Source organism: Rhinoderma darwinii, chromosome 7 (assembly GCF_050947455.1).
Source record: "Rhinoderma darwinii isolate aRhiDar2 chromosome 7, aRhiDar2.hap1, whole genome shotgun sequence".
Taxonomy (NCBI): domain Eukaryota; kingdom Metazoa; phylum Chordata; class Amphibia; order Anura; family Rhinodermatidae; genus Rhinoderma; species Rhinoderma darwinii.
In genome coordinates, this window is record NC_134693.1 from 91,375,651 (window position 1) to 91,664,008 (window position 288,358).

Consider the following 288,358-nt stretch of genomic DNA (forward strand, 5'->3'; position numbering starts at 1 on the left):
CTCCGTGGGGGGAGATTAATGTATGTATGACATATAATAATATGATAACAATTTTTCTAATAAGTATAAATAAAAATTCAAATACATGCCAAGGGAGTATGTTTGGAAGACAGTATGATAAACCAATGATATAATAGTATGGTAATAATAATACAGTTGCTAACATACAGATAAGACTCAGAATGATGTCCTGGAATGCTTCCTCAATGTGTGTTTTGTATTTAGTTAGAAATGAAGGGATGGGATTAGACTGTAGTCTCTCATAGTAGTCAGTGTCTGACAATAGTCTGTAAGCTTCATTAACATAATCACAAGAACCTCACTTACCTTCAGTCCGCTCAAAGACTTAATCCTCGTCAAGCCAGGTGGTCGCTGTTCTTCACCCGTTTTCTGTTTGTGCTCCACTACCGTCCCGCGGACAAGAATGTGAGGGCCGATGCCCTGTCCAGATCGTTTGAGACGGAAGACACGGGGGAGTCCCTTCAGACCATCATAGACCCGTCCTGCATTGTCACTGCTAATCCTCTGCAGGTTAGAGACATCCCTCCTGGGAGGACTTTTGTTCGGTTGGCAGACAGGAGAAGAATTCTCCGCTGGGGACATAGTTCTAAACTTGCTGGGCACGCCGGTGTCCGTAAAAAAATCCGAGACCTGATTGCTCGTCACTTTTGGTGGTCCACGCTACCTAAGGATTGTTACGTCCATGGCCGGGGATCGCCGTTCTAACTCACCCCCTGACGATCCCGGCCATGGACACCTCTCTGCTCGGCGTCCTCCTCCCCCTGGCAGGCGCCGGCACTGTCTTCCGGGTCCTCGCGCCGTTCCCCGCAGGGCGCGCGCGCCCGCGCGTGCACGGCCTTAAAGGGCCAGTACGCGTCCAGCTGCCAGTAATCAGTTATTAGCCGGACTATAAAAATGAGCTCTGCCCACTGGTTCCTTGCCTGAGCGTTGTTGTATACCCTAGTCTGTCTTGCTAAATGTCTCCCAGTGTTTTCCAGTTCCCAGTGTTGCCCGTTCCTGCTGCCTGTACCCTGTATCCCGTACTATCGTTACCTGCTGTAAAAGCCAAGTCGTGTCTTCCGCCGCATCCGCGGCGCCACCTGCTGTGAAAGCCAAGTTGTGCCTTCCCGCTGCATCCACGGCGTCACCTGCTGTGAAAGCCAAGTCGTGCCTTCCCGCTGCATCTGCGGCGTCACCTGCTGTGAAAGCCAAGTCGTGCCTTCCCGCTGAATCCGCGGCGTCACCTGCTGTGAAAGCCAAGTCGTGATCCTGCCACTGTCTACTATTGCGTCAGGTACCCGTTTTGAACTATAGACATTGTTTTGTACCTAGTTGGCCAGCTGCTACCCCGCTACGCGGTACAGCCCAGTGGGTCCACACACCGCGCCGTGACAAGGATGTTCTTGACTTTGTCTCTTCTTGCACGGTGTGTGCCTCTAACAAAGTGACTCACTCCAAGCCTGCTGGTCTGCTTCAACCTCTGCCTGTACCCAATGCCCCCTGGCAGCACATTGCGATGGACTTCGTCACAGACCTCCCCCCCTCAGCAGGATGTAACACTGTCTGGGTGCTGGTGGACCGGTTCTCTAAGATGGCTCATTTTATCCCGCTGACTGGCCTACCTTCTGCTCCTCGTCTGGCAAGTCTCTTCATTCAGCACATCTTCCACTTGCATGGCTTGCCTCTTCACATTGTGTCCGACCGGGGGGTTCAGTTTACCTCAAGGTTCTGGAGAGCCCTCTGTAAACTCCTGGATGTGAGATTGGACTTTTCCTCTGCCTATCACCCCCAGTCCAATGGGCAAGTTGAGAGGATCAACCAGATCATGGAGAATTATCTCTGCCACTTCATCTCTTCACAGCACGATAACTGGGTACAGCTTCTACCATGGGCAAAATTTTCTTACAACAACCACACAAGTGAGTCCACCACTTCCACTCCGTTTCACATTGTGTACAGTCAACATCCCAGAGTCCCTCTTCCTGTGTCGACTTCATCTCAGGTTCCCGCTGCTGACTCTGCATATGGGGACTTCCTGCAAATCTGGCAACAGACCCGGTCCTCTATTTTGCTGGCAGTAGATCGCATGAAGCGAAAGGCAGATACTAAGAGAAGAGAGCCGCCTCAGTATCTTCCAGGGACTAAAGTCTGGCTGTACTCTCGGAACATTCGCTTGAAGGTGCCCTCATACAAGTTCGCTCCCAGGTTCCTTGAACCATTCAAGGTCCTGCAGCAGATCAACCCTGTCGCCTACAAGCTTCGGCTGCCTCCTACCCTCAGGATTCTCAACTCCTTCCACGTCTCCCTCCTGAAGCCTGTGATCCTAAACCGCTATTCCAAGACTCCCAGCCCTGCGGTTGCTCCCAGCGGCTCCTCGGACATCTTTGAGGTCAAGGAGATCTTGGACACCAAGAAAGTGAGAGGAAAGACCTTTTATTTGGTGGATTGGAGGGGGTTTGGTCCCGAAGAGAGGTCCTGGCAGCCAGAGGAGAACCTCAATGCCTCTACTGTTCTAAAGAAGTTTCTCCCTCGCTCCGGTCCCAAGAAGAGGGGGCGTAAGAGGGGGGATACTGTAATGTCCGTGGCTGCGGGCTGTCAGCTCCAGCCTCCCGCTGACAGCCGCAGCCACGAGTTGGCAAGCGCTGGCCCCAGCCTCCTCCTCAGGAGACGCCAGCGCTTGCATCCATTCACCTCCGCTGGAGCCCGCAGGGTGCGCGCGCACGCTCGTCCCTGCTCTTAAAGGGGCAGCGCGCGTACCGGACATCTTGAACGACCTTTGACACGTGAGTACCCTGGGCTATAAGAGGGGTCCAGCCCCCTAGTTCGATGCCTGAGTGTTGTTAGTTTTCCCAGTCTGTCTTGCAAATGGTCCCTTAGTGTTTCCCGTTCTTGTTGTTACCCGTACCTTGTTCCCCGTTCCTGTTTCCCGTGCTTTGCCCTAGTATCAAGTCGTGCCACGTCCTGTGTCATCTGCCACGTCCAGAGGAATCTGCCATGTCCTGTGTCATCTGCCACGTCTGGAGGAATCCGCCACGTCCTGTGTCATCTGCCACGTCCGGAGGAATCCGCCACGTCTTGTGTTATCTGCCACGTCCGGAGGAATCCGCCACGTCTGGAGGAATCCGCCACGTCCTGTGTTATCTGCCACGTCCGGAGGAATCCGCATGTCTGGCGCAACTTACGGCTCCTGTGTCATCCGCCACGTTTGGCGCCATCTGCTGCACCCATCTCATCTGTGCCACCCTTGTGCGGGACATTGTATTTCTGGGGTGTCCTGTTGTTTCGCCAGCTGCCTCCCCGCTGCGGTGGTACGGCCTAGTGGGTCCACTAACCCGCTTCGTGACAGGTATCCCTAGATTAAGAATTTGGCTTTTGGATGTGTTTATTTTGTAGTATGATACACTGCTAAATTTTTCTATCAGCGAGACAATCGGATTCCGGATTGGAAAGAGCAATTATCACATCATCTGCAAATAACCCTATTCTGTGTTCTTCAGGACCTACTGAAATCCCAGGAAGATGAGGTGTACATCTAATGGCTTGAGCAAAGGGTTCCATCAAAAGCGCAAAGAGAAGAGGGGACATGGGACATCCCTGTCTGGTGCCGTTTGTAATTTTGAAAGGTGCGGACATAAAACCAGAAGAGTATACAGTTGCAGTAGGGGATGAGTATAGGGAGAGTATTGCTGATAAAAAGGAACCTTTGAAAGCAAATTTCTGTAGGACCAGTTTCAAATAACCCCAGTGGACTCTGTCGAAGGCCTTCTCCGCATCCAGAGATAGGAGCAGAGAAGGCATCCCGCGAGAATGCACAACATCAATTTAATCAACAAATCTCCTCGTGCCATCTACAGTTTGACAACCTTTTATAAAAACCTACTTGGTCGGGGTGAACAATAGAGGGGAGAATGGATATGAGTCTGTTCGACATCAATTTAGCCAATATCTTAAGATCGGAGTTCAAAAGAGAGATTGGTCTGAAATTCGCCGGAGTATCTGGAGATTTCCCTGGAGAGTAACAATTATTGCATGTAGCATCTCAGTAGGAGTGGATCCGGCAGATACAATAGTTTTTAAACATTGTAACAAATAAGGAGATAGTATGTAAGAAATTTTTTTGTAGTATTCATTTGGAAGACCGTCTGGTCCAGGAGATTTATTGAGTTTCAAAGATTTTACCACTTCTGTCATTTCCCGATCCGATAGGTCCCTATTCAGGATTTTTAATTGGTCACTAGAAAGTGAAGGTAATGCCATACCTTCCAAGAAGTTATTTATGCCCCTTAAAGAGGGTTGGGGAGTATTGGGATCGTCTTGTAAATTGTATAAAGAAGAATAGTAGCTATTAAATTCATTGGCGATATCAAGGGGATTAACCCCTTAAGGACGCAGCCTAGTTTTGGCCTTAAGGCTCAGAGCCCATTTTTCAAATCTGACATATTTCACTTTATGTGGTAATAACGTCGGAATGCTTAAACCTACCCAAGCGATTCTGAGATTGTTTTCTCGTGACACATTGGGCTTCATGTTCGTGGTAAAATTTGGTCGATATATTCAGTGTTTATTGGTGAAAAATTGCAAAATGTAGAGAAAATTTTGAAAAAATTGCATTTTTCAGAATTTAAATGCATCTGCTTGTAAAACAGACGGTTATACCACCCAAAATAGTTACTAGTTCACATTTCCCATATGTCTACTTTAGATTGGCATCGTTTTTTGAACATTTTTTTATTTTTCTTGGACGTTACAAGGCTTAGAACATAAACAGCAATTTCTCATATTTTTAAGAAAATTTCAAAAGCCTTTTTTTTAAGGTACCTCTTGAGTTCTGAAGTGGCTTTGTGGGGCCTATGTATTAGAAACCCTGATAAAACACCCCATTTTAAAAACTAGACCCCTCAAAGTATTCAAAACAGCAGTTAGAAAGTTTTTTAACCCTTCAGGCATTTCACAGGAATTAAAGCAAAGTGGAGGTGAAATTTGCAAATTTCATTTTTCTTGCTGAATTTCAATTTTATTCATTTTTTTTTCTGTAACACAGAAGGTTTTACCAGAGAAACACTACTAAATATGTATTGTCCAGATTCTGCAGTTTTTAGAAATGTCCCACATGTGGCCCTACTGCGCTCGTGGACTAAAACACAAGCCCTAGAAGCAAAGAAGCACCTAGTGGATTTTGAGTCCTCTTTTTTTATTAGAATATATTTTAGGCAGCATGCCAGGTTTGAAGAGGTGTTGAGGTGCCAAAACAGTAGGAATCCCCCAATAGTGACCCCATTTTGGAAACTACACCCCTCAAGGAATTCATTTAGGGTTGTTGTTACCATTTTGACCGCACAGTTTTTTCACAGCACGTATTTGAATTGGGCTCTGAAATGAAAAAAATGTCATTTTTTCCAATAAAATGTCATTTGTGATCAAAATTTCTTATTTTCACAAGGAACAAAATACCCCATTTTGTTGCCCAATTTGTCCTTAGTGTGGCAATACCCCATTTGTGGTGATAAACTGCCGTTTGGGCCCATGGGAGGGCTCAGAAGGAAAGGAGCGCTATATGTTTGTTGGAGTCCAGATTTTGTTGGATTGGTTTTCGGGTGCCATGTCGCATTTACAGAGCCTCAGAGGTATCAAAGCAATGGAAACCCACCAAAAGTGACCCCATTTTGGAAACTACACCCCTCAAGGAATTCATTTATGGTTGTTGTTAGCATTTTGACCACACAGTTTTTTCACAGCACCTATTTCAATTGGGCTGTGACATTAAAAAAATGACATTTTTTCCAATAAGATGTAATTTTTTACCAAAATTTCTTATTTTCACAGGGAACAAAATACTCAATTTTGTTGCCCAATTTCTCCTGAGTGCATCAATACCCCATTTGTGGCAATAAACTGCCGTTTGGGCCCATGGGAGGCCTCAGAAGGGAAGGAGCGCTGTGTGTTCTTTGGAGTACAGATTTTGCTGGTTTGGTTTTCGGGTGCCATGTCGCATTTGCAGAGCCCCAGAGGTATCAAAGCAATGGAAACCCACCAGAAGTGACCCCATTTTGGAAACTACACCCCTCAAGGAATTCATTTATGGGTAATGTGACCATTTAGACTCCATAGTTTCTTCACAGAACTAATTTGAATTGGGCTGGGAATTAAAAAAAAATATATTTTTTCCAATAATATGTCATTTTAGCTCAAAAATTCTTATTTTCACAAGAAATAAAATACTCCATTCTGTTGCCCAATTTGTCCTGAGTGCGGCAATACCCCATTTGTGGTGATAAACTGCCGTTTGGGCCCATGGGAGGGCTCAGAAGGAAAGGAGCGCTGTGTGTTCTTTGGAGTCCAGATTTTGCTGGATTGGTTTTCGGGTGCCATGTCGCATTTGCAGAGCCCCAGAGGTATCAAAGCAATAGAAACCAACCACAAATGACCCCATTTTGGAAACTACACCCCTCAAGGACTTCATTTATGGGTGTTGTGACCATTTTGACCCCATAGTTTTTTCACAGAACTTATTTGAATTGGGCTGGGAATGAAAACAAAATTATTTTTTTCAAATAATATGTAGTTTTGGCTGAAAATTTCTTATTTTCACAAGAAACAAAATACCCCATTCTGTTGCGCAATTTGTTCTGAGGGCCGCAATACCCCATTTGTTGTGATAAACTGCCATTTGGGCCCATGGGAGGGCTCAGAAGGAAAGGACCACCATTTGGCCTACTGGGGATTTTCTAGTGCGAAGTCATGTATGCAGAAGCCCCTGAGGTACCAGAACAGTTGAAACCCCCAAGAAGTGACCCCGTTTTAAAAACTACACCCTTAAGGCATTCATCTACATGTGTAGTGAGCATTTTGACCGGAGACCTACACCCCATAAACTGTAATGTGGGTTCTCCCGGATATGGCAATACCCTACATGTGGCTGTTATCAGCTGCCTGGACACACAGCAGGGCCCAGAGGGGAAAGACGAGGGGGGATAAGCTGTGTGGAGTGCATCAGGGTAAGTAAAATTGGGGTAAATTATAAACCAAGGGATGTATGATAAATTTTAAAACACTTTCATACAGAGCTCTGGTTATTCGGGACACGTGTCACATTGATATATTGTGTCCTCCCTTACCCCCTCTTATAGCAGACTTTGCACCTCTTTTGACTTTTTCCCTTCTTGCCAGTTTGGGGAACTTCTCCTGGAAAGTGTTGCCCTGGTACGATGCGTGTGGGCTCGCTTCCAGAAGTACTGGGTGCCCCCCCTTCTTGGTCCCTAAAGATTAGGTTCTTGATAATCACCTCTTGAAATTCCAGGAAAGTTCCCGTCTGGCCTGCACATCGACGTAGCATGTACGCATTGTACAATGCCATCTGTATGATGTGCCCGGCCAGCTTCTTATACCACACCGCATGGCGCTGTAGGGCTTCAGGGCTTGATCTTACAAGTCCATCCCTCCCATGTACCTATTGTAGTCCAGGATGCAGTCTGGTTTGGGGGTGGCCTTTCTTTCATATATCCTAAACCTGTAGGTATACCCTGATGCACTCTCACAGCTTATACATCTTCACGCCATACCTTGCCCTCTTACCCGGCAGGTACTGGCGGAATTGAACCCTCCCTTTAAAATGTACCAGGGACTCATCAATAGAAATACACTTCTCAGGGGTGTATGCTGGGGAAAACCGGGCACTGGAACGGTCTAATAGGGGTCTCAGTTTATACAAACGGTCAAAACTGGGGTCATCTCGGGGTGGGCACGGCTCATTATCAGTATAATGTAAGAAGCGAAGTATTGCCTCATTTATTTATTTTTTTAGGTTCCAGTTCAGTTCTGAAGTTGCTTTGAGGGGCCCATATATTAGAAACCCCTATCAAACACCCCATTTTAGAAACTAGACCCCTCAAAGTATCCACAACAGCATTTAGAAAGTTTATGAACCCTTTAGGTGTTTCACGGGAATTTAGAGCAAAGTAGAGGTGAAATTTACATTTTTTTTTTTGTCAGAAAATCCTCTTTATACCATTTTTTTTTATAACACAAAAGGATTTATCAGAGAAACGCAACTTAATACGTATTGCCCAGATTCTGCAGTTTTGAGAAATATCCCACATGTGGCCCTAGTGCGGTAATGGACTGAAGCACCGGCCTCCGAAGCAAAGGAGCACCTAGTGGATTTTGAAGCCTCTTTTTTATTAGGCACCATGTCCGGTTTGAAGAGGTCTTGTGGTGCCAAAACATTGGGAACCCCCCAAAAGTGACCCCAATTTGGAAACTAGACCCCTTGAGGAATCCATTGTAGTTTTCATGGGGTGCATGCGGCTTTTTGATCAGTTTTTATTCTATTTTTAGGTGGCGTGGTGACTAAAAAACAGCAATTGTACGATTGTTTTTTTTTTCTTTTTTTTTACAGCGTTCACCGTGCGCTATAAATGACATATTCACTTTATTCTGCGGGGCGATACGATTACGGCGATACCAGATGTTTATAGTTTTTTTTTATGTCTTATGGCGTTTGCACAATAAAATACGTTTTGTAAACAATCATTCACTTTTTGTGTTACCACATTCTAAGAGCCATAACGTTTTTATTTTTCAATCAATAAAGCCGTGCGAGGACTTATTTTTTGCGTAACAAACTGTAGTTTCGATCAGTACCATTTTTCGGTACATGCGACTTTTTGATCTCTTTTTATTCCATTTTTTGGGAGGTGAAGTGACCAAAGAATTGTGATTGTGGTTCGGTTTATTATTTATTTTTTTTACGGCGTTCACCGTGCGGGATAAATAATGAAATAATTTTGTAGTTCAGGCCGTTACGGACGCGGCGATACCAATTATGTATAGTTTATTTGTTTGTTTATATATTTTTATTAATAATAAAGGACTGATAAGGGAAAAAGGGGGATTTTTACTTTTAATACTTTTAAATCTTTTATTTTCTTATTTTTACACAACTTTTTTTAACTTTTTTTTTACTTTATTACTTTGTCCCACTAGGGGACATGAGGGCAGGAGGCCCTGATCGCTATTCTAATACACTGCACTACATGCGTAGTGCAGTGTATTAGAACTGTCAGCTACTCACTGACAGCAAGCATAGTGGGTCCTGACGTTGTCAGGACCCACTAGGCTTCCGTCTATGGCATCGCCGGACGCCATTGTTTGGTGTCCGGTTGCCATAGTCACCATCGCCGGCCGCTATCGCGTAGCAGGCCGGCGATGGCAGCTTAACCCCTAAAAAGCCGCGATCTCTATAGAACGCGGCTTTTAAGGGGTTAATCAGCGGGGACACAGCGATCGGTCCCCGCTGTAGGAGCTGTGACAGCTGCTGAACAAGACAGCAGCGTCACAGCTCCTGTATGTGTCGGGAGGACGGCCGAAACGGCCGTTACTCCCGAGACGTACTATTACGGCATGGAGCGCGAACGATACAGCTGCCATGACGTAATAGTACGTCAAGGAGCGGGAAGGGGTTAAGGAGTTTTTTTTTTGCTTTTATCAAAAAGGTAAGGGATTCTAGACTTGCCAGCTTTTTTCTTTAACTTATTTGCCAAGAGTTTAGAGGATTTATTGTTTTGCCAATAATTGATAAGTTTGGACTTTCTAAGATGGAGTTCATAATTGTTCTGAAGAGTAAGATGTAATTGATGCCGAAGGGATTTGATTTTCTCAGTCACTGTAGATGAAATGGTGGATTTATTTTTGTTTTCTAAGATTGCTAATTTATCTGAGATTTCTTTGACTTTAGCCAGTCTGTTACGTTTTTCTAGCGCTGCTATCTTAAGAAAATGGCCTCTTATGACAGCCTTATGGGCACACCACAGAGTAGTTGTAGAAATGTTGTCAACATTGTTTAGTGAAAAATATTCAGAGAGCGCTTTTTCTATGGCAGACACGCACACATCATTATTAAGAAGGTTATTATTCGGTGCATGGTCTGACCACGTGATCGTATCGATTCTTGTACATGATACTTTTTGTAATAACCATTTGTCCACTAGTATTAGATCTATACGGGAGTATGTATTGTGTGGGTTAGAAAAAAAATGTATAGTCTTTTTTAGACGCATGATTAACTCTCCATGCATCGTATAATTCTTCCGTATGTAGTAAGTTACGTAAGTCACAATTCTTATCTTTAGATTGAGGCGGGTTCCTGTCCAAGACAGGATCTATAGTCTTGTTAAAGTCTCCACAAATAATTACGTTTCCAGTTTTCTTTAACTGAACTAAATCTAATAATTTTTTTGTAAATTTATGTTGAAGTTGGGCGCATAAAGATTAACTATGGTGAATGCTACATTGTTAATGTGACATATGACCATTAGGTATCTACCATCTGGATCAGAGATAATACATGTCAATTGAAACGCAACAGTGTCCCTGATAGCTATCAGGACTTCTTTTGTTTTTTCCGTTGCATGTGAATAAAAGACATGTGGGAAATGTCTATTGTATATTCTGGGAGCGTCGTGTTCATTTAAATGAGTTTCTTGGGCACAAATGACATCGCATTTTTGCTTGACACACTCTTTCCAAAACAAGGACCTCTTAAAAGGACTGTTGAGACCCTTAATATTCAAAGTGCATATCGTAACAACCATTGGAAAGATTGTACCACGCTATAAAGACACATCTGTGGGAATGACATATGGCATCGCATTGCTTAATGAAAATACATCTAGCATATAAGAATTTCAGGTTTAAGGACAGTATTACAATTCTTAGAAAGTATCATGGGTTTAAAACAAAAAAAAAACAAAGACAAAAAACTGAACATTTGAAAAACATCCTAAATATCCAAAAATTTGGGGTAAAAGAGTCTTGGTTTTAAGTGAATCCGTCTGGACATCCTAGGATAGTCTCTCGACATCGAGGGGACTGGAAGTTTGAGAACCAATAAAACTAGCAAGGTAAAAGGACCAAAAATAGAATATGTATCAGCAGGATACCTTAAGGTGTTGAGGTTAATAAAGCACGTAACTTTTCAGAGAATAAGCATAACAGCGATTGAAAACTCCAATTCAGAGAAATACTTATCAGATATCTGGATGAGAAGGAGATTCTTGACGTTCTGTCTTGGACCATTCCTGTGGAATAGTATTTGGTTTCTTCATTTTTACTGCTGTGTTGCCGCCATCTAGTGGGGGATCCAGAGACCACTTCTTGAGTAAACTAGCTGCTTCTTTGGGAGAGGAGACAGGGTAAGTCGTTCCATTATTCCGAATTATCAATTTGACTGGGAAGCCCCACTTGTAGGGAATGTTGTGTCGCCTTAGAACCTGAGTAGTTGAAGCAAACTCTCTTCTTCTAGCCAGTGTGGCTATGGATAAGTCCACATATAGTGAAATGTCCTGGAACTGTTCAGGAAGATTTTTTTGTAGTAGCTGCAGCCCTAAGGGTATGTGCACACGATAATTAGCTTTTACGTCTGAAAAGACAGACTGTTTTCAGGAGAAAACAGATCCGTCGTTTCAGACGTAAATGCTCCTCCTCGCATTTTGCGAGGCGTCATTGACGCCCGTAAGCTTGAGCTGTTCTTCATTGAATTCAATGAAAAACGGCTCAAATTACGTTTCAAAGAAGTGTCCTGCACTTCTTTGACGAGGCAGTAATTTTACGCGTCGTCGTTTGACAGCTGTCAAGGGTATGTTCACACGGCCTATTTACGGACGTAATTCGGGCGTTTTTGCCCCGAATTACGTCTGAAAATAGCGCCTCAATAGCGCTGACAAACATCTGCCCATTGAAAGCAATGGGCAGACGTTTGTCTGTTCACACGAGGCGTATATTTACGCGCCGCTGTCAAATGACGGCGCGTAAATAGACGCCCGCGTAGAAGAAGTGACCTGTCACTTCTTTGGCCGTAATTGGAGCCGCTATTCATTGACTCCAATGAATAGCAGCGCTAATTACGGCCGTAATTGACGCGGCGTTCAAGCGCCTGCACATGCCGGTACGGCTGAAATTACGGGGATGTTTTCAGGCTGAAACATCCCCGTAATTACAGCCGTTACGGACCCCCGCCGTGTGAACATACCCTAAATGACAGGTCGTCGAGACAGTACGTCGGCAAACCCATACAAATGAATGGGCAGATGTTTGCCGACGTATTGGAGCCGTATTTTCAGACATATAACGAGGCATAATACGCCTCGTTTACGTCTGAAAATAGGTCGTGTGAACCCAACCTAAGCAGCGTATCTTTGAAATGGAAAAAATGCAATCTAGCCAGAACATCCCTAGGGATAGTAGGAGCCAGGTGTTTAGGTTTAGGGATCCTATGACCCTGTCGATGAGTAGATCTCTTTCCAAGGCGTTAGGAATCAATGCTGTGAATAAGTCAGTTAAATATTCTCTCAGTTTGTCATCTGTAATATTTTCAGGGGTGTTCCTGAATCTAATATTATTTCTCCTAGAGCGGTGTTCTAGGTCAGCTAGTTTCAGCTTGATAAGTATTAGATCATCTTCTGCAGCATTATGTGCGTCCACTAAGCTGTTGGGAGCCGTGGTGAAATCCTCCATTTTGTCCTCTAAATGTGCTGTTCTTTCTCCTATAGCGATCAGCTCAGTGTGGAGAGATGACATTGCCCCATGAATATCTGCATGTATGGTATCTTTCAATTCTTTCAGCACACATTTCATGTCTGAAATAGTTATAGGGTGTTCTGCTGAGGGCATATAATGTGAGGGAGAGTCCCTGTATGGGGAGGATGTTGCAGCAAATTTCCCTGTGGATAGAGTGCAGCGTAACTTGCTGGGCAAAGACATAGACTGTGGGTCCCACCTTGATTAGTTTGCTGCACTACCAGGTTGGAGATCCTCGTCTTTCCGACCATGTCAGAGCGAGGAGATGACTGCGGGCTACCTGCCCGTCGCGAGGAGACTGAGGCACCATGCAGTCCGGCGCCATCTTGGTTCTGTGCCGCGCTGGAAAAGAAGGAGGTGAGTTTCGCCGGGCTTCCCAGCTTACGTCTCGTCCTGGTCATGTCTGCGAGTACCCTGGGCTGACAGCTGAGTAGCGGTGAGTTGAAGGAGTCTTTTTGTCGGCAGTTACGTGCCTGCTTTTTTCCGGTTTGTCCACCTTATGTATGGAGCTAGCTTTCCATGCTGCTGCTCCTCTCTACATCTGGCCACGCCCCAATTTTTTTAATGTAACACAGAGTTTTACCAGAGAAATGCAACTCAATATTTATTACCTAGAAATATCCCACATGTGGCCTAGTGTGCTAATGGACTGAAACACAGGTCACAGAAGCAAAGGAACACCTAGAGGATTTTGGGGGCTCCTTTTTTTTAAATTATATTTTAGGCACCATGTCAAGTTTGAAGAGGTCTTGTGGTGCCAAAACAGTGGAAACCCACCAAAAGTGACCCCATTTTGAAAACTACACCCCTCAAGGAATTTACCTAGGGATATAGTTAGCATTTTGACCCCACAGGTATTTTGCTATATTTATTGGAATTAGTCTGTGAAAATGAAAATCTACTTTTTTTCTGAAAAAACATAAACATAAAACTCCAGTTGGAAGGAGACAGGATTAAGGACTTCAATGACCTTGTACGGCCCTATAAAAACCGGGGAGCAAACTTCTTGGACGGGACTTTAACCCCTTCCCGCGATTGGGCGTAACTGTACGTCCAAATTCCAAGTGATTTCCCGCACTCGGGCGTACAGTTACGCCCGGCAGATAAAGCGAGCACAGGAGCTGTGCGCGCTTTATCTTCAGCGGCTGTCAGCTGTTATACACAGCTGACATGCCGCTGCAATGGCTGCGATGGCTGATACCGCCGATCGCAGCCATTTAACCCCTTCAATGCGGCTGTCAATGACGTCCGCCGCATTGAAGTGGTTTACAGAGGGAGGGAGCTCCCTCTGTACCCCCCGGGCCTCCCCGCGATGGATCGCGGGTGACGATTGTTGCTATGGCAACCAGGAAGCCGTTACTAGGCTTCCTGGTTGCCAAGGTACGGAAGCCTATTAGGTCCTGCCCGAGGCAGGACCTAATCGGCTAACTGTCAAATGAAAAATGACAGTTACGATGCACTGCACTACATAAGTACATACATAAGTAGTGCAGTGCATCGTAGCGGGGATCAGAAGACCAGATCTTCATGTCCCCAGGTCAGTGTAAAAGAAAAAGTGAAAAATGTAAAAAAAAATGTGAAAGAAAAATAAATAAATTAATAAATAATAAATAAATAATAAAAACAACACTTGCCCTGTTTCACTGATCAACTCCTTTATTATTAGAAAAAAAATGAAAATATGAAAAAAAAAAATATACATAATAGGTATCGCCGCGTTCAGAACGGCCTGATCTATAAAAATATCACATTATTTTTACCGCACGGTGAACACCGTAAAAAAATGATAAAAAACGATGACAGTATTTTATTTTTTGGTCATCTTGTCTCAAATATTTTTTAATAAAAAGTGATCAAAAAGTTGCAAGTAACGCAAAATGGTACCAATGTAAACTACAGTTTGTCACGCATAAAACAAGCCGTCCCGCAGCGATATCAACTAAAAAATAAAAAAGTTATGGCTGTCAGAAAATGGCGACACTAAAACATGATTTTTTTAGAAAAGAGTATTTTTATTGTAAGAACGTAGTGAAATGTAAAAAATCGATATAAATTTGGTGTCGCTGTAATCGTATCGCCCCGCAGAATAAAGTTAACATGTTGCTTATACTGCACGGTGAACACTGTCAAAAAAAACAAAAAAGAAACGTGCTGGAATGGCTGTTTTTTGGTTTCCTTATCTCCCAAAAAATGGAATAAATAGTGATAAAAAAATCGCATGTACCCCAAAATGGAACCAATAAAAATTACAGCTCGTTCCACAAAAAACGCGCCCTCACACGGCTCCGTCAACGGAAAAATAACACGTTATGACTCTCAAAACGCAATGATGCAAAATGATTCTAAATGACGGCCCAGACTAATTTTTAGGTCCAGTAGAATTTCACTAAACACCTCGCATCATCATTTGCTGGACCCCACAGGTGATGAGGAAACTTTAGGGCCTTGTGCAGCTTATAGGGCTAGTGAAGAAGTCAAAGATTAGGCAATAAGTGAGCGCAGATATTTTGTATAATACCCAATAAACCCGGCCTGTGCATAAAGGATTGGTTCAAAGCGACCACACCAATCCATGGATTATTCATTCTCCCCATTATTACATCATCCTATTATGACCTGATGCACTCCGCCCAGCTTATATATACCCTGATGTACTCCGCCCAGTTTACATATGCCCTGATGTACTCCGCCCAGCTTACATATACCCTGATGTACTCCGCACAGATTACATATACCCTGATGTACTCCGCTGAGTTTACATATATCCTGATGTACTCCGCACAGATTAAATATACCCTGATGTACTCCGCCCAGCTTACATATACCCTGATGTACCCGCACATATTACATATACCCTGATGTACTCCTCACAGATTACATATACCCTGATGTACTCAGCACAGTTTACATATATCCTGATGTACTCCTTACATATTACATATATCCTGATGTGCTCCGCACAGATTACACATATCCTGATGTACTCCGCCCAGCTTACATATACCCTGATGTACTCCGCCCAGTTTACATATACCCTTGATGTACTCATATGCCCCCACATTATAAGATAAAATACCACTAAAACACCAAGCAAAATCTGCGCTTCAAAAGCCAAATGGTGGTCCAACTGAGCCTGGCCGTGTACACAAACGGCAATTTATGACCACATGTGGGGTATTACTGTATTCTGGAGAACCCGCTTAACAATTTATGGGATGTGTGTCTACGGTGGTACAAGCTGGGCACAACACATTGGGCACTGAAATGGCATATCTGTGGAAAACAGCAATTTTCAATCTGCAACATCTATTGTTTACTCATTTTTGCAAAACACTTGTGCGGTCAAAATGCTCACCACACCCCTAGATAAATTCTTTGAGGGATCTAGTTTCCAAAACGGGGTAATTTATCGGGGGTACCACTGTACTGGTACTATAGCTCAATGCAACATGGGGTCAAAAAACGAATCTTGTAAAATCTCCACTCCAAATACTAAATGGTGCTCCTTCCCTTTAGAGCCTTGCTGTGTGTCCAAATAGCAGTTTATGACCACATGTGGGGTATTTCCGTACTCTGAAGAAGTTGCTTTACAAATGTTACGGTGCTTTTTCTCCTTTATTTGATGAGAAAATGAAAGATTTTGAACCAATGCTGCGTCTTATTGGAAAATAATGTAATTTTTCATTTTCACTGCCCATTGACCTGTGGGGTCAAAATGCTCACTACACCCCTAGATGAATTCCTCAATGGGTGTAGTTTGCCAAATGGAGTCACTTTTTTTGCACTGTACTGGTACCTTAGGAGCTTTACAAATGCGACATGGTGCCGAGAAATCAAACCAGGAAAATCTGTACTCCAAAAGCTAAATGGCATGCCTTCCCTTCTGAGTCCTGCTGCTTGCCCAAACAGCAGTTTATGACCACATGTTGGGTATTTTCGTACTCTGGAGAAGTTGCTTTACAAATGTTGGGCTGCTTTTCATCATTTATTTGTTGAAAAAAATAAAAATTTTGAGGAAAAGCTACATCTTATTGGAAAATAATGTGATTTTTCATTTTCACTACCCAATTCTAATGAAATCTATGAAACACCTGTGGGGTCAAAATGCTCACTACACCGCTAGAATAATTCCTCAATGGGTGTAGTTTGCCAAATGGAGTCACTTTTGGGTAGTTTCCACTGTACTGCTACCTAAGGGGCTTTGAAAAAGCGACACGGCGCAGAAAAAACAATCCAGCAAAATCTGCTCTGCAAAAGCTAAATGGCGCTCCTTCCCTTCTGAGCCGTGATGTGTATTCATACAGTACTTTATTACCACATATGGGGTATTTCCGTACTCTGGAGAAGTTGCTTTACAAATGTTACAGTGATTTTTCTCCATTATTTCATGAGAAAATTAAACATTTTTACCTAAAGCTACGTCTTAGTGGAAAAAAATGAAATTTTTCATGTTTACTGCCCAATTCTAAGGAAATCTATGAAACACCTGGGGGGTCAAAATGCTCACTACACCCCTAGTTGAATACCTTTAGGGGTGTAGTTTCCCAAATGGAGTCACTTTTGGGGGGTTAACACTGTACTGGTACCTTAGGAGCTTTACAAATGCGACATGTGCAAAGAAATCAAACCAGCAAAATCTGTACTCCAAAAGCTAAATGGCGTGCCTGTCCTTCTGAGACCTGCTGCTTCCCCAAACAGCAGTTTATGACCACATGTTTGGTATTTCCGTACTCTGCAGAAGTTGCTTTACAAATATTGGGGTGCTTTTCATCATTTATTTGTTGAAAAAAATAAAAATTTTGAGGTAAAGCTACATCTTATTGGAAAATAATGTAATTTTTAATTTTCACTGCCCAATTCTAATGAAATCTATGAAACACCTGTGGGGTCAAAATGCTCACTGCACCCCTAGATTAATTCCTCAAGGGGTGTAGTTTCCTAAATGAAGTCACTTTTGGGGGGTTTCCACTGTACTGGTACCTTAAGAGCTTTACAAATGCGACATGGTGCAGAGAAACCAATCCAGCAAAATCAGCGCTCCAAAAGCTAAATGGCGTGCCTTCCCTTCCGAGTCCTGCCGCTTGCCCAAACAGCAGTTTATGACCATATGTTTGGTATATCTGTATTCTGGAGAAGTTGCTTTACAAATGTTGGGGTGCTTTTCATCATTTATTTGTTGAAAAAAATTAAAATTTTGAGGTAAAGCTACATCTTATTGGAAAATAATGCAATTTTTCATTTTCACTGCCCAATTCTAATGAAATCTATGAAACACCTGTGAGGTCAAAATGCTCACTACACCCCTAGATGAATTCCTCAAGCGGTGTAGTTTCCAAAATGGGGTCTTTTTTGGGGTGTTTCCTTTATTTTTGCACCACAAGACCTCTTCTAACCTGACATGGTGCCTGAAATATAATTTAAGAAAAGGAAGGCCCAAAAATCCTCTAGGTGCTCCTTTGCTTCTGGGGCTTTTGTTTCAGGCCCGTAGCACACTAGGGCCACATGTGGGATATTTCTAAAAACTTCAGAATCAGGGCAATAAATATTCAGTTGTGTTTCTCTGGTAAAGACCTTCAGTATTACATGAAAAATTGATTAAAATGGAATTTCTGCAAAAAAAAATGAAATTTGCAAATTTCCCTCCACTTTGTTTTAATTCCTGTGAAACGCATAAAGGGTTAAGAAACTTTCTAAATGCTGTTTTGAATACTTTAAGGGGTGCAGTTTTTAAAATGGGGTGATTTGTGGGGTTCCTAATATATAAGGCCCTCAAAGCCACTTCAGAACTGAAATAATCCCTAAAAAAATAGGCTTTTGAAATTTTCTTGAAAATTTGAGAAATTGCTGCTAAATTTATAAGCCTTGTAACGTCCTAGAAAAATAAAAGGATGTTCAAAAAATGATGCCAATCTAAAGTAGACATATGGGAAATGTTAGCTAGTAACTATTTTGTGTGGTATATCCATCTGTCTTACAAGCAGATACATTTAAATTTAGAAAATGCTAATTTTTTGCAAATTTTCTCTACATTTTGGTGTTTTTCACTCAAAAATATTGAATATATCGACCAAATTTTTTCACTAACTTAAAGTACAATATGTCACGAGAAAACAATCTCAGAATCGCTTGGATAGGTAAAAGCATTGCCAAGTTATTACCACATAAAGTAACACACGTCAGATTAAAAAAATGAGGCTGTGTCATTTGGTCCAAAAGTGGCTGGGTCCCTTCAGGCGCAAGTTCTTTGACGATAGCCACACCAGATCCCCGACCATAAACTAGGGGTTAGCAGAACGTCTTCTATCTGCCTGAGTTATTTGTATGCTCTGGGACGCCTCTAGGTTCTTCTGAACTTGGGCCCAGACTGTGCACAGTTCCCGATGAACGACCTCTACCTCGGGATTGTTGGAACTACCAGGTGAAATGGAGGAGAACCGTGGATTAAACCCAAAATTACAGAAAAAGGGGGAGACCCCTGACGAGTTACTGACCCGGTTATTAAGGGAAAATTCAGCGAGGGGAATGAATGAGACCCAATCATATTGACAGTCAGAGATAAAACACCTTAAATATTGTTCTAGAGACTGATTAGTCCTCTCGGTTTGGCCATTCGTTTCAGGATGGAAGGCAGAGGAGAAGGACCGATCAATCTCCAACTTTTTACAGAAGGCTCTCCAAAACAATGAAACAAATTGTACCCCTCTGTCAGAAACAATATTGACAGGGACCCCATGGAGACGCAGGATGTGTTTGACAAACAAGGTAGCTAACGTCTTAGCATTGGGTAGTTTCTTGAGGGGCACAAAGTGGCACATCTTACTGAAGCAGTCTACTACAACCCACACCACCGACTTGCCTTGAGATGGAGGCAAATCGGTGATAAAATCCAAGGTCTCTGGGGAATGGGCAAAGAACGTAGTAAGCCCGCTGGTCGGGACCTGGGAGTCTTGGACCTAGCACAAACTTCACAAGTGGCAACGTAGGCCTTAACGTCTTTAGGCAACGCAGGCCACCAATAGTTTCTGGCAATGAGGTGCTTGGTACCCAGGATGCCTGGATGACCAGATAGTGCGGAGTCATGATTTTCCCTAAGTACCCTTAGCCGGAATTGCAGGGGAACAAACAGCTTGTTCTCAGGAAGGTTCCCGGGAGCTGAACCTTGATCAGCCGCAATCTCAGAGACTAAATCAGAATCAATAGAGGAAATGATTATACTTGGAGGCAAAATACAAGCAGGATCTTCCTCCGAAGGAGGGCTGGCCATGAAGCTACGCGACAGTGCATCAGCCTTAATATTTTTAGACCCAGCCCTATAGGTAACCAAAAAGTTGAATCTGGTAAAAAAATAACGCCCATCGAGCTTGTCTCGGGTTTAGCCTCCGGGCAGATTCTAGGAAAACCAGATTTTTGTGGTCGGTAAGGACCACTACCTGGTGCCTAGCCCCCTCCAGGAAGTGGCGCCACTCTTCAAATGCCCATTTAATGGCTAAGAGTTCGCGGTTGCCAATATCATAGTTACTCTCAGTGGGCGAAAACTTCCTGGAGAAGTAGGCACAGGGACGGAGATGGGTGAGGGACCTGGTACCCTGGGACAAGACAGCCCCCACTCCCACCTCGGACGCGTCAACCTCCACGATAAACGTCTCCATTTGGTTGGGCTGAACCAGCACCGGGGCCGAGATAAAGCGCTTCTTAAGGACCTCAAAAGCCTGGACAGCCTCAGGAGGCCAGTGGAGGAGATCAGCACCTTTGCGAGTGAGATCCGTAAGAGGCTTAGCGATGACCGAGAAGTTAGCAATACATCTCCTGTAATAATTAGCGAACCCCAGGAAGCACTGTAACGCCTTCAGGGAGGAAGGTTGGACCCATTCCGCCACAGCCTGGACCTTGGCGGGGTCCATGCGGAATTCATGAGGAGTGAGGATTTGACCCAAAAATGGTATCTCCTGCACCCCAAACACACATTTTTCGGTCTTCGCAAACAGTTCGTTTTCCCGAAGGACCTGGAGCACCTTCCTGACATGCTCAATGTGGGAGGACCAGTCCTTGGAAAACACAAGTATGTCATCAAGGTACACTACAAGAAATATCCCCAGGTAGTCTCTTAAAATCTCATTTATGAAATTCTGGAAGACCGCGGGAGCATTACACAACCCAAAGGGCATGACGAGGTATTCGAAATGACCTTCGGGCGTGTTAAACGCAGTCTTCCACTCATCCCTCTCTTTGATGCGGATAAGGTTATAAGCCCCCCGTAGATCAAACTTAGAGAACCATTGGGCCCCCTGAACCTGATTAAAGAGATCAGGAATCAAAGGAAGGGGATACTGGTTCCTCACAGTGACCTTATTCAAGTTTCGGTAGTCAATGCATGGCCTAAGACCACCATCCTTCTTCCCAACGAAGAAGAAGCCAGCACCTACTGGAGAAGTAGAGGGGCGAATGTAACCCTTGGCCAGGCATTCCTGGATATACTCTCTCATGGCTTCACGTTCGGGACAAGAGAGATTAAATATCCTACCCTTAGGGAGCTTAGCTCCTGGTACCAAATCGATAGCGCAATCGTATTCTCTATGAGGGGGTAACACTTCGGAGGCCTCCTTAGAGAAAACATCAGCGAACTCCTGAACAAACTCAGGTAGCGTGTTCACCTCCTCAGGGGGAGAAATAGAATTAACAGAAAAACATGACGTCAAGCATTCATTACCCCATTTGGTAAGATCCCCAGTATTCCAGTCAAACGTGGGATTATGCAACTGCAACCAGGGAAGGCCTAAAACCAAATCGGACGATAATCCCTGCATTAACAGTACAGAGCACTGCTCCAAATGCATGGAGCCAACAAGGAGTTCAAAAACAGGGGTATGCTGTGTAAAATAACCATTAGCAAGAGGAGTGGAGTCAATACCCACTACCAGGACAGGTTTAGGCAAATCAATCAAAGGCATAGCTAGAGACATAGCAAATTCCACAGACATGATATTGGCAGAAAACCCTGAATCCACGAAGGCACTGCTGGTAGCAGACCTACCACCAAAAGAGACCTGAAAGGGAAGCAAGATTTTATTACGTTTCATATTTACGGGAAATACCTGTGCGCCCAAGTGACCTCCCCGATGATCACTTAGGCGCGGAAGTTCCTCCGGCTGCTTATTCTTACGCCCAGGACAGTTGTTCACTTGATGCTTGTCATCCCCACAGTAGAAGCAGAGACCATTCTTCCTGCGGTACTCTCTACGTTGTTGGGGGGACACGGAGGCCCCGAGTTGCATAGGTACCTCCGAGTCTTCCGTGGAAGAACGAAGCAACGGAACCTGGGGAGGCATCATGGGGGAGTCAGAGGAGAAAACACCAAGACGTTCAAGTCGTCGTTCCCTGAGACGTCGGTCAAGTCGTACCGCTAAAGTCATAAGCAGGTCTTTCAGGGCATTCGACAGGCCCAACCTAAACTGGCACCTTAAGGCAGGGTCATTCCACCGAGAAGCTACGCACCACTTCCTAAAGTCAGAACAATACTCCTCAACAGGTCTCTTATCCTGACGTAAGGTCACCAGCTGACTCTCGGCAAAGGCAGTCTTGTCAGTCTCGTCATAAATGAGTCCGAGAGCAGAAAAGAAAAGATCAACGGAGGAAAGTTCCGGGGCGTCAGGAGCCAAGGAGAAGGCCCATTCTTGGGGCCCCTCCAGGAGCCGGGACATAATTATACCCACCCGCTGGCTCTCAGAACCTGAGGAGTGGGGCTTTAAGCGAAAATAGAGCCTACAACTCTCCCGAAAGGAGAGAAAAGTCTTCTGGTCCCCTGAGAACCGGTCAGGCAACTTGAGGTGGGGTTCAAGAGGTGAGGGGCACTACCATGGTAGAATCAGGCTGGTTGACCCTCTGAGCCAGGGCCTGGACCTGTAGGGAGAGACCCTGCATTTGCTGAGCCAGGGTCTCAAGGGGGTCCATAGTAGTGTCAGGGACCAGGGTAGACTAGGTATATAGGCTTGTGAATATGTAATGATGGGGGTAGGGAAACAGACAAGAGAACACAGAACCTAAGGGAAACGGGGCAGTTGCCCACGACAGCACCGTGAGCAACAAGAGTAGTAAACGAGCCGAGTCAAACCAGGAGAGTACGAGGTGCCAAACGCAGAGCAGGAGAGTAGTGAACAAGCCGAGTCAAACCAGGAGAGCACGAGGTACCAAACGCAGAGCAGGAGAGTAGTCAGCAAGCCAGGGTCAATACGAAGCAGGGACAAATAGTACAAGAAGCTGCAGCAGGGCCAGGAAACCAACAGAGAAGATTCACAAGCAAGGAGGAACAGGAAAGGCAGGTATAAATAGACAGAGGGCGGGAGCTAGCTCCATCTGGCCAGGCTGCGATAGGCTCTCCCACTCCTAAGCCTGCCATCCTGAGTGGTGGAAGATGGAGTCAGTCTCACAGACCTAGAAACAGGTGCAGACTGATTACCTATGGGCGTTGATAAAGAAGCTGTGCCTGGCAGATCCTTTACAGTCTCCTTCCCCTTTTCTCCTCATGGTGACCCTGGACTCCTGCCTTTATTGTTTCTTCCGGAACATCTCAGCGAGCCGTTTAGTCTGCATCCATGGCTGATCTTAATATAGCCTCCTTCAATGCGAAGGGGTGAACACTCCTCTGAAAAGAGGGCACAAATCCTACACCATCTTCACAAGCATAAGGTACACATTGCATGCTTCCAGGAAACACACTTCAAGGAAGGACATTCCCCTACCATTAATCATAAATGTTACACTAATTGACATTTCAATAACAATCCCCTTTCCAGATCGTGTGGAGTTGCCATAGCTCTCCACACGTCTCTCCCCCATCAAGTTGTAAATTCTGTTGTAGATTCCAAAGCTAGATACATAATCCTAGTACTTAATATTGGTGGGCGGGAGTTCACTCTGATTAATGCTTATGTTCCTAACCAGGGCCAGGTACCTTTCCTTCTTAAACTCATAGATGCTGCCCTTCCGGTGGTCCGGGCGACTGTGGTGTTGTGCGGAGGCTTTAACCTTACTTTGGATCCTACGGTGGATAACTCTACTGGTCGCTCTAGTGTTGCATATGGTGCTATTTGGCGGCTGAGGCATGCTCTCTTACAGCTTCAACTTTGTTATATTTGCGCCTTCAACATCCCTCTGATGAGGATTATAGTTTTTATTCCCATCCACATGGCACCTACAGTCACTTGGATTACATCCTCCTTCAACATCATGCCCTTCCCTGGGTTGTCTCTACGTCCACAGGCAGTATCCTTTGGTCCGACCATGCCCCTGTGTATTGTACCTTACATTTTCCTTTCCTCACTAAGGGCCCCTGGACTTAGAGACTTAATGAATCCTTGCTCCTGGATGGGGTATGCCATGCTGAACTGCTGAGCATTTCATATCCGATCATGCCCATGATGATATGTCTCCCATGGTACGGTGGGAGGCCCTTAAGTGTGTACTCAGGGGGGTCCTCATAAAGCACAGAGTGCGCATTAAAAGAGAGAGGTCTCACTTCCTTAAAACTGCTCTCCAAAAAATTAGCTCCCTTGAACTGGCTCACAAGCGTGCGCTTTCTCTTCCGATTTTGCGGGAGTTACAAGTTGCCCAACAGGATGCTAAGTGTTTGTTGGACTCGGCCCAAAAGCGTGCCCTTCAAGTCTGTCGTGGTAAGTTTTATGAATATGGCAACAAAAGCGGACGCATGTTGGCCAGAGCTTTAAAGGCTCAGATAGCCCAGTCGCATATACCGAACGCTAAATCTCCTTCTGGCCATGTTGTTCACACGACCCCAGAGATAGCGGATTGCTTTCATAAATTTTATTCTGATCTCTACAACCTTCCTCCTCCCACCCACTCTCCCCCACCAGGTCGGGAATCTTTTTCCTCTCCCTTTACACCTTTGTCCAGAGAAATTGCTGAGGAACTGGATATGGCTTTCAACTCTACAGAGATCCTTGCGGTTATAACAGACCTTTCTGGGGGGAAGAGTCCTGGTCCGGATGGATATACTGCCAAGTTTTACAAAACATTAGTTGACTGTTTGCTGCCACTTCTGCTCCAAGCTTTTAATTATATTTCCCCCAAGGTACTGTTTCCTCCTAGCTCCACTATGGCTCATGTTGCTGTTATCCCTAAACCGGGTAAGGACCCTCAAATTTGCTCCAGTTATCGTCCCATCTCATTACTCAACGTTGACCTCAAAATATATGCCAAATTGCTGGCCAATAGATTTAATAAATATCTTCCTACCCTGGTTCACCCGGACCAAGTGAGTTTCGTGCCGGGTCGGGAGGCCCGTGACAACACCCTGAAAACTTTAGATAATATTCATCATGCCCAGACTCAGCACATCCCACTGATAATCCTATCCCTAGACGCCGAAAAGGCGTTTGACAGAATATCATGGCTTGCCCTCTGCCAAACCCTTCAACATGTAGGACTAGGACCTTCCCTTCTGGCTAAAATGATGGCGGTTTATCGTTCTCCCTCCGCCCAATTAAAAATAAATGGCTCCCTCTCTGCCCCTTTCATTATTCATAATGGCACCAGGCAGGGCTACCCCCTCTCCCCATTGTTGTATGTCTAGGTCATGGAGAATCTCATGGCCTCCATTTGAAACAGCCCGGATATTAAAGGTATTACCATAGGAGTAACGGAATATAAGTGCTGTGCATTTGCTGATGACTTGTTGGTTTACCTCACAGACCCACATGTTTCTCTCCCCTCGTTGATGTCCGAGCTGTCCCATTTTGGAACATGGTCTAACTTCAAGATCAACTTCTCCAAGTCTGAGGCTTTGAATGTCTCTCTCCCGGTCCCGGTAGTGTCGTTTCCCAAAAGCAATTTCCCCTTTTCTTGGCCCTCTAGGGGTATAACATACTTGGGTGCACGTATAAGTAGTGACCTTACACAACTGTTTACAAATAATTTCATTCCCCTATTAGCCAAGTTTCGCACAGATCTCAATTCCTGGCATAAGACGGAATTCTCCTGTTTGGCCGTATTAATATTAGTAAAATGTCTCTCCTTCCCAGATTACTATTTCTCCTACAGACGATCCCCATCTCCATCCCATCCTCTTACTGGTTGTGTATCTACTATGTTTTGGATCCTTCATATGGCCAACAGGTCGTCCCCGTCTGAGTAGAACTATTCTTACTCGATCCAGAGGTGCGGGTGGGGTTGGTCTGCCGGACTGTCATCTCTATTACTTGGCGTCGACTCATGCTCGTATTCTGGATTTTTTTCATAATCGCAACTCAAAAATTTGGCTTAGTTTAGCCCAGCAACTCTGCCCTAGTACCCTATCTACCCTGCCGTGGACCCTGTCTGGGAACAGACCGACTGAAGCCTCATTTGTTGTTTACCACACTCTCTTGGCGTTTCGGTCTTCAGGGGTGGGAGGTTCACTCATAGACCCATTGGGTCCTTTAACCCCTTCAAGACCAAGCTCATTTTGTCCTTCAGGACCAGACCCATTTTTTCAAATCTGACATATTTCACTTTATGTGGTAATAACTCCGGAATGCTTTTACCTATCAAAGCGATTCTGAGCTTGTTTTCTCGTGACACATTGGACTTCATGATAGTGGAAAAATTTGGTCGATAAATTCAATATTTATCGGTGAAAAACACCAAAGTTTTGTGAAAAATTGCAAAAATTTGCATTTTTCTAAATGTAAATGTATCTGCTTGTAAGACAGGCAGTTATACCACACAAAATTGTTGCTAATTAACATCCCCCACATGTCTACTTTAGATTGCCATTGTTTTTTAACGTCCGGACTCCTTTTATTTTTCTATGACGTCACAAGGCTTAGAACTTTAGCAGCAATTTCTCACATTTTCAAGAAAATGTCAAAAGGCTATTTTTACAGGGGCTAGTTCAGTTGAGAAGCGGCTTTTAGGACCTTATATATTAGAAACCGCCAAAAAGTCACCCCATTTAAAATCTTCACCCCTCAAAGTATTCAAAACAGCATTTAGAAAGTTTCTTAACCCTTTAGATGTTTCACGGGAATTAAAGAAAAGTAGAGGTGAAATTTACAAATTTCCTTTTTTTTTTTTGTTGCAGAAATGAATTTTTAATCCATTTTTTTGTAACACAGAAGGTTTTAGCAGAGAAATGCAACTCAATATTTATTGCCCAGATTCTGCAGTTTTTAGAAATATACCACATGTGGCCCTAGTGTGGTAATGGACTGAAGCACCGGCCTTCGAAGCAAAGGAGCACATAGTGGATTTTGGGCCTCCTTTTTATTAGAAAATATTTTAGGCACCATGTCAGGTTTGAAGGGCTTTTTCGGTGCCAAAACAGTGGAAATCCACCAAAAGTGACCCCATTTGGGAAACTACACCCCTTTAGGAAATTATCTAGGGGTATAGTAAGCATTTTGACCCCGCAGGTTTTTTGCAGAAATTATTGTAAGTAGGCCGTGAAAATGAAAATCTACATTCTTTCAAAGAAAATGTAGGTTTAGCTAATTTTTTCTAATTTCGACAAGGACTAAAGGAGAAAAAGCACCGCAACATTTGTAAAGCAATTTCTCCCGAGTAAAACAATACCCCACATGTGGTAATAAATGGCTGGTTGGACACACGGCAGGGCTTAGAAGGGAAAGAGCGCTATTTGACTTTTGGAGCTTAAATTTAAAGCCTCTAAGGGACCAAAACAGTGAAAACGCCAAAAAAGTTACTCCATTAAGAAAACTACACCCCTTAAGGAATCCATCTAGGGGTGTAGTGAGCCTTTTGATCCCACAGGTACTTCATAGATTTTATTAGAATTGGACAGTGAAAATAAAAAAAATCCTTTTTCTTCAATAAGACGTAGCTTTAGCTCCAAATTTTTAATTTTCTCAACAAATAAAGGAAAAAAAGAACCCCAACATTTGTAAAGCAACTTCCCTGGAGTACGGCAATACCCCACACGTGGTCATAAACTGCTGTTTGGGCACACGGCAGGGCTCAGAAGGGAAGGAGCGCCATTTGCTTTTGGTGTACAGATTTTGCTGCATTTGGTTTCTGGTCGCTATGTTGCATTTGCAAAGTCCCTGTGGGACCAAAACAGTGGATCCCCCCAGAAGTGACCCCATTTTGGAAACAACACCCTCAAGGTATTCACCTAGGGGTGTAGTGAGCATGTTAACCCCACAGGTGTTTTGCAGAAATTCGTGTGCACACGATGCGGGAGAGTGAAAATGGGAATTTTTCCTTAGATACGCCAATATGTGGTGCCCGGCTTGTGCCACCATAACAAGACCAAATAAGGACTTATAACGGCGCTGCTATAATGAAGTTTTAAAATCAAGGTATATAAATAAATAATAAATGTTTTATTGGTAGGTAGGCTACGCGTTACGACATCGAACTGATGTCTTCATCAGGCCAAGCAAAATCACACTGATTGTTAAAACTTATATACACAGCACATCAGATTAGGCAGAAGAAAAAACCGCCAAATCTGTATAGGTCAAAGATCAGTGATGACGTCAGAGTTTGAAAACGTAACAAAAATTTACATTAAAGTCATGAGTACAATCAAATGTCATGAAATAAGTGTGAGATGGTGGGTTAGATAAGAAGCCGTGTAAGTAGTACGGACAGCCTAATTTAAAACTATATAAATCTAAGGATAAATATTTAAAAAACACACATGTAAAAATAAGTGGAACGATCTATTTATTAGATACTATGAGGGTAACATTAACCAGTGGATGTAGCAGATGTTACTCACTTTGTATCACTGTAAACTTATAGAAACAGAAAGATGTGTAGTCGGCAGCAGGAAATGTTACACTAAAGTTACAGAGTAGCGTCACTGTCGTCATGGTAACAGACAGCTGCGGTGAGAGAGAGGAGAAGGAGACAGGGCTCAGGAGTGAAAGAGTACCATGTAAAATTGAGGCCTAATTTTGTGACATATAAAGTATTGGTTCACAATTGCAGAGGCTTTGATGTGAAATAATAAAAGAAACATCTGAGAAGTGACCCCATTTTGGAAACTGCACCCCTCAAGGCATTTATTAAGGGGTGTAGTGAGCATTTTCATCCCACGTGTCTTTTCCATAAATGATTGCGCTGCGGAAGGTACAAATTAAAATTTTTCCCTAGATATGCCAATTCAGTGTCAAATATGTCGTGCCCATCTTGTGCCACTGGACACACACACACAAAAATTGTTAAAAGGGTTCTCCCGGGTATGGCGATGCCATATATGTGGAAGTAAACTGCTGTTTGGGCACACTGTAGGGCTCAGATGGGTGGGAGCGCCATTTGGCTTTTGGAGCGTGGAATTTGCTTGGTAATAGTTTTGTTTGGAGTATCAATGGTGTTTCCGTTTATAATGTGGGGCATATGTTAGCTGGGCAGAGTACATCAGGGGCATAGTTAGGTGGTATAATAAGAAGGTAAAAAATAATAATAAAATGATCCATAGATGTGTGCTACGCTGTGATCAATCCTTTCTGCACAGGCCGGTGTCGCACTTATAAATGTCCTTCCTTATCCCCCTTTTGGTCCACAGTCCGCACCTTTGCAGTTTGAGGAATTTTGCTGGGAAGTGTTGTCCTGGTATAATACGGGCGCCCTTGCTTCCAGCAGATATGTTTGGGCCCTCCCCCTTCTGGTTCCCTAATTTTAGTGCCTTGATACATCGCCTTTTGAAACAGATGAAATGTTCCCCTCGGGCCGGCGCAATTGGATATTTTTCTTTCCTTTTTATTGGAGCCTTAACTTATTTTATTTTTTCATAGACGTAGTCGTATGAGGGCTGTTTTTTTACGGGACGAGCTGTAGCATTTATTGGTACCATATTGGGGTACATGCGATTTTTTGATCACTTGTTATCCTTTTTTTGGGAGGCAAGGTGACAAAAAAACAGCAATTCTGCCATAGTTTTTTCGTTTTTTTTTTATATACAGCGTTCACCATGCGTTATAAACTACATGTTACCTTTATTCTGCGGGTCAGTATGATTCCGGCGATACCTAATTTATAGAACTTTTTTATAACTTTTTGCATAATAAAATTACTTTTGGAAAGAGAATGTATTTTTTCTGTCGCCATGTTGTGAGAGCCATAACTTTTACATTTTTTCGTCGATGGAGCTGTGTGAGGGCTTGTTTTTTTGTGAGACGAGGTATAGATTTTATAGACACCATTTTTGGATACATGCGACTTTTTGATCACTTTTTATTTCAATTTTAGGAAGACAGTGACCAAAAAAACAGTAATTATGGCAGTGTTTTTGAGGGTTTTTTTTCACGGCGTTCACTGCGCTGGATAAATAACATAATATTTTATAGTTCAAGTCGTTACGGTCGCAGCAATACCAAATATGTATGGCTTATTATTTTTTTCAATAATAAATGACTTGATAAGGGAAAAAGGGCGATTGTGTTTTATTTTATTACTTGAAACTTTTATTGTATGTTTTACAACTTTTATTTTTATAATTTTTACACTTTTTTTTATACACTTTTCTTTAGTCCCACTAGGGGACTTGAATGTCCATCTGTTTGTTTGATGTTCTAATACATTGCACTACCTATTGTGAGACAGTGACAGGTAAAGTCATTGAGGGAAGGTATATTTCCCCTAGAATCCTGTCATATGTATCCTAGGCTCCAGGGAATGAGTAGTTCTTGCAATAGAAAGCTCTAGTTTTCCAATCTCGGCTTAAGGAAAAGCCGGAAAAAAGGGCCTGGAGTTGGATTGGAGAAGAGCAGGGCGGGTTCCCCAATCCCTAGTCCATCTCTGTTTGTAGGACAAGGTTGCTGCTCAATTAGCTGCACCTGTAGCCTGTGTATAAAAAGGTGCAGACACAGTGTGTGGGAGTCTCACCCCTGACTCAGACTGGAGACTACTAAGGCTGGAGTAGCCTATATGCTATGTGAGTAAAGACCTGTGTTACTTTGTGTCCAGTGCCTGGTAGGAAGGCACTTGGTATAGTTAGATACTATCTTGTTTAGTTAGTGCTCAGACGAGCAGGATTTATTTTGTATTTTGCCTTGTTGTACAAGAGGCTGTTGACAAGAATAAAAACACAGGCAAAGCCGTTATGACTTTTAATGCACAGTGTCCCTGTCTCTGGCTACAAAGAAATTGCTGTACCAACCTCTCCTGATGCTAAACCCTCACATATGGTGGCTGATGCGGGCACGGTCTTAAAGAGACATACACCTATTTAAAAGGACTTTTGCTGCTCCAAGTGGAAAATCATTGCTAGGGGCAACAACACAATTTTTTCTCCCCGAGAGTGCTTGGAAGTGTATGTCTTGGGTGAAGGCGGCAACAGGGCTAAAAGAGACTGTTAAAATGGATGAAATACTTAAACAGCTGATTCAGGCTAATATCAACCAGGGGAAGATAAGCACAGCTCTGCAAGAAGCCAGCGCGACTCAGCGAATGGTGGATGAGGAAGCCATGCGTGCACAGGCTGAAACCAATATTCTGCTGGGTGAAGCCCACAGACTGGCCTTAAAAGAACAGCGGCAAATTAATCGCTATTTGCAAGACCAAATTCAGGCCTCAGTGGAGAGGTCAGCGGGGCCTCATGGTTTGCGCCAAACCACTCGTGCAGCGGTACAGACATCTCTGCAGAAGATGACATCCACCGACGACGTTGAGGCCTATCTCATGGTGTTTGAGCGAGTGGCAGAACGAGAGAAGTTACCTTCAGATCAGTGGGCAGCAGTGGTGGCACCTTTCCTAACCGGAGAGCCGCAAAAGGCGTACTTTGATCTCAATGAGCAGGATGGCAAGGATTACTCCAAGCTGAAGGGTGAGATCCTTGCCCGTCTGGGTGTTAATATGAATGTGCGTGCTCGACGGGTGCACAACTGGACTTTCGTGGAACACCTACCTGCGCGATCACAAATGTATGATCTTGTCCATCTTGCAAGGAAATGGCTACAGCCAGAGGAATCAACCCCTGCGCAGATCGTGGAGAGAGGTGCTTGACAAATACATCCGCTCCTTACCACCGAAGGTTCAGCGTTGGGTCGGTCAAGGAGATCCTACAGATGCGGAACAGCTGGTGAACCTGATTGAAAGGTACAGAGCTACTCAGGATCTACTACAAGAACTACCGCCTGGATGTTCTAACCCCAGGAACAGCAAATCGTGCGGAGCACCCAGTAAGACTGTTCCATATACTAGAGGGGTGAGAAATGTCTTTAAGGGAGGTGGCTCAGAAGGGGAGCAGACGGAGGGAAGAAATCCCAGAGAGACACTGAAGGCCAGACCAGGGTCTCAAGTTGGGGACCGGGGCCGCATACAGTGCTGGCGGTGTTATTGACCTGGGCATATTGCTGCCAATTGTCCCCTGACTACTGAGCCAATGGACTGTGATGCAGCAAGGCGAATATCCTTGTTTGCACGTCCTGTTTGTTCTGCTGAGACTGTTTACGAGACTGAGCAACAAATGTGTGTCGTAAAAGTGGAAGGGTGTACTGTGAGTGCCTTGCTGGATTCTGGGAGTCTGGTTACCCTGGTGCATGCCAGCCTGATAGACCCTGGAACATTCAGCGGACATAGTATAGGGGTCCTGTGCATACATGGGGACACTAAAGAATACCCCACCACTTTGGTCACTCTAGAGACTTCCTGTGGAACCACTTGCCATGAAGTGGGTGTGGTCAAGTCCCTGATGCACATTGTGATCCTGGGGAGAGACTTCCCAGTGTTCTGGGACTTGTGGAGGAAGAAAGATGTAACCTCCACTGTAAATGTTAATGATGGTATTAATGTGTGCGCTGTGATTAGCCCAGAACCCTTTAACGAAGATGCTGAGGTGCCAGCAGTAGGGGTGACCACTGAGCCTGATAAATTTCCTCTGTCTGTTTTTGCTGGTGAAACAGATGAGCAGGAGGAAATTTCTGAGATACCAGAGTTAAATGTATCACGTAACAATTTTGGGACCGCTCAACTTAGCGATCCCACATTGGTAAAAGCCAACGAAAATACTAAGGTATTAAATGGAGTGCCTCAACATCCAGGGGCTGATAAGGTGTTTCCACACATGGCGGTTAACCAGGATTTGCTGTATCGGATAGATAACGTACGTGGGGAGGTTGTTGAACAGCTGGTGATACCCCAACCGTATCGTAGAACGGTGTTGGACCTGCATAAACACGTGCTGGGTGGACATCTAAGTTGCGAAAAGACCAGAGAGCGTATCTTACAACGATTCTTCTGGCCGGGGGTATATACGGAAGTTCAGAGGTATTGCGAGTCCTGCCCAGAGTGTCAGATAACGGCTCCTATGCCACATTTTAGGAGTCCGCTGGTGCCTTTGCCTATCATTGGGATCCCTTTTGAAAGAATTGCCATGGATCTGGTTGGCCCTTTAGTCAAATCCTCTAGAGGACATCAATATATCCTAGTGGTGTTGGACTATGCCACACGCTACCCTGAGGCAGTCCCTTTGCGAAATTCCTCTTCAAAAGCCATTGCAAGAGAGTTATTTTACATGTTTTCCCGTACTGGTTTACCTAAGGAAATCCTTACCGATCAGGGAACTCCCTTTATGTCCAAAATCACCAAGGAATTATGTAAACTGCTGAAAATTAAACACCTGCGTACCTCTATATATCACCCTCAAACTGATGGTCTTGTCGAAAGATTCAATAAGACATTAAAAGGCATGTTGAGGAGGGTGGTTAGTAAGGATGGTAAGGATTGGGACTGTCTTCTGCCCTATTTGATGTTCGCTGTACGTGAAGTTCCTCAATCATCCACAGGGTTTTCTCCTTTCGAACTTGTATACGGCAGACAACCCCGTGGTCTCCTGGACATAGCCAAGGAAACCTGGGAGCAAGAGTCCACACCTTATAGGAGTGTAATTGAGCATGTCACGTTGATGCAAGACCGAATCGCAGCAGTCATGCCGATAGTTAAGGAACACTTGGAGCAAGCTCAGGATGCTCAGAGCAGGGTGTATAACCGAACGGCTAAAGTTAGAGATTTTAACTCTGGTGATCGAGTGTTGGTCTTAGTGCCAACCGTAGAAAGCAAATTTCTTGCTAGATGGCAAGGGCCGTATGAGATAATTGAAAAGGTGGGGGATGTAAATTATAAAGTTTACCAACCAGGTAAAAGGAAGACAGTGCAGTTATACCATGTAAACTTAATTAAGCCATGGAAAGAAAGAGAGACCCTCGTGGCAGTAAGGACCCCCTATAGTCCTAACCCAGATGTGTATGTGTCAGAATCCCTCGCAAAGCCACAGAAACAGGAGACAAAAGAGTTTGTGCAGAGAAACACAGACGTGTTTTCAGAACTGCCAGGACAGACCAGTATAATAAAACATGACATTGTGACCGAGCCTCAGGTTCGGGTCCACTTGAAACCCTACAGAGTCCCTGAAGCTCGTAGACAAGCCATATCTGAGGAGGTCAAGAAAATGCTAGACCTTGGGATTATTGAAGAGTCAAAAAGTGAATGGTCAAGTCCCATTGTATTGATTCCGAAACCAGATGGGTCATTGCGTTTCTGTAACGACTTCCGCAAGTTAAATGAGATGTCAAAGTTTGACGCATACCCAATGCCAAGAGTTGATGAGTTAATAGAGAGACTGGGCCATTCAAGGTATTTTTCAACACTTGATTTAACCAAAGGCTATTGGCAAGTACCCCTCACGGAGGGCGCCAAAGAGAAAACTGCGTTCATCACCCCGGATGGTCTGTTTCAATATATTTGTTTACCATTTGGGCTACATGGGGCTCCAGCGACCTTTCAAAGGTTAATGGACATAGTCCTCAAACCCCATCGTCGGTATGCTTCGGCATATCTGGACGACATTATAATCTTTAGTGATGACTGGGAAAGCCACTTACCAAAAGTACAAGCAGTACTAAACTCCCTCAGAGCCGCGGGGTTAACAGCAAACCCAAAGAAATGTTCCTTAGGCTTGGAGGAAGCACGATATCTGGGGTACATAATTGGGAGAGGGGTGATAAAGCCACAGGTCAACAAAGTTGAGGCTATCCAAAACTGGCCCCAGCCCTCAACCAAAAAGCAGGTCAGAGCTTTTCTAGGAATTGTAGGTTATTACCGCAGGTTCATTCCAAACTTTGCCAGCACAGCAGCGCCCCTGACAGATCTTACCAAGGGAAGTAAGTCTGTCATGGTCAAGTGGGACACGAAGGCTGAAAGCGCCTTTCAAGAGTTGAAACTGGCCCTGTGTAACCAACCAGTCTTAGTCACTCCTGACTTCAAAAAGGAGTTTGTTGTCCAAACTGATGCTTCTAATGTGAGGCTCGGAGCAGTTCTGTCAAAAGAGGTGGGTGGTGAGGAACATCCTGTGACCCATTTGAGCAGAAAACTTACCCCGGCTGAGAAAAACTATAGCATAGTTGAACGGGAGTGCTTGCCAATTAAGTCTGCACTTGAGTCCCTGAGATATTGATTATTGGGTTGTCGGTTTAGGTTGGTTACAGACCACTCTCCTCTTACGTGGATGTGTCAAGCTAAAGAGAGAAATGCAAGAGTTACACGGTGGTTTCTTACTTTGCAGAACTTCAAATATACAGCAGGAAAACTGCAGGGCAATGCTGACGCTTTGTCTAGGACACACTGCCTTGTAGTGAAATGTGTCCGATCCCACGGGTTCGAACAGAGGAAGAGGGTATGTGAGACAGTGACAGGTAAAGTCATTGAGGGAAGGTATATTTCCCCTAGAATCCTGTCATATGTATCCTAGGCTCCAGGGAATGAGTAGTTCTTGCAATAGAAAGCTCTAGTTTTCCAATCTCGGCTTAAGGAAAAGCCGGAAAAAAGGGCCTGGAGTTGGATTGGAGAAGAGAAGGCGGGTTCCCCAATCCCTAGTCCATCTCTGTTTGTAGGACAAGGTTGCTGCTCAATTAGCTGCACCTGTAGCCTGTGTATAAAAAGGTGCAGACACAGTGTGTGGGAGTCTCACCCCTGACTCAGACTGGAGACTACTAAGGCTGGAGTAGCCTGTATGCTATGTGAGTAAAGACCGGTGTTACTTTGTGTCCAGTGCCTGGTAGGAAGGCACTTGGTATAGTTAGATAATATCTTGTTTAGTTAGTGCTCAGACGAGCAGGATTTATTTTGTATTTTGCCTTGTTGTACAAGAGGCTGTTTCTTTGACAAGAATAAAAACACAGGCAAAGCCCTGTTATGACTTTTAATGCACAGTGTCCCTGTCTCTGGCTACAAAGAAACCGCTGTACCAACCTCTCCTGATGCTAAACCCTCACACTATGTAGTGCAATGTATTGGAACTGTCAGTTGTTCACTGACAGCAAGCCGATCAGGCTCCGCCTCTGCCTCAGCTTACGTAATGGCAGACAGGAGGCCATTGTTAGGGCTCCTGTTGCCATAGTAGCAGTCGCCAGCCTTGCCATCGCATGGCAGGCTGCCGATTTGCTACAAACCTCTAGGATGCAGCGATCGCAATGGATTGCTGCATCGAAGGGTGCAGTCCTGGCCGATACCTCAGGGTGCCAGCTGTAACATACAGCTGTCACCCGGCGGTGATGTCGCTGGCTCAGCTCCTGAGCCAGCTTCATCTCCATCACGTACAGTAACGTGAAAATGAGTTAAGACACAAGTTTTAATCATGTTACTGTACGTGATTGGGCGGGAAGGGGTTAACCCCTATTACTGACAATCCAGCTTTTCTAGCTGGTAGGGCTCGTCTCTCCTTCCTGGGCAGGACGTCCACAAATCTTATGCAATTTACTCAAGTCCTTTCCGATTCCTCCATCTAACCAGCTGATACGCCCTCCACATGTTTGAATATTCCCAGTTAAAGCATTTTTATGGTACTATTAATCGCCGCACCCATCTTCATTGGCCGCTTACTGACTTCAAACGCTTATGTGTTTCCACCCTGTCCCCTACCCATGCCATCTCCACATTATATAAACTCCTCCTTGCCCAACCAACCCAGCATCTCCCTTCCTTCTGCAGGGCTTGGGAGAAAGAATTACATACTACATTCAATGATGCACAATGGAAGCGGTGTTTTTCCCTTTCTCAAAAAGCCTCTATAGCCATTAGAGCCCAGGAAACTAGTTACAAAATAGTTTCTAGATGGTACCGGGTTCATGCTGCTCGTCAAAAATGGTATCCATGCGTGCCTGACAATTGTTGGCGTTGTGGAGCTATGGGAGGTTCCATGTCTCATGTTTGGTGGAGTTGCCCCTCGTTGGAGTTTTTGGGATGCGGTACTTAAAATAATATTAGAGGTTATAATATTAGAGGTTAATTCTCCAGAGGCGGCTCTTTTATTTATGTTACCTATGCCATTACACATTTATAGATGTTCCCTAACTAGGCATCTCCTTCAGGCAGCAAAGTCAGTAATCCCGTGTAGGTGGAAAACGGCGGTTCCCCCAACTTTAGAATAGTGGTTTCAAGAGGTTGCCTTGATATAGAGAATGGAACACCTTGTGGCCCATTCCCCGTATGCTTCTGTAAGATACAAGTTTACATGGTCTCCATGGATTATGTTCCTTTCTTCTTCCTCTTATCTTACTGCAGTAACTTGAGTTGCACCCCCCTCCCCTTTTTTCATGTGTCTTATTTTGAGGAGATGTTCCTTGTAGTTCCCTGGAATTTTGCTGGTTTGAATGTGCTCCTACTATGTGTATTGCGGTTCTTGCTCTTTTCTGTTTTTGTTCATGATATTCTGGAACTGGAGTCCAGGCTCCCCATGTTTTCCTCCTTCCCTTACCTTTCCCTTCTCACAAATTTTTTCTATTCTTTCTCTCCCCCTGTCTAGGGTAATGTAAATCTCTTCCTCTGATTGCAGTCATTGGCTTCATTGTACCTTATGTTGTATAGGTGTCTGAGCTGTTTTTTTTTATGTTTCGTCCTTTGTAGTGCTCCTTTTTTTGTGTTTTTTTTTTAGGCTCATTAATGCTGCTGCTGTATACTGTCCTTTGTACTGGGATGTGATGCACACTTTTTTGTTTTGTTTCGGGCTTTGGCCTTATTTGTTGTCTTCCTTTAGTGTATGGAGGCCTTCCCTCCACTGTGTTCTGTATCTGTGTGTATTGAAACTCAATAAAATATTTTGAATATTAATTATTATTTTTTTATCTAGGTATATATACCACCACACAGCTGTACAACAGATCTAGAAAAATTTCATTAAAAAGGCCTGAAAAACCGCAGGAGCATTACAAAGTCCAAAGTGCATGACGAGGTATTCAAAATGCCCATCACGAGTGTTGAATGCGGTTTTCCATTCGTCTCCCTCGTGGATACGGATAAGATTATACGCTCCATGAAGGTCTAGTTTGGTGAAAATTCTCGCCCCCAGTAGGCGGTCAAAGTTCAGAGATCAACGGTAATGGGTACTTGTTCTTTAACATGATATTATTTAACCCACAATAATCAATACAAGTACGCAGGGAGCCATCTTTTCTCCCCACAAAGAAAAACCCTGCGCCAGCAGGAGAAGAAGACTTACGGATGAATCCCCTCTCCAGATTCTCTAGGATATACCGAGACATGGCCTCCGTCTTGGGCAAAGACTCTACCTCTGGGAGCCAAGGCGTTGGGAACCAGGCCAATGGCACAGTCGTACGGCCTGTGAGGTGGCAGCGATTCAGCTTGTTGTTTGCAGAAAACATCAGAGAAGCTTTTATATGGAGTAGGAAGTTCTGCTGAGTTAGGTTCTGTAGGCTGAGGCATGGATGGACAAATAGTTTGTAGACAATCTTGGTGACAAAAGTCACTCCAGCGGGTAATTTGACCTCCAGTCCAGTCAATAATAGGAGAGTGCTTCTGCAACCACGGTAGACCCAGTAGCAAAGGGTTCAGAGAGTTCTTTAAAATATAGAAAGAGATACGTTCCCGGTGCAGCGCCCCTGTTAACATGAAAATGGGCACAGTGACAAGATAGATAGTCTCCTGTAGAAGCCTCCCATCCACAGAAGCAATGGACAAAGGTTTGGTTAGTTTTTGAACTGGGATTTGGTAGCGATTAACCAGGGACTGACACAGGAAATTACCAGCGGATCCAGAATCTAGGAAGGCTTGGACGCACAAAGTGTTTCCTGCAAAGGACAATTTTGCTGGTATGGTCATCTTTTGAGAGGGTGATACTCCACCTAGGGTAGCCTTTCCTACTTGCCCTAGGTATTGGAGTTTTCCGGCCTCACTGGACAGTCCTTGAGGAAGTGCATTTTTCCACCACAGTATAAGCATAAGTTCAACTTGCATCTATTCTGGCGCTCCTCAGGCGTGAGTCTTGTTCTCTCCACCTGCATAGGTTCATCCGTGCGAGGGGAAGATGAGGCAAGAAGAGGCCTTTGTAAGGTTGGTGCCAACCGTGATGTCCGATTGCCCCGAGCAGATTCTTGTTGTCTCTCACGGAAACGAATGTCAATCCGATTGGCAAGAGTGATCAAGTCATCCAAGGATGGTGGAAGGTCTCGGCCAGCAAGTTCATCCTTGATTTGGTCTGCTAGACCCTCCCAGAAGGTAGATACTAGAGCTTCGTTATTCCACTGGAGTTCTGTAGCCAGGGTGCGGAATTGAATGGCGTATTGACCTACAGAGGAGGTTCCTTGCTGGAGCTTGAGAAGAGAGGAAGCTGCTGAAGATGCTTGATCCGGCTCTACAAACACCTTTTTAAATGTGGAGAGAAAGTTCTGAATATTATACATTCATGGGGTAGTAACTACATGGGGTAGTTTCTCTCCCACAAGGGCGATGCCCACGCCAGCGCTTTGCCAGAAAGCAGGGACAGGATGTAGGCCACCTTAGCCCGGTCTGAGGAAAAATGATGCGCCATGACCTCAAAATGGATGGTGCATTGATTAACGATTCCCCGGAAGGTTTTGGGGTTACCCTCATAGCGAGCAGGCGTAGGTAAATGCAGTCCTAGACTGTAGACAGGAGCTTGCGGTGGTGGTGACGGTGTCGGAGTTCGTTCAAACGAGTGGACACATTTTGAAAAAGCTGATCTTGGTGGACTCTTTGTCTAGAAAGTTCCTGTGCCATATCAGCCGCGTCAGGCAGGGCTGTGTCAAGGGGATCCATGGCTTGTTCAAACTATCACGGTACTCACCGGTTTGTTTGTGGATCCTCTATGTTGTCCGGGAGATGGTGCTTGTAACCAAGGGCAACGCTTGGCACAGCAGGTTTTGAGGCAGTCGGATGTATAGGCCAGAAGTCTGGACAGGCAGCAGACGTCGAAACAGGTATAGCTAGCAATAGGTCAAGGCAGGCGGTAGGCAAGGATAGTCAAGTTCAGGTAGAGGTAAAAAACGGGAAATCCAGACAAAGGTAGAAGGCAAGGAAAAAGGGAACCAGGGTACAGGGAAACTCACGGGGAACTTGGTTGAACAAGCTGGATTCAGAGGAAGGAGGATCCTTAAATAGGAAGTCTTGGAATTTTGGCATGTGCTGGCCCTTTAAGAAGGGAAGAGTCAGCGCGCGCCCTCTAGTAGCTGCAGCCGAACATCGTGGATGAAGACCGCGGAGGGAGATAAGAGATGCACTTACCGGACGCCGCCCAGAGCTAGCAGAATGTCCGGATCGGGTAATTGGAGCTCGGGACGAGCATGAGGGAATGGAGGGTGAAGGATCCGGAGCAGAGACCGTGGAAGATGTGGGGAACGGCGCGGCAGCCGTTACAGCATTCCAGAGTTATTACCACATAAATTGACAGATGTCAGATTTGAAAAAATGGGGCTGGTCCTGAAGGCCAAAATTACCTCGGTCCTGAAAGGGTTAATACAAATTTGTGAAACCCCCAACACCCCTTTCCAAAACTGGGGTACTTGTAGAAGGGACAATAACAGGCCTGACTAATATTATTATTGGCAAACCAGGCTTCTCCAATAGTACTAGAATTAGGGGATTTTTTAAATAAATCAGACATGGCTGACAAAAAAGTATTCATGTCTATTTGAGGAACATTACTGGCATTGCTGGTAACCAGTATCTCACACCGGTTAGGCTCTATTCACACGACAGGGTCCGAGTGTCGGCCGATAAAAACGTCTGTTTTGGTTAGGCTGGGTTCACACGACAGGGTCCCGCCCGAGCCCGAGTGTCGGCCGGTAAAATCGGCCATTTTGCCCGGCCGCTTTGCATAAAGTTTTGCATCCGTTCCGGGCCGGGCAGATCTGGACAGTGACATCAGCGGCAACTCCTGAAGGGGAATCCCCATGTGTTCGGGGATTCCTCTTCAGGAGTTTCCCCTGATGTCACTGCCCAGATATGGACAGAGACATCAAGCGCTCTGTCCAGGAGCGGAATCCCCGAAAACACAGGGATTCCGCTCCTTCAAGGAGCTAAAGTGGGGCTAGCACATAGCAGAGCGGGGAGATACCTCCCTGCTCTGCTATAGTGGCGTCGCTACAGTAGTCGCAGCCGCAGCAGCAGTGAGCGGCGCCATCGAAGGTGTCGCCGGGCCAGGGCGCTTTTAACAAGCAGGGGAAGGGAGCCAGCGCAGTGCTCCCTTCCACCTGCTGTACACCCCGGCCCTGCCACACAGTGTACAGCCATTCGTCCGAATGGCATAAACTCCTCCTCCTCACATGCACTCTGCGCTGTGAGGAGGAGGAGATAGAGCGCAAGCGACGGAAAACCCGGGCATCACTCGGGACACATTCCGGTGATGGCCGTGTATTACCCGGCCCCATAGACTTCTATGGGAGCCGGGCGGCCGGGTACCCGGCCGAAAATAGAGCATGTCCTATTTTTTGACGGCCGGTTTTCCTGGGCGTCAAAAAATCGGTTGTGTGAATAGCCCCATTAGGGGTCTATTATTCCTAATGCAGCCGGGTGCCGGCCGATTTATGAACGGCCGGCGCCCGGCCGGGAAACCCTGTCGTGTGAATGAGGCCTTAGATTTTGACCCATTTTGCATCCGTTTTTTTCCCTGTCCGTTATAAAAACGGATGAATTTCATTTGTAATTTTTTTGCCACACACTTCCCTCTGTAGATAATGCCACACACTGGCCTCTGTAGATACGGCCACAGCCCCCCTGTAGGTAGTGCTACACAGCCCCCATTGTAGGTAGTGCCACACAGCCCCCCTGTAAGTAGTGCCACACAGCCCCCTCTAGGTAATGCCACACAGCCCCCCTGTAATGGCAGGGGGTAGGGAGACGGACAAGTGAGCCCTAATCTACCCGCCACTCTGTCCCTGCCTACTTGCAACGACCCGCCCTAGGTGACGGGGTACAACTGGGCGGCGGTCCCTGCGCTCAGTAAGTGCACGACAAACACGACAAACATACAAGGAACACAAGCAAGGAAAAGGGGCCGTTGCCCACGGCAACACCGTGAGCAACCAGAGTGGTGAACGAACCGAGTCAAGCCAGGAGTGTGCGAGGTACAAAACGAAGAGCAGAAGAGTAGTCGGTAAGCCAGGGTCGGTATGGAGCAGGATCAAAAATAGCAGGAGCTGTAGCTGGGCCAGGAACCACAAGGAAAGAAACGAAAGCAATAACAAGCACCGAGGGACAGGAAGTGCAGGCTTAAATAGACCGAGGGCGGGAGCTAGCTGAGTCTGGCCAGGTTACGATAGGCTCTCCCACTCCTAAGCCTGCCAGCCTGAATGGTGGAAGCAGGAGTCAGTCTCAGGGATGTATTCTCAGGTGCTGACTGATTAGTTCTGGGAGTTAACCCCGCTGTGCCTGGCAGATCCTTTACACCCCCTGTAGGTAATGCCACACAGCCCCTTGTAGGTAAAGCCACACAGCCCCCTGTAGGTAATGCCACACAGCCCCCCATATGTAATGCCACACAGCCCCCCATATGTAATGCCACACAGTCCCCTGTAGTTAAGGAGGCTCTGTCCCCACATTATAAGTGCCCTATCTTCTACATATTGTGATCAGTGCTGTAATGTAGATTACAGCAGTGTTTTTTATTTAGAAAAACGATAAATTTTGACGGAGTTATGACCTATTTTAGCTTTATACTAATGACTTTCTTAATAAACAACTGGGCGTGTTTTACTTTTGACCAAGTAGGCATTGTGGAGAGAAGCATAAAGCTAAAATAGGTCATAACTCCGTCAAAATTGATAGTTTTTCTAAATAAAAAACACTGCTGTGATCTACATTACAGCGCCAATCACATTATGTAGAAGATAGGCCACTTATAATGTGGTGACAGTCTCTTTAATGCCACACAGAACCCCCCGTAGGTGATGCCACACAGCCCCCTGTAGGTAATGCTACACAGCCCCCTGTAGGTAATGCCACACAGCCCCCTGTAGGTAATGCCACACAGCCACCCGTAGGTAGTGCCACACAGCCCCCTGTGGGTAATGCCACACAGCCCCCATGAGTAATGCCACACAGCCCCCTGTAGGTAGTGCCACACAGCCCCCTGTAGGTAGTGCCACACAGCCCCATGTAGGTAGTGCCACACAGCCCCCCGAAGGTAATGCCACACAGCCCCCCGAAGGTAATGCCACACAGCCCCCCGAAGGTAATGCCACACAGCCCCCCGAAGGTAATGCCACACAGCCCCTTGTAGATAATGCCACACAGCACCCCCCCCATAAATGGCACCCCCCCCTACCTTTCTGTAGATAGTGCCACCGTTCCAGGAGAAGTCCCTGACTTCACTGTCCATATATGGACAGTGAAGTCAGGGACTTCTCCTGGAGCGGAAACACCAGCCACAGCATCAGGGATTCTGCTTCAGAAGTCCCTGACATCACTGTGTCTATATATGGACACAGTGAGGTCAGGGACTTCTCCTGGAGCGGAAACACTGGCCGCAACGCCGGGGATTCTGCTTCAGAAGTCCCTGACATCACTGTGTCCATATATGGACACAGTGAGGTCAGGGACTTCTCCTGGAGCAGAAGCATTGGCCACAGTGCCGGGGATTCCGGTTCAGAAGTCCAGTCAGGGACTTCTCCTGGAGTGGAAAAACCAGCCGCAGCGCCGGAGATTCCGCTTCAGAATCCCTGACCTCACTGTGTCCATATATGGATACAGTGAAGTCAGGGACTTCTCCTGGAGTGGAATCCCCAATCCCTGGCCATTGCCGAAGCTGTGGCCAGTGATTGGGGATTCCGTTCCTACAGGGAGCAATAAAATACCCTCCTCCCCCTCACATGCACTTCGCACTGTGGGGAGGAGGAGGAGAAAGCGAGCGACGGAAGACACGGCCGTCACTCGGAACCCATTAGAGTGATGGCCAGGAGAATGGCCGAAAATAGGGCATGACCCTGACTGCCCGGTTTCCCGGGCCGTCAAAAAAAATCAGTCGTGTGAATAGCCTCATTTGGGGGTCTATTGTTCCTACGGCTGTTTTTTGAACGGCCGTCACACGGCCAGGAAACCCTGTCGTGTGAATAGGGCCTTACCGTTTATCTCACCATCCTTAGGGGCTTCATTGCGGTGCTGCGACAGCCTTGTTGCGGTCCTCTGCTGTCCAGCTGATCCTGGCGAAGTCCTCCTGCTCCCTGACTTCTTCCCTCTGTTACCGCTGGGAGGTGGAGAATATATCCTCCGGGTCTTGCGGGACCGCTTCATCGGTCTGGCGTCCGTCTCCTCCTCTTCTTTCGGCACTTGCTGGATGACAACTTCCTCTGTGCTGACGACTGCATCATACGCTGGTGCGTCCTCTTGAGCAGTGACATCCGGAACGTCATGCAAACACCTTCTCGGCCACTCCTCGCCGCCACTTGACTCTGCTCTGGCAATAAGTTGTTTCAGCAGATCCTCCATGATGACCGCTGTTCAAAGCTTCTTCTTTCAAAAAACCCAGCGGACGTTCCAGCGCTGAAATAAATAGAGACTGAAGATTTCCGCCGAAACACTGATGGTCAATCAGCTGGATCCACGACATCCTTCCAGATGTTTCCAACACATTCCAGAACCTGGTCATGATGACACAGCTGACCTTCACATGAACTCAAAAAGGTAAGTACCAACTCCCCCCCCCCATATAGAGGGGGAGAACATTTATAATTTAACAGGAAAAACTAAATACACTGGCGACAAGATCTCATGTGTTCCTGTTGCAAAGGGCACCCTGCCCTTCCATGGGAAGGTGTCCGTCGGCCATAGAAATGAATGGGTCCGTAATTACGGATGAAATCTACGCTCGTGTGCATGTGCATGAGGCTTAGGCCCCATGTACACGAGCGTAGATTTCATCCGTAATTACGCACCCATTCATTTCTATTGGTCTTGGACACCTTTCAGTATTTTTACTGATGGGTGTCAGTGCTGAAAAAATTATAGAACTTGTCTGTAATTACAGCACGGACTCTCCATATGGGTGCTTCCGTAAATACGGACGGCTATGGATGTGCTATGGATTTGCTATGCAACATGTTGGTGACATCATTTGCAGCCTCCGGTTTGTTTTTTTTACAGATCCGAGGTACGGATCAAATACGGATGAAATACGGAGCGTATTTACGGATAGATGAAAATAGGGTCGTGTGCACGGGGCCTTAGTATGTACAAAGATTTATGACAACTAATGCAAAAGAAAAATGGAGTTGTTCAAAGTAACCAGATTCCAACTTTTATTGTTATGAGGCTGATCGGTTGCTATGGGCAACTCATCAACTTTTTACATACACTACCGTTCAAAAGTTTGGGGTCACATAGAAATTCCTTATTTTTGAAAGAAAAGCAGTTTGTTTCAATGAAGATAACATTAAATTAATCAGAAATACACTCTATACATTGTTAATGTGCTAAATGACTATTCAAGCTGCAAACGTCTGGTTTTTAATGCAATATCTACATAGGTGTATAGAGGCCCATTTCCAGCAACCATCACTCCAGTGTTCTAATGGTACATTGTGTTTGCTAATTGTGTTAGAAGGCTAATGGATGATTAGAAAACACTTGAAAACCCTTGTGCAATTATGTTAGCACCGCTGTAAAGTTTTGCTGTTTAGAGGAGCTATAAAACTGACCTTCATTTGAGCTAGTTGAGAATCTGGACCATTACATTTGTGGGTTCGATTAAACTCTCAAAATGGCTAGAAAAAGAGAGCTTTCATGTGAAACTCGACAGTCTATTCTTGTTCTTTGAAATGAAGGCAATTCAATGCGTGAAATTGCCAAGAAACTGAAGATTTCCTACAACGATGTGTACTACTCCCTTCAGAGGACAGCACAAACAGGCTCTAACCAGAGTAGAAAGAGAAGTGGGAGGCCCCGCTGCACAACTGAGCAACAAGACAAGTACATTAGAGTCTCTAGTTTGAGAAATAGACGCCTCACAGGTCCTCAACTGGCAGCTTCATTAAATAGTACCCGCAAACCGCCAGTGTCAACGTCTACAGTGAAGAGGCGACTCCGGGATGCTGGCCCTCAGGGCAGAGTGGCAAAGAAAAAGCCATATCTGAGACTGGCTAATAAAAGGAAAAGATTAATATGGGCAAAAGCACACAGACATTGGACAGAGGAAGATTGGAAAAAAGTGTTATGGACAGACGAATCGAAGTTTGAGGTGTTTGGATCACACAGAAGAACATTTGTGAGACGCAGAACAACTGAAAAGATGCTGGAAGAGTGCCTGACGCCATCTGTCAAGCATGGTGGAGGTAATGTGATGGTCTGGGGTTGCTTTGGTGCTGGTAAAGTGGGAGATTTGTACAAGGTAAAAGGGATTTTGAATAAGGAAGGCTATCACTCCATTTTGCAACGCCATGCCATACCCTGTGGACAGCGCTTGATTGGAGCCAATTTCATCCTACAACAGGACAATGACCCAAAGCACACCTCCAAATTATGCAAGAACTATTTAGGGAAGAAGCCGGCAGCTGGTATTCGATCTGTAATGGAGTGGCCAGCGCAGTCACCAGATCTCAACCCCATAGAGCTGTTGTGGGAGCAGCTTGACCGTATGGTACGCAAGAAGTGCCCTTAAAGCCACTTGTGGGAGGGGCTTCTGGAAGCATGGGGTGAAATTTCTCCCGATTACCTCAGCAAATTAACAGCTAGAATGCCAAAGGTCTGCAATGCTGTAATTGCTGCAAATGGAGCATTCTTTGACAAAAGCAAAGTTTGAAGGAGAAAATTATTATTTGAAATAAAAATCATTATTTCTAACCTTGTCAATGTCTTGACTATATTTTCTAGTCATTTTGCAACTCATTTTGATAAATATAAGTGTGAGTTTTCATGGAAACACAAAATTGTCTGGGTGACCCCAAACTTTTGACCGGTAGTGTATCTCTCGCAGTCCCTCATAAAAACAAGTAAAGCTATAAGTGGCCGACAGCAACCAATCACATAATTTCTTTCATTTCCTAACCTGCTATGGGATTGGTTGGTACACAAGAGGCCTATTGTATGTTGTGTGCTGTGATTTCCCCCCACTAACCACTACATCATGGCTGACAGTAATGTTATTTTTCAAATACTTGGGAGAAGTGAGCAGTAACTTGCGTGTCTGTGCGGTGTGAACGCTCCTCTATACTGTATGTAACTGTGCGCGGCGGCAGCTCCCCCTGCCTCTCCCTCTTGCATAGGGGAGGAGCAGCGCGGATAGGCGGAGACGGCACAGCAAGAAACACCGCCCGGAAACGACCAAGGAAGACTTGGGGTGAAATCGTGAGATTACCCGACACCGGGCACCCAGGAACAAGCTGAGCGCTCCAGGCACAGGCCCCTGACCTAACGTCCTCATCTTCCAGCCCATGTTTAGTGCTTTCGCTCGCATCTCCTAGTCCCGTAGCTACTGGTGTAAGCGCCGTACGTGATATTCCCTATGATTTAGCGCGACCCTGTTCACCTTGTCACCCTGCGACAGCGTAGTGACCCGTATCTGCGCCTTTAATAGGGTCTATAATGCTGTCTGCCTCCAAGAATCTCCAGCAGTGGTGCGCCCTGCAGTGTAAAGACTACCCCGGTGTCCGCATTTCTGATCTCAGCTCCTCTTTCCGTGATGGATTGGCTTTTTGCGCTCTAATTCATCGTCAACGGCCTGACCTCATGTAAGTATCGCCCCTTCCTTGGTCCAAGAGCTTACAATCTATCTGAGGTCATAATATACATATTCGAATTTATGAGAGCAGAACTAACAACTTTTAAGGTCATCATAAGTAATTCAGCGATTCTGAATAGTCAAATTAGTATTAGACCAAATTAATAATAATTCTAGGTCGCTAGTTATTGTCGCTTTAATTCTAGTGTATGACCATTGGCTAAGAATTTCCTTTAATGCACAGGCAAGTTGGAATGTTTCTTGCTGAAATCGGAAGTTTCCCATGAAAAAAAAAAAAAATGTGCGGGTATGTGGTGAATTTTCCAATATCAGAACATTCCGGCCTCCTATATGGATATAGGGGTTTGATAACTATACAGTAGCGCTTTTTTCCCCATAATCTCCAGAAATCCAATTCTATTCAGCCGCTTCTTAGGCCTAATTCACACGAGCGTATTTCATGTCTGTGTTACGCGAGTGAAAATAACGCACGTCACACGGACCTATGTAAGTCAATGGGGCCGTTCAGACATTCCGTGTTTTTCATGCAGCGTGTGTCCGCTGCGTGAAGCTCACTGCATGTCCTATACTTGTGTGTTTTTTGCGCATCACGCACCCATTGAAGTCAATGGGTGCGTGAAAATCACGCGCAGCACATGGACGCACATCCGTGTGCTATGCGCGATTCACGCAACAGTTGCTATAGAAATGATTTTGAAAAAAACACCTTCAATTTGTTTTGCTGACGTGAAACGAGTGACATACTGATGATATACGCGCATAAAAAACGCAGACACGCACCAAACACTGACGTCACACGGAACTGCAACGCTGGAAAATGCTGCGTTTTTTACGCGCGCAAAACGGACACGTTCGTGTGAATAAGGCCTTAGTTTGTGGAAAAACTGTATGACCGCCACTTTAGGCACCATCACAACTCCTGTAGGGTGTCATCCATCTTATCTTGATCCTAAAGAGCAAGTCTGCAATTATGTGGGAGGGGAGATCTATTACTGCGTTCTTACTCGATTACCAGCTCAGGACTTTAGGAAAGTTGAGTGACAACTTTTGGGAGAAGTGTAATGGCAGCCATTTGAATTGTCACCCAGCTTTTCCGGAGACCTATATATCACTGAGTAATGGCACTCCTTACTGGTTGATGTGGCAGTCTCGTGTACATGGGATCCATACATTAATTTTATTTATTTTTTATAGGTCTTTGCAGGGTATGAGTTGCTGCTGTGATTCACACTCACGTGGTATTGTGTGTGTGTGTATATATATATAGCCACACACTTAACTCTGTGTCATACATTTTCTGTATTACCAGTTATTGCTCATCTCACTTGGTTACATTTTGAGTACTGCGTAGTTCAAGTTGCTTCGTAGTGAAACTGTTTGGCTGCCATCAAATATGGACTTAAAGAGGCTGCCATGACTTCTATATTTTCTTGTGGGCACAAAAGTTACACACGATCTTGTGACTATTGCAAAAGTTGGGCTTTGTGCCTTTTTTTGCATAGGGAGACTTTGAAGTTGCTGCACAATTGTGATTTTACAACAACTCGAGCTCTAGCCTGAAGGTCATTGAAATAAGCAAAGAAAATGTTGCTCTTTACACCGACCATGTCTAGGATGAGACGTGTACATAAAGATCTCTAGGTCCTCCTTTAAAGAATATGGTGGTGGGAGGTGAAGTCTCCGGGCACATGCTTGAGCCCATGTATTGTGAAATAGTGACCGCTCAGATTCATCTTCCTTCGGCTGACAGTCATGTGTATCTCATTTCTTCCTCAGAGACTTTAATTCACTATCAAAAGAGAAAGTCTTTGAGAACAATCGTCTGGTGAGTTGTGGGCTGGACATGAAGGTTGGTTGGGAATTAATAGCATATTGTATTATTCAGGCACGTGGGCGCTAAGAATGACACCGTTCTGTTCTGCTTGTCCTTTCCCTAGTTTTTCTCTACATCATAACTGTGTAATATTTTCTACTTCCTGATAAATATTGTAGTTGTTTCCTTCCATCAATATAACAACCCAATAGTTGTTTTTACAGTCAGGATGTTCTGGCTAATATCTGATACTTCCGTAGGGTCATGGATGCTGTCACATGACTGGTCCTCTACCTAAGTGACCAGTTTCTTTCACTTCATATGGATACCATTAAATGGGTTGTCTGGTTTCAGAAAATGAATTAGATTTTATGTATAATTGATGGGTAAATAAACTTTCAACAAGCTTCGGACATGTCATGGTGACATGTCAGAAATTTTGATCGGAGGGGGTCTGAGCACTGAGACCCGCACCGATCACTAGAACGAAGCTGCAGAAGCGCTCACTTGACTGCTGAGCCGCTTGGTTTTTGATCGGCTTTTCTCAGAAAGTCGATGTAGCGGTGCACGGGCTCAATAGAAAGTCTATTGGCCTGTACACCACTACGTAGGCTTTCCAAAAAAAGACGATCCGAAACTAAGCTGCTCATCGCTCACCCGAGTGCTTCTGCAGCTTTGTTTTAGCGATCGGTGGGGGTCTCGGTGCTCGGACACCCACCGATCAAAACCTCTGGCATGTCACTATGACATGTCAGATGTTTGAAAGTTTAGTTACACTTTTTAAAAGTTATAAGATTTTCCAATATATTTTCTGTATCAATTCTCCACAGTTTTCAAGATCTCTGCTTGTTAGGCCTCATGCACACGGCCGTGCCCATAATCACGGCCTGCGATTGCGAGCACGGACGGCCGCGGGCCACGTTTTTAGGTTGTGCTCCCATACAAAGTATGGATGGGAGCACGGCCTGTAAAAATCGAAAAGTAGGACATGCGTCTATTTTTGCATATGTTTGTCTAGTTTGTCTGGAGGATGTTTTTCAAGGTTTAGCATAGCCTTTTGTCTAGAAAAGAGATAAATAAAAAAAACCACTCCTGTCAATCCGATCTCAATGTATACCAAGCATAGGTTTTTTTGCATCACTGAAGAAAAAAACCCACTGATGGCAACAACAAAGTACACTTAACCGCTTCCCGCTTTGGCCACTTTTGACCTTCCTGACAGAGCCTCATTTTTCAAATCTGACATGTTTCACTTTATGTGGTAATAACTTCGGAATGCTTTCACCTATCCAAGCGATTCTGAGCTTGTTTTCTCATGACACATTGGACTTTGTTACTGGCAAAATTTGCTCGATACATTCAGTATTTAATTGTGAAAAATGGCAAAAATTTATCATTTTTCTAACTTTCAAGAGACTCTGTCACCACATTATAAGTGCCCTATCTTGTACATAATGTGATCGACGCTGTAATGTAGATTACAGCAGTATTTTTTATTTCGAAAAACGATCATTTTTGACAGTTATGACCTATTTTAGCTTTATGCTAATGACTTTCTTAATGAACAACTGGGCGTGTTTTACTTTTTGACCAAGTGGGCGTTGTGGAGAGAAGTGTATGACGCTGACCAATCAGCGTCCTACACTTCTCCCCATTCATTTACACAGCACATAGCGATATAGCTGTATCTCTATGTGCAGCCACATACACACACATTAACGTTACTGCAGTGTCCTGACAATGAATATAGATTACCTCCAGCCAAAACGTGATGTGTATTCAGAATCCTGACCACTTCTGTAGCATCTGTGTGAGACTACAGCACAGCGAGATCTCGCTGTAAGTGACATTTTACAGCGTAATCTCGCGATACTACGCCTACGGTGCTGTAAATCACAGAGAAGTGTCAGGATTCTGAATATATATCACGTCCCGGCTGGAGGTAATGTTTATTCATTGTCAGGACACTTGATTAACATTAATGTGTGTGTATGTGGCTGCACATAGTGTTCTAGTAAGAACACGATGCTGCTATGTAAATGAATGGGGAGAAGTGTATGACGCTGATTGGTCAGCGTCATACACTTCTCTCCACAACGCCCACTTGGTCAAAAACTATAACACGCCCAGTTGGTCATTAAGAAACTCATGACCTATTTTAGCTTTATGCTAATAACACCATCAAAAATGATAGTTTTTCTAAATAAAAACCACTGCTGTAATCTACATTACAGCGCCGATCACATCATGTACAAGATAGGGCACTTATAATGTGCTGACAGAGCCTCTTTAAATGTATCTGCTTGTAAGACAGGCAGTTATAGCACACAAAATTGTTGCTAATTAACATCCCCCATATGCCTACTTTAGATTGACATTGTTTTTTGAATATCGTTTTATTTTTCTAGGACGTTACAAGGCTTAGAACTTTAGCTGCAATTTCTCACATTTTCAAGAAAATTTCAAAAGGCTGTTTTTACAGGGGGCAGTTCAGTTGTGAAGTGGCTTTGAGGGCTTTATATATTAGAAACCCCGAATAAGTCACCCCATTTTAAAAACTTCACCCCTCAAAGTATTCAAAACTGCATTTAGAAAGTTTCTTAAAGAGGCTCTGTCACTACATTATAAGTGTCCTATCTCCTACTCAAGGAGATGGGCGCTTTAATGTAGGTGACAGAAGTGCTTTTTATTTAGAAAAACAATCTATTTTTACCACGTTAGGAACGATTTTAGCTTTATGCTATTTACTTTCTTAATGCCCAACTGGGCGTGTTTTTACTTTAGACCAAGTGGGCGTTGTACAGAGGAGTGTATGACGCTGACCGATCAGCGCCATGCACTTCTCTCCATTCATTTAGTCAGCGCATAGTGACACTGCGTTATTCACTGTGCTGTCTTATACTGACACATTAATGTTACTGAAGTGTTTAGACAGTGAATAGACATTCCTTCCAGCCAGGACGGGATGTCTATTCACAATCCCGACACTTTGCTAACCTTTCTGTGGTACTTACAGCAGAGCAAAGCGTAATCTTGCTGTAACCTGTCATTTACAGTGTGATCTCGCGAGATTACACTTGCTGTGCTGTAAGTACCACAGAAACGTTAGCGAAGTGTCGGGATTGTGAATAGACCTCCCGTCCTGGCTTGAAGGAATGTCTAAACACTTCAGTAACGTTAATGTGTCAGTATAAGACAGCACATACTAATCTAGCAGTATCCCTATGCGCTGAGTAAATGAATGGAGAGAAGTGTATGACACTGATTGGTCAGCGTCAAACACTCCTCTATACAGCGCCCACTTGGTCTAAAGTAAAAACACGCCTAGTTGGGCATTAAGAAAGTAATTAGCATAAAGCTAAAATCGCTCCTAACGTGGTAAAAATAGTTTTTCTAAATAAAAAGCACTGCTGTCACCTACATTACAGCGCCCATCTCCTTATGTAGGAGATAGGGTACTTATAATGTGGTGACAGTCTCTTTAACCCTTTAGACGTTTCACAGGAATTAAAGAAAAGCAGAGGTGAAATGTACAAAATTCCTTTTTTTTTTTTTTTTTTTTTTTGCAGAAATTCATTATTAATCAATATTTTTTTTTGTGACACAGAAGGTTTTGCCAGAGAAATGCAACTCAATTTTTATTGCACAGAGTCTGCAGTTTTTAGAAATATCCCGCATGTGGCCCTAGTGTGGTAATGGACTGAAGCAGCGGCCTCCGAAGCAATGGAGCACCTAGAGGCCTCCTTTTTATAAGAAAATATTTTAGGCACCATGTCAGGATTGAAGGGCTCTTGCGGTGCCAAAACAGTGGAAACCCCCAAAAGTGACTCCATTTGGGAAACTACACACCTCAAGGAAATTATCTAGGGGTATAGTAAGCATTTTGACCCCACAGGTTTATTGCAGAAATGATTGGAAGTAGGGCGTGAAAATTAAAATCTACATTCTTTCAAAGAAAATGTAGGCTTAGCTATTTTTTTTTCTCATTTCCACAAGGACTGAAGGAGAAAAACCACATTTGTAAAGCAATTTCTCCCGATTAAAACAACACCCCACATGTGGTCATAAACGGCTGTTTGGACACATAGCTGGGCTTAGAAGGGAAAGAGCACCATTTGGCTTTTGGAGCTCAAATTTAGCAGGAACGGTTTGCGGAGGCCATGTCGCATTTGCAAAGTCCCTGAAGGGACAAAACTGTGGAAAAACTCCTACAAGTGACCCCATTTTGGAAACTACACCCCTTGAGGAATTCATCTACGGGTGTAGTGAGCATTTTGACCCCACAGGGGTTTTATAGGTTTTATTAGGATTGGGTAGTGAAAATAAAAAAAATCCTTTTTCTTCAATAAGAAATATAGCTTTAGCTCAAAATTTTTCATTTTTCTCAATAAATAAAAGAAAAAAAGAATCACAACGGTTTTTTAAAGCAATTTCTCCTGAGTACTGCAATACCCGATATGTGGTCATAAACTTTTGGCACACAGGGCTCAGAAGGGAAGGAGTGTCATTTGGCTTTTGGAGTACAGATTTTGCTGGATTGGTTTCTGGTTGCTATGTCACATTTGCAAAGCCCATGTGGGACTAAGACTGTGGAAACCCCCCACAAGTGACCCCATCCTGGAAACTACACCCCTCAAGGTATTCACCTAGGGGTAGAGCGAGCATGTTTTGCAGAAATTAGTGTGCACTCGATGTTGCAGAGTGAAAATTTTATTTTTTCCATAGATATGCCAATATGTGGTGCCCAGCTTGTGCCACCACAACAAGACAGCTCTCATTATTATGCTGTGTTTCCTGGATATAGAAACACCCTACATGTGGCCCTAATCTTTTGCCTGGACTATCGACAGGGCTCAGGCGTGAGAGAGTACCATGCGAAATTTAGGCCTAATTTGGCAATTTACACAGTATTGGTTCACAATTGCAGAGGCTCTGATGTGAAATAATAAAAGAAACTGCTGAGACGTGACTCCATTTTGGAAACAAGGCATTTATTAAGGGGTGTAGTGAGCATTTTCACTCCACAGGTCTTTTCCATAAATGATTGCGCTGCGGATGGTGCAAAGTAAAAATTTCAATTTTTCCCTAGATATGCCATTTCAGTGGGAAATATGTTGTGCCCAGCTTACGCCACTGGAGACACACACCCCAAAAATTGTTAAAGGGGTTCTCCCAGGTATGGCGATGCCATATATGTGGAACTAAACAGCTGTTTGGTCATGCTGTAGGACTCGGAAGGGAGGGAGCACCATTTGGCTTTTGCAGCGTGGAATAGCTTGGTAGTAGTTTTGTTTGGAGTTAAACTGGTGTTTCAGTTTATAATGTGGGGCATATGTAAGGTGGGCAGAGTATATTAGGGGCATAGTCAGGTGGTATAATAATTGGGTAAACCATAAAATGATCCATAGATGTATATTACGCTGTGACACAATCCTTTCTGCACAGGCCGGTATCGCTCTGATAAATGGTGTCCTTACTTATCTCCCATTTGGTCCACACTCTGCACCTTTGCAGTTTGGAGAATTTTTCTGTGAAGTGTTATCCTGGTATAATACAGGCGCTCTCGCTTCCAGCAGATATGTTTGGGCCCTCCCCTTCCTGGTTCCCTAATTTTAGTGCCTTGATAATTCGCCTCTTGAAACAGAAGAAATGTTCCCCTCGGGCCGGCACAACTGCATATTTTTCTTTCCTGACTTATTGGAGCCTTAACTTATTTTATTTTTTCATAGACGTAGTGGTATGAGGGCTGTTTTTTTGCGGGACGAGCTGTAGTTCTTATTGGTACCATTTTAGGGTACGTGCAACTTTTTGATCACTTGTTATCCTTTTCTTTGGGGGGCAAGGTAATCAAAAAACAGCAATTCTGCCATAGTTTTCTATTTTTTTTTTTTTTTTTTATACAGGGTTCACCATGCTTTATAAATTACATGTTACCTTCATTCTGCTGGTCAGTACGATTCCGGTAATACCTAATTTATAGAACTTTTTTATGTTTTACAACTATTTGCACAATAAAATTACTTTCGTAAAAATTTATTTGTTCTGTCGCCATGTTGTAAGAGCCATAACTTTTTAATTTTTTTCGTCGACGGAGCTATTTGAGGGCTTGTTTTTTGCGAGCTATAGTTTCTATAGGTACCATTTTTGGATACATGTGACTTTTTGATCACTTCTTATTTCAATTTTTGAAAGACAAAGTGACCAACAAAAAAGCAATTCTGGCATTATTTTTTAGTTTGGTTTTTACGGCGTTCACTGCATGGGACAACTAACAATATTTTTATAGTTCAGGTCGTTACGGACACGGCGATACCAATTATGTATGGTTTTATTATTTTTTTTACAATAATAAATGACTTGATAAGGGAAATAAGGCGACAGTGTTTCATGTTATTACTTGTTTTTATTTTTGACAACTTATATATTTTTTTTTTTTTTTACACTTTTCTTTAGTCCCACTAGGGGACTTGAAGGTCCAACTGTTTGATTGATGTTCTAATACATTGCACTACCTATGTAGTGCAATGTATTAGAACTGTCAGTTATTCACTGACAGCAAGCCGATCAGGCTCCGGTCGGGGCCGAATCTGCTTCCGTAATGGCAGATAGGAGCCCATTGTTAGGCCTCCTGTTGCCATAGTAACAGTCGCCATCCTTGCCATCGCATGGCAGGCTGCCGATTTGTTACAAAACACTTTGATGCAGCGATCGAATTGGATCGCTGCATCGAAGGGGTTGATGGCAGGAATCGGAGCTAACTCCGGTTCCTGCCAATACAGCGGGGTGTCTGCTATAACATACAGCGGACACCCACTGCTGATGATGCCGGCTCAGCTTCTGAGCCGGTGCCATCTTGCCAATGGTACCGGAAGCCTTTTAGGCCCCGCCGCCGAGCGGGCCATAGGTGGCTTCCGTTGCAGACACACCCGGGAGGTAAGTATTAGGCCTCTGATCGTCTTTGCAGCCATCGGCAACCCAGCGATCACATTGCTGGGATGCCGGTGGCTAAAAACTCCTCACATGCTGCGATCTCTATTGAGCGCAGCATCTGAGGGATTAATCGGCCAGATCGGATGCTAGCTCTGGTCCTGGCCGATACCTCAGGGTGCCAGCTGTAACATACAGCTCCTGAGCCCACACTATCACCGTGACGTAATGGTACTGCGCTTTGCGGGAAGCCCTTCCTGATTTCGCCGTATATATACGGTGCATGTCGGGAAGGGGTTAAACTGTTACGGTCCTATTAGATAATCTTTCATGAACGAGTAATTATTTAGCGAGTTGTTTAAATTCAAAAGACTGTCTTTTATACGTGACCATAATTGCTAAAATTTTTGCTGTTCAGTTGTTACTGCGATCGTCGCTCATTCGCCCACACCTCATCTTTGTACGGCTTACGACTGTAAGATTTCTGGTTAGAAGAGGGGATGTCCCTGATTGAGCGATAATCTTTAAACCAGGTAGGTGTGGTCGATCCACAACGATTTATCGTGTCGTTGCATGATATTACACATGCCGATTCTCTTACATTCGAACGATTATACAAAAATTTGTATGATAATCGCTCCGTCTAATGGAGCCTTAAAGCCCAAATTAACCTTTAAGCTCTGTTCCCACTGTACTAGGTATCATCGGATATGTCTGGAAGTGCTCTCGGCGTATACCCCAACATGACCTTAAAATTTTGACAAATTACTTTTTGTTAAAGGGAATGTGTCGCTAGAAAAAAAATAAATAAATATATATATATATATATATATATATATATTATTTTTTATTTTTTTGTTAAACAGTTAGTATATAAATTATTACACATTGTTCTAATTTTTTTAATTTTTTCACAGGTCAGGAAATACTATAAATTAGATTCTAATTTATAACCTTTCCATGTGCTGGTCACTAGAGGTAGCAATTCCCAAAATTGCAGCATTGGCATGTGGTAAAGCAACCTCATTGCTTTATGCTGCAAAATTGGAGCAGACGCACTCGCTCTAGTGTACTCAAACAATCCCCCCTCCTTTATCCTGGCTAGTGCCAGGAGAAAGGAGGGGGTTGACTGTTCAAACCTCCTACACTGTGTGCCGCCATTTTTTGAGCGAATGCACAGTGTAGGAGGATTAGATACAGTGGTAATCGGACAGTATAACACGAACATACATACACACACATCACATACACAAACATAACTTACCTGCTCCTGCCATCACTGCCGCTGCCCCCGCTCCCTCCGCTCCTAGTCCTTGCTTCTGAACATACGGACGGAAGCCGCGACTGGAAGTAGTCCTCTTACTGTCCGGCCACGACTTCCAGTCCACATGAAAATGGCGCCGGATGTCGCTCTGCCGAAGACCTTCCTTTTGGACTGTGTGGGAGCGGCGCACGCTATAGTGAATGGTTCGCTTTCTCTATGGGGATGTATGTGCCGTATTCCATCTCTGTATGCGTCGTTAATCGACACATACAGAGATGAAAAAAAAAATGGCAGCCCCCATAGAGAAGTAAAAGTAAGAAAAAAAAATAAGTAGAACACAAATAAATAGAATTTTAATGACATACTAAAAGTAATAACATATAAAAATATTTTTTTCCGTGACACCTTCCCTTTAAAAACTGGATTGAAAAGCCTAGTCCACTATTCATTTATTTTATTTTTTTAACGGGGAATTCAGCAAAAGAAAAAAAAACGCATAGTGGAGTCAGTAGCAGATGTCGGGAACTACAACTTTTTGTGTAATGCTCTATAGTAACCTAGGCTGTTTGGGAACAGATCATAGGTAAAAAGTCCATACAACCACCCATACATGTACTTTACATTGACGCAAAGCATTGCAGCCTAGTGCATGGTTCTCGTGAGATCTTCTGCTAGGCAACATTGCCCAGTGGGGAAGGGATTTCTTTCTGCCAGCTGCGAGGATTGTACTAATGAAAATGCCCATCACATTCCCAGACACTTTTTCAAACCATCGAACTTTCCGTATTCCTGTACTGACGACCCTAGATGACTCACGTTCGACAACAGAGCCACTCTGGCAGCACAATCTTTTAAAGGGGTATTTCGGTGCACTCACAGAGTTGTGTGAAGTGGCAGCGAAGTGCTTAGCTGCTGCTGCTACATACAACTCCTCACCACTATGGCACTGCTGGTGGGGAGGGACAGGTATGGATTGTTTGTGGAGTCCCAGTAGTCGGATGGCCACGAATGTAACATTCCTGTGGATAGTTGACAATTTTTTATGGCTGAAATACTCCTTTAACATGACATTTACCCAGATCATGTACATGTAATGATGATCCCTAGTAGCGATTGTAATGTATAAACCTATCCATATTCTACAGTACTTTCTATTACTCACTGGCTGTGTGGAGCTTATCAACCTCAGATTCTGTCTGGTGTTCTCTGAGTCCCTGTGTCATTCACATCCCCTCAGGCCCTACACTAGACATACCACAGTATATCAGGTATGCTAGGAGTAATAGTTTATGTTCACACAGAGTTTTTTTGCAGGCTGAGAATTTTGAGGCAGATTTTGATCTGCTTGCACGACGTTTGCCGCGCTTTTTGCCTCCGGCAAAAACTACACTAAAAACGCTTTCTCTACTGTCGTCGTCGTCTTCTGTCGTCGTCGTCTTCTGTCGTCGTCGTCTTCTTCTGTCATCGCCGTCTTCTGTCGTCTTCTTCTGTCGTCTTCTTTCTTCTCCGGAAAAAGAAGCGACATGCCCTATCTTCGGGCGCTTCCGCCTCTGACCTCCCATTGACTTCAATGGGAGGCAGAGAAAGCGTATTTCGCGGTGTTTTATGCCCGCAGCGCTCAATGGCCGCGGGCGAAAAACTCAGCGAAAATCGGCGTGCAGGGAGAGGAAAATCTTCCAAACTGAATTTTGAGGCAGATATTCCTCCTGCAAAATACTCCGTGTGAACATAGCCTTAGGCTATGTTCACACGCGGTCTTTTGCCGAATTTTTTGACGCGGAAACCGCGTCGCAAAACTCGGCAGAAACGACCCGAGAACGCCTCCCATTGATTTCAATGGGAGGCGTCGGCGTCTTTTTCCCGCGAGCAGTAAAACTGCCTCGCGGGAAAAAGAAGCGACCATGCCCTATCTTCGGGCGCTTCCGCCTCCGACCCCCCATTGACTTCAATGGGAGGCAGGAGAAAGCGTGTTTTATGCCCGCGGCGCTCAATGGCCGCGGGCGAAAAACGGCGCGATAATTGCTGTTCACACGGAGTATTTTGGGGGAGGAATATCTGCCTCAAAATTCCGTTTGGAACTTTGAGGCAGATATTCCTCCCCCAAAATACTCCGTGTGAACATAGCCTTACACTTCCAGTTATTTATTTTTATTATTTTCACCTGTTGTATTTATGAAACCTGATGGAAAATATTAGCAGATGTTTGAAGGGCCACAGTGGTCTGTATACAGATGAATGCAGGGACATTGATCTACCAGTGATAATTTTCAATGGAACCTCCTAAAAATGAAACCAATTGCTACTACACTTGAGGAAACCGCACAGCAAGATGAATGCTATGTTTAGAGAGATTTTAGTGACCTGAAACTGATTATTTCAGTTCCCTTTCACAATAGAAAAATTAGACGGTCACCAGGACAGCCTATTCTTTATAATGGCATTATTTTATTGACCGTTATTATTTTATCATTTACGTTTTATTTCACATTTTTTTAAATATCCATGCAGATACAAAAATATTCAGGAAATTTTAGAATGTAATTGCGTCCGGTTTCATACACAGTTGGAAAGTCAGGTTGTTTTTTTGGGCAGCCGTTTGGGTGTGTCTGCATGAAACATGTATCTAAACTGGAGAACGAAGGATTCGCCAAGTGCATGATATCACATCTGAAATATGACACTCGTCAGAGCAGACTGTTCGAAAGACTTGCATGATGAAACATGTTGCAGACTGTTTTCTCCCTCAAATCATGTCATTTTCTACTACAAAATAAGTCAATGAGCAGGAGCAAGGAGGCGTCATCATAAGTTGCTGAAACTGTCCAGATGATGGGCAGCGCTGACAATAGACCAATTTTATGCAGGAATTCACCTTCCATCTGTCACGTTGGATGCGTGGACCCACTGGGCCGTACCGCCTTGATTGTATGGTAGCTGGCTAACAGGGTACAAGTCAATAGTTCGGATAGGTGTATCGGTGGTAACTTCTGACAGTAGCGAAGACAGGCTCTTATGGGAACTTGGCAGCAGGCAGACACCAGGCGTGGTGTAACCAGGAAGGCATAGTACACAGCACAACACGACTCCAACTCTAAACGTCACTTGAACCAGGATAGCACGGGGCACCAGATTCGGGAACACTGGGAACTGGGAAACACTTAAGGGACCATTTGCAGAGTCGAACATAGGTAAACGACAACAACGCTCAGGCAATGCACGAAGAGGCAGGGCCCTTCTTATAATCCAGGGTGCTCATGGGCTAATTTGGGTATCTAATTCAGGTGCGCTCGCTGGCCCTTTAAGACCGGGCACGAGCGGGACACAGCAGAGTGAAGCGGAAGTGAGCGCTGGCGTCTCCTGAGGAGATGCGGGCCAGCGCTCACAGATCCATGGCTGCGGCCGTCAGGAGGTGAATAAACCTGGCGGCCTGCGGCCATGGGTGTTACACTATCCCTATATCAATATCATCCAAAAATGACATCCACCAAGATTTCAGCCTCTTACGAAGAGAGAAAATATTTCCTCATTTATACACTGCCAATATTCTGTGTCCACAAAATAAACCACCTTTAACCTATCTGTGTAAGTTCCCATTAGAGATTGAAACCCATCAACAAAAATCTAATGTACGACACACACAGTAGTGTTCCAAAAAAATGGCAGAGTTTAACCCCTTCTCGCTCCTTGACGTACTATTCTGTCATGATGAATGCATAGTTAGCGCTCAGACGGAATAGTACGTCACAGGAGGAACGGCCGTCACGAGAGCAACGGCCGTTCCGGCCCTCCTCCCGGCACATACAGGAACTGTGACAACCGTTGTCTCGTACAGCAGTTGCCACAGCTCCTTCAGCAGGGACCGATCACGGTGGTCCCCGCTCATTAACCCCTCTAGAAGCCGCGTTCAATAGCGATCGCGGTTTCTTAGGGGTTAAAACACCATCGACGTCCTGTAACGTCGCGGGCGCCGATGGTTGCTATGGCATTCATGGAAGCCTAGCGGGTCCTGACAGTCAGGACCCACTATGCTTGCTGTCCGCCGGTAGCTGACTGCTCTAATACACTGCACTACGCATGTAGTGCAGTGTATTAGAATTGCGATCAGGGCCTCCTGCCTTCAAGTCCCCTAGTGGGAAAAAAATAAAGTAAAAAAAAAAGTTATATAAAAATTAAAAAACGAAAAGTTTAAAAGTAAAAATCCCTTTTTCCCTTTTCAGTCCTTTTATTATTAAATAAATTAAAAAAACTATACATAAATGGTATTCCAAACGAACACTCGACTCGAACTTAACAAATATGAATATGAACAAACCGTAATTGGTGTCATGGTTCGGCTTCAACTGCAAAGGGGAGACATTTCCTCAACCTGTTGCAGGAAAATTTTATGGGCCAGTTTGTGGAAGACCCGACTAGAGGTGAAGCTCTGGATCTGGTCATTTCTAATAATGCAGATCTTGTTGGGAATGTCAATGTTCGTGAAAACCTCGGTAACAGTGATCATAATATAGTTACATTTTACCTATACTGTAAAAAAACAAACGCAGGCTGGGAGGGCAAAAACATTTAATTTTAAGAAAGCCAATTTCCCCAGGATGAAGGCTGCAATTCAGGATATGGACTGGGAAGAACTAATGTCATATAATGGTACAAATGATAAATGGGAGATTTTCAAATCTACTTTGAGTTATTATAGTGCAAAATGTATTCCTATAGGTAACAAGTATAAACGACTCAAATTAAACCCCACATGGCTTACACCTTCTGTGAAAGGGGCAATACATGACAAAAAAAGGGCATTTAAAAAATACAAATCTGAGGGTACAGCTGTAGCCTTTGTAAAATATAAAGAGCTTAATAAAATCTGTAAAAATGTAATAAAATTAGCAAAAATACAAAATGAAAGGCAGGTGGCCAGGGATAGTAAAACAAATCCCAAAAAATTCTTCAAGCATATAAATGCAAAAAAGCCCAGGTCTGAACATGTAGGACCCCTAGATAATGGTAATGGGGAGTTGATCACAGGGGATCAAGAGAAGGCAGAGTTACTAAATGGGTTCTTTATCTCTGTATATACAACTGAAGAAGGAGCAGCTGATGTAGCCGGTGCCAGTGCTGTTAATATATCAGTTGATATACTGAATTGGATGAATGTAGATATGGTCCAAGCTAAATTAAATAAAATAAATGTGCACAAGGCCCCGGGACCAGATGGGTTACACCCTAGAATTCTTAAAGAGCTTAGTTCAGTTATTTCTGTCCCCCTTTTCATAATATTCAGAGAATCTCTAGTGACTGGTATAGTGCCAAGGGACTGGCGCAGGGCAAATGTGGTGCCTATTTTCAAAAAGGGCTCTAGGTCTTCCCCGGCTAATTATAGACCAGTAAGCTTAACATCCATCGTGGGGAAAATGTTTGAGGGACTATATACAGGATTATGTGACAATAAATAGCATTATAAGTGACAGCCAGCACGGTTTTACTAAGGACAGAAGTTGTCAAACTAACCTAATCTGTTTTTATGAAGAGGTGAGCAGAAGTCTAGACAGAGGGGCCGCTGTGGATTTAGTGTTTTTGGACTTTGCAAAGGCATTTGACACTGTCCCCCATAGACGCCTAATGGGTAAATTAAGGACTATAGGTTTAGAAAATATAGTTTGTAATTGGATTGAGAATTGGCTCAAGGACCGTATCCAGAGAGTTGTGGTCAATGATTCCTTCTCTGAATGGTCACCGGTTATAAGTGGTGTACCCCAGGGTTCAGTTCTGGGACCACTATTATTCAACTTATTTATTAATGATATAGAGGATGGGATTAATAGTACTATTTCTATTTTTGCAGATGACACCAAGCTATGTAATATAGTTCAGACTATGGAAGATGTTCATGAATTACAGGCAGATTTAAACAAACTAAGTGTTTGGGCGTCCACTTGGCAGATGAAGTTTAATGTAGATAAATGTAAAGTTATGCATCTGGGTACCAACAACCTGCCTGCATCATATGTCCTAGGGGGAGCTACACTGGCGGATTCACTTGTTGAGAAGGATCTGGGTGTACTTGTAAATCATAAACTCAATAACAGCATGCAGTGTCAATCAGCTGCTTCAAAGGCCAGCAGGATATTGTTGTGTATTAAGAGGCATGGACTCGCGGGACAGGGATGTAATATTACCACTTTACAAAGCATTAGTGAGGCCTCATCTAGAATATGCAGTCCAGTTCATAGAAAGGATGCCCTGGAGTTGGAAAAAATACAAAGAAGAGCAACGAAGCTGATTAGGGGCATGGAGAATTAAGTTATGAGGAAAGATTGAAAGAATTAAACCTATTTAGCCTTGAAAAAAGACGACTAAGGGGGGACATGATTAACTTATATAAATATATTAATGGCACATACAAAAAATATGGTGAAATCCTGTTCCTTGTAAAACCCCCTCAAAAAACAAGGGGGCACTCCCTCCGTCTGGAGAAAAAAAGGTTCAAGCTGCAGAGGCGACAAGGCTTCTTTACAGTAAGAACGGTGAATTTATGGAATAGTCTACCGCAGGAGCTGGTCACAGCAGGGACAGTAGATGGCTTTAAAAAAGGGTTAGATAATTTCCTAGAACAAAAAAATATTAGCTCCTATGTGTAGAAATTATTATTTTTTCCTTCCCTTTTCCCTTCCCTTGGTTGAACTTGATGGACATGTGTCTTTTTTCAGCCGTACTAACTATGTAACTATGTAACTATGTAATAGTATGAATATAAAATATACTTTTATTATAAAGAATTAAAAACAAAGGACACAGCGAAAAAAATGCAAAAAATGGAGACAACAAAGAGCTGATGCAAATGCAGTAATATAAGACTCTATACACAGTCAGGACCGGCCCCACCGCATCATTAATAAAAAATGCCCCATAAAAAAATTATAATGCCCCTTTAGTGCCCCCATACAGTATAATAATATAATATATATTACAACCCCTTTAAGGACACAGTATTTTGTCCTCTAATTGTGCCCACAGTATTATGCCACCTGTAGTACCCGTACACAGTATAATGTCCGCTTAGTGGCCCCCACACAGTATAGTGCCCCATGTAGATTTTGCCATATAGCTTCTCTGTAGACAGTGCCATAATCCCCCACTTCCTTTTTGTAGATCGTGCCATACAGTTCCCCACCTCCCCCTTGTAGACAGTGCCCCCAAACAAAAACAAAAATTTCTACTCGCCTAGGCCCCGTTCCCATGACTAACTGTGCTGCTCTATGACTGGATCATGTAGCCTAGTACAGAGTTTCCCAACCTTTTCGGACACGAGGCAGCACTGGAAAAATAAAATTGCCTCAGTACCCCCTACCAAATATTGTTTTGAGAAAGACCGAAAACGGCTAAGAACAAGCACTACACTCGTAGGGTATGTTCACACACCTTTTTTGTAAGGCAAAAAACATCTGCCTCAAAATTCCTTCAGCAACTTTCAGTTTTGTTTGAACTTTTTTTGTGTGTTTTTTTTCTTAAGCTGTTGAAGCGAATGCAAAAGACGCAGGGAAAAAAGCTCCAAACGGGAGCCACTGGTATTATCTGCCTCCTATTAATTTCAATTGGAGGTCAGAGGCGGAAACCACTTGAAGACCATCAGCCCCCAACTCACAGTAAAATGACAATCGGCACACCACTCACAGATTCCCCCTGTAGGTAGCGCCGCGCAGCCCCCTGGTGGGGAGCGCCGCGCAGCCCCCTGGTGGGGAGCGCAACGCAGCCCCCTGGTGGGGAGAGCCGCGCAGCCCCCTGGTAAGGCGCGCCGCACAGCCCACAGCCCCCTGGTAAGGCGCGCCGCACAGCCCCCTGGTAAGGCGCGCCGCACAGCCCCCTGGTAAGGCGCGCCGCACAGCCCCCTGGTAAGGCGCGCCGCACAGCCCCCTGGTAAGGCGCGCCGCACAGCCCCCTGGTAAGGCGCGCCGCACAGCCCCCTGGTAAGGCGCGCCGCACAGCCCCCTGGTAAGGCGCGCCGCACAGCCCCCTGGTAAGGCGCGCCGCACAGCCCCCTGGTAAGGCGCGCCGCACAGACCACAGCCCCCTGGTAAGGCGCGCCGCACTGCCCACAGCCCCCTGGTAAGGCGCGCCGCACTGCCCACAGCCCCCTGGTAAGGCGCGCCGCACTGCCCACAGCCCCCTGGTAAGGCGCGCCGCACTGCCCACAGCCCCCTGGTAAGGCGCGCCGCACAGCCCACAGCCCCCTGGTAAGGCGCGCCGCACTGCCCACAGCCCCCTGGTAAGGCGCGCCGCACTGCCCACAGCCCCCTGGTAAGGCGCGCCGCACAGCCCACAGCCCCCTGGTAAGGCGCGCCGCACTGCCCACAGCCCCCTGGTAAGGCGCGCCGCACTGCCCACAGCCCCCTGGTAAGGCGCGCCGCACTGCCCACAGCCCCCTGGTAAGGCGCGCCGCACTGCCCACAGCCCCCTGGTAGGGAGAGCCGCGCAGCCCCCTGGTAAGGCGCGCCGCACAGCCCCCTGGTAAGGCGCGCCGCACAGCCCCCTGGTAAGGCGCGCCGCACAGCCCCCTGGTAAGGCGCGCCGCACAGCCCCCTGGTAAGGCGCGCCGCACAGCCCCCTGGTAAGGCGCGCCCCACAGCCCCCTGGTAAGGCGCGCCCCACAGCCCCCTGGTAAGGCGCGCCCCACAGCCCCCTGGTAAGGCGCGCCCCACAGCCCCCTGGTAAGGCGCGCCCCACAGCCCCCTGGTAAGGCGCGCCCCACAGCCCCCTGGTAAGGCGCGCCGCACAGCCCACAGCCCCCTGGTTGGTAGCGCCGCACAGCCCCCTGGTTGGTAGCGCCGCACAGCCCCCTGGTTGGTAGCGCCGCACAGCCCCCTGGTTGGTAGCGCCGCACAGGCCCCTGGTTGGTAGCGCCGCACAGGCCCCTGGTTGGTAGCGCCGCACAGCCCCCTGGTTGGTAGCGCCGCACAGCCCCCTGGTTGGTAGCGCCACACTGCCCACAGCCCCCTTGTATGTAGTGCAAGGACTACGAAATGGCCCTGATAGCTGGCGGGAAATAGACGTTCAAAAAAGGACAACTGTGCAGGAGCACAAAAAATACCCAACTTTCCCGGCTATCAAATAAATGTGTGGAAATAAACTAAGATATAACTTTTATTTAGTCTAGCCACCACCCTCATGCCCAGTGTCACCGCTAGCAGCCGCTATGGCTGCTACAGCGGTAGCGACGGCCACTAAGTGAAGAAGCGCCCGGGCGGAAAGGCGACTGCCTAAGGCCGGCCCTGGGCACCTGACCCACTGGTAGTTTCAACGGCGCGGGGATACACACCCGCTGGCGCCCCTCTTGCAGTGTGGCGGCTGGCGCCCTGTGCGACTGCACTGGTCAAATGTATCTAAGTCGGGCCATGTAAACAGGTATGCCAGATATATAACTATGTAAGTGGTGGCATGTAATATCCTGGGCCAAACCCCACGAAAATTATATGAATGTAAGTGATAAAAGTGCTGTACCATAATAATAAATATAAATGTGTATTCCAAAATAAGTTTACTGAGTTTACAGAAAGTGATGTAGTGCCTCTTTAAGAACAGCGCATTTAGAAAACCGAAATGGATTAAACATACATTAGAACAAAGCTACAGGGTTATCAGGGTATACCTGGTTACAGAGTCTTGGTAAAAAGTAATAAATCAGCCGCCTCGACGCGCGTTTCACAATGTATTCCAAAGTACATTTTATATTCATACTATTACTGTTTGGTTCATATTACTCAGTTAGAGTCTAGTGTTAGTTTGGAATATGTATATTGAGTTTTGAACCATATATAAATATATTAATAATTGGTATTGCCGTATCCGTAATGGCCTGAACTACAAAAGTATTTATCCTGCGCTGTGAACGCCGTAAAAAAAAGAATAAACCATACCAGAATCACTATTTTTTTTTGGTCACTTCACCTAAAAAAAAATAGAATAAAAAGAGATCAAAAGGTCGCATGCACCCCATGAAAACTACAATGAATTCCTCAAGGGGTCTAGTTTCCAAAATGGAGTCACTTTTAAGGGGTTTCCCCTGTACTGGTACCTCCGAAGCTCTGCAAATGCGACATGGCGCCAAGAAACCAATCCAGCAAAATCTACATGCCAAATAGCACTCCTGCCTTTCTGAGCCCTGCCGTTTGTCCAACCAGAAGTTTATGACCACATATGGGGTATTGCTGTAATTGGGAGAGAGTTCTTTTCAAATGTTGGGGTGATATTCTCCTTTATTTCTTGTAAAAAATGTAAATTTGCACGTTTTATCAGAAATTTTTTATTTTCAAATTCACAGGCTGATTGCACGAAATGCAGCAAAAAAAACCTGTGGAGTCTAAATGCTCACTATACCCCTCGATAAATTCCTTGAGGGGTGTTGTTTGCCAAATGGTATCACTTTTGAGGGTTTCTACTGTTTTGGCACCACAAGACCTGTTCAAACCTGACATGGTGCCTAAAATATAATAGAAGCAAAGGAGCACCAAGAGGATTTTGGAGCCTCCTATTTATTCGGAGGTGTTTCAGTCTGTCAGCACACTATGGCCACATGTGGGATATTTCTAAAAATGTCACCACATGGGCAATAAATATGGAGTAGCGTTTTTCTGGTAAGAAAAAATGGAATAAAAGGGATTTTCTGCATAAAAAAATGAAATTTGTAAATTTCACCTCTACTTTGCTTTTAAATTCCTGTGAAATGCCGAACGGATTAAGAAACTGTCTTAATGCTGTTTTGAATACCTTGAGGGGTCTAGTTTTTAAAGTGGGATGATTTATTGGGGGTTTCTAATATATAAGGCCCTCAAAGCCACTTCTGAACTGAACTGGTACCCAAAAAAAAAAAAAAAAGTTTTTTGAAATTTACTTCATGAAATGTTAAATACTTTTGTGTCAAAAAAGACAGAAGTATAATAGGTATGATACCTTTATTGGCTAACCATAAAAGTTCTATATGCAAGCTTTCAGAGCACAGAGGCCCCTTCTTGGGCCTCTGTGCTCTGAAAGCTTGGTATCATACCTATTATACTTTTGTCTTTTTTGACACAAAAGTATTTAACATTTCATATTGTCTCTGGCTAACACGGTACTACACAATTTTTTACTGTACTTCGTGAAATTTACTTCAAAATATTGACATTTTTGCATATGTTCTATGGCTATATTCACATGACCAGTGAGAAAAAAATGTCCATTATAAACTGATTAACTGTCAGTTTTTCATGGCCATTTTTCCAGTGTCTCTCAAAATTTTTTAATGGCCAGTTGACATCCATTTTGCATCCGTTTTTCATGGCCGTTAAAAAAACGGATGAATTTCAACACCCAAAGGAAGGTCCTGTGTTCACCTATATGTTATTTACAGCCTCCCTGTGTGGGAAGCCACACAGCCTCCCTGTGTGGGAAGCTCTATATACTCACAGATTCAGCGCTGTCTTCTTCAGGTAAGGTCTCTCGTCTTTACGGGATCTGCGAAGGCGACGCGATGACACTCAACAATGCAGCTAGTCTTCACGTGTGGTCTCTCGTCCGATAGCCAGCAAGGGAACTAGTAGTTCCCTTGCCAATTCCCTTGTCACAGATCAGTTTTTAACGGTTGTTGCATGTATTGACGGCCGTTAAAAACTGATCCATTGATTTCTATGGGGGCTGTCAGGCTGTTAAAACGGCAAAAAATAGGACATGTCCTATTTTTTTGACAGTCATTATTCACGGCCCGTTAAAAAAACGACCGTGTGAATACACCCATATCATTGTTCTGAAAACGCCCGTGTGACGGCCGTTAAAAGAGCGGTCGTCACACGGCCATTTTTCACGGTCGTGTGAATAAGGCCTAAGCCTTGTAACATCCTGGAAAAATTTAATGTTCAAAAAATTATGCCAACATATAGTAGACATGGGAAATGTGAACTAGTCAATATTTTGTGTGGTATTACTATCTGTCTTACAAGCAGTTACATTTAAATTTAGAAAAATGCAAATTTTTCTATTTTGCTATTTTTGACACATAAACACTGAATATATCGACCAAATTTTCCCACTAATATAAAATCCAATGTGTCATGAGAAAACAAACTCCGAATCACTTGGATAGGTATAAGCATTCCAGAGTTATTACCACATAAAGTGATACATGTCAGATTTGAATAATGGGCTCTGAGCCTTAAAGAGGCTCTGTCACCAGATTTTGCAACCCCATCTGCTATTGCAGCAGATAGGCGCTGCAATGGAGATTACAGTAACGTTTTTATTTTTAAAAAACGAGCATTTTTGGCCAAGTTATGACCATTTTGGTAGTTATGCAAATGAGGCTTGCAAAAGCCCAAGTGGGCGTGTATTATGTGCGTACATCGGGGCGTTTTTACTACTTTTACTAGCTGGGCGTTCTGACGAGAAGTATCATCCACTTCTCTTCAGAACGCCCAGCTTCTGCCAGATCACGCTGTGACGTCACTCACAGGTCCTGCATCGTGTCAGACGAGCGAGGACACATCGGCACCAGAGGCTTCAGTTGATTCTGCAGCAGCATCGGCGTTAGCAGGTAAGCCAAAGAACAAATTCTGAAGTGCTGCTTCTCCAATTCTTTAGTTTGGTGTATGTATAGGATTAGTATCTCAGGAGTTTTGCAATGGGTGAATTTTTCCTTATGTCTGTGTTAAGTCTTACGCCTTGTGACTGCCTGTTATTTAATTTCTGCATTATCAAAATGTTCCTGCTTATAAAAGGAGCTCAATAATAGTATTAGATTGTGTGTGTATGTGTATATATATATATATATATATATATATATTTATATTGTACACAGTAACTACATTCTTTTATTTGTAATGCTCTAAATCCGTCCATCCATAAAGCTGCAAAATATTTCGTATGGTTATTACTATCGGCTTGGTAATATGTGGCATTTGTTTTAAACATGGCCTCCAGATTCTGTTTGTTTGATTGCCAACCATGTGAGCTTTATAATTCATAGAAGTATAAACCTTAACAAAAGATGTTGATCTCAGGAGCAGCGTACGTCTCCAAAAGAATGAAACACACCACTTTAACCCATTAGTGACCGCCAATACGCCTTTTAACGGCGGCCACTAACGGGCTTTATTCTGATGCATGTGCCTTTTAACGGCACTGCATCAGGATAAAGTAAACCGAGCAGGGAGCGTCAAATTTCCCTGCTCTCAGCTGCTAGAGGCAGCTGAGGGCTAGGGGAGTCCCTGCTCTGCCGGGTGAGATCGATATAAGTATCGATCTCACCCGTTTAACCCCTCAGATTCGGTGCACAATAGCGTGCACCGCATCTGAGTGGTTTTGGAGAGAGGGAGGGAGCTCCCTCTCTCTCCCACCGACACCCGGCGATACGATCGCCGAGTGTCTGTGTCTCTAATGGCAGTCGGGGGCCTAATAAAGGCCCCCAGGTCTGCCTGGAGCGAATACCTGCTAGGTCATGCCGGAGGCATGACCTAGCAGATGCCTGTCCGTTTTAAACGGACAGGCAGTAATACACTGCAATACAAAAGTATTGCAGTGTATTATAATAGCGATCGGAGAATCGCATATTAAAGTCCCCTAGTGGGACTAGTAAAAAAGTTTAATAAAGTTAATTTAAAAAAAAAATGTGAAAAAAATGAAAAACCCAGCTATTCCCCTTACAAAATGCTTTACTATTAAAAAAGTTACACATATTTGGTATCGCCGCATCCGTAACGACCCCCACTATAAATCTATTACATTATTTAATCCGCACGGTGAACGCCGTAAAAAATGTAATAAAAAAACTATGGAAAAATTGCTGTTTTCTGTGAATCCTGACTTTAATAAAATGTGATAAAAAGTGATCAAAAAGTCGCATCTACTCCAAAATGGTACCAATAAAAACTACAAGTCTTACCGCAAAAAAAAAGCCCTCACACAACCGCATCGGCAAAAAAATAAAACCATTACGGCTCTTCAAATATGGAGACACAAAAACAAATAATTTTTTTTAAAAAGCGTTTTTACTGTGTAAAAGTAGTAAAACATACAAAAACTATACAAATTTGGTATCATTGCAATCGTAACAACCCGCTGAATAAAGTTATTGTGTTATTTATATCAAATGGTAAACGGCGTAGATTTAAGACGCGAAAAAGAGTGGCGAAATTTCAGGTTTTCTTTCTATTTCCCCCCCCCCCCAAAAAAAAAGTTTATAAAAGTTAATCAATAAATATGTCCCCCCAAAATGGTGCTATTAAGAAATACAACTTGTCCCGCAAAAAACAAGACCTTATACAGCTATGTCGACGCAAAAATAAAAAGGTTATAGCTCTTGGAATGCGACGATGGAAAAACGTAAAAAATGGCTTGGTCATTCAGGTTTAAAATAGGCTGGTCATTCAGGGGTTAACAGTACTGACTGTTCTAAATCAAGTAGTGAGGTGTTTATGTAATGGGATAAAACGGTCTTTAATTTGTCAGAAATTTATTATGGGGACCAGAAACACTGTATTCATGTATCAAAGACTCCCATTGGGCAGCCCTGAGGGAAATGGCACATGGTCTTCAGGATTATAATTCCGTGGGAGTTGGTGCAGTAGTCCTTATTTTAAAATGTGTTTACAAGTAATGTATGCTCTAGGTCTTCCCCGGGTAATTATAGACCAGTAAGCTTAACATCCATCGTGGGGAAAATGTTTGAGGGGCTATTGAGGGACTATATACAGGATTATGTGACAATAAATAGCATTATAAGTGACAGCCAGCACGGTTTTACTAAGGACAGAAGTTGTCAAACTAACCTAATCTGTTTTTATGAAGAGGTGAGCAGAAGCCTAGACAGAGGGGCCGCTGTAGATTTAGTGTTTTTGGGCTTTGCAAAGGCATTTGACACTGTCCCTCATAGACGTCTAATGGGTAAATTAAGGACTATAGGTTTAGAAAATATAGTTTGTAATTGGATTGAGAATTGGCTCAAGGACCGTATCCAGAGGGTTGTGGTCAATGATTCCTACTCTGAATGGTCCCCGGTAATAAGTGGTGTATCCCAGGGTTCAGTGCTGGGACCACTATTATTCAACTTATTTATTAATGATATAGAGGATGGGATTAATAGCACTATTTCTATTTTTGCAGATGACACCAAGCTATGTAATATAGTACAGTCTATGGAAGATGTTCATGAATTGCAGGCAGATTTAAACAAACTAAGTGTTTGGGCGTCCACTTGGCAGATGAAGTTTAATGTAGATAAATGTAAAGTTATGCATCTGGGTACCAACAACCTGCATGCATCATATGTCCTAGGGGGAGCTACACTGGCGGATTCACTTGTTGAGAAGGATCTGGGTGTTCTTGTAAATCATAAACTCAATAACAGCATGCAGTGTCAATCAGCTGCTTCAAAGGCCAGCAGGATATTGTCGTGTATTAAAAGAGGCATGGACTCACGGGACAGGGATGTAATATTGCTACTTTACAAAGCATTAGTGAGGCCTCATCTAGAATATGCAGTTCAGTTCTGGGCTCCAGTTCATAGAAAGGATGCCCTGGAGTTGGAAAAAATACAAAGAAGAGCAACAAAACTAATTAGGGGCTTGGAGAATTTAAGTTATGAGGAAAGATTGAAAGAATTAAACCTATTTAGCCTTGAAAAAAGACGACTAAGGGGGGACATGATTAACTTATATAAATATATTAATGGCACATACAAAAAATATGGTGAAATCCTCTTCCTTGTAAAACCCCCTCAAAAAACAAGGGGGCACTCCCTCCGTCTGGAGAAAAAAAGGTTCAAGCTGCAGAGGCGACAAGGCTTCTTTACCGTGAGAACTGTGAATCTATGGAATAGCCTACCGCAGGAGCTGGTCACAGCAGGGACAGTAGATGGCTTTAAAAAAGGGTTAGATCATTTCCTAGAAAAAAAAAATATTAGCTCCTATGTGTAGAAATTTTTCCTTCCCTTTTCCCGTCCCTTGGTTGAACTTGATGGACATGTGTCTTTTTCAGCCGTACTAACTATGTACTATGTAACTATGTAAACTCCGAATACTGCACTAAGCATTTTCGTTATCCATACTACCATCTATGTCCCTGTAAGGGCCCAATCACACTTGCAGCCTGTAAGACAAAAAAAACACAAATTGTTTCTTACAAGCCATCGCCTGTTCCCAAGCCAAACCGCTCGTTTGAAAAGGCTGGTTCCAGCTTTTATTCCCCTCCCTGGCATTGACTACCAGTGGATGTCCCCATACGGAGAAGGCTGTGATGACATCATAATCCCTGATTGACCACTATCTCTGTGTTCACGGTCATACAGGGAAGGCTGTCAATCACTGTAGTGCCGCCCACTGTACTCCTAAGCCCCAAATAAACCGGTTTAAACGAATAAATTACAAGTTATACTGAATCTTTTGCCACAGAACTATATATCGATCTGCCCAGCTCTTACTGCTCTATAACATGATGCCTGAAGATAGGACTGCATTCTCAACGTGACCGGTTCAGCTTTAACCCCTTGGCGACATGTCACGTACTATTACGTAGCTGTTGCCAAGGTCTTAACGCAATCCACGGTACAGTTAAGTTGGAGCGTTAAGTGGTATCCATGTGTAAGGACACGGTAACCGAGTAAAGATGGCTACTCATCGCTCAGGGGCAACACGCGTCCCCCCCCCCCCCCCCGTAACGGCGATTTCTGCGATTGGCCGGTCTCTTCTGACCGGCCAATCGGGTTTATGCTGGGAAAAAAAAAAACTATCACTGTTCCACAGGGCACAGTGATAGGTGGTGATTGCTGTCTAGGACAGAACCGATACCTGCCTTGTATCCACAGGCCGGTGGAACCCGTCACCCCCTCCCCGATCGCTACGATTGGTCGGTCTACGATTTTGTTTGTGTTTGTTGTGTTTTTTTTTTTGTTTTTTTGTTTTTTTTTAGGAGTAGCACTGTGATCGTTCCCTTTCCTGCGGCCACTGTTGGCTGATCAGTGACCGCCGTCACTGATCAGCATTTGTGCTTAATTTTTTCCACAGGAATTTTTTTGTAAAAATTATTCTTTGCACCATCTCCATGTGTGCGCTCTGTGGCCACTGAGTGCTGATCAGTGACCGCCATCACTGATCCGCATCTGTGGTAACTTTTTATTTTATTTACGCAAGCTTTTTTGGCTTTTCACACACCATCTCCGTGTGTGTGCCCTGCAGCCGCTGAGCACTGATCAGTGACTGCCATCACTGGTCAGCATTTGTGCTCATTTTTTGGTGCAGGTTTTTCAATTTTGAGCCTATTTTCACAGCACCATCTCCCTTTTTTTTGCCCTGCGTCCACTGAGTGCGGAGTCCATACTCAGTGGTAATTTATTGATGCATGTTTTTTTTATTCTACCTGCACCAATTTTCTGTGTCCTGCGGCCGCTGAGCACTGATCAGTGACCGTCATCACTGATCAGCATTTGTGCTAATTTTTTGGTGCAGGTTTTTTTTTTTATTTTGGGCCTATTTTTACAGCACAGTTGTAACTGCCATGGCCGTGGACCGTCGTTCCTACACACCCCTCGACAGCCGCAGCCATGACTGAGTGCTGGACGGCATCTCCTTCCTAGGAGACGCCAGCACTCACTTCTGCCTTGCTTCACTGGGTCCCGTAGGGTGTACATGCGCCCGGTCTTAAAAGGCCAGTGCGCGCACATGAAAAGGATCTCTATTTAGCCCATGACCACCCTGGACTAAAAAAGGGGCTCTGCCCTTTAACTCATTGCTTGAGCGTTTTGTTTACTCGTTTTAGTCTTGCAAATGGTCCCAGTGTTCCTGTACCTGTATCCTGTAGCCCGTGCTACCTTTCTTCCTGTGCCTTAGAAAGTTGGAGTCGTGTTATGCTACCCGTCACGCCTGCTGTGTTACACCACGCCTGGTGTCTGCTGCCAAGGTCCCATCTGAGCCTAGCCATTGCTACAGTCTGAGCTACTACAGGTACCCTTGTGCTTGGACTATATACACAATGACTTGGTACTCTGTTTGGCCAGCTGCTATCCCTCTACGGTGGTACGGCCCCGTGGGTCCACATACCCACAAATCGTGGCAACAGTCTTCTTGTGTGCGCCCTGCAGCCACTGAGTATGGAGTCTATAATCCGCCTCAGTGGTAATTTGTTGACGCAGGTGTTTTTGGCCTTTTATAAAAAAAAAAATATATATATATATATATATATATATATATATATAATGAGCTTGGTGTAGCTAGTACCTGCCTAGGTAGGGAGTTGGTGTAAATTTACTGTAGTATATTTTTTTAAACTACAGTTTTTTTTCTTCGCATCAGTTAATGATACCGTAAGCGTTACAGGGCTAGCGTCCGTTAGTGACGGACATTCAATTTGATTTTTACTGAAGTTCGTTCACTAAATCTTACATAGCGTAGCTTTATAGTTTTAGTTCAAATTTAGTGTAGTATCATTTTTATACTACAGTTAGGGGTAATTTGCTTGCGTCAGGAAGTTAGAACTTTTTTTGCAGCTTTATATTGCCATATTTTTTTGTTACTGAAGTTTACTCAGTACTTTTTTATTCAATTTTTTATTTTTTTTTGTACATCTATACACGTATAAAATCACAACACACACAACCCCCTTGTAAAAATAAATTGAGTATTACACGTGTTGAAGCATTACATACCCCCTAAGGGTATGTTCACACGGCAGCGTCCGTTACGGCTGAAATTACTGGGCTGTTTTCAGGAGAAAACGGCTCCGTAATTTCAGCCGTCATGGCAAGTGCAGGCGCTTTTTCGCTGCGTCAATTACGGACGTAAATGGAGCTGTTTTCCCATGGAGTCAATGGAAAAAAGGTTACATTTAACGTCTGAAGAAGTGACAGGCACTTCTTTGATGCGGGTGTCTATTTACGCCCCGCCTTTTGACAGCGGGGCGTAAAAAAAATTACCGTCGGAACAGAACAGCATAAGACCCATTCAAATGAATGGGCAGATGTTTGCCGACGCTATCGAGCCGCATTTTCGGATGTAAATCGAGGCGGAAAACGCCCGAATTACGTCCGTAAATAAGCCGTGTGAACATACCTTAATAAAAATGTCCCAATCATCCAAAAGAGTCTATTCAGCAGAGGAGGCATACGTCGTCCTGGCCTCTGACACTGATTCGGACAGCAAGGGAGAAGAGGAATTTGCCCCATACATCATCTCCTCCTCCCCCTCTGCCTCATCACCTGGGTGATGATGAATCCCTGCAAAGGCGCCCCAGAACATCAGCTGAGGAAACCCTCCCCCCCCCCCCCCAAATTAGTGAGCTCATGCGGAACCCAGGCCCTGAAAATTATGAGCCTCAGATCTCTGATTTCATGGGCAACCCAGGAATTAATTTTGAGACTTAATTTTGGTGAGGAAGTTGTGAATTTAAGGCCCTGTTCACACAGTTTTTTTGGCGCGGAAACCGCTCTGCATAACTCGTCAAAAACCGCCCGAAAATTCCTCCCATTGATTTCAATGTGAGTTGGACGAGTTTTTTTACCGCGAGCAAGAAAAACGCGTTGTGGTAAAAAGAAGCGACATGACCCATCTTGAGGCGGTTTCCGCCTCCAAAACCCCATTTCAATCAGTCAGAAATGGTAAAAAAAACACTGAGTGTTTTGACGAGTTTTTGTCAAACCACTGTGCAAAAAACGTCTGGAGCAGTTTTTGCAGGAGGAATTTTCCTCCTGCAAAAAACTCTGTGTGAACACAGCTTAATAGTGGGCCAAACCAATTTATATGCTCAGCAATTTATTGCCCAGAACACCACATCATCGTATGCTAGACCCCTCAGGTGGACCCCCATAGATGCAGCAAATATTAGGACATATTGGGGCCTGGCGATGCATATGGGTCTAGTGAAGAAGCCAAAGATTAGGTAATACTGGAGTACAGATGTTTTGTACAACACCCCAATTTACCACATGGCCATTAGCCGGACTCACTTTGAAGTGATTTCAAAGTTTTTGCGTTATAGTGATAATTCACAGTGCCCGCCCCGAGATGACTCCACATATGACCGTCCATTTAAAATCAGACCAGTCATTGATCATTTTAGCACCAAAGTTAGCCAAGTGTACACCCCCGAAAAGAACGTTTCAATAGATTAGTCCCTTGTACATTTTAAGGGGAGAATAAAAATTACGCCAATACCTGTCAAGTAAGAGGGCAAGGTATGGGATGAAAATGTACAAGCTGTGCGAGAGTAGCTCAGGGTAAACCCACAGGTTTCGGGTTTGTGAAGGGAAGGACTCCAGGATTGAACCTCCAGAATTCTCCCCTGTCCTGGGAGTTAGTGGCAAAATAGGGTGCGGTTTTGTGCACCCACTGCTGGACCAGGGTTACCACCTTTACGTGGATAACTTCTACACCTGTATCCCATTATTTAAATGCCTCTCCACCAGAAATACTGCAGCATGCGGCACCGTGCGAAAAAAACAGAGAGGCCTCCCTAAAACCCTGCTTGGCCAAAGTCTCAGAAGGGGTGAGAGCAGGTCCGTATGCAGCGGGAACATGTTGTTCATCAAGGACAAGCGGGATGTCCTTCTCTTGACCATAATACATAGGAACGGCAACACCCCTGTCCCTGTATAAGGTGCCAGTACAGTGATCCCCCCCCCAAGCCAGATTGTATCCTGGGATATAAGTACATGGGAGCGGTTGATATTTCAGATCAAGTGCTGAAGCCGTATAGTGCAATGCGGAAGACCAGGGCGTGGTACAATAAAGTGGCCATGCACATTGTACAGATGACGTTGTATAACGCTTGCGTGCTATCCCGATGTGCCGGACAGGGACGTTTCTTGAGTTTCAAGAGGTTGTTATGAAGGCACTTCTATTTGGAAACCAGGAAGTAGAAGGCCCAAGCACGTCTGCTCTGGAAGCAAGGGCACCCGTATTGTACTAGGGCAGCACTTCCCCAGCAACGTCCCCCAAACTGCAAAAAAGGGATCCCCCCCCCAAAAAGGTGCAGAGTGTGTTCCAAAAGGGGCGTAAGAAGGGACACCAATTATCAGTGCGACACCTGCCCAGAAAAACAGTGTTTCAAAGTGTACGACACATCTATGGATTATTAATTTTATTATTCATGTACCCTTTTTTTTTATACTATGATGCACTCCGTACAGCTTACATATGCCCCCACAATTACAAATTAAAATACCAGCAAAACCCCCCCAAAAAAATAGTACTTATTTTTACCTCTAGCTGGAGATACCCTAAGGGGTATCGTTTCTAAAATGGGGTCACTTTTAGGGCTTACTGTTTTGGTCCCTCATGGGACATTGCCCCTGAAAACCAATCCAGCAAAATCTGCACGCCAAAAAACGCTACTTCCATTCTGAGCCCTACTGTGTGCCCTAACAGCAATTTAAGACCACATATGGGGTATTGACGTGCTGAGGAAAATTGCTTTACAAATGTTGGGTTGCTTTTTCTCCATTAGACCTTGTGAAAATGAAAAACTAAGCTAAAACTTCATTTTATGGGAAGAATTTAGATTTTCATTTTCACGGCCTACTTCCAATTAATTCTGCAAAAAACCTGTGGGTTCAAGATGCTCACTATACCCCTGGATAAATTCCATAAGGGGTATAGTTTCCCAAATTGGGTCACTTTTGGGGGTTTTCCACTGTTTTGATCCTTCAGGGGCTTTGCAAATGCGACATCGCACCTGAAAACCATTCCAGTGAAATCTGAGCTCCAAATGCTTCTCCTTAATTTCTGATGGCTACCGTGTGTTCAAACATCAGTTTATGACCACATATGGGGTATTGCCGTAATTGGGATAAATTACTTTACAAATGTTGGGGTGTTTTTTCTCCTTTTATTCCTTGTAAAAATGAAAACGTATGTTTTATTGGAAAAAAACCGTAGATTTTAATTTTTACAGCTTAATTCAAAGAAATTTCGCAAAAAAAACTAGAGTCAAAATGCTCACTATACCCCTAGATTAATTCCTTGGTGGTGTAGTTTCCAAAATGGTGTCTTTTTTTGGGGCAGTTTCTACTATTTTGGTACCACAAGACCTCTTCAAACCTGACATGGTGCCTAAAATATAGTCTAAAAAAAAAAAAAAAAAAAAGAGGCCCCAAAATCCACTAGGTGCTCCTTTAATACTGAGGCCACTGCTTCAGTCCAGTAGTACACTAGGGCCACATGTGGGATATTTCTAAAAACGGCAGAATCTGGGCAATAAATATTAGGTTGCATTTTTCGGGTTAAAACATTTGTGTTACAGAAAAAAATGTATTACAAACTTTGGCGAAAAAAAAAAATGACATTTGTAAATTTCACCTCTGCATTGCTTTAATTCCTGTGAAATGCCTAAAGGGTTAAAACACTTTCTGAATGTGGTTTTGAATACTTTGAGGGGTGCAGTTTTCAAAATGGGGTGTTTTATAGAGATTTTCTAATACATAAGGCCCTCAAAGCCACTTCAGAACTGAACTGGTGCATGAAAAAATAGCCTTTGAAAGTTTCTTGAAAATTTGAGAAATTTCTGCTTAACCCCTTCCCGCTCCTTGACGTACTATTACGTCATGGCAGCTGTATCGTTCGCGCTCCATGCCGTAATAGTACGTCTCGGGAGTAACGGCCGTTTCGGCCGTCCTCCCGACACATACAGGAGCTGTGACAGCTGCTGTCTTGTTCAGCAGCTGTCACAGCTCCTACAGCGGGGACCGATCGCTGTGTCCCCGCTGATTAACCCCTTAAAAGCCGCGTTCTATAGAGATCGCGGCTTTTTAGGGGTTAAGCTGCCATCGCCGGCCTGCTACGCGATAGCGGCCGGCGATGGTGACTATGGCAACCGGACACCAAACAATGGCGTCCAGCTATGCCATAGACGGAAGCCTAGTGGGTCCTGACAACGTCAGGACCCACTATGCTTGCTGTCAGTGAGTAGCTGACAGTTCTAATACACTGCACTACGCATGTAGTGCAGTGTATTAGAATAGCGATCAGGGCCTCCTGCCCTCAAGTCCCCTAGTGGGACAAAGTAATAAAGTAAAAAAAAAGTTAAAAAAAGATGTGTAAAAATAAGAAAATAAAAGATTTCAAAGTATTAAAAGTAAAAATCCCCCTTTTTCCCTTATCAGTCCTTTTATTATTAATAAAAATATATAAACAAACAAATAAACTATACATAATTGATATCGCCGCGTCCGTAACGGCCTGAACTACAAAATTATTTCATTATTTATCCCGCACGGTGAACGCCGTAAAATAAAATACTAATAAACCGTACCACAATCACAATTCTTTGGTCACTTCACCTCCCAAAAAATGGAATAAAAAGAGATCAAAAAGTCGCATGTACCTAAAAATGGTGCTGATCGAAACTACAGTTCGTTACGCAAAAAATAAGTCCTCGCACGGCTTTATTGATTGAAAAATAAAAACGTTCTGGCGCTTAGAATAAGGTAACACAAAAAGTGAATGATTGTTTACAAAACGTATTTTATTGTGCAAACGCCATAAGACATAAAAAAAAACTATAAACATCTGGTATCGCCGTATTCGTATCGCCCCACAGAATAAAGTGAATGTCATTTATAGCGCACGGTGAACGCTGTAAAAAAAAAAGAAAAAAACAATCGTACAATTGCTGTTTTTTAGTCACCACGCCACCTAAAAATAGAATAAAAACTGATCAAAAAGCCGCATGCACCCCAAGAAAACTACAATGGATTCCTCAAGGGGTCTAGTTTCCAAATTGGGGTCACTTTTGGGGGGTTCCCAATGTTTTGGCACCACAAGACCTCTTCAAACCGGACATGGTGCCTAATAAAAAAGAGGCTTCAAAATCCACTAGGTGCTCCTTTGCTTCGGAGGCCGATGCTTCCGTCCATTACCGCACTAGGGCCACATGTGGGATATTTCTCAAAACTGCATAATCTGGGCAATACGTATTAAGTTGCGTTTCTCTGATAAATCCTTTTGGGTTATAAAAAAAATGGTATAAAGAGGATTTTCTGACAAAAAAAAAATGTAAATTTCACCTCTACTTTGCTCTAAATTTTTGTGAAACACCTAAAGGGTTCATAAACTTTCTAAATGCTGTTGTGAATACTTTGAGAGGTTTAGTTTCTCAAATGGGGTATTTGATAGGGGTTTCTAATATATGGGCCCCTCAAAGCAACTTCAGAACTGAACTGGAACCTAAAAAAATAAATAAATGAGGCAATACTTCGCTTCTTATATTATGCAGATAATGAGCCGTGCCCACCCCGAGATGACCCCAGTTTTGACCGTTTGTATAAACGGAGACCCCTATTAGACCGTTTCAGTGCCCGGTTTTCCCAGCATTCACCCCCGAGAACTGTATTTCTATTGATGAGTCCCTGGAACATTTTAAAGGGAGGGTTCAATTCCGCCAGTACCTGCCGGGTAAGAGGGCAAGGTATGGCGTGAAGATGTATAAGCTGTGAGAGTGCATCAGGGTATGCCTACAGGTTTAGGATATATGAAGGAAAGGCCACCCCCAAACCAGACTGCATCCTGGACTACAATAGGTACATGGGAGGGATGGACTTGTAAGATCAAGCCCTGAAGCCCTGCAGCGCCATGCGGTGTGGTATAAGAAGCTGGCCGGGCACATCATACAGATGGCATTGTACAATGCGTACATGTGCTACGTCGATGTGCAGGCCAGACGGGAACTTTCCTGGAATTTCAAGAGGTGATTATCAAGAACCTAATCTTTAGGGACCAAGAAGGGGGGGCACCCAGTACTTCTGGAAGCGAGCCCACACGCATCGTACCAAGGCGGCAACACTTTCCAGGAGAAGTTCCCCAAACTGGCAAGAAGGGAAAAAGTCAAAAGAGGTGCAAAGTCTGCTATAAGAGGGCGATAATGGATGACACAATATATCAATGTGACACGTGTCCCGAATAACCAGAGCTCTGTATGAAAGAGTTTTTTAAAATTTATCGTACATCCCTTGGGTTATAATTTACCCCAATTTTACTTACCCTGATGCACTCCACACAGCTTATCCCCCCTCGTCTTTCCCCTCTGGGCCCTGCTGTGTGTCCAGGCAGCTGATAACAGCCACATGTAGGGTATTGCCATACCCGGGAGAACCCACATTACAGTTTATGGGGTGTAGGTCTCCGGTCAAAATGCTCACTACACCTCTAGATGAATGCCTTAAAGGGAATGTGTTGCCAGAAAAACATGTTTTTTTTTTAAAAATTAAACATTTAGTGTGTGGGTGATTAAACATTGTTCAAATTTTTTTTATTTTTTTGCACGAGTCCATGTAATATTATAAATTATTTCTAATTTATAATACTACCCATTTTTGGTCACTAGATGGAGCTGTTCCCAAAATTGCAGCATTGCAACATTGGGTTAAAAGCCCTCGCTCTAGTGAGCTCTCAGCATCCCCCCCTCCTTTATCCTGGCTAGTGCCGGGATAAACGAGGGGTTTGAAAGGTTTAACCTCCTACACTGTGTGTCGCCATTTTTTGAGGTAACCCACAGTGTAGTAGGTTTACATACAGTAGTAAACACACACAAACACTAACATACATTGAAATCTCTTACCTGCTCCTGCCGCCGCGGCTCCCTCCGGCCCGTCCGCTCCCTTTGCTGCCGCTGTTCCATGTGCACAAGTCCGGAAGCCGAGACCGGAAGTAGTAATATTACTGTCCGGCCGCGACTTCCGGTCCACAGGAAAATGGCGCCGGACGGCGCCAATTTCGAATAGGACTGTGTGGGAGCGGCGCATGCGCAGTTCCCACACAGACGCCGTACACGGCAGTCAATGGGACGGGAGCCGTTCGCAGTCCCTATGGGACTGTGGCTGCCGTGTTCCATGTCTGTGTGCGTCGTTAATCGACACACACAGAAATGGAACAAAAAATGGCAGCCCCCATAGGGAAGAAAAAGTGTAAAAATAAGAAACAGTAAAACACAAACACACAAATGAAAATAAACGTTTTTATTAAAGCACTAACATCTTTAACATATAAAAAAATTATTTGTGATGACACTGTTCCTTTAAGGGTGTAGTTTTTAAAACGGGGTCACTTCTTGCGGGTTTCAACTGTACTGGTACCTCAGGGGCTTCTGCATACATGACTTCGCACTAGAAAATCCCCAGTAGGCCAAATGGTGGTCCTTTCCTTCTGAGCCCTCCCATGGGCCCAAACGGCTGTTTATCACAGCAAATAGGGTATTGCGGCACTCAGAACAAATTGCGCAACAGAATGGGGTATTTTGTTTCTTGTGAAAATAAGAAATTTTCAGCCAAAACTACATATTATTTGAAAAAAATAATTTTGTTTTCATTCCCAGCCCAATTCAAATAAGTTCTGTGAAAAAACTATTGTGTCAAAATGGTCACAACACCCATAAATGAATTCCTTGAGGGGTGTAGTTTCCAAAATGGGGTCATTTGTGGTGGGTTTCTATTGCTTTGATACCTCTGGGGCTCTGCAAATGCGACATGGCACCAAAAACCAATCCAGCAAAATCTGTACTCCAAAGAACACACAGCGCTCTTTTCCTTCTGAGCCCTCCCATGGGCCCAAACGGCAGTTTATCACCACAAATGGGGTATTGCCGCACTCAGGACAAATTGGGCAACAAAATGGAGTATTTTATTTCTTGTGAAAATAAGAATTTTTGAGCTAAAATGACATATTATTGGAAAAAAAATATATTTTTTTAATTCCCAGCCCAATTCAAATAAGTTCTGTGAAGAAACTATGGAGTCTAAATGGTCACATTACCCATAAATGAATTCCTTGAGGGGTGTAGTTTCCAAAATGGGGTCACTTCTGGTGGCTTTCCATTGCTTTGATACCTCTGAGGCTCTGCAAATGCGACATGGCACCCGAAAACCAATCCAACAAAATCTGGACTCCAACAAACATATAGCGCTCCTTTCCTTCTGAGCCCTCCCATGGGCCCAAACGGCAGTTTATCACCACAAATGGGGTATTGCCACACTAAGGACAAATTGGGCAACAAAATGGGGTATTTTGTTCCCTGTGAAAATAAGAAGTTTTGATCACAAATGACATTTTTTGGGAAAAAATGTCATTTTTTTCATTTCAGAGCCCAATTCAAATACGTGCTGTGAAAAAACTGTGCGGTCAAAATGGTAACAACAACCCTAAATGAATTCCTTGAGGGGTGTAGTTTCCAAAATGGGGTCACTATTGGGGGATTCCTACTGTTTTGACACCTCAACACCTCTTCAAACCCGGCATGCTGCCTAAAATATATTCTAATAAAAAAGAGGACTCAAAATGCACTAGATGCTTCTTTGCTTCTGGGGCTTGTGTTTTATTCCACGAGCGCAGTAGGGCCACATGTGGGACATTTCTAAAAACTGCAGAATCTGGACAATACATATTTAGTAGTGTTTCTCTGGTAAAACCTTCTGTGTTACAGAAAAAAAAATGAATAAAATTGAAATTCAGCAAGAAAAATGAAATTTGAAAATTTCACCTCCACTTTGCTTTAATTCCTGTGAAATGCCTAAAGGGTTAAAAAACATTCTAAATGCTGTTTTGAATACTTTGAGGGGTCTAGTTTTTAAAATGGGGTGTTTTATCAGGGTTTCTAATACATAGGCCCCTCAAAGCCACTTCAGAACTCAACAGGTACCTTAAAAAAAAGGCTTTTGAAATTTTCTTAAAAATATGAGAAATTGCTGTTTATGTTCTAAGCCTTGTAACGTCCAAGAAAAATAAAAGAATGTTCAAAAAACGATGCCAATCTAAAGTAGACTTATGGGAAATGTGAACTAGTAACTATTTTGGCTGGTATAACCGTCTGTTTTACAAGCAGATGCATTTAAATTCTGAAAAATGCAATTTTTTCAAAATTTTCTCTACATTTTGCAATTTTTCATTAATAAACACTGAATATATCGACCAAGTTTTACCACGAACATGAAGCCCAATGTGTCACGAGAAAACAATCTCAGAATCGCTTGGGTAGGTTTAAGCATTCCGACGTTATTACCACATAAAGTGAAATATGTCAGATTTGAAAAATGGGCTCTGAGCCTTAAAGGGGTTGTCCGAGATCCCAACATTTTTTCAAAAACTGTGTCATACATTACCCCTTATACAGACAACCTAAATAAAGCATTATTTTTTTTAAAAATTCTACTTAACACATTTCTTCTTTGAATTCAGCACAGTTTGTTTACATGCAGTTCAGCTCTGGTTTGTTGATCTTTCCTTGTGATGAAACTTTTTTCACGTGCACGCTCATTGCAGGCTGCAATGAGCGTGCACGTACCTTCCAAGAGTTCATGTGAGCTGTCCTTGCTCCTCCCGCTGACCTCCTTCACTGGACTTGTCTTCTTGCTGACATTCTTGAAGGATGATGAGCAAATGTTCTCCTCCCCATTATGTTTTTCACATTTATGTTTTCTTTCTCTTTTCAGGTCTATAAACCTCTTCGTGTCTACCCTAAGGGTATGTTCACACGCACTAATTACGGACATAATTCGGGCGTTTTTGCCCCGAATTACGTCCGAAAATAGCGCCTCAATAGCGTTGACAAACATCTGCCCATTGAAAGCAATGGGCAGACGATTGTCTGTTCACACGAGGCGTATATTTATGCGCCGCTGTCAAATGACGGCGCGTAAATAGACGCCCGCGTCAAAGAAGTGACCTGTCACTTCTTTGGGCATAATTGGAGCCGTTACTCATTGACTCCAATGAATAGCAGCGCCAATTACGCCCCTAATGGACGCAGCGTTCAAGCGCCTGCACATGCCGTTATGGCTGAAATTACGGTGATGTTTTCAGGCTGAAACATCCCCGTAATTTCAGCCGTTACGGACGCCCTCGTGTGAACATACCCTAACCCTTGTCCGCCCTCCTCTATCTCATGTCTCTCTCCACTAAGGCTTTGTTCACACAGAGTTTTTTGGCAGGAACAATATCTGCCTCAAAATTACGTCTTGAAGTTTGCGGCAGATTTACCTCTCCCTGCACGTTGTTTTTTGCGTCGTTTTTCCCGGCGTTTTTTGTGCGCTGTTTGCGTTTTTCTTTGCCGATTTTTTTCGGGGCGTTTTTCCCTTACTTTATCTTGGCGTTTTTTGCTTGCTTGTTTGCGTCTTTTTTTGCGATGTTTTTGAATGTGTTTTCCGTTTCATTTATCGTATCCTTTTTTTCGCGTCGTTTATCGTTGCGTCTTTCGTGTGGTTTTCCCCGTTTTTTTTCGCAGCCTTCTTTGCCTCTTTGTTTGCGGCTTTTTTCGCGTCATTTTCCACTATATTTTTTTCGTCGTTTTGCGTGTCGTTTATCATAGCCTTTTTTTCAACGCTTTTCGCGTATTTTTTTTGGGTTTTTTTTTTTCTGCATTTTTCGTTGCGTCTTTCGTGGCGTTTTCCCTGTCGTTTTTCGTGGCGTTCTTTGCCTCTTTGTTTGCTGTTTTTTTTAAAATGTTTTTCCCCGCGTTTATCGTAGCCTTTTTGGCGTTGTTTTTTTATTGTTTTTTGCGGCGTTGTTTGCGGCTTTTTTTGCGTTCGTCCAGCCCCGTCTTATGCCTCATGCACACTTGCGTGTAAGATTGACGTCCGTGAGAAACGCATATGAAAACAGGCCAATTTAAAATAATGGGTCGCGTGTGCTGTGCGTGGTTTTCACGATCAGCACACGGGCGAGATTCACCCTGTTGAGAATGGGGCCTTAGGCACGATTTACACAAGCGTGAATCACGTCCGTGTGCTGTGCTTTGAAAAAACGCACAACACACGCGACCCATTTATTTCAATGGGGCCGTTGACACATGCGTGACTTTTCACGCAGCGAGAGTCCGCTGCGTGAAACATACTGCATGTCCTCTATTGGTGCGTTATCCTGCACCTACACTCGCATTGAAGTCAATGCATGCGTGAAAACCACGCACCGCACACACGTGTTTGGTGCGTGATTTACACAATTTGTTAGATGAAAAAAATGGGCTGGCTTTGTGAGTGTGTGAATAACACATGACAATCGAAAAGCACACTGATGCATAAGGGCGGATTTACACGAGCGTGTGCATTTTGCGCACGCAAATACAGTGGCGTTTTGCGTGCACAAAATGCACTTGACAGCTCCGTGTCATGTTCATATGGTGCGCAGCTGCGTGCTTTTCGCGCAGCCACCATCATTATGACACTACGTTTGGATGTTTGTAAACAGAAAAGCATGTGGTGCTTTCCTGTTTACATTCATACTTTTTACTGCTGTTGCGCGAATCACGCACGTCCCACGGAAGTGCTTCTGTGTGGTGCGCGTGATTTTTACGCACCCATTGACTTCAATGGGTGCGTGATGCTCGAAAAACGCAGAAATATAGAACATGTCGCGAGTTTTACGCAGCGTACTTACGCTGGGTAAAACTCACGGACAGTCTGCATGCCCCCATAGACTTGCATAGGTCCGTGCGACCCGCGTGAAAACCACGCGGGTTGCACGGACGTATAGCACGTTCGTGTAAATCCGCCGTAACGCACACACACAGACATGATTGACGCAAGTTTTTCACGCGTGTAAAATACACGCGCTCGTGTGCATGAAGCCTTACTAATGGACGCTGTTAGACAGTAATGAACTAGTAATACATTTTAAAATAAATGAGGACATAGAATAAATATTGTAATGAAATAACACACATAACACTGGTTAACGATTTTATTAAAAATAAAAAAGGGTGTCATTGAAGTAGTCCTTGAACTGTAAAAAACACATAACTAAGAAAAAAAAAGTGATGCTTAGATACACTGCTCATGTGTGATACTGTCTGTTTGACCATGTATCTAAGCCTACCACAAGGTAGCCTTAGATACATTACCCAAGCAGACAGTGTCACACATGGGCCATGTATCTAAGAATACATGTTAGGCTTAGATACAGGGCCCCAAAACACAAATCTTATACAGGAATAAAAAGAATGTCATCTGGGGTCCTGTATCTAAGCATACATTGTGTTAGGCTTAGATACAGGCTCCATGTGTGACAATTTTTTTTAGCCACTGTATCTAAGCCTAACAATGTAGGCTTAGATACAGGACCACAGAAGACCTTTTACAGTTTAATATTATACGCTCTGCTCCGGGACTCCTGACATCGTAGCAGAGCCTATAATAGCGTAGTGCGGCTCCTCCTTGGGCCTGCTCGGTGCTACGGCGCAACGGTGTCCAGCGGGCCGCAGATAACAGCCTCAAGGGCTGCATGCGACCCGTGTGCTGCATCGAGTTGTCTGATCCCCTATCAAAGCCTACTATGTGTAGGCTTTGATAGGGGAAGAACTAAAAGTACAGAGGTCACTGTACCTCTCTAGTCCGCGGGTGCCGTCCCTCTTCACTTTTTTCACTGTGAACACGCATAGGCGCGCTCACAGTGAAAAAAAGCTGCATAGGCTGGGCGGGCACCCGCAGAAACGACACATCTCCAGTGACGTGTCGTGTCCCATCCGAGGTCTCGCTGGGGCGAGACCATGTGATCTGGACACGACACGACAGTGGAGGAGGAAGAAAACGTGACGTCAGAAGACAGGTGATCTGAAGAAAAGAGCTGCCAGAACGGAGAACAGAAGCAAGATTGCACAGGTAAGTATATTAGGGAATAGTTAATGTGTGTATTGTGTGTTTAACTTTTAAATAAAAATATATCTCGGACAACCCCTTTAAGGCCAAAACTAGGCTGCGTCCTTAAGGGGTTAAGTTCTAAGCCTTGTAACGTCCTAGAAAAAAAGGACGTTGAAAAAAATTATTCAAACATAAAGTAGACATATGGGATGTAAAATTCTAATACCACACAAAATAGTTACTATGTGTTTTACAAGCACATACATTTTAATTTAGAAAAACGCAAATTTTTGCAAATTTTCTCAAGTTTGGTGTTCACATTTATTGATCAATTTTTTTCACTAACATAAAGTACAATATGTCACGAGAAAACATTCTCAGAATCGCTTGGATAAGTAAAAGCATTCCAAAGTTATTACCACATAAAGCGACACATGTCCGATTTGAAAAAAATATGCTGTGTCCACAAGGGTTTAACACAGGGGTGGGCAAACTTTTTGACTCGCGGGCCACAATGGGTTCTAAAATTTGACAGAGGGGCCGGGCCAGGAGCATTTGGAGGGAGTGTTTGCAGGGAAAGGGGAAAAAAAAGGAGGTTTTTACTATAATTTGGACAAGTTCGGCTAATTTGAATGCCAGCAAATAACTTGCCTTGGTACTTGACTCTTGAATTGCAGTTTGTCGGTGAAAAAAGTTCTGTTGACTCTGTAAATTAGCTGCCAACCTCTGAGCAGTAGCCGCCCGTTCTTGTGTTGACTGCTTGCTAGCATAGTTTGCATGCTTCGTGGCAAAGTGACGGCTGATATTGTACTCTTTGAAAACCGCAACATCTTCTTGGCATATCAGACATACAGCCGTTGATCGGACTTCAGTGAAGAAGTATTTTGTTGTCCACTCCTTATTAAACACTCGGCATTCGCTGTCCACTTTCCTTCTCTTTGGTCCGCTCATTTTCACAGAAGGGCTTAATGGTGACGTGAAACGAAGTGAAAATTAAAGTGAAATAAAGAGAAATACGCGCCACATTAACAACGGTCAATGTGTTTTGAGTGCGCCATCTATTGGGAAAACGTGGGCATTGCAGTGAAAGGGGAAAAAAAAGGAGGTTTTTACTATAATTTGGACAAGTTCGGCGGGCCGGATTAAAAAGCCTAACGGGCCGTATGTGGCACGCGGGCCGTAGTTTGCCCATGTCTGGTTTAACATGATCAAAACTAAACTACACTTTCCTGTTTTTTTCAAGTCAGCAGATTTGTAGACCTTAACAAAAGAGGCTTGTGTGAGGCTACATGGCATGCGGGTCTGATTCTGAGAGCGCAGTAATTACACTTGGCCTTGAGAGGGAAATATTACCATTGTGCTTTAACCCCTTAACGACCAAGGACGAAAATGAACGTCATGGTCGGGTGCTAGTTCCCGCACCATGACGTTCATTTTCGTCCGCATTTCAAACTGTCACTCTGTGTAAACACAGAGTGACAGACCCGCGCTGACAGCTGTCCTAGACAGCTGAGACATCAGTCTCGCCGGACAGCGGACCATCGCCGCTGCTTTCGGCAGTTAACCCCTTAAGTGCGGCAACGGATTGCCGTCGCCGCATTTAAGTGGTTTGAAGCACATCAGCAGCCCCCACGAAGTGATCGTGGGGGCTACCGATGCTTGTCACGGCAATCGGAGGTCAGATTATGACCTCCGGGTTGCCATGTACGGAAGCCTCGGAGGAACAGCCTCCGGCCGTTCCTCCTGGGCTTCCTGTCAGTGTGACAGTCACGTCACAATGACAGTTGGAGTACATTACACTACGTGTGTAGTGTAATGTACTCTAGCAGCGATCAAAGCTGCAAGTCTAAGTGTCCCCTAGTGGGACAAGTTAAAAAAGTAAAAAAAAGTAATAAAAATGTTTTAAAAAAAAGTGTAAAAATAAAAGTTATAAGTTCTATAAACACAAAATGCTTTTTTTCCCTATAATAATACTTTTGTTATAGAAAAAAAATGAACACGTTAAAAAAGTACACATATTTGGTATCACCGCGTTCGTAACGAACCCAACTATAAAACTATAATGTTATTTTTCCCGCACGATGAACACCCCAAAAAAAATCAATAAAAAACTACGACAGAATCGCAATTTTTTTGGTCACCACCGCTCCCTAAATAAAGAATAAAAAGTGATCAAAAAGTCGCATGTACCCGAACATAGTACCAATAAAAACTTCTATCCGTCCCACAAAAAACAAGCCCTTACACAGCTTTTTTGACTAAAAAATTACGGCTCTCAGAATATGGCGACACAGAAATTTTTTGTTTTTATAAATAAGTCATTTTATTGTGCAAACGCTAAAAAAAAGGACCAAACCTATATACATATGGTATCGCCGTAATCGTACCAACCCGCAGAATAAAGTAAAAATGTCACCTATAGCGTACGGTGAGCGCCGCAAAAAGAAAACCTAAAAAAACAGTGTCAGAATTCCTGTTTTTTGCTCAGGATTGCAAAAAAATTGAATAAAAAGTGATCAAAAAAAATCGCATGTACCCCAAAATGGTACCAATGAAAACGACAGATTGTCCCGCAACAAATAAGCCCTCACGCAGCTCTATTGATGGAAAAATAAAGAAGTTATGGCTCTTGGAAAGCGAGGAGTGAAAATCTAAAATAAGAAGGCAAAAAATGGATCAGTCCTGAAAGGGTTAATTCATTTCTAATGAAAAAACGTATGACAACATGTTGGGTATTTCCGTACTCGGGAGAAATTGCTTTATAAAAAATGGTTGTTTTTTTCCTCCTTTATCCCTTGTGAAAATGAGAAAATGCAACATTTTAGTGGGAAAAAAATGTTGATATTAATTTTCGCGCCCTAATTCCAGTAAACTCTGCAAAAGACCCGTGGGGTGTAAATGCTCACTATACCCCTAGAAAAATTCCTTGAAGGTTTTTCCAAAATGGGGTCACTTTTGGTGGGTTTCCACTGTTTTGGTCCCTCCAGTGCATTGCAAATGCGACATGGCACCGAAAACCATTCCAGCAAAATCATAAATCCAAATGGCGCTCCTTCCCTTCTGAGCCTTGCTGTTGGTCCAAACAGCAGTTTATTACCACATATGGGGTATTGTCGTAATCGGGAGACATTGCTTTACAAATGTTAAGGTGCATTTTCTTCGTTATTCCTTGTAAATAATAAAAATTTCTATGTTTCAGAAAAAAAGTACATTTTAATTTTTACAGACTAATTCCAATATATTTAGCGAAAAACCTGTGTGGTCAAAATGCTAACTATACCCCTAGGTAAATACCTTAAAGGAACAGTGTCATCACAAATTATTTTTTTATATGTTAAAGATGATAGTGCTTTATTAAAAACGTTTATATTTATTTGTGTTTGTGTTTTACTTTTTCTTATTTTTACACTTTTTATTCCCTATGGGGGCTTCCATTTTTTGTTCCATTTCTGTATGTGTCGATTAACGACACATACAGACATGGAATACGGAAGCCACAGTCCCATAGGGACTGTGAACGGCTCCCGACCCATTCACTTGTGTGTACGGCGTCTGTGTGGGAACTGCGCATGCGCCGCTCCCACACAGTCCAATTTGAAATTGGCGCCGTCCGGCGCCATTTTCCTGTGGACCGGAAGTCGCGGCCGGACAGTAATATTACTACTTCCGGTCGCGGCTTCCGGACTTGTGCACTTGCACCAGCGGCAGCAGACGGAGCGGACGGGCCGGAGGGAGCCGCGGCGGCAGGAGCAGGTAAGAGATTTAAATGTATGTTCCGTGTTTGTGTGTGTTTACTACTGTATGTAAACCTACTACACTGTGTGTTAGCTCAAAAAATGGCGACACACAGTGTAGGAGGTTACACCGTTCAAACCCCTCGTTTATCCCGGCACTAGCCAGGATAAAGGAGGGGGGGATGCTGAGAGCTCACTAGAGCGAGGGCTTTTCACCCAATGTTGCAATGCTGCAATTTTGGGAATAGCTCCATCTAGTGACCAGAAATGGGTAATATTATAAATTAGAATTAATTTATAATATTTCCTGACTAGTGAAAAAAATAAAAAAAAGTCCTGAAAGCCTCCGGGTGCTCCCTTCCTTTGGGGCCCTGCCGTGTGTCCAGGCAGCGCATTAGGGCCACAATGTTGGTATTTTTGAAAACCGGAGAAACAGGGTGATAGATTTTGTGGTGTGTTTCTTCATTCTCATGGTCGCTTTACAAAGAAATTGGTCTTCAAACTGATACTTTTATGAAAAAAAGTGAAATTTTTTTTTTTTTCACCTGCTATGTATTAAATTTAGCAAAAAACTGTGGGGTCAAAATACTTACTATACCCTTAGGTAAATACCTTAAGGGGTCTAGTTTTCTAAATGGGGTCATTTGTGGGGGTTTCCATCACTCTGAGACCTATGAGCCTCTGAAAACCTGGTTTGGTGCAGGAAAACAAAATGTACTTCAAAATTTATAAAATTATTATTCAATTTGTAAGTCCTCTAAATTGCTGAAAATGTATTTTATTTTTTCAAAAGTGCTGCCAAAATAGAGTAAAGAGATAGAAATATATATTTAATTAAAAAAATTGTACAGTATGTGTGTGCATATGTGACATATTGCAGTTAAAAATAGGGGAAAATGGTAATTTTTACAAAATTTCTTCCATTTTTCTATTTTTAATTAATTTCCGCAAATCGTATCAGTCTACTTTTACCACTAAAATAAAGTACAACATGTGACGAAAAAACAATGTCAGAATTACCTAGACTAAGAGCAAGTTGTGACAATGCAAGAGGGGACAGATGGAAAGGAGCACCACATGGCGGCAGTTTTTTTTAGTTTGTAACCATCGAGACACATCGGTCTGAATTGGAGCTGTATACACAAACGATAGGACATTCATCAAGACCATTTGCAAAGTTGCTTAATTTGTATAGCTTTTGCTGTTGTAGAAAGTGTGTGTATATTATAGGTTATAGAGATCATTAACATTTTTTATTTGGGATTTTTTTTAACTTTTGTATTAAAAAATATTCAATATTAAATATAAGGTGGTTTTCTTCAGGTCCGTTCTTTGATATGCATTGTACAAAATATTGTCTCTAAATAGAGGTCGTCGGATAATAAAAATTTTTAAAAATCATTCCTACTTCCTACCTATGGTTTCCTGCATACTTTCATCAAGTAAGGGTGTTCTCAGCACTGCGCATAAATATGTATCACTGTCTTGGGAGAACCATGGTAGCGGCTGGTTTATACAAAAACAAGTTCCTGTTTGACGGTCATTTAAATCTGCTGAGTCTCCTATTTCTTATGTCCTCTTATGTTACTACTGATCTATTCAGCTGTTCTCATATTGTCATCTTTGTCTCTCTTCTTTCTACTAATTTCCATTTGTCATAGTCTTCCTTGGCGGTCTTTCTCACCCTTGTGGGTTTTTTTTTTATATTTGCCTTTTTTTTTTTTTCAGGCTTTTGAAGTGGCAGAACGTGAGTTGGGAATTCCAGCATTGCTCGATCCAGATGATATGGTGTCCATGAAAGTGCCAGACAGGCTTAGTATCATGACCTACGTATCGCAGTACTACAACCATTTCCGTAACTCTAACCCAGGTAATGGCATTGTAGGTGGTGATGGGTGCAATGGCAGATTACACAATATCGTCCTTGGTCATTAATATTTCCCTCTACAGCTGGAATCCCTCCGCTAAAACAGACTTCCCCTACAGAAACTGAACATAACCAAGACCCAGTCCCCCAGGTAAAAGAATAAATGTTTGTTTACACTTTGTGGTAGCCATGCTGCAAACAGGAGCACTGATACTACTTCTAGAATGGTGCCAAATTCATAATGCTGTCCTTGTTCTAATGTCACAGTTTAAAAAACAAACAAACAGAATTTCTGAGAAACATTGTGAACTAATGCATGTGGTTTTTACATTGTAACTAGGATAATCTGAATACTACCAGCGCTGCCACTCGTGTGGCTCTGAGCAGAATCTGTGCCTTATGCCAGCAACATGTACACCTTGTGCAGAGGTACCTAGCAGAAGGAAAGCTTTACCACCGGCAATGCTTTAGGTTTGTGTCACATTTCATATTTTTGCATGTCATTCCTTGTTGCGGTCTGTAGACATTAGATTGATCTTGCTAAGCCACGACCATATAGTATTACATGGCAGTCCTTCAGATGAATGGCCGAACGTCTTGTTCATTACAGAGCAGCTCTCCATTTTGACCCTATATAGAGAAGTACCTTTTATGACGTGCATATGTCCTTATAGGGCTTATGGATAGAGGTTGTCTTGATGGGAAAACCCTTTAACCCCTATATATACATGGCGCTGTCGGGCAGGGCTCCCCGCAAAGCGCAGTACCATTATGTCGCGGTGACAGTGCGGCCTCAGGAGCTGAGCCCGCACCATCACCGCCGGGTGACAGCTGTATGTTACAGCTGGCACCCTGAGGTATCGGCCAGGACTGGAGCTAGCCTCCGATCTGGCCGATTAACCCCTCAGATGCTGCGTTCAATAGAGATCGCAGCATGTGAGGAGTTTTTAGCCACCGGCACCCTATCGACGTGAACGCTGGGTTGCCGGTGGCTGCAAAGGCGATCGGAGGCCTAATACTTACCTCCTGGTCTGCCAGCAATGGAAGCCTCCTATGCCCCGCTCGACGGCGGGGCCTAAAAGGCTTCCGGTACCATCCGCAATATGACGCCGGCTCCGCTTCCGGCTCAGAAGTTGAGCCGGCGACATCAGCAGTGGGTGTCCGCTGTATGTTATATCGGACACCCTGCTGTATCGGCAGGAACCAGAATTCGCAATTGATCGCTGCATCAAAGTGGTTTGTAGCAAATCGGCAGCCTGCCATGCGATGGCAAGGCTGGCGACTACTACTATGGCAATAGGAGGCCTAACAATGCCCTCCTGTCTGCCATTACGGAAGCCGATTAGGCCCCGACCGGAGCCTGATCGGCTTGCTGTCAGTGAATAACTGACAGTTCTAATACATTGCACTACTTAGGTAGTGCAATGTATTAGAACATCAATAAAACAGTTGGACCTTCAAATTCCCTAGTGGGACTAAAGAAAAGTGTAAAAATAAAAGTTGTCAAAAATAAAATAAAAGTTTCAAGTAATAACATAAAACACGATCGCCCTTTTTCCCTGATCAAGTCCATTATTATTGAAAAAAATAAATAAAACCATACATATTTGGTATCGCCACATCCGTAATGGCCTGAACTATAAAAATATTATGTTATTTGTCCTGCGCATTGAACGCCGACAAAAACAACCTAAAAAATAATGCCAGAATTGCTTTTTTTTAGTCACTTTGTCCACCAAAAATTTAAAAAGTGATCAAAAAGTCGCATGTATCCAAAAATGGTACCTATAAAAACTATCGCAAAAATCAAGCCCTCATACAGCTCCGTCGACGAAAAAAATGTAAAAGTTATGGCTCTTACAACATGGCGACAGTACAAATACATTCTTTTCGCCGGAATCGCACCCCCCCCCATGTAATAACGCATCGTGAACGCTGCATAAAAAAAAATCTACGGCAGAATTGCTGTTTTTTTATTACCTTGCCTCACAAAAAAAGGATAACAAGTGATCCAAAAATCGCTTGTACCCCAAAATGGTACCAATAATAACGACCGCTCGTCCCGCAAAAAAATAGCCCTCCTACCACTACGTCTATGAAACAAATTAAAATGAGTTAAGGCTCCAATAAGTCAGGAAAGAAAAATATGTGGTTGTATCGGCCCGAGGGGAACATTTCTTCTGTTTCAAGAGGCGATTTATCAAGGCCCTAAAATTAGGGAACCAGGAAGGGGAGGGCCCAAACATATCTGCTGGAATTGAGGGTGTCCGTATTATACCAGGACAACACTTCCCAGCACAATTCCTCAAACTGCAAAGGTGCGGAGTGTGGACCAAATGGGAGATAAGTAAGGACACCATTTATAAGTGCGACACCGGCCTGTGCAGAAAGGATTGCTTCACAGCGTAACAAATATTTATGGATTATTTTATGGTTTACCCCATTATTAACCACCTAACTATGCCCCTAATATACTCTGCCCACCTTACATATGTGCCCAAATTATAAACTGAAATACCAGTAAAACTCCAAACAAAACTACTACCAAGCAAAATTCACGCTTCAAAAGTTAACTGGCGCTCCTTCCTTTCTGAGCCCTACAGCGTGCCCAAACAGCAGTTTACTTCCACATATATGGCATTGCCATACCTGGGAGAACCCTTTTAACAATTTTTGGGGTGTGTCTCCAGTGGCATAAGCTGGGCACGACATATTTCACACTGAAATGTCACATCTAGGGGGAAAAAAATTATAATTTTTTACTTTGCACCATCCACAGCGCAATCATTTATGGAAAAGACCTGTGGAGTGAAAATGCTCACTTACACCCCTTAATAAATGCCTTGAGGGGTGTAGTTTCCAAAATGGGGTCACTCAGCGGTTTCTTTTATTATTTCACATTCGAGCCTCTGCAATTGTGAACCAATAGTGTGTAAATTGCCAAATTAGGCCTCAATTTCGCATGGTACTCTCACTCCTGAGCCCTGTCGATAGTCACGACAAAAGATTAGGGCCATATGTAGGGTGTTTCTAAAACCAGGAAACATAGCATAATAATTAGAGAGCTGTCTTGTTATGGTGGCACAAGCTGGGCACCACATATTGGCATATGTATGAAAAAAATAGCATTTTCAGTCTGCAACATCGAGTGCACACTAATTTCTGCAAAACACCTGCGTGGTTAAAATATTCGCTACACCCCTAGGTGAATACCTTGAGGGGTGTAGTTTCCAAAATGGGGTCATTTCTGGGAGGTTTCAACTGTTCTAGTCCCACAGGGGCTTTGCAAATGCGACATAGCGCCCAAAAAACAATCCAGTAAAATCTCCACTCCTTTTTATTTATTGAGAAAATGAAAAATTTTGAGCTAAAGCTATGTCTTATTGAAGAAAGGATTTATTTATTTTTTTCACTGCCCAATTCTAATAAAATCTATAAAACCCCTGTGGGGTCAAAATGCTCACTACACCCGTAGATGAATTCCTCAAGGGGTGCAGTTTCCAAAATGGGGTCACTTGTAGGAGGTTTCCACTGTTTTTTGTCCCTTCGGGTGCTTTGCAAATGCGACATGGCCTCCGCAAACCGTTCCTGCTAAATTTGAGCACCAAAAGCCAAATGGTGCTCTTTCCCTTCTAAGGCCTGCCATGTGTCCAAACAGCCATTTAGGAATACATGTGGGGTGTTTTACTCGGGAGAAATTGCTTTACAAATGTGGCGGTGTTTTTTCTCCTTTTAGTCCTTGTGGAAATGAGAAAAAATTTGCTAGACCTACATTTTCTTTGATAGAATGTAGATTTTAATTTTCACATCCTACTTCAAATGATTTCTGCAATAAACCTGTGTGGTGAAAATGCTCACTATACCCCTAGATAATTTCCTTGAGGGGTGTAGTTTCCCAAATCGGGTCACTTTTGGGGGGTTTCCACTGTTTTGGCACCGCAAGAGCCCTTCAAACCTGACATAGTGCCTAAAATATTTTCTTATAAAAAGGAGGCCAAAATCCACTAGGTGCTCCTTTGCTTCTGAGGCCTGTGCTTCAGTTTATAAGTGCACTAGGACCACATGTGGGATATTTCTAAAAACTGCAGACTCTGTGCAATAAATATTAGGTTGTATCTCTCTGGTAAAACCTTCTGTGTTACAAAAAAATGGATTAAAAATAAATTTCTGCAAAAAAAAAAAAAGGGAAATTTGTAACTTTCACCTCTATTTCTTTAATTCCTGTGAAACATCTAAAGGGTTAAGAAACTTTCTAAATGCTGTTTTGAATACTTTCAGGGGTGAAGCTTTTAAAATGGGGTGACTTATTCTGGGTTTTTAATGTATAAAAGCCCTCAAAGCCATTTACACAACTGAACTGCCCCCTGTAAAAATAGCCTTTTGAAATTTTCTTGAAAATGTGAGAAATTGCAGCTAAAGTTCTAAGCCTTGTAACGTCCTAGAAAAATAAAACTATATTCAAAAAACGATGCCAATCTAAAGTAGACATATGGGGGATATTAATTAGCAACAATTTTGTGTGATGTAACTGCCTGTCTTACAAGCAGATACATTTAAATCTAGAAAAATGCTAATTTTTGTAGTTTGTCACAAAATTTTGGTGTTTTGCACAATTAAATACTCAATGTATCGAGAACATTTTTCCAGTAACAAAGTCCAATGTGTCACGAGAAAACAATCTCAGAATTGCTTGGATAGGTAAAAGCATTCCGAAGTTATTACCACATAAAGTGAAACATGTCAGATTTGAAAAAAGAGGCTCTGCCAGGAAGGTCAAAAGTGGCCAAAGCGGGAAGGGGTTAAATGTACTTTGTTGTGCTATCCCTGTTAACCACAGTTGACAATCTGTTACAGAAGCAACAATAAAAAAATATCGAACATTGAAACTGACTTAATTCAAAGATGTGTTAGGACAGTAGTATTATTTTAAGCGTACTTAACCTTTCAGGTGACTTTTCAGAATTAGCGGTCATACAGTGGATATAAAAAGTCTACACACCCCTGTTAACGTCTTAGTGACCAGCCCATTTTAGGCCCTAATGACCAAGCTATTTTATTCGTTTTTCTATAGTCGCATTCAAAGAGCTATAACGTTTTTATTTTTTCGTCTACATAGCTGTATGAGGACTTGTTTTTTGCGGGATTAGTTGTGCTTTTTAATGGCACCATTTTTGGGTACATATAATTTTTATATTAACTTTTATTAACCTTTTTGGGGGGGATTATAAAAAAAAACTGAAATTCCGCCATTGTTCTATGCGTTTTTAAATTGACGCCGTTCACTATGCGACGTAAATAACATGTTACCTTTATTCTATGGGTCGGTACGATTACGGCAATACCACATATGTAGAGGTTTTTTTTATGTTTTACGACTTTTGCACAATAAAAGCACTTTTGAACTCAAATTATTTGTTTTTGCATCGTTGCTTTCCAAGAGCCGTAATTTTTTTATTTTTCCATCAATGTAGTGATTTTTTGGGCTTGTTTTCTGCAGGACGAGACATAGTTTTGAATGGTACTGTTTTGGGGTGCATGGGGCTTATTGATTCATTTTTATTATGACTTTTTTGGGGGGCAATGGAAAAAAATTGCAATTTCGCCATGGTTTTTTGCGTTTTTTTTTTTACGGTGTTCACTTTGCGGTTTAAATTACATATTAACTTTATTAATGGAGTCATTACGGTCGCGGCGATACCACATATGTGTACTTGTATTTTTTTTACACTTTTACTAAATAAAACCACTTTTTATGGAAAAAAATGGTTTTATTTATTTTTTTACTGTACTTTTTATTAATCTTTATTTCACTTTGATGACTGATATTATTAGTCCCACTAGGGGACTTTACTGTGCGATATTCCGATCGCTGCTATAATGCTCTAGTATACTTCATATACCAGAGCATTATTGCCTGTCAGTATAAATCTGACAGGCAATCTGTTAGGACGTGCCTCCGGCGCGTCCTAACAGGAATATGTCCAGGGCAGACCTGGGGGCTTTTATCAAGCCCCCGGCTGCCATGACACCCCATCGGAGACCCGCGATTTCATTCGCGGGCCGCCGATTCTTTACAGAGGGAGTGCGCTCCCTCTGTCACCCAAGTTAAATGCCGCGGTCGCTATTGGCGGCATTTAACGGGTTAAACGGCCGCGATCTAAGTAAACTTCGATCGCGGGCGTTGGAGCAGGAGCTCAGCTGTCATCAGACAGCAGAGCCCCGGCTCCTGCCTGCACGGGAGACCCGTGCAGGACTTAGACTAGGCTGACGTGAAAAGGCGTCAGCCTAGCCTAAAGCCCATTAGTGAATCACGTGAAAAGGCGTATTAGTGGTCACTAAGGGGTTAAAATGCCAGGTTTTTGTCATGTTACAAAATCATTTGTAACCTGAATAATTTCAAAACTTTTTCCACCTTTTTAATGTCCCCTATTATCCGTGCAATTCTGTTGAACTGAAATCTTTTAGGGTGGAAAAATAAAGAACAAAAATAACGTGGTTTCATAAATATGCGTACCCTTAAAGGAACAGTGTCATCACAAATAATTTTTTTATATGTTAAAGATGTTAGTGCTTTAATAAAAACGTTTATATTCATTTGTGTGTTTGTGTTTTACTGTTTCTTATTTTTACACTTTTTCTTCCCTATGGGGGCTGCCATTTTTTGTTCCATTTCTGTGTGTGTCGATTAACGACACACACAGACATGGAATACGGCAGCCACAGTCCCATAGGGACTGCGAACGGCTCCCGTCCCATTGACTGCCGTGTACGGCGTCTGTGTGGGAACTGCGCATGCGCCGCTCCCACACAGTCCTATTCTAAATTGGCGCCGTCCGGCGCCATTTTCCTGTGGACCGGAAGTCGCGGCCGGACAGTAATATTACTACTTCCGGTCGCGGCTTCCGGACTTGTGCACATGGAACAGCGGCAGCAAACGGAGCGGACGGGCCGGAGGGAGCCGCGGCGGCAGGAGCAGGTAAGAGATTTCAATGTATGTTAGTGTTTGTGTGTGTTTACTACTGTATGTAAACCTACTACACTGTGGGTTACCTCAAAAAATGGCGACACACAGTGTAGGAGGTTAAACCTTTCAAACCCCTCGTTTATCCCGGCACTAGCCAGGATAAAGGAGGGGGGGATGCTGAGAGCTCACTAGAGCGAGGGCTTTTAACCCAATGTTGCAATGCTGCAATTTTGGGAACTAGCTCCATCTAGTGACCAAAAATGGGTAGTATTATAAATTAGAAAAAATTTATAATATTTCCTGACTCACGAAAAAAATAAAAAAAATTTGAACAATGTTTAATCACCCACACACTAAATGTTTAATTTTTTAAAAAAAAACATGTTTTTCTGGCAACACATTCCCTTTAAACTAATACTTTGTTTAATTACCCTTTGACTTAGACTTCTATCCAAGACTGAATGCTGTCAATTAGCATGGCACATTTTGACTTGGCAATTGTTGCCCACTCTTCCTTGCAAAAGCGCTCCAAATCTGTCAGATTGCAAGGGCATCTCCTGTGTACAGCCCACTTCAGGTCACCCCACAGATTTTCAATGGGATTCAGGTCTGGGCTCTGGCTGTGCCATTCCAAAAATGTTGTTCATCTTCTGGTGAAGCCATTCTTTTGTTGATTTGGAGGTATGCTTTGGGTTGTTGTCGTGCTGAAGGGTGACATTTCTCTTCATCTTCAGGTTTTTAGCAGAGACCTTCAGGTTTTGTGCCAATATTCCCTGATATTTGAAACTGTTCATAATTCCCTCCAGCTTGACTAAAGCCCCAGTTCCAGCTGCAGAAAAACCACCCCAATGTATAATGCTACCTCCACCATGTTTCACTGTGGGTATGGGGTACTTTTGGTGATGTACAGTGTTGGCTTTGCGCCAAACATACCTTTTGGCATTATGGTCAAAAAGTTCAACCCTGGTCTCATCAGACCATAACAAGTTTTCCCACATGCTTTTGGCAGACTTGATGTAGGTCTTTGCAAAACATAGTCGGGCTTGGATGTTTTTCTTTGTTAAAAAAGGCTTCCGTCAGGCTACCCTACCCCACAGCCCAGACATATGAAGAATACGGGAGATTGTCACATGCACTACACAACTAGTACCTGTCAAAGTCCTGCATCTCCTTTAATGTTGCCGTAGGCCTCTTTGTAGCCTCATCGAGTTTTAAAGGACATGGTAATATCGCTGTGTTCCATGGTATATCTAATGCCTTGGAAATTCTTTGGTACCCTTCTTCTGACTGATGCCTTTCAACAATCACCCTTTGATGTGTTGTAAGCTCTTTACGGACCATGGCTTTTGCTATTACATGCAACAAAGAAAATGTCAGAAAATCCTAATATAACAGCTGAACTTTATATGGGGTTACTCAGAATCACTTTAAATCATGTCAGCTGTGTACTGACTACTATTTGACATGAGTTTAAATGTGATTGGCTAATTCTGAACACCACCATATCCCAAATTATAAGAGGGTGTTCACACTTATGCAACCACATTATTGTAGTTTTGTTGTTTTTCCCCTCTAAATGATTTTTGTTTTTTAACCCCTTAAGGACACAACCTGTTTTGGCCTTGTGGTACGGCCGATTTTTTTCAAATCTGACATGTTTAATTTTATGTGGTAGTAACTTTGGAATGCTTTTACCTATCCAAGCGATTCTGAGATGTTTTCTCGTGACATATTGTACTTTGTGTTGCTGAAAAATGTGGTCGATTAAATTCATTATTTATTTGTAAAAAACGCCAAACTTTCGAGAATGTGCACATTTTTTTTTTCTAAATTTAAACGTATCTGCTTCTAAAACAGATAGTAATACCACACAAAATAGTTACTAGTTAATATTTCCCATATGTCTACTTTGTTTGCATAGTTTTTTTTGAACGTCCGTTTATTTTTCTAGGATGTTACAAGACTTAGAACTTTCTCAGCAATTTCTCATATTTTCAAGAAAATTTCAAAAGGCTATATTTTCAGGGACCAGTTCAGTTCTGAAGTTGCTTTGTGGGCCTTATATATTAAAGACCCCATAAATCAACTCATTTTGAAAACTGCACCCCTTAAAGTATTCAAAACTGCATTCAGAAAGTTTCTTCACCCCTTAGTTCTTTCACAGGAATTAAAGCAAAGTAGAGGTGCAATATTGATTTGGAATAAAAATAAATTCTGTAACATGGAAGGATTTACCAGAGAAACACAACTCCTTATTAATTGCCCAGATTCTGCAGTTTTTATAAATCTCCCACATGTGGCCCTAGCGTGCTAATGGACTGAAACGCAGGCCTCAGAAGCAAAGGAGCGCCTAGTGGATTTTGGGGCCTCCTTTTTTTAAAAATATATTTTAGGCACCATATCCGGTGAAGAGGTCTTGTGGTGCCAAAACAGTAAAGACCGCCCAAAAGTGAGCCCATTTTGGAAACCACACCGCAAGGAATTTTTCTGGGGGTAAACATATTGGAATTAGTCTGTAAAAATGAAAATCTACCTTTTTTTTCTGAAAAAACGTAGAAAGTTTTAATTTTTACAAGGAATAAAGGAAATTAAGTACCCCAACATTTGTAAAGCAATTGTAATGGCAGGAAGGAGGTGAAGGGAACAAGTGAGCCCTAATCTACCCACCGCCCTGTCCCTGCCTACTTGCAACGACCCGCCCTAGGCGACGGGGTACAACTTGGCGGCGGTCCCTACGCTGTCTAAGTGCAAGGAGTACAAACAGGGAACACGCAAGGGAATACAGTAGCCCACGGAACGCCGCGAGGAAACGGAGCGGTGAATGAGCCAGTCAGGATCAGGAAGTAGTGGAGTATACAAAGGGGAGCACGAAGCAGAAGCAAGCCAGGGGCAGAGCAACGCAGGATAAACGGAACTGAAGCAAGGCAGAAGCACGGCAGAAGCAGGCTGGAGCAAGGCAGCAGTGGGGCCAGGAATCCAAGAAGAATAACAAGCAAGGAGGAAGAGAAAACAGCAGGTATAAATGGACAGGGGGCGGAGCTAACTCTGACTGACCAGGCCGCGATAGGCTCTCCCACTCCTGAGCCTGCCACCCTGATTGGTAGGAGCAGGTGTCAGTCTCAGAGGTCTGGCCTCAGGTGTCGACTGATTAATCCTGGGAGTATACCCAGACGTAGTGCCTGGCAGATCCTTTACAGTACTCCCCCTTTTATGAGGGGCCACCGGACCCTTACTAAGAGGACCCGGTTTAGTGGGGAAGAGAAGGTGGAACCTCCTGATCAATACCCCAGCGTGAACATCTCGAGCAGGTACCCAAGTCCTCTCCTCCGGCCCGTATCCTCTCCAATGGACCAGGTACTGGAGGGAGCCCTGGATCATCCTACTGTCCACAATCTTGGCCACCTCGAATTCCACCCCCTCAGGGGTGAGAACGGGAACAGGAGGTTTCCTCGAGTGGGACCAGGACGGGGAGCAGCGTTTCAGGAGGGAGGCATGGAAGACGTCGTGTATGCGAAAGGATGGGGGCAGCTCCAGACGGAAGGATACAGGGTTGAGGACTTCAATGACCTTATAAGGTCCAATAAATCGGGGAGCAAACTTCCTGGACGGGACCTTAAGGCGCAAGTTCCTCGACGACAACCACACCAGATCCCCGACGACAAACCGGGGGTTAGCAGAACGTCTACAATCAGCCTGAATCTTTTGTACGCTCTGGGACGCCTCTAGGTTCTTCTGAACCTGGGCCCAGACTGTGCAAAGTTCCCGATGAACGTCCTCTACCTCGGGATTATTGGAACAACCAGGGGAAACGGAGGAGAATCTAGGATTAAACCCGAAATTACAGAAAAACGGGGAGACCCCTGACGAGTTACTGACCCGGTTATTCAGGGAAAATTCGGCGAGGGGAAGGAATGAGACCCAATCAAATTGACAGTCAGAAATGAAACACCTTAAATATTGTTCCAGGGATTGGTTAGTCCTTTCCGTTTGGCCATTAGTTTCGGGATGGAAGGCGGAGGAGAAGGATAGATCAATCTCCAACTTTTTACAAAAAGCTCTCCAAAATAAGGAAACAAATTGTACCCCTCTGTCCGAAACGATATTGACTGGGGCCCCATGGAGACGCAGACTGTGTTTCACAAACAAAGAAGCTAACGTCTTGGCTTTAGGTAGTTTCTTAAGGCGCACAAAGTGGCACATCTTGCTGAAGCGGTCTACTACCACCCACACCACCGACTTGCCCTGAGATGGAGGCAAATCGGTGATAAAATCCATGGAGATATGGGTCCAAGGTCTCTGGGGAATGGGCAAGGAACGTAGTAAGCCCGCAGGTCGGGACCTAGGGGTCTTGGACCTAGCACAGACCTCACAAGCGGCGACGTAAGCCCTAATGTCTTTAGGCAACCCAGGCCACCAATAGTTTCTGGTAATGAGGAGTTTGGTACCCAAGATGCCAGGATGACCAGATAGAGCGGAGTCATGGTTTTCCCTGAGTACCCTTAGCCGGTATTGCAGGGGGACAAACAGTTTGTCCCCAGGGAGGTTCCCGGGAGCTGAACCTTGATCAGCCGCGATGTCAGAGGCTAAGTCAGAATCAGTGGCAGAAACAATTATACCAGGGGGTAAAATACAAGCAGGATCCTTCTCAGAAGGAGGATTAGCCATGAAACTACGTGACAGTGCATCAGCCTTAATATTTTTGGACCCAGCCCTATAGGTAACCAAGAAATTAAATATGGTAAAGAATAGTGCCCAACGAGCTCGTCTAGGATTAAGCCTCCGGGCAGATTCTAGGAAAACCAGATTCTTGTGGTCAGTAAGGACCGTTACCTGGTGTCTGGCCCCCTCCAAGAAGTGACGCCACTCTTCAAAAGCCCATTTAATGGCTAAAAGTTCGCGGTTGCCAATATCATAGTTACACTCCGTGGGCGAAAACTTCCTAGAGAAGTAAGCACAGGGGCGGAGATGGGTGAGGGAGCTGGTACCCTGGGACAAGACGGCCCCCACTCCCACCTCGGACACGTCAACCTCCACAATAAATGGCTCCCTTTGGTTGGGCTGAACCAGCACGGGGGCCGAGATAAAGCACTTCTTGAGGGTCTCAAAAGCCTGGACGGCCTCAGGGGGCCAATGGAGGACATCAGCACCCTTGCGAGTGAGGTCCGTAAGAGGCTTAGCGACGACAGAGAAGTTGGCAATAAATCTCCTGTAATAGTTAGCGAACCCCAAATAACACTGTAGCGCCTTCAGGGAGGCAGGTTGGACCCATTCCGCCACAGCCTGAACCTTGGCAGGGTCCATTCGGAATTCATGAGGAGTGAGGATTTGACCTAAAAATGGTATCTCCTGTACCCCAAACACACACTTTTCGGTCTTCGCAAACAGATTATTTTCCCGAAGGACCTGGAGGACCTTCCTGACATGCTCCACGTGCGAGGACCAGTCCTTGGAAAACACCAGTATGTCATCAAGGTACACTACAAGAAAATTACCCAGGTAATCTCTCAGAATTTCATTAATAAAATTCTGGAAGACGGCAGGGGCATTACACAACCCAAAGGGCATGACTAGGTATTCGAAATGACCCTCGGGTGTGTTGAACGCAGTTTTCCACTCATCCCCCTCTTTGATGCGGATAAGGTTATATGCCCCCCGTAGATCGAACTTAGAGAACCATTGGGCCCCCTGAACCTGATTAAAAAGATCCGGAATCAAAGGAAGGGGATACTGGTTCCTTACTGTGACCTTATTCAAGTTCCGATAATCAATGCACGGCCTAAGACCACCATCCTTCTTCCCCACGAAGAAGAAGCCAGCACCTACAGGAGAAGTCGAGGGGCGAATGAAACCCTTGGCCAGGCATTCTTGGATATACTCCCTCATAGCTTTACGTTCAGGACATGAAAGATTAAATATCCTCCCCTTAGGAAGCTTGGCACCAGTCACCAAATCGATGGCGCAATCGTAATCTCTATGAGGGGGCAACACCTCGGAGGCCTCCTTAGAAAACACATCAGCGAAGTCCTGAACAAACTCAGGAAGCGTGTTTACCTCCTCCCGGGGAGAAATAGAGTTAACCGAAAGACATGACATCAGGCAATCAATACCCCATTTGGTGAGATCCCCACTATTCAAATCAAACGTGGGATTATGCAGCTGCAACCAGGGAAGACCTAATACCAGATCGGACGATAATCCCTGCATCACCAGTACAGAGCACTGCTCCAAATGCATGGAGCCAACACGGAGTTCAAAAACAGGAGTATGCTGAGTAAAATAACCATTAGCAAGAGGAGTGGAGTCGATACCCACTACCGGGATAGGATAAGGTAAATCAATAAAAGGCATTTTTAGAGACATAGCAAATTCCACAGACATGATATTAGCAGATGAGCCCGAATCCACGAAGGCACTGCCAGTGGCAGACCGGCCAGCAAACGAGACCTGAAAGGGAAACAAAATCTTATTGCGTTTAGTATTAACGGGAAATACCTGTGCGCCCAAGTGACCTCCCCGATGATCACTTAGGCGCGGAAGTTTTCCGGCTGCTTATTCTTGCACCTGGGACAGGTGTTCAGTAGATGCTTGTTGTCCCCACAATAGAAGCAGAGACCATTCTTCCTGCGAAACTCTCTACGTTGTCGAGGGGACATGGAGGCCCCGAGTTGCATAGGTACCTCCGAGTCCTCCGTGGAAGAGCGAGGAGACGGGACCTCGGGGGGAATCGCAGGGCAGTCAGAGGGGAAAACATTGAAACGTTCAAGCTGACGTTCCCTGAGACGTCGGTCAAGTCGTACTGCTAGGGCCATAACCTGGTCTAGGGAGTCAGAAGAGGGGTAGCTAACCAGCAGATCCTTCAGGGCGTCAGATAATCCTAACCTAAACTGGCACTTTAGGGCCGGGTCGTTCCACCGAGAAGCTACGCACCACTTTCTAAAATCAGAACAGTATTCCTCAACAGGTCTCCTACCCTGACGTAAGGTCACCAGCTGACTCTCGGCTAAGGCAGTCCTGTCAGTCTCGTCGTAAATGAGACCGAGGGCAGAGAAAAACCGATCAACGGAGGAAAGTTCAGGGGCGTCAGGAGCCAAGGAGAAGGCCCACTCTTGGGGCCCTTCCTGGAGTCGGGATATAATGATACCCACCCGCTGGTTCTCGGAACCTGAGGAGTGAGGTCTTAGGCGGAAATAAAGTCTGCAACTCTCCCGGAAGGAGAGAAAAGTCTTACGGTCCCCTGAGAACCGGTCAGGTAACTTGAGGTTTGGTTCTAAAGGTGAGGTGAGGGGTACTACAAAGGCAGCGTCAGACTGATTGACCCTCTGAGCCATGGCCTGGACCTGTAGGGAGAGGCCCTGCATCTGCTGGGTCAGGGTCTCAAGGGGGTCCATGATAGCGTCAGCGTAGAAGAAATGGTAGACTAGGTAAGGGCTTGTTATTATGTAATGGCAGGAAGGAGGTGAAGGGAACAAGTTAGCCCTAATCTACCCACCGCCCTGTCCCTGCCTACTTGCAACGACCCGCCCTAGGCGACGGGGTACAACTTGGCGGCGGTCCCTACGCTGTCTAAGTGCAAGGAGTACAAACAGGGAACACGCAAGGGAATACAGTAGCCCACGGAACGCCGCGAGGAAACAGAGCGGTGAATGAGCCAGTCAGGATCAGGAAGTAGTGGAGTATACAAAGGGGAGCACGGAGCAGAAGCAAGCCAGGGGCAGAGCAACGCAGGATAAACGGAACTGAAGCAAGGCAGAAGCAGGCTGGAGCAAGGCAGCAGTGGGGCCAGGAATCCAAGAAGAATAACAAGCAAGGAGGAAGAGAAAACGGCAGGTATAAATGGACAGGGGGCGGAGCTAACTCTGACTGACCAGGCCGCGATAGGCTCTCCCACTCCTGAGCCTGCCACCCTGATTGGTGGGAGCAGGTGTCAGTCTCCGAGGTCTGGCCTCAGGTGTCGACTGATCCTGGGAGTATACCCAGACGTAGTGCCTGGCAGATCCTTTACATCAATTTCTCCCGATTACGGCAATACCCCATATGGGGTAATAATCTTCTGTATGGACCTACGACAGGGCTCAGAAGGGAAGGAGTGCCATTTGGATTTTGGAGTACAGATTTTGCTGGAATGGTTTTTAGTGCCATGTCGTGTTTGCAACGCCGTGGAGGGACCAAAACGGTGGCAATCACTCAAAAGTGACCCCATTTTGGAAACTACACCCATAAGGAATTTTTCTAGGGGTACAGTTGGCATTGAATTAGGCCGTGAAATTGAACATCTAATTTTTTTTCTAATAAAATGTAGTTTTACCTCAGATTTTTTTCATTTTCACAATAGATAAAGGAGAAAAAGCAGCGCAACATTTGTAAAGCAATTTCTCCCAAGTACAGCAATACCCCAAATGTGGTAATAAACTGCTGTTTTGACACACGGCAGTGCTTGGAAAGGAAGGCACACCATTTAAATTTTGAAGCTCAAGTTTTGCTGGAATGGTTTGCGGAGGCCATGTCACATTTGCAAAGCCACTGAGGGGCCAAAACCGTGACCCCATTTGGGAACTACACCCCCTCATGGAATTTACCTAGTGGTATAGTGAGCATTTTGACCTCACGGTTTCTTTTTGCTGAATTTATTCGAACTAGGCAGTGAAAATGAAAATCTACATTTTTCCACTAAAATGTTGAATTTTTTTTCATTTTCACAAGGAGTAAAGGAAATGCACCTCAACATTTGTAAAGCCATTTCTCCCAAGCAGGGCAATACCCCATATGTGGTCATAAACTGCTGTTTGGACATACCGCAGGGCTCAGAATGGCAGGAGCGCTACTTGGCATGCAAATTTTGCTTGATTGATTTCTCTGCATTTTGGTTGATTGTTTTTTGGGCGCCATGTCGCATATGCAGAGCCCCTGAGGTACCAGTAAGGTAGAAAGCCCTGAGAACTGACTCCATTTTGGAAACTATACCCCTTAGGGCATTCATCTAGGGGTGTAGTGAGCATTTTTATCCCACAGGTGTTTCATAGATTGTCTCTCAATTAGGCAGTGAAAATGAAATAATTTTTTTTCCAAAAATACGTCGTTTTTGTGCCCAATTCTTCACAAGGTGTAATAAGAGAAAAAAAATCACACAATTTGTTACCCAATTTCTCCAGAGTACGGCAATACCCCATATGTGGCCCTAAACTGCTGATTGGGCACATGACAGAGCTCAAAATGGAAGGAGCTCCATTTGGCTTTTAGAGTGCAGATTTTGCTGGACTGGTGAACTGGCGCCATGTCGCATTTGCAGAGCTCCCTTAGGTACCAGAGTGGAGTAGAAAAGCCTGAGAAGTGACCCCATTTTGTAAACTACATCCCCTCAAGGCATTTATCCTTTCCCTGGACTCATGACCGGGATTAGGAGTAAAAGCGCACCATGTGCATGTGAGGTCTATTTTGGTGATTTTTACAGAATTGGCCATATAATTATGGGTCACATTAAATGTGGAAAAAGTTCTGAAATTATTCATCTTGTAGTGATTTTTTGACATGACAAAAACCAGGCATTTTAACTAACAGCGGTGTGTAGACTTTTTATATCCACTGTATGTGTGTAGGAATAACACAATTTCTGACCATTATATGACTTGTATTCTGCATTATTTAGCAGTTTTCCCCTCGCACAGCTCTGCCCCGCGCGCACGCCTAAGTTGTGCCTATGACCTGTATCCCAATCATATCAAGCAATTGACTTTGAGCAGGAATATTGTACATTATTTGCTTTTCCAGGTGTAAGGAATGCTCTGGTACCCTCCTTCCTGGTTCATACCAACCTGGTCCTGAGACTGGCACATTTGTGTGTGCCCATCACTACCGACCACGGCCAGACACCAGCAGTCCTGAGTCTTTTGAAGAAGGGTCTGTGGAAAACAAGGTCCGTTCTTCACTGAAGCCACGAACACCACCAAAGCCACCTCTTCCCAACAAACCACAGAAAGAACTTGATGGTGAATGTTTATCAGGCACACGACCAGTGCCAGCACCAAGAAGAACAAGTGATTTAACACCACAACCTCTGCCACGAGCAAGATCAGCAGCTGGGCAAAGACCAACATGTCTTCTCAATGGTAGGGTGGTAATAAAATATTACCTTTTGTGTAGTAGGTACAATTTACTTAACTTTTTTATTTTATTTTATGAAGGTGACCAGCAGGTGGGGACTCCCCCAGTTCCTAAACCAAGAGGCAGACCGAGGTCTTCAGATAGGTGAATAACTACAATTTAGAAGTGAAGGTCAATTCCAACTAACCCTTAAAGGGGTTGTCCAGGAATACATTTTATTTTAACTTAATTGGACATATATTAGAAAGTGACTTATATTTAAATTTACCTCTGGCTTCGTTACTCTGTTCTAATTTGCGGTCACGTGACCGCACCGAGAGTACATTTTTCATTTCCTGTGGTGATCCGTGTCTTTGCTCAAGCAGCACTTCCGGCAGAGCAGAGGCACGGCACATCATCAACTACATTTACAGGCAGTGGGCCGAGCAGATGTTTCATGAGATCCTCAGAGCTCCGCCTCCTCAGGTCCTGCCACCTGTAGACGTAGTTGATGAAGCGCTGTGTCTCTACACAGCAGGAAGTGCTGGCTGAGCAGAGACACGGAACGTAGTCTCTGGTTGTACACACCCCTCCTCCTTTCTCGGAGCTCCCGCACTGGCTGCCCACCTCATCGCCCTTGCCACCCGGCCCCAATCACAAAGCCGTCACCGCCAGGGGTGGAAAAACCCCTGATGGTATATACAGATATTACAGGGTTTATTTAAATACAGGGATGATGGGGCCATCGTCCCTGTGTATTACCCCCATCGTCCCTGTGTATTACCCCCATCGTCCCTGTGTATTACCCCCATCGTCCCTGTGTAGGATGTTGGGGGTAATGCACAGGGATAATGGGGTATAATACACGGGATGGTGGGTGTTTATATACAAGGATGGTGGGTGTTTATATACAAGGATGGTGAGGTTATATACAGGGATGATGGGGGTTATACACAGGGATGATGGGGGTTATACACAGGGATGATGGGGGTTACATATAGGTTGTATACAGGTATGACGGTGTTTTATCATCCCTGTGTATTACATCATCATCCCTGTTTATAACCTCAGCGTCCCTGTGTGTCACCCTCAGCGTCCCTGTATATAACGCACATCCCCCCCCCTGTATGATTTTTATTGGGTGTGTGTGGAGGGAGCTGGGTGACTGTAATTAGAGCAGGGAATGACCATGTGGACATAGAGGGGCGTGGCAGTATGCAAATAGCTGAGATGCTGTGGAGGGAGGAAGGGGGATGTAAGCTGTCTCCTCAGATGCAGCAAGAGATCATGGGTATGGTGGGTTACAATACAGGTACAGAAGCAAGGGATGCAAACAAACAGATCAGCAGTGACGATTGAGATCAAACAGAAACTGGTTAGAAAGTATGTAGCGAGTTTTAGGGAAGGCAAACCATGCCTGCAGGACACTTTTTAGAAAATATTTTTTTCCTGGCCAACTCCTTTTTAAATGATTTGTTTTTAACATTATAATGTGAAAGGGCAGACGTTAGGAAAGGGAACCAAAAAAGATGTCTTGCGGAAGTGGGATTTTGTAGAGGCTGGGCATTGTATCCATTTACTAGATACCCTAACTTGGATTTAACGAAAAGCCTTGTCACGAGGCACTGTCAGTTAGGGGGTATGTTTAGTATGTCTTTTGGTTGTGGGAGGGGGGGGGGGGGATGAGCAAATTTACTGTGATAATAGTATGCGTTGACCTGAATCAAGGTTAGGGAATCCATACATTTTCAGTGCATGACACGCCCTGTGATTGTATAAATGTTTTTGAAATGAACTTCACTTTTTAAGTGTAATTATTGCATAGCTCATTAGGTGTCTGATGTGTCGTTTAGGGAGGAGGAGGCAAAACGACATAAGGACCCACCTTGGATTTCCTTGGTGGCAGCATCTGAGACTAAAAGAAGAGCTGCCCCACCCCCTCCACCTGCAGTGCAAAAAAAAGATAATTTGGAAAAGAATACTAAATCACCAGAAGATGAAGCCAATCGTTGTTCTTCAAAGCCCACACACTACAACCCATTTGAGGAAGAAGATGAAGAGGAGGAAGGTGAAAGTACATTAAAACCAGGCCATCCATGGTATGGAATTACTCCAACCAGCAGCCCAAAGACTCGAAAAAGGGCAGCACCTAAAGCACCAAATGCTTCTCCTTTGGGTAAGAAAGTCTACAGTTCTCCGGGTCTTGCTGACAGCCATCCTTGCTTTACCCTATTTGGAAAATTTGTTTGCACCTTTTTGAGCTAGTGTATCATATATTACGAACTGCATATTATATACTATTCCTGTTTTCTGTCTTCAGCTCGCCATTCTGGTCGTCTTACTTCTCGGCTGTCTCATTCAGAGCCTCCTTCAAGCAGTCCTTCCCCAGCTTTAAGCACAGAGAGCCTTCCCACAGAACCATCCACAAAAGATCATGAGTCCGAAAGTGTTCCTAAGAGTTCTTCAGAACCAACTATTCACTCGCCTACTACATCTGGACCACCAAATGAGGAGAGCACAGACTTTCTCAATCATTCCATAAATAGTAGCCATGATGAGGGTGATTTATCAACCAACACTAGCCTTTACTCATCAGGTGACCTAGCCAGTACTAGTGAGGTACAGGAAAGCCTGTCCCCAGAAAAGAGAGACTCCTCCTGTGATAGCCTCCAAACTAGTCCAAACCGACTAGCCCCACAACCACCTGATACAATTATAAGTACATCTTTAAAAGCCAAACAACCACCAAAGGTATATTTATTGAGCTTATATATTTTACTACAGTGCTGAAATAAAAAAAAAAATCGTTTCCAAGTTTTTACTAAGAGTTTCCTATCTAACAATAAAATATATTAAACGGCTACACTTTTTAAATCTTTTTATTGCTACAATGCATCTACAATAAGAAATTGAGCAACTTTGCAAATAGTCTAGATTAAAAATAATAATCCTTCCATTGTCGTCTGATTTTGCAGTTCTATTACCAACCATCTGTCCCATACTTCTTACTAACCTTATGAATATATGTTAGCAAAATGTATGGGCTGAATGAAAGGTAGGAAGTCTTCAGGCTCAGACTGCACCGGGTTTATTTGCAGCCTGTTACCATGGAGACACATAGGCCTGCGTAGAAGCTGTAGACGCTAAATGGTGGGATGTTTTGATCAAAGGAATTTTCTTAATTCTTTGTTTTAGATGGATTGGAGCCATAAAAAGGTAGCCATATCCTTTTACTTTGTAGACTCTACATATATCCCAGATTAAAATACAAGGGCTTAACATCTGTTCATACTGTAAAACCTTTTCTGGAAATGTTAAGTCCACATTCATTGTTACAAGCAGTCTGTCACATCTATTATAATAGTAATACAGATCATTTACTCACCTCAAACCGCTCTTCTGTGAAAGAAATAAACCTTGTCATTTTCTCGCTGCTGACTTTTCTCTCAGGCTTCATGCAAAGAGAATCCTTTCAATAGAAAGTCTTGTCCAATCACTTCTCCCGCTCACAGAAAAAGCAAGAAAGGTCCAAAACCTGCTCGTCCACCTGCACCAGGGCATGGCTTCCCACTTATCAAACGCAAGGTGAGGCAAAGCATAGTATATTCTATATCTACTACATACATCTATGTATCTAAACTGATCCTTCTGTCTTCAGGTTCAGGCTGATGACTACATTCCAGAAGATGAAATTCAGATGGAGATGGAGGATATTGAGATACGATTAGATGCACTCGAGCAACGTGGAGTGGAGCTTGAGCAAAGGCTTCGCAGGCTGGAGGATGGTAAGAAGGGGCAAAGTGTGGTAACACATTATGAAAGAGGCTATAGTTTGTCACTTTCTCTTTTTATTAATTACAATTAAATGTATTTATTTTTAACAAATATAAAGCGTAGAAGGAACAAGCAAAGACGTTAAGTGAAAATCTTGTGGTTCTTTACAGACAGAGAAAAACAGGTTACATACAAATGTGATTGTACGCCGTGCACATATTATATTAACCTTTTAGTTTGTCAAGAAAACATCTCATGGTGTACAGGTCATTGCCCAAATATAGTTCTGAAGGAATAATGTCAACTATTCAAACCAAAAAGATCTCTTTTAAGGAAGAAACTTAATTTGTTTAATCTGTTAGGTTTTTGGAAGTCTATCCATGTACCCCAAAATTCAATATAGTGTTCATGTTTCTATTTCATGTTCCCTCTCTCTTGTTTGTTTTATTTATTTTTAATGTGCATTAACTTTCTATTTCTATTTTTTTTATTGAAGAAATTAAATGCAGCAAAAAAATTAATTCCAAAATTGTCACTTCTTTTTACAGAGCTGGAAGAGGACAGTTTGTTGGTAGACTGGTTTAAACTTATCCAAGAGAAGCATACGCTGGTACGCCGAGAATCTGAGCTTGTGTACACGTGAGTATATTAGGTCAGAATCAGTGTGTTGAGTAATTACATATGAGAATATAAAAGTCCTCTTATTTTTATTTTTATTTTTTCTGCAGTTAAGGAGAATTTCCAGGGTGGGTCTTGGAAAAAAAAAACTAGTATCACAAGACATTTGAAAACAAAAATATTTTCAATATAATTACGGTTTTGAAAAACTCTTTCCTTCACTGCGACCGTATCCCAATGGTCCTCCAGGCAAGGAAGGCACATTTATTGAGACACCACATGACCATAACAGCTAATCGTGGGGTGGCTCTGCAGTGCTGACTGAAAGTTTTTTTTTTTTTTAAGACTGGGTATATTTTTAAAAAAATATTTTTTTCCCAACTTCCTGTGAAGAAAAGTTTTTTTTTTTTTTTTTTTATTCCGATAGAATGGCAGTAATATAAATATGGTGAATAAAAAGTTGGTGTTTATTGTAAATTATATCATCACAGAATGTATATTAGCAGGGATATTTCTTAGACTATTCTTGAAACACATTTCTGCTCAAACACCAGCTTGTAGTCCGTTAGCAGTAGATGACGCTAACAGAAACCTAGCTATCAGCATATTTAAAGAGGCTCTGTCACCACATTATAAGTGCCCTATCTCCTACATAATCTAATCGGCACCGTCATGTCGATAACAACACTGTTTCTTTATTTTGAAAAACTACAATTTTTGAGGAAGTTATGAGCAATTTTAGATTTATGCTAATTACTTAATGTCCAACTGGGCGTTTTTTAACTTTTGACCAAGTGGGCGTTGTAAAGAGGAGTGTCTGACGCTGACCAATCAGCGTCATACACTTCTCTCCATTCATACTCCGCACAGCGCGATCTAGTGAGATCATGCTGTGCTGTCACATACACCCACATTAACTTTACTGAAGTGTCTTGACAGTGAATAGACATCACCTCTAGCCCGGACGCGATGTCTATTCACAATCCCGACACTTCGGTAAAGTTTGTGTGGAACTTAATCGCTGCACAGCTTGATCTTGCGAGATCAAGCTATGAATGACAGCAGTAGCGTGATCTCGCGAGATCACAATGTGCAGCGATTAAGTCCCACACAAGCTTTACCGAAGTGTCTGGAGTGTAAATAGACATTGCGTCCTGTGTGAAGCTTATTATAAAACAGAAAAAAAGAGAGACGGCGCTCCTCTAAGGTGATATCGTATGTATAACAAAGATGCTGAATTGAAAGGTGAATAGGAATGAACTCACCTGATTGAGTTGTGCAGGATCGTCAGCACAACTTGACTTTGTTGCTCGTCAGGTGTTTGAACACCTTCGGTCTCGTTCACACTGTGCTGGCCTCTGGAGCTGACCCACGATTGATTTCTCCAGCGCTGGAGCCTCTTTCTCGTGGTCTTGTGTAATGAAGGAAAAAAGGAAAAAACTGCTCCTTGTATCGGGCGCTCTGGTGTGAACGGTTCACTGAAGATACTAATTCCACACGGTCATGGATAGTAGTAAAAGGATTTATTGGAGAACATATAAAAACAGATGAAAAGGGGTTGCTGCAACGCGTTTCAACCTCGTACTGAGTTCTTCGTCAGGCATCTAAAATTTCTAACAAAACCTCTTCTTAAATAACCATGTCATGTGGTTCACAACCGGGTCAAACTATCAAGGTTGAAGTTCGTTGTGGAAGTATCGTTAATGGTACGTATGTGATTGATTTATTTAATTTTTTTTACCTTTCAAATTGCGAGGTTTTTGTATCTATTTTCTTGTGTTTTATTTGATTTGATTTTGATCTTATGTTAAAACCATTGATGTTTTATTAGCCGTGTTTGATTGAATTATAATGTGTTTCATTTCAGTGTAGGAATACGGTACTGACTGGATATTTAAATATTTTCTCCTTTATAATGTGATGTTATGTAAGTTTTTATAATGTAATACCCGTAATTTGTATTACTATAAGTTATTGATTAATTTTTGATCTACGCCACTATCAAAAATGCATTTATTATTGGTCTTGCTGGTACTTCATAGATTATTCATTGCCCTAAACACTGCTCTAACACTTGGCAGTATGCTGAGACAGGTGTTCTCAGGTACCAGCAAGACCAATAATAAATGCATTTTTGATAGTGACGTAGATGAAAAATGAATCAATTTATAGTAATACAAAATACGGGTATTACATTATAAAAACTTAAATAACATCGCATTATAAAGGAGAAAATATTTAAATATCCAGTCAGTACCGTATTCCTACAGTGAAAAGACACATAATTCAAACAAACACTGCTAATAAAACATTATCAATGGTTTTAACATAAGATCAAAATCGAATCTAATAAAACACAATAAGAAAATAGATACAAAGACCTCGCAATTTGAAAGGTAAAAAACATCACATACGTACCCATAATAATACTCCCACAACGAACTTCAACCTTGATAGTTTGACCCGGTTGTGAACCACATGTCATGGTTATTTAAGAAGATGTTTTGTTAGAAATTTTAGATGCCTGACGAAGACCTCAGTACGAGGTTGAAACGCGTTGCAGCAACCCCTTTTCATCTGTTTTTATATATTCTCCAATAAATCCTTTTACTACTATCCATGACAGTCCTGGGTGAAGGTGATGTCTATTCACTGTCAAGACACTGTAAAGTTAATGTGGGTGTATGTGACAGCACAGCATAATCTCGCTAGATCGCGCTGTGCGGAGTATGAATGGAGATAAGTGTATGACGCTGATTGGTCAGCGTCATACACTTTTCTTTACAACGCCCACTGGGTCAAAAGTTAAACGTCCTGTTGGGCATTAAGAAAGTAATTAGTATAAATCTAAAGTTGCTCATAACTTCCAAAAAAATCATAGTTTTTCAAATAAAAAACAGCGTTCTCTACATTACAGCACCGTTCACATTATGTAGGAGATAGGGCACTTATAATGTGGTGACAAAGCCTCTTTAAGGCTATTTCGATTTTGTATTTCTTAGTATGAAGCAGCAGAGTCTTGAGCAGCGCCAAGCTGATGTTGAATATGAGCTCCGTTGCCTTCTCAATAAACCAGGTAAGTCTGCATCCCTCAAACTCATGTCTCTTCCCTCATGAATACAACCCCTGTCCATATGCTCTATTAGGGAATATGGATGTCAACTTGGAACCCCTCTATGAGCCTAGAGCAGCTCCTTTCTGGTAGACTTTAGCCGTCAATGTATTCTATTTATTGAATGGCTGGGATTCCCCTAGCAAAATCTGTTGTTTGCCAGGAGCTGGACCCCCTAGGCAAAAGGTGGTCGCCACTGCGGCCCCAATATGAAGAGTGTCTGTGATGAAACAACCCCTCTGAAGGACATCTATAAAACCCACATGGGTTAATGAATTTTCATCTTCTGATGAGCTCTTTTCACACTACACCGTGTTCCAAATTATTATGCAAATGTTATTTTTCGCTGATTTTCCTAAATAGTCGATGCAAATGACAGTCAGTATAATCTTCAAGCCATCAACCGTTGGAGTATAATGCAAATTTTATTGAACAAATCTCCTAATGATAACAGATTTTTATTTAGAAGTAAAAAACTCAAAATGCACTGTTTCAAATTATTATGCACAACAGAGATCAAAACATTTTAAAGGTTGTAAAGAGAACTGAAATGGTAATTTGTTGAATTTGCAGCATCAGGAGGTCATATTTACAGAAATCAAAAGCTCTTTCAATCAAAAAAAAACTTAGCAGGCCAAGTTACATGTTAACATAGGACCCCTTCTTCGAGATCACCTTCACAATTCTTGCATCCATTTAATTTGTGAGTATTTGGACAGTTTCTGCTTGAATATCTTTGCAGGATGTCAGAATAGCCTCCCAGAGCTTCTGTTTTGATGTGAACCGCCTCCCACCCTCATAGATATTTTGCTTGAGGATGCGCCAAAGGTTCTCAATAGGGTTGAGGTCAGGGGAACATGGGGCCACACCATGAGTTTCTCTCCTTTTTATGCCCATAGCAGCCAATGACACAGAGGTATTCTTTGCAGCATGAGATGGTGCATTGTCATGCATGAAGATAATTTTGCTACGGAAGGCACGGTTCTTTTTTTTGTACCACGGAAGAAAGTGGTCAGTCATAAACTCTACGTACTTAGCAGAGGTCATTTTCACACCGTCAGGGACCCTAAAGGGGCCTACCAGCTCCCTCCCCATGATTCCAGCCCAAAACATGACTCCGCCACCTCCTTGCTGACGTCGCAGCCTTGTTGGGACATGGTGGCCATTCACCAACCATCCACTACTCCATCCATTTGGGCATCCAGGGTTGCACGGCACTCATCAGTAAACAACACGGTTTGAATATTAGTCTTCATGTATTTCTGAGCCCACTGCAACCGTTTCTGCTTGTGAGCATTGTTTAGGGGTGGCTGAATAATAGCTTTATGCACACTTGCCACCCTCTGGAGGATCCTACACCTTGAGGTTCGTGGGATTCCAGAGGCACCAGTGGCTTCAAATACCTGTTTGCTGCTTTGCAATGGCATTTTAGCAGCTCTCCTAATCCTATTAATTTGTCTGGCAGAAACCTTCCTCATTATGCCTTTACCTGAACGAACCCATCTGTGCTCTGAATCAGCCACAAATCTTTTCACAGTACGATGATCACGCTTAAGTTTTCTTGAAATATCCAATGTTTTCTTACCTAGTGCAATACCTTGGACAATTTCACGCTTTTCGGCAGCAGAGAGATCCTTTTTCTTTCCCATATTGCTTGAAACCTGTGGCCTGCTTTAATAATGTGGAACGTCCTTCTAAAGTAGTTTTCCTTTGATTGGGCACACCTGGAAAACTAATTATCACAGGTGTCTGAGATTGATTACAATGATCCAAAGAGCCCTAAGACACAATACCATCCATGAGTTTAATTGAAAAACTAATAATAAAAATGTTTGACACTTAAATCCAATGTGCATAATAATTTGGAACACGGTGTAGTGTTATGGCTTCCATCATCACAGGTATTCTGGATCTGTTTCCTGACGGCCCCTTTTGACTTTATTAAGGTCCTTCGGGATTCAAGTATTTTTAATGGCAAGATTAAAGCTGCAGACTGCTCTATTCTTGCTATCAACCATTATGGAAACCCTGGTAAAAGCTTTTAATGCCAATGTAAAGTTTTTCACTTAAAGCAGCAGTTTATCCTCCAGAACTGCTCCACCAACTGTACCTGGGAAACATAAGTTTCTTATTACCATAGTGAGCCATTTTGGAGTTGTCTGATCACTCAAAATAAAATAAATGTGCACAAGGCCCTGGGACCAGAGTTCTTAACCCCTTCAGGACCCAGTCAATTTTTTCAAATCTGACGTGTTACTTTATGTGGTAATAACGTTGGAATGCTTTTACCCATCCAAGGGATTCTGAGATTTTCTCGTGACATGTTGTACTTTATGTTAGTGAAAAAATTTTGTCGATAATTTTGGTATTTATTTCTGAAAAACACCACAATTTAGAAAAAATTTGCACAAATTAGCATTTTACTAAATGTAAACATATCTGCTTGTAAAACAGCTAGTAATACCACACAAAATAGTTGGATATTTGGATTTTGGAGCACGGATTTTGCTGGATTGGTTTTCGGTTCCATGTCGCGTTTGCAACACCCTGGAGGGACCAAAACAGGGGAAACCCTCAAAGTGACCCCATTTTGGAAACTACACCTATCAAGGAATTTATCTAGGGGTATAGTTAGCATTTTGACCTTGCAGGTTTTTCGCTAAATATATTGGAATTAGTCTGTAAAAATGAAATTCAAAATTTTTTCTGAAAAAACATAGAAATTTTAAATTTTTACAAGGAATAAAGGAAAAAGAACCACAACATTTGTAAAGCATTTTGTCCTGATTACGGCAATACCCCATATGTGGTAATAAACTGCTGATTGGACCCATGGCAGCGCTCAGAATGGAAGTAGCGCCATTTGGATTTTGGAGCACAGATTTTGCTGGATTGTTTTTCGGTGCCATGCCGCCTTTGCAACGCCCTGGAGGGACCAAAACAGTGGAAGCCCCCCAAGTTACCCCATTTTGGAAACACCCCTCAAGAAATTTTTCTAGGGGTATAGTGAGCATTTAGGCTCCACGGGTCTTTTGCAGAATTTATTAGAATTAGGCGGAGAAAATTAATATCACAATTTTTTTTCCACAAAAATTTTGCATTTTCTAATTTTCACAAGGGATAAAGGAGAAATAAACAACCAATTTTTGTAAAGCTATTTCTCCCGGGTACGGAAATACCCCACATGTGGTCATAGATTTTTTTTCATTAGAAATGAATTAACCCTTTCAGGACTGATCCATTTTTTGCTTTCTTATTTTCGTTTTTCACTTCCCGCCTTCCAAGAGCCATAACTTTTAACTTTTTCCGTCAGTAGAGTGATGTAAGAACTTATTTCTTGCGGGAGGAATTGTAGTTTCTATTGATACCATTTAAAGTGCCATAAAAAGTACTGTGGAAACTGAAAAAAAATAGGAAAATATAGGAAAAAAATCTGATTCCATTTTTTGGGGGTTTTCGTTTTTACAGCTTTCGCCGTGCGGTGAAAACTACAGCGATTTTGGCGGTTTAAATTAAGTTTTTTTTACGGTGCTCACCGTGCAAGTTAAATAATGGTATATTGTAATAGTTTGGTCTTTTACGGACGTAGCGATATCAATTCTGTTTATTTTTTTAAATTACTTTTGAAGAAAAATGGGAAAAGGTTGTTTTTTTTACTTTAAACTTTTTTTTTTCTTTCTCACTACTAATAACTTTAATTCTTCTACACATTTTATTAGTCCCCTTAGGGGACTTGTACCAGCGATCATTGGATCCGCGGGTACAATATGCTGCAATACTAATGTATTGCAGTGTATTGTTGTTTTTACAGACTCCTGTAACAGCGTGATCGCTGTTCCTGTCCGTTAGTCCCGGGTGTCAGCTGTAATACACAGCTGACACCCGCAGCGTATGGAGCGTGCTCAGCACGTGAGCCCGCTCTACACATCACCCCTGCACCATGACGTGCTATTAAGTCATAGTGCTCAAAGGGGTTAATGCATAGCGGATGGTGTGAATATTGCAATTTTCCACTGATATGCCATTTTAGTGCATAATATGTCGTGCCGAGTTTGTGCCCCTGAAGACAAAAACCTCATAAAGCGTTAAGCGGGTTCTCCCGGGTATGGCGATGCCATATATGTGGGTAGAAACTGCTGTTTGGGCACGCTGCAGGGCTCAGAAGGGAGGGACGCCATTTTGCTTTTGGAGCGCAGATTTTGCTTGGTAGTTTTTCTGTCTGGGGTTTTGCTGGTATTTCGGTTTATAATGTGGGGGCATATGTAATCTGTGCGGATAACATCAGGGCATAATAAGAGGGTATAAAAATGCTGTAAATAAATAATAAATCATAGATATGGGGCCGCACTGATAAATGGTGTCGGATCTTATCCGCTTTTAGAAAACACTGCACATTTTGCATCGCCATATTCCTGGGAGCCAGAACTTCTTTATTTTCTCACCACCGGAGCTGCGTTAGGGCTTATTTGTTGCGAGACGATCTGTACTTTTCATTGGTACCATTTTGGGATACATGCCATTTTTTTTATCACTTTTTATTAAATTTTTTTGCAAGCCGGGTGACCAAAAACAAGCAATTCTGACAATGTCTTTTAGTTTTATTTTTTGCGGCGTTCACCGTGCACTATAAATGACCATTATATTTTATTCTGCGGGTCGGTACGATTACGGCGATACCATATGTATATAGGGTTTTTTTATGTTTTGCAGCGTTTGCGCAGTAAAATCACTTTTTTTATAAAATAATTTTATTTTCTTTGTCACCATATTCTGAGAGCCGTAACTTTTTTTTATTTTTCAGTCAAGAAAGCTGTGGAAGGGCTTGTTTTTTGCGGGACGGGTTGTAGTTTTTGTCGGTATTATTTTCGGGTACATGCGACTTTTTGATCACTTTTTATTCTCTATTTTGGGAGGGGTGGTGACCAAAAAATAGCGATTCTGGTGTCGTTTCTTATTGTTTTTTTTTTTTTTTTCGGGTGTTCATCGTGCGGGAAAAATAACATTATAGTTGGGGTCGTTACGAACGCGGTGATGCCAAATATGTGTACTTTTTTTAACGTGTTCATTTTTTTCCTATAATGAAAGACTTATTCTAGGAAAAAAATGCAGTGTTTGTTTATATATCTTCTAACTTTTATTTTTACATTTTTTTTTTTAAAACATTTTTATTATCTTTTTTTTACCTTTTTCACTTGTCCCACTAGGGGACACTTAGACTTGCAGCTTTGATCGCTGCTAGAGTACATTACACTACACACGTAGTGTAATGTTCTCTGTCATTGTGACGTGACAGTCACACTGACAGGAAGCCACGGAGGACCGGCCGGAGGCTGCTCCTCCGAGGCTTCCGTACATGGCAACCCGGAGGTCAGTGTCTGACCTCCGATTGCCGTGACAAGCATCGGTAGCCCCCACGATCACTTCGTGGGGGCTGCCGATGTGCTTCAAACCACTTAAATGCGGCGACAGCAATCCGTCGCCGCATTTATGGGGTTAATTGCCGAAATCAGCGGCGATGGTCCGCTGACCGGCAAGGCTGGCGTGTCAGCTGTCAGGGACAGCTGATCTCCCGGTTCCCGGACAGTGTGCGCCAGGAACTACTCCGCAATAGTACGTCTGGATGCGGGAACTAACCCCTCTGCAGGACGTACTATTGCGGAGCAGCGCGTGAAGAGGTTAAAGAGCTTAGTTCAGTTATTTCTGTCCCCCTCTTCATAATATTCAGAGATTCTCTAGTGACTGGTATAGTGTCAAGAGACCGGCGCAGCGCAAATGCAATGCCTATTTTCAAAAAGGTCTCTAGGTCTTCCCCTGGTAATTATAGACCAGTTAGTCGTGGGAAAAATGTTTGAGGGGCCATTGAGGGACTATATACAGGATCATGTGACAATAAATAGTATTATAAGTGACAACCAGCACGGTTTTATGAAGGACAGATGTTGTCAAATCAACCTGATTTTGTTTTTATGAAGAGGTGAGTAGAAGCCTAGACAGAGGGGCCACTGTGGCGTTTGGACTTTGCAAAGGCATTTGACACTGTCCCTCATAGACGTCTAATGGGTAAATTAAGGATTATAGGTTTAGAAAGTATAGTTTGTAATTGGATTGAGAATTTACTCAAGAGTTGTGGTCAATGATTCCTACGCTGAATGGTCCCCGGTTATAAGTGGTGTACCCCAGGGTTCCGTGCTGGGACCACTGTTATTCAACTTATTTATTAATGATATAGAGGATGGGGTAAATAGCACTATTTCTCTTTTTGCAGATGATGTCAAGCTATGTAGTATTGTTTAGTCTATAGAAGTTGTTCGTAAATTGCAATCTGATTTGAACACACTAAGTTTGGGCTTCCACATGGCAAATGAGGGTTAATGTAGATAAATGTAAAGTTATGCACCTGGGTACCAACAACCTGCATGCATCATATGTCCTAGGGGGAGCTACACTGGGGGAGTCACTTGTTGAGAAGGATCTGGGTGTACTTGTAGATCATAGACCAAATAACAGCATGCAATGTCAATCAGCTGCTTCAAAGGCCAGCAAGATATTGTCGTGTATTAAAAGAGGCATGGACTCGCGGGACAGGGATATAATATTACCACTTTACAAAGCATTAGTGAGGCCTCATCTAGAATATGCAGTTAATTTCTGGGCTCCAGTTCATAGAAAGGATGCCCTGGAGTCAGAAAAAAAAAAAAGAGCAACGAAACTAATAAAGGGCATGGAGAATCTAAGTTATGAGGAAAGATTAAAAGAACTAAACCTATTTAGCCTTGAAAAGAGACAACTAGGGGGGGCATGATTAACCTGTATAAATATAGGTGTGGCACGTACAAAAAATATGGTGAAATTCTGTTCCATGTAAAAAAAAAACAAGGGGGCACTCCCTCCGTCTGGTGAAAAAAAGCTTCAATCTGCAGAGGCGACAAGCCTTTACTGTGGGAACGGTGAATCTACGGAATAGTCTACCGCAGGAGCTGGTCACAGCAGGGACAGTAGATGGCTTTAAAAAAGGCTTAGATTTCCTGGAACGAAAAAATATCAGCTCCTATGTCAATGTGTACAAATTTTTCCCTTCTCTATTCCCGTCCCTTGGTTGAACTTGATGGACATATGTCTCTTTTTCCAACCGTATGAACTATGTATGTAACTTAAGAACCATCTTCATAATAGTGTACCTGCCCTCTCCTTCTGCCTCACCTCCTCTTCTTCTGCATGTGTTAATCCCATAGAGACTCACCTGTGCCTGCTTGGATTAGTACTTGAGAGGTATAAGGCGCTTCTGCGATAGGAACCCTAACATGACTGCCCACTTTTGACCATGAAGCTAGCAATGCAAAGTTCTTATCTTAGGGTTTAACTTTATTTCACTGGTGGTCACAGCCTGTGAAAGAACATCTATGAAATATGGTAAGACATGCAATATCTAAAGGTTAAATTTGTAGTGTTTTTAAAGTGCGTATGAGCCACAGGCATTTTGAACGAGTATTTTAAAATTAGATTAGGGATATACTGTACTTCATCCTAGCAATAATAAAACGGCTGGCTTAAAATAAATACCACACAAAGTTTGTGCATTAGGCTGTGTTCACATCAGCATCCTCTGTACCGTTGGGGGAACCCATCAACGCAAAGGCAAACGAAAATCTTCGCTTCCGTTTGCATCACCATTGATCTCAATGGTGACGGGAACTTTGCTAATGGTTTCCGTTACTCACCGTTGTGACAGGGTTCCGTTGTTTTAATGGAATCCATAGCACAGTTGACTGCGGAACCCCTCAACAGAAAGACAACGCTGATGTGAACAGGTCCTTAGCGAGCAGCAATCCTAATTGGTCAATCCTTGATTGGTCAAGCAGATCTAACCTACTGGGTTTAAGCACAGGACCAAAAAAGGAAACATTAAGTCTGTCTATACGGTGACTTTGGCATCCCAGTTCGCGTGGCCATAAATCGCTGTGTGCCCCTGCGTGCATAGCACATAATTATAGTCAGTGTGGTCCCGTTTTGACCTGCAGGTGACCGCAACAAGATAGTCAGAAGAAATCCAGCAGGTTTGAATTTCTTGCAACTGTCGGGTGGTGGCAACCTGTGGGTCGCAATGGGGCTACATTGTAGCCCCATTGCGACCCACAGGTTGCCACCACCCGACAGTTGCAAGAAATTCAAACCCTCTGGATTTCTTCTGACTATCTTGTTGCGGTCACCTGCAGGTCAAAACGGGACCACACTGACTATAATTATGTGCTATGCACGCAGGGGCACACAGCGATTTATGGCCACGCGAACTGGGATGCCAAAGTCACCGTATAGACAGACTTAATGTTTCCTTTTTTGGTCCTGTGCTTAAACCCAGTAGGTTAGTTACATGCAATGCACGCAGGGGCACACCGCAATCTATTCTTGCGTGAACTGTGTCGCGGTCAAAGCCGCCATGTAGTCCAAGCCATACGGATACTAGATACATACACCCAGAATGTCTGCCACAAGTAATTTAGAAAATGACTCTGTAGCTGTTGCCCTGATTATAAGATGGAGAGAACCGTGAGAATTTGACATGAAAAGCTATTATGTTAATGTAGAGTTGCTCTATTTACTTTGAGAGTTCCTTTGCACAATATATATGTAATGTTAATAAAGTAGTGTATTTTCAATATGTTTATAGAGCATTTTATGCTGTTATTGAACTGAATTATTACCTCTTTTTACTATGAAATTAATGGTCTATTGCTCAGTGGCTACTGAAACAATTGTTTCTCTACAGAAAAAGACTGGTTGGATGAAGATAAGCAAAGAGAACGAGTACTTATGCAGGAGCTGGTGACCCTTATTGAGCAGAGAAATGCTATTGTCAAGTGCCTGGATGAAGACAGGCAAAGGTATGAATGCTAGTTTTCTACATACCAGAAATAAAACGATATGTTTAACCCCTTCCTAACATATGTCGTAAGTATACGCATGGCCGGCCTTCGCTATGTGCGACACGTGCGATCGCACAGGGCGCCGGCCGCCATGCTGTAAGGGGGGCGCCAGTGGGTACGAGCCGAAGAGGATAAATGTTCCTTCCTCTCCGCTGCTGTGTGAAGTGAGCGCTGTTTGTAGGAGCAGACGGTGCTTCTGTCTGCTCCACCAATCAGCACAGCCTGTACTGCAGCGTCACACAGACTCAGAGCCTCCCGCAGCTCCTTCCTGCTGTGCTGCTGACACAGTGAAGACTCCACCACGGAGCTCCGGTGTCAGGTAAGAGCAGCAGCTTTAGCTTAATCTATGTTTATTTATGTGCTGTGTGAGGGAGGAGGAAAGAGGTGGCTTTAAGTGATGTGTAACAGGATGGTTTTTTTTTTTTTTTTTTTTGTTTTTTTTTTGCAAAGATTGATTTTGTGGGGGAGGGGAGACTAGGTTATAGGTACTTTGTGTGTGTGTGTATTTTTTACAGATCGATTTTGAAGGTGAGGGGGGGACATTGCCCTAAATGCTATAGGAGTGTGGGGGGATTCTTTATAAATGTATTTTGTGGGGAGGGGGACTTCTGTATAGTTTATTTTGTGGTGTAGGAGCTTATTATGAATCATGGGGGAGGGGAACTTAGCGTTATGTATGGGGAGAAAGGATTCTTTAGGGTACGGCCACACGGAGCGGCCTTCACACTGTCGCAACGCTGCCAACAACCGCGCTGGCACTATGTAGGAGCGGCTGTCAAATACCTCGTTAAGGGTATGTGCACACACACTAATTACGTCCGTAATTGACGGACGTATTTCAGCCGCAAGTACCGGACCGAACACAGTGCAGGGAGCCGGGCTCCTAGCATCATACTTGTATACGACGCTAGGAGTCCCTGCCTCTCTGCAGGACAACTGTCCCGTACTGTAATCATGTTTTCAGTACGGGACAGTAGTTCCACGGAGAGGCAGGGACTCCTAGCATCGTACATAAGTATGATGCTAGGAGCCCGGCTCCCTGCACGGAGTTCGGTCCGGTACTTGCGGCCGAAATACGTCCGTCAATTACGGACGTAATTAGTGTGTGTGCACATACCCTAAGGGGTATTCCGGTTACATTCGCATGTGCACTGCCGCTCCATTCATTCTCTATGGGAGCGCCGGAGATAGCCGAGTGCAGTGTTCTGCTTTTTCCGGCGCTCCCATAGAGCATAAATAGGGGGTAAGTTGTTGTAATTTAAAAAATCGTGCGGCCATAAAGGGTGTATTAATTCAAGGCCGCACGTTAACGCAGGTAAACCGTCCCTTTATCTGCAAAATCGTGCGGCCATGAATTAATATACCCTTTATGGTCGCACGATTTTGCAAATTACAACAGCTTACCGCCTATCCATTCTCTATGGGAGCGCTGGAAAAAGCCGAACACTGCACTCGGCCATCTCCGGCGCTCCCATAGAGAATGAATGGAGCGGCAGAGCGCATGCGAATGTAACTGGAATACGTGCGGCCACTAAAAGGCTGTTTGACAGCCGCACTGAACATTGTGCCGGCGTGGTTGTTAGCTGTGTTGCGACCGTGTCAGGGCCGCTTTGTGTGGCCTTACCCTTAGGCTGGATTCACACGAGCGTGTGCCTTTTGCGCACGCAAAAAACGTGGCGTTTTGCCTGCGCAAAAGGCACTTGACAGCTCCGTGTGGCAGCATCATATTTTGCGTGGCTGCGTGCTTTTTGCGCTTCCGCCATCATTATGACACTCCACTTGGATGTTTGTAAACAGAAAAGCACGTGGTGCTTTTCTGGTTTCATACATCCTTTTCACAGCTGTTGCGCGAATCACACAGTTCGCACGTTAGTGCTTCCGTGTGGCATGCGTGGTTTTCACCCACCCATTGACTTCAATGGGTGCGTGATGCGCGAAAAACGCTCAAAGAACGGACGGGTCGCGATTTTTACGCAGCCGACCAACGCTGCGTAAAAATCACGCACATGTCTGCACGGCCCCATAGACTAATATAGGTCCGTGTGACGCGCGTGAAAATCCCGCGCGTTGCACGGACGTATATCCCATTCGTCTGAATAAGCCCTTAGAGATAATATTTGTGGGGGAGAGCAACTTGATTATAAGGGTAGGAACACACAGGGCGGATATGTAAAACTACACAGTGTATACGTCCTGAGAGCCGCAGGGAATTTCACCTGAAAAACAGCACCAAATTTTGTTGCAGTTTTTTTGGCGGAAAGACTGCAGAAATAAATTTTAAAAAAAAGCTAATACTCCCAGCCGTAGTCCCTCTCTCTCTCTGAGCATAGCCCGGCCTCCTGCGTTGACGCTGTAGTCCATGTGACCTCTGCAGCCTGCAGCTGTCACATGGGATGCATCGTCATCCCTGGAGGCCGGGCTACGCTCAGAACAGAATACGCATCGCTATGACTACGGCCGGGTGTATTACCTTTTTTTTTTTTTTTCTCATTTGAGATTAACGATAAGCAAAGTTTTTATCATTGATCTTCTCCTTTAACACTGACCAAATATCATAATTGGTCAGAAACTAGCGAATCATGATGAAAATTGGCTAAACTAAATAGGCCTTTAATGGGGGTATAATCAGGCTTAGTGCCTAGGGCAGCGTGAGTTTTTAAATACGGCCCTGCTAAAGATGCAGATACTATTGAACACTATAGCAGAGCAGGGAGGTATCTCTCTGCTCTGTGATCTACTAGGCTGGTGGTTCCCAACATGAGGTTCCCATGAGAACCCTCCAGGGGTGCCACGACACTCCTCTGGACCACTGCCACGGACGTGCTTTCTCTCCTCCTCCTCTTAGCGCGAAGTGGATAGGAGGAGGAGGAGATTTTTTTGCAGAACCCCTGTAGATAGCACCCCCCGACTAAATGGACAGAGACGTCAGGGGCTTCAACTGGAGTGGAATCCCCGGTCACAGCGTCGGCAACGCTGTGGACAGGGATTCCGCTTCAGGAGTTAGTTGCGCCTGATGTCACTGTTCATATATGGACAGAGACATCAAGCACTCCGTCAAGGAGCGGAATCCCCAGCCACAGGGAACTACAGTGGCGATATCTACAGGAAGGGAGTGCTACCTACACGGGGGCTGTGTGGCACTACCTACAAGTGTGTGTGTGTGTGGCACTACAAGGGATCTGTGTGGCACTACCTACAAGGGGGCTGTGCGGCCAGGGGGGGATTTGTGGCACTACTTACTAGCTATTGCCCCGCTCCTGAGTCCCGACAAGTGCGCGCCGCGAGGTTGATGTGATGCGGCCCGCGCTGCACTAATGAGCGGCGGCACTGAAGACCGAACATGGCGGCCACACTGCAAAACACTGCCATGTTCTGTCTTCGGTGTCTGCGCCGCCGCTCATTAGTGCAGCGCCGGCCGCATCACCTCATGCTGACGGCGCGTGCACTTAATGTCAGGAGCGGGGCAATGACTGTATTACACTGCCGCAGCCCCGCTCTATAACGGCGGAGATCAGAGAAACCTCTTATCTCCGCTGCTATTCTCCTGAATGCTGCGATCAAAGCTGACTGCAGCATTCAGGGGAAAGTGAGGAGGGGGGATGCCCCTGGATCGCGTCACAGGGGATTCCTGTGACGCGATTGAGGGACATACCATATATGGGCAGACAGCCCAGGGTCTATTGAAGGACCCCAGGGCTGTCTTGCCTTATTTCCTGTTGTTAGGGCATACTTAGGTATGCCCTAACAACTGCCTGTGTACTATACATACACAGGCTAATGTACTGGCATATATATCTGATATATGCCAGTATATTAAAGTTTAAAAATAAAGTAAAAACATAAAGTAATGTTAAATTTAAAAAAATACACATACGCCTTTTTTTTTACAATAAACATTAAAATAAGTCTCAATACATAAAATATACACATATTCGGTATTGGCGCGGCCGTAATAACCTGCACAACAATTTTTTTGCGTCATTTATGATGTGTACGCTGTAAAAAAAACAACACCTTTTTTTAACTTATTAATGTGAGGCACAAGGTGTGATGAATTTAAAGGGAATGTGTTGCCAGAAAAACATGTTTGTTTTTTTTTAATTAAACATTTAGTGTGTGGGTGATTAAACATTGTTCAAATTTTTTTTTATTTTTTTCACGAGTCAGGAAATATTATAAATTAATTCTAATTTATAATATTACCCATTTTTGGTCACTAGATGGAGCTATTCCCAAAATTGCAGCATTGCAAAATTGGGTAAAAAGCCCTCGCTCTAGTGAGCTCTCAGCATCCCCCCCTCCTTTATCCTGGCTAGTGCCGGGATAAACGAGGGGTTTGAACGGTGTAACCTCCTACACTGTGTCTCGCCATTTTTTGAGCTAACACACAGTGTAGTAGGTTTACATACAGTAGTAAACACACACAAACACGATCATACATTGAAATCTCTTACCTGCTCCTGCCGCCGCGGCTCCCTCCGGCCCGTCCGCTCCGTTTGCTGCCGCTGGTCCAAGTGCACAAATCCGGAAGCCGCGACCGGAAGTAGTAATATTACTGTCCGGCCGCGACTTCCGGTCCACAGGAAAATGGCGCCGGACGGCGCCAATTTCGAATTGGACTGTGTGGGAGCGGCGCATGCGCAGTTCCCACACAGACGCCGTACACTGAAGTCAATGGGACGGGAGCCGTTCGCAGTCCCTATGGGACTGTGGCTGCCGTATTCCATGTCTGTATGTGTCGTTAATCGACACATACAGAAATGGAACAAAAAATGGCAGCCCCCATAGGGAAGAAAAAGTGTAAAAATAAGAAAAAGTAAAACACAAACACACAAATAAATATAAACGTTTTTAATAAAGCACTAACATCTTTAACATATAAAAAAATAATTTGTGATGACACTGTTCCTTTAACCTCCATGTGCCTCACATTAATAGTAATTAACCCCATCATGTACCTCACACATTAACCCATTCTGACTGAGAAACATGATGGGGTTAATTACTATTAATGTGAGGCAAATGGAGGTTAAAGAGGCTCTGTCACCAGATTTTGCAACCCCTATCTCCTATTGCAGCAGATCGGCGCTGCAATGTAGATAAGAGTAATGTTTTGTTTTTTAAAAAACGAGCATTTTTGGCCAAGTTATGACCATTTTTATATTTATGCAAATGAGGCTTTCTAAAGTACAACTGGGCGTGTTTAAAGTTAAAGTACAACTGGGCGTGTATTGTGTATGTACATCTGGGCGTTTTTACTTCTTTTACTAGCTGGGCGTTGTGAATAGAAGTGTATGATGCTGACGAATCAGCATCATCCACTTCTCTTCGTTACCACCCAGCTTCTGGCAGTGCACAGACACACAGCGTGTTCTCGAGAGATCACGCTGTGACGTCACTTCCTGCCCCAGGTCCTGCATCATGTCGGACGAGCGAGGACACATCGGCACCAGAGGCTACATTTGATTCTGCAGCAGCATCGGCGTTTGCAGGTAAGTCGATTTAGCTACTTTGCAATGAAATTTCCGGGGTGTTGGTGGCTGCAATGGCAACCGGAAGCCTAATAGTGGCCTCCAGGGTCTGCCTAGTACAGAAGCCTTCCAGGTGCCACCCGGAGGCGGGGCCTAAAAGGCTTCCATAGCCGTCGGCAAGATGGCGCCTTCAGGAGATGAGCCGGTGACATCCAACTGTAATGGCAGGAACCGGACTTCACTCCGATTCCTGCCATTAACCTCTTCTTAGATGCAGTGATCTAAAGTGATCGCTGCATTTTAGTGGTTAGCAGAAGATCCACACATCTGTTGCTATGGCAACAGTAGGCCAAACAATGGCCTCCTGCTTTTCCATTACGGAAGCCGATTAGGCCCGCTAATCGGCTTGCTGTCAGTGAATGACCGATATAATACATTGCACAAAACAGGTAGTGTAATGTATTCGAACAAAAAATCTGACAGTTGGACCTTCAAGTCCCCTAGTGGGACTAAAAAGAAAAAGTGTACAGAAAGTGAAAAAAGTTGTAAAGAATATTAATAAAAGTTTCAAGTAGTAAAATAAAACTAAAATAAAATAATCCCGCTTGTTTAACCCGTTAAATGCCTCTTTCAATAGAGATTGCGGCATTTAAATTACTAAAAACAGGGGGGCGACCCCCTGTAACGTCCCAACGGCCCCCCGCGGCGAGCTCGGGGGGAGCCGTTGGTTGGCACGGCTGCCTGGGGGCCTGACTAAGTCCCTCAGGTCCGCCATCCGGCAGGGCTTCATAGGAGACTGTCAGAATCACGATATACTGCAATACATTAGTATTGCAGTATATCGTGCAAGCGATCTAACGATCGCTGGTTGAAGTCCCCTAGGGGGACTAATAAAAAAAGTAAAAATAAGTTAACGTTTTTTGGTGTAAAAATAAATTAAAAGTTAAAAAAAAACAAACATTTTCCCCCTAGAGCATAGTAAAAAATGAAATAAATAAACATAATTGGTATCGCTGCGTCCGTAAAAGTCTGAACTATCACAATAGATCATTCTTTAACCTGCACGGTGAACGCCGTAAAAAAATAAAAATTTGTAAACGCCAGAATCTCTATTTTTTGTTCCCCTAATCTTCCACAAAAAAATTAAATAATAAGTGATCAAACCGTCACATTTACACCAAAATAGTGTTATTAAAAACTACAGCTTATCCCGCAAAAAATAAGCCCTAATACCACTTAATCGACGGAAAAATAAAAAAGTTACGGCTCTCGGAATTTGGCGAAACAAAATAAATTTTCTTTTTTACACTTAAGTTTTTACTTGTAAAAGTAGTAAAATATAGCAAAAACTACATATATTTGTTATCGGTGTAATCGTGTTGACCCATAGAATAAAATTAACATGTTGTTTTAATTGCACAGTGAATTCCGTAAAAATGGCGCGCAAAAAAACGTGGAGGAATCGCTGTTTTTTTTTTCATTTTCTACCCCACAAATAATTTTTCCCCTGTTTCCTAGTACATTATATGGCAAAGTAAATGATGCTACGAAAAACTACAACTCGTCCCGCAAAAATCAAGCCCTCATAGTACTATATAGACGGAAAAATAAAGGCGTTATGGCTTTTGGGGAGGAAAAAATGAAAATCTGAAAAAGGGCTGCGGCGTGAAAGGGTTAATCCCTGTGCAACGTCTAATGGGTTAAATGTTCTAAATGCTGTTTTTAATACTTTAGGGTGTGAAGTTTTTAAAATGGGGTTTCATATATTAGAAACCCCAAATAAAAGGCCCTAAAAGCCACTTCACTGCTGAACTGGTCCTTGAAAAAATAACCTTTTGAAAGTTTCTTGAAAATGTGAGAAATTGCTGCTAAAGTTCTAAGCCTTGTAACGTCCAAGAAAAATAAAACTATATTCAAAAAACGATGCCAATCTAAAGTAGACATATGGGGATGTTAATTAGCAACAATTTTTTTTGTGGTATAACTGCCTGTCTTACAAGCATATACATTTAGATTTAAAAAAACGTTAATTTTTTGATTTTTTTCACAATTAAATACTGAATGTGTTAAGCAAATTTTGCCAGTAACAAAGTCCAATGTGTCACAAGAAAACAACCTCCGAATCGCTTGTATAGGTAAAAGCATTCCAAAGTTTTCACATAAAGTGAAACATGTCAAGGGGCGTAGCGTAGCCGTGCAGCGTGATGGTAGCTTGAGACTAGAGCTCCGTCACGGATACTAGCCAAAACCCCAGCTACAACAGCCCACAAGCTTTGAAAATGGTCAAATCGGCAAAGAATATACTCAAGGAGCAGTCTGGCACTCCAAAATCGGGAAAGGCACAAGCGGACATGGAGAAATTTTTACACAAAAAACATGAAGCTTCACCAACCTGCAAACCTAAGATGGCGCAAGATCACGCTACTGCACAGCCACGGGATGAATACTCCAGCAGAAATTGGCGGGGGATATTTATGATCCGGCACCTGTGTCACGGGGGTTTATCAAGCGTACACTTTATAAGGCCCTTACTCCTATTACTAAGGAACTTGCTGATATCCAGTCTGACATGCGCCAGATAGGTACAAGGAGATGCTGGAAGCTGCACAAACCAACATGAGTCTATCACGAAAAGGTGAGAGACACTTTGCACTCCCAACGAGACCAGAAAAATAAAATGTTCTTGAGGACAGAGGACAAAGAAAATAGAAGTAGGAGGAAGAATATTAGAATGCGAGGTGTCAGAATCATATGCACATGAAACTCTTCCAAAAATAGCTCATGATACCTTCTCCATACTAGGTCTCAGCAGCAATGACATGGTCAAAACAGAGACTGTTCGTAGAGCATTGCGCCCGAAACCTCGCACTTTTGAACCCCCTCGTGACATTATTTGCGTCTTCTGGGCTATACTGATACGGCTGCCATCCTCAAAGCAGATAGGGCAAAGGGAAACTTGGACTTGGAGGTAAAATTTTGATTCCCTCAATCAGGATATCACACCTTCTACATTGCAGAAGCGTGACGTTTTTTGGCCACTCCTGGGAGTGTTGCGTTCCACCAAGACTCCACGCCAATGGCTTTTTCCGTTCGGCTTAGCGATACGAAAAGATGGCCGACAAATCACTGAGGAAGCATGAAGATCTGGACCAAGCTTGGGAAATACTGAGACTTCAGCCTATGGATATAACTCCGTGGAGGATGATGTCTCCGGAACTGATGCTACCTCCGCCGCTAGATCCCTACCCGTGGTCAGTCGCGGGGAAGATGAAGTCTCCTAAGGCTAGGAAATCAATGCTAAAGGCTATACTGACATATACTTGACATCTACAGTGACTGGCTTCCATCTATCAACAACCATCTTGCTTCTAGACCAGACATGGGCAAACTACGGCCCGCGGGCCACATACGGCCCGTTAGGCTTTTTAATCCGGCCCGCCGAACTTGTCCAAATTATAGTAAAAACCTCCTTTTTTTTCCCCTTTCCCTGCAATGCCCACGTTTTCCCAATAGATGGCGCACTCAAAACACATTGACCGTTGTTAATGTGGCGCGTATTTCTCTTTATTTCACTTTAATTTTCACTTCGTTTCACGTCACCGTTAAGCCCTTCGGTTTTCAAAGAGTACAATATCAGCCGTCACTTTGCCACGAAGCATGCAAACTATGCTAGCAAGCAGTCAACACAAGAACGGGCGGCTACTGCTCAGAGGTTGGCAGCTAATTTACAGAGTCAACAGAACTTTTTTCTTGATAAATCACAGTGCGTATGTTATTTTAATCTATTTACATTTCCTCCTCCCAGTATCTGCGAAATAGTATGTAAATGCCATATCTTGCATATTCCTTGAGACAAATTTATTAACTGATAAGGGCTATTTTTCACATTTGAAAGACTGTTAATAAATTGGGTTGTAGTGTTCTTACTGTGCTATGAGGTTTGCACACACTACATTTAATGCTTTAGTATATCCGGCCCAAACACTCCCTCCAAATGCTCCTGGCCCGGCCCCTCTGTCAAATTTTAGAGCCCATTGTGGCCCGCGAGTCAAAAAGTTTGCCCCCCCCTGTTCTAGACTATGCTATGTCCTCCTTATCGGTTCTGTGAGTAGGAGTGAATCGCACTCCACAGATTTTGATATGTTGTGGCATAAGCTAGGAGTTGCACCTTGACCGTTCTATTAACCCCTTAAGGACACAGCCTATTTTGGCCTTGTGGCACAGCCGATTTTTGCAAATCTGACCTGTCACTTTATGTGGTAATAACTCCGGAATGCTTTTGCCTATCCAACCGATTCTGAGATTGTTTTCTCATGACATGTTGTACTTTATGATGCTGAAAAAATTTCGTCGTTAAATTCAATATTTATTTGTAAAAAAAACACCAAAATTTAGAGAAAATTTGCAAAAATCTGCATTTTTCTAAATTGTAATGTATCTGCTTGTAAAACAGATCGTAATACCACACAAAATATTTACTACTTAACATTTCCCATATGTCTGCTTTATGTTTGCATCGTTTTTTGAACGTGCTTTTATTTTTCTATGACCTCACAAGGCTTAGAACTTTAGCAGCAATTTCTCGCATTTTCAAGAAAATTTCAAAAGGCTATTTTTTCAGGGACCAGTTCAGTTCTGAAGTGGCTTTGAGGGCCTTATATATTAGAAACCCCTATAAAACACCCCATTTTAAAAACTGCACCCCTCAAAGTATTCAAAACCACATTCAGAATTTTTTTTATCCCTTTAGGCATTTCACAGGAAATAAAGCAAAGTAGAGGTGAAATTTACAAATTTCAATTTTTTTTTTTTTACTAAATTAATTTGTAATACAGTTTTTTCTGTACCACAGAAGGTTTTACCCAAGAAATGCAATTCAATATTTATTGCCCAGATTCTGCAATTTTTAGAAATATCCCACATGTGGCCTTAGTGTGGTAATGGACTGAAATACCGGCCTCAGAAGCAAAGAAGCACCTGGTGGATTTTGGGGCCTCTATTTTATTAGAATATATTTTAGGCACCATGTCAGGTTTGAAGAGGTCTTGTGGTGCCAAAACAGTGGAAACCCCACCAAAAGTGACCCCATTTTGGAAACTACACCCCTCAAGGAAATTTTCAAGAGGTACAGTTAGCATTTTTAGCCCACAGTTTTGTGCTAAATTTATTGGAACTGGTCTGTGAAAATGAAAATCTACTTACGATGTTTTAGTTTTTACAAGGAATAAAGGAGAAAAAGCACCCCAACATTTGTAAAGCAATGTCTCCCGATTACGGCAATACCCCATATGTGGTAATAAACTGCTGTTTGGACCCACGGCAGGGCTCAGAAGGGAGCGAGGGCCATTTGGATTTTGGAGCGCAGATTTTGCTGGAATGGTTTTCGGTGCCATGTCGTGTTTGCAAAGCCCTGGAGGGACTATAACAGTGGAAACTCCCCCAAAGTGACCCCATTTTGGAAACTACACCCCTCAAGGAATTTTTCTAGGGGTGTAGTGTGCATTTTGACCCTACACGGTTTTTGCTGAATTTATGGGAATTATGCCGTGAAATTGAAAATCTAAATTTTTTTTCTAATAAAATGTAGTTTTAGCTCAGATTTTTTCATTTTTACAACAGATAAAGGAGAAAAAACACCCCAATATTTGTAAAGCAAACACTTCTGAGCACAGCAATACCCCCATATGTGGTAATAAACTGCTGTTTGGACACATGGCGGAAGTTAGAAAGGACGGAGCACCATTTGACTTTTGGAGCTCAAGGTTTGCTGGAATGGTTTGCGGCCCCATGTCACATTTGCAAAGCCACTGAGGGGCCAAAATAGTGCAGACCCGGCAAAAGTGACCCCATTTGCGAAACTATACCCCTCGTGGAATTTATCTAGCGGTATAGTGAGCATTTTGACCCCACAGTTTTTTTGCTGAATTATTGGGATTATGCAGTGAAAATGAAAATCTACATTCTTTCCACTAAAATGTTGAATTGTTTTCATTTTCACAAGGAATAAAGGAGAAAAAGCACCCCAACAATTGTAAAGCAATTTCTCCCGAGTACGGCAATACCCCATATGTGGTTATAAACTGCTGCTTGGATACACCGCAGGGCTCAGAATGGCAGGAGTGCTACTTGGCATGTAGATTTTGGTTGATTGTTTTTTGGGCGCCATGTCGCATTTGCAGAGCCCCTGAAGTACCCGTACAGTAGAAACCCCTGAGAAGTGACTCCATTTTGGAAACTTTACCCCTCAGGGTAATCATCTAGGGGTGTACTGAGCATTTTGATACCACAGGTGTTTCATAGATTGTTTTAGAATGAGGCAGTGAAAATGAAAAAAAATTTTTTTTTTCCCAAAAATATGTAGTTTTGCACCCAATATTTTTTCCCACAAGGGGTAATAGGAGAAAAAACAACACATAATTTGTTACCCAATTTCTCCCGAGTACGGCAATACCCCATGTGTGGCCCTAAACTGCTGTTTGGGCACATGGCAGAGCTCAAAATGGAAGGAGTGCCATGTGGCTTTTAGAGCACAGATTTTGCTGGACTGGTGTAGGGGCGCCATGTCGCATTTGCAGAGCATTCTTAGGTACCAGAGTAGAGTGTAAAACCCTGAGAAGTGACCCCATTTTGTAAACTACACCCCTCAAAGCATTTATCATTTGCCTGGACATATGACAGGGCTTAGGAGTGAAAGGCGCATGTGAGACCTATTTTGGTGATTTTCGCAGCATTTGCCAACAACGGCAGGGCTCTGAGGTCAAATAGTAAAACAAACCCCCAAGTAGTGACCCCCATTTTGGAAACTGCACCCCTCAAGGCATTTTGACCACACAGGTTTTTTTTTTTCTATTAGAAATGAATGCTCAGTGGATGGTGCAAAGTGAAAATTTCCACAGGTATGTGCCATTTTAGTGCACAATATTTTGTGCCCAGTTCGTGCCACTGAAGACAAATACCTCAAACTGTTAAGCGGGTTCTCCCGGGTATGGCGATGCCATATATGTGGATATACACTGCTGCTTGGGCACGCTGCAGGGCGCACCATTTGGCTTTTGGAGCGTGGATTTTGCTCGCTAGTTGTTTTGTATGGGGTTTTGCTGGTATTTCAGTTATGATGCGGGTGCATATGTAATCTGTGCGGAGAACATCAGGGGTATAATAAGAGAGTATAATAATGGGGTAAATAAATAATTATCCACAGATGTGTGGCCAGTGTCGCACTGATAAATGGCGCCCGATCTTATCCGCTTTTGGACACTGCACATTTTGCATCGCCATATTCTGAGAGCCAAAACGTCTTTATTTTTTCTCCACCGGAGCCGTGTGAGGGCTTATTTGTTGCGGGACAATCTGTAGATTTCATTGGTACCATTTTGGGGTACATGCGATTTTTTTGATCACTTTGTATTTCATTTTTTTGGCAAGCAAGGTGACCAAAAACCTGCAATTCTGATGTTTTTTTTTATTTCTTTTTTTCGGCATTCGCCATGCGCTATGAATGACAATTTTACGTTGTTCTGCGGGTCGGTACGATTAAGACGATACCATATGTATATAGTTTTTCTTATGCTTTGAAGCGTCTGCATGATAAAAACACTTTTGTTTCAAATAATGTATTTTTGGTGTCACCATATTCTGAGAGCCAGAAATTTTTTTATTTTTCCGTCAAAAATCTGCGGGAGGGCTTGTTTTTTGCGGGACGGGCTGCGTTTTTTAATGGTATAATTTTGGGGTACATGCAACTTTTAGATCCCTTTTTTTATTCTGTTTTGCAAGGGGTAGTGGCTAACAAACAGCGATTCTGGAATAGTTTTTTATTTAATTTTTTTACGGTGTTAACCGTACGGGTAAAATAGCGTGATATTTTTATAGTTTGGGTCGTTACGGATGCGGGGATACCACGTGTACTTTTTTTTTAATGGTTTTTGGTTTTTCCTATAATAAAAGACTTATTATAGGAAAAAAGGCTGTTATAGTGTTTTTTAACATGAAACTTATTTTTTTTTACTTTTTTACAACATTTTTATTAACTTGTCTTAACTTTTTTTTTGTGTCCCACTAGGGAACTTGAAGGCATGAAGCCCTGATCGCTATTCTAATACACTGCACTACCTACATAGTGCAGTGTATTAGAGCTGTCAGCTATTCACTGACAGCAAGCCTATTAGGCTTCGCCTTCCGGCGGGGCCTAATGAGCTTCCGTACTAGGAAGCGATTATTAGGCTATGGTTGCCATAGCAACCATCGGAACACTCGCGGGTGCCGATGGTTGTTATTAGCAACCATAGGGTACGATCTAATCACTTAGATGCAGCGATAGCTGCATCTAAGGGGTTAATCGGCCAGATCGGAGCCTTTCTCCGGTCCTGGCTGTTAGGGCACGATGTCAGCTGTGACAAACAGCTGACACCCGCGCCCGTGGCAACCATCGTGGTTGCCGACAGGCTACAAGCCACTTCGATGCATCGATCACGTTTATCGATGCATCGAAGGGATTAATCGGCCGGATCGGAGCCTAGCTCCGGTCCTGGCCGTTGCAGAGGGGCATCGGACAGCTGATTCCCAGCGATGATCACGCTGGCTCAGCTTCTGAGCCAGCGTCATCACATACACACGTCATAGAGCTGTGATTGGTCAGTCTGCTTTGAGTGACCAATCACAGCGATCTTCGGCAGGAGACAGCTGTGAATGGTCCCCTGCCGTCTTACTGTGCCGATCAACTGTCATAAACAGTTGACGGCACAGTTCTGTCACCTTGTCCTTTGACAGGGTGACAGTTTTTAGCCAGGACGCACCGGTACGTCCCTGTGGCTTAAAGCACTTCAATGCAGGACGTACCGGTGCGTCCTGGTGCGCTAAGGGGTTAATGGGCAAACGTATACCTTCTTAATACTGCCTATTTGGGTTTTGGCTGGCATATTGTTAATGCCAGTAACACAACTGTTATCAGTTCACTCCCCCCTACTACTTCTCCTGCATTTTATCTGTAGGTTATGCAGCATTTTTACTGACGCCTCAACCTACCATGAGCGAGTTAATCAATCAAATTTTTCGGGAGACAATCTTCCCTATGGAAACTTGGTGAATTACTATCCTGTTTTATCCTCACCCCTTCCCACCAGTGTTCTGCTCGCTGATATAGAGTGTATTATGTCATGTAATATTTATTGTCTGATATCAAAATAACTTCGTACAATGTAAGAGGTCTGAATACTCCACGCAAAAGGTACCAAATCACTCAACAGCTTAAAAAGGATCTCTCTTCCATAGCCCTTATTCAGGAAACACACTACAAGCATAATAAAACACCGGTATTGTCACGTAATGTCTTCTCTACCGCCATACACAGCACCCATTCCACTTCTAGTAGAGGAGTTCGTATATTAATTCATAAATATCCCCTTTAAACTTCTCTCAGAACAGAAAGATCCAGAAGGTCGTTATCTTTTTATTAAAGCTATCATTGGAACTGCTTTATTCCCCATAGTCTGTTTATATGCACCTAATAACCAGGTGTCGTGGATTGTTCAGACCTTATATTGTTTTAAGTTGTTTGCAGAAGGTTTAAAAATAATAGGCGGTGGCATTAATATTCCACTCAATCCCATCGCTGACTCTACCAGTAAGGTACATGTATCTTACAGAGCTGTGGCAAGACTCCATAGGTTGTTTACTAATTTACATATTACAGATGCGTGGAGACTTCTCCATCCCAAAGCCAGAGATTTTTCCTATTAGGGTATGTGCACACACACTAATTACGTCCGTAATTGACGGACGTATTTCGGCCGCAAGTCCCGGACCGAACACACTGCAGGGAGCCGGGCTCCTAGCATCATACTTATGTACGATGCTAGGAGTCCCTGCCTCGCTGCAGGACCACTGTCACGTACTGAAAACATGATTACAGTACGGGACAGTTGTCCTGCAGCGAGGCAGAGACTCCTAGCATCGTACATAAGTATGATGCTAGGAGCCCGGCTCCCTGCACTGTGTTCGGTCCGGGACTTGCGGCCGAAATACGTCCGTCAAATACGGACGTAATTAGTGTGTGTGCACATACCCTTACTCTAATGCACATCAAGTCTATACAAGATTAGACTTTATATTTGTATCTGATAGCTCTCTCTGTTACACAGCAGGAATGGGGAATATCCTCCTCTCCGATCACACTCCAGTGTTTGTTTCTTTAAAGCTTGAAAGTGTACCGAAGGGTGATAGACTGTGGAGGTTGAACAACACACTTCTAAGTGATCCTAAACACTCCTCGGTGATACAAGAACACATTCAGAATTATCTTTCATGTAATTCCTCACTAGAAATATCAGACCCTATTCGGTGGGAAGCGCACAAAGTGGTAGTACGGGGAGAGCTCATATCCCTTTGTACACATATAAAAAAAAAAAAAAGATTGGCGCAACCTAATTTACTGTTTTAAAGAATATTATTTCTTGAGTCTATACACAAATGTACGAAGGCTGTCGCAGTCCAGGCAGAACTTATAGATCTTAGAGAGGAGGTTAAAACCGCAAAAACACTTCTTTACTAAATTTAAACATGATTCGCATGGTGAAAGGGGTAACAAAATAATGGCCGCATTATTTAAAAAACAAGACCACTCCTTCATATCGGAGATTCTGACTCCCTCTGGTGTTCGAGCTACTGAGACCAGAGACATAGCACAGGCATTCACACACTTTTACCATGATCTTTATAACCTTTGTGCTGACTCCAACTTGCCAGTTAACCTGGAAGACGGAACGAAGTTATTCTTAGATGAGCTTAATTTGCCTCAAATTACAACAGGCGGTAAATTATTACCACACCCTTTACCCCGAAAAACTTCATAAAGTTCTCCATACTATTCCTTTGGGCAAGAACCCTGGCCCAGATGGACATACGATCCAATATTATAAGAAATTTTTCACCACTCTGTTACCCCACTTGACTTCCTTATGTAACTAACTCCCTGTTGAATGGTGCCTCTCTGACTCCCCATTCTTTGAAGGCTCATATAACTGTCTTACACAAAGAGGGTAAAGACCCTAAGCTATGTAGTAGCTATAGACCAATACCATTGTTAAATACAGACCTTAAATTGTGGGCGACCATAAATGTGGGATTCTTACCGAGTTTATGCGAGCCATATTGACGTTTTACCACCAATTCAGTGCTAAGATTTGAGTAAATGGCATACTGTCTGCTTTTCGTACTGGTGATGGAGACCCTAATTCTGAAGATCCGTTAGTATGACCATATTACTGGCCTACAGATAGGCCAATTCACACATAAAATAGCTGCATTCGCAGATGATTTGTTGTTACTAGTTGCGAATCCTTTTACCTCCCTTCGGAACATAACACAAGCCTTTACGGAATTTAGCCTCTTATCAAATTTTATAATTGACTATAGAAAGTCTGAAATTCTCAACATATCGGTTCCCCAGCACTCACTTTCGGGGGTTAACCATAATTCCCCATTTCGATGGCCATCACTCTCCATCTCCTACTTGGGCATTTCTATTCCTGAAACACACCCCTCTCTTAGGTTTACATTTTTATTGAAGGTTTTCAAATAAACTTATGTCAAACAATACAAGTAGCAGCCGGGGGTAGTCCCCATAAATTGAACTATAACAGGCCAATATATACCAAATATTGCGACTGATCAGGAGAAAAGAATGGAGAGAAAAAATAAAGAGGGGCAAGAGGAGGGAAAGGTAGGAGAGTGAGGGTTGAGTATCCTATAGGCAAAATAAACTTAAGAGATCGTCCCTAGGTATCTGAGCCATGGCTGCCAAACTTGAAGGAAGAGTTCTTCCTTATCTGAGACCATACAGTGTAATCCATCATTCACCATAATCCAATTCAATTTAGTCTTAACCAGATTAAGAGGAATCACAGGACTTTTCCAAGATGTAGCTATAGCAATTTTGGCTGCCAGAAAAATAAAGGATACATATTTATGAGAAGCCTTAGACAAGCCAGGGACGGTCTCCTTAAGTAACGCCTGTGACGGGGACAGAGTCAAATGAATCTGAGTTATGGAATATAACATGTTAAAGATTCTCTGCCAAAATCTGCGTACCTTCAGGCAACCCCACTATATATGTAAAGGATCTCCCACACATCCACAGTGTCTGAAGCACAATGATGAAGAAGTAGGGAACATCTTGGCCATTCTAGAGGGAACTAGGTACCACTGTAAAAATACTTTTATAATTGGCTTCGACCAGCAAAGAGTTAATAGAAATTTTCGCAGTAAGTTCTGCCATTCCCTTACAGTAAAGGATGTGTGTAAATACCTCTCCCACGTAGACCTATATGATCGTTTATCCATCCGACGGAGAAACTAAATATGAGACGAGGTGATGTCCATTAGAATTATTCAAGCATAACTGTACAAATACAGACATACTTTGCAGAACTGAAGCAGGTCTGAATGAGGACATAAAATGGTGAATCTGGTGACGGCGAAAAATGTCCCGCATGTGGTGGATAGACTGATAAAAATGACAGGGTTTTATGCCTAGTCTATCAAAAAAAGTGTCCAATTTGATACAAACCCTTGTCCAGCCACCATTGAAACGCTGACGGTTGCATACTGGAGCAAAAATAGGGTTAGCAAACAATCTAGCTGCAGGCATGTGTACAGAACAGAGCCGAAACCTGTGACCCAGCGTATCCCACATCGCCAAGGCAGAAGAGAGTAGTGGACACAATACAGGTGGTCTGTGTTTGGGCTTCAACCATAACAACTGGTCTATAGGACCATCAGAGGTAGCTGCCTATTCAATAGAAATCCAACGTGCTTGATTACTGCTATTATGGAGTGAGATTATGGCTGTCAGACGGGCAGCATAATAATATTTAGTGAGGTTCTGTGAACCCAAAACCCCAGAGGCTTTAGGAGTATATAGAGTAGTTTGTGGGACTCGACAACGTTTAGGACCCCAAACGGACAATATAAGCCCTTGGAGGTCTTTTAAAAAGGGGGCAGGGATATCTATTGGTAAAGTTCGGAAATAATATAAGATTCTGGGGAGAACCGTCGTCTTAACATCTGCTATCCTGCCAAACCAGGAATGAGGCATAGAACCCCAACGCAATAGGTCTGTTTTTTTAATTTTTGTTTTAGAGAGAGGACGTTTGTGCGAAAAAGAGTGGAACATCAAGAGTGAGATGAACTCCCAGATAGGAGATTTTGTCTTCCCTCCATCTCGGCTCAAAGTTCACTTGTATAAGTTTTGCCGTGGAATGTGGAACACTGATATTCAAAACCTCAGGCTTGTAATGATTGACCTTCAGTCCTGAAATGTGGGAAAATTGGTCTAGAACGTGATAAAGATTCGAGAGGGACATCAGGGGGGATGACAATACCAATAAGATATCATCCTGATGTAGCGTGTATTTATGTGTCTGACCCCTAACTTCAATTCCCTTAATGTCCTCATTCAGCCTGATCAGGTGGGCGAGGGGCCAAAACAAAAAGGATAGGGGAGAGAGGGCACCCCTGTCTCGTTCCCCGGTCTATGGGTTTTCTAAGAAAAAAACCTTTGATCGTTACCTGGGCAGATGGAGCAGAGTATATGCTACTCAAAAGAGTAATAAATTTATTACCAAACCCCCATTTCCGTAATACAAAGAATAAGTAGTCCCAGGTCAGGGAATCTAAGGCCTTATGTCTAGCGACAGGCACAATGCTCTCGACCTCTGCGATCCATCCCAATGGGAACCAAAAAGGGAGATGAGATCAATGATCCTTATAGTCTGGTCAGCCGCTTGTCTATTTGGTACGAAACCCACTTGATCAGGGTGAATGTGTTGTTCTAGAAAGGCATTAAGTCGGGTGGCCAAAATTTTAGTGAGTATATTCAAGTCCACATTAATCCATGATACTGGCCGATAATCTTGACAGGAAGAGGGGTCCTTACCTGGTTTGGGGATCACAGAAATGTATGCCTTGAGGGCTTCAAGTCCCGGAGAGCCCCCATCCCTCAAATCATTAAAAAGGGTGACCAAGTGAAGGGCCAAAACATCTGCAAATGTTTTATAGTAAAGATTAGAGAACCCATCTGTTCCTGGAGATTTAGCTGATTTAATCGCATCCAAAACTTCCTGAATCGATATAGGGCCTCCATAGTATCCCTGTGAGGGTCCTTCAATACAAGCAAGGAGATATCCTGAAATAATGTCTTGGCTTTCACTTTATATAATTGGGGAGATTTATACAGGGAGGAGTAAAATGCAAAGAAACTGAGAACCTCTTTAGGCTGTTGCGTGAGATTGCTGATCACTAACCGTAATTTAGGGATTATAAAGTTACGGGACAACGGAGCAAGTTTCCGAGCTAAAAGGGTGCCGGGTTTGTCACTTTGGGCAAAAAAATGAATATTGTGTCCAACGGCTGTGATGCTCTGTGATAGTCGTAAGGCGCAAGTTAAGTTCTGTACGGGCATCCTCAAGTTTGGACCGTAAGTCAAGGGTATTGTCTGCCTTTTGTTATCTAACTAAAGCTAAATAAATTGCTTCCTTATCTTTAAGGAGTTGTTCTCTCGCGATCTGAATACGTTTTCTCTCTAAGGGTAGCTTTATGGTCTTCCTAATTAATAGCTGGGGAAGTGTCCGTTGCATAATTGACTTGGAAATAGTGTTCAATTTCAGTTGCAAGTTCTTGAAATACTTGGGGATTCGTCAGAAGGGACTCCGCACCATGTCATGATCAAACCACGAAATGGGGTGTATTTTGGCCCGTAATAGACTATTTGAAGAGGCTCTGTCACCACATTATAAGTGATCTATCTTGTTCATAATGTGATCGGCGCTGTAATGTAGATTATTGCAGTGTTTTTTATTTAGAAAAACGATCAGTTTTGATGGAGTTATGACCTATTTTAGCTTTATGCTAATGAGTTTCTCAATGGACAACTGGGCGTGTTTTACTTTTTGGCCAAGTGGGCGTTGTGGAGAGAAGTGTATGACGCTGACCAATCAGCGTCATACACTTCTCTCCATTCATTTACACAGCACATAGCGATATAACTATATCGCTATGTGCAGCCACATACACTAACGTTACTCAAATTTCCTGACAATGAATATACATTACCTCCAGCCAGGACGCGATGTCTATTCACAATCCTGACACTTCGCTAACGTTTTTGTGAGATTTACGGCAAGGCAAACGTAATCTCGTTTTAAATGACAGTTTACAGCGTAATCTCACGAGATTACGCTTGCTGTGCTGTAGTGTCGGGATTGTGTTAGCGAAGTGTCAGGATTCTGAATACACATCACATCCTGGCTGGAGGTAATGTCTATTCATTGTCAGGACACTGCAGTAACGTTAGGGTTTGTGTATGTGACTGCATATAGTGATATAGCTATATCGCTATGTGCTGTGTAAATGCACGGAGAGAAGTGTATGACAATGATTGGTCAACGTCATACACTTCTCTCCAATGCCCACTTGGTCAAAAAGTAAAACACACCCAGTTGTCCATTAAGAAAGTCATTAGCATAAAGCTAAAATAGGTCGTAAGTCTGTCAAAAATGATAGTTTTTCTAAATAAAAAAACTGCAGTAATCTACATTACAGCGACAATCATATTATGTAGAAGATAGGCCACTTATAATGTGGTGACAGAGCCTCTTTAAGAGCTGAGATGGAAGGAAGAGATGGTCTATGCGAGAGTAAGATGAATGGGCATGTGAATAAAAGGTGACAGATTTCCAGGCATCAACAAAATCATGGAAGTGTAAGGGTATGTGCACACGATAATGGCATTTACGTCTGAAATTACGGAGCTGTTGTCAGGAGAAAACAGCTCCTGCATTTCAGACGTAATTGCTCGCACTCGCATTTTGCGAGTCAATTACGAACGTAATTTGGAGCTGTTCTTTATTGGAATCAATGAAAAACGGCTCAAATTACGTCAAGAATTGTCCTGCACTTCTTTTGACAAGCCGTCTTTTTTACGCGTCGTCATTGACAGGTCGTCGGCACAGTACGTCGGCAAACCCATTGAAATGAATGGGTAGATGTTTGCCGACGTATTGGAGCCGTATTTTCAGACGTAATTCGAGGCGTAAAACGCCTCCTTTACGTCTGAAAATAGGTCGTGTGAACCCAGCCTAAAAGTTTGGCTAATTGCAAACCTAGTTTAGGGGGGTGAAGGGAGGAGGTGTCGAGGAGATGATCCAATGCTACTTTAGAATCTCCAACTAAAAACAGTTTAACAAGAAAATGGGGAAGTAAATCTGAACATTGTAGTGAAAAATTTGTCCCTCACTGGATGCATAATCAGAAATAAATGTGTCCTGTAGTGTACCAGCTACAAGCAAATACCTGCCCTCCGGGTCTGCCATCATGGTTTGATGTATGAAGGGAAGGTTACGTTTGAAAAAGATGCCCACTCCTCTCTTCTTTCTGCAGCCACTGCTAAGTAATACAAAGGATAATGATTATGCATAAATTTAGGACGAGCTAGTGGCTTATAGAAACACAACATCACAATGCAAGGATTTATATGTCTGGAAGGCTTGCTGCGGTTTAGTCTGTGAGTTGAGGCCCTAGACATTGTGAGTAACAATGTTAAAGGAGGACGGAAGGTCATCCATAACCAAAATGTTCACAGAAAGTAAAGTACCCAAGACACTCGACCATAAGACGGGGAGAGGAGCAAAAGTATAAAAGCAAAGACAATAAACATAAATTATTGCGGTTTTTAGAGTACAATGTAAAGCATCGCCCAAACGGCCATAGGGGATGTTGAGAGCGCACCACCCAGAGAGCAATAGAATATCTTCGGTTTCTCTCAAGATCACAAGGAGGGCATGCTATCGCCCAGTGGGAGGGCCAGCTCACGATAACTCGGTCCAGAGCTAGCTCAAAAACATCAGAAAAAAATTCCAGTATTAAAGACATTGGCAATGTAAAATTAAACATCAATAGTAAGCAGCAAAGGCAACCGTTACGTCAAGAAATTTCCAATCACCGGATCCCATGAGAGGTGTATCAAGATGATATCAAGGATCTATAAGATCAGGTAGCATAAGTCGAAGGCCGGGAAGAAGATCTGGAGCTCCAGAGTGGTCGAATACGTGCTTTGGAAGATGAGGACGCAGGCAGTGGTGATTTTCTCGGCGGAGGCGTACCATTTTTGAAAGAAGACCCAGACAATCCATAATGGCTTTTTCCTGGATAGAAGCAAAACTGTATGGCCTATGGCGATACGAAAATGTTAGACGAAAGGGGAAGGCCCATCTGTATCTAATCTCGTGGCGAATCAGAATTTAAAGGAGAGGTTTTAAGGACCGACGCCTCTGGATCGTGCGAGGAGCCAAATCAGCGAAGATCTTTATGTCGCAGCTACGCAATCGCAGCTGTTCTGCGGATCTGGAAGCATTTATGACCTTTTCCTTCATAGAGTAATAATGATGCTCCACCAACACCTCTCTGGGCGGACCATCCGAGCGGGGAGCAGTAAGCGCCCTATGCACTCCATCAACCTCAAAATAGCGATCAGGAAGGAGCTGTTTAAAAAGATCATGTACTGTCGTTTCTAAGTCCAGGACATCTTCTGACAGACCCCTGATACGGAAATGTTCCTGCCTGGATCTATTTTCCATATCTTCCAGCTTAGATTGGGCTTCCTCAAGCTGCTGGTATATGTCGTCAATACAATCAGAGTGTTGGTTAACAGTCACCGTATTCTCAATTTTAGCCTCCATTGCTTCCATTCTAGACCCCAAAGCATGAACATCCACTTTAAGTTCAGTTGTGACCTGAAGAGGAGTGTGAGGGAATCTTATTCTGATGACTAATCTAAAAGGGGGGCCATGGAAAGGAGTCCGATTAGGGAATATTATAGGCCTGTCTAAATAGATGTGTTTTCAGGGCACGTTTAAAACTGTGGATATTGGGAATTAATCTGATTGTCTGGGGTAGCACATTCCAGAGGACTGGTGCAGCACGAGAAAAATCTTGGGACGGGAGTGGGAGGTTCGGATTATGGAGGATTTTAATCTAAGGTCGTTAGCAGAACGTAGCGCCCAAGTAGGGTGGTAGACAGAGATGAGGGAGGAGATGTAAGGAGGTGCAGCACTGTGGAGAGCTTTGTGGGTGAGAGTAATAAGTTTGAATTTTATTCTGAAGGGGATGGGCAACCAGTGCAGTGACTGGCAAAGATTAGAGGAGTTGGTGTAGCGGTTGGTCATAAATATGAGCCTGGCTGCTGCATTAAGGATAGATTGGAGAGGGGAGACTTTAATGAGGGGAAGACCAACTAGTAATGACTTACAGTAGTCAAGACGAGAGTGAATCAGAGCAACAATGAGAGTTTTGGCTGTTTCCTCGTAAGAAAAGGGCGAATTCTGGAGATGTTTTTGAGGTGAAAATGACAGGAGCGTGAAAGTAATTGAATGTGAGGAGTAAAGGAAAGATCTGAGTTACAAATAACCCCGAGACAGCGGGCGTGCTGCTTAGGAGTTATGATATTGCCACACACACAGCTGGAGACATCTGGTTTAGGGAGGTTCGTAGTTGGTTGGGAACACAAGGAGCTCAGTTTTAGAAAGATTCAGTTTCAGATAGAGAGAGGACATGATGTTAGAGACAGCGGACAGACAATCACTGGTGTTCTGTATTAGAGCAGGGGTGATGACATGGGAAGAGGCATATAATTGGGTGTCATCAGCGTATAGATGGTACTGGAAGCCAAATCTGCTGATGGTTTGTCCAATAGGGGCTGTCTAGAGAGAAAAGAGGAGCGGACCTAGGACTGATTGCAAGGGGAAGAGGAGAAGTAGAACCAGCAAATGACACACTGAACGAGCAGTCAGAGAGATGGGAGGAAAACCAAGGGAGAGCAGCGTCCTTGAGGCCAATAGAGTGGAGCATGTTAAGTAGGAGTTTGTGGTCTACAGTGTCAAAGGCTGCAGAGAGATCCAGAAGAATCAGGAGAGAGGATTTACCGTCCGATTTAGCCGCCAAGAGATCATTTGAGACTTTAGTAAGGGCAGTTTCTGTGGTGCGTAGAGTGCGGAAACCAGATTGTAAGGGGTCTAGAATGGATTTAGCAGAGAAATAGCGGTTAAGATGAGAGTAGACTAAGCGGTCCAGGAGTTTGGAGATGAAGGGCAGATTAGAGACCGGTCGGTAGTTAGCAGCGCTTGATGGGTCAAGAATTTAGTTTTTTCAATAATGGGTTTATAATGGCATGTTTAACCCTTTCAGGACCGAGCTCATTTTGGCCTTCAGGACCAGACCCATTTTTTCAAATCTGACATATTTCATTTTATGTGGTAATAACTCTGGAATGCTTTTACCTATCAAAGAGATTCTGAGATTGTTTTCTCGTGAGACATTGTACTTTATGATAGTGGAAAAATTTGGTCGATAAATTCAATATTTATCAGTGAAAAACACCAACATTTTGTGAAAAATTGCAAAAATTAGCATTTTTCTAAATGTAAATGTGTCTGCTTGTAAGACAGGCAGTTATACCACACAAAATTGTTGCTAATTAACATCCCCCACATGTCTACTTTAGATTGGCATAGTTTTTTTGAACGTCCTTTTATTTTTCTATGACGTCACAAGGCTTAGAACTTTAGCAGCAATTTCTCACATTTTCAAGAAAATTTCAAAAGGCTATTTTTACAGGGGCCAGTTCAGTTGTGAAGCAGCTTTTAGGGTCTTATATATTAGAAACCGCCAAAAAGTCACCCCATTTTAAAATCTTCACCCCTCAAAGTATTCAAAACAGCATTTAGAAAGTTTCTTAACCCTTTAGACGTTTCACAGGAATTAAATCAACGTAGAGGTGAAATGTTCAAATTTCTTTTTTTTTTGTTTTTTGCAGAAATTCATTTTTGATCTATTATTTTCTGTGACACAGAAGTTTTTACCAGAGAAATGCAACTCAATATTTATTGCCCAGATTTTGCAGTTTTTAGAAATATCCCACATGTGGCCGTAGTGTGCTAATGGACTGAAGCACTGGCCTCCGAAGCAAAGGAGCACCTAGTGGATTTTGGGCCTCCCTTTTTATTAGAAAATATTTTATGCTCCATGTCAGGTTTGCAGGGCTCTTTCGGTGCCAAAACAGTGGAAACCCCCCAAAAGTGACCCCATTTGGGAAACTACACCCCTTGAGGAAATTATCTAGGGGTATAGTGAGCATTTTGACCCCGCAGGTGTTTTGCAGAAATTATTGGAAGTAGGCTGTGAAAATTAAAATCGACATTCTTTCAAATAAAATGTAGGTTTAGCTAATTTTTTCTAATTTCCACAAGGACTAAAGGAGAAAAAGCACAGCAACATTTGTAAAGCAATTTCTCCCGAGTAAAACAATACCCCACATGTGGTAATAAATGGCTGTTTGGACACACGGCAGGGCTTTTGGAGCTCAAATTTAGCAGGAATGGTTTGCGGAGGCCATGTCGCATTTACAAAGCCCCTGAGGGGACAAAACAGTGAAAACACCAAAAAAGTTACTCCATTGAGAAAACTACACCCCTTGAGGAATCCATCTAGGGGTGTAGTGAACATTTTGACCCCACAGGTGTTTCATAGATTTTATTAGAATTGGGCAGTGAAAATAAAAAAAATCCTTTTTCTTCAATAAGACGTAGCTTTAGCTCCAAATTTGTAATTTTCTCAACAAATAAAGGAAAAAAAGTACCCCAATATTTGTAAAGCAACTTCTCTGGAGTACGGCAATACCCCACACGTGGTCATAAACTGCTGTTTGGGCACACGGCAGGGCTCAGAGGGGAAGGAGCGCCATTTGCTTTTGGTGTACAGATTTTGCTGCATTTGGTTTCTGGTCGCTATGTCGCATTTGCAAAGTCCCTGTGGAACCAAAACAGTGGATCCCCCCCAGAAGTGACCCCATTTTGGAAACAACACCCTCAAGATATTCACCTAGGGGTGTAGTGAGCATGTTAACCCCACAGGTGTTTTGCAGAAATTCGTGTGCACACGATGTGGGAGAGTGAAAATGGGATTTTTTCCATAGATATGCCAATATGTGGTGCCCGGCTTGTGCCACCATAACAAAACAGCTCTCAATTATTATGCAGTGTTTCCCGGTTTTAGAAACACCCTACGTGTGGCTCTAATCTTTTGCCTGGACATTCGACAGGGCTCAGGAGTGAAAGAGTACCATGTAAAATTGAGGCCTAATTTTGCGACATATAAAGTATTGGTTCACAATTGGAGAGGCTTTGATGTGAAATAAAAGAAACCCCTGAGAAGTGACCCCATTTTGGAAACTGCACCCCTCAAGGCATTTATTAAGGGGTGTAGTGAGCATTTTCACCCCACGTGTCTCTTCCATAAATGATTGCGCTGCGGAAGGTACAAATTAAAATTTTTCCCTAGATCTGCCAATTCATTGTCAAATATGTCGTGCCCAGCTTATGTCACTGGGGGGACACACTTCAAAAATTGTTAAAAGGGTTCTCCCGGGTATGGCGATGCCATATATGTGGACGTAAACAGCTGTTTGGGCATGCTGTAGGGCTCAGATGGGTGGGAGCGCCATTTGGCTTTTGGAGCGTGGAATTTGCTTGGTAATAGTTTTGTTTGGAGCATTCACTACAGGCAGATCTGGGGGCCTTCATTAGGCCCCTGGCTGCCATAGAAGACACGACACTCGGCGATCTAATTGCCGGGTGCCGGTGCGATGAGAGAGGGAGCTCCTTCCCATCTCTCCAAAACCACTCGGATGCGGCACTCGCTATTGAGCGCCGCATCTGAGGGGTTAAATGGGTGAGATCGATACGGATATATATATTACACGTTCAAGCAGGGATGCCCCCCAGGCCTCAGCTACCTCTGCTCTGTTTAATCTGGTGCAGTGCAGTGCAGTGAAAAGGCGTATGCATCAGAATAAAGCCCATTAGTGGCCGCCGTGAAAAGGCGTAATGGCGGTCACGAACGGGTTAAATAAAACAGTTTTGAAATAAAGTGAAACATAACCTGTCAGATTTAAAAAATGAGGCTCTGTCAAGAAGGTCAAAAGTGGCAGCTTTTAACATCCGAGGTGCATCTTGGCTTTGCGCTACGGGACGCGTTGTCACGTATCCCCCATAGACGAGTCTACGGAGGGATGAGTGAAAAAATAGGATATGTCCTATTTTCTCACGGACCCTTCACACGATCCACTGAAACAAAGGCCGTTGTTTTAACACGTTCGTGTGAATAAGGCCTAACTGGTCAGAATTGTATTTTAACCCCTTACCGCACCAGTACGTCCTGTATTGCAGTGCTTTAAGGCACCGAGACGTACCGGTGCGTCCTGGCTAAAAACTGTCACCCTGTCAAAGGACAGGGTGACAGAACTGTGCTGTCAACTGTTTGACAGGTGATCGGCACAGTAAGACGGCAGGAGACCAATCACAGCAGACTGACCAATCACCGCTCCATGAGGTGTATGTGATGGCGCTGGCTCAGAAGCTGAGCCAGTGCCATCACCATCTGTTATCGGCTGTCCAACACCTCGCTGTAACGGCCAGGACCGGAGCTAGGCTCCGATCCGGACGATGAACTCCTTAGATGAAGCGATCGCTGTATCCAAGTGTCTTCTAGCATGTCGGCAACCATAATGGTTGCCACGGGAGCGGGTGTCAGCTGTTTGTCACAGCTGACATGGTGCTCTACAGCCAGGACTGGAGTTAGGCTCCGATCCGGTCAATTAACCCCTTAGATCGCACCCTATGGTTGCTAATGGCAACCATCGGCGGTTCCGATGGTTGCTATGGCAACCTTAGGCTAACAAACGCTTCCTAGTACGAAAGCCTGTTAAGCCCCGCTGGGAGGCGAAGCCTAACGGGCTTGCTGTCAGTGAATAGCCGACAGCTCTAATACTCTGCACTATGTAGGTAGTGCTGTGTATTAGAATAGCGATCAGGTCTTCATGCCTTCGAAGAATTGCATGTACCCCAAAATTATAGAATTTAAAAACTCCAGCCCGTCCCTCAAAGAACAAGCCCTCCCACAGCTTTTTTGACGGAAAAATAAAAATGTTATGGCTCTCAGAATATGGTGACACAAAAAATAAATAATTTGAAACAAAAGTGATTTTATTGTGCAGTCGCTGCAAAACATAAGAAACTATATACATATGGTATCGCCGTAATCGTACCGACCCGCAAAATAAAGTAAAATTGTCATTCATAGCGCATGGCGTACGCCGTAACAAAAAAGAATAAAAAGACATCAGAATTGCTGGTTTTTGGCCACCTTGCTTGCCAAAAAATGAAATAAAAAGTGAACAAAAAAATCGCATGTACCCCAAAATGGTACCAATGAAATCTACAGATTGTCCTGCAACAAATAAGCCCCCGCACAGCTCCAGTGGAGAAAAAATAAAAGTCCTGGCTCTCATAATATAGCGATGCAAAATGTGCAGAGTGTTCCAAAAGCGGATAAGATTGGGCACCATTTATCAGTGCGACACCAGCTACATATCTATGAAATATTATTATACCCTCTGATTATGCCCTGATGTACCCCGCACAGCTTACATATGCCCTCACATCATAAACTGAAATACCAGCAAAACCCCAAACAAAGCTACCACTAAGCAAAATCTGCGCTCCAAAAGCCAAATGGCGCTCCCTCCCTTCTGAACCCTGCAGCGTGCCAAAACAGCCGTTTACGTCCACATATATGGCATCGCCATACCCGGGAGAACCCGGTTAACAGTTTGAGGTATTTTGTCTTCAGTGGCAGAAACTGGGCACAAAATATCGTGCACTAAAATGGCATATACCTGTAGAAATTTGTAATCTTCACTTTGCACCATGCACTGAGCATTAATTTCTTATAAAAAAACAAAAACCTGTGTGGTCAAAATGCTCACTACACCCCTTAATAAAATGCCTTCAGGGGTGCGCTTTCCAAAATGGCGGTCACTACTTGGGGGTTTGTTTTACTATTTGACCCCAGAGCTCTGCCATTGTGGGCTAATGCTGCCAAAATCCCCGAAATAGGCCTCACATGCCCCTTTCACTCCAAAGCCCGGTCATATGCCCAGGCAAATAAGTGCCTTGAGGGGTGTAGTTTACAAAATAGGGTCACTTCTCAGGGTTTTACACTCTACTCTGGTACCTAAGGGCGCACTGCAAATGCGACATGGTGCCCGTACGCCTGTGCTCCGTGCTCCAAAAGCCAAATGGCGCTCCTTCAATTTTGAGCCCTGCCGTGTGCCCAGACAGCAGTTTAGGGCCACACATGGGGTATTAACGTACTCGGGAGAAATTTGGTAACAAATTGTGTGGTGTTTTTTCTCCTATTGCCACTTGTGGGGAAAAAAATTAATTTTCATTTTCACTGCCTCATTCTAATACAATCTATAAAACACCTGTGGGATCAAAATGCTCACTACACCCATATATGATTACCCTGAGGGGTATAGTTTCCAAAATGGAGTCACTTCTCAGGGGTTTCTACTGTACTGGTACCTCAGGGGCTCTGCAAATGTGACATGGCGCCCAATCAACCAAAATCTACATGCCAATTAGCACTTCTGCCGTTCTGAGCCCTGCTGTGTGTCCAAGCAGCAGTTTATGACCACATATGGGGTATTGCAATACACGGGAGAAATTTCTTTGCAATTGTTGGGGCGCTTTTTCTCCTTTTATTCCTTGTGAAAATGAAAAAAATTCAACATTTTAGTGGAAAGAATCTAGATTTTCATTTTCACTGCCTAATTCCAATAAATTCAGCAAAAAAAACAGTGGGGTCAAAATGCTCACTATACCGCTAGATAAATTCCACGAGGGGTGTAGTTTCCCAAATGGGGTCACTTTTGTGGTGTTTGCACTACTTTGGCCCCTCAGTGGCTTTGCAAATGTGACATGGCGCCACAAACCATTCCAGCAACACTTGTGCTCCAAAGCGCTCTGTCCTTTCTAAGCCCTGCCATGTGCCCAAACAGCAGTTTATTACCACATATGGGGTATTGCTGTGCTCAGAAGAGTTTGCTTTACAAATTTTGGGGTTCTTTTTCTCCTTTATTGTAAAAATGAGAGAATCTGAGCTAAAACTCAATTTTATTAGAATAAACTGACATTTTCAATTTCACTGCATAATTCCCATAAATTCTGTAAAAAAAAAAACGTGTGGGTTCAAAATGCTAACTATACCGCTAGAAATATTCCTTGAGGGGTGTAGTCTCAAAAATGGGTCTCTTTTGGGGGTTTTCCGCTGCTTTGGTACCTCCAGAGCGTTGCAAACACAACATAGCACTGAAAACCATTCCAGCAAAATCTGCTCTCCAAAATCGAAATGGTGCTCCCTTGTGAGCCCTGCCGTGGGTCCAAACAGCAGTTTATTACCACATATGGGGCATTGCCGTAATCGGGAGAAGATGCCTTACAAATTTGTAAATTTCCCCTCTACTTTGCTTTAATTCCTGTGAAACGCCTAAAGAGTTAAAACACTTTCTGAATTCTGTTTTGAATGCTTTGAGGGGTCTAGTTTTTAAAATGGGGTGATTTATGGGGACTTTCTAATATTTGGCCCTCAAAGCCACTTCAGAACTGAACTGGTCTCTTAAAAAATGGCCTTTTGAAATTTTCTTGAAAATGTGAGAAATTGCTGCTAAAGTTCTAAGCCTTCTAACGTCCTAGAAAAATAAAAATACTTTAAAAAAAAAACTATGCAAACCAAAAGTAGACATATGGGAAATGTTAACTAGTAACTATTTTGTGTGGTATTACTATCTATCTTACAAGCAAATACATTTACATTTAGAAAAATGCTAATTTTTGCTAATCTCTGAATTTTGTGGTTTTTCACAAATAAACACTGAATAAATCGACCAAATTTAACCACTAATTTAAAGTACATTGTGTTACGAGAAAACAATCTCAGAATCTCTTGGATACGTAAAAGCATTCCAGAGTTATTACCACATAAAGTGACACATGTCAGATTTGAAAAAATTGGCTGTGTCCTTAAGGGGTGTTTTATTTTTTTGTATCGTTTTAAATACATCCAATAAACGTTACTTCTTAGATTAAGTGTCACGTCCTACACTTCTGTATATTAACCTGTTAGTGACCGCCAATACGCCTTTTCATGGCGGCCACTAACGGGCTTTATTCTGATGCATACGCCTTTTCCGGTAGCTGAGATCTTGGAGCTGCACTGCTCGAGCGGGCGACTCGAAATCTGCTCGTTTAACCCCTTAGATTCGGCACTCCATAGCGAGCACCGTATCGAAGTTGTTTTAGAGGGAGGGAGCGGCTCCCTCTCTCACCCCATCAGCACACCGCTTTGCGATCACAGGGTGTCGGTGCTTTATATGGTAGGTGGGGGGAAAAGAAATAGAAAGGCCCCCAGGTCTGCCTCTAGTTAATTCCAGCTAGGCCATTCCAGAGACATGTCCTAGCAGATGCCTGTCCGTTTACAGCCTTTAACCAACGTTCGTGTGAATTTCAATGGGGCCGTTCACACGGCCGTTGCTTCCTCTATAGATTCTAGTCTATGGGGGATGCGTGATAACACATCACCCAGGTGTGCAGCAAGGATGCACCTAGGATGTGAAAAACTGCAGTTTTTCACATCAGAGGTTTCATACGCTCGTGTGAATCTAGCCCTGCACTGACAGGCAAATAATACACTGCAATACAGAAGTATTGCAGTGTATTATAAGAGCGATCGGATGATCATAGTGAAGTCCTCTAGTGGGACTAATAAAGTCTAATAAATTTTAAAAAAATTAAAAACCCACCTTTACTAAATGATTTACTATGGAAAAAAAAAAGGAAAACACATATTTGGTATCTCCATAACGACCCCAACTATAAAACTACTAGGTTACTTAACCAGCTCGGCTAAAGCCTTAAAAATTAAAATAAAAAAACAATGCCAGAATTGCGGTTTTCTGTTCATCCTGCCTTCAAAAAAAATTTGATCAAAAAGTCGCATGTGCTCCAAAATGGTACCGATAAAAACTACAAGATGTCCCACACAAAAAAAATCCCCCATACATAGGCGGAAAAAAAAAGTTAGGGCACAAAACAAATAATTTTGCAAAAATTGTGTTTTTACTGTGTAAAAGTAGTAAAATATAAGAAAACTATATAAATTTGGTATCATCGCAACGACCAGCTGAATAACGTTATTTTGACCACACGGTGAACGGCGTAAATTAAGGATGCAAAAAATTTTTATAAAAGTTTATAAATTATATGTACCCCAGAATGGTGCTATTAAAAAATAAAACTTGTCCCGCAAAAACCAAGTCCTTATACAGCTATGTCGACGCAAAAATAAAAAAGTTATAGCTCTTTCAATGCGATGATTGCAACCGGAGGCCTAACCATGGCCTTGGTGCCTGCCTTTTATGGAAGACAATGAGGACCCGCCTCTGGCGGGTTCTCATAGGCTTTCTGTCAGTGTATGACTGACCGCTCCAATACACTGCCCTACGTATGTCGTGCAGTGTATTAGAATAGCAATCAGAAGTGCAGGCCTTCAAGTTCCCTAGTGGGACAAAATAAGTTTCAAATTAATATACCCAAAATTGCCTTTTTTTCTATAATACGTTTTTTATTATTGGAAAAAAACTATACATAATTGGTATTGCCACGTCCGTAACGACCCAAACCATAAGGTTGTTATGTAATTTATCCCACACGGTGAACACAATAAAAAAAAATATTAAAAGCAATGCCAGAACTGCCGTTTTTAGGTAACCACATCTCACAAAAAATGGAATAAAAATTGATCAAAAAGTAACATTTACCTCAAAATGGTACTAATAAAAACAGCCCGTCCCACAAAAAAAAATCCCTGACACAGCGTTGTCCACTCAAAAATAGTTGTTAGAATATTGCGAGACAGAAAACAAATGATTTTTATAAAAAATTATTTTATTGTTCAAAAGCTGCAATACACGAAAAAACTATATAAATTTGGTGTCGCCGTAATCGTATCGACCTGCAGAATAAAGTGAACGTGTAATTTAAGGTGCACGGTGAATACCGAAAAAAAAAAAACAATTAAAAACTAATCCAGAAATGCATTTATTCCAAAATGGTGCCAATCAAATCTACAGCGTGTCCTGCAAAAAAACCAGCTCCATCAACCGAAAAATAAAAATGTTATGGCAGTAGTAATGGGTTGATGAAAGAACATCCCGATGTGCAGGCCGGAGGGGGAACATTCCTTCAGTTTCAGGGCCCTAGTATTTAGGAACGTGGAAGGGAAGGGACATACAGTAGCACATCTGATGGAAGCGAGGGAGCCCATATTATACCAGGGCAACACTTTCCCAGCAAAATGTCCCAAACTACAAAGGAGGAAAAGTCCCTAAAAGAAGGATAAGAAAGGATATCAGTGCGACACTGCATGCACATAACTGATCGCTTCACAGCGTACCACACATCTACTGATAATTGTATTATTTACCGCATTATTATGCCCTGATGTACTCCGTACAGATTACATATGCCCCACGTTATAAACTGAAGTACCTGTATTACTCAAACAAAACTTACCACATAAAATCCACGCTCCAAATGGCGGTCCTTCACTTCTAAGCCCCACGGTGTGCCCAAACAGCAGTTTATGTCCACGTGTATGGCATTGCCATACCCGGGAGAACCCGCTTAACGATTTATGGGGTAAGATTCTCCAGTGGCACAAGCTGGGCACAAAGTATTGTGTGGTGGAGCGGCATATCAGTGGAAAAATTGCAATTTTCACTTTGTATCATCCAGGGCATATTTAATTTCTGAAAAATACCTGTGGGGTCCAAATGCTCACTACACCCCTTTGATAAATAACTTTTTAAGGGTGTCGTTTCTAAAAATGGGGTCACTTCTTTTTTTTTTTTTTCTGGTACATCAGGGATTTTGCAAATGCAACATTGTGTCCGCAAACCATTGCAGCAAAATCTACGCTCAAAGTCAAATACCACGCCTTTTCTTCTGAACCCTCCCATATGTCCAAAGTCCCATATGTTCCCATAATTCATTTTCACGGCTTATTTCTAATTAATTCAGCAAAAAACCTTTTGGGGTCAAAATTCTAACTATACCCCTAGATGATTCCTCAAGGGGTATAGTTTCCCAAATGGAGTCACTTTTGGGGTGTTTCCACTGTACTAGTACTACAGGGTTTCAGCAAATGCGATATGGCGCCCAGAAGCCATTCCAAAAGCCAAACTGCGCTCCTTTCCTTATGAGCCCTACCGTGTGTCCAAACTGCAGTTTATGACCGCATATGGGGTACTGCTGTACTCTAGAGAAATTGCTTTACAAATGTTGTGGTGCTATTTCTCCTTTTAGTTCTTGTGGAAATGGAGAAAAAAAATGGTTAAACCTACATTTTATTTTGGAAAAGTGTAGATTTTCATTTTCACGGCCTCCTTCCAATTTTTTCGGCAAAAAAACCTGTGGGGTTAAAATGCTCATTATACCCCTAGATAACTTCCTTGAGGGGTATAGTTTCCCAAATGGGGTCACTTGTGTGTTGTTTCCAGTGTTTCGGCCTCTCAGGGGCTTTGCAAACGAGACATAGCCACCACAAACCATTCCAGCAAAATTTGAGCTCCAAAGCCAAATAGGTCTCAGAAGGGAAGGATCGCTGTCTTGTGTACAAAAAGACGTTTATAACCACATATGGGGTATTGTCGTACTTGGGAGAAATTGTTTTACAATGTAGTGGTGTTTTTTCTCTTTCAGTCCTTGTGGAAACGAAAAAGTTTTATTGGAAAAAATTTTACTTTTAATTTTCATAGCCCAATTCTAATAAAATCTATGGAACACCTGTGGGGTCAAACTGCTCACTACACACCTAGATAAATTCCATGTGGGGTGTAGTTTCCAAAATGGGGTATTTTCTGGGGTGTTTCCTTTGTTGTGGCACCACAAGACCTCTTCAAACCTGACATGGTGCCTAAAATATAATCTAATAAAAAGAAGGCCCCAAAATCCACTAGGTGCTCCTCTGCTTCTGAGGTCTGTGTTTCAGTCCGTCAGCACACTAGGGCTACATGTGGGATATTTCTATACAATGCAGAATCTGGGTAATACATTTTTAGTTGTATGTCTCTGGTATAACCTCCTGTGCTACGGAAAAAAAATTATAAAAAATGTAATTTGTAAATTTCACCTTCACTTTGCTTTAATTACTGTGAAACGCCTAAAGGTTTAAGAAAATTTCTAAATGCTGTTTTCAATACTTTGAGGGGTGCATTTTTTTTGCTTTATGGAGGTTTGTACAGTATGGACCCCTCAAACATACGTCAGATCTGAACTGTTCCCTGAAAACATTACTTTTTTTGAGTTCTAAGCCTTGTAACGTCCTAGAAAAATAAAAGGATGTTAAAAAAACGATGCCAACATAAAGTAGACATATGGTAAATGTTAACTAGTAACTATTTTGTGTTCGATTTACGATCTGTCTTACAAGCAGATACATTACTTCTTCTTTCTCTTCTTTGTAAATTTCTATCCATAGTGTTGGTGATCCACTGGATGATTGTATAATTCTCACAACTTGAACACCTCACAACTGGTTAGATCATTGCTGTAAAATCCCGTACAAGTCATTACTTGCTAGTAAATTTCAGAAGTAATCTGGACTTCCTTTGTAATTTAAGACAGAATTCTTATATCTTTATACCACTTTTAATTTTCATACTTATACAACCTTTAAATGTTTTAGATCATGGCAATCTCAAGGTATGGAAGCTTCACACACACCTAGCTTGATCAAATGTGAAAATTTGCTTCCTTAGGCGGGCGAATTTGCTATTATGGAATCAAAGTTCCCCCATATAAGACAATGGAGGCTTATATATGGATCCATATTTGACAATTTCAGCCTCCGTTGTCTAATATTCTTGAAACCGCTTTATTGTAGAAAGTTTACATACATACATGCTAAAACATGGGAGCAGAGTATGATTCACTTTTATTTTATTTTTTCTGCAGGGAGGAAGAGGAAGACAAGTTAATAGAAGCAATGCTCCAAAAGAAAGGTAAGGGGCTCATTGGAGGTGACCTTGTCTGCTTCCATGACAAGTATTTGCAAAGTTAAGATTTAGAAAAAAAAAAAGGTGGACATTATCTGTGAAGGACTTCTGAAGAGTTTTGCATTGTGATTGGATGTAAAAACATAGTACAGACAATCCACTATTCTGGCATCAACCTATCTGTTGGATGCAACATTTTAATGTATACGTTAATGTCCCATAGATTTAATCCTTTTTTTTTTTTTTCTATTTTTTTTTATCTTTTATGGTATTATTATATAAAATAGTTGTGCTTTACCACCTCTACGTAGCAGTTATTTTGGTTCGGTAGTAGCATCAGTCTACTGCAGTATTAACATAATATATTATTAGTCTGTGACATTTGCCTTGGTGTTGGAAGCTGTAACTATCCTATGTAACTGCCACTTAGTTCAATATACCCGAACTTCACATATTAAAACTAGTTGTGAAACAGATATGCTCAAACATCTCATGTTATATTATTATTTAGATATCACTCCCAAGTGGTGGATAGAGCTGCCTATACACACACTAACACATTAGAACGCATTAGATTAAGGTAGATGGATCCCACCAATATTTGAAGGTGTGATGGGGCCTTCTGACGGTCACCCAGCAACAGAGGTCAGTGGAAGAGGATTGGGCATGTTGGATTTTAACATTCCCGATCCTTTGTTCTACTGGGATATTAAGTGCCTAGCAGCAGCTTGTCTCCCTCTCCCTTATTGAATAAACATGAATGCTAGTCCAAACATGCATGATTATGAGGAGATACCTGTCGGCTGAACAAGTGTTTAGCCCACAGATATCCAATGTGGATGGCCAGCGTTGGTCTATCTCACAATTTCCCTTCCGGTATCCTAAAGGCTAGGTACACCTTTTGAAATTAAATTTTTTCTTTTTTTTAAATTCAATGTATTTTTCGATTCTTAGCATTTTTTTATTTGTCTTTTATTTAAACAAAAAATGTTTTTGTTTTTAGAATACTGTTTCCAGGTACATTGTATACATAGAAGCTGTATCTTTCTCTCTGAGCATGTTTCATCAGTTGAACTGAACTGACTGCTCGGCTGATACGCATTATCTAGCCAATATCACCAGGACCCGCTCTCAGCTGAGCCGTCCGTTTAACTGAATTGACGAAATCGACAGAGAAAGATACAGCTTCTATGTATACAGGATACATAAAAGCTGTATTGTAAAAATATTTTTAATAAGTTAAATTAAAGTAGATTAAGCCCTTACCGCACCAGGACGCACCGATACATCCTGTATTGCAGTGCTTTAAGGCACTGGGACGTACTAGTGCATCCTGGATAAAAACTGTCACCCTGTTTCACAGTTGATCGGCACAGTAAAATGGCAGGGGACCAATCTCAGCAGTCCCCAGCCCGGTATCGCTGTGATAGGTCAGTCTGCTGTGACTGACCTATCACAGCTCCTTGTGAATGTGTAGGTGATGGCGCTAGCTAAGAAACTGAGCAAGCGCCATCACCGCCGGGTATCTGTTGTCCGATGCCCCGCTGTAACGGCCAGGACCGGAGCTAGGCTCTGATCTGGCCGATTAACCCCTTAGCTGCAGCGATCGCTGCATCTAAGTGGCTTCCAGCCTGTCGGCAACCATGATGGTTGCCATGAGCGCGGGTGTCAGCTGTTTGTCACAGCTGACATCCTGTTCTAACGGCCAGGACCAGAGCTAGGCTCCGATCTGGCCCATTAACCCCTTAGATGCAGCGATCGCCGCATCTATGTAGTTAGATCACACCCTATGGTTGCTAATGGCAACCATCAGAACCGGCGAGGAGGGGTAGCCGTAGCCTAACAATGACTTCCTAGCACGGAAGCCTATTCGCCCCCCGCCGGTAGGCGAAGCCTAATAGGCTTGCTGTTAGTGAATAGCTGACCGCTCTAATACAATGCACTATGTAGGTAGTGCAGTGTATTAGAATAGCGACCAGGGCTTCATGCCTTCATATCCCCTAGTGGGACAAAAAAAAAAAAAGTTAAAACAAGTTTAATAAAAATACTATAACAGCCTTTTTTTCCCATAATAAGTCCTTTATTATAGGAAAAAAACGGAAAACATGAAAAAAAAAGTACATATGTGGTATCACCACGTCCATAATGACCCGAAGTATAAAAATATCATGCTATTTTACCCGCACGGTAAAAAAAATTCCAGAATCGCTGTTTTTTAGTCACTACCCCTCCCAAAACCAACTAAAAAAAGGGAACTAAAAGTTGATTGTACCCAAAAATTATACCATTAAAAACTACAGCCCGTCCCGCAGAAAACAAGCCCTTACACAGCTTTTTTGACAACAAAATAAAAAAGTTATGGCTCAAATAATATGGTGACACAAAAAATTATTTGAAACAAAAGTCATTTTATTGTGTAGATGCTGCCAAACATAAAAAAACTATCTACATATGCTATCGCCGTAATCGTATCGACCCGCAGAATAAAGTAAAATAGTCATTTATAGCCCAGTGTGAACGCCGTAAAAAATAAAATACAAAAACACTATCAGAATTGCTAATTTTTGGTCACCTTGCTTGCCAACAAATGAAATAAAGAGTGATCAAAAAATCGCATGTCCCCCTAAATAGTACCAGTGAAATCTACAGATGGTCCCGCAACAAATAAGTCCTCACACAGCTGCGGGGGAGACCAAATGAAAAAGTTCTGGCTCTCAGAATATGGCGATGCAAAATGTGCAGAGTGTTCCAAAAGCAGATAGGATTGGGCACCATTTATCTGTGCGACATCAGCCACATATCTATGAATTATTATTTATTCACCCCATTATTATACCCTCTGATTATGCCCTGATGTAACCCGCACAGATTACATATGCCCCCACGTCATAAACTGAAATACCAGCAAAACTCCAAACAAAACTACCACTAAGCAAAATCTGCGCTCCAAAAGCCAAATGACGCTCACTCCCTTCTGAGCCCTGCAGCGTGCCCAAACAGCAGTTTACGTCCACATATATGGCATCACAATTCCCGGGAGAACCCGCTTAACAATTTGCGCTATTTGTCTTCAGTGGCATGAACTGGGCACAACATATTGCGCACTAAAATGGCATATACCTGTGGAAATTTGCAATTTTCAGTTTGCACCATCCAATGAGCATTCATTTCTAATAAAACAAAAAACCTGTGTGGTCAAAATGCTCACTACACCCCTTTAAAAAATACCTTGAGGGGTGCAGTTTCCAAAATGGGGGTCACTACTTGGGGGCCCTGCCATTGTGGGCCAGTGCTGCGAAAATCACCCAAATAGGCCTCACACGCGCATTTGCTTTCACTCCTAAGCCCTGTCATATGTCTAGGCAAATTATAAATGCCTTGAGGGGTGTAGTTTACAAAATAGGGTTACTTCTCTGGGTTTTACACTCCTAGTCTGGTACCTAAGTGAGCACTGCAAATGCGACATGGCGCCCGTACACCAGTCCAGCTAAATCTGTGCTCTAAAAGCCAAATGGCGCTCCTTCCATTTTGAGCCCTGCCATGTGCCCATACAGCAGTTTAGGGCCACACATGGAGTATTGCCGTACTCAGGAGAAATTGGGTAAGAAATTGTGTTGTTTTTTTTTCTCCTATTACCCCTTGTGAAAAAAAAATTGGATGCAAAACTACATATTATTGGGAACAAAAATAATTTTTCATTTTCACTGCCTCATTCTAATAAAATCTATGAAACACCTGTGGGATCAAAATGCTCTCTACATCCCTAGATGATTACCCTGAGGGGTATAGTTTCCAAAATGGAGTCACTTCTCAGGGGTTTCTACTGTACTGGTACCTCAGGGGCTCTGCAAATGCGACATGGCGCCCAAAAAACAATTAACCAAAATCTCCTTTTATTCCTTGTGAAAATGAAAAAAATTCAACCCTTTAGTGGAAAGAATGTCGATTTTCATTTGCACTGCCTAATTCCAATAAATTCAGTAAAAAACAGTGGGGTCAAAATGCTCACTATACCGCTATATAAATTCCATGAGGGGTGTAGTTTCCCAAATGGGATCACTTTTGTGGGGTTTGCACTATTTTGGCCCCTCAATGGCTTTGCAAATGTGACATTGCCTCCGCAAACCATTCCAGCAATACTTGAGCTCCAAAAGTCAAATGGCGCTCCATTCTAAGCCCTACCGTGTGTCCAAACAGCAGTTTATTACCACATATGGGGTATTTTTTTTCTTTATCAAAGATTTTTATTTTGAAAATACTAAAAATATAACCACATACACATTGTTTCATAAATTTACAAACTTTGCACGCAGTGCAATATAATAACTTCAATATCGCATAAAATGTATAGAAACAGCAGTAGGAGGTAGCCTCCCAATCAGCAAGTATAAGCTAAGTAAGAAATGCAATGAGAATAACCGTACCATAAGTGCAGCGGAATTAGTGCAATATTTAGGGAAACCAGTCGCCACATTTGGATAAGAGTTGTCGCATATAGGTGCACATTATACTTTAGACTAACACAGACACAAGACAACAAAGGGAAACACATACGGACATAGCACATAAAAGTTGGCATATAGGCGTTTCAAAAGAGGCCATCCAGCCAGAGAGGTAGATCAGTACCACCCCGAAATCCGGACCACACTGCCCAAGTGCGGACAAAGAGCTCAGATTTACCCCGATCAGCGGACATCAACTCCTCCATCCTCATAATCCCGTTCACCTCCGTTACCCATTCCTTCAAAGAAGGCACAGTACTGGACTTCCAATGACGAGGGATCACTGTTCTCGCTGCCGTCAAAAAATGCCGAAAGACACCCGTTTTGAGGTGTGGGAGTGATTCAGGAACCATGGAAAGTAAGCCAATGGAGGCTGAAGTCTGGACCTCAGTATGAAAAAGTTTGTTACCAAGGTCAAAAATTTTTCTCCAAAAGGGACGGAGTTTAGGACAGTCCCACCAAATGTGCAACATAGTTCCAGGAGCCTCCCCACACCTCCAACACTCGTCAGATACATTAGGAAATATCCTATGCAGCAAAGCAGGACATCTGGTGTGTATCTTATTATTTTTTTCCTGAGCGAAACACGAGGTCGGTAACTTGTGCGCCAGGAAGAAAGATGTGCCCCACTCTTTAGCAGAATGTCGAGTCCCCAATTCCTCGTCCCATGCTGTAGTGAATGTCAACTGAGAGTAATTGTATTTAGGTAGAAGGATCCCGTGTAAGTAGGACAACACATTAGAGGGGGCAGCAGTAAACAACAAATAGTGCTCCAGAGGAGTCTTATCCTGCAGCAATACAAGACAATCGCCCATGGAGGAAAGATAGGAGCGCAACTGAAAATAGGACCACCATATTGAACGTCTCCCCGGGCAGGCCTCAGAGACAACAGTCTATGACAAAATTTCACACTCAGGTGTAAGAGTCTTAGCCAAATAACCACCGTCCTGTCTCTCCCAACAGAGGAATGTGTCCACACCCACCGCCGGAGGGAAGGAAGGGTCATCAAAAAGAGGAGTCAGAGGACCTGGACGGTGCTAGGGGAGACATAGCCTTCTCAATGCGCACCCATTGCTTACCCGCATCTGAGCGGAACCAGTCTACCAATCGCATGAGAACCGCAGCTTGGTGGTAGCGTTTAAAGTCTGGCAAACCCGCGCCCTCCTCCACTTTTGGCCGACTAAGGACAGCAAAACTAATACGAGGCTTAGAGGAGCCCCATACAAATTTAGTTATGGCCCTATGCAAGGTTTGGAAGAAACTTGTTGGTACTATGATAGGGACGGTCTGGAATATGTATAGGAAATTGGTCAGAATGTCCATTTTAACTGCGTTAATGCGCCTTAACCACGATATGCGGTTCCCGCCATACGACATTAGATCCTTCAAGGTACGCTGCAGAATGGGTGTGTAATTCAAAGTGAACAAATCCGACTGTTGTGTGGGGATATGCACCCCCAAATATTTTAGAGATTTAGATTGCCACTCAAACGGGAAGACCCGAGCGAGATGAGTGGCTAGAACAGTATCAAGAGATATATTTTACTTTAAAATTACTCAAATGACCAAATCGCTCAAATTCCCCCGTCAAAGATGGCAAGGAAATCATCGGATTCATAATGTACACAAGGAGATCATCCGCATAAAGCGCCAATTTGTGATGGTGTGCGCCTACACATACGCCATTGATATTAGGGTTCCGCAGTGCGAAGACCAGATGTTCCATGACCAAAACATAGAGTAGAGGTGAGAGTGGGCACCCCTGCCTCGTTCCATTAGTAATAGACAGTCAGATAACAAACCATTAACTCGAACACGGGCCGTAGGCCCATGATACAATGCCATAATCCTATCCACCATAGTGGCGCCAAGGCCAACCTGTATCAGGACACTACGGAGAAACACCCAATGTACCCTGTCAAAAGCTTTTTCGGCATCGACCGAGAGTAAACACATCGGTATCTTACGGGTTTGGCAGTATGATGTTAAAAGAAGGGTCTTATTAGTGTTATCCCGCACTTCTCTACCACGTACAAACCCCACCTGGTCATCCGTGATCAGGGCAGGTAAGAACGCCAAGAGTCGAGAGGCAAGCAACTTCGCGAAAATCTTAACGTCTACATTTATCAACGATATTGGCCGGAAATTTTCGCACGACGTCGGATCCTTACCCGGTTTTGGTAGAAGGGTAATATGGGCCTCAAGGGACTGAGGTGCAAAGGGACACGAGGAAGACACGGAATTAAAGACTTTCGTCAAGAATGGAGCCGGTTGATCTTTAAATGTCTTGTAGAATTTATTATTAAACCCATCGGGTCCTGGACTTTTGCCCAAGGGAGAGTCTCCAATAGCACGCTCCACTTCCGTTTCCAAAAAATCTTCCCCAAGTCCCAAAGCCTCCCCGTCCCCCAAGGATGGCAACGCAGTGTCGTGCACATAACGGTCTATTTTATCCCACAACGCATCCGCCTGCATATCCTGAAAATGGCCTTTAAGATTATATAAGGCCGAGTAATACTGTCTGAAGAAATCAGTGATGCCCATCGGATCATGAACCTCACCGCCCGAGGGAGATGTAATTTTAGGGATATACGACGCCCGTGTGCGAAGATGCAATATCCGTGCCAGAGACCTGCCACATTTGTCAGCAAATTCGTAAGAATGTCTTCGCATCCGGTCCCTGAACCGAGCGTGAGACTGGTCTATCCGAGAACGCAAGGATTCTCTCGCTGTAGTAAGTTCCGCAAAAATCTGAGAGGAAAGAACGCGCTTATGACAGGATTCAAGATCCCGTATCTGAGTAAGGAGCCGCGCAATAGCTACCCCTTTTTCCCGCTTCAAACGTGCCCCATGTTGTATCAGGACTCCTCTAACTACACACTTCAGTGCCTCCCACTGTAATGGTAATGGGGTGGTTTCATGTGCATGTACCTCAAAAAAGCCGGTTAGCGAGTCCTTAAGGGCTGACACACATACTGAGTCACGAAATAGATTATCGTTAAGTTTCCAAGACTGGAAATTGGGTACCGAGCTAGGAAATGTAAGTTTCAGAAATACGGGGGCATGATCTGACCAAACCATAGGGCCCATTTCAGAAGTAGGATGCCAGGTAAGCAAATGGTGGCTAACAAGAAAGGCGTCCAGCCGACTGTACATATTGTGTAGCGGGGAGAAGTAAGTATACTCTCTTACCTGAGGGTGCAGAATCCTCCACACGTCAATCAATTGCATGGAATGCATCACAGTCTTCAAGGTTCCCAAGTGGGACTTCGGAACCGCAGACCTGCCCGAGGAGGTGTCAAGTCTGGAATCGAATGTCAGGTTAAAATCACCGCCCACAATTAAGACTCCCTCCGTGAACTCCTCCAATTTCCGCAAATACGTGCAGCACGCCCGAGCCTGATCCTGATTGGGGAGGTACAAATTAGCCAAGGTGAACAGCTTATTCCGAATGGACAGTTTAAGAAACACATACCGACCACCTGGGTCAACTAGGACGTCTATGAGTTTATGAGAAAGTGACTTATGAAGACATATACTAGCGCCCTTAGACTTGGATTCCGGGTTGGCACTGTGGAACCAGACTAGATAATAACGATTCGTAAACTGTGGAGTGTGGCCCACCTGAAAATGAGTCTCCTGTAAAAACAAGATATTTACACACTCTTTGTGCATGTTGTACAATATCTGCGAGCGTTTTTCTGGGACATCAAGCCCTCTAGCATTAAAGGTACAGACTTTCAACTGTGCCATCTCCAATGCACGTAGTACGAGCAAGCCCAAAAATGTGCTACAGCGATGAAGAGAAAGACAAGGAAGGGAGACACGACAACAGAGACAAACAAGTGGGTGAAACAAGCACCCACTCCTTGATCTAATCAAGGAGAAACCATCCAATATACACCGGAGATAACCAGTGAGACCCTAAGAGGAGAAGTGTCAGGACAAGGTCTAGCCAGCGCCCTGCACCCCCCAACCCAGCAAATTTTATATAGCAAATAACGATATAACAGGAAAGAAAGGAAAACCAAGGCACTTAGCATGATACCCCAAAATAATTAAATAAGGGTGTAACACCCCTAAATACATTCATTGTCAGCATAAATGCACATACAGGTTAGCAATAAAGGAAAATAATAAAAATTATAAACATTCACGTTTGTAGCGCATTGACAGCAATCAATCAGCATCCGGTGGCCACCAGATCTCAAGCAGCAATCACCTAGAACAAAATGCAGACCCAAACAGCAATGTCTACATGAAACTCCGGATACAATTGCCTCAGATGATAAACACAATAACCGTTGCAATTAAACTCTGACAGCAGGCCGCAAGTAGGAGACATTAGAAGGGAATCACATCGGCTCAGCAGGACGACCATCATGACGCCTCATAGGAGAAGCAGGAGAACGACCTCGCATGCGTGACCGTGGACGCGGCGGCGTGATGGGAACATAAGGCCAATCAGGAAGAGAAACTCTCTAGGCAAGCGGAGAGCAGCGCAGAAATCCGGAACATCCCCTGGGTCCCGAACACTCAGCAGTATCCCGTCCCTGCGAACCTGCAGCTGAAAGGGGTGACCCCAGGAATAGGAGATTTCGTGTTCTCTCAAGACATCCAGTAAAGGACGTAGCACTCTGTGCTTGTCCAGTGTCATCCTGGACAAATCAGACAGCAGCTGGATCTTGACCCCCTGTAATAAAACCTCGCCTTTATCTCAGGCCTTCCTCATGATCTGCTCCTTAAGAGAAAAGAAATGGACACGGCATAGCACATCTCTAGGCCTATCAGGATCCGGGTTACGAGGGCCTAGAGTCCTGTGAGCTCTATCCAGCTCCAGAGGATCATCATTTATACGTCGTCTCAAGACGGTTTACATAACGCTCCATGTCCTGTTTAGTGGGCAATGCTGATAACTGTCGTCTCAGGCCCTGTAAATCATCCCCTAGTACAGCAGAACCACTCGTGAGAGGAGGGATGAACAGCCAAATCTCTGGGAGAGGTAGAAGGCAGCAATGCAGACCCCAACACCTGAGGGGAGGATGAAGGGGAAACCCGGCCGCCATGAAAGGCAGCGCTATCACAGCCCCAGAAGAGCACGGCTCTATCCCATCCAGCAGGGAGGGAAACTGCCTCGGAGAACCCGAGATCGAGGAGAAGGTACAATCAGTACCTGATGCAGCAGCGCCGGCCGCAGATGACAGCCCCTCTGGAAGCGAAGTCCCGGCGCCATCTCGTCTCCCTTCCAGCGGCGCCGGTCAGGAATCTCTCTGGATGGAGCCGGCTGAAGACATCTGCCGTGTACAATAAGGAGTCCCCGTGGAGGCCTTGGATTTCCTGACCATCAGGTAAGTAAAATGTTGCTTATTAATGTGCTTATGATCGGGTTAGGGAAGTGCAGGAACGGAGCTCTCAAGCAGCACGTCTGGTCAGCGCCATGTCCAAGCCACGCCTCTCCTACATATGGGGTATTGCTGTGCTTAGAAGAGTTTGCTTTACAAATGTTGGGGGGCTTTTTCTCCTTTATTGATTGTGAAAATGAAAAAATATGAGCTGAAACTACATGTTAGAAAAAATTTAGATTTTCAATTTCACGGCATAGTTCCCATAAATTCTGCAAAGAAAGGTTGGGGTCAAAATGCTAACTATACCCCTAGAAATATTCCTTGAGGGGTGTAGTTTGCAAAATGGGTTCACTTTTGGATGTTTCCGCAGTTTTGGTCCCTTCAGGGCATTGCAAACAGGACATGGCACTGAAAACTATTCCAGCAAAATCTGCTCTCCAAAATCCAAATGGTGCTCCTTCTCTTCTGAGCCCTGCAGTGTGTCCAAACAGCAGTTTATTACCACATATGGGGCATTGCGCAATCAGGAGAAGATGCTTTACAAGTGTTGGGGTACTTTTTCTCATTTATTCCTTGTAAAAATTACAAATTTTTGAAGTTGTTTCAGAAAAAAGTAGATTTTCATTTTTACAGACTAATTCCAATAAGTTTAGTAAAGAAACTATGGGGTAAAAATGCTAACTAATATACCCCTAGATACATTTCTTGAGGGGGTAGTTTCCAAAATGGGGTCACTTTTGGGGGTTTCCACTGTTTTCGCACCACAAGACCTCTGACATGGTGCCTAAAATATATTCTAAAAAAATGGGCGGCCACAAAATCCACTAGGGGCTCCAAGGCCGGTGATCAGTCCATTAGCACACTAGGGTTACGTGGGATATTGCTAAAAGCTGCACAATCTGGGCAATATATATTGAGTTGCATTTCTCTGGTAAAACTTTCTGGGTTTTTTAAGAAAAAAAATTATTACCAATGAGTTTTGGCAAAAAAAAAAATGAACATTTTAAATTTCCCCTCTACTTTGCTTTAGTTCCTGTGAAACACCTAAAGGGTTAAGAAACTTTCTGAATGCTGTTTTGAATGCTTTGAGGGGGTCTTGTTTTTAAAATGGGGTGATTTATGGGGACTTTCTAATATATAAGGCCCTCAAAGGCACTTCAGAACTGAACTGGTCTCTGAAAAAATAGCCTTTTGAAATTTTCTTGAAAAATATGAGAAATTGCTGCTAAAGTTCTAACCCTTGAGTCCTAGAATTTTTTTATTTTTTTTAAAAAAATGATGCAAACATAGTAGACATGGGAAATGTTAACTAGTAACTATTTTGTGTGGTATTACTATCTGTCTTACAAGCAAATACATTTAAATTTAGAAAAATTCAAATTTTTGCAAATTTTCACAGAATTTTGGAGTTTTTCACAAATAAACACTGAATATATCGACCAAATTTTCCCACTAACATAAAATACATTGTCACGACAAAACAGGCTATGTCCTTAAGGGGTTAAGAAAGTACATTTAAAGAAAACAAAGATATCTCTTCCGGAGTGCTTCATAAAATATATTTAGTTGCCCATTCCTTAATAAATAATTTCTCCTTTCCTGTTTTGATATGAGTTTTAATAACCCTACACAATCTAAAATCCTCTGCCTGAAAAAACCGACCATTCACTAAATCTCAGCCTACCTTCCCATACACCCTGGGTATTTCACACATTTCTAGTCTTTTCACTTTTGTTCCATACATTTTTTATTTTTTTTAGATTTCCACAGAGATTCCAATAAGAAAAAGAAAGGGAAATTCAAACCAATGAAAGTCCTCAAGCTCCTATCTCCAAAACAAGATACAAAAACAAAGAGCCCAAAGGACAAAACTCGAGAGCAGGAGGATGGAGCCAAGAGGTAGATCGGGATTAAAGTGGAAGCGGAGATGAACAGCAGAATGCTCACTCCATCTTTGTTGTGCCTTCTCTTCCATCCAAGACTCTGCTGACCATTTCACAATGCACAGTGAAGAAGTCTCTTGATAAAACGTGACTCGACATACAAGTAGTCCTATTTGCCGCAACTGTCTATCAGAAACTGCTTCACTAACTGTATTGGACCATGATTCTGTTGACTCTTGAGGTTGAAGTAAAATGACTTGGCACTAGCTTAATGAACAATACTTATATATACTCAGATCTTTCCACACTTCTCTGGTCAGAGCTTTTCTGTTCTTTTCCAGCCTTTAAATAATTTCCTCAGCAAAAGTTGATTTGGTACAAATGTTTTCTAGATCCAATAGCAATCTTTTTATTTTTTTTGTTATCCGAACGGATTCCTCCAAAGGGAGAAATGCATGAGATGGGACTTTGGCTAATAAAGGGGAGGGGGGGAGGGTAGGTTATCACAAGTTTCCATGTGGCCTAGTAGGGCATGTGAAAAGGGGTTGTCTAAGGCAGACAACCCCTTGACCGTAATCTAATCACAAAGGGTCTTTTCTACTGGGACCCCCCCAGAATTCTGCTATAATCTGTGGAAAAAAGTGTCAGTTAGTGTTTGTTTGATTTTCCTATAGCGCGACCACGGGGAAAATTAAGCATTACACAGTTCACATTGAACAGGTCTCTGTGTAATACAGAGCAGAATAGGTCCTCCAGGGCGATATATGATCTTTGTTACCACTTGCCAAAAGATAAGTATCCTGAACAGAGGACTCTTCTCTATTAACTCTCTAATAGAGCATATAAAAATGGGTTTTCTAAACTGGACAAACCCTTTTAATAACCTCTTCAGAAATTTCCAAACTGTCTAATGAACTTTCAGATCAATAGACCATAATTACATCGCTGGAAATGATTGCACAGATTATTGGTATGTTCATTATTGGCTGTACTCTTGTGTGTTTATGGCAGCCTTTACTTATGTAAAAAGGTATCCAGTTTGAATATCCATATATTCAAGGATTGGGCATGCAGATGAAAATTACATTACATGATTTCCCACCGGCTCCATTCACTAGACTTGTGGTAGTATAGTCATAGCATCATCTGTTGCCATGGTGATCACACTTTTACTGACTTTTTTTTTTTTTATTATTATTCAGTGACAGGCCTCTAATTAGACATTCCTTCGATTTTTACCATATGTATATGAGTAATTCCTCATGGGCTGCCATATTACAGAAATGGGATTGTGATCCCCTTGCAGACAGGAACTGATGTGAGTACAGCATATTTTGACACTAGATAGATAACAGGTAATAATGTTTCATGCATACTTTCTTGGGTATATCCAGTATTTGCTGCTAAGTTATTAAACTGTTTGCATAATAAGAGTTTTGCAGCTGGGGGGACCGCCATACAGAGAATGGATTGGCCAACCGCAAATGTAGCCAGCCAAATGTTTTATTTCTGCTGCCTATATCCAGATTGCTTTAGTAAAGGGGATGTGTAAGTTACATATAACAGGCTATGGGTGATTTTTTTATATTTCACAAACCTTTAGAGAACCCAAACCAGCTGCATTTTAAAATAAAAGCATTGTCTCGTCTTCATTGAGATGCAAACCATTCTTCTTCTGTGGCTTTGCTTGTTTGTGCCATGTCATTTTACTTCAATTTTCTTTCTACGATGTGTTTTTTTTAACCATGTTCTTAACTAGAGCTGCACCAGAACAAGTTACTCTGATCACTGTCTAGCAAGAACTGCCTATGGAAAAAGTTGAGGCCATTTTAATGATATGTTATAGAGCCAAAAGAATAATGAAAAGATGTGTGTACTGCTATTTGTGGCTGAACTACAGTTTCTCACTGTAAGTGCACAGCTATGGCTAAACATTAACATTATTCCAGAGCTCACACTGGAGGGGTTACCCGAGATTGGGAAAAAAAAAGAAGGGTCTGCATTATTTCATATACAGCGACACTCTTCTCCATAGCCTGGGTATTGCAGCTTCTTTATTTTCTTGAATTGGAATGAGCTGCAATACCAGGCACAGCCCATGGATAGGGGTGGTGCTGTTTCTAGAAATAAAACAGGCCCTCCTTTTTTCTAATCCCGAACTAATGACCTGAAACATTGCAACATTGAATAATTTACTGCATTCCTCAGAAAATGTTTGTAAAAACTTTTAAGGTAAAAAAAAAATATTAAGTTATTGCACATGTTTTAAAAGCTAAGGATTCAACTTTTATTCAGGGGGACTGGTACTTTGAATTAAACATTATTCAGTTCCAAATATATTTGGTATGTGACAAGTGAATGATGGCTGCCCAGGGTGCTGGGGCTTGTCTTCATCAGTGCCATTGGTATTCGAAGTACAGTGAAGGAAATAAGTATTTGATCCCTTGCTGATTTTGTAAGTTTGCCCACTGTCAAAGACATGAACAGTCTAGAATTTTTAGGCTAGGTTAATTTTACCAGTGAGAGATAGAATATATATATAAAAAAAAAAAATCACATAGTCAAAATTATATATATTTATTTCCATTGTGCACAGAGAAATAAGTATTTGATCCCCTACCAACCATTAAGAGTTCAGCCTCCTCCAGACCAGTTACACGCTCCAAATCAACTTGGTGCCTGCATTAAAGACAGCTGTCTTAAATGGTCACCTGTATAAAAGACTCCTGTCCACAGACTCAATTAATCAGTCTGACTCTAACCTCTACAACATGGGCAAGACCAAAGAGCTTTCTAAGGATGTCAGGGACAAGATCATAGACCTGCACAAGGCTGGAATGGGCTACAAAACCATAAGTAAGACGCTGGGTGAGAAGGAGACAACTGTTGGTGCAATAGTAAGAAAATGGAAGACATACAAAATGACTGTCAATCGACATCGATCTGGGGCTCCATGCAAAATCTCACCTCGTGGGGTATCCTTGATCCTGAGGAAGGTGAGAGCTCAGCCGAAAACTACACGGGGGGAACTTGTTAAAGATCTCAAGGCAGCTGGGACCACAGTCACCATGAAAACCCATTGGTAACACATTACGCCGTAATGGATTAAAATCCTGCAGTGCCCGCAAGGTCCCCCTGCTGAAGAAGGCACATGTACAGGCCCGTCTGAAGTTTGCAAATGAACATCTGGATGATTCTGAGAGTGATTGGGAGAAGGTGCTGTGGTCAGATGAGACTAAAATTGAGCTCTTTGGCATTAACTCAACTCTCCGTGTTTGGAGGAAGAGAAATGCTGCCTATGACCCAAAGAACACCGTCCCCACTGTCCAGCATGGAGGTGGAAACATTATGTTTTGGGGGTGTTTCTCTGCTAAGGGCACAGGACTACTTCACCGCATCAATGGAAGAATGGATGGAGCCATGTACCATCAAATCCTGAGTGAAAACCTCCTTCCCTACACCAGGACATTAAAAATGGCTCGTGGCTGGGTCTTCGACCATGACAATGACCCGAAACATACTGCCAAGGCAACAAAGGAGTGGCTCAAAAAGAAGCACATTAAGGTCATGGAGTGGCCTAGCCAGTCTCCTGACCTTAATCCCATTGAAAACTTATGGAGGGAGCTGAAGATCCGAGTTGCCAAGCGACAGCCTCGAAATCTTAATGATTTACAGATGATCTGCAAAGAGGAGTGGGCCAAAATTCCATCTAACGTGTGCAGACCTCATCATCAACTACAAAAACTGTCTGACTGCTGTGCTTGCCAACAAGGGTTTTGCCACCAAGTATTAAGTCTTGTTTGCCAAAGGGATCAAATACTTATTTCTCTGTGCACAATGCAAATAAATATATATAATTTTGACTGTGATTTTTCTTTTTTTTTTTTTTATATAATCTATCTCTCACTGGTAAAATTAACCTAGCCTAAAAATTCTAGACTCTTCATGTCTTTGACAGTGGGCAAACTTACAAAATCCGCAAGGGATCAAATACTTATTTCCTTCACTGTATATATTACCTATCCTCCCTCTTCTCTCTGAGTCAGTCTGTAAGCGCCAACGATGCTTGATGTAAAAAAAAAGTTAAACTCTGCTATCATTGCCCAACATGCAGTGATGCCCACCTCATCAGCTTGTGTTTACAGCCTGGCACTTACCTCTTTTACACTGTTTTTGCTTCATAGCTGCCAGTTTGTGTTTATTTTTATAATTATTAAATTATTGCACTGTTTGGGAAAAAAGCCTTCTGTATCAGAATAAAATAAAGCAGCTGTATTGGAAGTATACTTCTGTTACTGCGTAGACTGCGGTAGATTGTGTTCATGCCCTTCCAAGCATTACACAGATTGACATACCACCTTATTAAGCCACAAAACATTAGCTGCAAAAGCTGAGTGAATTATTTTTCATAGATTAGAATAGGAAGATAATAGATAGGAGCTGCTTGTATGGATAATCAAACTTTTTTTTTTTTTACACTGATCTGTAGCTAAACGTAACAAGGAAATGATAGTAAAGTCCCAAATAAACTGGATCTTAAACTGACTCTTCAGAGATGATAAAATTCAGCACTGACATCTTTAATCATTCGGTTTTTACAAGCTGTTCTCTGCTGCCGCCATTCCAGCAGTAGTCGTTCTGATGGAAGTCCCCATGACTTTCAGATTACTGCTTAGCAATAGTGTGCTAGCCATAGTCTAAGACTGTCCTGATTCCTGTAATAGATGCTACCAGTGCCTCCCTGACCACTCCGACCTGAGACTGCATCTCGAAAGGTGAACTACAGTGGAACGGTGAGAGTATTTTTTTTGCTAGTAAACCCTTAACATATTTTAGTATAGCCTGGGGCACTGTAGAATGACTGGACGGTCGATTTAAGGTCTATAGCCTTAAAAAACAAAATGTAATTTGTGTTTAATATAAAGATTTTGCTGATTTGCAAAGAAAAATAACTTTTGATGCAGTAAAATCACAACAAAGTCATACAAGTTTTTTTTAATATAAATTAAGTTACATACAGATGTTAAAGAAATAACACTGTACTCCGGTGGAATTCACACGACAGGGTTTCCCGGCCGGGTGCCGGCCGTTCATAAATCGGCCGTCACCCGGCTGCATTAGGAACAATAAACCCCTAATGGGGCTATTCACACAACCGATTTTTTTGATGGGCCGGGAAAACTGGCCGTCAAAAAATGGGACATGCCCTATTTTCGGCCGGGTACCCGGCCGCCCGGCACCCGTAGAAGTCTATGGGGCCGGGTAATACACAGCCATCACCGGAATGTGCCCCAAGTGTTGGCCGGGTCTACTGTCGCTTGCGCGCTCTCTCTCCTCCTCCTCACAGCGGAGCGTGCATGTGAGGAGGAGATGGGTCTTTTTTTGCTCCCTGTAGGAGTCTGAATCCCCAATCCCCGGCCGGGGATTGGGGATTCTGCTACAGGAGAAGTGCGTAACTACACTGTCCATATATGGACACAGCGATGTCACTCACTTCTGCAGCGGAATCCCCGACTCTATGGCCGGGAATTCCGCTACAGGAGAAGTGCGTGACTACACTGTCCATATTTGGACACAGCGATGTCACTCACTTCTGAAGCGGAATTCCCGACCTGTGGAAGGGAATTCCTCTCCAGGAGAAGTCAGTGACTACACTATCCATATATGCACATTGAAGTCAGTGACTTCTCCTGGAATGTGGGGGGGGGGGGATGGGTGCAACCTACAGGGGGCTGTGTGGCATCACCTACAGGGGACTTGGTGGCAACCCCTACAGGGGGCTGGGTGGCATCACCTACAGGGGGCTGGGTGGCATCACCTACAGGGGGCTGGGTGGCATCACCTACAGGGGGCAGGGTGGCATTACCAACAGGGAGCTGGGTGGCATTACCTGCAGGGGGCAGGGTGGCATTACCTGCAGGGGGCTGGGTGGCATTACCTGCTGGGTGTCATTACCTGCAGGGGGCTGGGTGTCATTACCTGCAGGGGGCTGGGTGGCATTACCTGCAGGGGGCAGGGTGGCATTACCTACAGGGGGCAGGGTGGCATTACCTACAGGGGGCAGGGTGGCATTACCTGCAGGGGGCTGGGTGGCATTACCTGCTGGGTGGCATTACCTGCAGGGGGCTGGGTGGCATTACCTGCAGGGGTCTTGGTGGCATTTACCAACAGGGGCCTGGGTGGCATTATCTACAGAGAGCTGTGTGTGGCAACAAATTTAAATGAAATTCATCCGATTTTAAAACGGACAGGGAAAAAGACGGGTCCAAATCGGCGAATCGGAACGGATGCAAACCGGCCGGGAAAATAAGCCAAAAACAGCCGATTTTCCCGGCCGACAGTCGGACCCTGTTGTGTGAATGAATGAGGCTGTATATAGAAGAAAAAACACACCGCGTGTGTAGAGATAGATTCACCATGATGTCTCTCTGGGTCCACTGTGTTTTGGTTATCTGTGGTGCTTGGAGAGAACACTGATCAGGTGATAGGTAAAGGCAAATGGTGCTTGGAGTTATCCAGCATCGAATAGACTTAGGCGGGATTCACACGACCGGGTCCCGCCCGAAGCCCTAGTGCTGGCCGGTAAAATCGACCATTTTGCCCGGCCGGTTTGCATAAAGTTATGCATCCGGGCCGGGCAGATCTGGACAGTGACATCAGCGGCAACTCCTGAAGGGGAATCCCCATGTGTTCGGGGATTCCACTTCAGGAGTTTCCCCTGATGTCACTGCCCAGATATGGACAGAGACATCAAGCGCTCTGTCCAGGAGCGGAATCCCTGAAAACACGGGGATTCTGCTCCTTCAGGGAGCTAAAGTGGGGCTAGCACATAGCAGAGCGGGGAGGTACCTCCCCGCTCTGCTATAGTGGCGTCGCTACAGTAATAGCAGCCGCAGCAGCTGCTAGCAGCGCCATCGAAGGTGTCGCCGGGCCAGGGCGCTTTTAAAACAAGCAGGGGAAGGGAGCCAGCGCAGCGCTCCCTTCCACCTGCTGTACACCCCGGCCCTGCCACACAGTGTGCAGCGCACAGCCATTCGTCCGAATTGCATGAACTCCTCCTCACATGCACTCTGCGCTGTGAGGAGGAGACAGAGCGCAAGCCACGGAAAACCCGGCCATCACTCGGGACACATTCCGGTGATGGCCGGGTATTACCCGGCCCCATAGACTTCTATGGGGGCCGGGTACCCGGGAGAAAATAGAGCGTGTCCTATTTTTTGATGGCCGGTTGTCCCGGCCGTCAAAAAATCGGTCGTGTGAATAGCCCCATTAGGGGTCTATTATTCCTAATGCAGCCGGCACCCGGCCGGGAAAACCTGTCGTGTGAATGAGGCCTAAGAACATGGAACTTTAATTCATAATTTTAAAAGGGAAAAATGGAGTTCACTCCCAAAGAAGTTTACCGCTAATGCATTTCGTGCCTGTGTATGGTTCTTAGTCATAGCTTTGACGAATGGCAGAATGTTTATAATAGCTGTGAATTGTTGCTACTAACCAAGGACAAAATTAGCTTCAATGAAGGTACTAATAAACACACCCAACATCGCTTGTGATGCAGGCGCCTTACACAAGCCAAAACAAGTCCAAATGGATCTATCGCCATATGTTAAACTATATATCTTACAGCGTGGTCTCCCAGCAATAAGAATATTAGTTACATAGTACGGTTGAAAAAAGACACATGTCCAAGTTCAACCAAGGAATTGTTAGAGCCAAACTACACTGAAACCCATAAAAGTTCAGCTGTGATTTATAATTTGCCCTCAATATAATACTCACTAAGGCCCCAAGCACACTACCGTAAAACCGCGGACCGCAACACGGTCTGCAGTTTTACGGACCCATTCAGTTCTATTGGCCGCGGACACGTTTCCGTATCGCTACTGAACTGTGCTGGGAATTATGGACCATGTCCTATTTTACGGGCTGTGCTCCCATGCTTTGTATGGGAGCATGGCCTGAAAATGCTGTTGGGCGGCTGTGCCCGCAATAGTGGGCTGTGATTACGGGCATGGCCGTGTGCATAGGGCCTAAGTCATGGATGCTGAGGCTTGGTGGAGTCCTCAGTGTAGAGCTGCTTTATCTGTTCCTGTAGCTGAGGAAATACTTAAAATATTTTTTGTTTGTGACAAATGAAATAACCGCTTTAGGTTCACTAGTGATCAGTGCTGCCTTCATGTCACAGGAAGGCATAGGGACAGCTAGAAAACATCCTACAGTATGAGGGTCTCCTGAAACTATTTCTCTTATCTCGTCTTCCTTAAAGGGTAAGGCCTCGTGCACACTTCCGTCACCGTTTTCACGGCCGTTTTTGACGGATCCGTGTGTCCATTTTAGCGGCCGTGTTATTTCCGTGTACACTCCTTGTTTCTGTTTCCGAGCGCCGAGCATGGTACTGTCCAGGGTGCTGAAAGAGCATGGTTGTTCAGCGCTAGTCATTGTACAGGGTGCTGAAAGAGTTAATGGGCTGCACTGATCGGCGGTAACTCTTTCAGCACCCTGGACAGTGACTAGCACTGAAGAATGACCGTGTTCGGCGCTCTCAAAATACAATTTTAATGAAATAAAAAATCAGTTCATACTTCCTTTCCTCCTGTCCGGCCTCCTGGGATGACGTTTCATCCCATGTCACCTCTGCAGCCAATCGCAGGCTGTAGTGGCGGTCATGCAAGTCTGGATGATGTCAGAAGGCCGGCCTCCAGGGATGATGCTTCATCCCACGTGACCGCCTCTACAGCCAATCACAGGCTGCAGCGGCCTCTGCAGCCAATCACAGGCTGCCGCGTCATATGGGAAGGTTGGACTGGAGGAAGAAGAGGGACTCGTCACCAAGACAACGACCGGGGTACGTATGAACTGCTTTTTATTTTTAATCGGCAGCCTCTTCTCTCTATCAGTGACTGATAGAGACAAGTGGCTGCCAATTAGTGTAATATATCTGTAATGTACTTCTGCCCGGCCGTTGCTAGGCAACGGCTCCATCACACACGGACGGCACACAGATGCCTTCCGTGTGCTTTCAGTTTTTTGACGGCCCCATTGACTTGCATGGGCCTCACGGTCACGGAATCTCGGACCAAAGTAGGACATGCTCTGCTTTTGATCGGAACGGAGCAACGGGACCGTCCAAAAAAACTGAAGTGTGCATGACCCCATTGAAATGAATGGGTCAGGGTGCTAGCTGTCAGAAAAACGTCTCGCACCCTGAAGAAAAAGACTGAAGTGGGCATGAGGCCTTACTAAACGTTCAACAAACTCCTGACATGTCCTAGTGACATGTCAAGTTTTGATTGGTGGTGGTCCGAGCACTGGGACTGCCACCAATCGCTAAAATGAAGAGGCAGAATTTACTGGTGCGAGCGCTCAGCCACTTCGTTTCTGTTGGGCTTTTTCCGGAAATCAATGTAGGGGAGTACGGGCTCAATAGATAATCTATGAGCCCATACTCCGATACATCGGCTTTCCAGAAAAAGCCAAACAGAAACTAAGCGGCTGAGCGCTCACACGAGCACTTCTGCCTCTTCGTTTTAGCGATTAGTGGAGGTCCGAGCACTGAAACCCCCACCAATCAAAACTTATGACGTGACTATGAGATTTCAGAAGTTTGTCAAACGTTTAGTTACCCTTTTTAAAGAGGCTCTGTCACCAGTTAATTAATTCCCTATCTCCTATCTAATATAATAGGCGCTATGATGCTGATAACTACAGTGTGATTTGTTTTAAAAAAATATATATTATTTGCAAAGTTATGAGCATTTTTCTAAATTTGGCTCGAATAGCCAAATAGGTGACTCTTCCTTTTCACTCTGGGCAGTGTAATGTTTTCTATATGACGCTGTCCAATTCGGATACAGCTTTGCCCCCTTCCCTGCCCAGCAACACAGCCTGATCTATCTCCGGTAGTGTCACAGCTAGAACTGCGATCCGGGTGTCATATGAAAGATTAGAATCTCCCGTTTCATATGCCACCAGCCCGAGATATGGCTGTTTGAAGTGATCCCGCTTCCCTCTAGAATGTGTCTCATACTGTGTGAAGAAGCTTGATGCTGATATTAAAGGTCAGAGGCTGTGAGGTAGCTCCAACTCAGGAGAATTGCTGCTGGTACCTCCCAGTTGTCTGTTAAAGGCTCATTTACATATTTAGAAAAAAATAAAGCTCATAACTTGTAAAATAAACGTTTTGGGACACAATTCTCACTGGCATTATCAGTGTGACCGCGCCTATCAGATTAGCTAGGAGATAGGGCATTACTAAACTAGTGACAGAGACTCTTTAAAGGGGCTGTACAGGATTAGCAAAACATGGCTGTCTTTCAAAAACATTGCCACGCCTTACGTGGGTGTGTGGTATTGTATCTCTGCTCCATTGAAGTGAATGGGGCTGATCTGCAATACTACGTACAACCTGTGGACAGGTGTGGCGCTGGTTTTGGAAGAAAGCGCCTAGATTTTGCTAATCCTGGACAGTCTCTTTAAAGAAAAACCTAAGGGGAAAAAAAAGCGTACACAGCGCAAGATAAACCTCATGGATGAGGTAGAACAAATATAAAGGAAGGTGATGGCGCTCACCTTTGCAGGTTGTACAAGTCAGGTACAACACTGATGTAAGTATGTAAAGATTTTAACAAACAGCTGCTGCTCCCCAATCCAGATGCCGTTAACATGGAAACGTGGTGCCGCAATGTAATAGAATTGGAAGAAAAATGTATGGATATACAGGGGAGCGCTACTAGTAAGTAAACAGTCAACAATAGTAAAATCCTTAATTTATTAAATATAGGCAACGTCTTCATCAGGCCAAGGAAGGACAAACAGTACAAAGAGACATCTTAAGTAATAAGCCAAACATGATTATAAAATCCAGAACAGCCCAAAAAAAACGCGAAAGCAAAGCTCATGGAGAGAGCAGCTGTCAGTGACGTCATTCTTCCAATTTTACTAGTCCCTTTAAAGAGAGACTGTCACCACATTATAAGTGACTTATTTCCTACATAAGGAGATGGGCGCTATAATGTAGGTGACAGTAATGCTTTTTATTTAGAAAAACTATCTATTTTTACCACTTTTATGAGCGATTTTTAGCTTTATGCTAATTAGTTTCTTATTGCCCAAGTGGGCGTGGTTTTACTTTAAACCAAGTGGGCGTTGTCATACACTTCTCTCCATTCATTTACACCGCACTAGCGATATTGCTATGTGCAGCTACATACACACACTATAACGTTACTGCAGTGTCCTGACAATGAATATACATTACCTCCAGCCAGGACATGATGTGTATTCAGAATCCTGACACGTCTGAATCTTTTCTGTGAGATTTCCAGCAAGGCAAGCGTAATCTTGCGTGATTACGATGTAAACTGTCATTTAAAACGAGATTACGTTTGCCTTGCTGGAAATCTCACAGAAAAGATTCAGACATGTCAGGATTCTTTATACACGCCACGTCCTGGCTGGAGGTAATGTATATTTATTGTCATGACACTGCAGTAATGTTAGTGTGTGTATGGTCACTGCTTGGTCAGGCATACACTCCTCTGTACAACGCCCACTTGGTCTAAAGTAAAAACACGCCCACTTGGGCATTAAGAAACTAATTAGCATAAAGCTAAAAATCGCTCATGTCCTTATGTAGGAGATAGGGCACTTATAATGTGTTGACAGAGCCTCTTTAACCCCTATGAGGGTGACATGTGGGGAAGGGTATTGAGGTTTACCGCAGTAGATTTGCAGTAGAGCAAGGCTTTGAGTCACAGATTGGTCGGTGGTTATATAAACTGTTCTTTTAAATAAATAAGCAGAACCATAGCCCAAGTCTATTTCTGGTAGTAAGTTTTTCATGAACATGTATCAAGAGAGGAAGGCAGACCAGGCATCTTATTTTCCGACTTCTGAAGTGCTTCCCGTAGCTCTGAGCTCCTCTGCTTATCAATTATTTCCATCTCTCTCAGTTTCTGCAAATAAGACAAAAGATGTGCTAAAACGGAGATAAAACTAGCAACAAACAATGTGCAAAGTTATAATTATTTACAAAATGTATAAAGAGGTTTCCTAAATCAGTGGTTACCTGTGAAATCTCTATGTTAATAATGTTGTAGTACTGCTTTTCTCGACCCAGAGCTTCCATCTCTTTCAGGAAATCCCATCTCTCTTGTATTTCTGCAACCACTGAAAAATAATCAACAACAAATTCAGTCTTTTGTCTTAAAGGGGTACTAAGGGAGAAAATAAATTGGACTCCTACAAAAAAGTATAAGTCATTGTCTCACATGGTAAAATACACTGGGGCAGCTTGAGCTCTGTTCAAATCATGTCTAGGGGCTTAGTTCAGTGAATACACTGAGGTAATCCCCACACCTGTTGTGGTCGCTGACCGCCAGCACGCTGTACTCACCAGCAGCCGCGACAGCGGGACACTGAAGGCTTGCTGGCGTCTCCCTCCCAGAAGATGCTAGCACAGGCGGCTGCACTCTGCTACTCCTGCCTCTAGGGTGCGCACATGTGCTCGTTACCGGCCCTTCCACTCCTTGCCTGAATGTTGTTGTAGTCTTCACATGTTTGTTAAGCAAATAGTCCCTTAGAGTGTTTGTTCCGGAGCTAAAGTCTAGTGTTGGAGTTCTGCCACGTCCGGTGTCCTCTTCCTCATCCGTTGTCCACTGCCACGCCAAGCAATAACTGCGCCAAGGCATCTGCTGCATCTCATGTCTGTCTGGACTTTCATACAGGTACTCTTGTGCTTAGACTTTCCGTTGACTGTTGTTTAGTCAGTGTAATGTCCGTGGCTGTGGGCCGTCAGCTCCAACCTCCCCCTGACAGCCGCATTCACAAGTCGGCAAGCACTGGCCCCAGCCTGCACCTCAGGAGACGCTCGCGTCCAGTCACTTCAGCATGATCTCGTAGGGTGAGCGCGCACGCTCGTGCCTGCTCTTAAAGGGGCAGCGCGCACCGGACATTCTGATGACCCGTGAGTACCGTGGACTATAATAGGGGTCCAGCCCCCTGCTTCTATGCCTGAGCGTTGTTGTTGTTCCCTATAGTTTGTATATGTGATGGTCTCCTAGTGTGTTCCTGTTCCTTGCATTTGCATACCACCCTGGTCTAGCACTGTGTTGTGCCAAAGTCGTGTCGTGCTGTTCCACGTCTGACCTGCTTCACCACTCCTGACGTCTACCTGCTGCCTAGTCCAAGTCGAGCCTGCCTTGCTACTTTCCGAGCTGCCACAGGTACCCTATACGAACTATAGGCACTCCCCCGGATACGTCACTGGAAGAGTGCACAATGAGGGAAGGAATAACCTGTATAAATAGCAATAGAAAACACATGTGGGCGATGACGTCATACGCCGGAACTAGCGTATACTAGGGATGCACGGTGCATCGAAACTTCGATACTGTTTCGATACTCTGCATCCCTAAACGGTTCGATACCGCTATTTCCTGTATTTCGATACTGAGCTGCGCAGCCCAGTATAGTAATACATGAATGTATGGGAGCGCGGCTGTGTAATTCAGCCACAGCCCCGCTCCTGAGTCATGATAAGTTCGCGGGGTCAGGATGATGTGATGCAGCCCGCGCTGCACTAATGAGCGGCGGCACTGAAGACAAAACATGGCGGGCGCGCTGCAAAACACCCCCATGTTCTGTCTCCAGTGCCTGAACCGCCGCTCATTAGTGCAGCGCCGGCCGCACCTCCTTATGCTGACCGCGCGCGCACTTCCTGTCAGGAGCGGGGCAATGGCTGTATTACACAGCTGCAGCCCCGCTCTATAACGGCGGAGATCAGAGAAACCTCTCATCTCCGCCGTTATTCCCCTGAATGCTGCGATCACAGCTGACTGCAGCATTCAGGAGAAAATGAGAAGGGGGGATGCCCCTGGATCGCGTCACAGGGAATTCCTGTGACGCGATCGAGGGCCATACCATATATGGGCAGACAGCCCAGGGTCTATTGACGGACCCCAGGGCTGTCCTACCATATTTCATGTTGTTAGGACATACCCAAGTATGTCCTAACAACTGCCTGTGTGCTATCTGTCCACAGGTTAATGTACTGGCACATATCTGATATATGTCAGTACATTAAAGTTTAAAAATAAAGTAAAAACAAAGTATTGTTAAATTTAAAAAAAAATACACATTCACCTTTTTTACAATAAACATTAAAATAAGTCTCAATACATAAAATATACACATTCAGTAATGGCACGGCCGTAATAACCTGCACAACAATTTTTTTGCATCATTTATGATGTGTACGCTGTAAAAAAATAAAATAAACACGGCTTTCTATCACTTATTGGGGGGCACGAGGTGCGATGATAAATTTAACCTCCATGTTCCTCACATTAATAGTAATTAACCCCATCATGTACCTCACACATTAACCCATTATGACTGAGAAACAGGATGGGATTAATTACTATTAATGTGAGGCGCGTTCAAAATTCATCACACCCCGCGCTTCACATCAGAAAACGGAAGATTTTTTTTTTTTTACTACTGTTGGCAAAGTATCGAAATTGGTATCGAAATCGCAATTCTAAACGAAGTATCGGTATCGAAGTCCAAATTCTGGTATCGTGACATCCCTAGCGTATACTCCAGCACGTGAAACAAGTGCTATGAGGAATCCCTGCCACTGCAGAAGAACGAAACTTCAAAACCGCTCCAACGTAATCTGTGCCTCCTGTCAAGGAGGTTATCTGGCCTTATCTCCCCTGAAGAATTCTGGCCACAAGGAAACGCGTCGGGAGAAGGCAAGGATTGATTGCCTAATTATAAGGAATAGGAACGGAACAGGACTTTGACAAACTACGGAACAGGTAGGAGGGGTCATTACCCCACAGATATTAACATCTATCCTTCTGTGAAAAAGACCACTCGCATGCATTGAAATCATTTGGAGCACCATTTACACTCTGCAAAAAATGTTCATATCAATATAAAATTTACGTTTTATTGCATGGAGCATTACATCTTCATGATAAGGAAGATTTGTTTGTTGTAAACAGTCTTGTCCTAGTGAGTCATTTTGTTTTGCACACTTTTTTAAAACATGTTACGAGTAAAGGTTACATTTTAAACAAAACTCTAGTCCTATTCCAGTGATCTGATTACAGGTTGGAGTATGTCAAGGAGATCCTGTTGAGAAGATTCATCAGGAAGTCTTCTTCACCGGCTACAGCCAGATTCTTCTTTGTGAAGAAAAAGGATGAGTCAATCCGACCGTGCATTGATTACCATGGGTTAAACCAAGTCACGGTAAAAAACAGGTACCACTTGCCACTGATCTCCAAGCTCTTCGACAGGATTTGTGGAGCTGAGGTTTTTACTAAGCTGGATCTACACGGGTTTATAACCTGATAGATATACGCAAGGGTGACGAATGGAAAACTGCCGAGACGGTCATTACGAGTATCTTGTCATGCCATTTGGACTGTGTAACGCACCAGCAGTATTCCAAGAATTTGTGAACGGCCTGTTCTGTAATCTTCTGTATGTCTGTGTGGTGTATCTGGATAACATCTTGTTCTACTCCCCTAATCTGATGACTCAGCATGTACGCCAAGCCTTGTTGCGGCTAAGGGGAAATAAATTCTACGTGAAACTGAAGAAGTGGGTATTTGAAGAGATGATTGCCATTCTTGGGCTATATTGTCTCCAAACGTGGTCTTCAAATGGACCTGGAAAAGGTAAGGTCTGTCTTGGAGTGGTCACGTCCTCAGGGTCTCCGTGCTATACAAAGATTTCTTGGATTTTCTCATTTTTACCGTCCGTTCATCCCAAATTTCTCATCCCTTACCGCTCCCAGCTCCGTTCTTACAGAAAGAGAGTGAACGCTAAGGACTGGACCCCTAAAGCAGAGTCTGCATTTTCCAACCTCAAGAGTGCCTTCACGTCTGGCTCTGTTCTTCATCATCCTGATGATACGCAACAGTTTTCTGTGGACGTTGATGCCTCTTCCATTGGTGCTGGAGCACTCCTGTTCCTAAAGAATTCTAAGGGTAAGGCAGTATATTCTCCAAACTCTTCCCTCCTGCTGTGCGCAACTACTCCATTGGGGATCGAGAATTGCTCGCTGTCTAGTTGGACTTGGAAGAATGAATACACCTGCTAGATGGGTCCTCTCATCCCATCATCTACACCGATCACAAAAATCTTACCTATCTGCAGTCTGCACAGCGACTGAACCCTCGTCAAGCTAGATGGTCACTATTCTTCGCCAGATTAAGTTTTTGTTTCCACTTCCGCCGTGCAGACAAAACCATTAAGGCCGATTTTTCTCTGTCTCGATCATTCGAAACTGACGACTCAGAAGAGAAACCTCAAAATATTATTGATCCTTCTAGGATTATTGCTGTAAATTCTCTGCAGATCAAGGACGTTCCTCCTGAAAAGATTTTTGTCCGTCCTGCTGACAGGAAAATAATTCTCCGCTGGGGGCATAATTCAAAACTGGCTGGGCATTCTGGTGTGTGCAAGACTCTGAACTTTATTGCTTGTCATTATTGGTGACCCTCCCTACGTAGAAATGTCTTGGACTTTTGTTTCCTCCTGTGCTAATTGCGCCCTAAACAAATTCTCTCATTCTAAACCTGCTTGTCTGCTCCAACTCCCTGCTGTTCCTGATGATTCCTGGCAACACATTGCTATAGATTTTATCGCTAAACTTCCCCATTCTGCTGGATGTACTACGATTTGTGTAGTAGTGGATTGTTTCTCTAAAATGGCACATTTTATTCCTTTAACGGGTCTCCCCTCAGGTCCTCGTCTGGCAGATCTGTTTGTCCAACCCATCTTTCGTCTATATGGACTACCTCTTCATATTTTTTCTGACCAGGGTGTACAGTTCACGTCTAAATTCTGGAGAGCCCTGTATAATCTTTTGGATGTGAAGCTAGATTTCTCTTCTGCCAGTCACCCACAGTCTAACAGTCAAGTGGAAAGGATCAACCAAACACTAGAGCATTATCTCCGTCATTTTGTCTCGATCCAACATGACAATCTGGTACAGCTCCTGCCTTTGGCTGAATTCTCATAGAATAACCATACAAGTGAGTCTACTGCTTCCTCTCCATTCTATATATTGTATACAGTCAGCACCCACGAGTTTGTCTTCCGATGCCAACTATGTCTCAAGTGCCAATTCTTCATTCGGGACTTTAATTCACATCTGGCAGCATACCAAGTTCGCGATACTTCAGGGAGTGGATCGCATGAGAGCATATGCCGATAAGAAGAGAAGGGTCCCTCCTCAGTTTCTCCCCATAGTCCAGGTCTGGCTCTCTTCAAAGAACATTCGTCTGCAGATCCCTTCTCACAAATTTGCTCCCAGGTTCCTTGGCTCCTTCGAGGTGTTACAACAGATAAATCCAGTGTCCTATAAGCTTCGGCTGCCTCCTGCTATCAAAATCCCCATCTCCTTCCATGGGTCCCTTTCTAAAGCCTGTTGTCCTGAACCGCTACGGTAAATCTCCTAGTTCTGCAGTTGCTCCCAGAGTAGGAGGAAATACTTTCTATCTTGTGGACTGGAAAGGGTTTGGTCCTGAGGAGAGGACCTGGGAGCCAGAAGAGAACATCAATTCTCTGGCTTCTCCCTCCAAGCACACGCGGCTGCACTCTCCTCCTGCGTCTAGGGTCTTAAACGGCCAGGGTGCGCACCAGGAGATTGTTCCCCAACCTATCCCCTTACACCGCAGACTATTTAAATGGCTCTGTCCTTCCACTCCTTGTCTGAGCGTTGCTGTAGGCTTCCCATGTTTGTTAAGCAAATGGTCCCTTGGTTGTATCCTTCTACCCATATACTATATCCAGTAAGGCTGGATTCACACGAGCATGTTCGGTTTGTAAAGGACGGAACGTATTTCGGCTGCAAGTCCCGGACCGAACACACTGCAGGGAGCCGGGCTCCTAGCATCATAGTTATGTACAACGCTAGGAGTCCCTGCCTCTCCGTGGAACTACTGTCCCGTACTGAGAACATGATTACAGTACGAGACAGTTGTCCCGCAGCGAGGCAGGGACTCCTAGCGTCGTACATAACTATGATGCTATGAGCCCTGCTCCCTGCAGTGTGTTCGGTCCGGGACTTGCGGCCGAAATACATTCCGTCCTTTACGGACCGAACATGCTCGTGTGAATTCAGCCTGTTTGTAACTGAGCTAAAGTCTAGTGTTGGAGTTCTGCCACGTCCGGTGTCATCTGCCACGTCAAGCATCAGCTGTGCCAAGGCATCTGCTGCATATCGTGTCCATCTGCCACGCCAAACATTAGCTTCCACGCCTAATCTGTGCCACGATTCATCTGTGCCAAGGCATCTGCTACATCTCATTTCTGTCTGGGCTTTTATCCAGGTACTCGTGCTTAGACTTTCCATTGACTGTTGTTTGGTCAGCTGCCACTCCGTTACGGCGGAGCGGCCTAGTGGGTCCACATACCCCGGAAATGTGACAACACATTTGCCACTGTATGCCATACAGTGGCATATGTCATCCATAGGCCCCATGTAAAAAAAAAAAATAAAAAAAATTATACATTTAAAAACAGCATATGTCTATAGCTTTCCATACCTCCTCTATGGATAGAACTGCATTCGCCAATGGGTACAAAATTGTAATAACTTTATCAGCAAGTGTAAGCACTAGACATTATCCATTATTTGAGCCCTCATATATGAGACTAATGCTCCTTCAATAATCCCTTGCCAAAAACTTACACTCATCAAATCTGTCCCTTTCCTCTTTGTCATCTTCCCCAGTCTGCTGTGGTGGTACTTGTGGTACGTCTGGAAACTCTTTCCCTGTAGACATAAGGTTTTGAAGTCTGCTTTTCTCTTTGTTGAGGTCTCCTGTGGAGTTTAAACAAAATAAAGTAAGACACGTGCTGCATGACCTTATTTCAGTGAACCCATATTTTTGTTACTTTTTACATTATATTTCCTACAGCAGCACACAATGTGTCAACTTGCTTGGCCCCTACTTAGAATAGAAGACATGTTAATCAGCAATAAAGACTATTTACACAAATGACAATTAAGACAATTAGTCTAAGACTGACTTTGACAACAACGTTTTTCACGACCAAAGATCGCGGTGTTGTCATGCCTGCATTCCAGTTAATAAAAGCGAATGTGGCCGCGTTGCGACCCGTAGGTTGCTGCAATCGCGATATGACCGTTGCAAGACTGCCGGGCAGCACAACCCTCTCTATCTAGAGGTACTTCTGCTTTATTTGAGATTTCCCTTTTTATTTTTTTTTACGTTTTTGTGCTGGTGTTACTTGCTCTAGCTCTGCATATCTCCAGCTCACAGTAAAAGGTTTTCCATGATTCTGTATATTGGTGGCGAATTCCCCCCCCCCCTTTTATATAGGAAGTTTTTTTTCTTGTCCCTCATGAAGGACAGAACATTTGTGTACCGGCTGTATATTAGTGCCTTGTCTCTCAGTCTGCTTCCCAGCATGTCAGATGCCAAAGAGAAGTGATTAATAAGGATGATTTGTCCTACTGTAGTTTGGATTGTACCTTTCCTTGGCAGCATACTACATTTGATTCCTCAGCCTCATCCCTACTCTTTATGTAGTATAGTATTAGGGTATGTTCACACGATGAGAGGCATTTACGTGTGAAAAGACAGACTGTTAACAGCTGCCTCGTTTCACACGTAAATGCTCCTCGCATTTTGCGAGCCGTCTGAGACGCTCGTAAATCTTGAGCTGTGCTTCATTGAGTTCAATGAGGAACAGCTCAAATTACGTGGCAAAGAAGTGCCCTGCACTTCTTTGCCGAGGCAGTCCATTTACGTGTCGTCGTTTGACAGCTGTCAAACGACGACGCGTAAATTACAGGTCGTCTGCATAGTACGTCGGCAAACCCATTCAAATGAATGGGCAGATGTTTGCCGACGTATTGTAGCCCTATTTTCAGGCGTAAAACGAGGCATAATACGCCTCGTTTACGCCTGAAAATAGGTCGTGTGAACCCAGCCTTACATTGCCTTTTCTGTCAACCTGCGCATCATTTCTGGCTCCCATGTAGGTGCATGCGCAATGTCTCTAATATAGTTTGGACTCCACACTGTAGTTCAGGTGAGTCTCCTAGAGTGCGGTGTCCAGCTCTGTGCTTTTGCACATGCGCCAGTGTCCTCAGTCTCGCGGGGACTGCGGGTTATTTTGGGAGGGCTTTTATAACCAGCTGCTTTCACTTTGCCATGCAGCAGCCCTCTCTAGGTAGAAGTATTTCTGCTTAAGTGGGGGTCTTTCTGTTTAATTAGTGTTTGTTTCTGACTAACTTGTCTTCTAATTTTAAGTAGGAGTCAAGCAAGTTAGCTTATTGTGTGCAGTCTATGGACTCCAGGAAATAAAAATTTCAGGTAAGTAAATTCATGTGCAAAATCATAACTTTTATTTGCCTAAATGCAAATGCACTGGAAATACTACACATTCAATTCCAAATCAAAACAATAACAACATATCCGTTCTCTGAACGCGTGGGTACTGCCAGTGTATCCACTAGATCAGCAGCAGGAGCCTGGCTCCTGCCCCAACTGCCGGAATTGAAGTGAGCTCCGATTCTGGCAGTTTAATCCATTAGATGCCGTTGTCAATAGCGACAGTAGCATTTAATGTGTTTGACAGCGCGAGGGAGCTCCCTCTGTCACCCTATCGGCGCTCCAGCAAAGTAATCGCAGGGCGCCGTTGGGTTTCCATGGCAGCCGGGGGCCTAACAGGCCCCCAGGTCTGCCTTCAGCAACTGCCTTTTAGGCCATGCCAGAGGCATGGCATAATATATTGCCTGTCAGTTTTGCGCTGACAGGCAATAATGCTTTGGTATACTAAGTATAGCAAAGCATTATATCTGCGATCTAAAGATCGCAAACTGAAGTCCCCTAGTGGGGCAAAAAAAAAAAAAGTCAAATAGTTAAAGGTTATGAGGAAAAAAAATTACAGTAAAAATAAAATCCACTTTTTCCCCAAAAAGTGGTTTTATTTAGTAAATGACAAAACAAATAACACATACGAGGTATTGCCGCGATCGTAACGACTCGAACAATAAAATTAACACATTCATTAAACTGCCGGACGAACGGCGTCCAAAAAAAATGCAAAAAACAATGGCAACATTTTTTTTCTCCTCCCATTCCCCTCATGAAAAATAAAATAAAAGGTAATCAATAAGTCCCATGTACCCCAAAATATTACTATTTAAAACTACAACTAGACCCCCAGACGAAGGCTTCCGGGCCGAAACGCGCGTCGGGGTGGACACCAGGCACTTCACAATGGGTAAGAGACATGCATTAATTATTTATTTATTTGTTGCATAGTGCCACAGGCATTTGTACCATGATGTGTATATATAGCTGCAGTCTCTCATCTGTATCATCTATGGGCTGTTGTCCCAGTTTCACGATACGGAGACAGTATACATCATATTTAGCAGTACTGCATGCATTACCCAGCGGCTTCTAGTGTTTAACAGTTGGCTGTTTGCACATTACTTCTCAACTATATATTTACTGCCACTGTTGTGCTTGAGCCTATCTACACAGAGCCGCCTTTCACATCTTGTGCTCTGGCTGTCCATTTTTCCATGTGGTAAATCATCTCTATGTTGTCACATATTTGTTTATTTTAATTGATTCAATAAACTTTCATTGTTTTATTCATTTTTCGTGTGCTAGACTCCAATTTATAGGTTTTGTTGCATATTTAGTGGGTGCACCGTTACAACCATGTGTATTTATGGGCCTTTGGCCCGGTTCCCTATAGAGCCCATACATTCACCATTGAAGGGCCATTTTCTACGAATCTACTAGGGAGCTCTTTGGTGTCCTCCATCTAGGTAAAAAACTACAACTTGCCCCGCAAAAATCAAGCCCACATACAGCCACATTGACCGAAAAATAAAAAAGTTACGGCTCCTGGAATGCGGCGAAAACGAGTCAATTTTTTCCAAAATGATTTTTGTTGTGCAAACGTGGGAAAAATAAAGCCTTTATATAATTGGTATCCCCGTAATCGTGCCGACCCATAGAATAAAGGTAACATGTTATTTTAGCTGCATAGTAAACGGCGTAAATCTATAATGTGAAAATCAATGCTGGAATAGCTGCTTATTTTCAGTTCTCTCTAAAATAAAGTTAATAAAAGTTAATCGATTTTATATACACATTCATTTTGGAGCATCTGGTAGACGCCATAACAGGACATAGACATCCTTCTCTTATACAGCGATTGTGACAAAGGCCTGGGATGGGCCAAAACGTCTTTTGAAAATCGCCAGACAAAAAACAACATAACAAAAAGTTGAATTACTTTGAATAAAAATAAAAAAAATTGAGAAAATCTATTTCTACGTCCATCATTTCTATAGAGTGCTTGGATTTTTCTACTATACTACATTGTGGGATATCCGTCCTGATCCCTTATAGCACCTGAATATTCCTGTCTAGGAGTGCAGTCCATCATTCTTTCAATAAAAGTTAATAAATATATTATATGCATCCAAAAATGGTGCAATTGAAAAATACAACTTATAAAAAATCAAGCCCTTATACGGCTATGTCGACAGAATAAAAAAAAAGCTACGACTGTTGGAATGTGACCGTGAGAAAACAAAAAATAATCCTTGGTCGCAAGGAATATATTGGGGTGTTCAAAAAAAAAATAGCCGTGCCAGAATTTCTCTTTTAAAAACTCAAAAGTTGAATGTATAAACTGAAAAAATGTTTCAGACTTCACTTTAACACCTTCTCGTTTTTTCATCCCCACCTTCCAAAAGCCATAACGTCTTTATTTTTCCATCGATATAGTACTATGAGGGCTTGATTTTTGCCGGACGAGTTGTAGTTTTTCGTAGCACCATTTATTTTGCCGTATAATGTACTAGGAAACGGGCAAAAAATTATTTGTAGGGTAAAAAATGAAAAAAACAGCGATATCCTCCATGGTTTTTTGCGTGCCGTTCTTACGGAATTCACTGTGCAATTAAAACAACATGTTAACTTTATTCTGTGGATCAATACGATTATGGCGATACCAAGTATATATAGTTTTTCTATATTTTACTACTTTTACAAGTAAAAACCTAAGTGTAAAAAAGAAAATTTATTTTGTGTTGCCAAATTCCGAGAGCCGTAACTTTTTTTTATTTTTCCGTCGATTTAAGTGGTATAAGGGCTTATTTTTTGCAGGATAAGCTGTAGTTTTTAATACCACCATTTTGGTGTACATGCAACATTTTGATCACTTTTAATTTCATTTTTTGTGGGAGATTAGGTGAGCAAAAAATAGAGATTCTGGCGTTCATAATTTTTTTTTTTTACGGCGTTCACCGTGCGGGTTAAATAATGATATATTGTGTATATTGTAATAGTTCAGACTTTTACAGACGCGCAATACCAATTATGTTTATTTTTATTACTATGCTCTAGGGGGAAAATGGGAAAAGTTTTTTTTTTTTGAACTTTTAATTAAAAAAAAAAACAACTCATTTCTACTTTTTTTTTTTCATTCGTCCCCCTAGGGGACTTCAACCAGCGATCGTTAGATCGGTTGCACGATATACTGCAATACTAATATATTGCAGTATATCGTGATTCTTACAGGCATCTATTAAGCCCTGCCGGAGGCAGGGCTTAATAGGTGCAAAAAGATGGCGGACCTGGGGAACTTCATTAGGCCCCCATGCAGCCATAGCAACCATCGCCCCCCCCCCCCCGCGATCGCGTTGTGGGGGGCGCGATGAGCTGTTAGAGGGGGTCGCCCCCCTCTTTCTAACGATTTAAATGCTGCAGGTCGCTATTGACCGCAGCATTTAACGAGTTAAACGAGCGGGATCGCGCTCGAGCGTGATGCCTCTCGTTACTCTGAAGTGAGCCCGCTCCATACTTCCCCCTACCCGACTTTGGCGTATGGATACGTCAAATGTCGGGAAGGGGTTAATTAACTAATTTTTAGTGCCATAACCATTGTTTCTGACAACTGCTTGACATGTTGTTGCATGGAGTCGACCAAATTCTGGCACCTCTGAACAGGTATTCCAGTCCAGGAAGATCGGACTACATTCCACAGTTCTCCTGCGTTTTTGGGTTTTGCCTCAAAATCCGCATTTTTTATGTCACCCCATAAGTTCTCTATGGGATTGAGGTCAGGGGATTGGGCTGGCCACTCCATTACCTCAATCCTGTTTGTCTGCAACCAAGATGTTGTTCGCTTACTGGTGTTTTGGGTCATTGTTGTGTTGGAAACACCCATTTCAAGGGCATTTCTTCTTCAGCATAGGGCAACATGATCTCTGGTATTTTGATATATTCAAACTGATCCATGAAACATCCCCATATCATGATTGTTGCACCACCATGCTTTACTGGCTTGAATTCAGTGCTCGGGGGTCGTGTGACATACTGTATGCTACCACTAGACCCAAAAATAATAATTTTGATTTTATCAGTCCACAAAATGTTGCGCCATTTCTCTTTGAGCCAGTCAATGTGTTCTTTGGCAAATTTTGACCTATTTCGGACATGTCATTTATTTTTATTTTTTTCAACCATGGGACTTTGCGGGGAGTTCTTGCTGGTAACTTTGCTTTACTTAAAGGGAATGTGTCGCTAGAAATTATTTTTTTCAGTTAAACAATTACTATTAAAGTGATTACACATTGTTTTAATTTTTTCACAAGTCAGGAAATATTATAAATTAGATTCTAATTTATAATATTTCCATGTGCTGGCCACTAGAGGGAGCAGTTCCCAAAATTGCAGCATGGTCACTGCGGTAAAGCAAACTCATTGATGTATGCTGCAAATTTGGGGTGGACACACTCCTCTAGTGTCCTCACACAATCCCCCCTCCCTTCTTCTGGTTAGTGCCAGGAGAAGGAAGGGTTTGAATGTCTTCAAACCTCCTACACTGTGTGCCGCCATTTTCTGAGCGACTGCACAGTGCTAGGAGGATTAAATACAGGGCTCAGCAGATGGTATCACGCGAACATAATACACCTGAACATACACCAACATAAATTACCTGTTCCTGCCTCCGCTGGTCCACGCTACTCCTCCTTGCGCCTTTTCTTCGTTGAACATATGGCTGGAAGTCGTGGCCGGAAGTCGTCATCTTACTGTTCGGCAGCGGCTTCCGGTCCACATGAAAATGGCACCGGATTTTGCTCTACGAACGAGCTTCGTTTTGGTCTGTGTGGGAGCGGCGCATGCGCCGTTCCAACAAAGAAGGCGCACGCAACCGAGAATGGAACGGCTCCCGGGGTTGTATATGCCGTATTCCATCTCTGTATGTGCCGTTAATCGACACATACAGAGATGAAGAAAAAAATGGCAGCCCCCATAGAGAAGTAAAAGTCAGAAAACATTAAAAAGTAAAACATGAGAACACAATTAAATGTAATTTTTGAAAATGTTATATTAAAAGCAATATGATAAAAAAAAAATCATGACCCCTTTCCTTTAATCGGCTTCTGATTGTAGCAGTACTCACTGGTAACTTCAGATCTTCTTTGATCTTTCTGGACGTGATCATTGGCTGAGCCTTTGCCATTTTGGCTATTCTTCGATCTATTCGAACAGTAGTTCCCCGCTTCCTTCCTCGTCTTTCAGGTTTTGGTTGCCACTTCAAGGCATATGAGATAATTTTAGCTGAGCAGCCTGTAATTTGCTTCACTTCTCTGTTTTTCCCTCTCCAATCTACTTTTTAATCACAGTATGTTTTTCATCAGAACAATGTCTGGAATGACTTATTTTCCCGAGTATTTCAGAAGGAAATGTACTATAACCAACATGTGCAACATTTGCCACCCTCCTACCTTACACAAGGGCCAAAATTGACGCCTGTTATTCCACGGAATGAAAGACTTCACCAATTTAATTCCTCACTGCTATTATTTTGAATAAGCCCCTTTCAATTAATGTTTCAATTCCTCAGAATGAGTGGCATGCATGTCCTAATTGTTGGCTCTGTTTTTTTTCTACTACATTTACAAGTAAATTATTTGCGGACTAGATATCACTCCTACCAAAAACATTGATTTATCAGTTTAATGCTGCCATTTTTTTAACACTACTGTATATTCATACATATATCCTTAAGAGAGTAATGAGAAGCAAGCTATCATTGATTGAGCATGCTCTTCTCCATGGCTTCAGTATTGACTATACTTAGGGGAGATTCACACGAGCGTTGCGTTTTTGCGCGCGCAAACAACGCGGCGTTTTGCGAGCGCAAAAACCATTTGACAGCTGCGTGTGTCATGCGTGTCTGATGCGCGGCTGCGTGATTTTCGCGCAGCCGGCATCATAGAGATGAGGCTTGTCGACGCCCGTCACTGTCCAAGGTGCTGAAAGAGCTAACTCTTTCAGCACCCTCGACAGTGAATGCCGAACACAACAGCGAAAAACCTGTAAAAAAAAAAGATAAAGTTCCTACTTACCGAGAACTTCCCGGCCGTTGCCTTGGTGACGCGTCCTTGGTGACGCGTCCTTGGTGACGCGCCTCTCTTGACATCGGGCCCCACCTCCCTGGATGACGCGGCAGTCCAAGTGACCGCTGCAGCCTGTGATTGGCTGCAGCCTGTGCTTGGCCTGTGATTGGCTGGAGCTGTCACTTGAACTGAAGTGTCATCCCGGGAGGTCGGACTGCAGGAAGGAGACAGGAGTAATCAGTAAGTTAGAACTTCGTTTTTTTACAGGTTCATGTATTTTGGGATCGCAAGTCACTGTCCATGGTGCTGAAACAGTTTAACTCTTTCAGCACCATGCACAGTGAATCTCTCCCGACGTCGCGGACCGGAAATTTTTTTGCCGGGTTCGGCCAAAACGAGTTTGGCCGAACCCGGTGAAGTTTGCCTCGGTTGTCGGGGTTCGCTCCTCGCAAAGACACTCCGTTTGGATGCTTGGAAACAGAAAAGCACGTGGTGCTTTTCTGTTTTCATTCATCCTTTTCACTGCTGTTGCGCGAATCACGCTCGTCCCACGGAAGTGCTTCCGTGTGGTGCGCGTGATTTTCACGCACCCATTGACTTCAATGGGTGCGTGATGCGCGAAATACGCAGAGTTATTGAACCTGTCGCGCTTTTTGCGCAGCAGACAAACGCTGCGCAAAAAGCACGGACTGTCTGTACTGCCCCATAGACTTGTATTGGTCCATGCGTGCCGCGTGAAAACCACGCAGCCCGCACGGACCGAATACACGCTCGTGTGAATCCCCCCTTTAATGTGGTCATCAAACTTTTTGTCCTCATAGATAGTTCTGTTGAGAATATGTTGTTATTTTATTTGTTTACTGAAGAAGCGCACAAAAACAACATAGAAGTGCATTTCATAGGGCAACACATATATGTACGAATGCGGAGGTGAGGAAGGACATGGGACAATAGCTGTTCTATACATTACTTCTCAAACACAGGAAATCCTATGTAGCATGTCCTAATAATAAAGCATGTGAGCTTGCAAGTTTTATACGCTACTTACTAGTTGCTCGAGGTTGAAACTTTTCTCTCGTGTAAGCATCCCCTGCCCGACACCTCCCTGCAGGTCGTAAGCTTGGTCTTGTATTTATGATGGAAGCTTTTGCTGACCGAGATGCAGACACTGGAGACTTAGTTTGGGCATTGCTGGAACTTTGGTGACATTGGATTGGCAGTGCACCACCACCTTTGAAAATAAAATCAGTATAGATCAGCAGCACTGGACAGGAAGATAGAGGTTGGATGCAAGCCTCTTAGGTCACAGTCCAATGACCCTTCAATATAAGTAAAAGGAAAGTGAGGCAGCACTACCAAATTTGTGAAAAAAATTATCCGTTTATTCCACTCATGTGCGACGTTTCAGCTCATTGTGAGCCTTTCTCAAGCATAACAGTGAAGTACAAAAAGCACCTATATAGGCAAATCACAATCAAAATCTCATTACAAGCATTTCGTGAAATAATAAAAGATTAATAAAGCTGGTATATATAAAATCGTGTCAATAAAATCCCTTGTAGGTATTGTGACATCCTGGGGACCACTTAGCTCATGGGATCGCCATCTCCCAGGTGAGATGGTTGGCACACATAGAAAGTTCACTCCAACTTCTTGAGTAAAAGGTTTAAACCAGCCGCAGCTAGCTTTAGGGTATGTTCACACGCTGAGCCAAAAACGTCTGAAAATACGGAGCTGTTTTCAAGGGAAAACTGCACCTGATTTTCAGACTTTTTTTGAGCAACTCACGTTTTTCGCTGCGTATTCGCCCGTTTTTGGAGCTGTTTTCAATAGAGTCTATGAGAAAACGGCTCCAAAAACGTCCCAAGAAGTGTCCTGCACTTCTTTTGACGAGGCTGTAATTTTACGCGTCGTCTTTTGACAGCTGTCAAACGGCGACGCGTAAATTACAGGTCGTCGGCACAGTACGTCGGCAAACCCATTCAAATGAATGGGCAGATGTTTGCCGACGTATTGGAGCCGTATTTTCAGGCGTAAATCGAGGCATAATATGCCTCGTTTACGCCTGAAAATAGGTCGTGTGAACCCAGCCTTATTGTCTTCACAACAGCAATCAGTGGTACAACAATAAACATACAAAATAAACTCTAGGCCGTCCAGCCTCTAACTAACGCATTCAGTGTCCCTCACTATGTGACACTGAGCCTTGTGCCCAGCACCTCAAAACCTTCAGTTTTTACCTCACACGGTGGTGACTCTCACAGGCTAGCATGCCTGTCTTCCCCAGACTGAGAGCCCTGTGTGAACTGTACACACCTGAATTAAAGAGGTGTCTCAGGTGAAGCCTAACTAGGCTCATCAGACAGCCCAAGACATGGACTCTCTGTATGGAGTGGAAACCGCCCTTCTCCTTCACACTCCAGCAAACCAGGCCCTATTCCAGGCTTTACACCCAAGCAATAGCAGAGAAAACCCTCTCTGCTGTACATGCTCCCTGATTGCTTAAAACCTGAGTTTCTGCACTGTCCAGTAGCTGCACTGCTACAGTATACTGACAAATATATATCTATCTCTCAAGTAATACATATAGTTAGTGAAAACCTCATATATTGTTAATAAGGCCAATCAATGAGATTAGCAAATGTCTGTGACAACATGTGAATAATATCACCACAGGTGTATTAAACAACCTTTTAAACCATTCTAACCTCGCTGAATCGGCTGTTAGCGTCCCACACTGTCCACTGCGCATGCCCATAGGTTACATCACATCCGATGTAACATTGATGCGCGAGTTGATGTTCAACGTCATAACGCACATGCGCTGTACACACTCGTGATGTGAGTCACAATTTTGGAAAAGGGCACTGCTGTTTTATCATATCTCGTAAGTATCATGGATTATTCTCATTCCAAAAGTAACTTTGTGTAATTAATTCACACCCTATAATGCATACGCAATATCTAATATATATATATATATATATATATATATATATGAGGAGATATGACATATGTCTGTGGACTCTAAGGGTATGTGCACACGATGAGAGGCTTTTACGGCTGAAATGACAGACTGTTTTCAGGAGAAAACAGCTGCCTCGTTTCAGCCGTAATTCCTCCTCCTCGCAGTTTGCGAGGCTTCTCTGACAGCCGTAAATTTTGAGCTGTGCTTCATTGAGTTCAATGAAGTACGACTCAAATTACGTCTGAAAGAAGTGTCCTGCACTTCTTTTGACGAGGCTGTATTTTTACGCGTCGTCGTTTGACAGCTGTCAAACGACGACGCGTAAATTACTGGTCGTCGGCACAGTACGTCGGCAAACCCATTCAAATGAATGGGCAGATGTTTGCCCACGTATTGTAGCCCTATTTTCAGACGTAAAACGAGGCATAATACGCCTCGTTTACGTCTGAAAATAGGTCGTGTGAACCCAGCCTAACAGTCCAGTGTCAGTGTAATGATCTACGGTGTGTCCGTTCATATTCGGAGCAATAAGCATAGAGAAAAAAACTGATATGTAAATCTCACAAATGACCTGCGAATACTAAAAATATAGGATGTGACAGGTGCGTGATTTTTACGCAGCGAAAAACTCACGACATGTTCGTTCTTTCTGTATATTTCGCGCATCACAAACGCATTGAAGTCAATGGGTGCATGAAAATCACGCGCACCACACGGAAGCACTTCGGTGGGACGCGCGTGATTCGCGCAACAGCAGTGAAAAGGATGAATGAAAACAGAAAAGCACCACGTGCTTTTCTGTTTACAAACATCCAAACGGAGTGTCATAATGATGGCGGCTGCGCGAAAAGCACGCAGCCGCGCATCATATGGTGATGACACACGGAGCTGCTAAGTGCCTTTTGCGCACGCAAAACGCTCGTGTGAATCCGGCCTAAAAGAGAAAAAAAGGAGATATTCTTAGGAGCAATATATGGATAACATGTCAGATAGTTATATTCTCAATAGTTATGATATGGACAAATATATATATTTCTTACTTAATTGTCAAACTGTTATTGTTTTCCAACAGAGGGAGAGACATAGAAACCATTATAGAACTCCGAGCAAATATCAAATCAAAGTCAGGTCATGGGTTATCTAGAAAAGCTGGGAAAGATCTTAAAGTCCACATTAAGTACTCTTGGGGATAGGGTATCTAATTTAAAGATCCATTCAAGCTCTAATCGTTTTAATTTTGAAATCCTATCGCCACCACGTCTATGGCGGAGTACATGATCAACTATAAATAACTTAGTCATTTTCACCATGGTTTTTCTCCACAAAGTGCTTGGGCAGAGGTAAATCAATTTTTTTAGTGCGAATCGTTGATTTATGATTATTGTTGAGTTTTTTGCATTTCAAGGTAGTTTCACCTACATATAATAATTTGCAGGGACATTGTATAATATATATCACATAGTCTGATTTACATGTTAGATGGTATTTAATTTTATGCACGGTACCTCTTGTCGGATGGACAAATGCCTCACTTTTTACAAGATTTTTACACTTAGAGCACCCCAGACATGGGAAACACCCTGTTTTTGGAGGTGCTAAAAATGTTTGATCATTTTTGACCGATGATCCTACATCCGCATGGACCAAACGATCTCTAAAATTCCTTGTCCTGCAATAAGCCATACGGGGTGGAGCTACAAATTCTGGGATCTTATCATAGGTACTCCTCAATATCCCCCATTTTTTTTTAAAATAATTTTTGCAATTTCATTACTTTTGTGGGAATATGTAGATACTAATGCTAATCTGTGTGATTTAGTCTGTATTTTTTTCATAAGAAGATCTTGTCTAGGAATCTCATCAACTTTTGATCTTTTATTATCCAATAATCTTTTAGGGTATCCACGATTTTTTAATTTCTGGGACATGTCTCTCAACCTGATTTCCAACATAGAAGGATCCTGGACAATCCTTTTAACCCTTAGCATCTGACTATAGGGGAGGGAAGCAATCATTGGATGCGGATGACAACTTTCAAACCTCAACAGGTTATTACGATCTGTAGGTTTACTATATAGATCGATACACAACTTGTCTTTTCTAAAGACCCTTGTATCGAGAAACTGCCACTATGTCACTGACGATACCATGGTGAATTTAATTTTGCTATTCACCTCATTCAGGAATGAAAAGAAACATTCAAGCTCTTCCTGGGAGCCAGTCCAGATTACGAAGACGTCGTCTATGTATCTCCACCACCTCAAAACCTTGGTGAAGTGGGGAGACACATAGACAGCGTCTTCCTCTAAAGCTGCCGTAAACACATTGGCGTATGTGGGCGCCACGTTAGAACCCATGGTGGTTCCCCTCCTCTGGGCATAAAATGTGTCACCATGTAAAGTAATTTTCAGTTAGAATGATTTCCAACAGACACATCAAAAGGCTAATACACTCCTGGGTATAGTCTGAACCCTGTAATGCATTAAAAACCGTATGTAAACCCCTAGTGTGATTGATTGAAGTGTACAGATTGCACACATCGAAAGATAACAGTATGCAGTCACCGTCTAACTCAATCTCATCCAATTTATTCAGGAAGTCTGTTGTATCCTGAATATAGGATTTAGCTGATGTTGCAAAGACTCTCAACATTTTGTCCAGAAAAATTGCAATAGGGGAAAAAATTGAGCCACAGCCCGATATCGGTCTACCCAGAGGGTCAATCATTTACTTGTGGATCTTTGGTAGACAATATAGTACTGGGACCACTGGGTGCCGCACTGTCATAAAGTCTTGTAGATCCTTGTCAATGATACCTGCATGGTAGGCGCGTCGTTCAATAACCCATCTATTACTCTCTTAATTCTAAACTTTGGATCAGAAGGTAATAATTCATATACATTTGAGTCATCTAGTTGTCTGGCTAACTCAGCCAGATATATCGATGTGTCCATGACCACCAAGGCACCACCTATGGGGGATATTGAGGAGTACCTATGATAAGATCCCAGAATTTGTAGCTCCACCCCGTATGGCTTATCACAGGACAAGGCATTTTAGAGATCGTTAGGTCCATGCGGACGTAGGATCATCGGTTAAAAATGATCAAACTGTTTTAGCACATCCAAAAACAGGGTGTTTCCCATGTCTGGGGTGCTATAATTGTAAAACATCTTGTAAAAAGTGAGGCATTTGTCCATCCGACAAGAGGTACCGTGCGTAAAATTAAATGCCATCTAACATGTAAATCAGACTATGTGATATATATTATACAATGTCCCTGCAGAATTATTATATGTAGGTGAAACTACCTTGGAATGCAAAAAACGCATCAATAATCATAAATCAACGATTCGCACTAAAAAAAATTTTTATTTACCTCTGCCCAAGCACTTTGTGGAGAAAAACCATGGTTAAAATGACTTTAAAGAGGCTCTGTCACCACATTATAAGTGCCCTATCTCCTAATATAAGGAGATGGGCGCTGTAATGTAGGTCACAGTAATTCTTTGTATTTCGAAAAACGATCTATATTAAACCACTTTTATGAGCCATTTTTAGCTTTATGCTAATGAGTTTCTTAATGTCCAAGTGGGCGTTTTTACGTTAGACCAAGTGGGCGTTGTACAGAGGAGTGTATGACGCTGACCAATCGGCGTCATACACTTCTCTCCATTCATTTACACTGCACTAGCGATATAGTTATATCGTTATGTGCAGCTACATACACAAACACTAACGTTACTGCAGTGTCCTGATAATGAATATACATCACTACCAGCCTGGGCGTGATGTGTATTCAGAATCCTGACACTTCTGAATCTTTTCTGTGAGATTCCAGCAAGGCAAGCGTAATCTCGTTTGAAATGACAGGTTACATCGTAATCTCGCGAGATTACGCTTGCCTTGCTGGAATCTCACAGAAAAGATGCAGAAGTGTCAAGATGCTGAATAAACATCACGTCCAGGCTGGTAGTGATGTATATTCATTATCAGGACACTGTAGTAATGTTAGTGTTTGTGTATGTGGCTGCACATAACGATATAACTATATCGCTAGTGCAGTGTAAATGAATGGAGAGAAGTGTATGATGCTGATTGGTCAGCGTCATACACTCCTCTGTACAACGTCCACTTGGTCGAAAGTAAAAACACGCCCACCTGGGCATTAAGAAACTCATTAGCATAAAGCTAAAAATCGCTTATAAAGTGGTTTAAAATAGATCGTTGTTCTAAATAAAAAGCATTACTGTCACCTACATTATAGCGCCAATCTACTTATATAGGAGATAGGGCACTTATAATGTGGTAACAGAGCCTCTTTAAGTTATTTATGTACCCCGAAATAGACGTGGTGGCGATAGGATTTCGAAATTAAAACGATTAGAGCTTGAATGGATCTTTAAATTAGATACCCTATCCCCAAGAGTACTTAATGTGGACTTTAAGATCTTTCCCAGCTTTTCTAGATAACCCATGACCTGACTTTGATTTGATATTTGCTCGGAGTTCTATAATGGTTTCTATGTCTCCACCCCGTATGGCTTATTGCAGGACAAGGAATTTTAGAGATCGTTTGGTCCATGCGGATGTAGGATCATCGGTCAAAAATGATCAAACATTTTTAGCACCTCCAAAAACAGGGTGTTTCCCATGTCTGGGGTGCTCTAAGTGTAAAAATCTTGTAAAAAGTGAGGCATTTGTCCATCCGACAAGAGGTACCGTGCATAAAATTAAATACCATCTAACATGTAAATCAGACTATGTGATATATATTATACAATGTCCCTGCAAATTATTATATGTAGGTGAAACTACCTTGAAATGCAAAAAACTCAACAATAATCATAAATCAACGATTCGCACTAAAAAAATTGATTTACCTCTGCCCAAGCACTTTGTGGAGAAAAACCATGGTGAAAATGACTAAGTTATTTATAGTTGATCATGTACTCCGCCATAGACGTGGTGGCGATAGGATTTCAAAATTAAAACGATTAGAGCTTGAATGGATCTTTAAATTAGATACCCTATCCCCAAGAGTACTTAATGTGGACTTTAAGATCTTTCCCAGCTTTTCTAGATAACCCATGACCTGACTTTGATTTGATATTTGCTCGGAGTTCTATAATGGTTTCTATGTCTCTCCCTCTGTTGGAAAACAATAACAGTTTGACAATTAAGTAAGAAATATATATATTTGTCCATATCATAACTATTGAGAATATAACTATCTGACATGTTATCCATATATTGCTCCTAAGAATAGCTCCTACTTTTTTTCTGTCAGAGAATACAGCTCTAGAATGGTTTAAAAGTTTGTTTAATACACCTGTGGTGATATTATTCACATGTTGTCACAGACATTTGCTAATCTCATTGATTGGCCTTATTAACAATATATGATGTTTTCACTAGCTATATGTATTACTTGATATATATTTATATATATATATATATATATGTCAGTATACCTACAAGGGATTTTATTGACACGATTTTATATATACCAGCTTTATTATTCTTTTATTATTTCACGAAATGCTTGTAATGAGATTTTGATTGTGATTTGAAAATAAAATGTTGGCATTCAACATTATTTGTTAGCATATAGTTTCTTGTCATTTTTGGAAATGTTTTCCCATGTTTTCAGTCTACATAAAACCGCCATACTGCCATATAGTTCGAAAACTGCAATACACAGCCAACGTAATACCAACCTATGGTGTCCAAATAATATAAAACATCCAAATAATACTTTCTAAGGCCCTGTTCACACTGAGTTTTTGATGTGGAAATCGCTTCGGAATCGGCACCAGAAACCGTCTGAAATCGCCCCCATTGATTTCAATGGGAGGCAGAGGTGGGTTTTTTCCCCTGGCAGCTTTTAGCCACTTGCGGGAAATAGAAGTGCCATGTCCTTTCTTGCCGCGACTCCATCTTTGACCTCCCATTGAAATCAATGGGAGGCAGAAAATACCTGCGGTGCTAGTTTGGAGCACTCATCTCAGTCACATTATCTGATTTAAAAAAATAAAAATACCCTGTTGCGGATGAGCAGACCAAGAATGATTCAGCCTTCTCCTTAGAAGATGAGACTGCGACAAGTGATCCAAGGACCAATACTATTGGCAACAGCAAGAATAGTGGGATCCTAGAAAGTCACATAAAATGCCCATATGGTCTCTAATAAAGGACAACACAACAAGTGTATTTTGTGAACATACGTTTGTTTCGTTTACTGGTGGATCAATACTGGGTTTAGTCATGTAATGTGTTTAAAATGCGAGATCTGTCCTGCAACCACTTTGGCCTGTTGGGCAAGGACAATATAACTAACCACCAGAGTTGTCATAAATGCTGGTGTCACACCATCCTGTATTATTCTCCCCATAGAGCGGATATAATGTAATAAAGTGAATAAATAACACATACTTTGCAGTCGTTCCCTGATCTGACGCTGCTGGAAGTTTGTCAGCTCGGATTTGTGCATCATCACTGGGGAAAAGAAAGACATTCTTGTTTTCCTCTTTGAAGCCAAATGAGATGTAGATACCAGTTTACATCTTCCTCAAGACTATAATAAAATAACAAGCGTGCCATTAACTGTGCACAGATTATAAAAATTGTCATGGGTAAGACTGGTTGAAGCTGATGGGAAGGTGACCGTAATTCAGATCTCCATGTCTTAATGCACAAGAGCATCTCTGAAAACACATGTCAAAACTCGAGGTGAATCGGTTAAAGCAGTAGAAGATCTTACAATTCCATTCCTGGCAGCTGAGGTTACACCGAGCACAGGCTCACCAATACTAAAGACTCAAAGACAGGAAAAATGGCGCCTGATCTGAAAAATGTCAATGTCTGCTGCACATTGCAAATTACGGGGTCAGAATTTGAACAACCACATGAACCTATGGATCAGGCGCGTGGTGGAATGGTGTGGGGAGTGTTTGTTCTTGACAAATATCAGGCGCCTTAAATGTCCCAGCCTAGCTGAAATCTGCCGCTGACCATGTGCATCCCTATATGCCCACACTCTTCCCATCTTTTAATGACTACTTTCAGTGGGATAACATGTTAGGTCAAAAAGTTATGTCATCTCTTTTTGACCTAACCATCCATCCATCTATCCTTTTTTGAGATATATATGATTGGGTTTACAAATATAGAGCAACGTTTTAACTCCTCTATAATTATTCACTAATTTTAACAAGGGCATTAAGTAGTAACTATGACATTACCTTTTAGTAGATCTTGAGTCTCTTTGCTGTATTGCGGTGGCTTAGTGCTGGTCCAAAAACCAGTTCCTATCGGCACTTGAACAATTCCATCCTTCTGAGACATACTGGGAAAGCTGAAGTCTACAATGGCTGGTTAAAAAGGGTACGTATGATCAAATGAAAACACATTTATTCAAAGGGGTTTTGTAAATAGAAAAAAAAATCTGCAAAGTGCAAATATAAGGGTATGTTCACACGGGCTATTTTTGGCCGTTTTGAAAAATCTGAAGCGGATCACCTACAAACATCTGTCCATTGATTCCAATGGGAAAAACGGCGTTCTGTTCCGACGGCGTTCTTTTGCGCGGCCATTTTGCATTGACTATAGAAAAACCGCTAAAAAAAACGCAGCGAAAATCGTAAGTTTGATTAAAAAAAGTCTGAAAATCAGAAGCTGTTTTCCCTTGAAAACAGCTCTGTATTTTCAGACGTTTTTGATTTTGTGAGCGCAAATACCCTTACATAAGAAAAAATATTCCCATATTCACTTTTTAAATTCCCTGTTGCTCCAGCGCCATCAGTCCAGTGGCCTGCCACTGGTCTGTTTGCCTTGCGTACTGGACTGGAAAATTACCGCTCTAGCCAGTCACTGGCTGCAGTGGTCATATGCCGTCATTGATTCAGCAAAGGTGGGTATGGTGACATGCCAGAAAACGCAGCACACCCCCCCCCCACCCCAGCTGTTTCACGGTGTGTGGTATTGAGCTACACAACATAGATATAGGATTCACAGCTGTAATTCCATATAACGTATTAAAGTTTTATACATTTTGTTGGGGGTAATAAAAAACAGCAGGTCCGCCATAGTTTTTTGGGTTCTGTTTAATTGACATGTTAACTATATGCTCTGTGTCATTATGATTACAGCATAACCAAATTTATATATAGTTTTTTGTGGGTTTTACTACTTTTGCACATTAAAAAAATGTAAATAAAAAAAAAGTTTTCGTGTCACCACATTCTGAGAGCCGTTTTTTTTTTTTTTTTTTTTTTTTCAACCATCAATGGAGCTGTATGAGGGAGTGTTTTTTGCGGGACAAGTTGTATTTTTAAATTGCACTATTTTGGAATACATATAACCTTAAAATGACCATTCATTTACATTTTTTAGGAGGGGATTGTAAAAAGCAGCAATTCTGCCATTGTTTTTTGTATTTCAAACTTAGGCTGGATTCACACGAGCATGTTACGTCCGTAATGGACGGAACGTATTTCGGCCGCAAGTCCCGGACCAAACACAGTGCAGGGAGCCGGGCTACTAGCATCATAGTTATGTACGATGCTAGGAGTCCCTGCCTCTCCGTGGAACTACTGTCCCGTACTGAAAACATGATTACAGTACGGGACAGTTGTCCGGCAGTGAGGTAGGGACTCCTAGCGTCGTACATAACTATGATGCTAGGAGCCCGGCTCCCTGCAGTGTGTTCGGTCCGGGACTTGCGGCCGAAATACGTTCTGTCCATTACGGACGTAAGGTGCTCGTGTGAATCCAGCCTTACACCGTTCTGCCTAAATGATGTTACCTTTATTCTATGGGTCGGTACGATTACGGTGTTACAAAAATGTATAACTTTTTTTTTTATAACTTTTGCACAATTAGGGAAGGAGCACACTAGGCGTGAACACTGCGGATATACGCAATGGATTTCATTGTGGAACAAATCTCTTCCACACACAGCGGAAAAAAATCTGCTGAAAAAACAGTTCATTAACCTGTGGTGCGTTTTTTTTGGAGCCGCAGCCGAATTGCTGTTCTTCTGTTGTCGGTTTTCTCCATTGAATTCAATGGGGAGGTAAAACTTTGCGGCGGAAATGATGTGATTTTGATGCAAAAAATCGCAAGAGATAGAAACAAATAGCTATTTTTTATTTTAAATTCCTAAAAAAAGGTTCATACTGTATTCCTAGCGACGTGATCCCCTGTTTTGAGTGCAGCCCGACCTCCTGGGATGATGTTTCATCCCATGTAACTGCTGCAGCCAATCAAAGGCAGCAGTGGTCACATGGGTTACAGCGTCATCCCAGGAGGCCGGGCTACGCTTAGAAGAGAGGGACGCATCACCATGACTACAGCTGTGGTAAGTATAAATGTTTGTTTGTTTTTTTTTAAATTCCTGCAGGATTTCCTCAGCGGACATGCCGTCCAAAAAACTGGTGCGTTTTTTGAGGCGGAATTCCCTGCGGCTTCCAGGACGGATACACTATGTACTTTTACGTAGCGTATTCGTCCTGTCCGTACCCTAATAGCGCATGTCGTAGAGGAATTTTTTACTCCGAGAGCCATAACTTTTTTTTAGCTTTCCGTTGATGTAGCTGTGTTAGGGATTGTTTTTTGGGGGACGAGTTATATTTTTTTTAACAGAACCGTTTTGAGGTACATATAATTTTTTGATAAATTTTTATGGGGGGAATGGGGGGGGGGGAAAAAAAGCAATTCCAATGTTGTTTTTTGAATATTTCTCTGGTACACAGTGGATTATGTGGTTTAACCCCTTCGCGCACCTTGGCATACATGCACGTCCAGATGAGCAGTATCTTCACGCATCTTTTTTTTCTATGATATGTCTTTTATTTTAGGGAAAAAATGAAACCGTTAAAAGTACACATATTTGGTATCACCGGGTTTGTAATAACCCCAACTATAAAGCTATATTAATTTTCCAGAACGGTGAACACCGTAACAAAAAAAACGAAGTAAAAAAACAATGGCAGAATCACAATTTTTTTTTTGGTCACCACCCCTCCCAAAATATAACATAAAAAGTGATCAAAAAAGTCGCATGTACCCCAAATTAGTACCAATAAAAACTACAACTAAAAGCTCACTATTTAAATACCTCTCAGTATGAATTTAATTGCTACCTCTCAATATGAATTTAATTGTTAGAGAGTGTAAATAATGTTACTGGAAGCCTAAAATAAATGAAATGAAGCAATATATTCATTACAGATTTAGGCCTCATGCACACGAACGTAAAAACGCCCGTAGTCATGGGCCGTAATTACGTGCCCATAGACTTCTATTGGCCACGGGTACCTTCCCGTTTGCTTACGTGAAGGTGCCCGGGCCGTTGAAAAATATAGAACATGTCCTATTTCAGGCCGTAATTACAGCACGGGCAGGCCCATATAAGTCTATGGGGCACCTGTAATTACGGGTGGCTACGTGTGTGCACCCGTAATTACGGGAGCGTTGCTAGGCGACGTCAGGAGATAGTCACTGTCCAGGGTGCTGAAAGAGTTAACTGATCGGCAGTAACTCTTTTAGCACCCGGGACAGTGACTATTGCTGGAGTTAAAAGTATTAGGGTATGTTCACATGCAAACTCAAAAACGTCTGAAAATACGGAGCTGTTTTCAAGGGAAAACAGCTCCTGATTTTCAGGCGTTTTTTAAGCTGAAATTGAATTTGGAGATTCTTTTGAGGCAATTTTCAAAATGTTCAATTGAAAATCGGCTCCAAAAAACGCCTCAAGGAGTGACCTGTTACTTCTTTTTACGGAGCGTCTTTTTACGCTCCGTTTTTTAAAACAGAGGCGTAAAAAGACGCCCCATATGAACTAAATGCTATTTTTCAAATTGATTTCAATGGGCAGATGTTTGTAGGCGTTCAGCTTCCGTTTTTTCAGGCGTTTTTCAAGGCGTAAATTCCCCCGAAATACGCCTGAAAACACTGCGTGTGAACATACCCTTAAAAGTTAACTTACCCAGAACTTCTTCTGCTTCTTCCTCCAGTCTGGCCTTCCGGGATGACGTTTCATCCCATGTGACCGCTGCAGCCAATCACAGGCTGCAGCGGTCACAAGGACTGCTTTTAAACCAATGAAAAATCGGGCTTCAAACAAACTTTCGGAAATATAAATTAGATAGTATTTCCGTAATCGTATCGACCCGCAGACTAAAGTAAAATTGTAATTTATAGCCCAGGGTGAACACCATAAAAAAAAAAAAAGAATAAAAAACATTGTCAGAATTGATGGTCTTTGGTCTCCATTCCTGCCAACAAATGGAATAAAAAGTGATCAAAAATATAGTATGTACCCCAAAATGGTACCAATGAAAACTACAGATTGTCCTGCAACAAATAAGCCCTCACACAGCTCCGTTGGAGGAAAAATATAAAAAAGTTCTGGCTCTCCGAATATGGCAATGCAAAATGTGCAGTGTTTCAAAAGCAGATAAGATTGGGTGCCATTTATCAGTGTGACATTGGCCACATATCTATGAATTATTTATTTACCCCATTATTTATACCCTCTTATTATACCCTGATGTACTCCGCACAACTTACATATGCCCCCACGTTATAAACTGAAATACCAGTAAAACCCCAAACAGAACAACTACCAAGCAAAATCTATGCTCCAAAAGCCAAATGACACTCCCTTTCTTCTGAGCCCTACAGTGTGCCCAAACAGCAGTTTACGTCCACAGATATGGCATTGCCATACCCGGGAGAACCCAATTAACATTTTATGAGGTATTTGTCTTCAGTGGCACAAACTGGGCACAACGTATTGTGCACTAAAATGGCATACCTGTTGAAAATTGTAATTGTCATTCTGCACCATCCGCTGTGCATTAACCCCTTTGCGCACCACCACTTAATAGCATGTCATGGTTCAAGGGTGATGTATGGAGTGGGCTCACGCACTGAGCCCGCGCCGTACGCTGCGGGTGTCAGCTGTGTATTACAGCTGCCACGGACAGGAACCTCGTGCTGTTACAGGAGCCTATAAAAATGACAATATACTGAAATACATTAGTAGGGGAGTTCCCTAGGGGAACTAATAAAATGTGTGAGAAAAAAAAGTAAATAAGGTTATTATTAGGGAAAAAAATTAAAGAAATATTTAACCCCTTCCCGACATTTGTCGTAAGTATACGTCATGGAAAGCCAGTGCTTCCCGCAAAATGTCGTATACATACGACAAATGCATCGCACCGGCTCAGAAGCTGAGTCGGTGCCATCATCCCTGGATGTCAGCTGTACCTTACAGCTGACATCCTGCTGTAATGGCGGGGACCGAAGTTCGCTTCGATCCCCGCCATTAACCCCTTAAATGCAGCAGTGAAAAGCGATCGCTGCATTGACGGTGTTTGGAGCTCATAGATACCCCAGCAATGAAATCGCCGGGGTGTCGGTGTCTGCAATGGCAACTGGAGGCCTAATAGTGGCCTCCCGGTCTGCCTAGCACTGAAAACTTTTAGCCCGGCCCGGAGGTGGGGCCTGAAAGGCTAACGTAGCCGCCGACAAGATGGCTCAGGAGATGAGCCGGCGTCATCAGCGGTGGATGTCAGCTGTATGTTACAGCTGACACCCACCAGTAATGGCAGGAACCGGAGCTAGCTCCGATCCCTGCCATTAACCCCTTAGATGCAGCTATCGGAAGCACGGCTGCCGACTGCTACTATGGCAACAGGAGACCTAACAATGGCCTCCTGTCTGCCATTACGGAAGCCGATAAGGCCCCGCCCGTAGGCGAAGCCTAATCTGCTTTCTGTCAGTGAATGACTGACAGATCTAATACATTGCACTACATAGGTATTGCAATGTATTAGAAAAAAAACTGACAGTTGGACCTTCAAGTCACCTAGTAAGACTAAAGAAAAGTGTAAAAAAAAAGCTGTAAAAAATATAATAAAAGTTTCAAGTAATAAAATAAAACACAATCGCCCTTTTTCCCATATCAAGTCCTATATTATTGAAAAAAATATAAAAAAAACATACATATATGGTATCGCCGCGACTGTAACGGCCTAAACTATAAAAATATGTTATTCCACACGGTGAACGGGGTAAAAAAAAATTAAAAACACTGCCAGAATTTCTCTTTTTTTGGTCGCTTTGCCCTACAAAAATTTGAATAAAAAGGGATCAAAAAGTCCAAAAATGGCACCTATATAAACTATAGCTCGTCTTGCAAAAAACAAGCCCTCATACAGCTCCGTCAACAAAAAAAATTAAAAAGTAATGGTTCTCACAACTTGGCGACAGAAAAAATACATTCTTTCTACAAAAGTAATTTTATTGTGCAAAAAGTTGTACAACGTAAAAAAGTGCTATAAATTAGGTATCGCCGGAATCAGACTGGCCCGCAGAACAAAGTTAACATGTAATTTATAACGCATGGTGAACATTGTATAAATAAACCTTAAAAAAAATCTGACAATTGCTGTTTTTTGGCCACCTTGCCTCCCAAAAAATAGAATAAAAAGTGATCAAAAAGTCGCATGTACCCCAAAATGATACCAATAATAACTACAGCTTGTCCCACAAAAAAACAGCCCTCATACCACTACGTCTATGAAAAAATAAAATGAGTTAGAGAACCTTTCACCTCCCCATACATGTGCAGCATGTAATGGGGAGGGCTGCATAAACCCCGGGGTACTTTTACATTTTTTTTCTACCTACCTCCGTTATTTAGATATCGGTGCCGTTATATTTGGCGCCCGTTATTTAAATAACCCCCTGAACAGTCAACGGGGCGTGTCACTATGGCTGTGAAACTGTCCAATCAGGTATGTGATTCCATACTGTGCTGTAAAAATTTCTGCAGTCACACCACAGGTAGGACATTTGAAAATAGGTCCTTTTATTAACCCCTTAATACCGAAGGTGTGTTAAACCTTAGTGACCAGAGCAATTTTCGCAGTTTTGCTATTCACAGATGTAACGCAGTATAACTCTGTATGTGTTTTATGTATCGATGTGAATTTTGCACTGTTTTCTTGGGACATGTAGTGCTTCCTTTTTGTGGTATATATGTATAAGTAACATTTTTGTTACTTTTTTTATAGCTGGGAAAAGACAGAAAAAAAAGAAAAATTTTGATGTTTCATCATTTAACCCCTTCCCGCACACAGGTGTGACTGTACGTCCAAATAGCAAGTGATTTCCCGCACTCGGGCGTACAGTTACGCCCGGCAGATAAAGCGAGCACAGGAGCTGTGCGCGCTTTATCTTCAGCGGCTGTCAGCTGTTATACACTGTCCCCCATAGACGCCTAATGGGTAAATTAAGGACTATAGGTTTAGAAAATATAATTTGTAATTGGATTGAGAATTGGCTCAAGGACCGTATCCAGAGAGTTGTGGTCAATGATTCCTACTCTGAATGGTCCCCGGTAATAAGTGGTGTACCCCAGGGTTCAGTGCTGGGACCACTATTATTCAACTTATTTATTAATGATATAGAGGATGGGATTAATAGCACTATTTCTATTTTTGCAGATGACACCAATCTATGTAATATAGTTCAGTCTATGGAAGATGTTCATGAATTGCACGCAGATTTAAACAAGCTAAGTGTTTGGGCGTCCACTTGGCAGATGAAATTTAATGTAGATAAATGTAAAGTTATGCATCTGGGTACCAACAACCTGCATGCATCATATGTCCTAGGGGGAGCTACACTGGGGGACTCACTTGATGAGAAGGATCTGGGTGTTCTCGTAAATCATAAACTCAATAACAGCATGCAGTGTCAATCAGCTGCTTCAAAGGCCAGCAGGATATTGTCGTGTATTAAAAGAGGCATGGACTCACAGGACAGGGATGTAATATTGCCACTTTACAAAGCATTAGCGAGGCCTCATCTAGAATATGCAGTTCAGTTCTGGGCTCCAGTTCATAGAAAGGATGCCCTGGAGTTGGAAAAAATACAAAGAAGAGCAACGAAGCTAATTAGGGGCATGGAGAATCTAAGTTATGAGGAAAGATTAAAAGAACTAAACCTATTTAGCCTTGAAAAAAGACGACTAAGGGGGGACATGATTAACTTATACAAATATATTAATGGCACATACAAAAAATATGGTGAAATCCTGTTCCTTGTAAAACCCCCTCAAAAAACAAGGGGGCACTCAAGCTGCAGAGGCGACAAGGCTTCTTTACCGTGAGAACTGTGAATCTATGGAATAGCCTACCACAGGAGCTGGTCACAGCAGGGACAGTAGATGGCTTTAAAAAAGGGTTAGATAATTTCCTAGAACAAAAAAATATTAGCTCCTATGTGTAGAAATTTTTCCTTCCCTTTTCCCGTCCCTTGGTTGAACTTGATGGACATGTGTCTTTTTTCAGCCGTACTAACTATGTAACATGCCGCTGCGATGGCTGTTACCGCCGATCGCAGCCATTTAAGCCCTTCAATGCGGCTGTCAATGACGTCCGCTGCATTGAAGTGGTTGACAGAGGGAGGGAGCTCCCTCTGTAACCCCCGGGCCCCCCCGCGATGGATCGCGGGTGGCGATTGTTGCTATGGCAACCAGGAAGCCGTTACTAGGCTTCCTGGTTGCCAAGGTACGGTAGGACCTAATACGCTAACTGTCAAATGAAAAATGACAGTTACGATGCACTGCACTACATAAGTAGTGCAGTGCATCGTAGTGGGGATCAGAAGACCAGATCTTCATGTCCCCCAGGTCAGTGTAAAAGAAAAAGTAAAAAATGTGAAAGAAAAATAAATAAAAGTTAATAAATCATAAATAAATAATAAAAACAACACTTGCCCTGTTTCCCTGATAAACTCCTTTATTATTAGAAAAAAAATGAAAACATGAAAAAAAACTATACATAATAGGTATCGCCGCGTTCGGAACAGCCTGATCTATAAAAGCATCACATTATTTTTACCGTACGGTGAACACCGTAAAAAAAATTAATAAAAACAATGACAGTATTTTATTTTTTGGTCATCTTGTCTCAAAAAAAATGTAATAAGTGATCAAAAAGTTGCAAGTAACACACAATGGTACCAATAGAAACTACAGTTTGTCACGCATAAAACAAGCCCTCCCGCAGCGATATAAACGAAAAAATAAAAAAGTTATGGCTGTCAGAAAATGGCGACACTAAAACATAATTTTTTTAGAAAAGAGTATTTTTATTGTGGGAACGTAGTGAAACGTAAAAAAACGATATAACTTTGGTGTCGCTGTAATCGTATCGCCCCGCAGAGTAAAGTGAACATGTTGTTTATACTGCACGGTGAACACTGTAAAAAAAAACAAAAAAAAAACGTGCTAGCAATGCTGTTTTTTGGTTTCCTCATCTCCCAAAAAATGGAATAAATAGTGATCAAAAAATCGCATGTACCCCAAAATGGAACCAATAAAAATTACAGCTTGTTCCACAAAAAACGCACCCTCACACAGCTCCGTCACCGTAAAAATAACACGTTATGACTCTCAAAACGCAATGATGCAAAATTATTCTAAATGACGGCCCAGACTCATTTTTAGGTCCAGTAGAATTTCACAAAATATCCAACATCGTCATTTGCTGGACCCCACAGGTGGACCCTGTAGATGCAGCGGAGATGAGGAAACTTTAGGGCCTTGTGCGGCTTATAGGGCTAGTGAAGAAGTCAAATATAAGGCAACACTGGAGCGCAGATATTTTGTATAATACCCAAAAATCCGGCCTGTGCATAAAGGATTGGTTCAAAGCGTACCACACCAATCCATGGATTATTCATTCACCCCATTATTACATCATCCTATTATGACCTGATGCACTCCGCCCAGCTTACATATACCCTGATGTACTCCGCCCAGCTCACATATGCCCCCACATTATAAGCTGAAATACCACTAATACACCAAGCAAAATCTGCGCTTCAAAAGCCAAATGGTGGTCCAACTAAGCCTGGCAGTGTACCCAAACGGCAATTTATGACCACATATGGGGAACTACTGTATTCTGGAGAACCCGCTTAACAATTTATGGGATGTGTGTCTACGGTGGTACAAGCTGGGCACAACACATTGGGCACTGAAATGGCATATCTGTGGAAAACTGCAATTTTCAATCTGCAACATCTATAATTTACTAATTTTTGCAAAACACTTGTGCGGTCAAAATGCTCACTACACCCCTAGATCAATTCTTTGAGGGATCTAGTTTCCAAAACGGGGTAATTTTTCAGGGGTACCACTGTACTGGTACTATAGCTCAATGCAACATGGTGTCAAAAACACGAATCTTATAAAATCTCCACTCCAAATACTAAATGGCGCTCCTTCCCTTTAGAGCCTTGCTGTGTGTCCAAATAGCAGTTTATGACCACATGTGGGGTATTTCCGTACTCCGGAGAAGTTGCTTTACAAATGTTACGGTGCTTTTTCTCTTTTATTTGTTGAGAAAATGACAAATTTTGAACTAATTCTTCGTGTTATTGGAAAATAACGTAATTTTTCATTCTCATTGCCCATTTGTAATAAAATCTATGAGACACCTGTGGGGTCAAAATGCTCACTACACCCCTAGATGAATTCCTCAATGGGTGTAGTTTGCCAAATGAAGTCACTTTTGGGTAGTTTCCACTGTACTGGTACCCAACAGGCTTTGCAAAAGCGACATGGTGCAGAAAAACCAATCCAGCAAAATCTGCTCGCCAAATGCTGCTCCTTCCTTTCTGATCCCTGATGTGTATTCATACAGTGGTTTATGACCACATATTGGGTATTTCCGTACTCTGGAGAAGTTGCTTTACAAATGTTACGGTGCGTTTTCTCCTTTATTTGTTGAGAAAATGAAAAATTTTGAACTAATGCTACGTCTTATTGGAAAAAAATGTAATTTTTAATTTTTACTGCACAATTCGAATGAAATCTATGAAACACCTGGGGGGGTCAAAATGCTCACTACACCCCTAGATGAATTCCTCTAGGGGTGTAGTTTCCCAAATGGAGTCACTTTTGGGGGGTTACCACTGTACTGGTACCTTAGGAGCTTTACAAATGAGACATGGTGCCGAGAAATTAATCCAGCAAAATCTGTACTCCAAAAGCTAAATGGCGTGCCTTCCCTTCTGAGCCCTGATGTGTATTCATACAGTGGTTTATTACCACATATGGGGTATTGCCGTACTCTGGAGAAGTTGCTTTACAAATGTTGGGGTACTTTTCCTCATTTATTTGTCGAAAAAAAAATAATTCTGAGGTAAAGCTACATCTTATTGAAAAATGTCATTTTTCATTTTCACTGCCCAATTCTAATGAAATCTATGAAACACCTGTGTGGTCAAAATGATCACGACACCCCTAGATGAATTCCTCTAGGGGTGTAGTTTCCCAAATGGAGTCACTTTTGGGGGGTTTCCTTTGTTTTTGCACCACAAGACCTCTTCTAACGTGACATGGTGCCTGAAATATAATTTAAGAAAAGGAAGGCCGAAAAATCCACTAGGTGCTCCTTTAAGCCTGAAAATAGGTTGTGTGAACCCAGCCTAATAGAAAATTCTGACTGTAAAATCAGCTCCGGTTTTTTTCTAAGTGGTTTTGCACCACAAGTGTTTTTCCCACCAATCTTGCTGCGTTTTTTACCTCTTTCTTCAACCGGCACAGGTAAAAACCATGAGCGGTTTTTGCCATAAAACGCGTAAAAAATTGGGGTTTTTTTTAGGCGGAAAACGCCTCAAGATAGGGCATGTCACTTATTTTTCCTGTGAAATCAATGGGAGGCAACTTCGGCCATTTGACAAAAAAACACTGTGTGAACAAGGCAAATGCCGGTCCAAATATATTCCCCCCCCCCCCAATGTGTGTGACCCAATAGCACAGTAGTGTTGCGCTACAGTTTCCCGCCAATAAAAATTCAACATAAGGGCTTGTCCACATTATGGAATTGCTGCAGAAAATTTCTGCAGCAATTCCGTAGAAAGACACAAACATCCTGCTATGACAAAAACGCACCATTTCATGTGTTTTTTTTATGGTAGAAAATGGTGCGTAAATTGCTGCGGTTTTACCAATGCAAGGAGATGGTGACATCGCCTCTGAAAAACGCAGCAATTCTGTCCACATTCTGCAGCAGGAATTGACATGCTCAGAAAAATATGCACCGCAGGTCAATTTCTGCTCAGAATTTTTACGCAGCAGGTGGATGAGATTTGTTAAATCTTTTCCACTATGCTGCTACTGTATTCTGCTGCGTTTTTTTCCGTTCCAAAGTACGGATGGAATAAACGTGGCAATTTAGCATCATGTGGATGAGCCCTACGTCTCAAGACTTAAATTGCGAGAAGAAGCATAAGTTCAGGTCATGTGAACCGCTACACCAGGGTCATAAGGAGAAAAACTTCCAAATACTAGGCACTTTACCTAACCTTCAGGGTAAAAACCACATTCCATTACAATTTCTTGGCAAACGTTTTGTATCTCACATTACCTTTATTGAACAACCAAATTAAATATTCAGCAAAAAGAAGCTTTACCTCATTATGGCACTCCAGCAGCGAGGACCTGCCTGCCCCAGCTGCCTACCTCTTACAACGGCCAAGTCTGTCTACCTTGGTTGCCCGCCGCCTGACACGGAAACCCATACCAGGGGGTCTGCCACACAGCTTGTATCCACCACAATCCAAGTCCCCCAGTGTTGGTGTGAGGCTAAAGGGACACCTGCCATGGCCAGATCGTACTGCCAGTAATTGGGAGTGCTGTGACCTGAGGCTGAACAAATTCTGCATCAAAAACTTCTTACCACAAGAACATTAACAAAACACAACTTTACATAAACTCATTCAGATCTTCAAAAGGTACTTCTCTCACTACTTCCAGCCTCTTTTATCTCCCTACAACTCCCTGCCCACAAGCTAGCTCACTGATAACTTTATTCTTTTTTCTACCGTACAACTCCTAGCCCACACCTATCTAATGTATACTTTCATTCCGCTCATGTAGTTTTTACAAGCAATCAACCTTCCTACACCTCCTACCCAGGGGCGTAGCTAAAGGCTCATGGGCCCTGGTGCAAGAATTCAGCTTGGGCCCCAATGCCGCGCCTATGGCCAGCCGCCTTGCTCAACAGCCCCCCCAGTATAATGCCCCCCCCCTGTGGCTGCCCCACACAGTATAATACTCCCCGTAGCTGCCCCCATACAGTATAATGCTCCCCGTAACTGCCCCATACTGTATAATGCTCCCTGTAACTGTCCCCATACAGTATAATGCTCCCCATAACTGACAGTATAATGCTCCCCGTAACTGCCCCCCCACACAGTATAATGCTCCCCGTAGCTGCCCCCATACAGTATAATGCTCCCCATAACTGCCCCTATACAGTATAATGCCTCCATACAGTATAATGCCCCTCATAGCTGCCCCCACACAGTATAATGCCCCCATAAAGTATGATGCCCCCATAGCGGCCCCATACAGTATAATGCCTCCATAGCTGCCCCATACAGTATAATACCCCCATAAAAGCCCTCATACAGTATAATGCCCCCATAACAGCCCCATACAGTATAATGCCCTCTTTAGCTGCCCCACACAGTATAATGCCCCCTTTAGCTGCCCCCACACAGTATAAAGCCTCTATCGATGTCTCCCTACAGTGTAATGTCCCCATAGCTGCCACCATATCAGCCCCCCTGACAGTATAATGCCCCTATATGGTATAATGTCCCTCATAGCTGCCACCATATCAGACCCCCATACAGTATAAAGCCCCTCATAGCTGCCACCATATCAGTCCCCCATACAGTAATGCCCCTCATAGCTGCCACCATATCAGCCCCCCTCCTCATACAGTATAATTCCGCCATATGTGCATAATAGAAAAATAATAAAGTTACTTACCTATCCTCGTTCCCACGACGGGTGGAGGAGATCCTTCTCCTCCTTTGCCCTGTGTTATAAGTGACTTGGCGCAGACAGGCGCGATGACGTCACTAAAGCGCGCCTGTCTGCGCTGAGCCGCTAATAGCTCACGGCAGTGAATGCTGGATGTAGGAGCCGTCCGCTCCTTGCTCTAGGATTACATTCAACTGGATCTGCGTTCTGAGGACGCGAATACAGTTGGAAGCAGGACCTCGGTGAGTGGTTTGCGACCCCCCGGGGGTTTTCACACTACCCCCTCAGGGGGAGTGCGACCCACAGTTTGTAATGTATTGTGTCGTTTGTGTTTGCGGTGGAGAGAGGGGCTTTAAATTACAAGCTCCTCTCTCCACCGCAAACACAGACAGTACAATACAACAGACAGTACAATATAACACACATACCTTACGGGCCCCCTCTGCAGCTCACCTGCAGTCTTCCATGCTCCTCCGCATCGGCTCTTCCACAGTGGTTGGAACGCCCCCTCTCGTGACGTCACGGTCACATGGTACACTGAGTGTACCATGTGACTATGACATCTAAACAAACCATGCCCGTAACCAGGAAGTGCCGGCATCACTGTCAGGGATCATTACTATGTATATTGTTTGAAAAATATTATCCTTACATACACATATATACATATATATATATATATATATATTCAGTATATTACACAAACAGATTGGATTCATGGAACACAAAGAGCCTGCATAACACGCCTATGGAAGACACCGCCCCCTGGAATGCAAAGAGGAATGTACAGAAGAACTTACAGCCGAGGAGCCGATGGGGCTTAGGCACGTCCCATATCTCTAGGGAGGGGGCATGTGTCTTTGTTCTGAATAAAGTTAGTTGACTTCCTGTCCTATCTGAGGAAAGCTGTGTACCAACATCTCTCTGGCTGGTTTACTTCTTTCCAGGCATGCCTTCAGCTTTCAATTTACAGAGGTGGTTATTCGGTGTGAAATAACAGGGAGAAGGAAGCTACCCTGAAATTCGGACCTGACATCACTACACATACAAACTTTGTATTAGCGCGCTGAGTGGCAACGGGGGCCCTGTGACCGCTGCGATCCCTGCGACCCCTATAGCTACGCCACTGCTCCTACCTCTGGAATAACTATTTGCCCACACTATGTCTCAATTTTTCTATGTTGTACGTGATAACAACGATGAATCATGATCGGTCCTATTATTTTTATTTATTTTTTTAAAACGCACTGACTATGACCGGTCTTTTTGAACTATTTTTACCCCTATTTGTAGGCTGTGTTTTATATGTGTACAGCCTGAGGAAACTGTACATCAAGCAAATCCATGACATACAGTAAGGATGCTGTGGCTAAACTTAAAACGAGAAAAACTCTGTTCTCCGTAATGGGGTTTGCTCTGCTGTCACACGCCACATGCTAACGCTGTAGTGATCACAATCGCATGCATGGTAGCAACATGCCCCTATTCATAATCACATAATACATGGACTCAACTCAGTAAATACACAGCTTTACTTGAAGTGATATCTTACCGTAGCCGCTAAGAAACGCACTTTGTACACAGAGGCTAATGAGTGTTTACTGTTCCCATGGAAACGACATGGGGCGGTGTTTCTCAGAGGGAGGGGTTATTAGGCGTGTCCTCGTCAGAAACTAGGCGGGGACATATTGCGTACATCCGGCCGGTGCGTAATTGGAGCGTAGTTACGCATTTCCGGTGGGCGGGCACTGCGTGCAGTCTATTTCCGGCTTCCTAGTCAGGCGTTCGCTTCTCATACAGAAGACCAGCGTGCTACTGAGGAATCGCATCTCAGTCGTGTGGAAGAGCAGCGGTCGCTATGTCGGACAATGAGGATAAGTGAGTATATGATTTGGGAGCGGAGGCTGCTGGGTAGCGCTCGTGTTCATTGTTTCTATCTTTAGCTGCACATCAGTCGAATGAAGTAACTTTCCACAATTAGTCCTTTATGGCAGAAGTAGAACCCCCAACTAATAAGACCAATCTAGTTCATATGCCATTAAAGGGGGCAGCGCACGAAAAACCTGTATCCCCTATCCATAGGCTAGATGATTGTATGATCGCTGGGAACCACAGAATATGGGTCCTGTGGCCCCGGTTTGAATGGAGTGGAGGCCATGAGTGCCCCCTACTTCTACATACAATGTCTATCGGACTGATGGAGAGCCAAAAAAACCATTTTCAAGACGTTTGTTTCCGGTCAGTGAATGAGAACACTCTTTTTGTTTACGTTCTCAGGCTGAAAGCTCGTACATAACTAGTCCTGCGATCAACTGAGAAGCAAATTGTATCCAGTCCAGACATTGCGCTAAACTGCCCGGTCTTCAGATTGCTACATTGTAGTAAACTATGACAGAGATCTGTGTAGCTGCTTGTCTTTTTCCCAGAGCATTGTCTAGGCTGGATACAACTATTTACTTCTAAGCCGAGAGCAGGACGAAGTACGTACAAGATTTCAGGTTGTGAATGTAACGAATCTTGAAAATGCTGAGAAATTCAAAGTATATTAGGAAATTGTAGCGCTCTTGAATTCTATTGTGATTGTTTATTAATCTAAAACATGAAAAGCTTTTTTTATTGATGCTTTAAAATAGAGGGGTAAAGAATTTGTAGTCTGCACACGTTGATGGTGTTCAAAAATTATATTTATTTATTAGGATAAATGCCAGAGGCTATATGTGCAACGTTTCGGTCGGGCACTAGAAAAATATGTACATATAATTATAGCATATCATGAGTTTGGAGAGCTGTCGCATAATATACATCATAACATCACATAATATGTCATAGATACACTAGATGTAGTATAGAATATATAACTCGGTCAATCTTAACAAAGTCATTCTTTACAAAATAAGGCCATGAAATTGACAAAAAGATTAAAAACAATAGGAGGAAACAGTTGCATATATTCCAGGTACAGTCACCACAATGGGGGGAGCGCCAGTATGACTATAGGGAGGTAGGTGATGTTCTAGGTAGTCGTACATATTCGGGTATGTATAATTTCGTGAGCACATTGGATAGGCAGAGTACCACTTGTCAATGATGATCTACGTAACTTGTTAAAGGGAATGTGTTGCCAGAAAAACATGATTTTTTTAAAAAAAATAAACATTTAGTGTGTGGGTGATTAAACATTGTTCAAATTTTTTTTATTTTTTTCGCGAGTCAGGAAATATTATAAATTTTTTCTAATTTATAATACTACCCATTTTTGGTCACTAGATGGAGCTAGTTCCCAAAATTGCAGCATTGCAACATTGGGTTAAAAGCCCTCGCTCTAGTGAGCTCTCAGCATCCCCCCCTCCTTTATCCTGGCTAGTGCCGGGATAAACCAGGGGTTTGAAAGGTTTAACCTCCTACACTGTGTCGCCATTTTTTGAGGTAACCCACAGTGTAGTAGGTTTACATACAGTAGTAAACACACACAAACACTAACATACATTGAAATCTCTTACCTGCTCCTGCCGCCGCGGCTCCCTCCGGCCCGTCCGCTCCCTTTGCTGCCGCTGTTCCATGTGCACAAGTCCGGATGCCGCGACCGGAAGTAGTAATATTACTGTCCGGCCGCGACTTCCGGTCCACAGGAAAATGGCGCCGGACGGCGCCAATTTCGAATAGGACTGTGTGGGAGCGGCGCATGCGCAGTTCCCACGCAGACGCCGTACACGGCAGTCAATGGGACGGGAGCAGTTCGCAGTCCCTATGGGACTGTGGCTGCCGTATTCCATGTCTGTGTGTGTCGTTAATCGACACATACAGAAATGGAACAAAAAATGGCAGCCCCCATAGGGAAGAAAAAGTGTAACAATAAGAAACAGTAAAACACAAACACACAAATGAAAATAAACGTTTTTATTAAAGCACTAACATCTTTAACATATAAAAAAATTATTTGTGATGACACTGTTCCTTTAAGGCATAAATATGAACACAGCGGGATGTTAGATGAAAACTATTGTTGTGGAGTGGCATTAAGGGAAGAAAGGAGTGCACATGTCTTTATGGAATCCATGATTGTGTTATCATGAGTATGGTCATTGAGCGCCTCTCCAGGTGATGGTCCCTTAGAAAAAGCATTCTAGAGGTACATTTTATACACCATTTTATACACCATATACATCGCAGACTAGAAAGTGTCACAGAATTAGGTGCAGGGCATACAGTATAAATATAACAAACAAACAAGGATTAGTTGTACAAGCGAAGTTCCACTAGTCCAAAAAAAAGAGTATACAATGGCGTGTAGGCACCTCAATAAACTTTGATAAATTCCTTACCTGAGCCGTACTGGGGACTTGATCGATCTGAGTGTACAAAGCGTAGTAGCGCTGCTATAAATTGTATTCGGCGGCTTACCGCTCTTCATGGGCGCTGGTAATCCCTGGTAACTTCCTGGTTTTAAGTGCTGTGAGGAGGGGCGCGTGCCCAGAGTGGATGGGTATCTTGAAATGAAGGGAGATCGCTGTCTCCTTGTTGGGCACATTAAAGACATGTTGTGGACTGGATAATAGAAGGACTTGCTATAGCATTTTTTGTGGTGGTCTTTATTACAATATATGACTCTGTTTTACGAAATATTCAGCAAAGTAATTCTGAATTGTTCCATGGCGCCATCTTGTGCATATGTCTGGTAGTACAGTTTTAAACAGTGCAATTTTCAGTGTTAGGTAGATAATGAACTGGTTGGCTCCAGTACGCCCTATTGTAAAAAGGATATCGTGTCAATAGAGGTGATACGTAGGTGGTTGGCGTAAGGATCCCTTGTAGTACATGCAGGCTCAGAGGGAATTATCGAGCCTGGGATAAAAACAGATGCAGGTTATGTTAATGTCAATTATAGAATAACTGTATAATACATTTACACCTGGACAATGGGATGTATATATAGAATCAGGGAGGGTGACACATCGAGATGGAAAAACAGAGTTACAGTTGAGGTATAATATCTTGGTTAACTAGCTAGTAGGTGGTTGAACGTCAAGTTTTCTGACATTTTTTATAGGAAGCTACTGATCTCGGACTCCCTATTGAGACCCCTTGGTTCTAGTGTCTGGAGTTTATGTATCCAGTAGGCCTCTCTGCGTTTCAGTAGGTTGATCCTGTCGCCCCCTCTTCTAGGTGCTGGAACATGTTCAATGTCTTGGAACATAAGTTGAGATATATTGTGTTTGTGATGGGCAAAGTGTGCCGCATCTAATATTGGACTTGTGTTGGCTGATTCTATCTTTAATCCGTTGGGTGGTCTCACCTATGTAGGCTAATCCACAGGGACATTTGATCATATAGACCACGTAATTGGTGTTACAATCGAAATATTCTCTAATTGGAATACTCTGACCGGATAAGGGATGATGGATTTTATCTCCTTTGATAATATGGGAACATTGAAGACCGCTTCTGCAGGGGAAGGTGCCCCTCTTAGGTGTACTCTGGAACGTCTGTCTGGATATTTTTCTGGATGATCCAATATCTGCCCTGACAATCTTGTCTTTTAGATTTTTTATTTTTTTTTAAACAGGGTAAGAAGGGGGATTTAAATTCCGTGACTTGTGGGTAGGCCTCTTGTAGTAGGGGCCAATGCTTCCTAATGACATGATGGATCTTATAGGTACATGGGTGATAGACATGCACGAAGAGGATGCGTTTTGGTTTGGCCTGGGTACGGGGAACACTCGGTATTTGGGCTGACTCCAAGACTTTACTGGGATAGCCTCTTTCTAGAAACTTCGTAGTCATGTTCTCAGTTCTTTCCCTCAGCAGTGATGGGTTGTCTACAATACGGTTTACCTGTGTATATTGCGATCTAGGTAGAGAATTTCTGGTTGCCAGTGGGTGGCAGCTGGAGTAGTGCAGGAGGCCATTCTTATCTGTCTCTTTAGTGTAAAGATCACTGCTGAGTTTGCCATGTACATCTTTTATAATGGTTGTCGAGGAAGTTTATTTTGAATTTGTCATGGCTCAGAGTAAATTGTAACTCTGGCCAGACGCTGTTCAGATATGTCGTGAAGTTGTAAAGGCTAGTGGTTGTGCCTTCCCAGAGGCAAAAGATGTCACCTATATACCTTTTCATCTAACATCCCGCTGTGTTCATATTTATGCCGTAACAAGTTACGTAGATCATCATTGACAAGTGGTACCCTGCCTATCCAATGTGCTCACGAAATTATACATACCCGAATATGTACGACTACCTAGAACATCACCTACCTCCCTATAGTCATACTGGCGCTCCCCCCATTGTGGTGACTGTACCTGGGATATATGCAACTGTTTCCTCCTATTGTTTTTAATCTTTTTGTCAATTTCATGGCCTTATTTGGTAAAGAATGACTTTGTTAAGATTGATCGAGTTATATATTCTATACTACATCTAGTGTATCTATGACATATTATGTGATGTTATGATGTATATTATGCGACAGCTCTCCAAACTCATGATATGCTATAATTATATGTACATATTTTTCTAGTGCCTGACGAAGGTCTTACGACCGAAGCGTTGACGTTGCACATATAGCCTCTGGCATTTATCCTGAGAAACAAATAAATATGATTTTTGAACACAATCAAGGTGTGCAGACTACAAATTCTTAACCTACATCCGGGTTGGGACCCTACCTCGAGCACCCAAAGATACCGGTGCTATCTGAACACAACCATAAAATAGAGGGGTAGTCCCCTGTTTGTGACTCACCTGTTATCCACAAAGGAGAACCAAAGCAAAGAACATCTCCCACCGAAGGGCTCATCATAAAAATCTACAGTATAATATAGTTGTCCATTCGTTGTATGGGTGCGGTCTAATACAGTATGTGGCTGTTGTAGGAGAGATGTGACTGAACTTACCCTGACGTTAGCGCTGCTTGATGTTATATTCTTAATTTACGTAGTGCCGAGGTATTCCTTATTGCTTTACCATTGGGGAAGTCACAAACAAGTAAGGCCTTGTTCACATCTGCGTCTGTGTTTCTGTTCTCCATCAGAGGGGCAGAAGAAAAATACTGAAAGCGCCGGTTGCATTGCATGACAGACACAACAGAACCCATTGTCTTTAATGGGTTTTGAAGGGTTTCCATCATAGCGTCTGCCGTTTCGGTCGGATCTGTACTGGCCAAAAATACCGGAAACGCAGACGTGAACGAGGCCTAATCCAAACAAATGTACTATAAATTCAACCATACTGGTTGTCACCATTTGATCTAGCTTCTCCGCAAAACTGTCACTTTGTCAATGTTCATTTAAAAATGAAAATGACGTCTGTATCATTAGTTTCAGGGAAGATCATTTATAAGTGACAACCAATATGGTTTTGGTTACTTGTCATTTTACTTGTTTATTACTCCCTCCCCCCCCCCCCCATCGTAAAGCGCTGTAGGAAATATGGCTGCTGCAACAAAACAGAATAATGCATATATATCTGTCTGCAAATTAAAAAATAGTTCCAATACTTTATCTACAGCTCTAACTATGACATGCCGTGGGCAGATCATCTGCTAGGCCATGCGGGACAGTCCCGGTTTTTCACCGCTGTCCTGCCGTCCCAGGCGGTCAGAACAATGTCCCGCCCTGCCCCGGACCCTCACTGTTGCCAGCCACGCCCCTCCAGCAACAACTCTGCCTGCGCTCCGTGTGACCACGCCGCTGTGCCGCTCAGCGCAACACAGGAGCAGGGCGTAGCAGACACTCTGGAGTGGAGCACGGCATAAAAAAAAAAACCACGGGACAGTGAGTAGAGAGTTTAAACAATTTAGTGCCTGGGAACACGAGCGTTTCTAAAATCATAAAATAAATGACATTATTTTATGATTTTTTTATAAACTCTAGTGTCTCCAGGCGCATTATTTTTAAATCTAAAAAGACCCAATTGGATGCCCCATATGAAGTTTAAGGGGTTTTCACTAAACACTAACCCCCATTATTAACCCGGTACCCAGTGCCACCAGGGGTGCTGGGAAGAGATGGGTACGATCCAGTACCAACCATCTGTAGCGATGGTCGAGTACTGGGACAGCCGCATGTTGGTATTATTAGGCTGAGAAGGGCCAAAAACCGTGGCCCTTCCCAACCCTTGTAATGCTAGCCTGCTGCTGCTGTGTTGTATCTGGCTGGTTATAAAAATGAGGGGGGGGGGGTGCATGTCGTTTTATTATTTAAAAATAAATCCATGAATAATCGAAAAACTATGTGGGGCCCCCCACTTTATTCCTAACCAGCCAGATACAATAAAGTAGCAGCAGGGTGGGAAGGGCTATGGTTTTTGGCCATTCCCAGCTTAATAAAACCAGCTTGCGGCCACCCCAATTCCCGCCAGTCGCTACAGATGGTCGGGTACTACATCATACCCGACCCTTTCTGATACCCCTGGTGGCAGTGGGTACCAGGGCAATAATATGGGTTAGTGCTAGCCTTTTTACTGGCCTTAGTAATGGACGTCCTCAAACAGACAACTGCCATTACTAAGGCAATAAAATATATATTTTTAAAAAGACACGTAAGAAAATATTTTTTTGGTTGATATAAAAATTTGCCACAAAGGCCTTTGACCATTTTATTTAAAAAAAACGTACATAGCAGTAGTCCACCGAATCTACGACTTAGTCCAAATGGTTCAGCGGAACCTGCAAAACAAGAAAGTTTGTAGTATGAAAAATAAAAATACATCTACTCGCCTGCGGCGACTAACCGGTATCTTCTATGGCAGCCGGGCCTGCCTCTAGTTAATCATACCTCCCAACTTTTGAATCTGGAAAAGAGGGACACAACTAGTGGCGCATATAGATCGCCATGCGAAATGTTAAGCCACGGCCGATATCCCGCACAAGCACATAAAATCATGCCCGGCTCCTCCTTCAAATAACAATAGCATATTTTCACTGCAGATCTCTAGACTTAAAAACAAAGTATACAAGCCGGGTGGGGGGGGGGGGGGTCTTCAAATGGTCTTGCACAGTGCAGCGCCATTTTGTAAGTAACTGTACAATGGTAGGACATGATCACAGCAGCAGAAGCTACAGATCACACCAAAAGGTGGAGAATGATGAAAGTCAAAAGGAAGACCCTGTGGTGGATGACTTCAGTTCACAGGTAGCAGAGTTACATGATGGGGAATTGTTTTTCCTGTCGTGTAACTCTGCTACCTGTCAACTGAAAAGTCCTCCACCACAAGGAAAAATGTTTCCCCATGGAAAAGGACAATGAATGCGTCAACTAGTAATTAGAGTTGACTGAAAAATAATTCCCCATAATGTAACTCTGCTACCGGTTATCGGAAAAATTGTCCGTCAGAGTGAAAAGTGCTTCCCCATTGCAGAATACCACAAAGAAACACCTGGGTATCAGACATGATGGGGAAACATTTTTCCCTGTGGTGGAGGACTTTTGAGTTGACAGGTAGCAGAGTTACACAGCACAGAAAAAGAAATCCCCATCATGTAACTCTGCTACCTGTGAATGGAAAAGTCATCCACCACATGGTCTTTCTCTTGACTTTCATCACTCTCAACCTTTTGGTGTGATCTGTAGCTTCTGCTGATGTGATCATGTCCTACCATTGTACAGTCACTCTCAAAATGGCGCTGCACTGTGCTAGACCATTTGAAGAACCAGCCCCCCAATGCCCCCCCCCCCCCGGCTTGTAGACTTTTTATGTAAGTCTAGAGATCCGCAGTGAGAATATGCTCTTGTTGTTTGAAGGAGGAGCCGGGCATGATTTTATGTGCTTGTGCGGGATATCGGGCATGGTTAGTGGGCGTGGCTTAACATTTGGCGTGACTCTCTACATGCGCCACTAGTGTCCCTTTTCTCCAGATTCAAAAGTTGGGAGGTATGATTAGCTAGAGGCGGGAGCTGCCATAGAAGACACTGGTACACTGCGATCACACGCGGGGTGAGGGGGAGGGAGCTCCCGCCCTCTCCAAAACCACTCAGATGCGGCACTCGCTATTGAGCGCCGCACCTGAGGGGTTAATTGCACAAGATCGATACTGATATCGATCTCACCCATTCGAGCTGGGCTGCTCTCAGCTACCTCTGGTAGTGGAGAACAGGGAGCTTTAACGGCTCCCTGCTCTATTTATTTATTCCAATTCAATGCTGTAAAAAGGCTATTGCATCGGAATAAAGCCTGTTAGGGTATGTTCACACGGCCAAATTTCAGACGTAAACGAGGCGTATTATGCCTCGTTTTACGTCTGAAAATAGGGCTACAATACGTCGGCAAACATCTGCCCATTCATTTGAATGGGTTTGCCGACGTACTGTGCAGACGACCTGTTATTTACGCATCGTCGTTTGACAGCTGTCAAACGACGACACGTAAAATGACAGCCTCGGCAAAAGAAGTGCAGGACAATTCTTTGGACGTTTTTGGAGCTGTTTTCTCATAGACTCCAATGAAAACAGCTCCAAAAACGGACGTAAAAAACGCCGCGAAAACGGCGTGAAAACGCCGCGAAAAATGCGAGTTGGTAAAAAAACGTCTGAAAAGCAGGGTCTGTTTTCCCTTGAAAACAGCTCTGGATTTTGCGACGTTTTTGTTGACTACGTGTGAACATACCCTAAATAGTATATACATACGGCGAAGCCATTCTGATTCTACATTTTAATCATGAGGGTATGTTCACACGTAGTCAACAAAAACGTCTGAAAATCCAGAGCTGTTTTCAAGGGAAAACAGACCCTGCTTTTCAGATGTTTTTTTACCAACTCGCATTTTTCGCGGCGTTTTCCCGCCGTTTTTTACGTCCGTTTTTGGAGCTGTTTTCATTGGAGTCTATGAGAAAACAGCTCCAAAAACGTCCAAAGAAGTGTCCTGCACTTCTTTTGACGAGGTTGTATTTTTACGCGTCGTCGTTTGACAGCTGTCAAACGACGATGCGTAAATAACAGGTCGTCTGCACAGTACGTCGGCAAACCCATTCAAATGAATGGGCAGATATTTGCCGACGTATTGTAGCCCTATTTTCAGACGTAAAACGAGGCATAATACGCCTCGTTTACGTCTGAAATTTGGCCGTGTGAACATACCCTTAGAGGCTGCGATAAAAACACTAACGGGCGGTCACTAACGGGTTAAAGAGAACCTTTCACCTGCCCATACATGTGCAGCTGAGTGCATCGGTGCTGCACAAACCCTGTCTCACTTTAAACAACAAAAAAAAGAAAGATATTCCAAATGCAGAATGTTTTCTGTTACCAGCATAGTATTATCAACGGTGTGACATTAGCTTCATACCTTAACCCCTTTAGGACAAGCCTGTTTTGGCCTTGTGGACACAGATGATTTTTTTCAAATCTGACGTGTCACTTTATGTGGTAATAACTCCGGAATGCTTTTACCTAGCCAAGCGATTCTGAGATTGTTTTCTCGTGACACATTGTACTTTATGTTAGTGAAAAAATTTGGTCGATAAATTCAATATTTATTTGTGAAAAACTTCAAATTTTAGCATTTTTCTAAATTTAAATGTATTTGCTTGTAAAACAGATAGTAATACCACCCAAAATAGTTACGAGTTAACATCCCCCATATGTCTACTTTGTTTGCATCATTTTTTTTTCTAGGACGTTACGAGGCTTAGAACTTTAGCAGCAATTTCTCATATTTTCAAGAAGAGGGTTGCATTGACAATCCAACACAATGGGCAGCACTTTGAACACATTTTATAAGTGTTCAGAAACTTGTAAATAACTCATGAAAGAATAAAGTAACATTAAAACCAAGCACACCATTGTTTTTCTTGTGATATTCTCGATGAGTTTGATGTGTCACATGACCCTCTTCCCATTGAAAAAACTAAAGTTGGATACAAAATGGCCGCCATGGTCAACACCCAGCTTGAAAAGTTTCCCCCCTCCCATATACTAATGTGCCACAAACAGGAAGTTAATATCACCAACCATTCCCATTTTATTTAGGTGTATCCATATAAATGGCCCACCCTGTACACCCCTCAAGGCGTTTTTCTAGGGGTGTAGTTAGCATTTTAACCCCACAGTTTTTCTGCAGAATTTAGTGGAATTAGTCTGAAGATGAAAATCACCTATTTTTCTGTGGAAACATAGAATTTTTTCATTTCTACAAGGAATAAAGGAGAAAAAGCACCCCAACATTTGTAAAGCAATTTCTCCCGATTACGGCAATACCCCATATGTGGTCATAAACTGATGTTTGGACCCACAGCAAGGCTCAGGAGGGAAGGAGCGCCTATTGGATTTTGGAGCGCGGATTTTGCTGGATTGGTTTTCAGTGTCATGTCGGGTTTGCAACGCCTCGGAGCGACCAAAACAGTGGAACCCCCCCCCCAAAGTGATCCTATTTTGGAATCTACACCCCTCAAGCAGTTTTTCTAGGGGTATAGTGAGCATTTTGACCCCACAGGATCTTTTTTTATGGAGCTAAGGAGTCCAAAGAACAGCAATTTTGGCGCTTTAAATTCTTTTTCTTAGTGTTCACCGTGCGCAATAAATTAAGTTTTACTTTATTCGGTCGGTACGATTACGCCGATACCATATGTGTATAGTTTGTTTTTTTTACGTTTTGCAGCGTTTGCACAATAAAATTACGTTTCTATAAAATAATTTATTTTCTGAGACGCTATTCTGAGCCGTAACTTTTTAATTTTTTCGTTAAAAAAAGCTGTAGGAGGTCTTGTTTTTTGCGGTACGGGTTGTAGTTTTTATTGGTACCATTTTGGGGTAAATGCGACTTTTTAATCACTTTTTATTCTATATCTTGGGTGGGGTGGTGACCAAAAAATAGCTGCTCACAGTTTTACGTTTATTTTGCTTGTGGCGTTCACCGTGCGGAAAAATGAACATTATAGTTTCATAGTTTGGGTCGTTACGAACACGGGGATACCAAATATGTGTACTTTTTTTTTAACGTTTTCATTTTTTCCCTATAATAAATGACTTATTATAGGAAAACAAAAACTTCTTTTTACACTTTATTTTTTTTTTACCTGCAGCTCTGGTCGCTGCTAGAATACATTACACTACCTAGGTACTGTAATGTATTCCAACTGTCAGTGTGACGTCACAGTCACTCTGACAGTTAGTCTACGAGGACCAGCCAGAGGCTGATCTTCATAGGCTTCCATACATGGCAGACCTGGAGGCCGTTGCCTGGCCTCCGGATGCCATCACAAGCATCAGCAGCCCCCACGATTGCATGGGGGCTGCTGATGTGCTACTAACCCCTTACATGCGTAGATCGCAATCGAGCTCCGCATGTAACTGGTTAATTGCCGAAATCAGCGGCGATGAGCCACTGATCGGCAACACTGGAGTGTCAGCTGTCGGGGACAGCTGATCTCCAAGTTCCCGATGCACACCTTGTCGTCAACAGTGTGCATCGGGAACGACACAGTGACTTCCTGTCACTCTGACAGGAAGCCTATACGGACCAGCCGAAGGTTGGTCCTGATGGGCTTCCGTGCATGGCAGACACGGAAGCCATTGTTTGCCATACTAGCTATCGGCAAACCCCGCGATTTTGGACCGGGGTCTGCCGATATGTTGGAAACCCCCAAAATTCGGCGATTGCAACCGATCGCCGAATTTAAGGGGTTAATTAGCCGAAATCAGCGGCAAAGGACCGCTGGTCGGCAAGAGTGAAGTGTCAGCTGTCAGCGACAGCTGACTTCCCGGTGCACACTGTCGCCGACAGTGTGCATCGGGAAAAACTCAGTAACTGTACATCGTCGTGCGGGAAGTAACCTCCCGCGACGACGTACAGTTACTTCCTCGTGCGGCTAGGGGTTAAGGGCCTGTTCACATCCGCATTTGGTTTCCATGCATCAGTTCTGTTCAACCTTTCTGTCGGAGAAACAGATGAACGGAAACTAGCTTCAGTTTGCATTAGGCCGAATAGACACGAGCGTGTTGAGTCCATGATATACGGTCCGCATGTCGGCCGCTCTTAGCATCATCATTATCTAGGACGCTAGGAGTCGCTGCCTCTCCGTGAAACTACTGTCCCGTACTGAAAACATGTTTTCAGTACGTGACAGTTGTCCCGCAACGAGGCAGCGACTTCTAGCGTCCTAGATAATGATGATGCTAAGGGCCCAGCTCCTTGCAGTGTGCTCAGTCCAGGAAATGCGGCCGACCTGCGGACCGTATATCACGGATTTAAAACGCTCGTCTGAATCCGGCCTTACATTGATCTCAATGGTAATGCTTCCGTTGTAGTTTTTCCGTTCCGTAAAGTTTCGGGGTTTTTTTTCTCACGGAAACAATAACGTAGTCGACTATGCTATTGTTTCCGTGAAAGAAAAAAAATTGAGACCAACTGCAACGGAAGCTATAGTTTCCGTTCGACTTTCTGTTCATCGGGTTTTCCGACAAAGGTTGAACGGAACCGATAAACGGAAACAAAGAGCTGATGTGAACAGGCCCTAATCCCACAGTGTTCAGACGATGCAAACAGATCAGATCTATCTATACTAAATCATTAGGAGCCCACGACATATGCCCTATTAGGGCATACGGACATCATATACGGGGGCTTCTCAGAACTTCCCTTCCCCTAATAGCAAGAGTTTTTATCCTTCAGATCTCCAGTTCTAAGAACATACAGAAAATGAGTACATGTGTAAATGACAGTAGCAGCTTTCTAGAAGTTTCACTAGCATTACCTACTTTCGTGTGCACATCTGATCAGGTCCCAGCAGACAGAGTGGAGACTATCCCAATGAAGACTAAAATCTGATGAGCTTTACATTAGTGCATTCTGACGTGTTGGTCATTTAACACGGAATACACGACCTTTTGTATCTTCATATAAATAATGAAGTAGAAGGTAGCTTTTTAGTGTACATGTAAATGTTTAACATGTGAACAGATACTCTGCCACTAGGGGGCAATGTGACAAAGATCAAAGTCCTGCTGTTCTTTGATGTATGGTTTAGGTGGTCACTGATAAAAAAAAAAATTTGATATGTTTTGTATTTACCAGGCCTTAGGGGGTGTCATGAGGATGTGGGAGTGAATCCTGGCACTGCTTTTACCTTGTGATTAAAATGCCAGCAACTATAACAATGGATGCCTGATAATTTTACACTTGTAAGAGGCATGCAGCGTGGCTCAAGGATGTTACATATTTTATAATTGCATCGCTGAGAATCTGGGTATAGTCAGCCCGCATGCACACGTCCGTAGTTTTTATCCGCAATTACGGGTCCATAATTGCGGATATATTCATTTATATCAGCTATGGACACCTTTCCGTATCTTTACAGGTGTGTACAAGCCATAGAAATGAGCCGCAAAAAATTGGACGTGTCCTACTTTCACATTTACGGACCGTGCTCTTATACTTATTACTGTGATCATGGTCCGCAAATGCGGATGACACTTGGCGTCCCGTCCATGCACTATTTACTTACCGTAAATGCTGCACGGGGCCTAAATCTGTCATGTGAGTGAATACTGTTGTATATTTTGGGTTAATTTACGATAACACTTATACCCAATTATTTTTTCCTTTCTGAAGTTTTGATGGAGACGATTTTGATGATGTTGAAGAGGATGAAGGTCTCGATGATTTGGACAATGCAGAAGAGGAAGATCAGGAGAATGTAGCTATTTTACCTGCGGGTGAGGGGCAGCAAGCAAATCAGAAGCGCATTACAACAAATTACATGACTAAATATGAACGGGCCCGGGTTCTCGGAACTAGAGCGCTGCAGATAGCGTAAGTATGTTACAACAGAATACTGGAAACTAATAATGTTAATAATCAAAACCAAGCATTTAGGCCTCATGCATGCGGCCGTGCCCGTAATCACAGCCCGCGGGCACAGCCATGTGGGTCCGCAATTATGTTTTGTTTTTTTTATGGTCGTGTGCATGAGGCCTTACACTGCAAGCCTAGTTTTTGTAATGCGTAGTATTACAATTACATTGCCAAATCTTTTACTTAATCCCTTCCCGCTCCTTGACATACTATTCCGTCATGAAGAGCATATCATTCGTGCTCAGTAACTGAATAGTGCGTCACAGGAGGAACCACCTACCGGCACACACAGGAGCTGTGACAATTGCTGTCTCGTACAGCAGTTGCCACAGCTCCTTCCCCAGGGACCGATCGTGGTGGTCCCCCGCCGTTTAACCCCTTAAAAGCCACGTTCAATAGCGATTGCGGCTTCTTAAGGTTAAAACACCAGTGACGCCCTGCGACGTTCTCGCGGGCCCTGACTATGTCCTCTGGCGTTGCCGTCTACGGAAGCCTAGTAGGTCCTGATAACGTCGGGACCCGCTATGCTTGCTGTCAGTGAGTAGCTGACCGCTCTAATAGACTGCACTAGCATGTAGTGCAGTGTATTCGAATAGCGATCAGGGCTTCCTGCCCTCAAGTTCCATAGTGGGACTAAAAAAGTTGTATAAAACTTCTTATTTTTTAATTAATAAAAGTAAAAATCGCCCTTTTTTCCCCTATCGGTCCTTTATTAAAAGAAATAAACTATACATAATTGGTATCGCCGCGTCTGCAACGGCCTGACCAACAAGTGTTTCGTTATTTATCCCGCGTGGTGAAAACCATACCAGAATCACTTTTTTTTTTTCTCGTTTACTTCACCTCCCAAAAACATTAGTAAAAAGAGATCAAAAAATCGCATGTACCCAAAACTGGTACTGATTGAAACTACAGTTGGTTATGGAAAAAACAAGTCCCACAGCTTTCTTGATGGAAAAATAAAAAAGTTATGGCTCTTAGAATATGGCAACACAAAAAGTAATTTCATAAAACATAAAAAAAAAACTACTCTTATGGCATCGCCCTGCAGAGTAAAGTGAATGTAATTTATAGCGCACGGTGAACGTTAAAAAATAATTAACACTAGTAGAATTGCTATTTTGTAGTCACCACGCCTCTTAAAAAAAAAATATGATAAAAACTGATCACAAAGTCACTTTTAAGGGGTTTCCCCTGTACTGGTACCTCAGGGGGACTGCAAATGCGACATGGCGACCAGAAACCAATCCAGCAGAATCTACATTCCAAATGGAGCTCATACCTTTCTGAGCCCTGCTGTTTGTCCAACCAGCAAGTGTATGACCATATATGGGGTATTGCCGTAATCGGGAGAAATTGCTTTTGAAATGTTAGTTTTGTTTTTGTCCTTTTTGTAAAAATTTGCACGTTTTTATCGGAAAAATTTGATTTTCATTTTCACGGCCTACTTTGCCAAATAGGGTCACTTTTGGGGGGTTTCCACTGTTTTATTACCACAAGACCTCTTGAAACCTGACATGGTGCCTAAAATATATTCAAATAGAAAGGAGGCTCCAAAATCCACTAGGTGCTCCTTTTGGTACTGTATCCTGTGCTTCAGTTCAATAGCACACTAGGGCCACATGTGGGATATTTCTAAAAACTGCAGAATCTGGGCAATAAATATTAACCCCTTAAAGGGAAGGTGTCGCGAAAAAAAGTTTTATATAAATTTGCTTTTTGTATGTTAAAATAAATTTATTAGTGTTTTTGTGTTGTACTTTTTTCTTCTTACTTTTACTTCACTATGGGGGCTGCAATTTTTTTTTTTCGTCTCTGTATGTGTCGATTAACGACACATACAGAAATGGAATACGGCACATACATCCCCATAGAGAATGTGAACGGGAGCCGTTCCGTCCACTACAGTGTACGCTGTCTGTGTGGGAATGGCGCATGCGCCGCTCCCACACAGTCCAAAAGGAAGGTCTTCGGCAGAGCGAAATTCGGCACCATTTTCATGTGGACCGGAAGCCGCGGCCGGACAGTAAGATGACTACTTCCGGTCGCGGCTTCCGGACATATGTTCCAGGCAGCGAAGACGCGAGGAGTAAGATCGGAGGCAGCGGCAGGAGCAGGTAAGTTATGTTTGTGTATGTGATGTGTGCATTATGTTCGTGTTATACTGTCTGATTACCACTGTATCTAATCCTCCTACACTGTGTGCCGCCATTTTCTGAGCGAATGCACAGTGTAGGAGGATTAGAAGATTCAACCCCCTCCTTTCTCCTGCACTAGCCAGGATAAGGGAGGGGGGATTGTGTGAGCACACTAGAGCATGTGTCTACACCAAATTTGCAATGAGGTTGCTTTACCACATTGCAATGCTGCAATTTGTGACCAGCACATGGAAGTGTTATAAATTAGAATCTAATTTATAATATTTCCTGACTTGTGGAAAAATTATAACAATGTTTAATCACTTAAATACTAACTGTTTAACTGAAAAAAATTTAAAAAATTCTAGCGACACATTCCCTTTAACCCCTTAATGACCGGGCCTGTTTGGACCTTAAAGAGGCTCTGTCACCAGATTATCAAATCCCTATCTCCTATTGCATGTGATCGGCGCTGCAATGTAGATAACAGTAACGATTTTTGTCTTTTTTTTTTTTTAAACGATCATTTTTGGTTAAGTTATGAGCAATTTTATATTTATGCAAATGAGCCTTTCTAATGGACAACTGGGCGTGTATTGTGTTTTTAGCAACTGGGCGTGTTTACTTCTTTCACTGCACAATCACACTGTGCTGGGGATCATGCTGGGCTGGAACAATGAGAAATGCAGGATGCTGATTGACCACTGATTGGTCAGCATCATACACTCCTCTGTACAACACCCAGTTGGTAAAAAGTAAAAACACGCCCAGTTGTCCATTGAGAAACTCATTAGCATAAATCTAAACTACCTCACAACTTGCTCAAAAATGATTGTTTTTCAAAATAAAAACCACTGCAGTAATCTACATTACAGCGCCAATCAGATTATGTAGGAGATAGGACACTTATAATCTGGTGACAGAGCCTCTTTAATGACCATCTGGTATGTCTGAAAGTTTTGAATATCCAAGTAATTCTGACATTGTTTTTTCGTCACATGTTGTACTTTATTTTAGTGGTAAAAGTAGACTGATACGATTTGGGGAAATTAATTAAAAAATTGAAGACATTTTGTAAAAATGACAATTTTTTTCCCCTATTTTTAACTGTAAGATGTCACATATGTACACACATACTGTACAATTTTTTTAATGGAATATATATTTCCATCTCTACTCTATTTTGGCAGCACTTTTGAAAAAATAAAATTAATTTTCAGCAATTTAGAGTACTTTATAATTTATAAAATTATTATTCAATTTGTAAGTACATTTTGTTTTCCTGCACCAGGTTTTCAGAGGCTCATAGGTCTCAGAGTGATGGAAACCCCCACAAATGACCCAATTTAGAAAACTAGACCCCTTAAGGTATTTATTCAGGGGTATAGTAAGTATTTTGACCCCACAGTTTTTGCAAAATTTAATACATAACAGGTGGAGAAAAAAAAATTCACTTTTTTTCATAAGTATCAGTTTGAAGACCGATTTCATTGTAAAGCAACCATGAGAATGAAGAAACACACCACCAAATCGATCACCCTGTTTCTCCTGTTTCAAAAATACCCACATTGTGGCCCTAATGTGTTGCCTGGACACACGGCAGGGCCCAAAAGGAAGGGAGCACCCGGAGGCTTTCAGGACTCCTATTTTGCTTGAAAATGTTTTAGGCCCCACTGTACATTTGGAGAAGCTTTGAGCTGCCAGAACGATAGAAACTCCACATAAACGACCATTTCGAAAACTAGACCCCTTAAAGGGAACCTGTCACCAGCATTTCACCTATTGAACTTTACTTCTCCCTCACTGGCCGCTGCTATAAAAAGTTCATTGCCGTTATCCCCGCTCCTAAACTCCTCTTCCGACTGTAAATATCGGTCTGCAAACGTTTTGCACCTTTTATCGTAATAATCCGGTGTCCCTTTGTGCGCACACACCAAAAGAGGACATCAATGCACAAGCGCAGGATTTTGTGTGCTGGGGGAAGGCGAGGAGCTGTCAATCAAAAGTAAGGAGGCGAAGTAAACTTAGAAAGACTTGAGGAATGATGATATGACTCTTTCCAAACGAAGATTTGACTCTTTTCAAATGAAGATCTGACTCTTTTCTGCTCATTAGCATACGGTGTGGGAACACTAAAAAGCTAAATACTAAAGCTACAGAGCCGACTAAGAAGACAATTATAGGTTATATAGAAATGATTTTTCACCCACTACCACCAGGTATAGTCGGTTTAATAGGTGAAATGCTGGTGACAGGTTCCCTTTAAGGTATTTATCTAGCGGTATAGTTAGCATTTTGACCACACAGGTTTTTCTCTAAATATATTGGAATTAGTCTGTAAAAATTAAAATGTCCTTTTTTTTCAGAAACAACATAGAAATTATTTCCCTATGGAAGGCAGTAGATACTTTCGGAATAAAGGAAGGATCTAGCTTTAGAATGATCCTGTTTTTTGTACTTTTAGGTAGGGTTCTATGACCGACAGAGATTGGATTTCTCCAATCCTTCTTGCTGATGTAATAGCGACTAAAAATGCAGCTTTTAGAGTTAAAAAATGCATTCTAATCGTGTCGAGCAGCTCAAATGGTGGATCGCAAAGAGCCGTTAACACTACATTTAAAGAGGCTCTGTCACCAGATTTTGCAACCCCTATCTGCTATTGCAGCAGATAGGCGCTGCAATGTAGATTACAGTTATGTTTTTAATTTTTAAAAAACGAGCATTTTTGGCCAAGTTATGACCATTTTTGTAATTATGCAAATGAGGCTTGCAAAAGTCCAAGTGGGTGTGTTTAAAAGTAAAAGTCCAAGTGGGCGTGTATTAGGTGCGTACATCGGGGCGTGTTTACTACTTTTACTAGCTGGGCGCTCTGATGAGAAGTAACATCCTCTTCTCTTCAGAACGCCCAGCTTCTGACAGTGCAGATCTGTGACGTCACTCACAGGTCCTGCATCGTGACGGCCACATCGGCAGCAGAGGCTACAGTTGATTCTGCAGCAGCATCAGCGTTTGCAGGTAAGATCGACTTACCTGCAAACGCTGATGCTGCTGCAGAATCAACTGTAGCCTCTGGTGCCGATGTGGCCGTCACGATGCAGGACCTGTGAGTGACGTCACAGATCTGCACTGTCACAAGCTGGGCGTTCTGAAGAGAAGAGGATGTTACTTCTCATCAGAGCGCCCAGCTAGTGAAAGTATTAAAAACGCCCCGATGTACGCACATAATACACACCCACTTGGACTTTTACTTTTAAACACACCCACTTGGACTTTTGCAAGCCTCATTTGCATAACTACAAAAATGGTCATAACTTGGCCAAAAATGCTCGTTTTTTTAAAATAAAAACGTTACTGTAATCTACATTGCAGCGCCTATCTGCTGCAATAGCAGATAGGGGTTGCAAAATCTGGTGACAGAGCCTCTTTAAATCCCAGGTAGGTACTGATTTCTTTAGGGAAGGTTTCAATTTAGAAACTGAGTGAATCTTCTGGTCCACCGACGCAGCCTTGTTTTGGCCTTAAGGCTCAGAGCCCATTTTTTTTTAAAATCTGACATATTTCACTTTGTGGTAATAACTTCGGAATGCTTAAACCTATCCAAACAATTCTGAGATTGTTTTCTCGTGAGACATTGGGCTTTGTTAGTGGTGAAATTTGGTCGATCTATTCAGTGTTTATTTGTGAAAAATTGCAAAATTTAGAAAAAATAGCATGTTACTGAATTTAAATGCATCTGCTTGTAAAAATGATGGCTATACCACCCAAAATAGTTACTAGCTCACATTTCCCATATGTCTACCCCCATTTTAAAGAGGCTCTGTCACCGCATTATAAGTGTCCTATCTCCTACATAAGGAGATGGGCACTATAATGTAGGTGACAGTAATGCTTTTTATTTTGAAAAACTATCTATTTTTACCATTTTATGAGCGATTTTTAGCTTTATGCTAATTAGTTTCTTAAAGAGGCCCTGTCACCAGATTTTGCAACCCCTATCTCCTATTGCAACAGATCAGTGCTGCAATGTAGATAAGACTAACGTTTTTGTTTCTTAAAAACGAGCATTTTTGGCCAGGTTATGACCATTTTTATATTTATGCAAATGAGGCTTTCTAAAGTACAACTGGGCGTGTATTATGGGCGTTTTTACTACTTTTACTAGCTGGGCATTGTGAATGTGAGTGTATGATGCTGACGAATCAGCATCATCCACTTCTCTTCGTTAACACCCAGCTTCTGGCAGTGCACAGACACAGCGTGTTCTCGAGAGATCACGCTGTGACGTCACTCACTTCCTGCCCCAGGTCCTGCATCGTGTCGGACGAGCGAGGACACATCGGCACCAGAGGCTACAGTTGATTCTGCAGCAGCATCAGCGTTTGCAGGTAAGTAGCTACATCGACATACCTGCAAACGCCGATGCTGCTGCAGAATCAAATGTAGCCTCTGGTGCCGATGTGTCCTCGCTCGTCCGACACGATGCAGGACCTGGGGCAGGAAGTGAGTGACGTCACAGCTAGTAAAAGAAGTAAAAACGCCCCGATGTACGCACACAATACACGCCCAGTTGTACTTTAGAAAGCCTAATTTGCATAAATATAAAAATGGTCATAACTTGGCCAAAAATGCTCGTTTTAAAAAAAAAAACAAAGCGTTACTTTTATCTACATTGCAGCGCCGATCTGCTGCAATAGGAGATGGGGGTTGCAACATCTGGTGACAGAGCCTCTTTAATGCCCATTCGTTTGAAATGAAGTGTATGATGCTGATTGGTCAGCGTTATACACTCCTCTGTACAACGCCCACTTGGTCTAGAGTAAAAACGCGCCCACTTGGGCATTGAGCGATTTTTAGCTTTATGCTAATAAGTTTCTTAAAGTCAAAATAAAAAAACACTGCTGTAATCTACATTACAGCGCCGATCACATGTACAATATAGGGCACTTATAATGTGGTGACAGAGCCTCTTTAAAAAATAGACCCCTCAAAGTATTCAAAACCGCATTTAGAAAGTTTTTTTTAACCCTTTAGGCATTTCACAGGAATTAAAGCAAAGTGGAGGTGAAATTTGCAAATTTCATTTTTCTTGCTGAATTTCAATTTTATTCCATTTTTTTTTTTCTGTAACACAGGTTTTATCAGAGAAACATTACTAATACTATGTATTGTCCAGATTCTGCCGTTTTTAGAAATCTCACATGTGGCTCTAGTGCGCTCGTGAACTAAAACACAGGCCTCAGAAGCAATGGAGCACCTAGTACATTTTGGGGCCTCTTTTTTTTATTAGAATATATTTTAGGCAGCATGCCGGGTTTGAAGAGGTGTTGAGGTGCCATAACAGTAGGAATCCCCCAAAAGTGACCCCATTTTGGAAACTACGCCCATCAAGGAATTCGTGTATGGTTGTTGATACCATTTTGACCCCACAGTTTTTTGACAGCACGTATTTGAATTGGGCTGTGAAATTTTAAACAAAATGAATTTTTTTTCCAATAAAATGTCATTTTTTGATCAAAATGTCTTATTTTCACAAGAAATAAAATGCCCCATTTTGTTGCCCAATTTGTCCTGAATGCGGCAATACCCCATTTGTGGTGATAAACTGCCATTTGGGCCCATGGGAGGGCTCAGCATGACCAGGAGCGCTATGTGTTCTTTGGAGTCCAGATTTTGCTGGATTGGTTTTCGGGTGCCATGTTGCATTTGCGGAAATCTGTCACCAGATTATAAGTGCCCTATCTCCTACGTAATCTGATCGGCGCTGTAATGTAGATAACCGTGGTTTTTATTTTGAAAAACGATCATTTTTGAGCAAGTTATAAGCAAGTCTAGATTTATGCTAATTAGTTTCTTAATGACCAACTGGGTGTTTTTACTTTTTGCCAACTGGGCGTAGTGAAGAGAAGTGTATGACGCTGCCCAATCAGTGACCAATCAGCGTCATATACCTCTCATTGTTCCAGCCCAGCTTCTTTCACTGCACAATCACACGAACAATGAGAATGACAATGATTGGTTAGCGTCATACACTCCTTTGTACAACGCCCAGTTGGTCAAAAGTAAAAACACGCCCAGTTGGTCATTAAGAAACGAATTAGCATAAATCTAAAATTGCTCATAACATCTAGAGGTGTAGTGAGCATTTTGATCCCACAGGTATTGTCTAAAAGGTAATGCGCAGCAGATGGTGCAGTGTGAGATTTGCCATTTTCTATATATGTATTCCATTTCAGTGTCCAATATATTGTGCCCAGCATGCACCATCGGAGATATGCACCCTATAAATTGTAATGTGGGTTCTCCTGGGTATGGAAATACCCTACATGTGGCTGTTATCTGCTGCCTGGGCTCATGGGAGGGCTTAGAAGGGAAGGACCACCATTTGGCCTACTGGAGCTTTTCTGTTGCGAAGTCATGAATGCAGAAGCCCCTGAGGTACCAGTACAGTTGAAACCGCCAAGAAATAACCCCATTTTAAAATCTACACCCCTTAAGGCATTCATCTAGAGGTGTAGCGAGCATTTTGATCCCACAGGTATTGTCTGAAAGGTAATGCGCAGCAGATGGTGCAGTGTGAGATTTGCCATTTTTTATCTATCTATGCCATTTCAGTGTCCAATATATTGTGCCCAGCATGTGCCACCAGAGATATACACCCCATAAACACTAATGTGGCTGTTATCAGCTACCTGGGCACACAGCAGGGCTCAGAAGGGAAAGATGAGGATAAGCTGTGCGGAGTGCATCAGGGTAGATTAAAAATCAAGGGATGTATGTTAAATGTTAAAACACTCTTTCATACAGAGCTCTGGTTTTTCGGGACACGAGGCACATTGATATATTGTGTCCTTCCTTATCCCCCTTTTTGAGCAGACTTTGCACCTCTTTTGACTTTTTCCCTTCTTGCCAGTTTGGGGAACTTCTCCTGGAAAGTGTTGCCCTGGTACGATGTGCGTGGCTTCGCTACCAGAAGTACTGGATGCCCCCCTTCTTGGTCCCTAAAGATTAGGTTCTTGATAACCACCTCTTGAAATTCCAGGAAAGTTCCCCTCTGGCCTGTACATCGACGTAGCACGTACGCATTGTATAATGCCATCTGTATGATGTGCACGACCAGCTTCTTATACCACACCGCATGGCGCTGTAGGGCTTCAGGACTTGATCTGACAAGTCCACCCCTCCCATGTACCTATTGTAGTCCAGGATGCAGTCTGGTTTGGGGGTCTCTGTACTGGTACCTCGTACAGGTACATGGGTACTGGTGTGGCCATGTATTGTGAATACAAGGACATCTCTCTTGTCCTTGTACTTGACACACAATATGTTGCTGCTAGAATGTGCCCTGCTTTCACCCATTCTGAGTGTTTGCCCTAGCAGAGTCTTAGGGAGGCCTCTCAGGTTTCTTCTAGCAGTGCCGCATGCCGCAGGACTTCTGGAAGCGAGGCACTTGAAGAGTGGGACGCTGGTATAAAAATAACCCTGGTCCAGCAGTGGGTGCACCAAATCCCACACAATTTTTGCATTCGCTCCCAGCAAGGGGGGGGGGGCATTATGGGGGCTGAATACTGGTGTCCTTCCCTTCATATATCCTAAATTTGTAGGTATACCCTGATGCACTCTCGCACAGCTCATACCTTACTCGGCAGGTACTGGCGGAATTGAAGCCTCCCTTTAAAATCTACCAAGGACTCCTCAGTAGAAATACACTTCTCGGGGGTGTATGCTTGGGAAAACCGGGCACTGAAATGGTCTAATAGGGGTCTCAGTTTATACAAACGGGCAAAACTGGGGTCATCTGGGGGTGGGGACTGCTCATTATCAGTATAATGTAAAAAGCGAAGTATTGGCTAATTTTTTTTTTTTTAGGTTACAGTTCAGTTCTGAAGTTGCTTTGAGGGGCTTATATATTAGAAACCCCTATAAAACACCCCATTTTAGCAACTAGACCCCTCAAAGTATTCAAAACCGCACTTCGAAAGTTTATTAACCCTTTAGGTGTTTCACAGGAATTTAGAGTAAAGTGGAGGTGAAATTGACATTTCATTTTTATTTTATTTTTGTCAGGAAATCTTTTTTTATTCCATTTTTTTTTTTTCTGTAAAACAGAAGGTTTTACCAGAGTGACGCAGCTCAATATTTATTGCCCAGGTTCTTCAGTTTGGAGAAATATCCCACACGTGGCCCTAGTGTGATAATAGACTGAAGCACCGGCCTCGAGCAAGGGAGCACCTAGTGGATTTTGAGGCCTCCTCCTTTTTATTAGGCACCATGTCCGGTTTGAAGAGGTCTTGTGGTGCCAAAACAGTGGAAACCCCCCAAAAGTGACCATTTTGGAAACTAGACCCCTTGAGGAATTCGTTGTAGTTTTCATGTGGTGCATGTTACTTTTTGATCAGTTGTATTCTATTTTTAAGAGGCATGGTGACTAAAAAACAGTAATTCTACTATTGTTTTTTTATTCTCTACAGCATTCACCATGCGCTATAAATGACATTCACTTTATTCTGCGGGGCGATACGATTACGGCGATACCATATGATTATACTTTTTTTTTTTTTTTATGTCTTATGGCGTGTGCACAATAAAAACTTAAAAAGAAAATGATTTTTTACGTGTTGCCATATTCTAAGAGCCATAATTTTTTTTATTTTACCATCAAGGCCGTGTGAGGACTTGTTGTTTGCGTAACGAACTGTAGTTTCGATAAGAACCATTTTTAGGTACATTCAACTTTTTCATCTTTTTATTAAATTTTTTGGCAGGTGAGGTGACCAAACAATTGTAATTCTGGTATGTTTTGTTTTCTTTTATGGCGTTCACCGCGCGGGATAAATAACGAAATAATTTTGTTGGTCAGGCCGTTACGGACGCGGCGCTACCAATTATGTATGGTTTATTTGTTTTTTTATTAATAATAAAGGACTGATGTGGGAAAGGGGGATTTTTACGTTTAAATCTTTCATTTTCTTGTTTTTATACAACTTTATTTTACGTTTTTTTTTCCCTTTATTACTTTGTCCCACTAGGGGACTTGAGGGCAGGAGGCCCTGATCGCAATTCTAATACTGCACTACATGCGTAGTGCAGTGTATTAGAGCTGTCAGCTACTCACTGTCAGTAAGCATGGCGGGTCCTGACAGTCAGGACCCACTAGGCTTCCATAGATGGCATATCCGGACGCCATTATTAGGCATTCGGTTGCCATAGCAACCATTGCTGCCCGCTATCATGTAGCGGGCCGTCGATGGTTGTTTAACCCCTAAAAAGCCGCGATCGTTACTGAACGCGGCTTTGAAGGGGTTAATCAGCGGGGACACAGCGATCGGTCCCCGCTATAGGAGCTGCAGCAACTGCTGTACGAGACAGCAGCTGTCACAGCTCCTGTATGTGTCGGGAAGACAGCCGAAATGGCCATTACTCCCGTGACGTATTATTAGGTCATGGAGTGTGAACGATGGTTACCATGACCTAATACTACATCCAGGAGCGGGAAGGGGTTAAGGCTGAGATCTGCACTTTTAAGGTACTAGGGCTAAGCCCTTTTTTGCATCCAGATTGCAGGAAATCTAGGTCTTTTTGCGTTGTTGGGAAGAAAGGGGTCTGCTCCTGGATCTCCATACCATACCAACAGAATTTCTTCCAAATTTTTTGATAGATTTTCGAGGTAACTTCTTTATGGCTTAATAAAATAGTTGAAATTACCTAGTCTGACAAGCCGTGGTTTCTCAAGATCTTCCTTTCAGGATCCAGGCTGACGACTGCAGAGATTCTATTCCCTGAAAGAATAAGGAACCCTGGGAGAGAAGATTCTTCTTGACTGGAAGCATGATAGTGTCTTCCAGTGCTAGGTGCTTTAGAAATGGAAACCAGCTTCTTTTTGGCCAATAGGGAAGAATTTTTCTTAATACCACTGGTATTGGAGGAAACTGAGGAATAGCATAGGCCAGATCCATGTCCCAGGGATGGGATAATGGATCTGCCCTCAATGGGTTGTCTTTGAGACTTGGGGAGAAGAATGTCTCTACCTGGGAGTTTTTCCTTGTGGCAAATAGGTCTATTTGTGGATAACTCCACCTTCGGGTTAAGGACAGAAAAATTTCCCTATTCAGGCACCATTCTCCTGGGTCCACTTTTTCCTGACTTAGGAAGTCTGCAGATAGGTGCTCTGAGCCGATTAGGTGGACCGCGGAGACCAATAGGACATTTTCTTCTGCCCAGCTCAAAATTTGTGCATAGAGGGCCTGAAGATGAATCTGTCTTGTTCCCCCCCTGATGGCGAAGAAAGGATACTGCTGTTATGTTGTCCGATAAAATTCTTACGTGCGTCCCTTTTATGATGGGCTAAGCTCTTATGAATGTCTCCCATACAGGTTTTAGTTCTCTGAGGTTTGAGCACATGGTCTTCATCTGAACAGGCCATATGCCTTGAAAATGCCTGTCTTGGATCACTGACCCCCAGCCCTGTTTGCTGGCATCTGCAGTAATTACTACATAAGGAGAAGTTCTCCAGGGGACCCCTTTGCTTATGATGTTTGGGCAGAGCCACCAGTGGAGAGAGAACGTAACTGTTTTGGAAATCTAAATCCTTGAATTCAAGGAGTCCTGTTTTTTATCCCACTGGGACAGGATCAGATTCTGTAAGGGTCTGGAGTAAAATTGACTCCATGAAATGGATTAGATGCAAGACATAGTCATTCCCAACATCCGCATTCCTTCCCTTATGGAACAGGTGCTCTTTCCCCAAAATGTCCTCACTTCTGTCAGTACAAGTATTTTTCTCCCTTGGAAGGAATGTTGAAGGGAGGAGTCTAGCAGCACTCCTAAGAAGACATTCTGTTTTTGGGGAGGAAGACTTGATTTCTCGACGTTGATTGTTCATCCCAATTGCTGTAGTAAGGAAAGAACTTGTAAACGATGGTTGTTTAGGATAGACAGAGTATCTGCTGTCAACAGGAAATCGTCTAAATATGGGATAATCACTATGCCCTGACTTCTTAAAGGGAATGTGTTGCCAGCAAAACAACATGTTTTTTTTTTTTTTTAGTTCAACAATTAGTGTGTAGGTGATTAAACATTGTTCTATTTTTTTTTTTTTTTTTTTTCACGAGTCAGGAAATATTATAAATTGGATTCAATAAATAATATTTCCCAGCACTGGTCACTAGATGGAGCAATTCCCAAAATTGCAGCATTGCATGTGGTAAAGCAACCACATTGCTTTATGCTGCAACATTGGGAAAAAATCCGTCGCTCTAGTGAGCGCTCAGAATCCCCCCCTCCTTTATCCTGGCTAGTGCCGGGAGAAACGAGGGGTTTGAACGGTCTAACCTCCTACACTGTGTGTCGCCATTTTTTGAGCTAACACAGTGTAGAAGGTTTACATACACTAGTAAAACACACTGAAACACGAACATACCGGTAGACCGGTCCGTCCGCTCCATCTGCTGCCGCTGCTCCATCTGCACAAGTCCGGAAGCCGCGACCGGAAGTAGTAATCTTACTGCCCGGCCGCGACTTCCGGTCCACAGGAAAATGGCACCGGACGGCGCGCATTTCAAATCGGACTGTGTGGGAGCGGCGCATGCGCCGTTCCCACACAGACGGCGTACACCATAGTGGATGGAACGGGCCCCGTTTGCAGTCCCTATGGGACTGGAGCTGCCGTATTCCATGTCTGTATGTGTCGTTAATCGACACATACAGAAATGGAAAAAAAATGGCAGCCCCCATAGGGAAGAAAAAGTGTAAAAATAGAAAAAAGTAACACACAAACACACAAATATAAACGTTTTTAATAAAACCCTAACATAAAACTGATATAAAAAAAAAAAATGTTGGTGACACTGTTCCTTTAATGGTATGTGCACACACACTAATTACGTCCGGAATTGACGGACGTATTTCGGCCGCAAGTAGTGGACCGAACACAGTGCAGGGAGCCGGGCTCCTAGCATCATAGTTATGTACAATGCTAGGAGTCCCTGCCTCTCCGTGGAACTACTTTCCCGTACTGAAAACATGATTACAGTACGGGACAGTTGTCCTGCAGAGAGGCAGGGACTCCTAGCATCGTATATAACTGATGCTAGGAGCCCGGCTCCCTGCACTGTGTTCGGTCCGGTACTTGCGGTCGAAATACGTCCGTCAATTACGGACGTAATTAGTGTGTGTGCACATACCCTAATAATGCCATAATCTCTGCCATAGTTTTTGTTAAAATTCTGTGGGCGGAGGAAATGCCGAAGGGGAGACAGACAAATTGGAAGTGGAGAGCGGAAGGGCCATTCTGAATCGCTTATCTGAGCAATCTAGTAAGCGGGGTGGATAGGGACGTAGTAGTACGCCTCCTTTAAATCGATTGTACGCATTGACGCTTCTTCCCTTATTAGAGGAATAGTCGATCTGATAGACTCCATTTTGAACTTGCGATATTTCACCCATTCTATTTTGTACCCTTGTATTATATATAGAACCCAAGGGTTCTGGGTTACTCTGTTCCAGTTGGAATAAAAATGTAGGAGTCCCGTCCCCCCCCCCCCCCCACACACACTCTTGGCGTCATTGCTTTGAGGGCTGAAATAAGTTATTGGAGTTGAGGAGATATCCTCAACTCCTTCCCCCCTTGGGGTAACTCCAGCGACTGGACTTCCTTTTTCCCTCTAGTTCTGTAAAGTTGCTTCCCTCTGTTGACGAAACTTAAGAAACTGAGGGGGCTTTTTAGGTTTCTCTTCTGGAAACTCCTTTTTTTCTATCCGTTGTGCTGTTATCCAGGAGAGGATCAAACATCAGAGATCCTGTAAATGGGATAGAACATGCTTTTGGACTTCGTGTCTCCTGACCACATCTTGAACCATAATGCTCATCTAGCAGCATTTGAGAGAGCCCCATTCCTGGCAGCAAATCTATTGGATTCAGCTGATGTGTCTACCAAGAATCCAGTTGCCATTTTTAGTAAGGGTAGAGATTCTACTAGATCTTCTCGATGTTTTCATCATTAAATGGGTCTCCAGTTGGTTTAACTATCGATCTTGCTACAGATGTGGCAGCGATATTTGTAGAGATTAAAGCTGATGAAGATTCCCAAGCTCTCTTCAGCAGCCAGTCTGCCTTCCGGTCCATGGGGTCCTTCAACTGAGAGGAATCTTCTAAGGGGATTGCGTTTTTTTTTAGCAAATCTAGCTACTGGAATATCCACTTTTGGGATCTCATCCCAAGGTTTAGTGTCTTCTGGATCAAAGAGAAATCTGTTTTTAAATTCTCTTGAGATGCGTATTTTTGCTAAATCCTCCCATTCCATAGTTTACCATTTTCTTGAGATTCGAATTTACCGGAAAAATCTTTGTTTTCTTCTGTCGGGCCCCCAAACATCTTATCCTGGATGGTATGGGGTTGGTCTTCATTCGGAAATATCCATTGTCTCCCGTATTGCCTGGATTATGGTATCTCCGAAGAGAAGAATTTATAATTTTTTTTCTCCTTAGTAGATGAGGCTGAAGGCAAGCGTTCCTCTCCTAACTTACCCTCTGATAATAACACTCCTGCTCAATATCAGACCCCTGAGATGGTGGGCACCATTTTTGTTCCACTTCAGTCCGTGGCCTTTTTGCCCGGGAGTGTGACTGAGTTTCTTGGAGGGGTGAGGGAGGCTACTGACTGACTGACTCACTTTCTCGCGAATCATAGCCCTAAGTTCAGACATAAACGGTGGTTGTTCCTCTTTTAGTAGTTTTGCTATACAGTCTCGACACAATTGTTTCTTATGCGACTCTGGTCTTTAGTGTCTTGGGACGTGGATGGCCACCATTACTGACGGCCAATCAAATTGAGAGTATTTTTGATGCCAGGGTGCCCAGAAACCCTGGGAGGCATGACCCCAGTGAAGAACACAATCCCTTTTTGTTTAGGGGGTACATAGGTCTTTCCTCAGGGAATGTGTACCACTTCAGCCGTAGCAGCGATCATAATACGTTTTGGATCTATAATAAACTGAGGACTGGGCTCTTGGTCTGTGGGGTCAAAACAGCGAGATAAGGCGTCAGCCTTGGTATTCTTTCCAGCAGGTCTGTAGTGAAGCTGAAAATCAAATCTGGAGAAGAATAATGCCCACCGTGCTTGGTGAGAATTTAGGCGTTTAGCAGTCTGCAAGTATAGGAGTTTCTTATGATCTGTGTAGATTATAGGATGCCGTGCACCCTCAAGCAAATGTCTCCATTCCTCCAGGGCCAATTTAATAGCCAAAAGTTCTTTATCTCCAATACCATAATTTTTCTCTGCGGATGTGAATAATTTGGAGAAAAAAAAACACAGGCCACCAGTCTCCCTCTACAAGTTTTTTTTCTGAAAGAATAGCTCCGACTCCCACAGATCAAGCATCGACCTCCAGAACAAAGGGTTTGGTGGAATCCAGTCTGTGTAGGACTGAAGCAGAAGAGAAGGCAACTTTAAGAGCTTGGAATGCGGCTTCGGCCTTCATGGTCCAGTCCACAAGTCGCACATTTTTTTAACCACCTTATCAGTTTGTCTCGGAGAGGAATCTTTATCCTAGAGAAAACAAAAGGCAGGTAGAGTACGGTGTACTTGCATACGGAGTCGTAACCCTTACCCCAAGGGTGAGACTCGCATGACCCTGGGACATATCTGGAATTCCGGCAGAACAAGGTAGTTCCATCACTGCAATAGTCAAATGCAATATCCAATCCACAAGTTATATTCTTAAGGCTGTATATATAATTCCTCGTTCGAGGTATTCGCTCTAACTACATACCTGTTGCAGATCCCTTTTTAAATGTGAGCCTTTTGAATTTCCCACCTTCTAAGATGGCCGCGGACCGGAAGTAGCCCAATGTTCTTTCCGGTCGCCGCTATTCCATTGAGATGCGGCCGCGTCATAGCAGGCGACTGAGAACTTCCGGCTATGCGGCCACTTACGAGGACTTTGCCGGCGCTGCCAACCTTATGGAGCTGCCGGTCCTCGCATGGTCACGCAGCCTCGGCCGGAGCCTGGCTTGGGATCCCGAACCCCACACACTACCGGAACCCTGCCTAGGATTCGTAAGGTCGTGTTTTGGTTGAGAGGTAAGGGACCTCTCGTTAGAGAGGTAATTAGCCTAGGCACATAGGAGGAATAGAAGGGAGAGTGCACGGACTCCCCAATCTCGCCCCATACCCGAGTTTTATCCAGGAGCGACGTCTCTGCTCCTGACTGTGTAGGGACAGGAAGAACACTGGCAAGTGGGTGGTGGGAGGGGCCTTTTAACCTCTGTCTTCCTGTCCCTATAGAGGTCAATAGGGCAACCTCCTGTGGTTCTGTCATGATGGATGTACTGGAAATAAAATTTTACGTAGTCCGAAGAGGGAGAGGTACTGTGGTGCAGAGTGCAAGCCAGCAGTCCCCACACAAACCATCTGCCCTGCCCCCACAGCAGCATTGTGACACTGCAGCTAGCGGGTAAGTGCAAGTTCTTTCAGCAGGGCCAAAAGTTTTTTCAGCTACCACTGATCATTGATCAATGGCTCAGGAGACTCTACCTTTTGTGAATAAGAGATCAGGGAAACACAGCTCATCTTTCTCTATCCTGCCTTCTCTACAGACATAAAGAAGATGGTCACATGCGGCACTCACTGGGAGAGCTGTGCGTCCGTTCACTCAAATCCCTTTACTTCTGCATATAAACAATTTATCCTGTATGTTTATTTGAAACTCTGCTCATTTGTGGTGCTCCCAATGCCAGCATTCATGGTACAAGTGACAGCTGCAGCGTCCACACTGTTACCATTAACAGCTGCTGTGCTGTGGAATTCAGTGTCAACACTGCTACCGGTGACAGCAGCAGTGCCCTCAGCGCCAGTGGCACCCATAACTGCTGCAATGACAGCCAGAGTGGCAACAGCTGCAGTGACCCCAGTGCCAGCCAAATTAATTCCACTGTGGTTGGCACCAAAGCTGATACTGGTACCAGGGACTCCTGTAGTGCCATCCTTAGTGAAACCATTAACAGCTGCAGTGCCTTTAGAGCCTGCCACATCTACACCAATAACTGCTACATTGTCGACCCCTGTGCCAGCCACAGTTGTACTAGTGACAGCTGTAGTGCCCATGTGCCAGTCACATTTAACTAAAAAACCTTTTTATTTTTGTTTTTTACTTTCCAAAGAGCCAATGACACTGGGATAAAAAGAAAACCATAATTGCAGATCCAGGCTTCTGAACGAATTGCTATGTATGCAGTTCCTCTTATGAAAAAGAATGGGGTTCAATAAAATATGTCCAATGTGAATTGCTTGCACAATAATTCCTTAATATAGCATACAAGATAAATGTTTTTGTTTTTTTTATCTTGTTGCATACAATGCATTGAAAAAAAATACACAACTAATCGACCGCTTTAAAAAAAACAAAACACAAGATTACATTTTTAGGTCATATAGCCCAGCTCTAGCACCGATGTGGTCTTTGTGAGACAACCTCTTTTATTCAAATCCTTTCACTGTCCTTGACTATTGCATCCATCATTAATGCTGCCTAATGTTCCCAACTGATCCCTGAATTGGGTTGCACTGGTGGATGCAAGATGCGTAGCTGTAGAAGAGACGTATGTTACGTACACAACACATCTCATTAGTGGCTGACTATGTCAGAGGGAGACTATTGGCGCCCCCACTGTGTGGTCATGCGACCCCAGGGTACTTACTGATGGGTTGCCATGGCAGTTGGGGCCTTTAAAAATGTAACATTGATAGGCATAATACACTGCACTACAGAAGTATTGCAATGTATTCTCTGCATGATGAAAGGATCGCAGGGTCAATTAGTAGGATTAAAGATGTATAAAAAAAAAACCCCTTGCTTTCCCCCTTACAGTTTTTTATTGAAAATAATAATTAAAAAAAAATCATTGGTATTGCTGCATCTGTACCGACCAGTCCTAAAAAATAACACACTTTTTTTTCCCACCTTGCAGGATAAATGGCAGAATTGCTATTTTTTTTTTGTTCAATCCATCTGCCATAAACAGGAAATAAGTTGTATGTACCTTTTTAAAATGGTACAAATAAAAACCAAGTCATTCCGCATAAAACAATACCTCCGAACATCCAGCAGAATAGTTAACGTATTTAGAAAACCTGTTGTACGCCGTAAAAAATTCCCTGAAAATTGCAGGTTTTTTTTCCCCCATCCCCAGCATAAAAATAAAGTTCTTCAAACCATTATATGTACCCCAAAATGCTGCCATTAAAAAACAAAAAAACAAAACTCATTCAGCATAAAAACTAGCCCGCACACACCTATGTTGATACAAAATTAAGTTATGGCTCTGACTAGGCTGCATTCTTAAGGGGTTAATACTTCAAATATCATTGCTCAAGAAATCCGTGAGGGATGTATCATTTGTATATACTGAATTTGATATTTTATAGAATGGGCCCTGCAGCTTACAAATAATTTCACCAGTGGCTCTTGACCTTTTTCTTTTTAGAATGTGTGCACCTGTTATGGTGGAGCTAGAAGGAGAAACCGACCCTCTTCTCATTGCCATGAAAGAGCTTAAGTAAGTGTTTAAGACTTTGTTTTATATATAGTCAAGCCGTAAAGCAAAGGCTAGCAACCTTCGGTACTCCAGCTGTTATCAAATTACAACTCCCAGCATTCCCTGACAGCCGAAGGCTTTATTATTCCAACTACAGACTGTCAGGGCATGCTGGAAATTGTAGTTTCACAACAGCTGGAGTGCCGAAGGTTGCCGACCACCGCTGTAAAGTATACAGTAAAATCATTACAACAGTTCTCTTCCTCGATCCTAATATCGCTAAAAGAGGGAATACCTACTGATACAAGAACAGGTTTAAATTCCAGCTCCAGCAGGATACCCAGAAGCCACAATGCCCTAGATAGTGAGCAGAGTTGCAAAATACTGATGAACAGCCACTCGCATCGGTGCCAGTCAAATGCTTCTCTTTAGTGCACAATGTGGCTAGCAAGCTTTTTGGCAGGCCATAATAGAAGATTCTAGGCAGCCATCTGTTCTAATATGTACCCCTTGCAAATTACCGACAACCCATGCTCCCTTTATTCTATACAGCACACTGCAATGTGATGACTGGTCATAGCATAAAACAGTAAGACAGCCTTTCAAGCTGAGGGTGAGGTAGATGAGGAAAAATCCTCACTGCTAGTCTACTGAATAGTCTTAACATAGATGTTGCTGTTCTGCCTTCCTCTAGTTACGTCACCTCTAAAAAGGTGTTCTTGGTCTGTGGTTTGCCAATTAGTGCTGAGGTATTGTACGTGAACCATATAGTGTCAAATGAGCAGTCCAAATTCAGTGGCACATTGGGGATGCTTAACCATCTTCTCCACGTATCACCTGTTTTATGTTGCCGCAGAGCAAGGAAGATCCCTATAATCATCAGACGTTATCTCCCCGATGGCAGCTATGAAGACTGGGGGGTGGATGAGCTCATCATTACCGACTGAGACCACAACCCGTTACCAAACCCACATGGAACATTTCCTGTTTTATCTTTTTTTCCAGCAACTGTTGTATATAACTATTTTCTAAAACATGTAAATTATCTGTATTTAATAAAAATATTGTTGGATGTTTGGTTGTTTGTTTTTTTTGTCCTGAGTTTCTTTAGTTTAACCCCTTAATGACCGGGCCTGAAAAGACCTTAATGACCAAGCCAGATTAGTTAAATCTGGTATGTTTGACTTTATCAGAGAATAACGCTGTGAATGTTTTGAATATCCAAGTAATTCTGACACTGTTTTTTCGTCACATGTTGTACTTTATTTTAGTGGTAAAAGTAGACTGATACGATTTGCGGAAATTAATAGAAAAATGTAAGAAATTTTGTAAAAATTATCATTTTTCCCTATTAACTGCAATGTGTCACATGTACATACTGTACAATTTTTATTAAATATATATTGCCATCTCTACTCTATTTTGGCAGCACTTTTGAAAAAAAAAAATTTTTTTTTGAGCAATTTAGAAGACTTACAAATTTAGTAATAATTTTGTACATTTTGTTTTCCTGCACCAAGCCAGGTTTTCAGAGGCTCATAGGTGTCAGAATGGTGGAAACTCCCACAAGTGACCCCATTTTGAAAACTACACCCCTTAAGGTATTTATTAAGGGGTGTTGTAAGTATTTTGACCCCACATGTTTTTTGTAAGAATTCATGCAAAGCAGGCGTAATAAAATATAATTTCACTTTTTTTCATAAAAGTATCACTTTGAAGACAGATTTCTTTGTAAAGCGACCATGAGAATGAAAAAACACACTCCAAAATCTATCACACTGTTTCTCCTGGTTTCAAAAATGCCCCCATTGTGACCCTAATGCGTTGCCTGGACACACGGCAGAGCCCGAAAGGGAGGGAGCACCCGGAGGCTTTCAGGACTCATACTTTGCTTGAAAATGTTTTAGGCCCCACTGTACATTTGGAGAGGTTTTGAGCTACCAGAACGATAGAAACTCCCCATAAACGACCCCATTTAGAAAACTATACCCCTTAAGGTATTCATCTAGGTGTGTACTAAGTATTTTGACCCCACAGTTTTCGCAGGAATTAATGCAAAGCAGGTGGAAAGAAAGTTTTATTTTTTTTTCACAAATGTGTCATTTTAAGGTCAGATTTCTTGTACAGAGGACATGAGAATAAGGAAAAGCACCAGAAAATTTATCACCCTGTTTCTCCTGTGTTCAAAAATATCCCCATTGTGGCCCTAATGTGTTTCCTGGACACACGGCCAGACCCAAAAGGAAGGGAGCACCCGGAGGCTTTCAGGACACATGTTTTGCTTGAAAATGTTTCAGGCCCCATTACACATTTTATTTTTTTCCCTCAAATAGTTCATTTTTATCACACATTTATCACAAAGTGCATGCAACTGGTGAGGTACGCCTTAAAGGTATTACTATTGTATGCCTTAGTATAGAAATATGCAGAATACTCATCATTGGGGGACAAACAGAAGAAGTGAAGTGGATTTCATGTTTTTATAACTTTTTGTTGAAAAGGAGAGGATTCTACTTTTATAGATTGAGAAATATATGTCCCTAACAGTTTACACCCTATGATTGTCGTGCTAAGAAAGCAGCTGTCCTGCAATCATGTCAGTCCATAGACATTATGTATATCAACCCGCTCTGATATATAGTAAGTTAGAGTGGGAAAATGTATTCAACTGTTGGTGGAAAAAGGCAATATATCCAAAAAAAAAGGATGAAGAATGTATCCAGCTATGTGGAAAACTAGAGCATGTTCACAGGATGAAAGAAAATTTGTAGGGCTGTAATGGCTTTATTATTCAAAGTGACTGGTCATACAACGTCTCTAGCTCCATCAATCCCTATATAAGGGACGACTGTGCCAAGTGACACGGTACACCATAACAAGCCCCTGCCCGGCAAGGTAGGAACCGCCGTGTGCACAAAACAACCAATCACCTGTAGAATATATAAAGGGGCAGTGTCTCACACCGTATGTATAGATACAGTAAGGACCACTACACTCCAAATTAATGTCGCTATTTCTAGTAGTATTGTCGGGTGTAAGAGGTCCACAAAAAACCTCAACAAAACTGTAATAAAGCCCATAGTGTATTGATAAGGAACAGCTCGCTTATTAGACATCCTCAGAATAAAAAGAAAAAATTATGCCGTATCCCCAGTCAGTAACCGCTATTTATGGCAGGACATAGTCATAATGGAAAAGGAAATAAAAAGCTTTCAGGGCACAATTTTATCTTGAATGAATTTCAGGGCATTATTCCACTTTCTATAACTGGGTTATATCCCAAAATGACTCAATCTAGAAAAGTATATTTCCCTCCCTCCCAAAAAAAGTGATAAAAAAAGAAATATCTAAATGAACCCTAAATTTTGGCATCTCCTAAATATACAGTGAAGCTGCTTCCCTAAATTAAAAAAAAAAAAAAAAAAGTGTACAGAAAAATAAAATCCTAAATAAATCCTGCATTTTAACTTTTATAGCTAACAAAAAAAAATTTGTAATGTTCGACGGTATGATAGATTTCAAAACAGGGACTTATGCATAGACCAGGGTTGGAAGGACAAGCGGAACAATAATATCTTGACTCACTTCGCTGTCCTCGTTTGCTGCAGACCCGACCGGTTTTTTGGGTATTTTTGGTTAGATGTTGAAGGGATGGGGTGTAAAAAATGTTTTTCAACAAGTCGGTGTACATCCTCTGACTCATGGACTACTCTCTGGTCTGCAGATTGAAATAGGAGGAGATCTTCAATCACTTTCTCTTATAATTCAAAGAATGTAGCCCTGCCCGCTGATTTTTTTTGTACAGGACAAATGCATTGTGCATTGCAACCTGGATGAGGTATATTGCCACTTTCTTATACCATGTTCTGGTTTTCCTTTTAACCTGATAAGGTTGTAACATCTGGTCGCACAAATCTACCCCACCCATGAATTTGTTATAGCCGATGACACATACAGGCTTTTGTCTATCTGCAGAGGCCCCACGTTCTCTAACAGTTGCTGTTGCACTTGTATGGATACTGCTGATCATGTAGACGTCCTTGAGGTCACGAAATTTTAAAGCCAGCATCTTCTCAATTTGAAAAGTGCATGACTCCCCCTTTCGTAGTTTTTTTTTTTTTATCCACAAGTTGACGTGGGAAGCCTTTGCGATTCCTGCGTATTGTGCCACAGGCTCCGGTGTTGGCACAATGAAGGGCGCTAAACAATGGCACACTGGTATAAAAACTGTCAGTGTATACATGATACCCCTTGTGTAGGAAAGGGCCAATTAAATCCCACACAATCTTACCAGTGGTACCAATATTTGGAGGGCACCCTGGTGTATTGAATTCACTGTCTTTACCCTCGTAGATCTGTGTAGCCAGTAGTGCTTTCACATAATTTGTAGATCTTTACCCCGTGTTTTGCACTTTTTGAGGGTATGAATTGGCGGAATGAGAGACGCCCTTTGAAATTCATTAGCGATTCATCCACTGCTAAATTTTGTTCAGGGGTATATGCTCCTAAAAAGGAGGAATTAAGAAAATTTAGCAAAGGTGTTCATTTATACAGCCGGTCACGGCTTCTGTCACTGGAAGGGGGTGCCTGTAGGTTGTCACTAAAGTGGAGAAATCGCATAAGTATTTCATACCTGCTGCGTGACATAATGCCATAAAAAAATGGGGGTGGCATGTATAGGGCTTGATGCCCAATATGACCTAATAGAGGGTTTTTTTTTTTTATAATTCCCATGTTAAGGGTGAGGCCCAGATTTTTTTATTTTTATTTCCATTGCATTTGTGGGATTCCACAACCTGGCATAAGGTGACGAAGGCTTATTGGCAATGTACTGCCTGGCATACAAATTTGTTTCCTGCACAAAATGTTCTAAAACTTGGTCCGTAATAAAAATATTAAAATAATTTAGTGGTGAAAAATTACTGACATTGGGACTTCTGCCAGGAGTAGCAATAAAGTCCTTTATGGTGGGAGAAAATAAACTTGTGGGTTCCCACAGTAAATCGGTTTGGTGGGGTTGTGCAATTTCAGGGGCTGCACTTTGAACGGAAGTTGTGGCAACTGCGCCGTCTCCCATATCACTGGTTCTGGGTCTCATATCAATAGAATCCCTTGAAGCGACACTTTCGCTGTCGCTTTCAAGTAAAAGCTCAACTTCAGATGCAGAATCCGTATCTGAACATAGCATCTGATAGGCTTCCTCAACGCTGTATCTTCTGGCAGCCATAATGATAATACAGTCTTAACCGCAAATAATGTAACTAGCGGTTTACATATTTTTGATCAACTAAGAACACTAAAGGAATTAAACTTATTTTACGTTTTTTTTTTCAAACCTAAACCCTACACCTAACACAAACAGTAAACCCAAGCCCAGAACAGAACCCTACGCCGTCTAACCGCATACACACCGTCTAATAGCGTACCCTAAAAAGAACGTAGTTTATAGTACGATTCTTAGTATATACACTAAATATACTTATTTTTATATATATATATATATATATATATATATTATAAAATACTGAAATGTGTTTTTTTTTTGTTTTTTTTTTTAAACCGTGTGTGAGGAACAAGTGATTTTGTGTGGGGACACTGACACACTTATATCTGTTTCTCTCCACAGCTAGAACAGAGTGAGGAGAAACGGATACATGTTTTTACTTTTACTTTAGTGATCACTATGATTGGATCTCATAGTGAACACAAAAGATCAGGAACCAATACTATTGGCTCCTGATCACTGCTCTAAGAACAGAGCTGGTAGCAACAGCTCGTTCTTAGAGCAGGAGCTGTCATTTAGACACTCCCTGCCGACTCTGTACACAGTAACAGCATGTGATGCTGTGATTGGCTGTCACAGTGGTCACATGATGTTACGACGAAATCGGCAGGGTCCTGATGGCTGCACTAAGAACCGGACCTGATACTTACAGCCGGTTTTTAGTGCAGACTTCACCATTGTGCCGCTAAACCCCCTCTACTACAGCGACGCCAAAAGGCATCGTCTAAGGCCTGATGCACACGACCGTGTTCGGTCCGTGATATACGGTCCGCATGTCGGCCGCTTGTCCCGGACCGTACAAAGTACAGGGAGCCGGGCTCCTAGCATCATACTTATCTATGACGCTAGGTGTCACTGCCTATCCACGTAACTACTGTCACACACTAAAACATGATTACAGTACGGGACAGTAGTTCCGCGGACAGGCAGTGACCCCTATCGTCATAGATAAGTGTGATGCTAGGAGCCCGACTCCCTGCACTGTGTTCGGTCCGGGACATGCAGCCGACATGCGGACCGTATATCACGGACCGAACACGGTCGTGTGCATGGGGCCTTAGACTGAGTACCTGCACCGCCTGACGTCAAAAGACGATGGGCAGTCATTAAGGGGTTAAAATCTCTGTCCAACTGCCGTTTTTTGTGTACCATATTTTTTGGACTATAAGACACACCCAGGTTTTAGACAACAGAAAATAGGAAAAAAAATTCTTATTTTACTACTTTTACAAAGAAAAAAAACTATTGCTTAGACAAAAATAATTTGTTCTGTTTCACCACATTCTGAGAGCCATAACTTTTTATATTTTTTCATTGTTTTGAGCGGTGTGAAGGCTTATTTTTTGCGGGACGAGCTGTAGTTTTTATTAGCACTGTTTGGTAAATACAATTTTATTGTTTTTTTTATCACTTTATTTCATTCTTGCTATTTTGGACGCTAGAAACGATGCTGGGGTTATAATAAATAATTTTTTTACGCCGTTCACCGTGCGAGTCAAATAATGCTATATTGTAATAGTCTCGGACTTTTAAGGACGCAGCGATACCAATTTATTTTTTATTTTTACACTGCTTGGGGGAAAATGTTTTTTTGTTTTTTTTTAACTTTTAATATTTTTTTACACTCTTGAAATTTTATCTAACTTTTTTTTTTTTACCACACACTTTATTAGTTCCACTAGGGGACTTGAACCAGTGATCATTAGATCGCTGGTAAAATACACGACAATACATGGATGAGTTACGGAAACAGCGTAATTCGCTGAGCTACGCTGTTTCCATAACGCCCATAGTAGTGAATGGCTATTACAGCAGCAACGTAGCATGCTATCCTGTTTCTGTAACTACTATTCACTTCTATAGGAGTTACAAATAGGGAGGTTCTTAGCGCAGTTTCCGTAGGTAGATTTAGCAGTAATGCATATTTATTTATATTTAGTGGCTTAGGTGGCATTAGTGTCCGCAGTGTGATGTCGCCATTTCTTTGTCTGCTGTATATTTGCAGTTACAGGTGTTCTTGCACCTGCATACACGTTTTGTATCATTTTGTTGGAATGTGCTGTTCAAATTTTTGTTGTGTTTATGTGATTCATATCCTGTGGATATGTCATAAATGCCCTTCATGGGAAACCCCTATAAATGCTACGGTCGCTATTGACCGCGGTGGCATTTTACTAGTTATATGGCCAGGAACAGCGCCATCGCTCTTCCTGGCCTTTAGATCAGCATGTGCCCTGTAAAACACAACTGACACCTGCTGTGTATGCAGCGGGCTCAGTGCGTGAGCCTGCTCTGCTCTAAACAATAATCTCCTTCCCGCTCCGTGATCTGCTGGCACATCATAGATCGGGATGGGGATTAAGTAAGAAGCGGTCACAGAGCCCGGTGCTGCCCCTTGACTGCCGACTATAAGACGCAGGGTCTTTTTAGCAAGATTTATTCTTGCTAAATACTGAGTCTTCTAGTCTGAAGAACACGGTAATTGTAGTTTCCCAGTATCCAGAGGAGCTTGCAATATACATTGATCGGCTCTAGCCTAAAGCTACCTGTCCAATATTGTGTAGGTTCCCCTGGTGCTGCCAAAACGGCTCTGACCCATCAAGGCATGGGCTCAACAAGTCCTCTGAAACGGTCCTGTGGTATTTGGCACCAAGACAGCAGCAGGTCCTGTAATTTGTGAGGTCTGGCCTCCATGGATCGAACGTTTTGGTTTTTCCCAGCACATCCCACATGTGCTGTGGGTTGGAAGCCAAATCAACACTTTGGACTATTTGTCATGTTGTTCAAGGTCATTCCTTACATTTTTTTGCAGGGTGCATTATCCTGCTTAAACTGGCCACTGCCATTAGCAAATACCGTTTCCATGAAGGGGTGTACTGGGTCTGCAACAATGTTCAGGTAGGTTGCAAGTGTGAAAGTAACAGCCACAGGAATGGAAAGAAATAAGGTTTCCTAGCTGCACATTGCCCAGGGATGCACACTGCCGCTGACAGGTTGGCGTCTTCCCCGAGGGCATCCTGGTGCCGTCATTTCCCTAGGTTAAGCGACTTACACGAAACTTGCTGTCCGCATGATGTAAAACAAAATGTGATTGATCAGTCCAGGCCACCTTCCATGGTACAGTGCTGATGTCTGGTCTATGGCTACGCAGCCACGAACACAAGCTGCATACAGTTCAGTATGTTCTAACATTTTTTTTTTTATTACAGCCAGCATTATGTTTTTCAGCAACATCGTCTGGTCCAACAGAAGAGCTACTGTAGCGCAGACAGGCTGGCCTTTTGCTTTTCACGCATCTCTGTGAACCTTGGGCGCTCTCCGCTCTGTTGCTGGGTCACTGGTTGTCCTTCCTTGAACCACTTTTGTTAGGTACTAACCACTACATACCGGGAACACCCCACAAGATGTGCTGTGTTCATAAGTTGCACGTTACTTTCTCTGGCGGTGTCAATCGCTAGTTTAGTAACAAAACCGGATCCTTTTCCTATTTTAAAGTGGTTTTCTGGAGAGAGAAACTTGAGGTCCCATTTAATTTGTTTTTCCTACTGTATACATGTTCTGTAAAAATAACAAGTTAACGTAATTCTGCGAGTCATTACGATTGCAGCAGTACCAAATGTCTCTTATTTATAGAAAGAAAAAATCAAGAGATGAGATTATTATTTTTTTTGGTCCCTCTAAAGGACTTAAATTATCGAATTGCTTGTATAATTCTCTGTAGCCAGCCTGTTAAATCTACAGAAGTATTTGGACAGTGATGCAAGTTTCATCATTTACCCTCTGTACCAACACTAAAGGGCTTTTTGAACAAAGCAATAAAGATGTGATTGAAGTGCAGACTTTCAGCTTCAATTTAAGGGGCTTAACCCTTTCATTGCCAGGTCAATTTTCACACTTTTGACATATAAACACAATTTCGAATTTTAACCAAAACATTTTTTTATACCCATATATTTTGTCAAAGTAGACACCAGGTATGTTGTGAGATGCTACACCGCACTTTACACACACAAGCACCTTCTTGCAATTTTGTATCAACTGTCTACGTAATTTATAAATTTCTGGTTTTCTCTTAGTTTTTTTTAAGGTGCAAAAATTCAGGTTTGCAGCTAAAACTCTGACTTAAAGGGGTTTTCCCACGAGGGACATGTGGATATGTCAGATAGATGCAGGTCCCACCTCTATCTCTAGAACGGGGCCCCTAAACCCCTCCTTCTACCTCTGTGTGTCAGCTGAATGTGAATGTGAAAACAGCGTAGTTTGCTGAGCTACGCTGTTTTCATAAGCCCCATAGAACTGAATGGCAGTTACAGAAACAGCATAGCTCGCATGCCACGCTGCTTCCGTAACTGCTATTTGCTACTGTGGGAGTTACAGAAAAAGCGTAGCTCAGCGAACTATGCTGTTTTCGTAACTCCCGACCATAAAGTCAGGAAGTGGTCTGGAGTCAGGGATAGCAGACAAAGCTAGAACGGGATTAGAGGGCCCTGTTCTTGAGATAGGTGCAGGTCCCAGAGGTGGGACTCACATCTATCTGACATTTATGACATATCCTGTGGATATTTCAAAAGAAGTAGTAGGACAACAGCACACGTCTTCAAATCTTCAAAGTGGTTTTTATTGTCAAGACATCCACAATCGACAGGCAACGTTTCGACCCATAGTGAGTGAGGGGTCTTTGTCAAGCCTAACAACATGTCTAAAAACATCGTTTTAAATAGGTGAATACAAGTAATCACATGGTTCATTTCAACCAGTGAAAATCGTGAACCCGGTCTCACAGGTGAAAAATACATTAGTCTTAATGACAATCTTCAACTTGTTATATAATATTCAAAAAGTGTAAAAATGCAACATACAATACTTCTTTTGAAATTTACATCATGCCGGAGTGGGTTTGCCAGGCTTGACAGCGTGCACCGCACCAGATTCGGTACTGGTTCAAAAATTATTTTTCTCTTGATATCCTGTGGATATGTCATAAATGTCCCTCGTGGGAAAACCCCTTTTATGCAAAGCCTGAGACACAGCCCCTCTCAAAGAAAAAAGTACAATACTTATGCCCATGACAACATGCACATATCTTCTTAGTCACCAGAATTAAAGAGACTCTGTCACCACATTATAAGTGCCCTATTTCCTACATAAGGAGATGGGCACTATAATGTAGGTGACAGCAGTGCTTTTTTTTTTTAGAAAAACGATAGATTTTAGCTTTATGTTAATTCGTTTCTCAATGCCCAAGTGGGCGTGTTTTTACTTTAGACCAAGTGGGTGTTGTACAGAGGAGTGTATGACGCTGACCAATCAGCGCCATGCACTACTCTCCATTCATTTAGTCAGCGCAAAGTGACACTGCGTTGTTCACTATGTGCTGTCTTAGGCCTTATTCACACAGACATGTCCGTTTTGCGTGCGCAAAAGGTCCGTGTATCATCAGCATATAGTGCGCGGCTGCGTAATTTTCGTGCAGCCGGCATCATGATGACACTGGTTTTATGTTTACAAACAGAAAAGCACGTGGTGCTTTTCTGGTTTTATTCATAGTTTTTACTACTGTAGCGCGCGGCACCCGGAAGTACTTCCGTGTGCCGAGCGCGATTTGCACGCACCCATTGACTTCAATGGGTGCGTGCAGCGCGAAACACGGCCAAATATAGGACACGCCGTGAGTTTTACGCAGCGCACATATGCTGCGTGAAATTCACTGACAGTCTGAACGGCCCCATTCATTAACCCCTATCCGCACGAGGAAGTAACTGTACGTCGTTGCGGGAGGTTACTTCCCGCACGAGAACGTACAGTTACTGAGTTTTTCCCGGTGCACACTGTCGGCGACAGTGTGAACCGGGAGGTCAGATGTCGCCGACAGCTGACACTCCACCCGCCGACCAGCGGTTCTTCTTTGCGATCGCCGAATTTTGGGGGTTTCTAACATCGGCAGGCCCCGATCCGAAATCGCGGGGTTTGCCGATTAGTATGGCAAACAATGGATTCCGTGTCTGCCATGAACGGAAGCCCATCAGGACCAACCTTCCGCTGGTCCTGATAGGCTTCCTGTCAGAGTGACAGGAAGTCACTGTGTTGTTCCCGATGCACACTGTCGGTGACAAGGTGTGCATCGGGAACTTGTAGATCAGCTGTCCGCTGATTTCGGTAATTAACCCGTTACATGCGAGGCTCGATTGCGATCTCCGCATATAGGGGGTTTGTAGCACATCAGCAGCCCCCATGCCATCGTGGGGGCTGCTGATGCTTGTGATGGCATCTGGAGGCCAGGCAACGGCCTCCGGGTCTGCCATGTATGGAAGCCTATGAGGATCAGCCTCTGCTGATCCTCGTAGACCAACTGTCAGAGTGACTGTGACGTCACACTGACCGTTGGAATACATTACACTACCAAGGTAGTGTAATGTATTCTAGCAGCGATCAAAGCTGTAGGTCAAAAAAATAAAGTGTAAAAAGTAAAAGAAAAGTTAATAAAAATGTTTTATAAAAGTGTAAAAATAAGTTTTTGTTTTCCTATAATAAGTCATTTATTATAGGGAAAAAATGAAAACGTTAAAAAAAAAGTACACATATTTGGTATCACCGTGTTCGTAACGACCCAAACTATGAAACTATAATAAAACCCCGAAAAAGGCCATACTTGCAAATGGACACAGCCAGGTCAGAAACGCTGATGGAGTGTGAGCAGGTGCTTTAAATAATAATAGCCACTCCCACTAGTCTTGAGGGGAGTGGTGTGTGGGGTGCATGGGATGTGTAGTAAGAAATAATAAATGGTGTGTGTGCAAGTGTAATACTATAAGTGAAATATAGGGGGCAGTAATGAGTGAAGTGCCTCAATAGAAATAAATGGATAATGGGGTGCAAGTGAGTGAAACATGGAGGGATAGTGTGTACGTCATGAGGCACAACGTGTATAGCCAGGTAGAAGCCTATTTGTGACGCGTTGATAGTTCATAGAGCGGGCTACCCTGCTTGCTATGCCAAACAACAACACACCATGCTCTCCCAGCATCAAAGACCCGGCTGTGTCCAAGAGAAGCGAATATACGTAATAATGAAAAATACCTGGGGTATTAGTGATCATTTTGGCCAAAAGGACGCAAGCTCGCAATCCACGACAAGGATCCCCAGACTTGCGAGTCCCTAACTCCTTAACTGGAACAGCGTTTCTGACCTGGCTGTGTCCATTTGCAAGTATGGCCTTTTTCTGTGTTTTTGTATATGTCCCCTTGTTTTTATCGGTCTTGTCTATGAAACTATAATGTTAATTTTTCCGCACGGTCAACGCCGCAAACAAAATAAACGGAAAACTATGTCAGCATTGCTATTTTTTGGTCACCACCCCTCCCAAGATATAGAATAAAAAGTGATCAAAAAGTCGTATTTACCCCAAAATAGTACCAATAAAAACTACAACCCGTCCCGCAAAAAACAAGACCTCCCACAGCTTTTTTGACGAAAAAATTAAAAAGTTACGGCTCAGAATAACGTGTCTCAGAAAATAAATTATTTTATAGAAACTTAATTTTATTGTGCAAACGCTGCAAAACGTAAAAAAGAACTATACACATATGGTATCGCCGTAATCGTACCGACCCGCAGAATAAAGTAAAACGTAATTTATTGCGCACGGTGAACGCTGTAAGAAATAAAGAATTTAAAGCGCCATAATCATTGTTTTTTGGTCACCTTAGCTCTAAAAAAGATCCTGTGGGGTCAAAATGCTCACTATACCCCTAGAAAAATTCCTTGAGGGGTGTAGTTTCCGAAATAGGGTCACTTTTGGGGGGTTTCCACTGTTTTGGTCTCTCCGGGGCGTTGCAAACCCGACATGGCACTGAAAACAAATCCAGCAAAATCTGCGCTCCAAAATCCAAAAGGCGCTCCTTCCCTCCTGAGCCCTGTTGTGGGTCCAAACATCAGGTTACGACCACATATGGGGTATTGCCGTAATCGGGAGAAATTGCTTTACAAATGTTGGGATGCTTTTTCTCCTTTATTCCTTGTAAAAATGAAAAAATTCTATGTTTCCACAGAAAAATAGGTGATTTTGATCTTCACAGACTAATTCCACTAAATTCTGCAAAAAAACTGTGGGGTCAAAATGCTAACTATACCCCTAGAAAAATGCCTTGAGGGGTGTAGTTTCCAAAATGGGGTCACTTTTGGGGAGTTTCGACTGTTTATGTACCACAAGACCTCCTCAAACCTGACATGGTGCCTAAAATATATTCCTAAAAAAAGGAGGCCCCAAAATCCACTGGGTGCTCCTTTGCTTCTGAGACCTGTGCTTCAGTCCATTAGGATACTAGGGCCACATGTGGGATATTTCTAAAATCTGCAGAATCTGGGCAATAAATATTGAGTTGCGTTTCTCCGGTAAAACCTTCTGTGTTACAGATTTTTTTTTTATTACAAATGAATTTCGGCAAGAGTTTCTAACATAGAAGGCTCTCAAAGCCACTTCAGAACTGAACTGGTCCCTGAAAAAATGGGCCATTGAAATTTTCTTGAAAATATGAGAAATTGCTGCTAAAGTTCTAAGCCTTGTAACGTCCTAGAAAAATAAAGTAGACATATGGGGGATGTTAACTAGTAACTATTTTGTGTGGTATTAGTATGTGTTTTACAAGCAAACACATTTAAATTTAGAAAAATTTTAATTTTTGCAAATTTTTGCTAAAATGTTACGTTTTTCACAAATAAATATTGAATTTATCGACCAAATTTTTTCACTAACATAAAGTACAATATGTCACAAGAAAAGAATCTCAGAATCGCTTGGATAGGCAAAAGCGTTCCGGAGTTATTACCACATAAAGTGACATATGTCAGATTGGAAAAAATAATCTGTGTCCACAAGGCCAAAACAGGCTGTGTCCTAAAGGGGTTAACATACGTCCGTGCGACGTGTGTGAAAATCACGCACGTAGCACGGATGTATTATACATTCGTGTGAATAAGGCCTTATACAGACATATTAACGTTACTGAAGTGTTTAGACAGTGAATAGACATTCCTTCCAGACAGGACGGGATGTCTATTCACAATCCTGGCACTTTGGTAACGTTTCTGTGGCACTTACAGCAGAGCAAGCGTAATCTCGCGAGATCACGCTGTCAATGACAGGTTACAGCGAGAGTATGCTTGCTCTACTGTAAGTACCACATAAACGTTAACGAAGTGTCGGGATTGTGAATAGACATCCCGTCCTGGCTGGAAGAAATATCTATTCATTGTCTAAACACTTCAGTAACGTTAATATGTCAGTATAAGACAGCATATAGTGAATAACGCAGTGTCACTATGCGCGGAGTAAATTAATAGAGAGAAGTGTATTACACTGATTGGTCAGCGTCATACACTCCTCTGTACAACGCCCACTTGTTCTAAAGTAAAAACACGCCCACTTGGGTATTTAGAAACCAATTAGCATAAAGATAAAATCGCTCCTAACGTGGTAAAAATAGATTGTTTTTCTAAATAAAAAGCACTTCTGTCACCTACATTACAGCGCCCATCTCCTTATGTAGGAAATAGGGCACTTATAATGTGGTGACAGAGCCTCTTTAAATGGACAAAAACTTTCTGCTATTCACATGCTGTATACATTAACATTACAAAGTCAACAAATGGTCTATATACTGTAGATGCAGTTGGTGATTAGATATGCAACTTACTCATCTGCTTATTCATTTAGTACAAAAAATAAAGACACCATTTCCTGAATGTGAGGAGGATCAGAGGGCACATATACTCCCAGATTGCTAAATGGGGTGATAACGTGTACAAAAGTTCCTGTTGTACTTGTGCTATTGTGGTATGTTTTGGGTCATTAGCCATCTGTACTTTGAAGTTCCTCCTCTCTGTTTTGTAGCATTTGACTAAGGCCCCATGCACACGAATCTACGGGTGAATTGCGGTCCCATTAATTTCTATGAGCCCATACACACAACCGTGGTTTCCACGGTCCGTGCATTGCCCAAAAGCCTGGGCCGCAAAAAGATAGGACATGTCTTATTACGGCTGTGTTTTGCAGTCCAGGCTCATAGAAATAAATGCACGCGGTCATGTGCATGGCACGCGATTTTCGGGTGACGCACCGCTGCCGTCCGAGCCGAAATTCACGTGCGTGCACTCCACTACGGTCATGTGCGTGAGGCCTTAGTCTGAACAGAAAGTCTCGCTCTATACACTTCAGAACTCATCCTGTTACTTCTATCCACAGTCACATCATCAATAAACACCATTACCACAGGCAACCATACACGCCAATGCCATTACACTGCCTCCGCCATGTGTGACAGATGACGTGAAATGCTTCGGATCATAAGCCCTTCCTTTCCTTAACCATACTGTCCTCTTCCCATCATTCTGGTACAAGTTAAAGGGGTTGGCCACCATCAGCATATAATTTCAAAAGTGTCCCCAAGCACTAAAGAAAGTCCTAATGAATTAGAATGAGGGCAAATAAGGTAAATAATATGATTTATCTAGCCTCTCCACCTTGTTATGCTCCAGTAGCAGTGCGCGCTCTGCAGGCTTGTGTGGGTGGGACATGTTAAAAATTAAAGTAAAAATTCCAGCATGCATAATTCCCAGCGCAGCACAGCACATCCTTCTCTGCTTGTCATCTTGTGAGAATAATACCTCAGTCAGAGGCTGACCAGCACCTCAACTACCACTGTACAGCTGTATATCAATGTGCCTCACTGTACACCCCAACATTATAATAGAAATGGTACGATTCCCCCATTCCCATCTCTGAATAAAGATTTATTATACATCCCCCAAAACTGTGCTCTCCATCTCTCCCTCTATAAACGTGTTTATCTATATTTACACAGTTATATATCTACATCTATCGCACCCTGTAGTGTACATATATTATATATATATATATATATATATATATATATATATATATATATATAGAGTGTACATATATATATAAATATATAGTCTACATAATATATATATATGTACTATATATAGATGTATGTATATATTCATATCTGTACTGTATGTGTGCATGTATATTTGTGATATATATATATACCGTATATATCGGCGTACAAGACGACTTTTTACACCCTTAAAAAAATTTCAAAAGTGTGGGGTCGTCTTATATGCCGGATATTGTCTACATTAGGGATGCACGTTGCAGCCGCACAGCTCAGTATAATACACATGAATGTATGGGAGCGCGGCTGCGGCTGTGTAATTCAGCCACAGCCCCGCTCCTGAGTCATAAGTTCGCGGGGTCAGGATGATGCAATGCGGCCAGCGCTGCACTAATGAGCGGCGGCACTGGAGACAGAACATGGCGGGCGCGCTACAAAACACCCCCATGTTCTGTCTTCAGTGCCTGAACTGCCGCTCATTAGTGCAGCGCCGGCCGCATCACCTCATGCTGACCGCGCGCGCACTTCCTGTCAGGAGCGGGGCAATGGCTGTATTACACAGCCGCAGCCCCGCTCTATAACGGCGGAGATCAGAGAAACCGCTCATCTCCGCCGTTCTTCCCCTGAATGCTGCGATCACAGCTGACTGCAGCATTCAGGGGAAAGTGAGAAGGGGGGATGCCCCTGGATCGCGTCACAGGGAATTCCTGTGACGCGACCGAGGGCCATACCATATATGGGCAGACAGCCCAGGGTCTATTGACGGACCCCAGGGCTGTCTTACCATATTTCTTGTTGTTAGGACATACCCAAGTATGTCCTAACAACTGCCTGTGTATTATCCGTCCACAGGTTAATGTACTGGCACATATCTGATATATGTCAGTACATTAAAGTTTAAAAATAAAGTAAAAACAAAGTATTGTTAAATTGTAAAAAAAATACACCTTCACCTTTTTTACAATAAACATTAAAATAAGTCTCAATACATAAAATACACACATTCAGTAATGGCGCGGACAACAATGTTTTTGCATCATTTATGATGTGTACGCTGTAAAAAGGGCCCGCCCTTTCCTCTCATTCCCTGCCTCTCAGATCTCGCGCGATGAAGCAGCCTATCTGCGCATGCGCGAGTTCAAAGAGACAGAGAGTCCTGGGTCCTGCCGCCGATGGCCATAGTGAAGCGCTCCTGCACGAAATGGTGAGTATATCTTAAATTCTATATTTTAAGGGTAAAAGTTGGGGGTCGTCTTATACGCCCAGTCGTCTTATACGCCGACATATACGGTATATATATATATATATATATATATATATACACTACCATTCAAAAGTTTAGGGTCACTTAGAAATTTCCTTATTTTTGAAAGAAAAGCAAAGTTTTTTTCAATGAAGATAACATTAAATTAATCGGAAATACACTCTATACATTGTTAATGTGCTAAGTGACTATTCTAGCTGCAAACGTCTGGTTTTTAATGCAATATCTACATAGGTGTATAGAGGCCCATTTCCAGCAACCATCACTCCAGTGTTCTAATGTGTTCGCTAACTGTGTTAGAAGGCTAATGGATGATTAGAAAACACTTGAAAATCCTTGTGCAATTATGTTAGCACCACTGTAAACAGTTTTGCTGTTTAGAGGAGCTATAAAACTTCCTTTGAGCTAGTTGAGAATCTGGAGCATTACATTTGTGGGTTCGATTAAACGCTCCAAATGGCTAGAAAAAGAGAGCTTTCATGTGAAACTCGACAGTCTATTTTTGTTCTTAGAAATGAAGGCTATTCCATTCGAGAAATTGCCAAGAAACTGAAGATTTCCTACAACGGTGTTACTACTCCCTTCAGAGGACAGCACAAACAGGCTCTAACCAGAGTAGAAAGAGAAGTGGGAGGCCCCGCTGCACAACTGAGCAACAAGACAAGTACATTAGAGTCTCTAGTTTGTGAAATAGACGCCTCACAGGTCCTCAACTGGCAGCTTCATTAAATAGTACCCGCAAAATGCCAGTGTCAACGCCTACAGTGAAGAGGCGACTCCGGGATGCTGGCCTTCAGGGCAGAGTGGCAAAGAAAAAGCCATATCTGAGACTGGCTAATAAAAGGAAAATATTCATATGGGCAAAAGCACACAGAGATTGGACAGAGGAAGATTGGAAAAAAGTGTTATGGACAGACGAATCGAAGTTTGAGGTGTTTGGATCACACAGAAGAACATTTGTGAGACGCAGAACAACTGAAAAGATGCTGGAAGAGTGCCTGACGCCATCTGTCAAGCATGGTGGAGGTAATGTGATGGTCTGGGGTTGCTTTGGTGCTGGTAAAGTGGGAGATTTGTACAAGGTAAAAGGGATTTTGAATAAGAAAGGCTATCACTCCATTTTGCAACGCCATGCCATACCCTGTGGACAGCGCTTGATTGGAGCCAATTTCATCCTACAACAGGACAATGACCCAAAGCACACCTCCAAATTATGCAAGAACTATTTAGGGAAGACGCAGGCAACTGTATCTTAGCAACTGTCCTGTTTTCCAAACAATCTCCCCTTGGCACTTATTATCCCATTGTTAATTTAATAATATCCCTAGTCTTAACTGTATCTTAGCAACTGTATTATTATTACCATACTATTATATCATTGGTTTATCATCCTGTCTTCCAAACAATCTCCCTTGGCATGTATTTGTATTTTTATTTATACTTATTAGAATTTTTTTTATCATATTATTATATGTCATACATACATTAATCTCCCCCCACGGAGTATTTTAACAATTGTGATAACCACAAAGCACACATTTGAATTGTTTATTAATATACAAGTATAAGTCTGCACCTACCATTCATCTCCCTTCTGTATTTTGCTTCGTGTGGTCCGGTTTGCGTTCCACTGTGCGCTCCATTGACATTTGGCCCTCACGAGTTGTCATTATGGTTGTCATGACTCCAACATGCCCATACAACGCTGGCTGTTGGTGCGTTCCATAGTGCGTTCCACGGTCCGTGTCTGCGATGTCCATGGCTCCCGTAGGCATGCTCTCCCTTTGTCCGACACACAGTAAGGAGTCTCCGATATATGTTCTATATTTACATCCCATTCATTCATCCATTTAGGATCTCCACCCCAGTTTTTTATGAAACGTCTTTATCCAATTTATAAAATATGAACTGTTCGAGTTTTTTTAACATGAACCAAATGCAATTAACGGGCATCGCACCTATCATATGATCTGTTTATATGTTACAGTGTTTTGCATAGACCATTCGTGTGCCACATTGTTTTTATCAACTATGTAATCACTAGTTCCTCTGTGACCTTTGACCTTTCCCTGTTTTGCGTTTTTTTTTACTGCCACATCTGAATTGATCCGATCATTGTTCACCTGCCTGTGTGTGTATATATATATATATATATATATATATATATATATATATATATATATATATAAAAGAGAAAACAGCAGCACTCGCAGAGTAAATGTGAATCGGGTGCCAGCAAAAAACGTCCCGATCCTCGGACGTGATGTATATAGAAGAAAGAAAACTTTGCGGCACTCCAAGTTGAAAAAATGGTGGTTTATTCAATCCAAATATAACAGCAACGTTTCAATCCTACATTAGGATCTTTCTCAAGCCTAGTGACACATCTAATACTCAAAATATATATAGGGTAGAGCCCATTTAACTTAATTGATCTCATTATCATGAGTTACAGTGATACGTGTCTGAAAACATGTATTATACATAGTTTAAGGTATCAAAAATAAACAGTAAAATGATACATAAAGTGTAATAGTGCATATACAGTAACGTGCATCAAAATAAATAATATAACTCTGGTTAAAAACAACTGATTAGGCCATAATCATTTATGCAAACAGAAGTGTTGAATATATCGTCATATGTCCACTCACCAATCAAAACTTCAGGAGTAACATTGGTATATAGAACCTTAGACATACAGCATGTTGTTCAGCTGTATCACTCGTGGTAATCAGGATGTAATGCCCAGAGGCGGAAGTAAAAAGTTGCTAAGCAGCAGGACGCATATGGAGCGCAATGATGATGTATTGCGTTCCAGTGCGTTCCACTGCTATGGTCATGTGAATGACAGTATCTTAGGTTGCCAAGCAACCTATCCACAAATCCTTGATCACAGGAACCAGTGACATTATCGTATTAATAACAAAGCTAAATATAGCCCAAAGAGGTCCAAGATATACCAGAAGCATATAAGTAATATGCAACTAGGTGCATATTTTTAGATGGCAATCTGATGGAAGCGTCAAAAAGAAGAAAACCAGACGAGCAGGGCGCAGGAGAAACAGAGGAAGGAAGAACCCGCTTCCAGAAATTAACATACCAGAAGGGACAGAAACCGGTACAGGACAGCAACAAAAGGACATTACCCAAACAGTGGTAAATATTTCCAGTTATCCATTGTCTGATATGCAATTACAATTATTGTCCAAAGGGTTATCTTTCTGCCCTAATCAACATGTTAATTGGTTCCAGATAGAATTGGATGTATTTAGATTCATTAGAGCCATCAAATTGAAGGTTTGGTTTGAGATACAACCCACTAATACGGTAGATCAGGATACTCGTCCAGAGCTGTCATTGAAGAAATTGGGTTTATTTAATAAAAGTTTGTTTCAACCACCTATAACTTCTCATGCAATAGAAACTTTTAGAGAATTGGTACAGAAAGACATTAACACACTTAGGACTCAGACAGGGGAACATACGTTTAAACAACCTAATATGACCACTTCGGACATTACAGCATTAGATGAGTTGATCCATAACCACGATCTCACGATAAAACCGGCTGACAAAGGCGGAGCAATCGTGGTTATGGATACAGACTTATATATGACAGAATGTAACAGACAACTATCAGATAGCAATGTGTATAGAATGTTAAAATGTGACCCTAGACAGGATATCAACAACAGGATTACTTCACTCATTAATACAGCATTGAATGAAGGCATTATAGATCAGATGCTATATAAATTCCTTATTGTAGAATTTCCTGTCACTCCTTGCTTGTATTTATTGCCTAAGATACATAAAAATCTTACTAACCCTCCGGGTCGCCCTATCGTTTCTGGTAGAGGTTCATTGATGAGCAACATTTCAATCTTTCCTGATAAGGTGTTGAGAGATTTTGCTATCAATGCTAAATCCTATATCAGAGACACCACTGATTTTTTACAAAAAATTAAAACAATTACCTTACCAGAGGGAGCCATTTTGGTCTCCTTCGATGTTACCTCTCTCTATACATCAATCAGTCATAACAATGGGCTTGATGCTATAAGACGCAAATTAATTACTTCAAATTATGACACTACTTCATGCGAATTCATTATGTCCCTGGTGTAACTTATCTTGACTTCCAATTATTTTTTATTCAATGATAGTTACTATATCCAATTAAAAGGAACAGCCATGGGGTCCAACATGGCTCCAACCTACGCCAATATTTTTATGGACACCATTGAGGAGATGTCGATATATGTATCCCACCACTTCTCACATGTGTTGAGGTGGTGGCGATACATTGATGACATTTTCCTCATTTGGACTGGTTCCAGAACTGCATTGACTGAGTTTCACCAATTTCTTAATTCATTGGACGCTGATATCCAATTTACCATGACATGTTCAATGGATAATATCCAATTTTTGGATGTCACAGTATTGATAGACAATAATACACTAATATCTAAAATGTATACCAAGGAGACTGATCGTAACACTCTATTAAGGTTTGATAGTTGTCATCCAAAAAACATGGTCAGATCTTTACCATATAGCCAAATGATCAGAGCTAAGCGAAATACTGACAAACAAGATGATTTGGACATATCCTTAGATATCATGACTAGGAATTTTCTACAAAGGGGTTACCCCAAATCACTATTGTTGACACATAAGAATAAGATTCAAAATACTGCAAGAGATAGTTTGTTTCAATCAACCAAATCTCTGTCACATAAAAAACAGAAACGTATTCCTTTTATCTCGACATATAATGATGTAAGTGGAGATCTTTCAAGGATTATGAACAAACATTGGCCAATTATTAGGAATAGTTTTGGTCACATTGAAGTATTAAACAACAACCCTTTAATGTCCTATAGACGCTCACAGAATCTACGTGACAGATTGGTAAAAACTAGGGTGTCAGGTGGAAGGAAAGGATCACAATCCATGCTTAAACCACTGAAACCTGGTAATGTCCTGTGTCATAGGTGTGTCAATTGTTCCTTGATGTGAAGGGGTAACACTTTCACCCATCCATTAACTGGACAACAGTTTAAGATTAGATATAATCTCACTTGTGACTCGGATTGGGTCATCTATGCCCTATGGTGTCCCTGTGGCCTTTTATATGTGGGGGAGACTACCTGTGCCTTTAAAACCCGTTTAAACAATCATCGCTTTTCAATTCGTAAAAAGAAACTGGATTTGCCAGTCGCTAAACATTTTTCAGAACATGGTCATAATGAAAGGGATTTAACATTCATGATCTTGGATCATGTCCCACCATTACAATATGGTGGTGATCGACATAGGGTTTTACATAAAAAAGAGTTGAGATGGATATTTTTATTGAACACACTGAGACCATTTGGTCTCAATATAGAATTTGGTATAGATAGAATTGTAATGTGAGATACACATATTCTCCGCTTTGTACTTTTGGTTTCTCTGACATTCTCTTCTCTGGCAATACTAATGACACATGTATGTTCATTTTTTAAAATTTCTTTTTTGTATAAAGAAATGTTTGCTGAATATTATGATTCTCACCCTCTTTTTGTATTTCTTTAGATCAGAATACCACTTCCAACGGAACTTCAGGATCTTGGATATTTGCTTCCAATAATAATAACATATAACAAAAAAATTTTTTTTCATCGCTATATTATGTCTTCTTTGGTCCTGAGATGTATCAATAAAGTACTTATATATAAATATTATCCTAAATTAATTATTTCTAGTCTCCTTTCTAGTTTCAGGTGATGTTGAGATATTATTACATTATTTATATTATGAAGATTTAATGTCGTTAATAAGATACTATTGGTCCGTTACACGTGAGTGGTTATCGGGATTGCCTGTGCACGTGAAAACGTTGCCAGTGGGTTCTGAAATCCTTGGGAACAAGGCCGCTCTGAACACGTAATTGTGGACAGGGGCCTTTGTACCCACGTGTGGATCTTTAAACTGCCACCATAAAGTTGAAAAATGTTTGAAACGCTACTTTTTATCACCATATGATATCTCCATTACCACTAGTAGGAGCACCTAGTTGCATATTACTTATATGCTTCTGGTATATCTTGGACCTCTTTGGGCTATATTTAGCTTTGTTATTAATACGATAATGTCACTGGTTCCTGTGATCAAGGATTTGTGGATAGGTTGCTTGGCAACCTAAGATACTGTCGTTCACATGACCATAGCAGTGGAACGCACTGGAACGCAATACATCATCATTGCGCTCCATATGCGTCCTGCTGCTTAGCAACTTTTTACTTCCGCCTCTGGGCATTACATCCTGATTACCACGAGTGATACAGCTGAACAACATGCTGTATGTCTAAGGTTCTATATACCAATGTTACTCCTGAAGTTTTGATTGGTGAGTGGACATATGACGATATATTCAACACTTCTGTTTGCATAAATGATTATGGCCTAATCAGTTGTTTTTAACCAGAGTTATATTATTTATTTTGATGCACGTTACTGTATATGCACTATTACACTTTATGTTTCATTTTACTGTTTATTTTTGATACATTAAACTATGTATAATACATGTTTTCAGACACGTATCACTGTAACTCATGATAATGAGATCAATTAAGTTAAATGGGCTCTACCCTATATATATTTTGAGTATTAGATGTGTCACTAGGCTTGAGAAAGATCCTAATGTAGGATTGAAACGTTGCTGTTATATTTGGATTGAATAAACCACCATTTTTTCAACTTGGAGTGCCGCAAAGTTTTCTTTCTTCTATATATATATATATATATATATATATATATATATATATATATATATATATATATACACACATGTTCTTTTACTGTATGTGTTATCTGCCTGAGGAAGATGCCAGTCCGGCGTTGAAACGCATAGCACTCTGTTTACCTTGCTTTTATGCAATAAACCAACTTTTTATCACAACCAAGCAGCGCCTACAAGTATCCCTCTTTTTTATTTTGTTTCTACGCATCTATTTAGGGAAGAAGCAGGCAGCTGATATTCTATCTGTAATGGAGTGGCCAGCGCAGTCACCAGATCTCAACCCCATAGAGCTGTTGTGGGTGCAGCTTGACCGTATGGTACGCAAGAAGTGCCCATCAAGCCAATCCAACTTGTGAGAGGGGCTTCTGGAAGCATGGGGTGAAATTTCTCCCGATTACCTCAGCAAATTAACAGAATCGCAAAGGTCTGCAATGCTGTAACTGCTGCAAATGGAGCATTCTTTGACGAAAGCAAAGTTTGAAGGAGAAAATTATTATTTCAAATAAAAATCATTATTTCTAACCTTGTCAATGTCTTGACTATATTTTCTAGTCATTTTGCAACTCATTTGATAAATATAAGTGTGAGTTTTCATGGAAAACACAAAATTGACTGGGTGACCCCAAACTTTTGAACGGTAGTGTGTGTGTATATATATATATATATATATATATATATATATTTATTTATTTATTTATTTATATGCATCTGTACAGTATGTATATCCAAAAAAGAGAAAACTAAGCAGCACTCCAAAAAACTTGGGTTTATTCATCCAACATCCACCCTCTCTTTGACTTGGATAAAACATAAAACCCTCATATAGAGTGTGAAACGTTGTAGTGGATGTTGGATGTATAAACCCAAGTTTTTTGGAGTGCTGCTTCGTTTTCTCTTTTTTGGATATACATTACACAAGAAGAGGTCACTTCTTGTTTGAAAGCATAGCACCGGCCTTAACAGGCAAGGAATCACAGTGCTGCTCCTATCTATGATATTTCTGTACTGTATGTATAAATCCTATATAATATGAAGGAATTTTGAGGTAGGTTTTTTTCTGCCTGTAAAATACTCCCCTGTGTGAACAGGGCCTAAGGCTGGGGTTACATGGTGACTTTGGCCACGACACAAATCACCCGGCCAAAGATCGCTATGTCCCATAGCCTGCACCGCAATTAATTAAAGTCAATGTGGTCGCATTGCGATCTGCAAGTAACTGCGACATGACAGTTTGGATTTCTTGCCACTGTCATGTCACGGCGACTTGTGCATTGCGACAGAACCACATTGACTTTTATTACATGCAATTTAGAATACCGGACATAGCAATCTTTGGCCGGGTGACCTGCGTCGCGCGTGACCAAAGTTGCCGTGTAAGGCTGGATTCACACAAGGTCATTACGTCCGTAATTGACGGACGTATTTCGGCCGCAAGTCCTGGACCGAACACAGTGCAGGGAGCCGGGTTCCTAGCATCATAGTTATGTACGATGCTAGGAGTCCCTGCCTCGCTGCCGGACAACTGTCCCGTACTGTAATCATGTTTTACTAGTGCGACCAGAGTGCTAGTAGTGCTCTGCCCGGGACTATGGCTCTGGGGCTGCCCCTGACAACACTGTCCATATATGGACAGTGACGTCAGGGGTTTCTCCTGAGGTGGAATTCCCAGCCAGAGCATCGGCAATTCTCTGGCTGGGGCTTCCACTCCTAGAGGGAACCCCATAGGCGCTACCTACAGGGAGGGAGGCTGTGTGGTACTACCAGGGACGGGGGCTGTGTGGCACTACCTGGGAGGAGGGTGCTGTGTAACACTACTTGGGAGGTGGCGGCTGCGTGGCACTACCTGGGAATGGGGCTGCGTGGTAGTATCTGGGAGGGGGGCTGTGTGGCACTATTTACAGATGGCACTAAATTTATGGGTGTACAAACTATAGGCCTAACTTCTATATGGGGGCATAAACAGGACCTAACGTCTATATGGGGGGCACAAAGTGACGTTTTCTTGCCATTTTACTGCCGCCGTGATTTCCCA

The 288,358-nt window shown here is 42.9% G+C and overlaps 3 protein-coding genes across 6 annotated transcripts; 2 read left to right on the forward strand and 1 right to left on the reverse strand.

The window, feature by feature from the left end:
* Positions 1-46,884: 46,884 nt before the first annotated feature.
* On the forward strand, positions 46,885-178,811 carry MICALL1 (MICAL like 1). The gene is made up of 17 exons (XM_075833670.1): positions 46,885-47,501; positions 49,289-49,337; positions 94,543-94,684; positions 94,765-94,832; positions 95,022-95,152; positions 111,411-111,748; positions 111,824-111,887; positions 113,576-113,898; positions 114,043-114,473; positions 115,173-115,307; positions 115,381-115,507; positions 116,045-116,135; positions 119,117-119,190; positions 127,991-128,105; positions 164,581-164,627; positions 176,229-176,367; positions 177,554-178,811. Exons 1-17 carry the CDS (start codon positions 47,356-47,358, stop codon positions 177,666-177,668), a joined length of 2,535 nt encoding a protein of 844 aa, XP_075689785.1. The 5' UTR covers positions 46,885-47,355; the 3' UTR covers positions 177,669-178,811.
* A 9,355-nt stretch (positions 178,812-188,166) lies between these two features.
* C7H22orf23 (chromosome 7 C22orf23 homolog) lies at positions 188,167-228,343 on the reverse strand. Of its 4 annotated transcripts, none has more exons than XM_075833672.1 (7): positions 228,190-228,343; positions 212,998-213,126; positions 212,189-212,251; positions 203,834-204,016; positions 195,067-195,198; positions 188,419-188,519; positions 188,167-188,305 (listed from the first exon to the last, which is right to left on the reverse strand). In XM_075833672.1, the coding sequence occupies exons 2-7, from the start codon at positions 213,098-213,100 to the stop codon at positions 188,189-188,191; spliced, it is 699 nt and encodes a 232-aa protein (XP_075689787.1). In that variant the 5' UTR covers positions 213,101-213,126; positions 228,190-228,343; the 3' UTR covers positions 188,167-188,188. The 4 variants fall into 4 exon arrangements, with proteins under 4 accessions (XP_075689787.1, XP_075689786.1, XP_075689788.1 ...); XM_075833671.1 differs by having other exon boundaries at positions 228,169-228,342; XM_075833673.1 differs by lacking the exon at positions 228,190-228,343 and adding an exon at positions 227,070-227,116.
* Position 228,344: 1 nt separating this feature from the next.
* On the forward strand, positions 228,345-263,143 carry POLR2F (RNA polymerase II, I and III subunit F). The gene is made up of 4 exons (XM_075833677.1): positions 228,345-228,494; positions 242,158-242,358; positions 262,016-262,087; positions 262,923-263,143. The coding sequence occupies exons 1-4, from the start codon at positions 228,475-228,477 to the stop codon at positions 263,011-263,013; spliced, it is 384 nt and encodes a 127-aa protein (XP_075689792.1). The 5' UTR covers positions 228,345-228,474; the 3' UTR covers positions 263,014-263,143.
* Positions 263,144-288,358: the final 25,215 nt, after the last annotated feature.

Excerpts from the sequence above, each read along its gene's own strand:
- MICALL1 (XM_075833670.1), top strand. The coding sequence starts at position 47,356 with ATGCTGTCTGCCTCCAAGAATCTCCAGCAGTGGTGCGCCCTGCAGTGT. Across the intron at positions 164,628-176,228 it reads AGCAATGCTCCAAAAGAAAG|ATTTCCACAGAGATTCCAAT; the intron begins GTAAGGGGCTCA and ends TATTTTTTTTAG. Across the intron at positions 176,368-177,553 it reads CAGGAGGATGGAGCCAAGAG|TGACAGGCCTCTAATTAGAC; the intron begins GTAGATCGGGAT and ends ATTATTATTCAG.
- C7H22orf23 (XM_075833672.1), bottom strand. The coding sequence starts at position 213,100 with ATGTCTCAGAAGGATGGAATTGTTCAAGTGCCGATAGGAACTGGTTTT. Across the intron at positions 195,199-203,833 it reads GTTTCAACCTCGAGCAACTA|GAGACCTCAACAAAGAGAAA; the intron begins GTAAGTAGCGTA and ends TAAACTCCACAG. Across the intron at positions 188,520-195,066 it reads AAGGGACAGATTTGATGAGT|TGGTTGCAGAAATACAAGAG; the intron begins GTAAGTTTTTGG and ends ATTATTTTTCAG.
- POLR2F (XM_075833677.1), top strand. The coding sequence starts at position 228,475 with ATGTCGGACAATGAGGATAA. Across the intron at positions 228,495-242,157 it reads ATGTCGGACAATGAGGATAA|TTTTGATGGAGACGATTTTG; the intron begins GTGAGTATATGA and ends TCCTTTCTGAAG. Across the intron at positions 242,359-262,015 it reads ACTAGAGCGCTGCAGATAGC|AATGTGTGCACCTGTTATGG; the intron begins GTAAGTATGTTA and ends TTTTCTTTTTAG.